The 245,304-nt window shown below is 39.2% G+C and overlaps 3 protein-coding genes and 1 long non-coding RNA gene across 9 annotated transcripts; all 4 read right to left on the minus strand.

Moving 5' to 3' along the window:
• Positions 1-31,601: 31,601 nt before the first annotated feature.
• Positions 31,602-48,757, minus strand: LOC148128284 (uncharacterized). Its single transcript, XR_015741545.1, has 4 exons — positions 48,646-48,757; positions 41,019-41,138; positions 33,714-33,819; positions 31,602-32,677 (listed from the first exon to the last, which is right to left on the minus strand). It is a non-coding gene; the product is annotated as an uncharacterized LOC148128284 (long non-coding RNA).
• Positions 48,758-72,707: 23,950 nt separating this feature from the next.
• SYT16 (synaptotagmin 16) lies at positions 72,708-178,398 on the minus strand. Of its 6 annotated transcripts, none has more exons than XM_087922326.1 (7): positions 178,200-178,398; positions 120,478-120,657; positions 114,023-114,596; positions 94,616-94,869; positions 82,562-83,005; positions 80,081-80,270; positions 72,708-74,224 (listed from the first exon to the last, which is right to left on the minus strand). In XM_087922326.1, exons 3-7 carry the CDS (start codon positions 114,504-114,506, stop codon positions 73,911-73,913), a joined length of 1,686 nt encoding a protein of 561 aa, XP_087778452.1. In that variant the 5' UTR covers positions 114,507-114,596; positions 120,478-120,657; positions 178,200-178,398; the 3' UTR covers positions 72,708-73,910. The 6 variants fall into 6 exon arrangements, with proteins under 6 accessions (XP_087778452.1, XP_087778455.1, XP_087778454.1 ...); XM_087922329.1 differs by lacking the exon at positions 114,023-114,596 and adding an exon at positions 97,598-97,729 and having other exon boundaries at positions 178,200-178,305; XM_087922328.1 differs by lacking the exon at positions 114,023-114,596 and adding an exon at positions 97,598-97,810 and having other exon boundaries at positions 178,200-178,305.
• Positions 178,399-182,728: 4,330 nt separating this feature from the next.
• SNAPC1 (small nuclear RNA activating complex polypeptide 1) lies at positions 182,729-194,044 on the minus strand. The gene is made up of 10 exons (XM_026698639.2): positions 193,652-194,044; positions 192,742-192,901; positions 191,845-191,985; positions 190,309-190,416; positions 189,521-189,679; positions 188,942-189,010; positions 188,535-188,597; positions 187,125-187,269; positions 185,097-185,198; positions 182,729-183,810 (listed from the first exon to the last, which is right to left on the minus strand). The coding sequence occupies exons 1-10, from the start codon at positions 193,777-193,779 to the stop codon at positions 183,776-183,778; spliced, it is 1,110 nt and encodes a 369-aa protein (XP_026554424.1). The 5' UTR covers positions 193,780-194,044; the 3' UTR covers positions 182,729-183,775.
• Positions 194,045-200,207: 6,163 nt separating this feature from the next.
• HIF1A (hypoxia inducible factor 1 subunit alpha) lies at positions 200,208-243,015 on the minus strand. The gene is made up of 15 exons (XM_026698641.2): positions 242,822-243,015; positions 224,122-224,312; positions 222,259-222,404; positions 221,347-221,431; positions 218,711-218,823; positions 215,825-216,027; positions 214,441-214,547; positions 213,349-213,496; positions 210,801-211,021; positions 210,360-210,640; positions 209,622-209,747; positions 208,382-208,794; positions 205,572-205,680; positions 203,044-203,170; positions 200,208-202,127 (listed from the first exon to the last, which is right to left on the minus strand). The coding sequence occupies exons 1-15, from the start codon at positions 242,863-242,865 to the stop codon at positions 201,976-201,978; spliced, it is 2,466 nt and encodes an 821-aa protein (XP_026554426.1). The 5' UTR covers positions 242,866-243,015; the 3' UTR covers positions 200,208-201,975.
• Positions 243,016-245,304: the final 2,289 nt, after the last annotated feature.

A 245,304-nucleotide genomic window follows, 5' to 3' on the forward strand; every position in this document is an offset into this window, starting at 1 on the left:
TAAAATTAAGTCTGTATCTACCTACGCTATACTTATATCTTGTTAACTAAAATGAGCATGAATCTTTTTCATTTTTAAATAAGCATTTGGTAACGTTTAAGTTAGGGAATTGTCACGTCAGCCAAAGGAGCTTCTGTAGATTAAGATTTTTATGTCATCAACTAGCATTATTTCTGTCCACCAAGAGAGCTAATCAATTTTTAAGAAAACACTTTTCCTGTTTGACAAATAACAAGAAAACTGTAAAAAGAGCATGGCACATTAATGATCATTTCTAACAGCTGAATTGGTACTGACAATTTTGTGTGGGGAGAGAAATATATTGATTGTAAATAACAGTTTTCAGTCTGCTTGCTCTGCAGGTCTTCTGTCTTGAATAAAAGTGCTTTACAGAATCAGCAATAATTCATAGCTGGAATTTCTTCCTAAACAAGGTGATTGCCATTAAATGACACAAAAAAAGAACATATGTTTGAGAGCGGAAGCAAGAAAAGTACTCTCTGATTACAAATCCCTAGCTAAAGATGTTTTCTTAAAATTGTGATTGTATTGTAATCATGCATTATACAATCTCACTTTCACTTATTTATTCATTCTTTCATCACTTTTTATATTTTAAAAGAAAAGGGATCTTCTTTTAAACGTATAGCATATATTAAGTATATATTTTAATTGCATTGCCTTTCCATTTCAATTTTACTTATTTTTTTCATGCTAGCCACTTTTACAGGAGGAAAAACAATTCATCTAAATTGGGAGGGTCAAACTCACATCGTCATGGCAGTGTCACATGATGTATCGTGACTTTTTTCCCCTTCGCTAAACCGCGTATGAGCGTTGCCAGTGTATGACATATCTGGACTGCAGACTGCAAGTTTGACAGCCCTGATCTAAATGAATAAATAACACCAGAAGTCCAACTTGATACAAACTATCCCCTCAAACCTTGTGTTTTAATTTTCTACCTGCATAAAAAGATATATGAATAGTGTGGCATAAGGACTGCTTAAGCCACCTTGCCAGTAGATTGCTATCTGTGAAAAGAGCACAATGTGCTTTGCATTAATCCAATGATATTTCAGCCCAATTTGTTTGTGTCTTGGAACAAAAATCAGGCTGCTGTGCCAAGTTGCCCTAACTCAAGTCATTCCTTTTTCTTAAAATAAAATATATTGTTTAAGCTTGTTAGTAAGCTAAGGGAGACACAAATTGTTCTAGGACTATAGACAGGAAATGAGAAACCACTGAGGTGAATAAATGGTTAAATTGAAACAAAATAGAAATCCAATCGCAAGGACCATGATTTGAAAAATCGATGTATCTAATATTGCCACACACTTTTTCTTCTACCTCTTCTCACCAAGGCATTTTTTATAACAGTGTTGTATTTTTTATGCCTTAGATGAAATATGCTTTATCAAAAGAGACCCTTAGAGAATATTTTGAATCAAAGACAAAACAAATCAAAGCCATTCGTTTCACCTAGAGTGAGTTTAAAAACATAAATTGCACTGATCTGCTCTATATTTAAGATTTGTATGAATCAGAGAATACAGCCCAAATATTGAACTGGAAGTCCCTAAAACCATTCAGAAGAGCTATAAGCTCTTGATATGCCCCAGTCCCAATTTGATTTGCTTTATTGCTTCTTAAATGAGGAGAATTACTTCTGTCCATAACACCTTCATGACAGAGGTGGCATTCAGCAGGGTCTGACCAGTTCTAGAGAACCGGTAGTGGAAATTTTGAATAGTTGGGAGAACAGGCAAATGCCACCTCTGACTGGAAATTTTACAGTATCCTTCCCCTGCCATGCCCACCAAGCCACACCAACAGAACTGGTAGTAAAAAAAATTAAATCCCACCACTGCTTCATGGCCCCTAGCAAGACCTAGCTGACTTTCATCAATCGTGTAAAATTAAACAATATAGGGACCTAGTTAGTACTACAATAAGCATTACCGAAAAAACTTAGCCCTGGTATAAGACGTCAATAGTCCCCCTTTATTTGCTACTCTCAGATGAACAGAGCATATGTACACTTGCCTAAACTAAAATTATATTTTGTCCAATATATTATCTTGGAACAAATCCCAAGATGTTTTATTTATATTTTCATCTCCAAGTAGCTGATTACATGGAACATGCAATAAATCTCTCTTTCTCTCTCCCAAAGTAGCCTTGATGATATTGTGCAAACTAGTTCTAGACAAAGTAAGAAATTTCCTGGCGAATATACAAAGTATTGGTTTTCTCTGGATAGTTTTACAATCCATGTCTCATTATGTACCTTTCATTTCACCATTCATTTCTAAGTTTCCTCACATGAAACAGTACTTTATGAAAGAATTAAAGGATCTTACCTGCTGTTTATGATTAAATAAATAAAAAAATCCACCTATTCAACAAATGTATTTTAATTGTTTCTTCAGATACCCAAAAGAGCTATTTGGGTCTCTTGCTAAAGCAGGAGAAAAAACAGTCATCTTCTATTCCATTTCTTCCATAGAATATTGTCTATCCCCATGATGGCGAACCTATGGCACGCATGCTGGAAGTGGCACACAGAGCGATCTCTGCCGGCACACGAGCCATCGCCTCAGCTCAGTTCCACTGTGCATGCATGCACGCCTCCCGCCAGTCAGCTGATTTTCAGATATCTGCCACACATGTGCAAGGGAGCGCATGCAGGAGACATGTGCGCATGCGCAGAGGGTGAGGGGGAGTGAGAGGTCACATGTGCATGTGCAGGGGGTGGGGGGATCATGGGGGAGTTGCACATGCATGGACAAGGGGGTGCGGGGGTGCGCAGGGGGAGTGTGTGCGTTGCACTATGGATGCAGGTATGTGTGCACGCACACATGTGTGTGCACACTTTCGGCACACAATGACAAAAAGGTTAGCCATCATTGGTCTATCCATTTTTTACCTGTTTCATATCTACTTAGAATCCTGATTGCCACAGCAGAAGGTACTAGAGGAAGGACAAATAACTGTCAGCCCCTCTCCCCACAAACCAAGAAAGACATGTAGAGTTACTTCTAAGCAGTTTCCTTTATTGTTCCTCACATATAAACAGGAATCTTGCCAAGCCAGAGCAACTACTTGCATCATCCAAAATATAACAGAATTACAAAATTACAAAGTTGGCTGGAACTTTGAAAGTCTTCTTGTCTAACTCCCTGATGAGGCAGGAAACTACACCATTTCAGACAAATGGTTGTCTAATCTCTTCTTAACAACGTCCAGTGGTGGAGCATCTGCAACTTCTGGAGGCAAGTTGTTCCACTGATTAATTGTTCTAACTGTCAAGAAATTTCTCCTTAGTTTTAGGTTGCTTCTCAATATATTCAGAATTGCTAGAGAGGGGGCATCTTAACTCTCTTTCTCATAATCAAACTACCTAAACTTCATTGTCTCTTGGTCCTCTGGAATACAGCTCCTCCTTCCTGGGGATCCAGTCTACATTCCACCACAATAATACATTTACGGAGAAAACAGGCTTGTGTCTTTCAACTTGATTTAACAAGAAATAAAATATCTGTTGCAAAATAGTTACCTTTTATATGTCAAGGATCTGTCTCCACTTTAAAAACGATGAGCTATAGTTAAGTGATAAGCAACTCCTTGCACATAGAGGTAGCATGTTCAGTCCCTTGCACCTCAAAATAGCAAAGGCTTCTGGAGCAAGGTTGCCACAAAGCTGGATAGACCAAGAGTCTTGTTAGCTATAAGACAACCTGTTCCATGTGTTCCTATTAGTCATATTGAGTGTTAATTCAAAGTAAGCATGCTATAAATTTCAATATTTGAGGTTACCCTTGAAAATTGACCTAAACTGCATTTGGTGCAAAATGTGGTGGTCAAATTACTGAGCAAAGTAAGGTAGCAGGATGATATGAATAAAAGATCTATCCAAGATACCAATTTAAGGTGCAGATGCTGATTTTATAAAGCTCTGAATGGCCGCAGGCATGATAATCAGTGGGACTGCCTCTCCTTCTAAGACTTATCTAGTTCGTTAAATCAGTGAAAGAGCCTTTCTGAAGATGTCTCTGCTGCCATGATCTTGATTATGTCAGGAAATGGAACATATACCATAAGGAAATGTGTTTGGCTTCTACTACATATGGGGAAATAATGAGAAACATCTTTAAAGAATAGAATAACAGAGTTGGAAGGAACCTTGGAGGTCTTCTAGTCCAACCTCCTGCTTAGCCAGGAAACCCTATACCATTTCAGACAAATGGTTATCCAATCTCTTCTTAAAAACTTCCAGGTGTTGGAGCATTTACAATTTCTGGAGGCAAGTTGTTCCACTGATTAATTGTTCTAACTATCAGGAAAGTTCTCCTTAGTTTTAGGTTGCTTCTGTCCTTGATTAGTTTCCATCCATTGTTTCTTGTCCTGCCCTCAGGTCCTTTGGATAGTAGGTTGACCCCCTCTTCCCTATGACAACCCTTCAGATACTGGGACACCGCTATCATGTCACCCCAGTCCTTCTTTTCTTTAAATTAAAAATACCCAATTCCAGCAACCATTTTTTATATGTTTTAGCCTCAGTCCCCTAATCATCTTTGTTGCTCTTCTCTGCACTCTTTTTTTAAAAGTTTTATTGTTTTTTTAAGACAAACATAAACAAACATAAAAACATCAAACCATCTTCCATATATATGCATACGTATTTTACTTAATTTGTTTTATGACAGTTCATATTTCCATCTCAAATCTATCCTATAATCGTTTTATAGATATAATTTAAAAAATACATCTTATATATTCATTATGTTCTAAAAAACTGGATGCAGTTTTCCAAGTGTGGCCTTACCAAAGCATTATAAAGTGGCATCTTTGCCAAATATTTAACTGTTGGTTGTATTAATGACTTGATTGAAAAAATATGGAAACTTGCTCAAAAGGACAAGGTGGATTTGAAACTAAAGTCTAATGATGATGTAATAATAATATAATATGACATGGATGCAATAAGAATGCAATAAGAATGTAAATCTAAGAGGAAAAGACTATAAATATTGTGCACAAGAAATATGTACCAACCAACACACTGTATAATTGAAAGAAGGTTTTATTTGTTGTTTCATGTTTATGTTTGTTGTTAAAAATTAAAAAAAAATTAAAAAAGAAAGAAAAATATGGAAACGGAGGTGTAGTGCTTTTGTTAAGGCTACCTTGCACATCTGTGATATAATATGATATAATTAATCCTTAGTTTGCCTTGCTCACTCCCTTAGTCATTAGGAATTGATGGGATACACTTTCATACACACTGTCATACACAGGCACACTTTTAAGCCATTGCAAGCCTCTTCGTTTCTATTTCACATCCCAGTCCTTTCGCTTTTTATTTTTACTTGGCAGCATTAGCAATATCTTCTGCAGTGAGAAGCCTTGTTGCTTGACATTTTGTCCGATAACTGAAGAATGCTATGGAGACCTAAGATTAAAAGGTTTGCAGTGGCTTCCTGTCAGTAACTCAGAATGGCTTTCTTGGAATCAAGTATTCTTGGCTCATTATTTTTTGCTTTGCTACTTCTCCTTTCTCCTGATGATGGCAGATGAGATTCTGCCGAAACGTTGCTACAACTTTAAAAGCACAACTATAATGACGTGGGAAAATACCCGAACAAAGCTGAATACCATACATGTAAGTATATATTATTTTAAGATCTGTTGTTTAGCTGGTCAGCTATATAAATACAGTGGATGGGTGGTATTATAGCTTTATCTGTAAGGTTAATAACATGTTTTCTTATCCATTCCATACAAATTAAAACAGAATGACTAAATTTACCTAGAAGCCTCAAATAATGAGCCTAAGCAATTACCTCATCCTATATTTTAGCTACACTTACACTGCATAATTGTTTTTCTTAAGGCTCTATTTTAAACTCTTAAAGCAGCAGAAATCATACTAGCCTTGAAGTGATGAGTGCCTCTGGAGGCAACAAATGAATGAGATCAGTAGGCTGTAGTCTATTCTTAACTTTTACTGCCAACCAGAGGAGCGAACTTGGATATAAAATTTAAGGCTATAAATAAGCATAGGCTTATTATTAAGATACATATGTTTTAGCATTAAACAAGAATTGTAGGAAGCAGCCAAGGTGATCTGACAGATGCAAAGGGCCCAGTGGCTAATGTACTTTTCAGGTGTTCCTCTACTATGCCAACTCATTCTTTTTTTCACAATTGCTTCCAGCTCTGAAAAATCAGCTGTTACTTCCAAACTCAATCCAGTGGATTGATAGGACCTTTAAGGAATTTTTCTGCAGACCGATTTTATGCACATTTACTCAATAGTCTACTGGGCACAATGGCATTTGCTTCCAGGTAATTGTTTAAAACAATGCATCCCTCTCACTCAATTCCTTTTTTTTTTTTTTTTTTTTTTTGAGGGTGGGCTGGTTCAATCAGTAGAAAATAATGGAGCTTATACCCAAGGACTAGCAATTCTTAGCACAACCCCAATTTGTGTGAAATAACTCACACTGAATTCAATGCAATTTACTGGGAGATAAGCCCATGTAGGATTTCAGCCTTTGTTATAGAACACTGAATTAGAACACTCGATCATTTCCTTTTTATTGTTTTATTGTGTCAGATCAAAGCAGATGCATTTGGGCTTATTTCATGGATGAGGGGAGCCTGCTGCTGGAATAAATGAAAGCATCAAGCTTATTGTAGTGTTTCGAAGGTTTCTGCAGTTCTCTCCACCTTCTGTTCCAAATTGCTTCTGACAAGATGGTTTGAGGACAGCTGGAAGGAAAAGGCACTCGGGAACTTATTTTCTGCAGTTATAGCAAGGGAAATAAATGCTCAAACTCAGCAACAGTGATACAGCAACTGTCAAAGTGGAGAATGTGTAACCTTCCAAATTTGCTGAATTACTATACTCCTGCCAGGTGGGAGAGATGAGAAATTAATTCTGTAATATTTAGAGAATAAATGTGAGAGAAAGAAAGGAATAAGCAATTTTCCATAGTGGCATGTAAGGTTCTGTGCTAAGTTATCTTGTAAGAAAAAATAACTCCGTTTGTGGTTTTGATTTCTCTGATCAAATTCACAATGATTCATGATCCAAGAAATACATAGATGATGAAAAAATTGAGGCCTTTGAAGTAATTAAGCTACCATATCAGATTACCAAATCAGAGTTGCAAAAATCTAGATTACCAGGACAGCAGAGATATACATAACATCAACATTTTATCTGCATGTGGCGGTAATTCCAATTTTTGCATCTCTGCATCTCTGATGCAAAAATTGGAATTGCCACCACATGTATATGTATATATGTCTGCTGTCCTGGTAATCTAGATTTTTGCAGCTCTGATTTGGTAATTTTTTCCACTAGAGATTCTTATAGATATGAACCCAGTGGAGTGGTTCTCCACTCCTGATTTAGACTTTTAGTTGGCTCTGGACCATATCTGGATATTTTGCAGTCCTTGTGCTATATCTGGTCTGCAGGGAGTCCCAATCTGGCCTGTGGCATGAAGGCAGTTTCAATTTCTCATGTGGACCCTGGGGAAAATTAACTGCCCATGCCTACTAGGCCATTACTTAAACAATATTCCAAACATTCTATGGTTTGGTTGTGAGCTCTCCGTGGTCCTGATATCCTGCAATTTTTTGAGATTCATGCTACATTCAAGTGATACATCCTTAACATCCACCTAAATGCAACCAAATAGTTCAAATTTTGGGGTTCATATAATCCCTTCAGTCTCCCATATATGAAATGTGGAAAAAACAACCCCTGTGGTTAAGTCACAACTAAAGAATCACTTCTTGCTTAAGACTAGGACAAAAACTAAACTTCTACTTGTTAACATTTAAAAACAATGCTTCTAATGAAACACCATAATAATTATTAGATTTTATTTTAATCTGATTCCATCCTTTGATATAATTACATTTCACTTGTTATTTTGGATAAAGTCTTACTAATATTGTTTCACTGATGTAAGAAATAATTGAAGATCTATACTATATGCTAGTCAGATTATATATAGATACACATTTTCCCTAAATGAAATTTTTTTGCATTTCTTTATGAAAGTGATCTGTAATGCTTGATCTGTTCTTTAATTTAGCAAGTTCCTTTTGGATTTTGTTTCCATCTTCTAGAGCAGGGCTGTCACATGCGTCACATGCTGCCCACACCCATGCCCGGTTTAGTGAAGGGGGAAAAAGTCCTGAAAACATCATGTGACACTGCTGTGATGATGTGAGTTTGATACCCCTGTTCTAGAGTATTAATTAACCTACCCAATTTTGCATTATCTGAAACTTGATAAATCTATCCATCTATTCATCCACATAATTAATGAAACTGTTGAAGAGGACCAGGATAAAACCCGGTGCTTCCTAATGTAATAGATACTTTACTTTACTCAGTCTTTTGAAGAACTGTTCATGAGTATTCTTTGCATAGGGTCTTCTAGTGTACATTTAATTAGCTTACTAATCAGACTGTCATGCATTAAATCATTCCCAAACTGTTCTATGCACCCAAAATTCACTAATGACAAGCAACAGTATATAAAACATTGTACAGTGGTTGAATAATTGTCCTTCTCCCATTGTTTCTGTCCATCCTATGAGATCAGGCAATCAGGATGTTACATCCATTAAGTAATGTTATCTGTTAAATCATTTGGGAGTTGGGTTGCCTGCTAAATATAATAATATTAATCAATTATTCAATCCCAGGTGACTCTGTTGCTGTCTTTGCCCTAAAGAATAGTATCCCACAAAAAGGATTTGAATTATTCCAATCTTACTTTCCTTTTAAATATGTATTGAAGACATGGCCCCTTCCAGCAGCTCTAGCATAGGGGAGATGCAGTCTGTTATATTGGAAGAGATTTACAAGTCTTGAGTGGATCTCTGTCCCAATGCAATGACAGAATAACAAAGTTGGAAGGGACCTTGAAGTTCTTCTAGCATAACCCCTCTGCTCAAGAAAAAAATCTTATTCCATTTCAGACAAATGCTTGCCCATTTCATTTGTCCATTGACTATCCTCCTTTTCTGGTTAGACTTGTTGTTTTATATATTTATTTTTAATTGTTAACAGGTTAACTATTGTCAGTGCTGTTAGCAAAGTTGGGCACCTTTAGAAAAGTAAATTAATAAATATAAATAAATGCCCACGCTGAGGTCCTATTAGCAAGATTTAATGGGACTGCTGTTTAACTAACTTAGTTATTTTGGTGAAGAAAAAGCAGCTTGCAAGAAAGAAAGCAGGATTGCTCTTTTTTATTGTCAAAGCAATTTTTCAGACCCCCTCCAACCTTCTGCACAAAAGCAGCCACAATATTAAGCCCATCTGTTAGAATGCTTCATAAAATCAAGACTCTCTGTTTGCAATTAGAAAAAGCAAGACAGTTGAATTATTGATATAGATAGGAACTGAACTGCAGATTCAGTGACCTGAAATATTCCACTTTTGTACTACTCAGTACATTTTCTTTCCTTAGGAAGAGGGGTGGGAGGGTTTTCAAGAAAACAGGTGAAAAAAATATAAACACACTTTATGCCTCCACATCATGTGTCTTCAGAATAAACATTTCATCTGAACTACATTTTCTAATCAATCATACTCATCCAATTCCTTGGACAAATCATTTGAACATTGAATTGTAAGATTGAAAGGGACCCTAAAGATCTTGTAACCCAACCTTCTGATAGGGCAAGAACTTTTATACCATCATAGACAAATGATGGTCCAATCTTTCCTTGAAGCTGTCCACTGATGGAGTAGCCACAACTTCAGGAGTCAGGCTATTCCTCTTCTTAATACCACTTGAAGTTAGGAAAATGCTGCTTATTTCAACATAGTTTTCATTGTAAAGTTTGAACCTACTGTTCTTGTCTTTCATTTGGGTCCTCTGGAAAATAAATCTACACCCTCTTCTCTGTGATATCCGTCTATGTATGTATTGGAAGACTGCTATAATGTTTCCTCTTGGCATTCTGTTCTTTAGGCTAAACATATTAAATTCCTTTAACCGCTCTTTGTAGGATTTAACTTTCAAGTCCCTCACCACCTCTCCTTTGGCCATTGCAACATAAAACAGTAGTATTGCTTCTCATAATTTTAACACTACACTTCTATTGATACAGTCCAAAACTATATTGCTCATTTGACAGCTAACAACACATTGTTGACTCATGCTTAAGCTGTGGCCTAGCAACACACTTTCCCCAATTGTCCAGAGTATTTTTCTGCTTAAAAATTTTGCACAAAAATCTAAGCTAAATCTCCAGGAAAAATACATTCACAACATATATGCTAGAGCCACTTGTGTACTTTCATGCAATTTTTATTCATTGAGGAATGAAGAAAGGAGTTGGAACAAATTTATGACACAAAGATCCAATTGTGTGATCATCATACTATTTTTTAAAAAAATGTAAAATTGTTACGAAAAAGATACAGTGTTCTCCAATATTTTCCTCTTTCATGGGAAACAGATAAGTATCAGACAGCGTTTTCCTTCATCCTTCAAACAATCCATTTCTCAACTTGGGAAAAATAGGGGAAACAATCCTTTTGCTAGCCATAAAGCAAGAATGGGGAATTTTGGCCTTTAAGAAGTTACTCTGCTATAAATCTTAGCAGCTGTAGATTGTTTGATCAGCGGTGAGGTTACAAGGAATCATCTACTTCTTAAAGACCACAGAGTAAAGTGTCTTTAAATGATAAATAGTAAATAGGATTATAAAATGCTATCAAAATATTAAATAACACAGACATTTTAATGATGCTCCAAGGAGCCCTGTGCAAAGTTCCTTTTGCAGAAGAATTTTGTAGAAGGAGCCCTGTTGGCACAATGGTTAGTGTGCATTGCAGGCAAACTCTGCCAATAGCCTGGAAATCCATCCTGACAAAATTCAAGGTTGATTCAACCTGCCATCCTTCCAAGGTTGGTAAAATGAGGACCTAGATTGTTGGGGGCAATACAGTGACATTTGTAAACTGCCCAAAGAACTCTGTAAAGCACTACGGGGCAATATATAACTCTAAGTTCTATTGCTAATACACAGTCCTTCTTGCTGGTTATCGTCCTTTTTGATCTGAAACTCCAATTTTTCTGAGATGGATGATAGCACTATATGCATTAACCTTATTCCAAATGGTCTCAGTTATGCATACAAAAGCAAACATAAGCAGCATGATTCATTGACTAACAGTTAAACATTGTTCTCAGATTAATAAATAAATCTTACGCTACACTGTTACACCTTAAGGATAATCATATTTATTTCCCCTTTTCATGGATATTTACAGGCATAGATATTTACACACAGAAACTTCTCATCTTGGAAATAAAACTGCCAGGTAGGATCTCCAGATCCAAAGGGATAAGCCTTACCTAAGAGGTGAATATCCTCTTGAAGAATATCATGATATTATTACAGAATTATTCTAAAAGGTCTAAAAATATACTGTCAGAACAGCAAGAAAATGTATAAAATGGCAAAAGAGACATCTCCAAAATCTTTAGAGAGATATTAACTTAAAAGGGGAAAAAAGTGTCAGCAACATGACTAGAAAGAATTAATGTGTCTGGGAAATGAATGCCTAGTACATGAAGCCTGGCTAGTTAACTGCACATTATTGAATCACAGATCAAGTGTAGCAAGGAAGTAAAGATGGTGTAAGCAGCTAAAATCATATCAAATTATATATATAAAATAAAAGGAACTAGACAGTGATGGGATTTTAAAAAAATTACTACCAGTTCTGTGGGCATGGCTTGGTGGGCTTGGCAGGGGAAGGATACTGTAAAATCTCCAGTCAGAGGTGGCATTTGCTGGTTCTCCAAACTACTCAAAATTTTCAGTTCTTCAGAACTGGTCAGCACCTGCTGAACACCACCTCTGGACCTAGAACCAAATGGGAGGGGAAACAGGGAAGTAAAATTACTGGGTCAGCAGTCTAGGAACTCAAGAGTTGAACAACCGATTCTGAATCAAAATTAGAGAATGTATTTGCTCAAGGACCAAATCAGCAGGCTGATGAATTCTCCAAATATTTAGTCTGTAATCATATCATAGTCTTAAAAACAGAATCAGCAATAGCAATAGCACTTAGACTTATGTACCACTTCACAGTGCTTTATAGCCCTCTCTAAGTGGTTTACAGAGTCGGCATATGGCCCCCAATAATCTGGGTCCTCATTTTACCAACCTTGGAAGGATGGAAGGCTGAGTCAACCTTGAGCTGGTGAGACCCAAACTGCCAAACTGCAGGCAGCAGAAATAGCCTGTATCTTAACCACTATGCCACTGCGGCTCATATCAGCACAAATAAAAGAAGTTACTGGGCCAAGGATGTAGGTGAGACTGACATCTTTCTACAGATTTTTTCTGTTCCCAAGGAAAGAAGATATAAGACAACCCTATATTAAACTGGGATATGAATTCAGCAGTAGATACAATGTATACACTTCCTCCTTCAAGGGCAGCTTGAAGTTTACTGTTAATTTCTGTTTTTTAACATCACTATTTTCAATATTATTTGTTGGAGTGGTTTTACCTCAAGCAGATTTGTCAGAGTTAGAAAAAGAAATATCTGAGGTGGGGGAAGGATCTTTGGTTTTTTATTAATATGTGGTATTTATTAATATGTAGAAATATACATGCACATCAGAAAAATGTCACACACGTGAAATGACATCTTTTTTTTTTTTGCTTTCTTTTAGCAAGGTACATGAGTGGCATTGTGGCCTAGTGGTAAAGACACTCACCTACCAGTCAGAAGGTTGAGATTTCAATCCTAGGTAGCAGCAGATGTTTCTCTCCTGGTCCCTTTTGTTTGGAACCAAGATCCTTCTTCTGTGGGTATTTGACAGTCATGTCCAATGCTAAGTACCATGTTTCCCCAAAAATATGATCTACCCTAAAAGTAAGCCCTAGTTTGATTTTTTTTATACTTGCCTCCAATATAAGATCTACCTCCCAAAATAAGCCTGAATCAAGACCCCTGAATCGATCTAGAGCTCTGTTATCAGCTACAGAGGCCTTCAGGAAAACCTTGCAGGCCTTGCTGGCCACAAAAGAAGTTCCTGACAGTGAAAAGGAGGTCAGGGGGGATGCATGCAAGTGAGGTGAATCGGTAGATAACATCCCCTCCCCTCCAAAAATAAGACCTGGTGCCTTTTTTGGTGGCAAAAAAATATAAAACAAGGTCTTGTTTTCAGGGAAACATGGTAGCTGTTACTAAGTTTTCATGTTTATTTGTGTGCTGAAGAGATTGGGAAATTGGACTATCGGCAAAGGAATGTAGGAATGCAAAATGTTTCTCTGTTGTCATGAAAATGTTTTAACATTGTATGCCACTCAAGTGCAACAGAATATTTAATTCCATAAGTAGCTATAGTATTAAATGACAAATAGCAGTGAGAATCAAATAAAATTTAGCTACCCTGCAACTTCATTATTCCAAAGTCATGAAAATCAGTCATGGGGGATGGAAGTTGCCCCAATGATCTATCCATTTTAAATGGATCTGTGTTAAATTACTAGGTTAGAGGAGTTTGCATTTTCAAGAAGAATTGGAGTTAACATGATCTATTATTTTATAGTATAGCCAACTTTAATCTACAGCATCTTATCTTTTATCATTGATAACCACCCTAATGATCATGTGATATTGTGAGATTGCTTGTTAAAGTTCTTGTTTACTCACTAAACTAAATTGTGTTTAATGATTTGTTTCCCAAGTTTTATATCATGTGCTGCTCTGGCCCAATGTACTCTGAGTCGTTGACTGACCTACAACCATTAATAAGGATTTTTTAAAAATACAACAATATAACATAAATTTCCCATCATGCAGGAATAACCTACACATAGAAGACATTCATCTGCTAGGAGGGATTTTAAAAATTACACCCTCTCAGATTTCAAAGCCTGTTTTTAAAAACTCCAGTTTTCTGTGGTCCTGACATATCTCCAGCAGCTGTGTGTGGCCAGCCTCTTCAGATGCAGAGTAAGGTTCCTTTGTGATGTGCTTCTTCACAACAGATCACAGGCAGCTGAACAAGGACTGAGAAAGTTCTTGCAAGTGAACCTGGACATTGATCTTGGATAGATCTGTGTCATGGGAGTCCAAGAAAGCCGATTCCTCCTCTAGTTAGCATTTCATTTTGAAGGCATTCCTAGACAACCAGTTCCTGATGGGTTCTGTCTTTGAGGAAGAGTGTTGCTGGATGCTGTTTCTGGTGAGGCTGCTGAAGATTCTTTTTCATTAGTTAGGACAAGGGTGTCAAACTAATCATGGGCTGGTTTTGTCATGTGATGGCCATGCCCATCTCTGGTTTAGCAAAGGGGGAAAAGATGTGATACGTCACATGATGACAACGTGTCATCATGAGTTTGACACCCCTGAATTAGGGAATATTTAATCTTGGTGTGACATAAAGCCAAGATCCACCCTTTGTTTTATTGTTTGATCTATCTATTAAAGTTGTTGGGATATTTATGGATCATGATGATGATGATGATGATGATGATGATGATGATAATAATAATAATAATAATAATAATAATAATAATAATAATAATAATAATAATAATGATAGAACAACTAGTAACCAACAACACTAGACTGCCTCAATCTCATCTTCTGCAATAGTTTGAATTCAATTTACGGAATACAAATTAAAGAACCCTTTTCCAACAGTGATAGACTTTTGTCTCAACATACGTCCACACAAAAATCATCACAATGATGGAATCCCAATTATAACTTCAAAAAAGGTATCTGTGATCTTATAAACAATGATCTCTCATCCCTTGATTGGCAATTTCTATTCACTGGATGTAATATTGTAGAAGACCATTACAACATATTTTTACTTGAAGTCAAGAGTCATCAAACTATATGAACAATTAACAACTCCCAAAACCAGAAAAACAAATTACATAACAATAAGGAGGCTTCAATCCAAAAAGAAATCAGTTTAGTGGAAAAACAAATCTGGACACATTGCCAACTTCAAAAGCCGATACAAAAATTTATGCCACCAGATAAAATCTGAATGCACCAATTATTACATTAAACAAGAAGAAAACCTTCTATGCACCAATTCCACCCACGCTTTCTACAATTTTGTAAACAACAAACTAAAAGACTCAATGTTCATCCCACCCCTGAAAGGACCTAATGGTAAAGACTGTAATGATGACACTATTAAAGCCAACCTCTTTAACACATTCTTTGGCTCAGTATTTGCAAACAGCAATGGATCATGCCCAGTATTTCCTACAATGATCTAATACATATCAATTTTACAGAAGACAATGTTGAAAAAGCACTACACACAACCATCTCTATCTATTGGACCAGAAAGAATATGTGCCTACTTCTTAAAAAAGCTATCCACTGCCATAGCCAAACCCCTAAGCATAATCTTTGAAAAATCTTTCAGGACCAGCTCCTTGCCAAAACTATGGTCACAAGCCACAGTCATCCCCATCTTCAAAAAGGGAGACCCCAGCCTAGTTGAAAATTACAGACCAATCTCTTTATGCTGCATCACCTGTAAACTCATGGAATCAATTATTAACCAATCCATCATCCTCCACTTAGAAACAAACAACCTACTCTCTAATAAACAATTTGGTTTCAGGGAAAAACTATCATGTAATCTGCAACTCTTACACTGCAAAAACATATGGACTACACAACTCGATCAGGGCAAAACAATAGACGCAATCTACATAGACTTCTGTAAACCTTTGATTCAATGGTACATGACAAACTACTCCTAAAACTAAATCTTATGGTATCTCTGGACACCTGCATAACTGGATAGAAGCATTCCTGTCAAGCAGACAACAAATGGTCAAAATTGGGAGCGTTCTATGAAATTCTGTACCTGTCAACAGTGGTGTCCCCCAAGGCAGTGTTCTAGGACCAACTCTTTTCATACTCTACATAAATGACCTCTGTGATCATATTAAGAGCAACTGCATTCTCTTTGCTGATGATGTAAAGCTATTCAACACCACAGACAATACTGCTACCCTTCAAAAAGATCTTGACTATGTATCAGAATGGTCAAACAAATGGCAACTTCAAATCTCAACAAATAAATACTCTGTCCTACATATTGGCAAAAAAAATCAGAAAAAAAACAGGCTGGGTAGTCAAGACCTTGTTGATGATCCAAACTCTGTCAAAGATCTTGGAGTACTCATCTCTAATGATCTAAGTGCTAGAGCACACTGTAACTATATAGCCAAAAAGGCATTAAGAGTGGTTAACCTAATCTTATGTAGCTTTTTCTCTGGTAATATTACACTAATAACTAGAGCATACAAAACATTTGCTAGATCAATACTCAAATACAGTCTGGAACCCACATTACGTATCTGATATTAACACAGTTGAGAAAGTCCAGAAATATTTCACAAGAAATATTTCACTCCTCTACTCGTTGCAGAATACCTTATGCCACCAGACTTGAAATTCTAGACCTAGAAAACCTACAACTACACCATCTTTGGTCTGATCTAAGTATAGTATATAAAATCATACATTGCAATGTCCTACCTGTCAATGAATACTTCAGCTTCAACCATAACAACACAAGAGCAAACAATAGATACAAACTCAAGGTTAATAGCACCAAACTTGATTGTAGGAAATATGACTTCAGCAACAGAGTTGTCAATTTTTGGAATACTATACTTGACTCTGTGGTTTCTTCCCCAAACCCCAAAAACTTTAACCTTAGACTGTCTACTATTGACCTCACCCCTTTCCTAAGAGGTCTGTAGGGGGCGTGCATAAGCGCACCAACGTGCTTACTGTCCCTGTCCTATTGTTTATTTTTTTTATTTTCTTATATGTATCCATGTATTCATAACTATGTTTTTACTTATACCTATTATCTTGTAACCAATTGACAAACATAAATAAATAAAATAAAAATGATTAGACATCAGCCATTCAACACAACAACTCATCATTGCTTGATTGATTGACAGCCACTGCAAAAGCCTACACCAGTAAATTGTTTTAGTTTCCTTTATGCTGATCAGGCAGCTATGATCAAACGGCCTTTAGACAAAGTCTCCAATCCAGATAACAGATAATCAGAGTTGGAAGGGACCTTGCAGGTCATCTAGTCCAACCCTCTGCCCAAGTGGGAGACCCTACACCATTTCTGATAGATGGCAGTCCGATCTCTTCTTGAAAGTCTCAAATGATTATGCTCCCACAACTTCCGAGGGCAAGCTGTTCCACTGATTGATTGTTCTCACTGTCAGAAAGTTTGTCCTTATTTCCAGGTTAAATATCTCCTTGTTTAGTTTCCATCCATTATACTTTGTCTACCCTTCAGGGACTTTAGAAAATAGCTTTACCCCTTCCTCTCTGTGGCAGCTCCTCAAATATTGGAAGATTGCTATTATGTCTCCCCTGGTCCTTCTCTTCACTATACTAGCCATGCCCAGTTCCTGCAACTGTTCTTCATATGTTTTAGCCTCCAGTCCCCTAATCATCCTGGTTGCTCTTCTCTGTACTTTTTCTAGAGTCTCAACATCTTTTTTATAATGTGGTGACCAAAACTGGATGCAGTACTCTAGATGTGGTCTTACTAAGGCTTTATAGAGTGTTATTAGTACCTTACTTGGTCTCGATTGTATCCCTCTGTTAATGCAACTTAGGGTTGCATTAGCTTTTTTGGCTGCTGCTGCACACTACTGGCTCATATTTAGCTGGTTGTTGCCTTAGTTAGGGTTTCTTCATTCTCTCTCTTTTAGAGCCTCAGTGGTGCAGTGGTTAGAGTGCAGTACTGCAAGCTACTTCTGCTGCAGCCAGCTGCCTGCAAACTGGCAGATCGAATCTCACCAGGCTTAAGGTTAACTCAGCCTTCCATCCTTCCAAGGTGGGTAAAATGAGGCCCCAGATTGTTGGGGGCAATATGCTGACTCTGTAAACTGCTTAGAGAGGGCTGTAAAAGCACTAGAAAGCAGTATATAAGTCTAAGTGCTATTGCTATTTTTCCATAGGTTCTCAGTTGGTTTTTGATTCAAAAAAGGCTCAGTGGTTAGCGTATTATAAGCAGTCCTTGACTTACATTTTTCACACTTAGGACCGTTGTGGCATTTCCATGGTCACATGACTTACATTTGGATGCTTGTCAACTGACTCACATTTGTGATGGTTGCATTGTCCTGGGGTCATGTGATCCCCTTTTGCAACCTTCTGACCAGTGAAGTCAATGGGGAAACCAGAATCACTTAACAACCATGTTACTAATTTAACGACTGCAGTGATTCACTTAACCAATATGGCAAGAAAAGTCGTAAAATGGGGCAAATTTCACTTAATGAATTTCTCACTAGCAACATTAGTATTGGGCATATTTGTGGTCATAAGTCGAGGACTACCTATATATATCTCTATTGTTATGAGGTACAGCAGGATACAAAACATAATTACATACTAACATGATCTTCAAGCCTAAATTGCTGGATACTCTGAATCCAGAAGATATTATTATTGGAGACCTGGGCATCTGCATCTCCCACTAGTTTTTTTTTTTTTTTCAAAAAAAAACCCAGTGCACCACAAACTCTTCCCCCCCCCCCCTTGAAATGTGCATGTGAGATCTTTTTGTACAAACAGAACAAGTACAAACAGGCACAACATTGTGTTTTTAGCAGGATAACTGGTTTGACTCTCCCTGGGGACCATGCTGTTTGGAGAAATGACCGCCAAAGGAGATGCCATGTCTTCAGTTTCTCTTGTTGCCACAATAGGTTCATCCTGTCCAACTCAGTAAAAAGCCATCTGGCACTTTAAAAATAACATGGGGACAGCTTCTCCTAGATTCCATTTTGCCTGCAAAAGATTTTTAGAATATCCTAATGAAGTTTTTTTCCCCTTCATTATTAATCATGTATAGCATTTTATATAGGCAGAAAAAAATGTAAATCTGTGCATTCAGGAAACTCATGCAGTCATACTCAAAGTTCATTAGGAGATATTCTTCTTCTCTTCCCCTCTTTACACATAAAATTCAGTTTCAATATCCAATTTGGACATGATCATTTAAGGTCTGAAATGTTGAATTTCTTTGCATTTTACCAACATGTTCTAAATCCAGATTTAGTTATCGCTTTAAAAAAAAAAAACTCTACAAATGGCTAAATAGAACGTCCAAATTTATTTTGAAATTTCAAATGATACGGAAAAAGCAAGGACATTTAGTGTTTTTTTAATACCCAGGAGTCAGTAGAAGAATCAACAGTAAAAATTCAAAACAACATGCTGGATTAGTTGGAATTCAGTCCTAGACAGATAAACACCAAATAACAATGTCAGTTGGAGCAATAATTCCTAGATATGAAATAGACATATGGATATAAAGTATAAATATCTAAACCATACTGTCTATTAAAAGGTCTAGAAAGTATTTAATAACAAAGTTTGTTTGGCTATTAAAGCTATTTATGCTCCATTTTAAACCAAATCTGTTGTTATCAGTTTATAATAGATATGGCCTAGTTATTAATTTTTCTCCAGAAAGTTTCAGCTTTTATTTTTCTACTTATTAATTTTGCAGGCAAAGAAAAGCATGAATTAGCAAAAATCCTCAATAAGTATAGATACCGTGTTTCTCCAACAATACGGCCTCCCCCAATAGGAAGTCCCAGCATGTTTTATAGGCATAAAATCAAATTAAGCCCCTCCCCCCAAATTAAGGCCTATATTAAATATGTGAAATGGGGGGGAATGGCGGGGGGGCTTGCTGTTAGGAAGTACTTTGGTCACATACCCAGATATGGTGCTGCCTGTGTTGACTTCGGCATTGGTGGGGCACTTAGTATCGAGAGAGCTTCCACCACTGTTGCTTTCCCTTCTCCCTGTGCTGCCGCAGCATTTAGAGCAATGCTGCGGTGTTCGGCACAGCCATGCAGCGTTTGGCGTAGCCACGCGCGGCCAGTCTCCCTGCAACTGGAGCCCAGAGGAGACACTCGGCTTCAGGCGCTCCTGTTGCCGCCTTCCCTTCGCCTTCGAAGGCAAAGCCAATCCTTTTAAAAATGATGCCCTACTACCAGTACGACAAAGCCTCCCCTTCCTGAGAGGGCAGCCCAACCCCACATGGGGAGGCGAATCTCCCAGGGCCGCAGCGCAGGATTGGCCCACCCCGGGAAAAGCGCCCAGCCACCATCCCAGCCTGGCAGAGTGTGAAGAGCTTCACCTGGGGCACACAGTGCAGCTGACAGGCAGGCCCTCCTGCCCAGTGCCAGAGCTCTCACCAAGGCAACGAGCACCTCCCCACTGGGCCCTCCACTCATCCCGCCAGGGCCGGACCAGAGCCGTGTGGGCTGGGCAGAGCCGGGAAAGTGAGCTGCGGATGCGCAGCTGACTGCCAAGCGAAAGAGCCAGGCTGACCCGAGCTTGGCTTCCTTCCCAAGTCCCTCCAGCCCAAATCCGAAGGGGCCACCAGGAAGTGATAGTGCCCACCCATCCGTGGACAGGGAGGCGAGGCGATGGCAGCACTGCTTCCCTGGCCAGCAGGTCCAGCAGAGAGAGCCTGAAGCCACCCATCCTTTCCACCCCTCACCCAGCCCGTCCCCATCCCCACGCATCTCCAAACACACCGGCAGCTCCAAACTCTGCAGCGGCACAAGCATCGGGCAGAGGTGCTCACTCGGCGGGGCTCAGCTCAGAGGAGGACGCAGCTCAGGCCATCGCCTTGCCTCCCTGTCCACGGATGGGTAGGTGCGATCACTGCCTCGGGTGGCCTCTCCCAGTGGCCCCTTCAGGTTCAGGCTGGAGGGACTTGGGAAGGAAGCCAAGCTCGGGGCGGCCCGGCTCTTTCACTTGGCAGGTGAGTGCACACCTGCGGCTTGCTTTCTCGGCTCTCCCCAGCCCACACAGCTCTGGCGTGGCTCTGGCGGGATGAGCAGAGGGCCCAGCAGGGAGGTGCCCGCTGCCTTGGCGAGAGCTCCACCACCGGGCAGGAGGGCCCACCTGTCAGCAGCACTGGGCGCCCCAGGTGAATCTCTTTGTGCTCTGCCCAGCATCAGGCAGGGATGGTGGCTGGGCACTTCTCCCGGGGTGGGCTGATCCTGCGCTGCGGCCCCGGGAGATTCGCCTCCCCACATGTGGTTGGGCTGCCTCTTGGGCAGTTTTGTCATACCGGTAGTAGGGCATCGTTTTTAAAAGAATTGGCTTTGCCTTCGAAGGCAAAGGGAAGGCGGCGACAGGAGCGCCTGAAGCCGAGTGTCTCTGCCAAGCTCTGGTTGCAGGGAGGAGCCCTGGCTGGCTGCTCATGGCTGTGCCAAATGCCACAGCATTGCTCTAAACGCCACAGCAGCATGGGGAGAAGGGAAAGCAATGGTGGCGGAAGGTCTCCCTATACGAAGTGCCCCACCAGTGCCGAGGTCGACATCCAAGCCTTCGCCGCCCGCCTGCCCAAGGATGCAAGGGGGGGAATTAAGTCACCCCCCAAAAGACGGCCTAGCCATTTTTTTGGGGATCAAAAAAAAAAAAAGGCCTGGCCTTATTTTGTGAGAAACACGGTAGTCCTTGACTTACAACAGTTCATAAGGGACTTAAGATCATTTTTCACATTTATGACCATTGTAGCACCCCTATGGTCACAGGATCAAAATTGGGATGCTTGGCAACTGACTCATATTTATGACAGTTGCATTGTCCCGGGGTCATGTAATCCCCTTCTGTGAGCTTCTGGCAAGCAAAATCAATGGGGAAGCCAGATTCACTTAACAACCACATTACTAACTTAACAACTGAAGTGATTTACTTCATAATTGTGGCAAGAAAGGTCACAAAATGGGGAAAAATTCACTTTTAAAATTTTTCACTTAGCAACAGTAACGTTGGGCTCAATTATAGTCATAAATCAAGAACTACTTGTGATAACCGTTCTGTTTCCTGCCATAAAGGAAGGGTTTCACTTTGCACAACATCAGTCCTCTGTTTGGCCCTGTTGTTGTGCAATACTTAAAACATGAAAATATGAAAATGAAATAACCATCCAACAGTGAGATTATGCTTTAATGTTAACAAATGATGGTCATTCTCTGAATATTCCAGACCTGAACTGATGCTATTATCCGCTAGATAAAATGAAAACACTTTTATTTGGAACTTGATTGTTGGTGGCAATATGCTGACTCTGTAAACCACTTCAAGAAGGCTGTGAAGCACCATGAGTGGTATATAAATCTAAGTGCTGTTGCCATTGCTATTTATTGACATGTAGGAAAATATTAACAGGCTGGATTCCTTACGCCTGTCTGTCCAATAGCACCATCTGCTGTAAAAGAGGTATGTGGTTTTTTTGAGAAGAAGAATGCATTTCTTTTTTTCATTTTACATAATACTCGTTCTTTCAGAAGGCATGGAGAAAGGTCTTCCCCTTTCTACAGCAGACTATACACTCAGAGTTCCTACAGCATCTCTTCCATCAAATCAACTCCCTGTTGTATGCAAACAGCATATGTTAAGATGTTCTCATGTCAGGAAGAATTTCCAGATTCATTTTCAAATTTTGCTAATTCATTATTTGCAACTCATCATCATCTTTATTTATTTGCATGACTTTAGATTTTTCTAATCAAATAGAAATCACCTGAATTTTAGAATATGACTCAGTTTTACATACATATGCATATCACATCTCATCGTACTCATGACTTAAGTACACTTCTGGGTTAAAAGGATTACCCAGTGACATCACTGTTGCCCTGAGGAGAAATCAGATGTCCCCAGCAGGAGCTGGAGCGAAGGATGGGGGCTCACCCTGCCCCATGGCAGCACTCAGGTCTCAAACATGGACTTGCTAACCTCCTATTCAGTGTCCTAACTATGTGAACCTCCATGCTCATTACATGTACAATACACACATACACACAAAAACACCACACACACACACAAAGTTTAGTATAATTAGATTTATTTTAAAAAATATTCAAATAAAACAGGTTCAGATAATACAGCCATGTCACAACTTTTTCTTTTCACTGATTTATTTATTCCTTCAACTTCAGGGTCTATGTGCCAGATAAAAAAAAGGAGGGTAACATCAAGAAAGAAAAAGAATCATAGAATTATAAATCTTAGGGCTGGAAGGGATCTTAGAGGTCTTCTAGTCCAACCCTCTTCTCAGGGCAGAAATCCTTTTTTCTATCTTGGACAAATAGTTGCCCAATCTCTTCTTGAAATCCTCCAGTGATGGAGTACCCCCAATTTTGGGAGGCAAGCTGTACCATTGACTAATGGTTCTCACTGTCCGGAAATTTCTCCTTAGTTCCAGGTCGGATCTTCCTTCGCTCCTTGTCCTGCCCTCAGGTGCTTTGGAGAATAAATCAACCCCCTCTTCCCCATGGCAGCCCTTCAAGTATTAGAAGGCAGCTATCATGTCACCCCTAAGCCTTTTCTTTTTTGTTATGCTAAACAAATGATAATAAATAAATGTTAAACAAAATGAAGTTTACTTTATTTCTAAGATTTATAGCATTATTCCATGATACGTATTTTATTTATAACATAAATAAATAAAAAGAAAGAGGCTACCCTCTGGCAACAAATAAATCAAAGAATGAGAGAATTAAAAAGAGTGTACCTTTCCACTGGTTCTCCAGCTATTTTTCTAGCTGTTTTTTTTTTTTTTTTATGTAGCCATGGATTATAGCATGAATGTAGGTAGTCCTAAACTTACAACAGTTCATTTAGTGATATTCCTGTCTTCTCTAGTAGTTTCTTTGTTAAATAAAAGTCGGATGTAACCTTTTAAGGGGAGACAAACTTTTAGCAAATTAAGTAAATTAAAATATGAACTTGTCTCTCTACTATTATTTCACATATCTAATCTATCTGATTCCACAGCATAGAATTAGATAGTCAATACTAAATGTCATCAATCAGCTCAAAATTTTACAGGTCACAAGATCATCCAAAAATGAGAAAGAATTCTATGTTTGGAAGTGGAATTCTATAAGCCTAAGCAAATTGATAACCTTCCAAAATAAATCATCTCAATAAAACAGGCTGTGAATTCTTTTTCTTTCTTTCTTTCTTTCTTTCTTTCTTTCTGTCTTCCTTCCTTCCCTTAACAACTGTGTTAAGTGTTAAGTTCTTTTCTTTTCTTCTTTCCTTTTCTTTCTTTCTGCATAAGAAAGGTTCCATGATATATTCCCTAGATCCAGATCTGTTGAATAATAATGTATTTTTATAGCCTTTCATTTAACCGAGGATGTAGTATTTCTAGGATATATCTGAAATATGTTCAGATCTACTTTCATTTCAATGGTGGGCAACTTCCACATGGAGGAATCTCCTGTGTACAAAAGGTGTTACATAAGGCCAACAAAATTGGAATATGTGTCTCTTATGGTTTTCTTATAGCATTAATGAAAACACACTTCTTTCAATAGAAATGGCATTTTATTAGTAATACCATGCATATACATGTGTGTATGTGTGTATGAGAATGATACATATTCTAATAGTAACTTTTTAAAAAATCATAAAAACCTTTCAGAAAGGTCTCACGCAGGTCCAAAATATTCTGTTTATTATACAACACAAAGCAAGTCGTTCCAACCTAGAAGCATAAAATGCCCCACCTCCACATCTGAATCAAGTTTGGTAATTCCCGGAATATCTGATGTCATATTTGCTGCCTTTTTTATATAGCCCAGCTAAAACTTCTGTCTGACTTGTTAGGGAGGGAGGGAGGGAGAGTCAGCTTTTTCCCCTCATATCTGTGGTTATATTAGAACCACAGAAAATTGAAGTGAAATATAAGTGTTGGCCTTCTTTTAAGCTCCTTGTCCTTATTTACCTTTTTTTAAAGCTGAGGTCCCATTGCTCTTAGAAAAGAAAACAACTGCATAATGTATAATATTATAGTTTTTATATTTTAGCATGCCCTAGGATCCTGGATTTGACCACAAAACTTACATTTTTGAAATGTCAGTAATAAATAATCACATCTACACTTATAATAATTGTTATTATTAGAACGGAGCATGTGGCATACTGTGAGCCAACGCAAATGATCTAATTCAGATCAGGCATATCATCCCAAAGTGCATCATTATGTCATTGCAACACAAGGTGCTTCATTAAAACAAGCTAAAAGCATTCAAGTAGTCCAAATGGGTTAAAATACTGAGCGTTGTCCACAGTGCTGATCCTCCTTCCCTCTCTCTCTGTCTCCAAGAATCTTTACTTGCACTCTATGCTTATGATTGCTATCCACAAGGCGTTCCCTTGACCTGCCTGTTGCTGAATCGTAAAACAATTCTTTGAACCTTGGACAGGATTTAAGAATTTAGTGATGAGACTGAAAGCTCATCTGCATTTGTGTGTGTGCATGTGTCTGTCTGTCTCTCTCTCTCTCTCTTTCTCTCTCTCTCTCTCTCTCTCTCTGTATGTGTATGTGTGTAAAATCAGTTGCATTTTGCCCTTATGCTAATAAATTTGGGAAAAGGTAGACTGGGCAGAAAATTCCTGGAGTTTAATTTGGAGCATTCTACTTGAAATACTTCCTCATGGTGTTGCCTCCTGCACTCCCAATGCTTGCATTAAAATGAGAGCTGTGGGGTTTGTTTCTATGCCCTTCCATACAGTTAAGCCATCTGTGCCTAAGGCAATAAACAATGAGGACAGAGCAACTTCCCAAGTGACACAAGCCACCCTATACCTTCCTACTTAGCAAATATGAATGCAGGGGAAATGGACAATCTCTGTCTGGTTTTTTTTTTAATAGTTGTTCTTCCTCTGGACCTTAGAATTTTTAACTGTACTTTAGAATGTTTTATGCCATTCAGAGCCATTATAGATTGGAGCAGATATATACCTGTAAAAGTTGTCTTCAACTTACAACAGTTCATTTAGTGACTGTTTGAAGTTGCAACGGAACTGAAAAAAGTGACTCATGTCCATTTTTCACACTTATGCAGCATCCCCCTGGTCACGTGATTTACATTTGGATGCTTGACAACTGACTCACATTCACGACAGTTGCAGTGTTCCAGGGTCTTGTGATCATCTTTTGTGAACTTCTGCCAAGGAAAGTCAAACCAGAAGCTGGGAAACCGGATTCTCTTAACAACTCTGTTACTAATTTAACAATTGCAGTTACTCACTTAACAACTATAGCAAGAAAGGTCGTAAAATGGGGCAAAACTCACTTAAATTTCTCAGTTAACAACATAGTTCCATTGTGGTTCATGTGGGGTCATAAGTTGAGGACTACCTGTATTAAAATAAAATAAAAAAATCAAGTACATTCTGTGGGTGAGAGAAACTTCATGATTGTGATTAATCAATTTAATCAATCCTTTAAAAAAAAAACCCAAATTACTATACTTACTACATTTTTTGAGAAAGTGGACTGTATAACTGTAGTTGTGTGACAAAAGCTAAAATTTTCAGAGGGTAATACTTTCTTGCACTATATGCACAGTACATGTATTTTGACAACTGACAGCATTAATTGATTTTCTGTAACTTTACTGTAACCAAAAGACTGATATTGCAGCTTTATGAAGATATGGCCTATTTCACTTAATAGACTGAAGACCTGATTGCACTTGTCAAACTATGAGCTAATTGTTTATAAATTAGTCTTTGTATGATAAGTATAATGAAATATGTGACTCATTTAAACAAAATACAGTAGATTAAAAACAGTTACCGGTATATAACTGCATTAGAAACATTATATGTACTTGAACAATATTTGCATTAGCTAAGTATATATAGAATTTTATGTTTACTGTGAAAATGATTTATCCTACTGTTTTCTTTACTTTGTCATATTTCTTTCACTTTTTGTTAAAGCACTTTTTGTTATTGGTTAAAATCAATTTTAAAAATCAGCTTAATCAGCCCATAGTTCTAGCTGCACAAATCTTATGATGACAATCTTTGACATTGTTCTTCTATAGCTCTGAATTATAAAAGTAAAATCCAATCTATAAAAATATAAATAGAATACTTTTCCAAAAAGTTTTCTGGCTCTTATGTTTACCAAATTATGATATTCCAGCAACCAATGGCTTAACTGCATGTGTGCATGGGCAGATTGTCTTTATCGTATGTCTATGTGCACAAGGGGCATAATGAATGGAGCAATTTTTGTATTTCTTGATCTAAAACCATCTTGCATAATTGTCAGTGTGCATACAATTCCACCATAGGTAAAACTAAATTTATAAACTGAACAGGGAAACAGCATAAACCTTGGAGTGCAGATGTGGATTTTATGTTCAGGCCTCTACCATTTAAAGTTTTCAAGTTCCGTCAAAATTGTTACAAACAATGGCTTTTTGTGAGAGAGCCAAATACCATGAACAGATCTTTGTAGACCATCCAACCATCCTTAGCTAGAATACATGTTATATAATTTTCACAAGAAATGAAGGCTCACATAATAAGGGAACTTTAAGGCACAATATTTCATATACTCAACCACACATTCATCAGCCACAGAAATACAGAAAGAAAAGTGCAGAATACTGTACATGTATTCTAGAAGCAATATTTCATCCATAGTTTCCATTGAATGAAGTAGGGTTGTATTTCTAAAAGTTGTTGCACAGTTTATGCAGTCTTTCAACCTGAAAATGAGGCATACAAAATTCATCTTGCTATTTTAGAATTAATACAAACTAAGGCTGAAATGTTGATACAATTCACATTTCCAAATGGGCAAAAACTCAACATTAGCTTGAATAATCCAAATGTTTCTATAGCTATGGTGGTGAAGACTTTGACTTGATTTTTAAAATGATTGTTAAATCAGTACACTTTTTACACAACGAAGGTCAGCTACAATAACTTGTACCCTGCTTTTTTAAAATTTCATTTTTCTTGGACAGATTAAAGTGCTAATGGATACATTCAGTGATTACAAAAAAAGCACTGAGGTTGATTTGATTGAAGCCAAACTGAGATTGATTACTGACTCTGACTAAGCTAAGTCCTTGTAATACCCCAATCTCTGAAGGTTGACAGGCAAAAAGTTGGTGTCCATAGCTGATTTATTTACATTTTTTTAAAAAAAATGCTAGCAAATGCATGCAATGTTCTATTGAGTATGAAATATCTGATGCCACTTTTTCTTTAAGGTTTCAGTTCCTGATCTCACCAGAAGATGAAATGGAATACTAAAATATAATTCTAACTGTATCTGGTTGTATGAACTCAGACCTGTGCACAAAGCTCAGCATGCAAAGCACAAGGAATTTAAAGCTTGTTAATTATAATTAAGCAAAAAAGGGGTAAAAAAGAAGCCCATCACATGTAGGCTTCAAATGAATTTAATAAGATTGAAGGAGGGGGACATATCACTGGGGTAAGGAATGTGTTTTGCATGCAAGAAGTTCCCAACTTTAACTGATGGAATGTCCAGTTCAAAGAGTCTGCGATGAATGAGACTTATAGGAGATGCTGTACTCGAAAACTATTACTAGTCACAGCAGACAGTACTTCATTTTAAAAATGCCATTTATGTGTCTCAATATAAAGCAATCATGACATATGTCCTTGTTCATTATAATGGTAACATTTGCCAAAACTAAAAGCATCTTTCAAGTTATTACCATATCTAGTTTAAAACAGTTACCATGGTGCCAACCAGAGAGGATTTTGGGGATTAACCAGATCTTGGTTCAGAAGAATTAGCTTTCAGTTGGGAAGGGCTATTTTTAAAACATTTGTAAATAATTGACAGAATGCCATACATATTGCCACCTAAAGGACAATAAGCATCCCTTTAGTTGACCATGGGCTGTACCCGAGGTGGTATTCAGCAGGTTCTGACCAATTCTGGAGAACAGTAGTGGAATTTTTGAGTACAGAGAACTGGCAAATACCACCTCTGACTGGAGATTTTACAGTATCCTTCCCCTGCCACACCCATAGAACTGGTAGTAAAAAAAAAATGAATCCCAACACTGGGTTGTACTTAAAAGTTTTGAAAAGGCAAGGTCTGTGAGAGGTGAAATTATGATGCAAAGGAATGGAGCTATGTGACACAAATGGGCAGGGACAGGAATTTTTTTGTCTTTTTCTCTCTTTTCTTTTGAAGTGGGGCATCTAAAATACGAGATACTATTGGTACAGGACACAAGAGAGATTATCTACAAGGTATAAAGGCATTCCAAATATACAGTATGCTAGAAATGTAAACAACATGAAGAAACATTTTGAAAATCTTTCAAAAATTGGATTGAAATACATACATTGCTAAAGAGGGTGTTAGAACAATATTCAGCTAGAATCAGAGCTTTCCTATTTAGGAATGATGATTGGGGGGGAAACTATGACTGATTATTTCAATATGATTACTATAGCAATACTACTATATATACAAAGATGGAAAGATTGGGTTCTAACTACCATAGAGGAATGGACAAGTGACTTTTAATTAGAGAAAGATCGATATGTACATTTATTGGTAAATGGAAAGCCCTTATGGACTTAAATGAAAAAAAGAACTTTATTTATGATTTTAATGATTACACAAGATATAAGAAGAGAGTCATGATTTAACTTTAGAGAAAGAGATTAAAATAAAATTGAACTTATAACTGCTGCAAGGAATATCAGAATATCTTTATACTTTTATATTTTTTATATTTCTCTTTTTTCTACTTTCTTTTATTTACTTTCCATATTGCATTTAATTTTTCTAAAATTATTGATATTTCTATCATTTTTTCATTTTCTCTGTACTAATTTAGCTGTATTCTTATAATTGTTTTTAAAACTTTTAATAAAAGTTATATATATAAAAAATAAAATACTATGCTAGAGAGGAGGCATAGTTTAACTAAAGATACCTAAGGATGGTCGATCACCTCTATGATCTTATAGCTACTTTAACAGATCACATTCTTTGGATTTTCAATTATGGCCAGATATTTTCAAACTGTTTTGCTTAGAGCTTAAGATTCAGCATAAATAAATAATAATAACAAATACTGGGGTTTTCTTTTTACAGATCAACAAATCAACATGTTATCAAGCAAAACAAACAAACAAAAAAGCTACTGGGACTTTGGAAATTTTGCCAAATATATGCAAAAAAGGTTTAAGTGAGATGACCCAACAGTTCCCAGCAACTCACATGCATTAATCTTTTTAGTTACAATAAAACTAGGGTAACTTTGTGCATTTTTGGGTGGAAGTAAAACTTCTTGGTTTCAAGAGCTTACACTCTGGGAAGTAGCTATAGGAATACAACTACAGAAGAAGGGTTGTGTCCACATTTAACTAAGGGTATAAAGTTATTATGTGAACAAATTAGAAGTTTCTGCCCTGAAAAAAGAGGGATGCTGTTCGTTAAGAAGGACTGGTATACTGACAAAAGGCTAAGATGAAAAGAGCTATCAAGTGATAATAAGGCAAATGAAAGAGTTATCTAGAATTGTTTTTCATCTATCAGCTTCCCTTTTTCAGGATCGGATTGGTGAAAGTCTGCCATTTTAGATGGTATTTTAAAGGTGTATGAAAGGAAAATGAGATATTCAGTACTGCATGGTACTTCTCTTTCTAGGCTGGGGCATTCTTTATAGAATATTAATCTATTAATAATGTCACATTACTGTAAAGCACAACTCAATGTCTAAGAGCAAAGCTCACTCAGGCTGTAACAGGCTTCACAGTTATACACTCTTCGCCTGAAACTCTGAAAATTGTGGTTTAGCCATGGAATGGAATCCATTAGAAAAATATCACACTGAATGTTGTTCCTAAGAATTCTTGGGGGGAAATTACCATTAATTGCAATAAAAGAGTTATCAGGGTTTCCTTCCCATAACACATAGCATCTCAGCTTTGGAAGCAGGTTCTTTTTTGCACACACCTGCCTACTATTTCTCTTTGGCATTTTTTGAAGAGAACTTTGGCACCTGAAATTTTTCCTGTGATCTTCACCAAGCCATCATCTCTTCTCTTTATAGGGTACCTTCAAACGAATTAAAGACATTTCACAGGCTCCTATGGCATTCCTATGTCAATTGGGACAACATCTGTTGTCTCTTATGGCAAACTGATAAGTTCAACAACTGGTCTCCCCAAATCATATAAACACCCCACATACACATAACAATAGGCAAATATATATATGAACTCATATATATATATATATATATATATGAATATTAATATATATATTAATACTGATTGTGTTAGGCCAGGAATAAGCAGACATTAGATGGAGATCTTTCAATAGATCTACTAGTGGATTGCAAACATTTCTGAACAACCAATGGTTTAACCAAAGCATCACCAGAATATTATCTGCCAATGAAATTAGACTGCTGAATGAAGAAAGGATAGGAAGGGGGACCCCATGTGAATATCCATCTCCCAAGAAATGAAATCCAGTAGACTATAATTAGATACCCCCCAAAAAACCATGCCTCAGCTGAGCATATACACATAAACACTTCTCTAATGTATATTTTGGTCCCACTTATTCTATTAATATTTTGCTCCTGGCCATGAGTGCTAAATCAGAAAATGTTTTACAATTACACTGGGGTGCTATTTAAAAAAAGAAGAAAGATACTGTCCCCACCTTTATGATAGGTATTCTGCATTCCTAGAGCCAAATCAGTGTAACAGAGATCCAGAGAGAGGATTCTGACCAAGTTTAAGAGAGTAAATGAACGTAGCTTCCCTGCTCATCCCAATTATGGATTTCTAGCTGTCAATATCACAGAATAGCTGCTGACTTAAACAGAAACTAAGCATGCTACCGAAAAAATCTAGATGGTTAATGCTGTTGAAGATTTCAAAAAGAGGGTTGATATAAATGAATCAATATTTTGAATGACTATGAGTCTTTTTAGACTTTCTGAGAAGTAGCTGCCCACCCTCTTTAGACCAGCCAGCATATTATCCTCTTATTATCAGTCTACATTTCTAAGGAAAGGTGGTATAACTTAGCAGTTAAAGTTAGTCTGAATATATACATATAGAAAACTGGACAGCCAACAAGCACTTCACCCTAGGGCTCATGGCTTATTAGAAATTCCAGGTTACACTGTTTTCATTTGGGTACCATCATTGTGCAACCAAGCCCCCTCAAGTCTTAAATGCTACCACCAGAACCTTCTGCAATATAGCTGAAGGTGACTTAAACCATAGATCTTGCCCACATTTGCACATTAATGCATCACTTTAGCAAAGTAGTAAGCCATCCAGGCATTCAGAAACAAATTAATCCATGTTTTTTAAACACAACAACAACCCTCATTTCATTTTATAAATAAGCAATTGAGAATTTTGCTCCAAATGGCCACTTGAATAGCCCAATCCATAAATGGCATTCTCCGGAGAATAAGGCACAATATGATATGAATGCAGTTCTTTGTAATAAAGGGACTGAGAATGACATTCTTGTACCATAAACTTCAGCCGTTTTCTTGTATCTGAATAGGCAGTCCGACAGCATGAGCTTTCCTTAAGATACTCATAGTGTTCACGCTCAGTTTCCAGGTGAATTTTCCGCAACAAGTTATTAATTAGTACTGAGCGGCGGAGATAGAGCTCAGGATCTTCAAGAAACTGAAGCTTCTGCAGAGACAGCTTCAAAATACAAGTCCGATCTTCAGGTAATATCAGGTGCTAAGCAGAAAGAAAAAGTGGGAATTGTCAAGGATAGGAGAAAATACATGTAGCACAGAATAGGCCTCCCTATTCTGCACTGAGCTGCACTGTAAAAATATAGTTGGCCACTGGATGGCACCAAAGAGCAATATTTCATGTTTTCTGCCATCTAGAGATTCGAATTTTTGCAGCCCACACCTCTAACTCAGGGACAGAATTAAGTTGGGGTCTTAGTTGATTTTTGCAGAACAGCAAGATAACCACATAGAAATGTCTATCATCTGAATCTGTCATTAGCCCTTGTGAGAGCCAGCAATGTTTCTCCCCTCCTTTGTTGCTTCCCAATGTCTCCATGATCTGTTCTGTAATGAACTGCTGAAATTCAGCACTTTTGCTGTTGGAATTTACTGACATTGTTTGGCACCTATTTTTACCTCTTTTTAAAAGAGTTGTTTTAGAAAATATTGTTGATTAAACACTGAAAATATTTTATGGAGCTTGTGTGAAAATTGGCAAGGAAGGTTATAATTGCTTTCTTATTTTGTTTTCTTATGTTATATTTTTCCGTAATGTGGAACAGTTGGAAGATGTTGTCCCTACTTACTTAGCCACTACCAACAGCAGTTGTGCAACTTCTGACAACCAAGAATACAAGTCCTTCCCCATGAATTGGGCCACCAGCCTCATCCCAAAGGGAGGGGGAAATTGCACTATGAAAAGAGAAGCCCAGGGCGTTCCCAAAGAGCCCATGGGTTGAGTTGGGCACTGTGGATCAGGAGGCCTTGCAAGCTTCATTTATATAGGAGATCTTCATGGCCTCTTTTCCTCTCTCTTACCATCTCAATATGGTTTTATTTCATCAGTCATTAGTTTTTCAAATATAAATCCAGTACAACTGGCATGTACTGTATACTGTAAATGTGAATTATCTGTATCAGAATTAAGAACAAATTCATGTTCAAATTGTTGCTTTTAACAACTATCCACACACTGCAAGTTAGAAAATGCATCTATATTAATTTCAGCTTTGTTATATTAACCAAAACATACTCACTTTTGGAAAATACCCTGGGTAATCTTGATGTAAATCTTCTTCTTCTGCATATTTCCTCTTAAAGTAGGCTACTTTCGACGTTGTTAAGGTATTTGTCAATGCTTGGCTTCAATATGCAAACAAGAAGGATTCAGTGTTATTTTAATAGCCTGACAACTTCGTGACACTGTAGCATTTTACAATGGCTTCCTTCAAATCATAAGCCATTTTGCTTGCATTGATTTGAATGTTAGAAGTGATTGGTTCTAATATTGCGACTGTGTTAGGTGCAAGCAACCAGAATACTTGTGAATAACCCCAGGAAGTAACTTTATTGTTTATACCTATGTTACGAGAATCTCACCAGGCTGCTTGCCTTCCCCTGGGAACGACTAGATAAGTCTTCATGAATTTGCAGGGAGGTCAACATATTCCATTTGAGACTGCACAACAACTTCAAACTAGCCCCTCGCTTGACCCCTCCCTCCACCCTAGTTGGCAATCTCCAAAAAGCTTGAGATCTTTAAATGCATACATTCTATACATAACAATAAGGTTAAGAAAGTTCATTACAAGTTCATTAAAAAGGAAAGTATAGCACATGGTGCTCAACTTTAAATGTAGCCTCTAAGCAATTATTTGTATTTTGTTTTCAAAGAAAAGGGAAACTGAAGGCCCTCAAAGGATTTCCAGGCCAATTAAAGACTGGCTGTACTAATAGCCACAGATAAAGCCACAGATACTATTCAAGCAATCCAACAGTTGATGTATAAGAGGGTAGATCTCTCCCTTGTTCTTGGTGAAGGCAGGAGTACAGTTTTCCAAGTGACTATTGGTTCTTTACACAGTCTCAGAGCAACAGAAGCAATAATTCACATGCTCTAAATCATTTATGAGCACTGCACCAAAACTACATGAGCTGCCCGCGTTCATCTGTATTTATACACTATCTGCTGCACCTTAGGCACTGAGAAAATTCTAAAAGGTTCCTGCTTTTCATGGTGCAAATTTGTTGCTAAATCTGAATGATGAGTCCATGACCTGTTTGTCCTTAATACTTATTTTCTACTTTTAATAAAGCCTAATGGTGCATAATCAGATTGATTTCACTGTTGTTTAAAATCTTCTAATACTTCAGCTTTAACAAAAAGTCAGTTGTACTGTGCAATATGATCCTGGACAGAGGATTCCAACTTTAAAATTATAACAAATCATAAATTAGCACCCCATGGACATTATGCACTTCATTGTGTTGTCATCATTTGTACAATGATTAATGTATATGGGGGTCAAATCTACTACTTCCCCTGCTTCTCCCTATGATTGTCCATTATTATTTATTTTTTTGTATGTTAAATGCAATCTTTATATACAGTACTTCAAAAACTTGCCTTTTACAAAAAGCTTCACTTTCAACACTGTTTTTTCCCCAGACAGATATGTATTTTTGGAGTACTTTGTACACTCATCACAAGATGGCAGTGGTGCCACACTGGAAATCTAAGCAATCCTCTCTCATGTTCAGCGCAAACTATTCAGCTAATTAAAATTGTGCAGTATGCTCATTCGGGGTTTATTTTTTTCTCTTTCTTCCCCAGTTTCAGAGTATTTTCCTTTTGCCTTCCTTAAAGCCCTGAAGCTTTCCAGAAAACTCTGCAATCCTTTCATCTACTTGGATATTTTTTACCTTTTTTTAATTTACCAATTCATTTTTACAACATGAATATGACAGCCTCTTAGAAAATGACAGCTTGTTTTAAAATAAGTGCAAGTCTTTGGGGCCAAAAATGAATGCCCTTTATTACACAGTGTCACTATCAGCTGCCTTACAAAGAAACCTGCAAAAATAAGATAGTGTTTGTCTATGGAGATCCTCAGACATCCAGGTCATGGTTGTCCCAAAGGTGCTTTTTTCAAGAGGCAACTGGACTTTCTGGTTTTTCTTTCAAGATGTTTTGCTTCAAAGCAAAACGTCTTCAAAGAAAAACCAAAAAGTCCAGTTGCCTCTTGAAAAAAGCACCTTTGGGACAAGATAGTCTTTGGTTCTGAAATGATTGTAGCACTGATTATTTTAAGCTTCAGTGTTCACCTGACAAAGAGATGACTTAAAGTAACTGGAAAAATAGCTACTTTATCTAGGAAGGAATTCACAGAATTCACTGTATTGCAATCATGACTGAAGGTTGTCTGAAGTAGTCTGAAAGTTGAATTATTGCAACTGGACTAATCAGACTAACCTTCAGAAAACCTTCAGGCACCTCTGCCTGGATGATTGAAAATCTTCACCAACATTAGCAATCATGACAATTTTTCCTGGATTATTTAATAATAATAAATACTAAAACCAGGAATAGAGACATTGGAAGAATCACCACCATTATACTCTTATTTGTAATTTTTCTTTGAATGTCTACATATAGAAACGTTTTCAAAGTTTCTGAGCAAAAATTTCTAGTCAGCTGAAAATGTTCCAACTGCTTTTTGCAATCAGTTTCCAACTGCTACATTCCTTTATATGATAACCAATCTAAAATGTTGCCCTTGGTTATCTGATAAAAAAAAGACATAAAAGAACCAGAAGCAATGGACAATTCCAAACATTTCTTGCAAATGGAAAGGGAAAGTTTGGAGCTAAAACTGAAACAGATTTCTAAGAAGCAGACATGTTGACATTATGGAATATACAATTACTGTATTTTTTGGCAGCATGAATTCTTTACTTCATAACCCAAGTAAAGGTTAAATCTCATGGGTGTCCTTGCTATCTAATTTGTTGGCAATGATCCATCTGTGTTACCCTTTGCTTTGCAGTGTTCCACTGGGGAAAAACAAGGATGAAATTTATTCTCTTATTTCAATAGCCTGGCCAGTCAGATTAAAAAATCATCAAGATAAAATCATTGTTTTTCCAGCAGGGAAACTGGGTTAATTGCTTCTATATACATGAAAACTGATCATTCACATGCTTATATGTATGTACATAATACACATGCACATGCACATAATTATTTTGATTTCTTAGATTGCATCTGACTGGATGTCAAATGTAGGGATTCCTCATATCCAGAAGAACATGGCACTTCCAATGTTGCTGTGTAGATTGAAGATGGAATGTACATCAAACCTACCCACCATGAATAGAGGCTGGCCATGAGGCAAAGCCTGCAATCTCAGAACCATGAAAGGGTCCTTTAAGATCCTTCTTTAGTTTGATTGGAGACCAGAAAACTTAATACTAAGATGATAAACCTTATCATTTATGGAATCACAGCAACACCACAACATTATGGTTCCAGATGCTGTTCATGGTTCAAGTAGAAGAAGAAAATTCAGCCCTGTTTCAGGGAACATGGGTAGGTCTCATATACCTTCTTTGGTCCGGCAACGCTCCCTGTCCCACGTAACTGTTCTTTTTTCATTAAGTATTTGTCAGCTGTAAAATACTAGCTCCGCCTCAACTTTAATTTCAAGAATGCCTCTGAGTTCCACAGAGGCTTCACGTGGAATTTTAAAAAATTGAGAGGCTGCAGTCCAATGTTTCATTTGCAAATGTGCTCATTTTAAAGTTGGATTTAGAATAACTTTATTGTCACTAAGCTAGGTTGGGAGACTAAAGGCAGTGGCAGAGAATTATCCGTCTCCTGTGTCTTCTAGAAAACTAAGGCATCCACTCACTATGGTAACCATTTTGATGATAGGTAAGCCCCTCCCCCATGCATCAACTTCTGAGAGCACAAAAGACATGCTATCCACATGTCAGACATAGCCATTTGGCCTCAAAGATGGCTTATCACTGCCATGGAGTTCTGGAGAGCCAGAAAACAGCCACGACATTGCAGGCTGCAAATGGCTCTTGGGGGGAATGACACTTGAACCTGGAAAATCCTGTTTATAGCTTCCTCACAAGGTTGGCCTCTCTAGGCTGGTATTTTCCCACTTTGATTAACAGTAACTTTAAACTGGTGTCAAAATGAAGGAAAGGAAGGAAAATACAATCCTGATCACTACTTAGAGATGCTGTGGCAGGAAAACAGGCTCAAAGAAAGAAAATGGTTTCATATACCAAAGATCGGTCTCATTATGGGGATGGATGATTTATTTCTGGTTCATGACAGCTTCATAGCTACTCAGATATAAGTGAATTCAATCACAGCTTTGGCAAATATTAATTTAACAACTGCATGAAAACGTACTTTTAACAGTATCAGATGATTCCTAAATGGTATACTTCTATAGGCGTTGTCCTTACACAAAAAACCCCACATTTCTGAACACGGTTCCCCCAAACAAACATTATCTGTTACGTTAAAAATTTTGTGCACATTCTGGATGCAAGAATTGCACTGTAAAACCTGAAGGGTAATTGCATTCTAAGCTGCATTAAGCCCAGAACGTTTGAATCAGGTCATTGGATTTACAAATGGGAACCAATGGCCACAATTCTTCATGCACTTACCTGGAATTAAATCTCAGTGAAGATAAGGACAGATGTAAAACATAGATATAAACATCCCTTCAGAAAGTTTTAGTGACATGTCCCTAATGCTTCTCATTCAAGAGGTAAGTTAAAGTGCTCCTGTAAATTTAACTAAAGGGATATTAACTTAAAAGGCCAGTTTGTGTAGTAATTCTTGGTATTGGACTAAAAATCCAGGTTCAAGTCCATCCTCAACCATGGAAAGGGTTGGTCATTCTCCTTCAGCTCAACCATATATGGAAGTTTATATGGAAATATGAAATATGTGAAGTGACATCTGTTCCTTAAACCAATATCTATTGGTGAACTTGGTAATATTTGAGCTCTTGAGCAGGTAGAATATATCTATGGGCCATCTTGCAGTTGCTTTAAAATTGTGTGCATCGTTCTAGTAGTTCAATCTACAAAATGATGCTGCGCCATATAGATTAGGGCTGTCAAACTCCCGACCCGTTGACTGGGTGTGCCATGTGCTGGCCATGCCCATGTCCACACCCATACCTAGTAAGTCCCGATATATCACATGATGCCATTGTGATGATGTGAGTTTGGCACCTTTGATCTAGATCAATATTATCCATAGAAGCTAGCAAAAGCTTTCTAGGATTTTCTAGATAGAGATAGAACTGTCAAGAATTTGGCCTGGACCTCCTGTCAATGAGCCTCAATGTGTCTCTATAACAGCCCCAGTGCAATTGGGATTATTATAAAACTTTATATCATGTCAGATTTACTCATCTCTAGATTTTCCCATTTTGTCTGTTTTAATCCAGCTTTCCAAAAGAATGACTTCATTTACTGTTTGTTTTTTTCAATATCACTGTTACTAAAAATGTAGAAGCTGGTTTGTAAGGGATTACATATATTTTTTAATGAGGAATCCTATATGTCACTGTTGAACCATTAGAGCTATATAGCATTCCGTCTTCTGTGTAGCAGGTAGAAATAACAAGATGAGGATGTGTTGTGGATGATGAGAGCACCACAGTGTGGAAGATTTAGTTGGCTGTCTTGTGTCATTTTCTGCTGGAGATTTTCTGGAGAAGATAAACTATCTAGTGATATACAAATCATCATTTTTTTAAAAAAAATCACTTTATTTTCATTTCAATTTGGCAATTTTCTGCAGAATTTATGGATTAAAAAAATCAGTTCCTATCATACAGAGCCTCATATATCTATATAAGAATCAGTGTCTTATAGTGGTTCAGGTGCTGGACTAGAAATGGAGAGACTCATGTGGGTGGTAGTCCTCCCTCAAGACAGAGACCAGATGGCTGATTTGGGGCCAACTCTCTCCCTCACTCTCTCTCTCTCTCTCTCTCTTTCTCTGCCCTCACCTGGGAAGTTAAAATAGATTTATCTATTAACTGGATAAATGTTGACAACTAGGTACTTCGAAACCCTGCCTGATAGAATGAGCTCCCATCAGTTTGTCCCAGCTCCCGCCAACCTAGCAGTTTGAAAGCATGCAAAGGCAAGTAGATAAATAGGTACCATTTCAATAGAAAAATAACAGGGACATGAAAGGAGCCCCCTCAGGCATCCCTGAGCAATGCTGATGTCATCAGCTAATCCTATCAACCTGTAAGCCCCTTGGTAGATGCTTCCAACTTGAAAGTTAATAGTAGTAGTCTACCAACTAGGACTGTACTGGCATTATAGATGTATATGAATCATTTAAAATTATACATTTCCCTGCCTTTTTTCCTTGGCATATAATGTTTCATGTCTCTATAATCTGTACATATATCTACCACAAATATATCCAATTTTCAATGTAGCTTTTTTGTGCAGTTTTTCGTTGATTTAAACAACACAAGAAAAACTACTGGCCAGATTTTGTATGTTATTGGTGTCTATGTTTCTGTCCAGTCCAACAGGATTGAAATGCCATATTTTGCTCCCCCAAAATTATGTGGTACCATTCCTTCTAGAATAACAAGGATTATGTAATTATGGATAATGCTTTCAGCTACTTCATCGATGCCACATAAGTTTCATTAGTTGTACTGATTGGTTCCAAACCACTGTAATATATACAGATGCAGTCAAAAGTTAACTCAAAATCATGAAGGATAATTTAGTGTATTATTGTCATATTGAAGTTTTGGGATGTGATGAAGCCACCAGAATAGCTTATATGGAATTGTTCGATCATCTCAACCCATGTGCTTTGATATTAGTCTTAAACTGTGGTATGGGGTTGAGGTAGACAAAAAGCCAGTTGGATCTGATAAAGTGACCAGCTGGGTATTTTCAAAATAGATAGCAAAAAATGGATAAACATTTGCAAGGAATGTTTAAATTTGAACTCTTGTATTTAATACAAAGTTATACCTGATGATATAACTGGCATCCTCTGTTCTATGCTTCTATGAGAATCAAGCAGGAAGCCAAGAAAGTAGACAGGTTCTCTGATTCTCTCTAAGGTTAGACCAAGAATTCAGTCCAGAATCAACAGATTTAAAGGAACATGAAAGACATATTTTTCTGGAGCACAAAGTTAGGAACTCCTCTGGCTATCTATAGTGGCACCACAATTCAATGCAGGCTAATCCTGAGTTCTATGAAACACAGTATAGAAATATCTTCCCCTATCTGATGCTCTGCATACTGTAAATCACAATTTACATCTTCTCTAGCCAGAAAGGTTAGTAATCAGAGATCAGAAAATGCAATACAACACAACTGGAGAGAATCTGTCTGGAGAAGGCTGCCATAAGGAGTAAAACATCTGATTGCTGATGCCAGTATCTTGAGACTGAAGTTCCAGACTCCTTCAGAGACTTACAATGCCAGTGCTTTGTTGTTTCTCACTTTAATTAAACTCAAGCAATATGTTGTACCTTGTCGTGCCAAATCAATCCACAAAGTGACTTCTTGCTGTGCTTTCAGTGGTTCTAATGAGTTTCTGTCTTCGGAAAAGCTTAGCTAGCATCGCTTCCCACACAGTTCTGAACAAACACCTGTTAAAATGAATCAAGGGAGGAAGAAGAGAGGAAAGAGAGAAAGGAAAGTGAGAGAGAGGGGATTACAAGATTAACACAGTTGGAAGGGACCTTGTAGGTCATCTAGTCCAACTCCCCATGCACATACAAGCACCCCAAAGTGAACTTTTTTTGCGGGGGGTGGGTGGTTGGGTGGGAATATCCTGGAAGTATTTGTTATCCTAAATCTTGCTAACTGCTTACTTGCTTACTAGGAAAAGGGAAGGTTATATCCAAGGTTATTGATGATACCTCCAAGAGAAGACAAATCATGTTGATCAGTGATAGATCAGTAAGCAAGGCAAAACTATAAATCAGGTATCCTTGACTGTAAGTAGCAATTATTTTTTTTAAGCTTGCTTAGCTACTGATGGCAACCAAAGACTCTAATTTTAAACAAGAAATAATTAAATTATTGAATTGCAAGCTAAGCCTTGTGGTTTATTTTTGGGTCAGTTCTATTGACATATTTGAGATATGTTTGACCATTACAAGAGCAATGATTCAGACATACGCTCCAGAGTATATCTTGAGAGGCATGTTTCTGATCTGTCTAACCAGCTATGAGAGGGGAAGGCTACAGTAGAGCTTAGTGCTTTTGCTTTGTCGGCAGGAAATCAGTATTGTGTGTATTTAATTATATGTCAGTTTCAATCACAAATTGACTTCTGGGACCTTACTTCATACTTAAGTGGACAGTAGAGAAGGCATGCATAAGTGCACTAATGTGCCTATCATTCCTGTCATTGTATTTTTATTCTCTTATTCTTGTTCTCATTTTTGTTTGACAAATTCTGTTTAGTTTCTGGAATAAAATAAACCATATGAAAATTCATTGTTGTGGATGCCCTGAAGAATGAAGAAGTCCTATAAGTTGCTAAAGTAGAACTATAATGTTATTAACCTAGAAAGAGGGATTTATTTGTCTCAGAAATGTTGTAGCTCTCTTCATAAGCTTCCTGCAGCCCTTTGTCTTAGGACATTGACAAGACCAGTCTTTTATCCCAGTTACATCTTCATATACCAAGGTAGGCCTTTCTGAGCTGAAAGCTTTAAAATTCAAGGGCTACCTATTCAGGCATCCAGCACTTTTTTTATTTTCTTTCTTGAAAGACATGTCACTTCAGGCTTATTTATTTTATTTTACCAATCTGTATACCATTTCAAAGAGGCTCTTGGCAGTTTATAGTTGAAATACATAAACATTGAAAAGAAGCTTCATAAATTTCATAAAAGTCTCTAAAAAGCATGGGTAAAATGGCAAATGGTAACAAGGAAAATGCTGGTTTCAAAGACAATACAATTCTCTTTCAAAAAGAAGACAAAATTTACTATTAATTTAAACAAATCCTGTGCTTAAGACCAAGGACATAAGCTTATGCTTCTTATTCCACTGTTCTTGTTCCACTTATTCTAACCAACCTATCTTATTGAAACATTTATTGCTCATCAAATGTTCAAAAAGCCTTTCCTTCAAAGAAACTTAAGATGGATGGATGGATGGATGGATGGATGGCACCTTCAGATGATCTTGGTGCTCCAGTTAATCTTTGGAGCTCCATGACACCAAAAATTGCAATCAGCAATGGTCATTCTGAATTTTTTCCTGGGCAGGAAAGTCAATACAGATTAGAGTGGAGGAAAAATTTTGATTAGTTTGTTTTTGAATATGACCCTAACTAATAACATATTTTCAGATTGATACAGAAATAAAATTGGTTATTCAAAACTGGTGCATTGGGGTATTTTTTCAAAGCACTTTTCAATTTAAAATTTAAAGAATAAAGCTTTGTACATTGGGCAAATGTTTAGGAAAATATTGTGTACTCTAATGCAGACAAACTAGTGCATATTTTTAACAAAAATGTTTAGTTTTTACAACACGAACTTGATAAATTATACAAAGACAAGAAACCAGGAAATATGGTTTTAATGCAGAACTTCTACTACCTCATCTAACTGCAACCAACATCATAAGCACCAGGTCAAGATTGAGACACAAACTGCTCACTTGCTCTTGGAACAGCCACATTAGAATTATTTTCTAAGCAGTTTTCTTAATACTTCCTAAATCTTAATTTCAGACAGCATGTGATAGCAAACTCCCTGCTGCTGCCACAGGCACATCATTCTTAGCAGGGTCATTCATGGAGGAGAAGGAAGTGGTGTGCAAAATTAGAAAAGGCAGCTGCAACCATACAATTAATGCATCCATATTGACTTTTAAATACCCCATTACACCAACAGATGGCCCAACATCTGAAGCTCTTGAAAAGTAATGCTGGTCAGCAAATAATGCTGTCTAAGTAGACCAACATCTCACAGGCATAAAATAGACACACATATTTCTAACTTTTTTGACAACAGAAGTACATTTTTGTGCATCTGAATTCTCCCAAGTTTCCATAGTCAATGGTTCTTCCCCGCCTATTGTAGCAGCAGACCCCAATCTTTTAGGCACTGAGGACTGGTTTCATCGAAGACAATTTTTCCATGGACTGTTGTGGGGTAGCACACAACCTACATCCCTGACACGAGCAGTTTTACAGTAGGGTTCATGCTTCTATGGGAATCTAATCCTGATGAGCTGGTGTGAGCTGAGGCGATGACGCTATCAGTGGGGAGCAGCTGCAAATACAAATGAAGCTTTCACTTGCTCACCTGCCATTCATCTCCAGCTGTGCAGCCGTGTTCCTAACAGTCCATGGATCAGTACTGGACTGTTCCATGGCCTGGGAATTGGGGACCTCTGTATGCTAAGATCTTGTTCTTATTTTGCAATAGATTGCTATGCACCATTTCTGGCATGTTTCTAAAATCATTCCTATTTCTATAGGCATGGCTTTTGCAGGTCATTAGCTATATCTATCTATTCTGCTCTCAGATTGAGCAAAAGGCTTTTGGAGTGGAAGTAAAGGAAAGGATTGTCAATCCAGGATTCATGTTTCCAAGCTAGCAAACAGTCTCAGCCACTGTGGAGCAGCTGCAATTGCTCCCCCCGCCTCCATCTCCCCATTGCCTTCCTGTTTATAACATCCACCCTATTTACAATGCACCGCATCTGATCAATGGCAGCTGGTTGGAAGAGTGGATTGTAAATCTAGGCAAAGAATGATCAGGAAGGGCAATCACTGATATCGCTATCTATGCTAAAGGACATTAAAAGATATGAGTATAGCCCAGCTCTGAAGCTAGGAAGTTGAGTTCAGGAGGTTTCTCAAGCTTGCTCAGGCAAGACTGAGAAAAATGCAGCTTCTTCAGGTAGTGGAAATTTCGATCGTCTAGCCAAAGCTTTGGAAATTGTGGGAGCTTCATCACTTGAGACTTTCAAGAAGAGATTGGACTGCCATTTATCGCTGTTCTGATTATGATTTTGGAACTAAAGTCAAGGCATAGATTGCATGTCTATGCAAGAAAAGCTTCTTGACTTGAAACACACAAACCATAAACTCATTAAAATTTAGCTTGCTTGGAAAACCCTGGAAAAGCCAGGTTTAAGTTTTGCATTTTTAAAAGGTACCTTTAAACCTCTCCACAAAAAGCAATATGGACTGAAAAAGAAGTTGGCTTGCCAAACATGAAAACCAGGCAGCTAAGGACAAGCAGAAAAGAGAGAGAATTCTATCAGTGTGATGAATGGGATATTTCTTAATGATGAATAGGATGTTTTATGACATGTCTACAGCCAAAGAGGTGCTTCAAAAATCTGAAGAGCTAAGAGAATGGAAAATAGGGATGTGGGATATTGATAAACTTCACTTGGTGGGTTTCATTTAGTAGAAGCCACAATTAGTGCAGAATGGTTCAGAAGTAATTGTTTTCCCTCTTTATTCTAGCTATATTTTTAGGGGTAATAATTTTTGGCTTGGGGTTTGGATTCAGTTCCTTGGCTTCAGCCACAAAGGGTAGTTCATTCTCTTGAAGAACTCTGCAGGGAAACAAAGCCATGGCTGTGCTCTAATCCTGAAGAAGGCAGCTCTGAGAATGAATGAGGAAAGATTTGCCAAACCAGTAGGCTCATGAACTCTTCAACCTGAAATTTATTGATTGAGAAGTAACTGCCATTGATTTTAATAGCACCACTTAAATGAGGTTAGGAGATCAGTAAGCAGGAAAATGTTCCCTATACATAATTAATATAAATTGCAAAGAGCCCTTGGATGTGACATCACAATCTATCATCTGGAGACTTGGAAAAGTCTATGAAACCCTTCCAAAGTGATTAACACATATTTAATACATATTTAATACAGTGAAGCCCCTTGTATTTATAGGAGATGTTCTGGTGTTCTCGTTAACGCTCCAAGATATGCTATGGTCCAATGGTACTTTGCCAGATGCATTAGACCTAAGTTTCTCCTAATCCACTCACCTACCACCACTGCTTGCAATAATGGTCTGCCATTTATCTAAAGCAAATCGTCTTGTTATTGTCTCTGCAGCTAATATGGGGAAATCTCATTGTATTACCCCATCCGAGAGCTGTTGATAGAGTTGACTGAATAGCTGATGCTATGCAAAAAAATAATAATCTCAAACTCATAATGTATTTACTCTCAACATGCATTTACCTCCCAGCAGAGTTTGGTTGTATTAAGTGCACAATCACAACACACAGCAAAAGTTGCTTGTTCTTTATGTTGGTAGTCAACATGAATTTCCTTTCAAACTGACTCCTAAGAAGATTCTTCAATAAACTTGACAGGGCATGCTAGATAGTCTACTATTTCTGCATGTGCTGACTGTTCAAAGGAAACTTAATTATTCCAGTCAGAACATGGACAAAATGAGTATGTGGCCAGCACATTTTCACACTCTAAACTCTTCTATCAATTGCTTCTTGGAAGGGAGAGGGTTGAATCCAGGTGTTATTTCCCTATCCTTGCTGTTGGAATACTAGATACCAGTTTTAAAGAAATGCATTGAGCTGGCAAATCAGCTTAGAGAAAAACCATTCAGCACCTAATTTTGCATGCAGCTGGTCATTCATGCAGCTGTGTTCCTAGCTGGATCAGACCAAAACCTTCATTTTGAATACAGTATATTATTTTTAATTCACTGTTTGAAATTGGATAGGGGAGCCTGGTTGATATGACAGTCTTCTGGATTAGGCTTCTTTCCTAGCTTCTGTAGCATTTGCTTGACTTTGATGGTTGGTTTGCAGTGGGAATTAGACTCTGATACTATCTGACACAAGACATGAAATCCTTCTCAGTTTCTGACAGCTTGTGAAAGTTCACATTTGATCCCTGCTAAAATTAAAAGAGTGAAGCACTCTCAGCTTGAATTTCAAATACAGTAAACATTTAATAAAATGGTAGCATTCAAGATTTTGCTGGAATATTGTTACAAGCTATACTTTCCAGTCTTAGGTATTGGTTCTTCAATATCAAAGCTTTCAGCTGAATACTTGTATATAATATTTCACATGGGTATGTATGTTTAGTTTATTTTTATGCCATTCTTAGCCAGGAATTCTAGGATTTGGAACCCCAACCCATCTGCAGGGCATCAGGTTAGTTAAGGATGTCATAATCTTTAAAACAACCCTTTGAGGCAGATCAAGAGTGTTGCTTGTTGCAGTTGGTGCTATGGGGTGGTGGTTTGTATACCAGGTTCAATGCCAAGAAAGTCCCCTTAGTTCAGATTTTCCCAATGAAGTATTGGAACTGCAATATTCAAAATCCCCAACCACTGCACCATGCAGCGGGAAATCTGGGAATTGTAGACTTGGCACGTCTGAGGATGCTACTTGGCAAAGGTTGCCTTCATTCAATAGTCAACAGGCACTAAACCAGGGGCAGTTATATTGTGGACCAGGGTGCACTTTTCTAATCCTTAGGGGTCTTTCTCACCCTATTCCCTGAAAAATAATTTCCTTCCATTTTATTGGGAAACAATTGACAAGTATAATGTAAGCCCTAGATACAGTTCAAAAAGCGAGAGAGAGATTGCCAACCCACTCCCCAGAACCAAGACCCACTCCAGTATGTAATGCAGGTTCCTCTAAACAGTGACTCTCAGCTTTCCCCCAGATGATAGATGTAGACTTTAATCACAAAAAGATATCCCACTAAGGAATGTAAATTATTTCCCTTGTCTATGTAGATAGAAGATAAGGTTATCTGGATATCAAGTGTATGATTTGAATCAACTGACATGGAGGAAGCATAGTTGCCAGGATGGAATCTATAAAGAAGAGTCAATTAAAATATTCTACTAGCATGTTTCCTGAGAGCTAGATTTAAAACAGTATGTCACTGTAATTACATTTCTTGGCATGGACCATGAAAATAACAGTGTTACAAAGTTATAAAAACTTACAGCATTTCATATATAGCTAAGTCCTAAGCCATCATCTTTAAACAATGTCAGGGAAATCTGCCCTGACATTGAGAGAATATATATGCTAATACGATGTTCCATGCTGGCATGTATGTTTCATATGAGAGAGGTTTGATCTTACAGGCAGGCTCTTTCTCATACATGCCAGAACCTTTTGAGGGTTATTTTTCAGAAAGTCCAATCCTAGAATCCAATATTTCCCCAATGTGGTGCCTTCCGGACATTCTGGATCACATTCCTCATCATAGCCCAGGGTTTATGGAGAGAAGTTGTCTGATACATTTGGAGGTTGCTAGGTTGAGGAAGGCTTGGTTCCCCAACACCAACACCTATACACACACAAAAAGTCAGTGTGAAAGAAATCCTGAAACCATTTTTTCCCCTCCCTGTATGGCTGCATCTCCGTTAAGGGCAGACGCAGGGGCAGAGAGAAGGTTTCCTGCAAGCCATCAAAGGAACACTTGACAGCAACAAGCCGAATTCAAAGAACAGCAGCGTCAAGAACTTCTCAGAGGGATGCTAATCTACCATGCAGGAAAAGGGGATTGCAGGGAGGGAGGCCATTCTATTCGAAAGCCTTCTTGTAAAGAGACTGGGAGGTCCTAGGAGCTTAGGTGTTAATTGGGTGGATAAAATACCTTTTAGAAAGAAAGAAAGAAAAAGGAAACGTGGCTGGGGCGTAACAAAAGCGTCTTCAGCAAGTAAAATGTTCCAGCAGATAACCCCCCATTGCTTTAGGAATAGATGCACCCCCCACCCCTCCCCAATACGCGCGTACACACACACACACACAGAGAGGGAGAGAGAGAGCCGTTGCCAAAGAAAACAGCCCTGAAATGTTGGAAGGGCCATCATCGGAGTAGCTTCCTTCCTGCTGTTTGTCTTCTTGTGGGGTGGCGGGGGAGGTCATGGAGACCCTCGTCGCGGAACTATTCGGCCAAAGCTGAGGGGTAACTTGGTGTACGCTCAGAAACTCGCTGCAGCGGATCAGAAGGGCATCGCGCGGGGCTCAGCCTTGGAGGATGTCCGGCGTTCGAAGCGCACACCTTCCACGCCTCTCAAAGCATCTCTAAACGAAGCGGGCTGCGGGAGGATGCGGTGCCCTGCCCTGCCCCGCCCTGTCCTGCTCAGTTCTGCTTACCTTCCCAACGGTGCACATGCCCCAGGGGAAGGCTGGTGCGAGGGCTCGGCTGATCTCTTCCCGCTCCCGTCGGCCAGCTTTCTGCGGGTCCCTACGGTCACTGGCGAGCTCATCGCCTCCTCTCTTCAGCAAGCAGAGAGGCGGGCGTCCAGATGTTCCCTTCCTTCCCGGATTGGTCCAGAGGGAAAAGATGTTAGCTTGTTGCTAGGCGCGTTGCTAAGAGCCGGTGACGCTCTTTTTCAGCATCTCCAGAGTGGCTCCAGAGGCCGCTCGGCATGTCCTGAGGAAAAGTGGATGTGGAAAGAGGCTAGGGCTTTGGGGGAGCAGGAAGGAGCAGGGAACCAGGCGAGGAGGTGGATGGACATCAGGGCAGGTAAGGGGAGAGAGGTTAGGTTGGGGACAAGTAGTGGCCCAGCAAAATCAACAAGGCTGTCTGCTATGTTTATTTTCGAGATTCCCTGCTCTGAAACATAGATAAATCCACCTGAAGAATTGCTCAGGGAGCAGCTGATGAAACTGCCTGCAGAAAGATGCAGATTGTGCCCACCCAGGGAAGACTGACTGACAAAGTGATTATGGGTTATACAACCGCATCTCAAAAGGGGAAGCAATTTCTTTGTAAGATGTGTAGTGCAGTCCAAATTAGGATGCTATCAATCTTTGCTGCAGGGAAGGACATGCATGCAGAGGCTGGTTCCAGATCAATGGAACTATAGCAGCTGCAAATATGTATGGCCATATATAAATTATGTAAGTTCAAGAAGCTATTATAGCAGGAAATCACATTTTTCCTACAGAATGCTTCTCACCTTCCATTTAAAGACAAAGGCAGTATGTAATTGATACAGTACATGGTTAAATACTATTAGAAATTTCCAATACAAGATTAGCAAGAATTCCAGCCAAACTTATCAAGGACATTTCCTTGTTTGAGGTGAAGCAGGAATAGGTTCCCCCAAGCAGGCAAGTCACATTTCAAAACTGGCCTGTTCTATTATAGCTTTTGCTATTTTATGGCTTAAATTAAAGATGCTTCCTTTCCCTAGTACTTCCTGGGCTTTTTCTTCAAGAGAGAAGGACCAATTCTTTATTAAATGGGGGGAGGGGTATGCAGCCTGAATATAGAAAGGCACTTGATGCTGAATGGCTCCTCAGCTCCATTGGCTTCTGCTGTTCTTGTCATCTATCTCCAAATGATCCAAGAGCTGACTGATGGAATGGAAGAAATATGAACAGATTTTCTATGATGGGTATGTATGACAGCGCCATGGGCAATTGTCTGTCAGGATATTAAGACTGGAGTCCCAGAACGGATGGCTAACAGCAACAGTGAGATTGTAAACACTTCACTGGCACCCATCTGGATCCCTGATCCATCTGAATTTTCCAATTAAAAAAAAAACTAAAAAGAATTTTTAAGTTAAAAAGAAAAAAAAAATCCAGTATTATGGTTTACTGCAAATCAGAGTGCATCATTTTTATTTCCAAGATCATCCCTAACTCCAGTTGGATCTGTCCCTGGCTTTAAAAATTTGCATGTACTCTCAGGTATTTTTACTGCAATACATTATTTGTGATGCTGCCTTTATCACTAATGCCTAGATGTCAATTCAGACAGTGTTCAGCAACCAGAGAAACTCAGCGTCCACATTATTCTTAAGCCAGAAGCACTCACCAGCAATTTTTTCCAGGTGCAATACAGAAGGCTGGTAATTACTTTTAAAGCTTACAGCTGGCACCCAGTTTATGAGAGAAAAGTTCCCATTATCTACAATTCCTCTCCTGCCCCCACCTCCATGCCAGGTCTTCAGGAAGATTTAATGATCCAACTTTTGCAGGCTCATATAGTGGTTGGAGGGTCAAGACTTCTCTTAAACAACCCCCTTTTGGGGTGGGGGGAAAGGACAAGTATTCTCAGCTAAGTTGAAACTTTTAACAAGGTCCTAAAACAAGCAGATTTTTAATTGCTGGTTGAAATTGTTTTAAATATTTCAAAATTTTATTTCACATTTGCCAAATAGTAGTAGTAGTGTTATTTTATTTCTAATTTAATAAAGCAAACATAATCATCCCCCTTTGAAAGGTTGGCTGATGGCAAAACATAGCTTTGTTTGGAAGTGGATGAAAGAAGGATGATACAAAATGTCCTAGGGGAAAGCTAGCAAGGTGACAAATAACATTCAGATAAACCCATATTTTGTAACCGGCTATGCCCCCGTGGAAGCCATTTTGTGAATAGGCAAGTTCCCCTCAGCAAACAATTTTCACTCTCTTTACCCACCAGTGACAAATGGTGTGTATCCTGGTGTAAGGAAATCTGTGTATTCATTTAGACCAGGATAGGCAACATTTGTCTATTCAGACTTGCAGTTCCTCAGAGGAAATATTTTCAGATCATATGGTGATTAAGACTAAAGAAAGCATTTCAACATCTATGTAAAACTGCTGGGTAAGGTAACCAACTATTTTAGGGTTTGGTATCATCAGTGCTGATGATACCCAGTTATATCAACTCCCAGATGGCTATGTGAGGCTTCTGTCCCCGTGCCTGGAGGCTGTGCAGATTTGGATAGAGGGGGACCATCTCTGACTCAATCCTACCAAGACAGAGTACCTGTGGGTGTTGAGCTGCCTGGATCGGGAGATATTTCATCTCTGATCTCGATTGGGTTGACAGTGGGTGTTGAGCTGCCTGGATCGGGAGATATTTCATCTCTGATCTCGATTGGGTTGACAGGTGGTGTCCAAGTTGAGGCTCTTCCTGGACTCAAAGCAGTGGTGGGACTCAAAAAAATTTTTTTACTACTGGTTCTGTGGGCGTGGCTTGGTGGGCATGGCAGGGGAAGGATACTGCAAAATCTCCAGTCAGAGGTGGTATTTGCTGGTTCTCTGAACTATTCAGAATTTCCATTACCAGTTCTCCAGAACTGGTCAGAACCTGCTGAATACCACCTCTGACTCACAGCTCAAGAAGCAAGTGGTAACTGTAATCAGAAGACTTTATCTGGTTCACCATGGAGCTGCCCTTGAAGACTATACAGAAGCTTCAGCTGATCCAGAATACAGCAGGGTGGCAATAATAAGCACACCCTCAGTATGCTTTTACTTTCTTGAGTTACTTATAAAATTGTAAAGGTGAAATTAAAAAATCTAATAAATAAAAAACTCTACTTTGCAAGATGTACCAATCTTCAACTTGCTTTTAGATGTGATTTGAGGTGTTCAACACTATCTATAAACCAAAGGGTTTGGCCATTTGAGGGATTGTCTGCCTCCTAAAATATTTGTGTGGCCAATTCTATATGACAGGGCTGGCACACTCCAGGTTCCTTCAATTAAACAGGGACATCTATCCAGGCCCTGGAAATGCAGCTTTTCTGTCTCAGTCCCTGCCTTCTGGAATGAGGTTCCCCCCAAGATCCAAATATCCCCCAACCAGTTGCCAACAGCTTTAACATTAATTCCCAATGGAAAGTGAAATGGGTCCCTGAATGCCCAGTTATAGGAAGACATATAAATGATCCCATAAAAAAGGTGGCAGCCTTTGACCTACCACATCAGCCACGAACAATCCTAACTATAATTCGCACCTCATATGGTATCTGTTGGGGCTCTCCATATAAATGGGGCATAGAATCCTCCCCCCAGTGTGACTGTGGGGTCCTATATCAAACTGTAGATCACATTGTGACCAACTGTAAGCTCAGAGCACTTACCGCCCCAGTATCTGGTGTTTTTTAAAATGTAGTTGTGCTTTAGTGGTTAGATGGCCTAGACCAGCATGTCAAACTTAAGGCCCGAGGGTGTGCTTAGAATCTGGCCCACAGGCCCACCCTGGAAACAATTAAGGACTGGCCCATGGTGCCTCTGCCAGTGAAAACGGAGCTTGGGGAGGCCATGCGCGGCCACTGGTGCTCCGTTTTCACTGGCAAAGGTCTGCAAGAGGCTGTCACAGCCAAAAATGGAGCCTCAATGAGTAACTTCAAGCTGGCCATGCTCCCCCCCGGGCCACACACCCCTACCACACCCAAGATCAAACACAACCTTGATGTGGCCCTCAATGAAATCGAGTTTGATATCCCTGGCCTAGGCATTACTTTTGTATGTAAATCTTGTTGACATTTATATTTTATTGGGTTCTACTAATCCAGCTGAAATGTTAGTTTATATTGCTAATAAGTCCACATATAATATGGCATATGCTAAATAAATAAATAACTCCCTGGGCTTTGGGGAGCATATACATGTAAGAAATAGTAATAATACCAATTATCACTGACCTTCTTTGTCCCAAGCATTAGACTTCAAATAATAATAATAATTAGAACAACAACAAAAACTAGTTAGCTCGTCCTAGACATCTCTATTGATCTCTTGCATAGATTTGAAACTAGGCTAGTTATTCTTCTTGCCTCACCTCTAGGTCTTGCCAGCATATTCAGTCATTACATGGTGACTATGATTGTTCTCATGCTGCTATGCAAAAAGCAACATCCTGACCCCAATCTCTCTCCCCACTTCCCTACCCTGTAAACTCATTGTTATTTGCTACGTTAGTAAAATGCTAGCTGTGCAGGTAGAAAATCCCAGATTTAGTCTCCAGCTTTTTCAAATAATGGTCAATCAGAAACTATGAAAAGCCATTATTAGTACAGTATAGTTAAAGAACAATGTATTAAATGAGCCGCATTTCTGAGCCGGTATGAAGAGCTTCTTATATTTCCCCTAAGAATGATTGCAACTCAGTGGTAGAACAAAGGGTTTGCATACGACTGATCTCCAGGTTCAGTCCTTGGTATTTTCAAGATTCCTTCCAGGTCTGTAGTTTTGTTAAGTGTCACCCTGGAATTCTTGGAGCAGCTCCTTTACGATCAACCATTTCTCGGGGGGTGGGGGGGGGCATCCCAAAGTTGTCACCTATCTAAATAGGACAATGTAGACAAGGGATAATGTTATCAAAAACACGAGGAATAAAGTATTGAATGAATGCAATCTCATTTTAGGTGAAGTAAAATTAACATTTACTTTTGTCCTGGCTACCTGCTTTTTGGGAGTATGGCCTCTGGAAGAGTGAAGCTCTTAACAAGAAAGAGGTTGTGCATCTCTCACTGGGAAAAACAGTCTTGACTGGGGGGACCAGTGTCACTTAGGGTAAAGTAGCAACTTACAATTTCAAGAAAATTGTTGCACCAGGTCAAAGGGATTAGGGTTGACCATGCAGCTGCACTAGATGTTTAATAAGAGAACGATGTTATGTGAAACTATCACCACCACCCCATCCTTAGTCCCCAATGGATCCAAGACCTGCTTTGAGTTGCTGTTAAAGTTTGCATCTTTCTTTTTTTCCAATAAGAAGTAACACTTCCCAAATAAAAATATGCCTTACAATCAAAGCTGTCTGTGGCTTGGCATCCACCTCTTTCACATTTTGTATTGTGTACTTACCAGGGAGCCATTCAGTTACCATGGAAATAAAACTCACAGAAGTATCTAACCACTAATAGTCAGTGAGCTCAGCTTGAGTAATGCATTTTCAGTCAAGAGCATCAAAGATTCCCAATGTTGAGAATGGAACATATTTCAGTTCTAAATTCACTCTATTACCTGGACACAATTTCTCATTTGTTGTGGCATGCCTGAATCTTCCTGTGCTTTTATGCCATTTCTCTCTCTTTTCTCTTCCTTACCTCCCGCCTAGTTTTAACACACCCACCACTTCATCTTCAAATGGAAATTCATAGGAACGGTTTCTTTAATACAATATACAATTAAATTGTAAAATTTTCTGGGAAATGAAGACAACCAATTTAGATGGGTTTAAAGGGGAACTTCATCTCAAATCCTGCAGTGTTGCTTCATCGTGATAGGGTCTGTCTGTATGAATAGGGAGCAAAGGATAACAGTAAGAATATATAATCCTGGCAGGATTACCCAATCATCCCAAATGCTCAGCTATAGAAAATAAGCAAATATATAGGTGTGTGTGTGTCTGTGTGTGTGTGAGAAAAAGAGAGAGGGTGGGGGGTTAGATGAGAAAGATAGGCCTGCAGCAATATAGAAAGATACTGTTGATGAATGATCACTTTACTAATATTTAATACTTCAGAGAAGAAAGCAATGCTAAACCATTTCTGTATTTTACCAAGAAAATCATATGGGTACAATATATAATCTTGGGTAAAACGACAGTCCGATAAGGGCTTCTTCAGGACAAATGGCATTCAACAACATCGAGTCTTTTAGAATACTAATGGTGTTTTTTATGTTGTTAAATTAAACCCTTCAGAATATCAAGTTGCTGCATGTTGCCATGCATGAGAAGAAAATCCAAAACCGCAACTACAAGATTATACTGGAAACATGGAACACAAGCAGCAGGAGCTTAAACATAGGAAATCTCAACACAGTAAAAGATTAAATGAATCAACTGCATGTTGTCATCTTAGGCATCGGTAAATTGATTGGAACTGGAGCCTTTCAGTCAGATATCACAGCTTACTATACAGGACCTGAAAAACAATAAAAGAACAGCATTGTTTTCATAGTTAAGAAAGGTATAGCAAAAAGAGTGCTGGTTACAATACAATCAATGACTAAATAGACAATAGACAGAATAATAGAATAATAGACTTGAAAGGGACCTTGGAGGTCTTCTAATCGAACCCTCTTGGTTCTAGGAAGAAGTCTTTATTCTATCCTAGACAAATGGTTGTCCAACCTCTTCTTGAAAACCTCCAGTGTTGGAGCACCCACAGATTCTGGAGGCAAGTCATTCCACTGATTAATTGTTCTAACAATCATGACATTTCTCACAGTAGGGGTGAGTATATGGAGAAAGGACATAGCAGTGAAAGGAAAAGACCTATTAAGTCCTGCAAACTTTGTCTACTTCCTGGTTTTCTCTAGGATTAAATCTGTGTCCAGCCTTTAGACACAAGTCTAGCTGTTTTAGTTAAAGCTTGCTGAAATTCTTGGATCTCTCTCAAGCTATGTTCTTCATCTATCAAATTACTCACCTTGTAGTGAAGTAGAATGTGATACTGAGTCAGTGGAGGAGGAGGTAGTATCATGTGGTGGCCCCATCAATCCTTCTGAGATATACCGAACTTCAACAGACCCAATACATATAGAGTTAAACTAAATTCAGTCATTCAGTTGTCCTGTGCAAACTTCTAAACCCAGTCAGCTAACCAAATTTGCTTACTCAGTTGCCCAAGAAATGGTGAAAGACCATTTCAAGTCTCCTTATTACAGACATGACACTATTGAACTCAAGTTTTGATTGATTACAATGGCAAGCCACATCTGCCTATTTAAGATAGAGAGACTAATCATGTCCTGCGTGTTCTTTCCTCATTCAAGGACTCACGGAATACTAGCTCCATTCTGGATAAAAGGAGTAGGAAACTGCTTTCTAAAAAGGTTGACTTTTGATCCTGTTTGTGGGATTGTGTGCTACCAGAACCACCCACAAGAGAATCTGAGTAGATGAAAATTAGAACCTAAAGAATGTTGTAAGATAAGAAGGGCTACAGAAATTATTTCTAAAAATGCGTGGCCAATTCTTCAATGTTATATTTAGCATGCAAAGGTCCTTTGAGATGTGGCCACCTATAATTCTATAAGCAGGCAGAATATAGATGTTTGTAATAAATAAATGAAAAAAAAATAAAGAAATGAGAGAGATTATACAGTGGATGATATTCAGAATATTCTCATCAGATTTTATCAGATAATTAGAAGGAAGACACTTTAAAGAAAAAGAAAGAACAAATCACACCTTAGACCTCTTTTCTCTGACACCTTATGGGCTAGTACGCTATCTCCTATTAGATAGAATAGCTGCTCTTTTTTTGTTATGGATAAAGCTAAGAATTTCTGCCCATGAAATTGCCTCACTGCCATTGGATGACTCAAACTCCACTGACAATGCACTTCTGGTTGTAAGCCTGGTTCCAGGTTTGAAGAGACATTGGATCACGAGTCCTCTAATCTTATCCTTTCTATTGGCTGCATTAAGGGCATGATTGAAATCTGTGCCAGATGGTATCAACAAATTTAGAAGCGGAAACTATGGGGGGCGGGGGGGAGGAACCTAGCTGTTTCCAAAAAAAGTACCCTGAAAACAAGCTGGCTGTGCTTCTTTATTCCTTTAAATGCTGCACATTGTTTTCAATGCGCATTAAGAGTAGATAAGCTTTTCTCAATAACAGAGCTTCAACAATGTGCAACATCCAAGACTTTCGGCTGCTTCAGAAAATAAACATTTCACGAAGGTCTATGTAATGAGAATAAAGGGTAATTGGCCCATCACAAACAACCATGTTGTTTGGATAAAAGACTCGTCCTATTTAGTCTTGCCCAAGATATAAGGAAAAAGTCATATTGGGGTTTGAGCAGACATGGCTGAAGGAGAGGTATGAGTAGCAACATGTATAAAATGTCTAAACCAAAAGAAAATGGAGTTGGAAAACATAGCCAAGCAGATGAATGAATGAATGAATGAATGCTTTATTGGCCAAGTGTGGTTAGACTCACAAGGAATTTGCCTTGATGCATGTGCTCTCAGTGTACATAAAAAGAAAAGATACGTTCGTCAAGAATCATAAGGTACACTTAATATAGTCATAGGATACAAATAGGCAATCAAATCATACTAGGAAAGATATGGAAGGATGCAGTCACCTTGCTTTTATCCTGTAAAGTTTACCAGTCCAATAGATTCACTAGTGGTTCTACTCATAATACAAACCATGCATTCAATTCCTGTTGTCCGAGTGTCATTCAGCCTGTTAAAAATGAGAATCAGTGTGGTATAGAAGGTAAAGTACTGGATTAAAAATGAGGTGCAGTTTGTAGTCCTTCCTTAAGTACAGATGCCAGCTGTGTGACCTTTCCCTCTCAGTCCTTATCAGCATCGGACTCTGCAACAAGCTGGATGTTTAAATAAATAAAACCTCTTTTTACATCACATATAAGAGCTAGATGAGTGCATTACAAACACAAGCAAACCTTGTAACCATGTGGGACAAGGGCTGAAAAAAACAATTTGGCTTTCTAAAATGTGGTTTATTCTATCATGTCAGAATCTGAAAGAACAGATCTGTATTAATGTGTCTTAACTTACAAAACATCCATCTTGTTTTCCCTGCTCTGTTAATTTCTCATTCTGTTTTTAGAAAATGAAAAAAAAATACAAAATGCTTGTTAATTTATGCCAACATTCAGTGATTCCCAAAAACAAAATGAAAAACTGATCACAGATAAAGGCATTGCCAATGATTTATTTTATTTTATTTGTCAATTGCTTACAATAGGTATAAGTATAAACATGAATAAGAATATAGGAAATAGGTATGAATAAATGGGGACAATAGGACAGGGACAATAGGCACGATTGTGCGCTTATGCATGCCCCTTACAGACCTCTTAGGAATGGGGTGAGGTTAGTAGTGGATAGTTTGAGGTTAAAGGAATGGGGGTTAGAGGATGTAACAACAGAATCAGGTAGTGCATTCCAGGCATTGACTACTTTCAATATTCAATATATTGAATATAGTCAACATAATTGACACTCAATACTCAATGCTGAATATTGGGGCCTTCAGTGATTGCCTTAAGGGCTAACAATGGGTGAAAAGCCCAGGCTTTCTCTGCTCAGGCCCACGCTTCCTTCTTGAAGTTCTCCTCAGACACTCTTGAGTAGGCTCCTGAGGCTCAGATTTTAAGAGGAAGAGTCTATGACAGGGTTTTCAAACTCGTGTTGTCATGGCGGTGTCACGTGACATATTGCAACTTTTTTTTACCCTTCGTTAAACTGGGCATGGCCGTGGCCAGCACATGACTTATACGGCCCGTGGGCCACTAGTTTGACACCTGTGGTCTAGGAGCAAACAAAACTAATTTTTAGTAATTTAAGGTAATTAGCGGCTAAGATTAGTGAGGCCTGATGGCAGTGGAAGGTGGCTCTCAGTTATATGGAACTTGCTGACATTGGAAGTACTGGTCACTTTGTCCAATCCTTTGAATTGCTTCTTTTGGCCTCAAACGTTCAGGTCAAATTCCAAGATCTGGAAAACGTAGGACCAATAACTTCAAAACACGGACAGGCCTGATACCTCCCTGCAATTACTTCTGCATCTTTTCTTATGACCTTCCATCCAATGGAATCAATAACATCCCCTTTCTCTCTTCCTCCTAAGAGCTCAGAGTCTTTCACAGCTTTGAAAGCCTGAAATCTATGCCTGCACAAACAGATCAATACTGTCATGGATATGTGCACAGAATACCAGTCAGACTGAGTGGTAACAAAGTCACAGGGGTGGGAGGCATGGAAGAAGATCTTTGAAGGTTGTCTGCCACTCAGAATGTTTTTTTTTTTAAAAAAAACAGCCACCCTACATTCCTCCAAAGCTTGATAGCCAAGAACAAAACTTGTGTAAATCTGCAGTTTCCTTTACATCAAGACTGAAGGATGATTGCAGGGCTTGATTTTACAAGTAGCAGCCATTACCCGTTTCAAAAGAGATGTACAATTTCCATGAGGGGCAGGTGGTAGGAAGCAGCTGTTGAATAATCACACACACATCCTCACCCACCCACCCCCCAAAAAGCCTCATCAATAGTCAATTGGGTGAAGTGAAACATTGGGAGCAAGGAAAATACTGGTAATGACATAGATGAAAAGAAACATAAACAGAGGGGTTGAAACGGCCGGAGGAATCAAGCAAATTTCCTCTTCAATTCTATATGACACATGAAAAATATTAAAATAGCGTGGCTTCAGGATGGGAGATGATATTCACTGTGAAAACTGGTATCCTTCTTACAGATTTATCTGACTGCTGAATGGACTTGATTTTTATTTATTTTCATGTTCTATATCTTCCTTCTTTTGTGCATATGAAAAGCAGAATACATCAAACCGGAGATTCATGTAAACTAGGACAGCCATATCTAAGGAATCCTAATTTAAATATTTCTTGGTTTTGGCAGGTCTGTAAGCCCCTCCAGATCTGCATTTGCATCAACCCAGGAGGAACTCCTTGTCCATGTCTTCACAGAGTCATTATGGGGAGTCTGTAGCCCTTCTGCAGCTAAACCAATTAGAGTTCCAGCTCATCTGCAGGACAGGTAGTTCTCTTCTTACAACAGTTCGTTTAGTGACTGTTCAAAGTTACAACTACACTGAAAAAAAAGTGACTTAGGAGCATTTTCCACAGTGATGACCCAGAGGTGGTATTCAGCAGGTTCTGACCAGTTCTGGAGAATCAGTAGCAGAAATTTTGAGTAGTTCAGAGAACCAGCACCTCTTGACTGAAGATTTTACAAGTATCCTTCCCCTGCCATGCCCACCAAGCCACGCCCAGAGAACTGGTAGTAAAAAAAATTGAATCCCACCACTGTTATGACCACTGTAGAATCCCCATGGTCACATAATCAAAATTCAGATGCTTGGCAACTGACTCATATTTATGACGGTGTCAGCATCCAGGGATCATGGGATTACCTTCTGCAACCTTCTGACCAGCAAAGTCAAATGTGGAAGCCAGATCGACTTAACAACTGTGTTACTAACTTAACAACTGCAGTGATTCACTTAATAACTGCCTCAAGAAAGGTCATTAAATTGGGCAAAGCTCACTGAGCAACTGCCTCACTTAGCAACAGAAATGTTGGACTCAATTGTGGTCATAAGTCGAGGATTACCTATATAGGAGGAAATGCTGGGGTGGAAGATCTGCAATGCCTGCACAAGAAGTAATTTCTCCATGGAAGGATCACTTGCATTATCTTTCTTATGTCTTCTACTTCTTGCACAGGTATCCTGCCATTTTTTCACCAGGCTTCATTTCTACTGCTGAAATAATAATTGAGATACTATTTCACTAAAGCTCAAATTTAGTAGAAAGCCGCCTTTTTCTTCTTGTTGTGGTTCTACTTTCCTCCTAGTGCAGGGGTGTCAAACTGGCAGCCTGCAGGCCCGATGCATCACACACAGGCCACGCCTACCCCAGCTCCACGAAAGGAAAAAAACATTCCAATACATCACATGTGATGTGATGCCGCGTGTTTGACGCCGTGTCATAGTGGAAATGAAGGCAGTAAGGATAGGATGAAGAGGAGCGAAATGGAGAGATTGTTTTGGCACTCTCCCATTGGTTAGCTGGGAGGAACTTTGATGGACTCAGGAAGCTCAAGAGTGAGAGAACACACTTGGGGTTACAAGGATGTTTCAGAGGGTTTGGGGGGCAAAACAGGTGGCCTCCTTCTTTTCTTTTCCCAGCTAAAAATGAGGGGGGTACATTTTTTGTCTACTGAGCTTGTGGTAGGCAGCCATCTTTAAAAATATTAATAACCTGTCCTAGTAGCCTCTTTTCTCATTTCCTTGAATTGCCTCATATTTTTTGTAGTTTTAACATATTCACTCCCCGTTGCATTGTCAACTCCATTCCTGCTGATTCTTAGGAATCCCGCCTTCCCTTTAAGCAAAGAACAATGAAGATATGAATTTAAATGTGTATATATTTGATAAATACAAAATAAATACACCGCTCAAAAAAACAAAGGGAAACACAAAAATAAGACATCCTAGATCTGAATGAATGAAATATTCTTATTAAATACTTTGTTCATTACATAATTGAATGTGCTGACAACAAAATCACTCAGAAATTATCAATGGAAATCAAATTTAGCAACCCATGGAGGTCTGGATTTGGAGTTACACTTAAAATTAAAGTGGAAAAAACACTACAGGCTGATCCAACTTTGATATAATGTCCTTAAAACAAGTCAAAATGAGGCTCAGTAGTGTGTGTGGCCTCCGCGTGCCGGTATGACCTCCCTACAACACCTGGGCATGCTCCTGATGAGATGGCAGATGGTCTCCTGAGGGATCTCCTCCCACAGCTGGACTAAAGCATCCTGCAATTCCTGGACAGTCTGTGGTGCAATGTGGCGTTAGTGGATGGAGCGAGACATGATGTCCCAGATGTGCTCAATTGGATTCAGGTCTGGGGAGCGGGCGGGTCAGTCCATAGCATCAATGCCTTCGTCTTGCAGGAACTGCTGACACACTCCAGCCACATGAGGTCTAGCATTGTCTTGCATTAGGAGGAACCCAGGGCCAACCGCACCAGCATATGGTCTCACAAGGGGTCTGAGGATCTCATCTCGGTACCTAATGGCAGTCAGGCCACCTCTGGCAAGCACGTGGAGGGCTGTGCGACCCCCTAAAGAAATGCCACCCCACACCATTACTGACCTACTGCCAAACCGGTCATGCTGGAGGATGTTGCAGGCAGCAGAACGTTCTCCATGACGTCTCCAGACCCTGTCACGTTTGTCACATGTGCTCAGTGTGAACCTGCTTTCATCTGTGAAGAACACAGGGCGCCAGTGGCGAATTTGCCAATCTTGGTGTTCTCTGGCAAATGCCAAACGTCCTGCACAGTGTTGGGCTGTAAGCACAACCCCCACCTGTGGACATCGGGCCTTCATACCACCCTCATGGAGTCTGTTTCTGACTGTTTGAGCAGCCACATGCACATTTGTGGCCCGCTGGAGGTCATTTTGCAGGGCTCTGGCAGTGCTCCTCCTGTCTCTCCTTGCACAAAGACGGTGGTAGCGGTCCTGATGCTGGGTTGTTGCCCTCCTACAGCCTCCTCCATGTCTCCTGATGTAGTAGCCTGTCTCCTGGTAGCACCTCCATGCTCTGGACACTACGCTGACAGACACAGCAAACCTTCTTGCCACAGCTCGCATTGATGTGCCATCCTGGATGAGCTGCATTACCTGAGTCACTTGTGTGGGTTGTAGACTCCGTCTCATGCTACCACTAGAGTGAAAGCACCGCCAGCATCCAAAAGTGACCAAACGATCAGCCAGAAAGCATAGGAACTGAGAAGTGGTCTGTGGTCACCACCGGCAGAACCACTCCTTTATTGGGGATGTCTTGCTAACTGCCTATGCTTTCTACCTGTTGTCTATTCCATTTTGCACAACAGCATGTGAAATTGATTATCAATCAGTGTTGCTACCTAAGTGGACAGATTGATTTCACAGAAGTGTGATTGACTTGGAGTTACATTGTGTTGTTTAAGTGTTCCCTTTATTTTTTTGAGCAGTGTATTTGCTTTCCCCAATTCTTTTGCAGCTTGTATTTGAATTTTATTAAACAGTTATGAATCACCTGGGAGATCAAACCAGAGGTCTATTTAGTCAGAGTCCCCCAGAGGTGGGATAGGCAAAGAAATTTAATAAGTAATTAAATATAAATTTTTATTTCCACACCTTGAAAAAGTAAGCCTATTTTATGCTTATTGCTTGTCCCAAACACTTCAAAACATACTGCTTTGGTATTTGTAATTATCATCTAAGTACCATTTTTTCTAACAGCTTTTGAGAAATCTCTTTTTTTAAATTGATATTTGGAACAGGACATGTCATATAATTGATGTCTGCCTACATAAAAGCCATTTTACTAAAATCTCATTGTTACATTTTTGATAATAAATGCTGGTCATTAGTTATGTATTACATGGGTCAATTCTCAGTATGTTATTGCACATCCCATCAATCTTACTATGTAAAAGAATTAAATATATTTTTATTTGTATGTTTATTACAAATGTATATTAAAATTGCAGAACATCACCATGCTGGACACTCCAAAGTCAGCCTAGGATATCAAGCAGCAATTAATAAGAAACATTTATTTCTGAGAGTCCATTAGTCAGATTACACAATTTTGGTCCATCTATACAGACACACATATACTCCTATCCTTCTTCCTATTTTTATTCTAATATTATAAGGTGGAAACATGATACGAAATGCATGCAGTTATAAATTAAAAAGAAGAAATTAATGAAGAGAAATTTATCTTACTTGCTGTTTATTGTATTGAAATCCCATGCATCCTGGTTTGTTTATTATCCCATTTTGTTGCCAATGCACAAAGTAGGGAGCAGGAAGGATCATGGTAAAATGACCCAGCATAATGAAAGTCTTACAGAAAGGGAATAGCACAAGGATTGTTTATTGCAGTTTAAAAAGCAGATTGGTCAAGTCCATGGTCAGCCAGTTAACTGAGGTCACCTGTGATGATGCTATCATCCTCCCCTGTTGCTTAATCACCTGTGCATTTGCAGGAAACTTGATTTGTGAGATGCCACCATCACCTTTGCAGCATAGCAAATGGATGCCTAACCCAGCTCTTTTTGCTTTATGCAGCACGCATCCCTGGGAAGAGACATACACAATCTGCAACATGACAGGCAGAGTATAGCACCCCTTAAATGCATGTGTGACATACCACATAAATCTCATACACCCACCAACTTGCCGGTTTTGCCATTCCTCTTGGGGACACCGTTGTTTTCTGCTTAAGTATGGCTTATCAAGGACCATACAGGTAGTCCTCAACTTACAACAGTTCATTTAGTAACCTTTACGTCGTCACTGAAAAAAGTGACTTATGACCATTTTTCACACTGATGACCATTGCAGCATCCTCATGGTCATGTGACAAAGGCTTGGATGCTTGGCAACTGGTTCATATTTATGATGGTTGCAGTGTCCCCATATCATGCGACTGCCTGTTGCAATCTTCTGACAAGCAGTCAATGGGGAAGACAGATTACTTAATAATCTTGTTACTAACATAATATCTGCAATGACACACTTAACAATTGTGACAAGAAAAGTTGTAAAATGGGGCAAAACTCACTTAATAAATGTCTCATTCAGCAACAAAAAATTTGTTCTCAACGCACGCCCCCTACAGACCACTTAGGAAAGGGGTGAGGTCAATAGTAGACAGTCGAAGATTAAAGTTTTTGGGGTTTGGGGAAGAAACCACAGTCAGGTAGAGTATTCCAGACATTGACCACTCTGTTGCTGAAGTCGTATTTCCTGCAATCAAGTTTGGTGCAGTTTACTTTGTTTTCTTTGCTGTTGTTGTTACTGTGTCTTGTGCTACTTTTTTGCTCTTTGTGTTGTTCTTTATTTGTAAAAGATTTTTAAGAATTGTAAAGCACCCAGAATTGCATACAAATGTAATAAATTAATATTATTAAGATATGCAGAAGTATACCTGTGAGCTTCCCAGAGGCTTTTACATGATATAAGCAGCCATATACATCCTAGAAATACAGACAGATAAGGGTCCTTGTGGTTTGCTCACTATCATCCCAGTTATTATCCAACAGGATTTTTCTATCTACTGGAATGAAATTTTAAGCTGCAGATACTCTATCAGTTCAGGGTTAGCATTGCTTGACTGGGAGTTTGTTTCTGTTCTTTTCTACATCGTTGAGTTCAACGTGTACATGAATAAACAGACTGAAGTCAAGGCTCTCCTCCCATTGAACAAATATTGATCTGACATTCTCGCTGATTAGATCACCATCTCTACACTCAGAGGGCTAAAACATCTTGCAATTCTGGTGAATTTCTGAATTTCACAGCATTTTATGAAGGCTTAAGAATGGTGTAACACATAAAAAGTGACATTTCCACTAGACAATTAACAGAAATGTTGTAAGTTTAATATTGCACATTTAGATACATCTTTCACAAAGCAAAAAATTCAAAAAACATCAAATGTACATTTAGTTTTCATCAATAAAAAGTAATGTAACATTTATGCAGAACACAAGTACATTTTGTTTTTGTTTTTTTAATGTAGATATTGCCTATAAACTGTGCTTTTTTAATCCTAAAGAAATTATCTTTTAATAACTGAGACTTCTATTCTTACCAATCCACTGCTCAGCTCTACTGTGCTTTAACAAGTCTTTTAAAACTCTTGAATGAGAAGAGGTTGAATCCATATATGATCTACTTAGACCACTCTGCACAGGACTCAACAGAAACAGGAAGGATATTTGAGCAACAGCCTTTGTGAGCATTCAATGTCCCTTTACTCTAACTCTACCTGAATTGAGCAGGCACCATATGTAGATTTGCATGATTGGGATCCAATATTTATTTTACATACTTCAACCTTCAATATAACGTTGTATTCTTCATAGCGTATATATAGAAAGAACATCCAGTATTTGGGGGGAGATTTGTTTTCAAAATATTCTATATATTTGCTGTTGAAAACAGTGTGAAATGTAATGCCTTTTGGCACCGACATGAATTCTGATAACCTAAAGAACGTCTCTATTCAGACCTTCCCCAATGGCAGAAGTAGATTTATAGCAAATCTTACGCAGGTGTTCTCAGGAGCAGATGGTAAAGAGTTGAAAAAATTGGGACTTGCCCCTAAGTAAGCATGTAAAGAACTGCTGCTCTAAGCAGCAGCAAAGGGGTTTATAAGGAACTGCAGAATTTAGGCACAAAGATGAGCTCAATCTGAGTTCCGGTTTGCAGCACTTCGGGACAGGCAGGAATCCGCAATCATGCGCGGTTTCTGCCTGCGCTTGCTGCTGGAGTGCCCTGAGCCATCCGGCTTCAGGGCTAGCCACCTCTGTAGAAGGTGGTGAAGATGGGGGGGATCTGGCAGGGTCAAGAGAAATCGCACCTCTCTTCCCTAGCCGGCTAAACCCCCTTTTCTGAAGGCGGTAGAGCGGCGGTCAGAAATGGCCGCCACAAAGAAGCACTCAGCCGGAAAAGAAAGTGCAGGAGGAGTTGAGAAGAAATGAAAGTTTTTTTGCTGACTGGGACAAAGCAACAACAAAGGTATCCTGGAACTTAAAATTTGTGAAAGATATATCATTCCCAGAGATTTACAAGCGGCAAATGGAAGTTAAAAGGGAAAGTTCTTTTTTTTCACTCTCCTTCCTAACATTGACAGGGAACAGAAATGCATGAGAAATTGGAAAAACCTGCTTTGGCATCAATAGGTAAGCTGAATAATTAAATGCTAAAGGGATAATAAGGATTTCTGAACATTTAAAAAAATTTTTTGCTGTAAGTGGGAAGGGAGAGGAAAAGAATTAGAGCAGGATTTGGAAGTAAGGAGGAGATTGCCTAGAATTTTAAAGAATCATTAAATACTAACAAGACTTCTAAAAGATACATTTTAACTAGAACTTTGCAACTAAACAGTAACTCCAGAAAGAGAAAGTGAAGAAAGAAGAAAGTGCTAAAAGAAACAGCTTATTTGGATTGTTTGGTGACTTTGGGACTTTTAGAAATTATCTTGGAAGGACTAAAAACACTTGGGTGGTTGTTTTGGAAAAAAAAAATCTTTCTACAATGGCATCACTTGTGGATGAATTGAAAATTGAATTCAAAAAATACAAAGAAGAAGAACAAGGGAAAGACTCTCTTGGCACTCGTTTCCAATTCTTCGAAATGGCAATTTGCAACTATGAGAAACTGACTGCGCAACAAGATGATTGGGATAAAGAAGAAGCCATCTTTGATGAACAAGTAACTTTACTTGGGGAAGAAAGGGAGAAGGAGGAAAAGAAAAAGGGGACTTTAAGATTTAAAAAAACAACCAAAAAAGAGAAAAATAAGGTGAAAAGTGGATATAATGTTAGAAAACAACAGAAAGGGGGAATGCAGAAGAAGAAAAGGGAGGTGGAGAGACAAGGGAGTAAAAAGGGCAGGGAGAAGAAGAAGCAAGGGAGGAAGGAAGGGATGAGAAGCCTCAATGGTGTGGAGCAAGATGTAAAGAAACAAGATTCATTTAGAGATAATGGGTAAAATTTAATTGAAAAAGGGATTCTGGAAAGGTACATAAGATTGTATTGTTATATTTGTACTTAGAAATGTTAGAAAATTTGAAACAACATGTGATCAAAAAATGGGATAAAATATTCAGTGTAACTTAGTGAAATTTTTGTGAATAAAAGGAAGGCAATGAAATAAATGAGAGAATTGAAGTAGGAGGATATGGGAACAGTTTAATGATACAATGATTTAAAATATAAGTGATGTGAAGTGGGGGGGAAATAACAATGGAAAGTATAAGTGTTCCCATAAAAGTATGATATTCAATTGAAAAGTAATGTGTAAAATGTTTAAGATTTAAATGAATATTAATATTAATGATAGATTTGAATTGGCATGGATAGTTGTTTTAATTATATTATATACTTATAAATTTTTCTTTTTTAAATATATGTGTAACTTTAGAATGTACTAAACAGAAACCCAATGGAAGTTATGTACTAAGTGTTATAAATTTAGGGGAAAGAGTTAAAGGCGTCACACTCCAATTAGTGTACAGGAGAAATTTTGTTTAAAGAGAAAAGATAAATAGATAGCTGGAAACAGAACAAAGAATAATAAGCATAATGATCTGACCTGAGATGAGATGAGATAAATAAAATAAAACTAAGGAAGTTAAAAGAGGTGAGAAGCTATATAGAAAATGGTAATAAGATATGGAATGGTATATAACATGAACATGAATTTGAATTTGTGTCTGTATGAAGAGATGTAACCCGGGATCAAGCAGCTTTCAGAAAAGATGTTTTATGTTTTATGTTTTGTTTGTTTGTGTATTGACTTTGAAAATTAATAAAATTTGTTTTAAAAAAAAAGATGAGCTCAATCTCTCATTTTGGTGTGGTCACGTTTTCTGTATTAAAAGATTCTAGCAGAACAAAGTCTCTTACTTTTTAGATTATAAGATCTCCTTTTGGGGAACCAAACATGACAGTTTCTTGGAACCACACAAAATACAGGTAGTCCTTGACTTATAACTGCAATTGAGCCCAACATTTCTGTTGTTAAGTAAGATATTTGTTAAGCAAGTTTTACCCCTTTTTATGACTTTTCTTGCTACAGTTGTTAAGTGAATCACTGCAGTTGATAAGTTAGTAACCTGGTTGTTAAGTAAATTGGATTTTCCCATTGACTCTGCTTGTCAGTAGATTTGAAAAAGTGATTATATGACCTTGGGACACAGCAAAGGTCATAAATATGAACCAGTTGCCAAGTGTCTCAATTTTGATCACCTGATCAAGGGGATGTTGCAAAGGTTATAATTAGAAAAAGCAGTCATAAGTCACATTTTTCAATGTCGTTGTAACTTTGAACATTCACTAAACGAATTGTTGTAAGTCAAGGACTACCTGTAAGGAGGACTGAGACAATTGCTTGGCAAATTTTTCTCTAGAGGAGGAATAGCATGACAAGATGGCATGCTGGTTCTCTGAGAAGACCATTAACTATTTTTCTGCTATTCACTGTAGGTAGTATGCAGCACAAAACTAAGCTCAAAGAGCTATGTTTAATATAGGTTGCAATTCTGGAAATCTCCTAAGACCTACATGGTTTGCTGTCTTGGCCTACCTTTTTTTTTTTTTTGGCACTCAAAACTCATTTGAAAAACCTTCAAGTCTTGAGAGCTTATCCAACTGAGTGGAAGCATAAAAAAAAATATTCATCCCTTTTAATCCCTACAATACTTAAATTGAGACTTTGTGAGAGGAATCAGCATTTTGGGCAAAAAAAACAAAATCAGTTTGCCAACCCCTTTCTTCCTAGATTTTTTTTTTTTTAAGTTTCTAGTTTGACCTACAGCCCAGGAATTTCCTGGGGTGTTCTCTTACACGTAGTAATTGGAATCAATCCTGCTTAGTTTTCTGATATTAGCCAAAGTCAGGTGATTCCAATCAATTTAAGCATGTATTTTTCCCCGTGCTTGCTTTTAGCTCAACTGCCTGGCAATTTCTTCCAAATTTTCCACCTCTGCCCTACTTCATGCAATTTACTTTCTTCTGCATCCAGCAGCATCTTTCTGTAGGTCAAAAAAAAAAAAAGCAAGAGGGCAAGTCAGATGTCCTAATGCAAATCATACCCGTTTTGTAGGCGTCTGCTAATGTCAATGCAAGTATAAACAGGGTGAGACTTCCAATGCGTTGCCACAATCATCATCTTGCTCCCTTTGAACCCTTCTCCCTCAACCGATGCTTTCCTAATTAAAAATAAAAAAGACTTACAAGTACCATTATTAAGTCCCAGTTTCTTCCTAGAAATGAAATGTATTTTCTGTTCCTGGCCTGAGTTACTTCCTAGGCAGCTCCAAACCCAAGTCATTTCACTGGCTACATTCAAACACTGTGTTTGTCCACGGTTTCTTAGGTCATAATTGGCTGGGTTCACCCTAAAGCCATAAATGATGGTTGGCTGGCTTTTCTACAACTCACTATTGCTGAATTCAATTAGTGTGATACATAGCCATCATGTATGGCCTCAAGAATTATAGATCCACGTGTACGGCAAAATTATTGAGGGATGTATTTGAAGGATCTCATTGCAGACGTTTACACAGATCCATCACTGAATGAAAAGGTGGGCTTTTGGCATTGGAAATTAGCAGGGCTTCATAATGTGTTCCAACAGAAGCCCCCTTCATCCACTGGCTTTGGCACTCTCCCTAGTGGAACTGGGCAGGCAGTTAAAACAGGAGGTCCTCAGAGACAGGTGGCACAAGCTATTTCCATGAGATGGATGCCAAACAGGAATCTTCTCATGCAACCTTTTGAACAATGCAGGGAAAGAAAAGCTGCCTTGACATGCTGTATCTGCTGTTGTTAAAAGATGAATTCTTTGCTGCTTTGGGAAACATTATTATTTCCTAGTTAACAGAATGCATCACAGATTACTCAAAGCTTATGGGCCCTTGGTAATTTCCAGAAGAGGAAAAAAATGCAACCTATGAATTTTTGGCATGCGGCTTGAAAAGGGAGACATATTGGTGAGACGTCCTCTTTGACTCCTGCTCTGGAAATGGTAGCAAGCTTTTTTTTTCTCTCCATTGAAGAAACAGATTTTTAAAAGGAAAAATAGATGAGTAGCATATAGTACTAGACTCTTGATCTCATCTGCATTACCAAGGAAACTTGATTTCTCTTATTTCAGAAGTAATTGATTCTTTTGAGCTTCAGCCAATAAAACCCTGCACGTTTCCATAAAAGGAAAAGAATAATTCTGAAGTAAAGAAGCATTCTAAATTTTAGATAACAAAAGTATAATTCAAAGTATAATGGCCTTTTGAAAGGGATTTCTCTGTTCTCATACACTGATATGCAGTGTTTCAATCAACCTGTTTCAATTTTTGTTCTTGTTAGAGAAACCAGCTAATGATGTATCTCTTTGTAAATTGTTTGCGCAAAAGCTTAAAAGAGACATTCTTCTAGAAGGCCATCACTGAGTTGCAGTATACTGTATATTCTTTCCATGTGGAAGATCCTGAATTCAGTCTCCAGATCTTTGGAAAAGAACTTGGAGCTTGGACAGAAAGGTTTTATATCCAGCCAACAGCCTATGTTGGTTATTCTCAACGCAGTACCTAAAGGTGAAGTACTCACAGATACTTCACTTTCCTTGGTATCTCCCAGGCTCCCTGTCCCATTGGACTTTTTACATTCACATTTAAGAACAACTATTTAATTTAAAACATAGAAACAATATAAAATATATTGAAATAAAAGTATCAGGAAAATATAACAAAGATATCAGTGGTGGGATTCAATTTTTTTTTACTACCAGTGGGCGTGGCTTGGTGGGCGTGGCAGGGGAAGGATACTATAAAATCCCCATTCCCTCCCCACCCCACTAACCTGCTTTCCAGCTCTCTTCTCCTGTGCAGGGCAACAAAAGAAGACCCAGCCGATCAGCTGGGACTCGGAAGGCAGAGAACAGAAGGGGGTGGGGCCAGCCAGAGGTGGCGTTTGCTGGTTCTCCAAACTACTCAAACTTTCCGCTACCAGTTCTCCAGAACTGGTCAGAACCTACTGAATACCACCTCTGAAAGGTATGCTATAAAACCAAGTACCAGCCTCCAACCATAATTTTTATTTTTTAGAATGCCTTTGAGATTCAAACAGGCCCTTTAAGCTTCTTTATAATATAGAAACAATAAACAGCTGCAAAACCCCTGCAGATGTACCAAGCGGATCCCCCAAAAGACAAAGATAAAATAAGCAGGATCCTAAATGGTCTCCAGCAGGATGAGATGCCTAGGAGGACAGGCAGTATTATGGTGAATTATTGTTCCGTAACAAGTTTTGTCCCCCATGGTGGCCAGGTTTTAAATAAGGAAGTCCCCATCACCAGCATCATATTATAAATATACTCTCTGGCCCATTTCTAAGGTAGTTTTGAAGTTTATTTACAAGTTATTTAAAATAGTGTGTTTCTCAAAACTTGTGGGTTTGTTTGTTTTCGTTTTTTGCATGCTGCAGAGGCTCCCATGTAGTCTTTCAGAGAAGTCAATTATCAGGAGAAAACACTGTTCAAAAGGTATCTGAGCACATTCCAGGGTCTCCTAACAAGGGAAGGTGGTTTTATTTTTTTTATCACTGTCTATCGTCTTTCCAAAGAATCCCTGAAGCTGTAGAACTTTCCTAAAATCACCTTTTCCCAATCACACACATCTCCCCATTCGGATGGCACCAGATTCAAGAAAGCCGCTATCAATAATGCAGGCATGCAGTCTCTTGATTTCTTTTTTAGCACTCATAGAGCTAGAACTGCTAAGGGGATCCATGGCTTCCACGGTAATAACAGTAATAATACATGCCTGCCTATGGAGAACCTAATATAAAGCGCAAGTGTTTGGCTGCTCCTAAGAGAAAAGAACATTATATATCAAAAGGAATAGATGGAGCCCATATCCACATGTTATTTCCTTGCGGTCATGGAACGGTAGAAGCAGAGGTGGTATTCAGCAGGTTCTGACCAGTTCTGGAGAACTGGAAGCAGAAATTGTGAGTAGTCCGGAGAACTGGCAAATACTACCTCTGACTGGCCCTGCTCCCATCTATTCTCTGCCTCCCAAGTCCCAGTTGATCGGCTGGGTCTTTTTTGTTGCCCTGCATGGGAGAACGGAGCTGGAAAGCAGGTTAGTGGAGTGGGGAGGGAATGGGAATTTTGCAGTCACCTTTCCCTAGGAGTGGGGAGGGAATGGAGATTTTACGGTATCCTTCCCCTGCCACGCCCACCAAGCCACACTCACAGAATCGGTAGTAAAAAAAAAAAATTGAATCCCACCACTGGATAGAAATCACAGTAGCCAGGTTGAAATATAGCTATCTTTCTGGGTGGGAAAAAAACAAATAAAGTAAATGCAGGACACTGAACACTCCAAGTTCAATGTCATTTTATGATTAAGTTGCCTTAATAATAATATACACATATCTGATGTAATCTGGATCTATGTGCACATGGTTCAAACAAAGCCTTTGGGAAGTCTCTATTTATAAAGAGCAAATTTTAAGTAACTATTTGTCAGGGATCAAAATTCATCTCATTTATTGCAATCAGATAATTTAGGGCTGAGTAAATACTCTTAAGTGAATGATTCTGGGCTAAAAATATGGGTTAGGCCAGAAACCATACCACAAAACCGTCCAAATACAGTGGAACCTTGGTATTCAACTGCTTTGAAATTGATCGAATTTGGTACTCAACGCATTTTAATGAGAATATTTTGTCCTGGTACTCATCATTTGTTTGGTACTCAATGCACAAGCTAGAACTTGTTGGTGTCAGTTGCCTCACCACTTGCTACTCTTTCCAGGCGAAGCAAAGGGTGATGCATTAATTATGCGGTAGCTCTTGTCCTGTGCACATCCCTTTGCAGTGTTATCTTAAGTTCTGTGGTCATTTTGTGTATTTTTGAGCTTTCCCCCCACCCCCTGTCATCAGTACAGGTAAAGTGAAAGTTTTTATTTTATTTCATCTGATTATTTTTAGATTTATTTCTTATGTAAAGTAATGATATACAACTCTGTTTTTTACATATTGCCTTAAAATGTGCAGTGTCTTTGGTTTGGGAATGCATTACATTTATTTACGTTATTCTTTATGGGAAACATCTGTTTGGTAGTCATCATTTTTCATATTCATTGTGCTACCCAGAACCAATTAACGATGAATACCGAGGTACCACTGTATACCATTTTCATGATCACTCACTACTTCATGATCATTTTTTGCAGCCTTTCCTCACAACAAAGGCACATAGTTCACCCAACCAAATTTGGCTCTCTACAGCGACATGACCAAGAGCAAATCTCATTACCGCTGAAGATACCGGGATGATATTGAACACTCAATCTCAATTCTTGACGGTTGAACGGAGAGCATAAAGTTTTAACCCAATTTTCCTACCTGTGACTTCAAGCAATTTCCTATAACTAAAAATAAAAGGGCAATAACCAAACAGAATAATTCCATTAGTAAAGAGCATCAGAAGTCCAGTTATAACATAAACCGATGATATAGTCCTTTATATGTCAAATGCTGGGAAGACAGATGCCCTGCACCTGTTGGAAAGGTTTCCATTAAGACTCCAGGAGCATGTGCCACCTACACACTTGCTGTGTTTTAGATTCCTTCATCTCCTGCCAATGACTTAACTCTTCTTCTCCACTACTGTTCTGACCCATAGAAATCCAGCCAATCATCTCTTTGCGCTTTATACTGCGGCGATTGTAAATGGAGATCATCAGGGTGACATCTGAGAGCTGGAACAAGGCAACTTGGAAGATAAACGTCTCTTTGTAGATAGGGTTTGGCTGTCCTCGTCGAACAGATGTCTTGCAACGAGACATTTCTTGACCGACAGAGTTCAGAAGGCAGAGTTTTCCATAACTATCTGCAGGCAACATTAAAGTGGTTAAAGTTCATTTATTTATTTCTATCCCGTCTTGATTCTTTTCACAAATAACTCAAGGTGACAAACACCCACTTTCCTCCTCCTATTTTCCCCACAGCAACAACCCTGAGGTGGGTTGGGTGGATAGTGTGTGACTGGCCCAAAGTCACCCTGCTGTTTATTTAAAGAAAAAAAAATGCCTGCTTGTTCCTCTTTCTAATATATCACTCAGAGAAGCCACCCATTTGCCTAAAGCATATTGCTTTAGCTGACTGAAATCATGGCATCATACAAAAAGCAAATAAATCAAATGTTAATGTTTAGGAATATACAAGCTTATCCTAGGATGTCCTCTGCAAAATGCAGCCTGTAGGCTTTTCATGACACCATAAGGCTCTTTTTCTTTATAGGTGTGGGTCTTTTTTTTTTTTTTAGTATTGTACTCTGCTGAAGATAAGGCATGAAATTTCATTTCAGGTATGAACAGATAGTCACACTTGAAAATCAAGGGCATCCTGCTTCTCTTCAAAGAGTTTCGTCTTCTCTCATTACTTATTGTGTGCAGCTATGCCCGTGATGGCGAACCTATGGCATGCATGCCAGAAGTGGCACACAGAGCCATCACTGTGGGCATGCAAGTCATCTCCCCAGCTCAGTTCTACTGCGCATGCGCACACGCCTCCCACCAGCCAGTTGATTTTCAGGTATCTGCCGCGCATGTGGGTGCATGCGGGAGATGTGTGTGCATATGCGGGGGGAGCGGGGGGGGTCCCATGCACATACACAGGGATGGGGGAGTGCGGGGGGTCATGTGTGCATTGCATTATGGGCAAGGGTGGGATTCTACCAGTTCACACCTATTCGCTAGAACCGGTTGTTAACATTCTAAGCAGTTTGGAGAACCGGTTGTTAGAAGAAATTACTGGCCTAATCCTGTAAGGAAGGCAGGAAGGAAACATTCTGGTGTTGCTTACAGAAACTGCCTCTCTGTTAACCCTTATTACATACTTGGCAGAACTAGACTTCCTGTCTCAGGAACTTCTCTGGAGTTTTTTTTCCTTCCTTTGCTGGTACTTTGCTTGTGTGGAGTGACCATTCAAAGTTACAATGGCACTGAAAAAAGTGACTTATGACTGTTTTTCACACTTACAACTGTTGCAGCATCCCCACAGTCATGATAGGCCAGACGAGGAGATGCGTGCCTCGATGTGAGTGATATTGAGTTAGCCACACCCAGCCAATAACATGACCAAGCCATGCCCACCAACTAAGCCACACCCACAGAACCGGTTGTTAAGAAAATTGAATCCCACCCAATTATGGGTGTAGGCATGTGTGTACTTTTGGCACATGACTACAAAAAGATTATCCATCACTAATCTATGCCATACAAGGACCATGTGCTTCCGCATGTGTTTTTATCTGTACTTTAAGGTATATATGCATACATAGCTCTGTGTATATATTGCGTAAGAAAGAAATGAAGCCATTTAAGGGGGGGGGGAGAATTTAATATATATTCAGGATTACAATATATTGTTTGTGTAATAAATTCCCAGACAGGATGTCCTAATTGCAGAAGCTAGGTCAATCACTTGTAGCCTGTTAGATATGCATGGTCACCAGCCTCTTTGAGCAACTCCTCATAGCACCAGCGATAAATCATCCAAAAATTGTCGTGTTTTGATTTTTTTTGGTGCTTGGTTAGGAAAACTGCTAAAGATTTATTGAAGGGGCTTGTGTTCTGAAAGGGTGTTGGGCAATTCCTATTGTGGCTTAATGGCTTTTTCCTGTGTTGGATTTTTGGCGATGGCTATTTGCTTATGAATAGAGCTATCTAGATAATTGTCTTCTTTCAATAAGCTCTTTATTGCTTAAGTGCTGATATCTGATGTCGGCTATTAAGAAAAGGTGGGGGCTGCTTTCTGCCTCCAAGAACATGTTTTTCCATTTCTCCCTTTGGGAAATATAATAATCTGTTTTTTAAAATATTCCTCAAAATATTTCATTCTTCTAGGGTGGGTGCTGACTTTCTACACTACTTTTCAATTTTCAGAACTGAACACCCTAGGCAAGCACATACACATACAAAAGACGTCAAATATTATTTTTAATCATGCTTGGCACACGTGAACCATTTTCTGGAGGCTTCTCCTGAAGGATGTATTAAATTGCTGAAAATAAACCCCAAAGGTAGAAATACAGCAGATAAATTTTCCGCTCTGTAAAGGCCAGTATAGTATATTGGTTAAAGACTGGGGGGGGGGGAAAACAGGTCAAGTCTACCATCAGTCATGGAAGCTCATTGTATGTCACTTATTCTCCTTTCTCAGCACAACTTTCATTTGACAGGACTGTTATTGTAGGAAAAACTGGCAAAGGGAGTGTTTTCACTTTAAGCTCCAGAAGAAAAGTTGTGATACAACAGAAATTTAAAAAAAGGAAGATGTTTCACTAGCCCCTAAATGGTAGCACCAAATGAGTTTCTCACAGAGAACATTCCAGAAGCACCATAACACAAAAGAGGGTTAGTCCTAGAAGTGGTATTCAGCAGGTTCTGACCAGTTCTGGTGGAAATTTTGAATAGTTCAGAGAACTGGCAAATACCACTTCTGACTGGAGATTTTACAGTATCCTTCCCCTGCCACACCCACCAAGCCATGCCTACAGAACCGGTAGTAAATTTTTTTGAATCCCACCACTGGTTAATCCCAGTGAGCCAAAGGTGAGCCTGACCTAAAAAAAAAAAAAAAAAGGTCTTCTACTTTCCAGTGGGCAATTTAACCAAAAAGAACGTATTGCTCAACTTGACAGAATTCCCCTCCAGTCATTTAGAACTAAAGAAGCTTCTTGGATGAGAAGCGAAACTTTTTCAAAGAAAACAACAAGAAAGTCCGTTGCCTTTTGGAAAAAGTGCTTTTGGGACAACTCTATAAAATCTATTCTGTGCAGGAGTAACTTATCCATTCCTGGGGAGAGGGAATCAGATTCTCCCTGGCTGGAAATTCCAATTTAAAGAAATATGATTGCCATGATGGGACTTGCCATGATGAACATGACGGGAAACCAAATGATGGAGGTTGATTTTCCTCATTGGGAATGGAGCAGAAATCTTCAGCTAGGGCTCAGTGGAACACCCACTGCTTGCTTAGCGAACACAAGAACTTTGGCCCTCATACTGTTGACTCAGTCAGCTCCTCAGAACATCACATGCTCCAGCAGAAAGCAAACAGAACAGAAGCTAAACATAGGAAATAAAACAGTTTTATGTGATGCACTGAGGAAAATGAATTTGCTTTGCAGGGCTGGGCCACTAAGTGTTGTTAAATCTATATGACTATCTCAGTACTTAAGACAAGGTGTTGGTCCTTATTTTCCATGCTCCACCAGGAAATCTTGCCTAAAAACAAAATACAGACTTTCACTATAAGTCCTAGAAAATGTATCAAATGTAGACCAGACCCTGAGGCTTAGGATTCACCCTTGACAGCATGTGGGAATATAACAGGTTGATCATCTTTGTTAAGTCCTGCACCAGTATTTATCCTGGTATTTCTATTTGGGCTGCCTTTCCTGTGACAACCATGGAAATTTAGGCCACTGGTCTCCTAGCAAATTTGTAAGAAGAAATTGCCTTCCTTCTCTGAACCAACTAAGAGAACATCCTTCTCAACCAGCTAAGTACATTTGCCAATTCTGAATTCCTTCTAGCCTATGGCAACCAGACAAGTAATTAAACACAAAGCTGGGCTGAGATAGGCTCTATTCCATGGCAGTGCTACAACACATTCAAGAAGAGGCTATCCCCTAATCCAAAAATCTAGTTGGGAGCCAGGCTTTATTCTGACTTCTAAAAATGTGAACTATTGCCATTATAAGAAAAAAAAAATATGAACTCAATTTGGAAGGCAGCAAGCCAATCTCCTATGACTCAAACTAGCTTAACCTTCCATTGTTCACATCCTGGAAGATGATGGCTTTACTGTGACAAGCTACAGTACTTGCTGCAATGGAAATTTGACTCATTTGAATCTCCTACGCTTCCAACCTTGTGATGATTTTGCCAGGTGGAACAGGTTTGATAATACCTTTTGAAGTCAAAGGTTACAGCTAAATTATATCCAGTTTCTTTCAGAGGAAATGCCACCCTGAGTCCAAGCCAGCATGTCAGATTTGTGTTTTTCACCGCACAAATCTGCTCTTTTGTATTATTACTGTTATTACATTTGTGAGGTAGGGATAATAAGTTGGGGATATCAGCACAGGCAAGCAAGGCTCTAATTATCCTATGAAATCTGTTTTTTTCTTTCTTTTTGAAGCGCTGTGAAGCCTAGGGGTTGGTTTTGTCCCACTCTCTTGGCAGATTTTTTTTTTTGCCTTAATCAGTGTCTTGTGCACTGTTAGGTACACACCTTTTTGTTGTCTGTTTATTTTTTCACAGTTAAGTCTACGTTCTTTAAAGGAAGAGTTTTCACAGCACCTTTCCATAAAGCATTAATTAGCAATGCAGGAAATAATCCCATTCCAATCCTATACTGTGCACTATTGTACACATTCTTTTGAGGAGAAACAAAATAATTAAAAATGCAAGCTGAAACAACACTAAGTAGTGGGGGGGAAACTGAAATTATACTAAGGAAAAGAAACTTGTTCCTACATTTGAGTGTATTCCTTAGGAAAAGTAGAAGACGGGGGAAAAATCAAGTAATCCAAGCAAAATGGGAAGAAAAATGTTTAAAATCCTGATAGAGATGCATTCTTGGTCTTCACTTTCTCTTGGTCTAATCAATTTTTTTAAAAAAAAAATTCAGAAGAGACAGCTGGGAGAGAGAAGAAAAATAATATGTCTCTGGATCCAATGCAACAGAGTGTGCTTAAAGGTGCCCCGGCAAGCTGAATAAAGATTTCCAAGAAATCAAGCATTCTTTCAAAATACTTGAAAACCCAGTGAGCCAATAAATAAACCATGCCAACTTCTGCATCCTTTAGCTGACCATCTCCAAAGCAGCTTTTAGTCCAAAGGCCATCCTAGTCCATAGCCTGATTTCTGATGTCCTGGGCCAGTGTTTCTCAACTTCAGCAAATTCAAAGGTGTGGACCTCAACTCTCAGAGTTCTCAGCCAGTGGAAGTTGGAAAAAAAACTGTCCTGGAGCCTTTAGCCCAGGGGTGTCCAACCTTGGCAACTTTAAGACTTGTGGACTTCAACTCCCAGAATTCCTCCCAGAATTCTGGGAGTTGAAGTCCACAAGTCTTAAAGTTGCCAAGGTTGGACACCCCTGCTTTAGCCCAAGAAGTCAGGTAAGTTGAGGAGCTGGAAAATTCCTACCTGGTCTAATGTAATAATCAATTATGGTCTAGCTCTATAGCTGCTAAAGCAACTCATTACTCAGAAATGCCAAAAGTACCCTTAAACACCCAACCTGACTCTACTGAAGCACAGGCAGCTCTGAATGACTGAACTGGAAACTACAGAGTGAAATCACATTACTCAAAAATTCTGTACTGAAATGCCAAAAGAGAAGCCCAAATGGCAGAAGATGTTTTTTGTAGTTTGGAAGAATATACAGTATATGTCTAGGTCCTGGAAAAGCAAAACACTTGTGCTTACAATAGAGGTTGTGTCCCTCCCTCCCCACTGTTTCTAATTAAACATTTCAGATTTTTCAGACACACACACACACACACACAACCTGTTTATATTCACAAATGGGACATGCACACGCCCAAGATTAGGCCCTTTTTTCAAAATCGCTCCCCGTTTTTGTAGGCGGGTGCTTTTTTTCATATCAAAGAAGCAAAGCAATGATAGTCCAAGTTCTACATCCATGAGACCAAGTGGTCATATATTTATATACCTGGTGGTCTGTTCATAGCAAGGTTCCGGAAGTGGCTGCCTTTGATCATCTCAACCGACAGTCTGCCTGTTGTAGCATTGTAGGATAGTCCGACCAGCAGTTCTGGAATTCCTCCGTGGGAGAGAGACTGGGTCGAAGAAGCACTGTCACTGTGAGAGATGACCGAGAGACTCAGTTGGGAGCCTCCACTCTGTGGATGAAGCAAGATGTTTTTAAAAGCCAACAACAACAAAAAGTATTAATCAGAAATTAAAATTCTTAAGTATTATACAAAGTTCTGCACTAAAACAGGCAGATAAAATTAAAAATATAGAAAACTACCCGGGTTATTGCATTGCAGCTCCAGTACAAGTTCTTTGTCACTATTCCATATTTCTTCTCCTTGCCCCACTTTCCCTCTTTGCCTTTATATTCAAATATATCTATGGTGTAATCTTGATATTTCCACTTAGAAAATACTGCTTTTTTCTTTCTTTCTGCCTTCATGTATAATTGCCTCTAAATATCTGAACCACAATTTCATTCCTGCTTTGTTCAAGCTTCTCCTCAATAGCCATTTTTTTTCTATGAAGGCTTTGCATGCACCCATGGCTTCATACCAGCCTGTATAGGTGAAATTCAAAAAATTAGAATATTGTGCAAAAGTTCACTTATTTCAGTAATGCAACTTAAAAGGTGAAACTAATATATGAGATAGACTCATTATATGCAAAGCAAGATAGTTCAAGCCATGATTTATCATAATTGAGATGATTATGGCTTAGCTCATGAAAACCCCAAATCCACAATCTCAGAAAATTAGAATATTACATGCAACCAATAAAACAAGGATTGTACCTCTATAAAACAATATTGGACCTCTGAAAAGTATAAGCATGTATATGTACTAAGTACTTGGTTTGGGCCCCTTTTGCAGCAATTACTGCCTCAATGCGACGTGGCATGGAAGCTATCAGCCTGTGGCACTGCTGAAGTGTTATGGAAGACCAGGATGCTTCAATAGCGGCCTTCAGCTCTTCTGCATTGTTCGGTCTCATGTCTCTCATCTTTCTCTTGGCAATGCCCCATAGATTCTCCGTGGGGTTCAGATCAGGTGAGTTTGCTGGCCAATCAAGCACAGTAATCCCATGGTCATTGAACCAGGTTTTGGTGCTTTTGGCAGTGTGGGCAGGTGCCAAGTTCTACTGGAAAATGAAGTCAGCATCCCCATAAAGCTCGTCTGTGGAAGGAAGCATGAAGTGCTCCAAAATCTTCTGGTAGATGGCTGCGTTGACCCTGGACTTAATGAAACACAGTGGACCAACACCAGCAGATAACATGGCTCCCCAAATCAACACAGACTGTGGAAACTTCACACTGGACTTCAAGCATCTTTCAGTGTGTGCCTCTCCATTCTTCTTCCAGACTCTGGGTCCTTGGTTGCCAAATGAGATGCAAAAGTTGCTCTCATCAGGAAAGAGGACTGGTCTGTTTTTCTTTAGCCCAGGTAAGACACTTCTGATATTTGTTGTTCAGGAGCGGCTTGACAAGAGGAATACAACATTTGAAGCCCATGTCCAGAATCCGTCTGTGTGTGGTGGCTCTTGATGCACTGACTCCAGCCTCAGTCCACTCCTTGTGAAAGTCCCCAACACTTTTGAATAGCCTTTTCCTGACAACCCTCTCCAGGCTGCAGTCATCCCTGCTGCTTGTGCACCCTTTTCTTCCATACTTTTCCCTTCCACATAACTTTCTATTAATGTGCTTTGATACAGCACTTTGGGAACATCCAACTTCTTTTGCAATTACCTTTTGAGGCTTTCCCTCCTTATGGAGGGTGTCAATGATGGCTTTCTGCACAACTGTCAGGTCAGCAGTCTTTCCCATGATTGTGATTCCTACTGAACCAAACTGAGAGACAATTTAAAGGCCCGGGAACCCTTTGCAGGTGTTATGGCTTAATTAGCTGAGTGGGACACTTTGAACCTAGAATATTGAACCTTTTCACGATATTCTAATTTTCTGAGATTGTGGATTTGGGGTTTTCATGAGCTGTAAGCCATAATCATCTCAATTATGCCAAATCATGGCTTGAACTATCTTGCTTTGCATGTAATGAGTCTATCTCATATATTAGTTTCATCTTTTAAGCTGCATTACTGAAATAAATGAACTTTTGCACGATATTCTTATTTTTTTAGTTTCACCTGTATGTATGGTCAGTTTATGCATGCAATTTTACTATTGCAGGTTTTGATACCACTAGATTTTTGGATTTCAAATGTTTGAAGGGAAGTCTAAAACATTCGGGGGGTGGGGGGCACTAGATTTCATACCCTCACTATTTATAGCATTTCTTATTCAAATTCTTGAGAATTATTTTATAGATCAGTTTATAGACAATATGCAATTCATCATGGCTGTAAACTCTCCTCTTTTATCCCAGTGAAAGGAAATGCAATAAGAACTTTAATAATTTGTCCCCAATTTAATTCTACTTACACATAAGTTGCTCCTTGGTTCCAGAACCAGCGTTGTCTTCATTTCCCCCTCTTGGTTGAGGTGGCTAAGATAAAACAACTGCTCCCCCATCATTCTCTCCTTCATCATTTTGCGCACAGAATAGAGGCGGAACCGGAGAGCGTAGCTGCTCAGCATTTCAGGTGCCAACTTAGTGAAGGTCACTTTGTCCTTGAACATTGGGTTGGGCCCTTTCTGGACACTTGTCTTCCCTTGCTGTTTCTTGCTGGGCATCAGGACTGTGTGTACCTGCCAGGTACTTGCTCCACTGCGGTCCTTGTCTGGTATATCTTTAGCTTCGATAATAGTCACCACCAATTTCTGGCTCGATGGTTTGTAATCAAAGATGATATCTAAGTCACCACATCTTGAAATTGGCTCATAGGCACTAGTATGAGCTGGAAGGACATTTGCTTCTTCATGTTCCTTTAATGGGAAAAAAAAATACAAAATTGGAATTGATAAGCCCCATTATTTACTAATAGATAGTAATTAAGTAATTGCAGATCAGTGATTCTGGGTATTGTCTAATTGTCAACAAGAAATGGGGAAAAAGCATGTTGAGTTGGAAGAAGACAGAAGTCAAGAGGACACTTCTGCCTTTTTTGATAGAGGAGAAAGTAGAGAAAAAGAGACACGGTCTAGGAATTCAAAAGAAATAACAGATAATGGACAGGGGGACATAGCATGGCTTGGAAATCAGGGAAAAATGAGTCAGAGTCAGGAGCTTCAGGGAAATATGGCTGGATGATTATGTCAGTCCTGAAGCCATGTTGGGCTGAAGCCATTTTGGAAGCATCTTCAGAGCTGCCACAGCAAGGCTGGCTGGAGCTGTGGGAACATGGGGCAGGAGGAGATAGAGGTAGCTGGGAATGTGTAGCCAAAACAACATTCTTTCCCATGGGAGACAAGGATGTCCTACCAGGTGTTGGAGAGGTGTGGACCAAAGCCAGCCAGGATGGAGGATATAACCTGGAGGAAAGAACTTTGGGGTTTTGGTTTGGGTGGGGAAAACCTCGGATCCTTCAGGTTTTCCCCAGATGTGCCAGTATGATATGCCTAATAAATCAATGCTTTGCCTTGGAGTTTTGATTCCGTTAGGGATCTTTGTTGGAACACTGACAGATTATTTACGAAAGACAGGAGGCCAAACAGAATGGAGAGGGGAGATCCATACAGAGGAGTTACATATTAAGATCAAAGGACTGAGTACAGAAGAGAAATTCAGATCTAAGAAGAAAACCCTCCATATTGAAAAGATAAGTATGAAAGATAAGTAAAAATTACGCTTGACAAAAAGATTTTGGGACAAATTCTTGAATGCCATTTATCTGTACAAAAAGAAATGCATTACTGGGTTCCTGTTCTGCAAAGAGCTATATCCCCTATCGTAAAAAGCAGAATATTCCACTTATGTCTTCATCCCTTGTGAAGGCATAAACATATGTTTTTAGTCTTCCCTCGGCACTAAATCTAAGCCTTTTCATGCCCACAGATGACATCAAACTGCACAAAATGTTTTCTTTCCTATTTTTCAATGTGTTTCTCCAGACAGATCCATCTACACTTTTCACCTAATCCCTTTTCTTCTTCTATTTTTAAAACAAAATTTACTTTTGATAAAAGAAAAGCCTGTGAAGAGGAAAGAGGGAGAGTCAGGTGCTTAGTTTCCTGGGTGTGTGTTTTCTGTTCAAAGGTGCTTTTTAATCTCAGATTAAAATGGGTTGCCATAGAGACCTTTCCTTTCTATTTAAACATGAATATGCTGTGAAAGAACAGGATATTCAGGGAGCAGAGTAGGTCTGCAGAAGGAATTTAAGGATTTACTCCTACAGCTGTATTTCAGAACCCTTCTAGCGCACTGATGCAGAATATTTTATATATTACTCTTTTGCTGCTGGTCACTATTTCTTCTTTCGATTGCCTTGATTATATATTTTTATTTGGAAAATGGCATGGAAGTGCCAGAAAGAAATAATAACAATGATGTTCATGATGACCATGACAACTACTTGTTAATCACCTCACCAGAGACAGGTAATCCACCATGCCTTGTATTCTGCCTGGTGCTCAGTATTCTGTCGATTCTGTAATATGAAACATAAAGTTTCTTACATCCTTGATCGCTACCCTGCAAAGCGGGCTGGCTGCATTCAGCAAGATGTGTCACATGCAACAGCTCGCCTCCCGGAGTTGTGGTGGCTCCATCACTGGAGATTTTTAAAAATAGACTGGATAACCATTTGACCAGGATAGTATAATGAGCAGGGCGTTAGGACCCCTGAGCTCCCTTTCAGCCCTGTGATTCTATGTTCTATAGCAGGGGTCTCCAACCTTGGCCGCTTTAAGCCTGGAGGACTTCAACTCCCAGAATTCCTCAGCCAGCTTTGCCAAGGTTGGAGACCCCTGTTCTATAGTACACAAGACTGACTTGGCTAAAAGATGAGTTGAATCCTGGCTTGAACACCCTAATAAGAGTCCAGACAATTGATCCACTGTTGCTTTCTTAGCTAATTGCAATCATTCTACTTGAGTGGTGCCCAGGCATTTGTTCGAAGTACTTCATGGATCTTGGTTCCCACTGCAGTAGGTATCCTGTGGATATGCAGACAAATCCTGCATTTTGCTGGCTAAACAATGGGGCCACAAACAAACACACAATTAGTCATGTCTACTTGTAAGATCATAATTGACTATACGTCAAGGGTCTTCAAACTTGACAGCTTTAAGACTTGTGGACTTCAACTCCCAAAATTCATGAGCTAACATAACTGGAGGAGGAATTCTGGGAGTTGGGAGTCCACAAGTCTTAAAGCTGTCAAGTTTGCAGACCCCTGCTATAGGTGAATAACTGAGCTGTTTATCTGGATATGGAAAGAGTTGGAACCTTTAAAAAGATACCTGGGTAATTTACAATGAGAAACTTTACTAATGCAACAAGGTATATATAGAGTTCATTTAGATTATGATCATCATATGTCAGCATTGGAGTCAGAATTCTAGAAATATTTACACTTCAACATATTATATGCAAATATAAATTTGTGTAATAATTCCAAAATCCACTTGATGAAAAGTGTCTACAAAAAAGACCTAAAAGAAGATGGGTCAATGACATCAACAATTGTATGCCCAATTAGCAAAAGAAAATTCAGGACCAAAGGGGGGGAGGAGGAGGAGGAGGAGGAGGAGGAGGAGGAGATTATTCCAAAATAATTCCCAAATGCTCAATAGTTCAAAAAACAATACTTTTCTTCAGGGAGAAAGATAGAATGAAAGTTAGATTTTGCTAAAGGAGGTCTTTAAAAAAGACACCCATCCTAGAAAGGGTTTTATATAAATGTGTGAAATTAAAGAAAAAAGCAGAGGTGAAGGTGGGTGGGTAGGTTGGGATGAGATGGGGAGACAACATCTGTCGGACAAAACAGGCAATTATGGAAATGGCCCTAACATGTTGTTTATAATTTACATTGTCAAAATGAGATTTCTGTTTCTGAATAGGTGGAAGTCGCAACAGAATTCAGAGATGATGGAATCATTTTAGAAAGTTAGAAAATGAGATTCGGCCTTTTACATCTGCTACACAATGTAGCTGGAGGGGAAGCACCCAGCACAGACATACTGAATGCAGGTTTTTGAGCAGAATGCAGGTTTTTAAAGCAACTTTCCAACTTTGTACAGCCCAGTTCAGACATAATGGTTCCAGTGCGACATACACTGGAATGAGCACAGGAGATGAGGTTTAGTACTGCCTACTCCCATTATTTTTTCTTGTATCTCTCCTGTGAGGAGGAGAATATACCAGCTTGTAAAATCATAATTGCTTGTGTTGTCCAAATGAGGAAACTGGCTGCTCAAAAATCAAAAACTTGGCACTTTTTTTTTTTTTTTTTTTTTTTTCAGAATAAATCTTTTTATTTTACCCAAATAGCCTATGAGGCACAATTCATTTTGCAACTAGATGAACATAAAAAGGAAAGGCAGAATTAATATTGCAATCTGTTTTGCATTAGCCATTTCCCCATTTTGCCAAATATCTTTCAACTTTTCACTTACGATTCTACAAGAAATCTGTGGATAAATAAGCTGCATATCTAAGAGTCATTTTTCTACCGCAGCCTATCATTCGCTCCCACAAACCTTATGCTTTTGAGTCTGACTCTTAATATGATACACTGATAGCAACAACATCTAGCTCTTGTAGTGTAATTGCTCCTCTTCTAACTGTAGGACCACTGAAGTATGTTTTTATTATGAGAATTTTTTTTTTTTAAATATAGTTTATTAATTTTTACAATTAAAACCAGTCACAATACATACACAAATAAGCAAAAGAAAGAAAGAAAGAAAAAAAAAAGAAAAGAGAAGAGGAAGAGAGGGAAAGAATTTTAAGAAAAGAAAGAAAGAGGTTACAGGATTAAAAGTATTCTTATTTAACAGTTTGCAAGATCTTCTTTTGTTTTCATCACCTTAACTTGTGTCATATAACCACACCTGTTTTTAACTTATATCGCTACCTCGTTGTTATGTATTGGTACTTTCCTTTTATGCCTTATAATATATTATTTATCTTTGGTCAATCCAATTATACCAACAATTCCAGCTGTCATAGTATAGTGAAGTGTCTTTGTTTTTTAGCGCCAAAGTCAATTTATCCATTTCTGCGCATCTTGAGATTTTTTCAATAATCATTTCTTCTGATGGAATTTGGTGTTGTTTCCAATGTTGAGCGAAGGCTAATCTGGCCGCTGTTAAAATGTGTATTGTTATGTATTTAGTTTTTTGGAAATTTGCTTATCAAAAATCCCTAGTAGGAAGGACTCTGGTTTGTATTCGATCTGCTCTTTGGTGATTTCTTCCAACCAAGTTTTGATTTTCTTCCAATACTTTTGGGTTTCTGCACAGGACCACCACATATGGAAAAAGGTTCCTTCTTTTTCCTACACTTCCAGCAATGCGGACTCATGTTGGGGTGCATCTTCGCTAACCTCGAAGGGGAGATGCCATCTATAGAACATTTTATAAAGATTTTCCTTGTATGCTGCCGATTTGGTAATCTTATTGTTTCTGCCCCAAACTTTCTCCCATTCCGCTAATGTGATGCTACGCCCTACATTCTTACTCCGAGCAATCATATTTCCTTTACGATTTCTTCTTCTAATTCTGTTTCTAATAAGTAGTTATAAAATTTTGTTATGTTTTTTTTATTTGATCCTAATAAAATTTTATCTAACTGTTGTAGTTTGTTATTAATTCCGAATTCTTTTTGTCTTGTTTATATCTGCTTTGAATCTGAAGATAAACCCATTGATCAATTTTATGTCCTTGCTCTTGAAGATCCAGCCTCGGTTTCAAATTTCCTTGTGGGTCTAATAAGTCTTTGTATTTAATCATTTTAGTAAGCTCCAAATTGTTTGGGTGAATCATTGCCTCCATTGTTGAAATCCATACTGGTACTTTTGTATAATGTTTTTCCTTATTTTCCTCCAAATTGTTAATAGTGCGTCTCTAATTAAATGTCTGTGGAAATATTTTTGACTGGTTTTCCCTACGTCCCATAGAAAGGCGTGCCACCCCTTTGTAAATCATGGCCTTCTAGAAATAGTATTCTTTTATTGGTTAAACTCACCCAATCCTTCAACCAAACTAATGAGGTGGCCATATGGTATAACTCCCAGTTTGGAAATGCTAACCCTCCCTGCTCTTCATATCCTGCATTGCTTTTACATTTATTCTGGGTTTTTCCCTTGCCAAATAAATTTCAGAGTTGTTCTATTGAGTTCTTCAAAAAACTTTTTATGTAATTTAATTGGGATCGTTTGGAATAAATACAAAAATTTAGGGAGAATGTTCATTTTAATAGTAGCAATTCGGCCTAGTAGTGAAATTTGAAGTTTCCCCCACAATTCTAAATCTTTCTTTACCTGATGTATCAGCTTATCATAATTGTTTTCTTTAAGTGTCTTACAGTGTGGGGTTAGCCAAATTCCTAAATATTTCACTTTCTTTGTCACTTGTATCTGCATTATTTCTTCTAGTTCTATTTTCTGTTTTTCTGTTAGGTTTTTGGTCATTAATTTGGTTTTTTTTTGTTTATTTTAAGTCCCGCTACTGCTCCAAATTTCTCTAATTCACTCATCAATTTTGGTCCCCTGTCTTTTGGTTCTTCAAGGAAGAAAATCATATCATCCGCAAACGCTTGCAATTTATATTCCTCTTTCTTAACTGTTAATCCCTTTATATCTGAATTCCCGCCTAATTCGTGTTAATAATGTCTCTAATGCTAATATGAAGAGCAGGGGAGAGAGTGGGCAACCCTGTCTCACTCCTTTTTCTATCTTTATTGGGCGGGTGCATTCCCATTCACTATTATATTAGCTTGTTGTGTGTCATATATAGTTGTTATAATATTTTCAAATTTGGTACCCAGATTCAAATTATAAATTTTTGAATTAAAAATTGCCAATTCAAATTATCGAAAGCTTTTTCTGCATCTAGAAACATGAGTGCTACTTGTCTCTCTGGGTGGGCTTCATAAAATTCTAGTACATCTAATACTATTCTTAGATTATTCTTTATTTGCCTAGTTGGAAGGAATCCATTTTGATCTTCATGTATATACAAGTTTAGCAATCTTTTTAATCTGTTTGCTATAATAGAAGTGAATATTTTATAATCAGTATTTAAGAGTGAAATCGGCCTGTAATTGTTTATATATCTGGGATCTGTATCCTCCTTCGGGATCAGCGAGATCAGTGCCCCCCTCCATGAGTCCGGCATCCTAGCTGCTAGTAAAACGTCATTAAAAACTTCCACCATAAGTGATCCGATTTGATCTGCTATTGCCTTGTACAGCTCCCCTGGGATCCCATCTGGGCCCGGGGTTTTATTATTTTCTGGCTCTCTATTGCTGATTTCAATTCCGATTCAGTAATGTCTTTATTTAATAGTTCAGCCATTTCTTCCCCAATTGCCTTATCCTTTACTTCATCTAGATAATTCCTTATTCTATCTTCACTGACATCCTCTCTTTTGTATAAATCTTCAAAGTATTTATGAATGATTTCTTTTTCTGTTCTATTTCCTGGTATGTATCTCCTTTGCTATCTATTAACTGGTATATCAGTCTCTTCTCTTTCTTTTTTTCAATTTATAAGATAGCCATCTTCCTGGCTTGTTGGCATGTTCAAAATAGATTTGTCTAGTTAAGTTCAAATTCATAGTCATTTTCTCTTGATCAATTAAATTCAGTTTATGTTTGATTATACTTATCTGATTTTGCAGTTTGGATTCTTTTGGGTTATTTTGTAGAAGGGTTTCTAGCTCCTTAATTCTCTGTTGTAATTTGTTTTGTTGGGAGTATTTTTCCTTGTGTTGTGCTTGTGTTGTCCAAATGAGGAAACTGGCTGCTCAAAAATCAAAAACTTGGCACTTTTAAAATGTTCATTTTGTTTGCCAGAGTTATAAACTGCCTTTCCTCCAGAAGTACAAAGGAACATCCCCTTCTCCATTTTTTTTCACCCATAACAACCTGGTGAGGTGAGTTTGGCTGAGGCAGGTGGACTGGCTGAAAATTGTTCAATGGGCTTCCATGACCGAGCCTAGATTTCAACCTGGATCTTTCCAATTTCTATCCCAAAATGTAACTATTGCACAAAGAGAGGGCACACCTTGCATTATAAGGGGTAATTAATCAATAGGTACTGACTTACTCAGAAAAAGAGAGTATCTTTTTTTAAAAAAAAAAAAAGTCCAAATGTGATTGCTGCCATTCTGCTCCACCTCATCTCCACTTCACTGAGAAGAGGAGTGAGGAAGGAGGAGCCAACACATGGGAGGAAGTAAACAGAAATTGAAATTACACTGAATGCCTGGCAGAAACATTGGCTGAATGATCCCAAGGCCACAAGCTTGGGAATGGAATATGGAACATCACCAAGCCCACCAAGAATCAGGACTGTTACCTAAACATTTCATTTGAATCTCACTGGGCACTAAACAGATAATAGAGGAGGGGGTCTGAGTAAGTAGGCAGATTTCACGTACAAACTTTGGATCTGGCTTTCACCTGGCTTGTAACCATTTGTCTTTAGTAAAGCTACTCCTTTCCCTAATGGTGCAGTCAATGGCTCTTCTGTTCTATTGACCCAGTTGGGACAGGCCCAGTACCAAATCTTACTGTTCCTAACAAAAGGACATGTATATTCATGGAATGGGATGGGAGAAACTGCATCATCTTAATTCCACAACCAATGGAGATGATCAGAAAACACAGAAATGAAGAAGGGGATAAGACTGAAGAAGAAGAGGAGCAACAGGAGGTATCTTTGTATGAATCATGAGAGGGGCTCATAATGAATGACTAAAGTCTCCTTCATTTCAATTCAGCCCTTGACATAAAAGCTCAGGGGTTAATTTTCTAAAAATAGGAAGAAGATACAGATGAAGAACTCAATGAGGTGAAAGCCAGATCCAAAGCTTGTACGTGAAATCTGCCTACTTACTCAGACCCCTCCCCTGTTATCTGTTTAGTGCCCAGTGAGATTCAAATGAAATGTTTAGGTAACAGTCCTGATTCTTGGTGGGCTTGGTGATGTTCCATACATTCCCAAGCTTGTGGCCTTGAGATCATTCAGCCAATGAGGACCAAGTGATCAATACCTCGTAGGCTCAGGAGGGATAATAAAGATGAGCTAATAAAAGAAAAAAGTGTGTAAAGCCTTTTTGTAAATCAACAGACTGATTATGGAAGTGGCATTCAGAGCGGAGAAACGCACAAGCCGCTTGAGGTGACTAACCAATCAGCTGTCTGATGAGTAATTCAAGATCCTAGAAAACTAAATCTAAAAACAAAAGCATTAGAGATCACACAACTATATAATTGGGATGTAGTGACTGCAAAGCATACAGAGATCCAGACTTGCTATGTTCAATGCTCCAAACACAGGAAGGGGCTTACTAGTCAAAACCTTGGCTCAGGTTTTTTGCATGAACTGTCACAAACAATGGGTTTACCACTGTCACATAAAAAGAGTTGCGTCAAAACACTGTAAGGCAGGGTAAGAATACACTGTAGTACCCAGCAAGCAAACCAATTGGAGAACAAGTACCTACTTGAACAATTCAGGCAGAATGGCTACCCACAATCTTGTTTACAACAAGATGCCTGTGCAATATGCAGGGGAGAGAAAGAAGATACAAGACTAATTATATGGCATTCCCTGCCCTACACTAAAAATATTTCAGAGGCAGTAGAAAGCAACTTCCAAGATCTGCAAGTGGGCATCTCCCAGCACCCAGAGGCTACCATACGAAGACAAATCATGCACTACAAAGATTGTTTGGAGATGGGAGAAACTTCCAATGTAATTTAGCAGATTCCCTGCATAGATTGCCCCTGTGACTATGTAGGACTCAACTCTCAGTGCCCCTGACCAGAATTACAACAACATCCTGATCTCTTAAATTGTAGCAAGCAAAATTGTTCTGTTAGCAACAAATGGAGTGGAAATCACAGTAGGACAGTAAGATGGATTTTTGAAACTAAGAGGAGACTCTCTAAAATTAAATCTTAGTTTTCCATTTCAATTTACAATTTGTACAGTGGAAATAATATCAATCACTCTTGTAGGGTCATTGCAGAGAAGAGCCAGATTTCAGATTTCCTGTACATAGTCCAAGGGATTGCAACTTGACATGATCTTTAACAACTCCCATTAGAGCAGGGGTGTCAAACTCAATTCATTGAGGGCTGCATCAGGGTTGTATTTGACCTTGGGGGCCTTTGGGTCCTGTGGCCGGGGTGACCCTGGCCAGCTCGATGTCACTCATATCAGGGATACCTGTGGTGGCCAAGAGCAAAGGCAGGATTTCTCTCAGATCCTCCCTCACTCTCATTATAATCTCCTTCCTTCCTTCCTTTCTTCCTTCCTTCCTTCCTTCCTTCCTGTTCTTCTTTTTCTTTCCCTCTTCATTCTCCTTTCTTCTTCCTTCCCCTCTTTCCTTATTTTTCCTGCCTTGCTCTCTTCCCATCTTCCCATCTTTTTTTGTCTTTCCTCTTCCCCTTTCTCCTTTCCTGTCCCTTCTTGCACGAAAATAAATAATAATCAGAAAATAATAATCAAAAAGTAAAATACAAGCTGAATAATCAAGACCTTGTTGATGACCCCAACTATGTCAAGGACCTTGGAGTACTCATCTCTAATGATCTAAGTGCTAGAGTCCACTGAAACTACATAGCCAAAAAGACATTAAGAGTTGTTAACCTAATGCTGCATAGCTTTTTCTCTGGTAACATCACACTACTAACTAGAGCATACAAAACATTTGCTAGACCAATACTTGAATACAGCTCATCAGTCTGGAATCCGCATTACATAACAGATATTAATACAGTCGAGAAAGTCCAGAAATATTTCACAAGAAGAGTTCTCCACTCCTCTACTCGTAGCAGAATACCTTATGACACCAGACTTGAAATTTTAGACCTAGACAACCTAGAACTATGCCGCCTTCAGTCCGATCTAAGTATAGTACATAAAATTATCTATTGCAATGTCCTACCTGTCAATGAATACTTCAGTTTCAATCACAACAATACAAGAACACACAATAGATGTAAACTCAAGGTTAACCGCACCAAACTTGATTGCAAGAAATACGACTTTAGCAACAGAGTGGTCAATGTCTGGAATACTCTACCTGACTCTGTGGTTTCTTCCCCAAACCCTAAAAACTTTAACCTTAGACTTTGTACTATTGACCTCACCCCCTTTCCTAAGAGGTCTGTAGGGGGCGTGCATAAGCGCACCAACATGCCTATCGTCCCTGTCCTATTATTTCTTTTTTTATTAGTATCCGTTTTATGTATTCATAACCATGCTTATACTTATACCTGTTATCTAATACTTGCTTGACAAATAAAATAAATAAATAAATGCAAAGGGGGAAACATTTCTCCTTTTGTTTTGTTTTTAGTTTATTTTGCTAGCCTCAGCCAGCAAAAACGGAGCTCAGGAGGGCCACACGCAACCCTTCCCCGGCTCCATCTTCAGCTGGGTTGGTTTCCTGCAACCCTCTATAAGTGAAAACAGAGTTCAGAGGTGCCACAGCCCCTCAGAGCTCCGTTTTTGCTGCAATGGGTTGCAGGAAGCCATCCTGGCCCAAATGCCCAAAAGTGGAGCCCTGGTGGGCGGCACTCAGCCTCACCAAACTCCATTTTTGCTGGCAGAAGGCTGCAGGAGGCTGTCAAAGAGAAAAACAGAGCACCAGTGGGCCGCGCCCAACCTCCCCAAGCTCCATTTTCACTGGCAGAGGCACTATGAACTGGTCCTTTGTTGTTTTCAGGTTGGCCCCGCAGGCTGGATGCAGCCCACGAGCCTTGAGTTTGACACTCCTGCACTAGAAGTATATAGCATAGTACTTGGAACTAGAGTTTGCAATAATGTCTGGAGAAAGGGATATGACAGTTGGTTTAAGTTATCTGTGTGGACATACTCAAGTAGTGAAGTTATTCATCTATTTGAGCACCAATTATTGCCTATCTGACTTCACGACTGGACTACAAGCCATGAGTTTAGATAATGGGATGATCATACAAATCCAAGAACTTTGAAATATGAACCTTTTATATTTGCTACTTTACCGTGGACATGATCATATGAAAACCATCCTACTAAATGGGTTCAGAGAATATCCACAGTCCAAAGATGGTAAAAACACAAATACCCAAATTTGCAATATGTAGTCTTAACATAGTACTGTCAGACTTCCAGCAATCCTTCATTTGAAACATTAACTCCAAGACCGATATACCAGCTGATCCCACAAAATTCCACCTACCTCCACCCGCTTTTTCACACCTTGAACTAATAACTCATAGTATTTTTTTTTCCCTAAGAGCTATTCAACACATCACTTCCTCCCTCCAGAACTCTATGGCAACGATGAATCCCAGAGTTGACAAGTACTTTCAAAAGCAGCCGTTGCTAACAAGATTTCACAGAACCACGCACACTCTTATATACCTTTTCTTACCTCTGGACTCCAAGCTGATGAGCTGTCAGTTTCATCATTCCCTTCAAATCCTTGGTTGCTGAAAGCTGTTTCCATTTCCAAACTTCCTTCAGTTTCTTGTCGGCTGAGGCTGGGTGTTGCACTAACATCCACCTCAGAGTCCTTTGGCTGCCCAGAGCTCCTGCTCTCCACCACTCTCGAACTGATGGATTGAAGGTCATCTTCATGAGAAGACAGGTTGTCTTGGTAACTCAGGTGACTGAACCCATCTAAATCTAATTCAGTTCAAGCAAAAAAAAAAATATTTAGATACTGTATACACAATCCAATTTAGGGCCCTGAAATTATACTACATAAATTCTGAGTCATTAGCATGAAATAAAACTATTCCAGTTAAAAAAAAGTTGAGGATTCCAGATTTAGTTACAATTAGTTATAAATTGCAAGGCATCATTTAATTACACTTAAGAAGTTTGTTTCATGTATACAATCCAGTTATTCCCTATGATGAATGTCATTCTATATCAAAGGTATGCATTTTGCACAATGATTTGTTCCCAAGGTGGCTTTTCAGGTCTTTCAACTGGGCACCCATTGCCACTGTAGCCAAACTAATGTTCAAGAAGTTTAATTAACTGTACTAGTGTAATTAGTATAATGATTCCCCCTTTCTTTTATTAACAATTAAAATGGAAGAACAACTTTTAAAGGACTTCTGGAGCACCACAGTCAAGGGCCTTTAGGGGAAATGGAAGCAAAATTGGCAGAATCAGAAATAATAGAAATTGTTTCATAAAGTTCAGACATGCTGCTGAGACTTCCGAACATTTATAAAGTATTTCTTCCTCATTCAATTCTTCCTGAAGTCACCACTGCTTATCTTTTGATTTCATTAACTGAAAACCAACTCCAACCAATTCCCAGGTAAGCAAGCAAACCGACTGGCATCTTGCATACATTCCCTATGTGTTTGTTCGGAATCAGCCTGTTTGGAGGGCCACGGGATTCCTTCCTACAAGAGTGTTATAGGATGTTTTTCATTCCACTATGAAGGCTCCGGGCACCATTGATGTTGAACAGAACATGGTGTACATCACAGATTGTAGCTCTAACATAAGCAGTACATGTTTGATATACACTTGGCACAGACCAGAGCAGTAGGCTGGAAGACAGGTTTTAAAATTTAAAATAAATAAATAAAATGCCATAAGCTTTCAGAATAGAAGTGCTTCTCTAGTGAGAAATTATGTTACACACTTCCCACACAGAGCCTCCCCCAGCACACATATTCAGTGCCTTGCAAATCTGGCTTGCAGCCAGAGTATCAGTTAAGCGTTAAAATCTATTTGAAGGTTAAGAAATGTAATTCAAGGCAATCTACTGACTGCCTAAGGCTGCAATCCTATTCCTGCTCTTGGGAGCCAAGCCTTCCTGAAACAAATGGGGCCTATTTCGGAATACAAAAAATTCAATTTCTTCTGAAAATGCTGCCGTGGAGTTCACTTAAAAGTTTATTATAGGATTCCTCATAAAGAATTTCCAAAAGTTGAACTAGCTGTACTAGAAACAGTCAGTGAGATATATTCCAAAGTGCATGGTACACCAACTCCAGCTGTTTTCCAACTTGGCATTCTCTCTCTGGAGGGTGCTAAATGGAGAAGTCTGATTTAAACCAATGTTTGGCAGCTTCAGCAATCTCAACCTCAGCATGCTGGTTGGGAAATTCTGGGAGTTTGAAGTCTATCCATCTTAACGTTGTTGCAGTTGAGAAAGACTGGTCATTTAGACCAAGCAACCTGGTTTAAAAACCACCTTGACTCATTTTCTGAAGTCGTATCTTAGGTCCCTCCCTATGCCACTCCCAGAGTTGTCATCAGCAAAGGCATCTTGATAAATACATATAGACCTCAACTTATGATCACAATTGAGTCCAAATTTTCTGTTGCTAAATAAGACAGTTGTTACGTGGGTTTTGCCTCCATTTTATGACCTTTCTTGCCACAGTTGTTAAGTTAGTAACATGGTTGTTAAATGAGTCTGGCTTCCCTGTTGACTTTGCTTGTCAGAAGACCGCAAAAGTTGATCACATGTCCCCAGGACACAGAAACCCTTGTAAATGCCTGCCAGCTGACAGGGAGTGGAAGTGGGAGTGTGGCTCCATTGGCTGTGATGGAAACTGGGGAAGGGCAAAGTCCAGCTGGGCAGAGCAGGGGAGAGGTAGAACAAGGGAGAGGGAGTTCAGAGGAAGACCCAGGCCCACCCCCTCTTCACCCTAGGGTACGCAGGGAGGAATGTTCCTGGGAGAGTTTTTCTCCAGCCCAGAAGGTAACCAGGACATTGGGGCAAAGTTGGAGCTAATGAAGGGACTTCTACTGATTATCTGACTGTGTTGCCTTTGTGCCACGCTCTGGGTCATCACAGAATGCTGCAAAGATTATAAGTGTGAAAAATGGCCACAAGTCATTTTTTAGGTGTCATTTGTAACTTTGAATGGCCACTAAACAATGATTTTAAGCCGAGGATTATCTGTACATTTGACTTATCATAAAATGGTATTAATTGTGCTTTCTTAAGAAAATAGCGTGATGGCTACAGCAACCATTATTACAGTTTACCCAAGTCAAATGTTTATTTTATCAACCTATTAAGGTGTTAGATGTAGAAGTTATGGGAGAAGTTAAGAAGCTTGTGAGTGCATGCCTGTTTCCCAAGTTCTCCTAAAAAATTTTTTTGCCCATTTCATTTTTAAGTGATGTGTTGATTTTAGATTAACATTATAAGCTTTTGATTTTATGGCTATTAAGTTTTGACTAATTTTAAGAGAGGCTTAGCAGAAGCGGTGCTAGTATGATGCCCATAGGCCTTCAACCCCGGAGCAAATTCTAGTCATGTTGTTGACCACTTGATTTATCCCTTGACTTAGCGAAACCTGGTGCACTTTTTGTTTATCTCTGCAATTTCCATTCATGGTTTTGTTTTGTTTTTGAAAGAGTTATAAAATACCTTCACTTTCAGAGGCCTCAGTACTGTATTCTTCATGATTTGACAACAAGCAGTTAAATTTTGGCCTGTGCTCCAAACCTGCTTGGATTCCTTTTTCAGAAACTCCTGATCGAAAGCTCTGCGAACGAGAAACTGAAATCTCAAACTGTTTAATCACCTCTTCATCACTGTCTGAGGATGTTGTTAGATCTTCATCATCCCCGTAACTGTTCACTGACAGAAAAAGAGACACAGAGAAGATTTTGACAGCCCAGGAGGCAGAATCATTTTACAAGCTCAGAAGGACCAAGCAAGGCAGGAGCCACGGGATACAGGATCTCCAATTAGCTACTTGTGTTTTACCAAGAGGTGTGCCACCTTTCTGCTAGTGATCTTTATAACAATGAATGTTTCTTTTTTTACTCCTCTCCCTAATCGTCATTCCATTTTTTCTTTCTAGACAGGGGTGTCAAACTCAAGGCCTGGGCGCTACATCCAGCCCACAGGATACTTAAGATCTGACCCACGGGGCCCACGGGAAACAGCAAAGAACTGGATCACAGTGCTTCTCCCAGTGAAAACGGGCTCCTGAGCTCCATTTTTGGCTTCTACAGCCTCCTGCAACCCTCTGCCAGTGAAAAGGGAGCTCGGGACATGTGCAGCTGAAAACAAAGCTTAGGAGCCTGTTTTCACTGGCAGAACACTCGGGCCACCACAGGTGCTCCCTACAGAAGTGACGTTGAGCTGGCTACACCCACCCTGCCCCCCTCTCCAGGTCAAACACAACCCTGATGTGACCCTCAATGAAATAAGAGTTTGACACCCCTGCTTTAAGAGGATGCTGGTGTTTAATGTTTGTTGTTTCATTTGTTTTACTTGAAGTGCTTGATTTTCTAATATCTCAATAATAAATGTAGACTTTCAAGAGTTTTCTACCAATCAACTTTATCCTGAATGAAGATGTCAAATGCTACAGCAAACAAAGTGAAGGCATTCACATTATATCCCTCAAACGAGTAATGAAATTAAAACTGCAGCTGAAAAGGCAAATCTAGTAACTGTAAATCAGACACTGCTCAATCTTGCTCCCAATATCCTCCACCATGTTCATATGAGCCGTACATGATGAGTAGATATTATAAAATGCTATTTGCCTTAAACATTTATTTATCCATCACCATTATTAATACTTTTAAACATAGCACAAAGTGCTGTAGGAATGGGAAAAGAAATATTTATCCATCAATGATTATCATCTGAATGAAAAAGCCTCCCCAACTATTCCAACCTCCATTCTACCCTGAAGGATAAGGTATACCTATGTCATAAATAAACCTGGATAGCGTTTCAAGATCAGCTGCAATATTACGTATCAATTATTTCTGTCTGCTATCGATGTATTGGACGCAGACAATTCCTGCATAGAAAATGTCATTAAAAGTCCTAACTTCTTTGCCATTTTGATGGTCACAGGATTCGCTTTTGGAATGCAGTCAGTCACTCAAAAACTCTGCAAAAACTCTGACATGGGGCGATAGTCATTATGAAGTCTCATGCTACTGTTGATTAAGGCAGCAGAACTGATGGGATTGTGAAGAAAGCATGCCAGATAGATCTCCAAGTCCTCTAGGCCACCAAAGAAAATGCCATCTCTCCTATGCTGGATATAAAATACTGCAAGGCTAACAACATGTTTGTGCAGAAGAATAACTAGCACTCAAAGACATGGTCTTCATATTCTTTGCATATATTCTTGGCAATACTGAAAAAAAAATGTGTGTTGCCAGAGTTGTATTCTTTTATCCTTAAAAAAAAGCAGTATAACATAGTAACACACTAGACAGCTGGTATATTAAAATGCATCTAACTGTGTGTAAGTGTGTGAGAGAAAAGGAGAGAGAATGAGCACACACGCACACAAATTGTCACTTATAACCACCACTCCCCCACCCCAGCAGTTCCCAAAGGAAAGATTCCTCCTGTTGTTTGCCTGGATGCAGATGGTAAAAAAAAATTAAATTAAATATCAAGAAGCAGCACACTGGTTTTTTTGTATCAATTAGTAGATGATGGTGTTGAAACACCTGCTCTTTCATAGCCAAATTTGTAAACTTAGCTCATACCTCAAACTCACTCTAGAAATATCCCAAAGCTTTGCAATGAGGCTGTAGGCATAGAAAAGTCAAGCATTTGCAAGCCTAAAATAATGTAGCAAATGCTTCAATGTCAGTCACAGAACTGGTCTTATACTAACTAGGCACAAAAATCCAGTCTCTATCTGTGAACTGAGAATGCCCATTTTTCCATTGAGCTGTCTCGAGCGTCCAGGTTGGGAGGAGCTCCAGTCTCGGCTCTCACAGGCTGAGCTTGAAATTGAGGAACGCCCCTCACCATCACGTGGTCCTCGGGCGCTCCCCAGTTTTTTGCTCAGCCTCGTGGCAAACAGGCTGTTTTTCCCTTGCTCCGGTCGTTCAGCATTCTAGGCCTCTCCTTCTCATCGCTTTCTACTGGATCACCGGCAGGCAGCGCAGGACTTCAGGTTTGAACTCCCCAGGGAGTGTTTTTTAACATCCAAACTGTTTCCTTAAGGGGAGAAAACAAGCGCTTGAGCGCTGCCCCCCAGCTTCGTTTGCCGTCTAATCGCTCCGCGCGCAGGCCGCTTCGTTCTACCTGCCTCTCCTCGCTTTAGCCGCCGTTCCCCCGCGAACGCCATCTAGCCCAGGGAACGCTTCCCTGGTTCTCCCAAAGGGTCGATTCTCTACCTTTCCCTGGGAGTTTACCGCCGCTGGGGCTGCCTCCGTTACTTGCGGCCTCCATCTTGGGCCCCCTGTGGCGTCCGCCATCTTGGGTGTGCCCTGGAACGGCCGCCATCTTGTGAGTGGCCGCATGGCCGTCCGCCATTACTAGAGGCCTTTTTACAGGCCGCAGCCTTAACTGACTATTAGGCAGCCTGGGACTCCCACGTCTCAGCCTGTCTTTCATTCTACCGACAGGCCTCCTGCAGAAATAGGGCCCGTTGGCCCTGCAGCCTTTCTCCAGCAGGCGAAGTAGCAGCTCTACCCCCCCCACCCCTTCCCCGGTCCGTCCGGCAGGGGTAGCTGCCTGGCGTTCACCTTCTGGCTGATTGGTCTCTGGGCTAGGCCCTGGTTGGTACCAAACCTCTATTTTAAACAGAGAAAAAAAATTTTTGACTAAAAGGGGGGCGTGGAACGTGCGCTTGGATTCCCGGCCTCCACGTAGGCCGCATCCGGACCTGGTTTCAGCTTACATTATTCCCTTCCGCCTGCGGCCCCAGGGTCATTGGTTTTTATCAGAGGCCTACCAGTAGGCCGCATTGTTTCCCTGACTCCTGGGCAGATCCTGGGACTGCTCAAATACCTGCTTGGTCTTCCCTAGACACAAGAATCTCTGGCTCATAGTCTCTCCCCAACTAAGGAGTTAGTTGCTTGCCATGTCCCTTCCCCGGTTCGCCCGGCAGGGACAGCTTGGCGTTATTCTGGCTGATTGGCCCCCGGGCTAGGCCCTACTTCCCAACACGTTGCAGAACATTTCTGTTGCCTTGACAAAAAAAAGGGGGGTGCGATACGAGCACTGGGAGTTCCAGCCTCTGCTTAGGCGGTACCCAGACCCGTTAACCGCCTCGCATTAACCAGAAAATTTTTTCCCTTCTTTTTCTCTCCTCTCCAGATGGCAGACGACAATACCTCTCGTGGCACTTCTCTGAAGGCCAAGGCTAAATCCCACCACCTGCGCAAACAGGCACAGGAACCATCCAAAGCTTCCCAAAGGGATGCCCTCAGGCGACACAGGGCCCTCGAAAGGGAGATTGACAGACGCTCTCATGAGTCAAGCTCTGTGCCCCGGGACCCTTCCGCTCCATCAACCTCCACCCATCCTCCTCTCCCCTCCTCTCCTGCTTCTGCTTCTTCCCCACAGCCTGGACAGGCCCCTGAGGTCACCTTGCCCACCACTGCTGTAGAACTGCGCCCGGAGGAGTCTCACCCACCCCCCATGGCGGAAATACCCGAAAACCTGATGCAGGCTATGGAGCTGGCCATCCGGCAAAGGGTAGCGCAACAGATGCAGCAGCTGGCCGGTCTGGCTCCTCGGCCGGCGACCCCCGAGGCCCTAGGATCAGCGGCCTCACATGGTCAGGCAACTCCCCAAGGGGACTTAACCTTACCTTTGGAAACGGAGGGGATGGAGGCCCGAGAACCCGGGGACCCTTCCCTCTTTGGGGACGAGCAGGACCCTGACATGGGGTCCCTCATAGGCAGCGAACTCTTTTCGGGAACAGGCCCCCTAGAGGGGGACATGTCGGACGACGAGGGCCTCTCTCCAGGCCAGCCCGCGTTTTTAGGGCTCTTTAAACCGCACCTATTTAGGTCCCTCCTGTTCAAAGCCAGGACTACCTCGGGCCTGAACCCCCCTCCCCCACCCAACCCAGCGGCGGCAGGGGTTCCTCCCGACTCTCTCTTCTCTCAGCCCGTGGTGGAAACTGAGGTGATCCCTGTCCCGCCCATATTCTCAGACATGGTCTCTAGGCAGCTGGCCTCCTCGGGGCCCCCTCCCCCCCCCCAACGCCCAGGACAAGCGGTTTTTTAACCTGGAACCGCAGTTCTCCACCTTGCTCGATCCCCTCCCCGTGGACGAACCCGTGGTAGGCCTGGCTTCCCGCTCTACCCCCAGCGACTCACTCAATGCTCTCCAGCCCGAGGACAAGCGAGCTGAACTGGCCCTGTGCCGCGCTCACCTTTCTGACGCCTGGGCAGTCAGGGCTTCCACTGCCGCGTCTTTTTCACCAGGTCTTCCATCAAGTGGCTCCAGCAGCTCAAGCAGCATGTTCCCGTGGCCAATCTCAGGGCGCACCAGGACATTGCCAAGATCCTGGCCGCGGCCGAGTTCTCGGCAGACGCCACCTTCCAGGCGGCAAAGTTCTCCACCAGGGCCATTTCGTCCCAGGTCACCGCCCGCCGTCTACTCTGGCTCCGCCACTGGCAAGCGGACGTTAAAAACAAGGCTAAGCTAGCATCAGCCCCCATCTCTGGGGGAAGCTATTTGGACCGGTTCTCGACCCATTCCTGGCGAGACCCGGAACAAGCGCAAGTACCTCCCTTCCCTCTCTAGGAGGTCTGATTTCAGAGGTTCCTCTCCCTCTCCTTGCCAGGGTTCTTCCCATTCCTCCTCCTTTTCCAGATACTACCGATCCTCTCCCTACAGATCTCCCTACCGAGCGGAGCCGGATGGGTCCGGAGGTAACTCTTCCAGGAAGCCCTCCCGGGGATCCGGGAGAGGTTCGTTCCGTCGCTCCCGATAAGGCAGTCGTCCCCAGGCGCTTGTTTTAAAAAAAGAAAAAAAAAAAGAGAGAGGAAGGAGTGCGAGAAGGCCAATCTCTACTCCGACCTCTAACCCATGCTTGCAACAGGCTCCTACCTCAGGAGCACTCTTGTCCCCCTCACCCTGCCCTGGGCGACTGGTCGGCAACACATCTACCCCCATCCAATGCTAGCTGGGGCCCCTCCTTGCGCTCCCGGTCCTCACACAGATCTCTAGCCTTCACTACTACTTTTATCCCCAGACAAGGCAGCCCTCGACCAGCTGGGCCCTTGAGTAAAGTCGTCCGCCTCGCCATTGGGCGGAACCGAACCTGGCTCCCCCAGGACAGGCCGCTGTTCCGGGAACTCGCTACGTCCAGGCAATTGGTTCCCCGGGGCCTTCCTGATCCTAGCAGAGGGGCCCCTCCTCCCCTCCTCCTCTCTGTCCCAGAGTTCTCCCAGGGGAGTTCCCAACACGGGTTGACCTTCCCAGTCTCTTGAATCACGGTTCCAGTGCACATCTGTTGGCCTCCTTGGCGGGACTGCCTTCTGGACAGCTCCACCTCCTCTTTAGGCCCCTTGTTGAGACATTCCAACCTCCAGGGGTTCGTCCTGTTGGGCATGCCTTCCAGCGGGTCTTCAGGGTCCCAGGAGAGATTCTATACCAGACGGGGCCCCACCCGCAGGACTAGCCAAGCTTTGGTATGTCCCAACCTGGACGCTCGAGACAGCTCAATGGAAAAGGGGCGTTGGTTCTTACCTGATACGCTTCTTTTCATGGAGCTGTCGAGAGCGTCCAGCCCCACCCGTAGGCCGTCTGGTGGGAAACCTGGCTGTTCGACCGAGCAATCTAATATATTTCTTTTTCCTGAGTGTGATGAGAACAGGACCTTCCTTCTCGTCTGCGCAAAAACCTGGGGAGCGCCCGAGGACCACGTGATGGTGAGGGGCGTTCCTCAATTTCAAGCTCAGCCTGTGAGAGCCGAGACTGGAGCTCCTCCCAACCTGGACGCTCTCGACAGCTCCATGAAAAGAAGCGTATCAGGTAAGAACCAACGCCCCTTCTAACTTCCATACCCATGCATTTCATGTAGGTGCATATTATGTGTAGCTGTGAGTATACACAGCATGAAGATTTCAACCTCCCTTTCTTTTCACATTATTTTTCTCTATCCATAATGCTAGATAATAATATTGTCTTGGTTCTCCTTTATGTAACCAATCTCCTTTCCCCACAGACAGATGTCAAATTTATAAATAATTACTGTAATACTAGTTATATTGTGTTTCCCATTGTATATGAAAAAGATCCAAAGTTAAAAAAAAAACCAGGGATTTTAAAAATTTCTCTGCATTCCACTTTTACTATCTTTAGAAGTAACTCAAGGCAGCAAACATATCCAAGACACATTTCTAGCACAGATCTCATTCTAGTCACACGGATACCTTCAATTTTAGCTATTTTAACTCTGCCAATGTCTCTCCTATGTGCCAGGCTCAATTATATCTCAAAACAAGAATAACAGTGTCAGGCCGGGAAGCTGGACCGTTTCTTTAATCACACATACAAGAATTAAAGTACAGAGGATGCTTTGATTGTCATTTAAACTTTTCTAGATGAATCTCCTTCTCAGTCCCATCCTATTATCCCCATCTCAAATGTCATATTTTCAGCTGCTCTACAGAATAATCTTCTTTGTTCGCAGCTTGCAAGTAAATATTTACCTCTTGAGATGAACAATCTACCAAAGAATTCACTTCCTTAGAGCACAAATGCATATTCTGAAGTCATCCTTCACACGCAGGCACTTATTTCCATCAATTTCTCTCCTCCTTATCTTCATTACCTTGGCTACCTCCTTTAGTGCACAGATGACTTTCTGTCCTTACTTTGACGTATAATGCTGCAAATCACAGCAACAGCTTCTAGTATAGATATTCTTTCTTGTGATCCATAGGAACGATCTTGGAAACTAAGCATTTTAAATAGCAATGATCTATTACTTTTTGTTTATAAGTATATGAAAAGAAAGAGCAGGATAAGCTGGATAGACAGGGCATCTGGAGTGGAGTCTGGAGATAGTGGCAAGGACCAACTATGCTACTACCATAACAAAAGCCTCAGAATTAAGGCATTAAACCTGGAAAAATTTAAGAAAGGTATTTTTGTTGTAAAACTAGTTGCTATGGAAGTGGCATTTTAAAAAAATGCATATAACCAAACAAAAATAAAAATATTGTAATTGCTTTACTATAGGTGTATGCTGGCTATTTCAAGGGGTGGGGTCTCTGAGAGGGCTTTTCACTGAAGGTACATGGCCTGTAAGACCAACAGCTGAGAATTTCCTGGTATGCATGGCTGGGAGGTAAAGGATTAGGGGAATGTACCAACCGGGGACCATGCTAAACATGGTCTGGGCAAAACATGTTATAGTTTAGAACTGTAAGCCTCCCAGAGTCCCTTGGGTGAAATAGGAGTCGATAGGAAGGTAAGTAGCTGGTAGGTAGGTACCATTTCCCCGAAAATCAGCCCTGCCCTGGTTTTTAAGCATGCACCTAATATAAGACCTACCCTTCAAAAAATAAGCCCTAGTGAAGGGTTGGGTGTGGCCAGCAGAGGAGGGGATGAGCATGCATGGGCTGACGATGTCCGGAAGCAGCTGCAGCCCACATAGCACAGGTGAGTTGATTCCCTGTCTAAGCATCAGACCGAGGCAGAGGTATGGCGAAAAGGCTCCTCTTCGTGTCTCTCAGCTTGCATGTGGCCTGGGCAGTGCGTCAGGATCGTCTGCCTTCCACCTCACACCTTCCTCCATCTATTGCTTGGACAGGGAATCAACTCACCTGCACTGCATGGTCTGCCTCTTGTGTGTGTGCCAGGGAGTGGGGCACCCAGCCTGGTTGATCACCCTGAAATCATGTTTCCCCAAAAATAAGCCTTAGTGCTTATTTTGGAGCCCACCCCCCAAAATATAAGACCAGGTCCTATTTTAGGGGAAACACAGTATGTGGGTAGATGATAAACAGATAAATGGATGGATGGATGGATAGATGGATGATAGATAATTCTGTGTATCCTGGGAAAAAGGTTCACCGTGCTTGAAGACAAAAGAAAGCAATCAATTTAGGGAGGGAGGGAGAGAGGGAGGGAGGAAGGAAGGAAGGAAGGATGACTTTTCTGCTTTGCACCATCAATCTACTATCTCAGTAATGACTTTAATAGTCTTTGTCCAGTTCTTCGGCATTCTGAAAATTGTAATTCAGTCTCTTAACAGTTGATTTTATTGTGAATTGCATTGTTACAGCCTTTTATTATGTATTTTCCATATAACATGCATGTGTCTACTAGAGAAGCAATTGTCCTGGGCAGGAGGTAGTTGGCAAGAGAAAACATATTTTAAATAACAGAGATGTAGCATTGCTTGCAAGTTGGTGAAAGGGAGTTAAGAAGATTTATTCTAAGAGAACCACTAGTGTAGCTAAGTGAAGTCATGGAGTAAAGAGAATGGAAGGATTAAAAAAAAGAATCTATAAAATCAGAAATGTTCAAAAGAATGGAAGAGTTCTTGGTCCTGGTCTAATTCAGAGAGAGAATGTAGAAAAAGCTCTATGTCAATTAGCAAGATACACTAACCAAGAAAACATTGTTAACAAAGATAATGAAGCCATAACCTTAACAAAACATTATTAAGTTATTCCCATCAAGCAAAGTAAACTTTGAAGTAACATTGAACTGGCAATCTCAAGAAGCTTGTAAATATCAAAAGTACAAAATATTGTTTGCTTCTTGCTGAAAGTTAATAGCTCCGAACCATCTGTCAAGCCAATTGTATTTTCTGCTTCCACATAAGAATTTTAAAGAAGCAGTTGATAACTCAGTGGAATCCCAGAACGATCATATACTTTTGACTTATGGTAGCAGTACTATCATAAAAGAAATCCTTTCAGATGCCATGAAGAAGTTATAGAAACTGATAAGGTAGAAATTAATAACCAAAGAATTCACAACTGCTGCTTTCAGGAATAATGGTGTCAGCCATGCACCTGGGACAATCAGTCTACAATAGGTAGGTAGGCAGTGGATCTGCAGGAACTGGGAGCACTTCTCCTGGATTTCTCATATCCAGTGGGCTCTCCCAAACCTATCAGAGATCCCACACTTGGAATCTCATAAATCTAAAGCAAGTGTGAAGATTAAAGGGACCAAGATCTGATACAAAGGAGGTGTGAACAGACAGGCCATTGCAATAACAATGCATGAAAAATTATTGGTTCTTGCTCATTTAGGAAACACAAGGGGAAATGTACTGTACTGTTTGAACCTGAGATATATAACTCACTCTTAGAGTTGTAATAGGTAGTAATGTATGAGTGTTTATGGAAACCATCTCCGGATGGTAAAATGTGTGCGTAGACCCTCAGGATCAGCTAGATGGTAGCATCTGGTTGACCTTGGCAACCCACCGAAAGCTAGGAAGATTTAGATTTGTCTAGTATTTGGCTGGAAACCCCTAGGAAACAATGGATGGAAACTAATCAAGGAGAGAAGCAATGCAGAACTAAGGAGAAATTTCCTAACAGTGAGAACAATTAACCAGTGGAACAGATAGCTTTCAGGAGTCATGGGTGCTCCATCACTGGAGACTTTTAAGAAGAGACTGGAGAGCCACTTGTCTGGAATAGTATAGGGTGTCCTGCTTGACCAAAGGGTTGGACTAGATGATCTCCAAAGTCCCTTCCAATTGTGTTTATTCTGTTGTTCTGCTAAATATCACTATGTCTACCATGGGAAGTTTTAAAAAATGGTAGACTGCTGTGATGAACCCCAGCCATTGTTGTGGCATGAAAAGTATGAGGATTTTTCAATGACATTAACAAGAGTCCAGCTGATCTTCAACGAGATTTCAGTTTATGGGCCCTCAGACAGCTATAGCAACTACTATACCTTAACAGATAACAGATAATCAGAGTTGGAAGGGACCTTGTAGGTCATCTACTCCAACCCCCTGCCCAAGCGGGAGACCCTACACCATTTCTGACAAATGGCAGTCCAATCTCTTCTTGAAAGTCTCAAGTGATGGCGCTCCCACAACTTCCGAGGGCAAGCTATTCCATTGGTTGATTGTTCTCACTGTCAGAAAGTTTCTCCTTATTTCCAGGTGAAATCTCTCCTTATTCAGTTTCCATCCATTATTCCTTGTCTGGCCTACAGGTGCTTTAGAAAATAGCTTGACCCCTTCCTCTCTGTGGCAGCCCCTCAAATATTGGAAGACGTCTATCATGTCTCCCCTAGTCCTTCTCTTCACTAGACTAGCCAAGCCCAGTTCCTGTAACCGTTCTTCATGTGTTTTAGTCTCCAGTCCCCTAATCATCCTGGTTGTTCTTCTCTGTACTTTTTCTAGAGTCTCAACATCTGTTTTATAATGTGGTGACCAAAACTGGATGCCGTACTCTAGATGTGGTCTTACTAAGGCTATATAGAGTGGTATTAGTACTTCCCTTGATCTTGATTGTATCCCTCTCTTAATACAATTTAGCATTAGCTTTTTGGACTGCTGCTGCTGGTTCATATTTAGATCCCTCTCACAGTTACTGCTATTGAGCCTGGTTTCACCCAGTCTATATGTGTAATTTTGGTTTTTTGTGCCTAAGTGTAGGACTTTACTTTTCTTTACATTGAATTTCATTTTATTAGATACGGCCCAGTGTTCTCGTCTGTCAAGATCCAGCTGTATGTCAACCTGTGGAAAGCTATGGGTGCCAGTGATTTTATAGCTCATATATCATAGGGGTTGCTTGGCCAGATAGTGGAATTGCATTCCCAGCTGCAATTGCAACTGGAAATTAGTGTAATACCATCAGTGATCATGAGGCCTTTTGAGTGTACAGTGCAAGCTTGCCATTAACCCAAGACTACACTTTGCTTTGGATATGTACATGACAACGTAAAGGTTGGTTTAGTCTCACATCTATACTTAGATGGACTGTGCACTCTTTTACTATTTTAACTCAATAATTCCACTTGAGTTGTCTGTGATTTGATGTGTCTGATGTTTGCCCATATCCACAAATTACTAGCATTTTTTAGTGCAAACATTTTCCCGAGAGATGGCAAAGAAATATTACTTATCTCTCTTTAAAATGAAACATTCTTGAAAACTGCAAGATGATTTTTTTGAGCTCAGAAAGACAGAAAAGATTTGGAGTTAAACATAGCATTGGCACTTCTAAGCTATCTCCAGATAGTCTTGATTTTATGTTCCTCTTTTATTCAAGCACAGGATGAGAATTGTCATATTTTTTTATTTATTTTTGTCAATTGCTTACAAGATAATAGATATAAGTAAAAACACAGTTATGAACACATGGATACATATAAGAAAAATTTAAAAAAATAAAAGAAACAATAGGACAGGGACGGAAGGCACGTTGGTGTGCTTATGCACGCCCCCTACAGACCTCTTAGGAAAGGGGTGAGGCCAATAGTAGGTTAAAGTTTTGGGGGTTTAGGGAAGAAACCACAGAGTCAGGTAGAGTATTCCAGACATTGACCACTCTGTTGCTGAAGTCGTATTTCCTGCAGTCAAGTTTGGTGCGATTAACCTTGAGTTTGTATCTATTGTTTGCTCTTGTGTTGTTATAGTTGAAGCTGAAGTATTCATTGACAGGTAGGACATTGCAACGTATGATTTTATATACTATACTTAGATCAGACCGAAGGCGACTTAGTTCTAGGATTTCTAGGTCTAGAATTTTGAGTCTGATGGCATAAGGTATTCTGCAATGAGTAGGAGTGGAGAACTCTTCTTGTGAAATATTTCTGGACTTTCTCAATTGTGCTAATATCAGATACGTAATGTGGGTTCCAGACTGATGAGCTGTATTCGAGTATTGGTCTAGCAAATGTTTTGTATGCTCTAGTTAGTAGTATAATATTACCAGAGAAAAAGCTACGTAAGATTAGGTTAACAACTCTTAACGCCTTTTTGGCTATGTAGTTACAGTGGGCTCTAGCACTTAGGTAATAGAGATGAGTACTCCAAGATCCTTGACAGAGTTTGGATCATCAACAAGGTCTTGACTATTCAGCCTGTATTTTATTTTCTGATTTTTTTTGCCAATATGTAGGACAGAGCATTTATTTGTTGAGATTTGAAGATTAAGATATTAATTCTCCTGTTGCTCCCTGCCCCTTCCCAAAATGAAACTCATGTACATTCAGTAAGGACTATTCTGGACGAAGAACATAAGGCCTCTTTGCTTTTTCATCAACAACAATCACTTGATGAAGAGTGTGTCTATTTTCTTCTCATACTTTACTATTAGCAAAAGGGTCCTTCTGTGATCTGCCAGAAGTGCTTCTATGGCAACAAAAAGCATTCAAGTATTGCTCTTGTTTTGTGACAATTTATCATTAAAAGCCTCTATTATATTTTTGGGAAGTAGATGAAAATGGTACATTAAGAATAACTAAAAGTGGAGAAAGCAACATACCCCTCCCTCCTAAAAGCAGCAATTGATGAAACAGATACACAAGAAACTCCCCTGAACCAAAAAACACACACAACAACAACAACCCCACACTAAGACAATTGTTTACAGTTTTGAGGCAGGAAAACACACGTATGGGCCAGGGATACAGGGGAAGGCTTCTTTTAAAAATAATCTCTCTTCCATTACCAAATGTTATGTACCAGACCACCTCAGCTTAGATCAGTGGTTGCCAAACAGTGAGCTGGGGACCACTGGTGGGTCTGCAAGAAAATTTTGGTGGTCTGAAGAGAAATGTCAAATGTCAGAAATGTCACCCACAAAGCACCCCACAAAGCAAATAATCCAGGCTGCGCGGGAACACAACGCTGTGCCGCTCACATGGCCCATGGGAACACAAGGCTTGAGTTGCTTGCATTGCAAACAACACGAGGTAATGAGGGGAGGGGGGAAAGGATGGAGGGGGGGAACTTGCCCCATGTGCCTCGCCTGGCCACCAGGCTGCTTCTTTCCGCTTCTTTCTTTTTCTGCTTTTGGCTGCACGCAAGGAAAGCAGCGAAGGTCTTTTTGTCTCTCCCCCAAACTCCACCAGAAATGTGTTTTTGGGACCCTGCAAGGCCTCCTGCTCCAAGAGGCTGCACCGGCATGACAAGTCTCACAAAGAGTCATTTTTGGCAGAGTTTGGGGGAGAGAAAGAAAGACTTCTGCTGCTTCTGCTGCTTTCCTTGCATGAAGCCAAAAGTCTCTCTCTCTCTCTCTCCCCTTGAGAACGGAGCTGGAGATGGTATCCTGCAATCCCAAATAAAGAATGATCGATTGGTAGAAAAACAGGGTGGGGAATTTTCCTTACATTTTTTGGGGGGTGGATTTTCCCAGGGTCTCTGGTCCGTGGGATTTAAAATTATGAGTTTGGTGGTCCCTGAAGTCCAAAAGGTTGGCAACCCCTGGCTTAGATCATCATAAAGACAGTGTCAGCCCTCTTGTACTCAGTTTTCATATGTTTGGTGTTTGAAAGAGAACTTGAAGAGTAAGGATTAAATCTTAAAGGTAGCCTTCCCCAACCCTGTCCTCTCCAGATGAGGAGTGATGTTGATACCTTTAATTCCCTAGCCAGCATAGTCAAATTTGAAATCTCACACATCTGAAAAACATCAAGTTGGGAAAAATAGAGGAGATAGAAGCTTTATTTTTAGAGTCATTCCCTCTACGTTTAGGAACAAAATATGTTAGATATTAAGTCTATGCATATACTCAATATTCACATATTAAGCAATGATTATTTTAGCAGCAATTTCCATTTGTCATTTCCTCTGATGGCAAATGGCAGCCACCATGAGAAATTTCATCAAAAGTACTATTCCAGCTACATCAAAGATGTGCAGTTTTGATTTTAAGAAATTAAAGTCTGATTTAACAGTGATAAAGCAGGTGCTTTAATCAACCTGGCACAGGTTAGATGAGAAATAAACAGAATGAAGTTGATGGTATCAGAACAGTATATCTATCATGCAAGTATCAACTATGTACATTTGTCACATTCATTGCACTTTCAAGACAGCGACAACATGAAATGAGAAATATTTACAGTACACTATTTCAATAGAATTTATAATATTTGGAGCTCAGAACCCAGAAAGCGAATTTCTTATTTATTTCTGGAAAAGAGATTTGGTCAAAAGTGAAAATATCTTCTCTCTCAATTTCTTAAGAAGAACTGATTCTGTCTTCAGGTACAAGTCAATTCCATCTGATGAAGTGATGTGAAGCTCAAGGAGTATTTCAAGCTTCATACGAAGAGATACAATTTTGCCAATACTTTCAACATTCACATTGAAATAACTTCTGAGATGTGAGTTATAAAAGAAAGCCCAGTCTCTAGTACCACAAATATGGAACAGCAACTGATAATTAACAGAATAACAGATTTGGAAGGCACCTTGTGGGTCATCTAGTCCAACTCCCCCTCCCCCTCCCAAGCAGGAGACCCCCTACACCATTTGGCAGTGCAGGCTCTTCTTAAAGAACTCCAGCGATGAAGCTCCCACAACTTCTGAAGGCAAGCTGTTCCATTGGTTTATTGTTCTCACTGCCAGAAAAAAATCTCCTTATATTGAAATTGAAAAATACTTCTCGATGGAAGATTAAAAAATGGAAATTGATTTGTGAAGGTATCAAAATTGTAAGGCTATTCCATCAGAGTTGAAAATTGATATATAATGTTCAATATACTAATAAACAGGGCTTAGTTAGCAGTGATTGCATATTTAAGCATTATCCCTTAAAAGCAGCTAGAACATCAAACAGAAGCAATCTAAGTCATGTATATAACTATGTGGATACAGGAAGATCCAAAGGTGTTTTTTCCAAAAGGAAACCGGACTTTCTTTCTTTTTTTTCTTTGAAAACATTTCACAAAATGAGAAGCAAAATGTTTTCAAAGAAAAAAGAAACCAAGAAAGTCCAGTTACCTTTTGGAAAAAGCACCTTTGAGGAAACCAGGACTTGGGTGATTGAGAATCTCCAGAGATGATACAGGTAAAGAGTTTTCCATTTGCCCAGAGAAAGCAAGTAAATATTAGCAAAGTTGTCCAACATCAAAAACCAGAAAAAGAATGTTAGTTTATTCAAGCCTTTCTCAAAAAGAGAAATGATTTTTTTTTAAATCTCAAGTTGTTCAATGATTAAAATAGAAATCCTGGTAAAGAATTACTGGCCATTGAACTTGCTTTGCCTTTGAGCTGTAATTGCTGATAGCTATGTATGTTAGGAACCTACAAGGGATTATTTGTATATATGTGTGTGTGAGAGAGAGAGAGGGAGGGAGAGGGAGGGAGAGAGAGAGAGGGAGGGAGGGAAATGCTAACTTAAAACAAAAGTGGGGGTGCTAACAGAATATGTATTATGAATTGTTACCTCTCCTTAGCTCTGATACCATCTTTCTAAGAACAGATTTGTTTAGATATGAAGTTGCATTAATTGATCAAGCCTGGCTGTTCTGTGGCCTCTAAAACTCTTTTAGAGAAGGTTCTCTGAAGATGTTTTCCATAGTTATCACTGAACATCTATCAACTGAATTCCACAGATCATTAGGTGAGGACCAACCTGAATCCAAGCCATTCCCAGCTTAGATCCCCCACACCCCAGCCCCAAGCCTTGGTTAAGATAGGAAAGTAGAAATTAAACTCTTTAGGGTCCCATTGTAAAGTGTTTAATATGAAGTACTTGTCTGCTGTAAGACTTATTCATAGGATATTCTGATCTGCAATGAATGTTCCAAGAGGAGAAGAGCCACATTGTTTGGTCTGTAACCTGACAGAGTAATTTCCTTTACAGCAAATTGATAAGTGGGAACTTTCTTTAAAACCCTTAAAATAGCTCAAAGAATATACAAGATCTTCCAAATATTTTGGATCATACACATTCTCCAAGATAGCCCAAAGTGTTTCTGAAAAATTTATCCATTTCTTGTATGGTTTCAAATTGTAGGGTGTAAGGTGCACTGAAAAAAATCAAAGTCTTAACTTCTGGTTCTCAAAATTCAGAACATGAAGCCTGTCTAAGTGTACAGATGCCAGCCTTGCAAATAGAAGATCATCTAGATAAGCAAATGTAATGCCGTCAAAGGAGAATAAAAACTCACCATCCCAGCTACATGAAAGGTTCTTAATTTGCTTGGAGTGGAGATGTTCCTCCTCCTCAGGGATAGTGGGGAGAGCTTCCATAGCTTGATAACTCTTGTAACTTTGGTAGGCTTCATGGGAGGTATCCTCAAAGTATTCCTCCGAGGTGTGGGGGAGGGTTCCTTTCTGCTCAGGCCAATACAAATCAAGATCTGAAGATTCAGGTGAAGCAAGATCTTGATAGGATGATGAAGAATGATGAGATTCCTCACTCTCCTGACTTGAAGTACTGTCATCATCAGAAGCTACAGAGTAGCGTTCATAAAGCCCATCACTGTCTTCTAAATCCTCATCTTCCCCATCAAATTCATTTTGATCTGGTTTGCTTCCCAGATTATTCAACGAAGAAGATAAGGATTCTCCTGCTTGCTGGAAAGCTTCATAGACTCGAGATATCCAGGAGGAAAAAGGCTGGAAGAAGCTTAAGACATCCTCTGAAGCCATACTTTTATATATTTAATGAACAAAACCTGTGATGGTCATAAATTCCAGCTGTTCCTCTTTGCCAGTGTATCAGATTCAGTGCTCTGTGAGCTACAGAATAAGCATTACAAGAAATTAGTTTGAATCATCTATTGTTCTTAACAATGGTCTTTGTTAATCAGTAAATCTAGCTAAGAAGATAGAACCCAAGAAAAAGAAGCACCCAGGCAGTATTTGATTTTACTCTAAATGCATCGAAGTACAGAATGATTATGAACAATGCTCATAAGTACTGTATGTAAGTGGTAAGGCCTTAATTAAATCTCACCGCACATATTTATTCATATGAAAGGTGCTGGATTCAAACCCTAGCAAATCCACGAAGGGCTAAAAAAACTATCTTGATGGGTTATTGCAAGTCTACATAGATAATAAGGAGACAGGAGGAACTTATGGTCAGATTAATATAAGGCAGATTCATCCTAAGTGGCAAGCACAACTAAATCAAAACAGCTGGAATAAATCCTGAATACAAATCAATGGAACACTCAACAGTTTTGTATCACTATTTGGTTTTTTTTTAAGGCAAACTACCTTTATCAGCACGCTGTTAAAACCTCCAAGCAAAACAAAACTTCCAAGCATCAAACTATTTCTTGCTATGCATATCCTTATGGGTACAACCTATTAAGTCGCCCAAGCTGTCAACTGCTATTATGAATCCAGCTTGCCTGCAGCATTTGTAGAACAAAGTTATTTGCAGCCAAGAAAGAAGCAGCTGAGATTAGACAGTCCTCACACAGATGTAATTCAACTGACATTAACAATTGATACTGAACAGGCTCATATTTTATATTAGCTCTTGATTTATCTAATGATGGTTTATAAATGGTAATAGCTGGATTCACATGATATGTGTTAATGGATTAAGAAGTTTAATACACTTTACTGATAACTGGTAGGATGAAACTCACTAATAGAATACAAAGACTGATGAATATAATTTATACAAAAGAAACAAGCCAGATAAAAAGAAGGTGAAGAAGATTGGCACTATATGTGAAGGAAATAAATGTTATATATTAAGATCCAGGAATTTGAATGCAATTTTAGAGTCCAGATGAGAGAATCTGAATAAGAATACAAAGAAAGAAAACAGTAAATATATTATTCTAAGATATGTTGTTAATTGTCATGCTGATCAATCCATCTACATATTGCCCTCCTTGACCAGGATGTACAGTAAGATGCAACAATAATAACAGAAGCCCCTTCAACTACCTGTACCCTTCTGGAAAATGAAGTCAGATAAGAATCCAAGATCCCAAAAATTCTTTCATACTTGTTCAATTTTTAGAAAGAATAGCGAAAGCTAAAAAGGATAAATTGCTCTAGATTTGATCCTAACCAGTATGGAAAACTTAGTTGAAGAGATAAAAGCAGATTACTTTGATAGACAGTAATCATGTCATCCTGGGGTTCTGGCATTCATGCATTCTAACAGGTCAACATTAATCCTTTGAGAATACTAGGTACAAACTCACATGCAGAAATCCTCAGGTCAAGGGAAAAAAGGAAAGCAGGAACTGAAAGTATAGTTGCACACAAGTCTGATGATAAAATGGGGATGGGGAGAAGGCAACTTAGGAAGTTTAACAAGACACATATACAAATGGGTATAATTGTCAAAGTGTATCAGCAAATAGCAATTACCTGCAGAAAGAAAATCAGAAAATTTAAAACACAAAAGACAAGGTACACTAGAAGCAACAAAATGGGCTTTTTGGCTTTCAGTATTTAGAGGAAGGGAAAAAAAGAAGGGGTCATACAAGAAAATGGTAGGATAATAACAGCTGACAGAAAGGAGACAGAACTCTACAATTTCTACTTTGCATCAGTAATCTTGCATCTTAATTTCAGCAAACTATTCGATTATGTTTCCCATGGGAATCTAGGAGTGGTCTACATAGCTGGTTAAACCACTATACCCAATGAGCGCACATTAACTGCTTCACAACAAACCGAAAGGAAATATTGAGTGCTCTACTGTAGGGCTTCATCCAAAATATTTGAATATTTGTTGTTCAAAACATTTATAAATGATTTCATTGAAGGCAGAATTATTATAAATTTATAGTCAACACAAAAATGGGGAACAGCAACTACTTTAAAGAAAAGTATCAAACTTCTGAAAGATGTTAAGCTGAAATCATGGATAGAGATCAGCAAAATGAATGATAACAGCAACAAAATATTGCCAAATTATAGGGATGATTCAATTTGTACCAACTATTCCAAGACCTTTTCCATACATGTGAAAATGAGCCCTATTTTATATACCTGGATGGTTGGTAATTCTGAGAAGCCATTTGCATTTGTCTCTATTAAATTTCATTGTGTCAATTTCAGCCCATTTCTCTAACCTTTCAAGATCACTTTGAATCTTATTTCTGTCTTCTACGACAGAGGTCTCTAACCTTGGCAACTTTAAGACTTGTGGATTTCAACTCCCAGAGTTCCTCAGCCAAAGCTGGCTGAGGAACTCTGGGAGTTGAAGTCCACAAGTCTTAAAGCTGCCAAGGTTGGAGACCCGTTCTAGGATATTGGCCATCCCACACAATTTTGTGACAATTGATATACCTTCTACATCTTCATCCAAGTCATTAATAAAAATATGAAAGAATAAAGTGCCTTTTCTTCAGTTATATATAGTTTAACATTCTACCTCATAAACAGTCACAGCAGATACTGGCACCTAGCAACCTTTGCCGAGTTCAAAAGCTATGCAAAGCTAGGTCTAGATTGGGACATTACTAGAAAATCCTAGGACTATAGACATAATGTTGACCCTAAACCTACATTGGCATATTCATGCAGTCACCAGGAATCAAGCTCAATGCAAGGATGCATTTATCCTACTCATCTGCTATTTTCGTGACTTATAAAGTTTGAATATCTATCTATTCACTTAATTTCTATTGACAGTAATGGGAGCTGGCAAGACATTCATGCATTGATATCAAAGATATCTGGAAGGCACCCATACTAGAAGCCAGTCAAAGAAATGGGGGAAATGGAACATGGTACAGTTAAGGCAGGGAAATGGTTGCTCCGCAGAAACCATCCTGCTTTTGACAGAAGATCCTCTTTGCTTTGGTTTTAGTGCATGGGCAGGAATGTAAACAAATAAAACTTGACTGCCCCAATCACATTTAGATCTTGATAGATTTGACTTAGAATTTCAAAAGTCCAAAACTCCTTTCAAAATAATGCAGCCCACTCACACCTAGTTTTTCAGCCAACTTTCCTTTTGCTGTGCTACGTTCGTTGCATCCCAATTGGAGCTGTGCTTTTCCCTGCCCCAACCCCCAGCTAGTATAATCCACCTGCTTTCAAAAGCTGTGGTTAGAATCAATACAAATCTTTCCATTATAAGTACCATATTTTTCAAGGTTTTACTTGTCAATCACATGTTAAGTGAAAGAATCACTTTCAAATGCAAATTACTACAGCTTGGAAGCAAATGAATTCCCCTCCTCCTTCCCACTTTACTCCGTTTTAAAACTTTCCCTGTTTATTAATCATTCACTTTTTAAAAAGCTTCAATAAATATATGTTTGCAAGATCATCTCTGGCAGCTCCAAAAAAAATGTCAACACCCACATAAAGGGAAGGAGAGATGTTGTCATTTAGAAAAAGGCTCCTCCATCGTGTTATTTGTCAAGAAGAAGAAAGATTTTGCAATTCTCACACAAAAGAAATTTTGAACAGAAGAATATCAGCATTTATATAATACTGGAACCATAGCAGAGAAGAAAATAAAAGGAGCAGAGCACAAGTACTGTAGAACCAGAAAGAAGTTTTAAAGCTATGGGTGGCAAAGACCAGGATCATATTGCACACACACACACACACACCTCTCAATATCTGCACACTTACAATGCATGAAAAGTGCCTCTTTCATGCACTGTTAAACGCGTATACCCAGTTTTATATTTATCAGGATTACATATGTTAGACTTGAAATACACTATTTTTAGCATGTATGTGCAAAGCAGACAATCTGCTTTGCAAAATCTGTCTGCAGCTCAACCAATCCCACTATGCTTCCCAGAAGGAACCATCTATCCTCCTTGAAAGTGATTCCAATCAGGAAGGTCCAGGAAAAACCGCTCAACCTTTTCTGCTGCCGCACATGGCTTAGAAATCCAACTAACTATAGGTTTCCAATTTGCCTTGTCTATTATTAATAGACTTCCATCACTGATAAGATAGAACAAGCTGGAATCTTAGGCTCTGAAGCAGATTTCAGATCCTAGCATGTGGCAAAGTTAGTAAGAAATGCTTATTGGTTTTGATATATCAGGAAACCAGGATTAATTGGGAGCTTCTGGGTTGCAATGCCACAAAAAGATATAAAGGTTATGTATTTGATCAATTATGTCATCATACTGCTCCTATTTTCTTGACTTTTCACAAACTGCTCAAGACCTCATTATTTTACTTCCTGAGCTAGGATGGGGATTGAGCCTCGTTGGTTGGCTTTTGGAAATTAGAGGTTGGTTTCTAATCCCTTATCTTCTTTTTCTATGTATTTCCTTTTAATTTTCATCTAAGTCGCTAAGACACTGGGCAGCCTCAAAACAAAATGTGATCATTGGAATACAAATAATCCTAAATTTGTTTCCATCTTCTTATTGAGGCAGAGGAACAGACCCAATGAAACAAAATCATTTTCCACTAGTTACCTATAGACTCCAAAGATGTACTTTTCTCATGATTCTTCCTGTTTGTCACTCAGAGGAAAACTAAAATGTTTTATTTTCTGTATCTCATTTGAATATCTATATGAACATATTTATATGACCCTGACACAATAAACTAAGCCATTCCTGTAGAGTATTCATCCAAGTCCAGAGCAATCATCATTTCAGGATAGCTACTAGTCAAAATCTGAAATCAACAATAAACTACTGCTCCAAATTCAGGGATGAACTAAGATCATTCATTCATTCTCATTAACTGACCAGTATACCTAAGTATGCCATTACATATCAATGAATGTCTTATATGTCTGAATAAACCACCTGAGTTGCCCCATCAACTCATGTAATCCTTTTCTATACCAGAATAAGCACTATCCCAAAGACATTCACTATGTTTTCTTTTTGATTTGATTGTGTTTCTTGTCCAATCCCATTTTCACCTCTGCTGTTTCAGACCATACAACAAAAATTTAATCAAATTAAGCTTTAGATGCTCACTTTGTTTGTTACACACACACACACAATCTGCAAGCAAACTCTTCCTTTTGTTTTTAACTAATAAATTTACAACATGTTCTTTTGATTGGGGATCAGCATTTCAATTTTTTAATGGTGAAAAAATACTTCATTGTATAAACAACCAGTGAGGAAGATCTCTAAATGGGCGAAAAAATCCCCCAGATAAAAATGTTCCAAAAATATAGTGAGTATGAGTGGGTGGATGGATAGATGAATGGATGGATGGATGGACGGACAGACAGATAGATGATAGGTACAAACAGACACTATATCCTTTGCATACATCTTAGTTTTATATTTTAAATGCTATGTCATATAGTATGCCTTATTTTAATTGTGATGCTTCTGACACGAATCAACAAACATACATCTTAATCTGAAGGGAGCTGATTATCTATCACCAAGCAGAAAGCACACAGAAAGAAAAATTGTGAATCACCCAGGTGGCTCATGCCTTGTGTCCAAATTCTTGCAGTTAAAAAAGAGATAAACTGCAGTACAATGTATGTTGTGATTTATTTTTGGAAAGAGAAAAGATTGATTATATAGTGCAAAGATGATAGGCATAGGAAAACATTCTGGCTAAGCTAAAGTTTTGCAATTTGCATGCAATCAATATGAAAACAGAAATAAGTCTTTAAGATCAACAAGAGGATATCATTGTTGCCGCTGATGTAGTTGTTGCCAGAATATTACATATTACTTACCAAGACTTTCCCGAACCCCAGATTTTTCTTTGTAGTGCTTGTGCTTCCCCTGTTGCTCCAAGCAGGGAAGACCTCCAATCTTTTCAAAACAGAGCTTCTTGTTGATGAAGAGGGAGAGGACTGCAAGGAGAACTATAAAGACCCCAACAGCAGAGAGGAACCCAATTGCTTCAGGAGTAACTGGGAATAAAACGAGAGAAAGCAAATAGAATAAATGGAGATTGTACAAAAAAAAATGGCAGAAATGCATGAACTGCATTTGCTACCAGAGGTGGTATTTAGCAAGTTCTGACCAGTTCTGGAGATTTTGAGTAGTTCAGAATAGCACCTCTGGTTGGCCCCGCCCCGATCTATTCTCTGCCTCCCGAGTCCCAGCTGATCGGCTGGGTCTTCTTTTGTTGCCCTACACAGGAGAACGGAGCTGGAAAGCAGGATAGTGGGGTGGGGAAAGAATGGGGATTTTACAGTATCCATCCCCTGCCATGCCCACCAAGCCACACCCAAAGAACCAACAAGCCATGCCCACCAAACCATGCCATGCCCACAGAACCGATAACCCACAGAACTGGTATTAAAAAAAACCCACTATTGGCTATCAGCATGTAGATATTGGGGATGTTTACAGGGATCACCAGGAAGAGAGAATGAGAGAGTTGTAGCAGTTAAGATGCTGTCTTAGGAGCAAAGGTTCTAGTCCATCCTCAACCATACAGGCTCAAGGACCCCAAGGACATTGACTCTCTCTCAAACCATCTCAACTAACAATGATTGTTATGGCAAAAAAACAGGAAGGAAGGATGCTACAAGATCCTAAATGAAATTACAGATATACAGCTAACAAATAAATATTACTTTGTCTTCAGGATGAAAATCATCACTTCTGCCATCCCATCATAATTTGCAATGAACCACAATCCATTTCTATGAAAAATGGCCAATGAAACCTCTGACAGTCGGCAGCCTGTGGGCTACAACTAGTGCAAGCTTCCTCAAAGTGATGGTGATGTTCAATTCCACAGCCATCAGATATATCTGGTAGTCCTGAACTAACAACAGTTCGCTTAGTGGCCGTTCAAAGTTGCAACAGTACTGAAAAATGTGACTTGTACCTGTTTTTCACAGTTAAGACCTTTGCAGCATCCCCATGATCATGTGATCAGATGCTTGGCAACTGTTTCTCATTTATGACGGTTGCAGTGTCTCAGCATCATGTGCTCTACTTTTGCAACCTTCTGACAAGCAAAGTCAACAGGAAAGCAAGGTTCATTTAACAACCGGCTTACTAACTTATCAACCGCAGTGATTCACCTAACAAATGTGGCAAGAAAAGTCATAACATTCACTTAACAAATGTCTCACTTAACAACAGAAATTTTGGCCACCATTGTGGTTGTAATGTTCTGACCCAAACCTGGTTCCAAGAGAGCAAACACAAGAAAAAGGCAGCAGCCCAACCTTTTAATGTTTCATCTATGAATTCTGTTTCTTCACAGATAAAAGACTGATTCCAACTCATTAGCTCCGACAAGAAAGAGCCTTGCCAATTTTTTCAAGGCTGCCAAAAAAACAGCAGATAAGAAATACTTTACAACACAAGAGTCTTCAAATACCAATTGTAATGTTCACGAGGCTGAGTTTCAAAACATCTTTGCTTCCTACAAAGAATGTTCACTTCACAGCTGGCTTTTATCTTCTTGAAGGAGGGGCCATTACCTTGCAGCCTTACTGCCAAGTTGCCCATGCTGTTGTAGCTGCTCTTTCCTGCAAGCAATCCTGCGTGCACGCACACTTAGCACAGGCTCCTCAGGAACCTCCTCATCGCGGCTGCCAGACCCCACACTATCTGAGTCCTCACTCTCCTCAGCCGTCCGCACCTGCTACTGGCTAACCACAACATATAAGTTGAGGACTACCTGTAGTAGCTGGGGAATTAGCTAAACTTCAGAAAGGGAAAAGGGCATGTAGAAATGACTAGACTAACCACAGTAAAAAGGGAACATCAAGTAGAGTTCCTGGCTTTGGCCATGTTCATTTGAGGGGCAGCAGTGCAGAAATTGTTTGCCATTACTGCCTTCTGGGATTTTTTAAAAAATGCCCACCTTATTTTATAGTTTCCATTAAATCTGTTCAGCTACGTGACTGATTTAATCATGTTAGACTAAACTAGGTTTAAAACTGCATTATCTTGCTTTGGTCTAGGGATTACAAATGTGGCCCTTCAAATGTTTGAACACAGGTAGTGCTACTAAAAATTGAAACTGAACAATACCTGTTAGCCACAGACAAACGTGTACAAGTTAGCTTTATTTTTCTAATCAGTGCACTGTTTCCATGGCAATCCTAAGATACAGCTTTGGCTAATGACCAAGAATCCTCAGTCTATTTTCATAATTAACAGGCAAAGAAATGTTTGAAAGAAATCTTTTACAATATACCTTAATGCAAACAGAGAATCTCACTTCAGCTACATAAAACTGGTGGGTCTTTCATCAGGAACAAATCTTCAGCCACCTGGGCACATATGTGTGTGTAAATGGAGACACTTCGGCTAAGGCTGTCAGTGAAGTACAGTAATATTACTGCACATGGACTTTCATGTGGAGACTTCAAGGACAATGTAATCAGCAGCTATTGTCAATATTGCTACAAAAATAGCAACCAATTTGGGGAACAAGCCCGCCATGGCTTCCAGTCAAAAGAAACTTTAGAAGTAGCTAGCTACTGACAGTTATGCAGTTCCTGCCTTCCACCCTGATGACCAGCAGAAAGGTACACTAGTATAAAGGTAGTCCTCAACCTATGACCACAATTGAGCCCAGAATTTATGTTGCTAAGTGAGAAATTTGTTAATTGAGATTTTGACCAGTGGTGGGATGCTGCTGGTGTAACAACCAGTTCGCTAATCGCACCCTTTACGCGCATGGGCAGCTTTCAAAGCTACTTCCCTTCAATGTTACTTCGGGGAAGTAACACAGCTGAGGCGCAGCAATTCGCTCTGCTGCATGAATCAGCTAAGCAGATATAGGTGAGTACAGCGCAGGGGTGGGTGGGCGGGCCTACATGATTGTCAGAGCAAACCAGTTTGGCGCCAGCTAATCATCAGAGCTAGGGGTTTGCCCGAACCAGCAGAATCCCACCCTTGGTTTTGACCCATTTTATGGTTTTTCTTGCCACTTTTGTTAAGTGAATCACTGTAGTTGTTAAATTAGTAACACCGTTGTTAAGTGAATCTGGCTTCCCCATTGAATCTGCTTGTCAGAAGGTCGCAAAAGATGATCACATGACCTTAGGACACTGCAACCGTCATAAATGTGAGCCAAGAGTCTTAATTTTTGATCACGTGACCACAGGGATGCTGCAACCATCATAAGTGTGAAAAATGGCCATAAGTCATGCCGTGGCAACTTTGAACCGTCACTAAACATAATGTTGTAAGTCAAGGACTACCTGTACTTAGTAGATATCGAGAAAAGTTGGCAGTACAAGAGAAAGCATCTCAATTGTTAAACGATATGAGCAACATCAACAACAAAATTAAAATATTACTGACTCACACATTGTACTAGACCATAATGTATATATACCTGGTTGTATCCATAATGTATATATACCTGATTGTATCCATAATCCTGAATACAGCTCTGCAGGGCAATCCAGTATTATCTATACATTTTGTACAGGGAAAAGGGTGTAAACTTTAAATAGCACAAATAATGATTTGCATTCTGCTGGGAGATTAGCATGTTTTCTTTAGCGGTTGGTGGGCCAGTGTGAGAACAGACTGCTTGGCTAGATGGACAGGGGCATGATCCAACAGGACAGTGTTTAAGTTTTCTTATTATAATACCAACCATTTCAAAATGAAGAGACATGTCAACTGAAACTACATGCTTTCAATTATACCAATGGTGGTTTCTTAGAGGAAAAGGATTTACCGATTATCCCAAAGGTGCTTTTTCGAGAGACAACTGGACTTTCTTGTTTTTCTTGAAGATGTTTCACTTCTCATCCAAGGAGCTTCTTTAGCTCTTACTGATGGTGGGGAATGGAAGGATTTATATTCCTTTAAAATAATGCAAATGACCAGCTGTCTGCAAGGTTTATAAATCTTTCCATTCCCCACCATCAGTAAGAGCTAAAGAAGCTTCTTGGATGAGAAGAGAAAGAAAAATAAGACAGTCCAAAACAAGACAACCCTAACCCCCTAACCCTCGATGACTGAGAATAGACAGATTTATTAATTTATTAATTTTTAAAGACAGAAATCAGATTGTCACATCTTACATCTCCATCTGCCCATGTTCTGTGCCTTTAATGATCTCATAACATACTTAAATACGTCATGTATGCATACAGTGCAGAGAAAACTACAGCTGGTGAATTTTTTGCCTATTGTAAAATACAGTACTGAAAATCTGAGAAACTGCATCAACTGAGTTGGAGAAGGTGAGAAAACAATTACTTAACAGAAAGAGTTAAGTTTACATTTCTTTCAGATTTAAAATCCTCTCTTAGGGCGACTGGCAAGATTCATTAGATGGCTTTGCAATTCAATCTCAGACTGGCGCAAAATAAGGCTGTAGAATAGTATATGCTACAGCAATTAGCAAGTAATCATGTCCAAGAGTGTTACCATAAGTGAAAGACATGTTGTTCAAGGCATGCAAGTTAAAAGCATCTGTCACATAATCCCAGACATTTGACTATTCCCCAGCATTTGCTTTCTAAACAGAGCAGCTTCTTAGCATCACCAAACTAGAAGGGAGGATTCATTACAAGGTGGCTTTTTAAACTGCTACTTGCCAGAGACAGCACTGTTCTCAGCAATTGCTTTAATTCTAATTTATTCCTGACATTGGGTGGGAGGTGGGCCAGAGAATAATAAGGAAAGAGTCACTGGTACTTTTCCAATTATAATTCTGCCACCTCCCAACCAGTAGTCCATAAACTGCCTCGCTTATAACCATTTGTGCTAATTGAACTTCATTATACATTTGTAGCAATGTGTTGTTTTCCAACCGATTCCTGCGGTACCCTTTCTAACCAACGGCTAATTATACCGCATGTACATGCACACATACACAGAAGACATCACACCAAGAGAGCTGGTGAGTGGGCAGGAGCTTGGCGGAAAGCTGCGTGTGGCAGACTTGTACGACATTACTATGGGCTCGAGCATTAGATTACCTCCTATGAGAAGGCCCAAAGTGCTTCAAAAATGTACTTCTGAGGTGGAAAAATATAGCCAGGAAAGTTGCCTGCTGAAGGCAATTATACTGCTTCTCTCACACTGCTTGGGGGGGTGGCAAGGCTGGAACTTCTGCATAGCCTACCCCAGTGCTATCCTCAAAAGGGCAGCATTTGAGCAACCCCTCTCTTCAAAGAAGGCACTGGATTTTGGAAGAACCTATTGCTTAGGGATGATAGCAACTGTATTTAGTTTTATATACTGCTTTACAGTGCTTTACAGCCCTCTCCAAGCAAGTTTACAGAGTCAGCATATTGCCCCCAACCATCTGGGTCCTCCTTTTCATCAACCTCTGAAGGATGGAAGGATGGATCAACCTCAAGCCTGATGAGATTGGGCGTTGGTTCTTACCTGACACGTCCCTTCTCGGCGAGCTGCGAGGAGCATCCAGAGTGGGAGGTGCTTCAGACTCCGCTCTCACAGGCTGAGCTTGAATTGAGGAACGCTCCTCCTCCTCCACGTGACTCCTCCATAGCGCTCCCCAGTTTTGCGAGGACGAGAAGAAAAGGCTGTGTTCTCATTCTAACTAATGGATCATTGTCCGAAACAAGATTCCCCACCAGACGGTGAAATTAGGGTGGGGCTGGATGCTCCTCTCAGCTCGCCAAGAAGGGGCGTGTCAGGTAAGAACCAACGCCCATTCTCCACAGAGCTGCTCGGAGCATCCAGAGTGGGACATACCAAAGCTTGGCTGTCCTACGGAAGGGACTCCATCTGGTTCGGGAGCCTCTCCGGGTCCTTGAGGACCCGCTGTAGGACTCGTCTGCCAAACGAGGCCTCCGCTGAGGCAAATATATTGATCTTGTAATGCCTAATGAAGGGAGATGGGGAAGCCCAGGTGGCAGCCCAGCAAATATCAGTGATTGGGGCCTGGGTGGCCTGAGCTGCCGAGGTAGCCGCACTTCTGGTGGAATGTGCTGTTATTCCGCTGGGTACTGGCAGAGCCTGTGACAAGTAAGATCTAGAGATAGTAGCTCTGATCCAGTGGCCAATGATTGAAGGAGATACTTTGTGACCCAATGTCTTAGGTTGGAAGGAAAGGAATAGGGATTCGGACCTCCTAAAGGGCTGGGTGCGCTTAATGTAAATGCGCAGGGCACGTCTCACGTCCAGTGTATGCCAAAGCGTTTCCCTATCCCGCGAGGGTTTGGGGCAGAAATTTGGGAGAATGAGTTCCTGCGCCCTGTGGAAGGCTGAGTTGACCTTGGGCAAGAAGGTAGGGTCGAGCCGGAGAACCACCCGGTCGGTGTGAAAGATGCAGAGGTCCTTTCTCACTGACAAAGCTGCAATTTCCGAGATTCGATGGGCCGATGTAATGGCCACCAGGAACACAACTTTGAATGTTAAAAACTGGAGAGTGGACTCCCTGAGAGGCTCAAAGTGGTGTTTAGTAAGGGACACAAGGACCTTATTAAGATCCTAGGTAGGGTACCGGTGAACAGTTGGGGGGCACAAATTAGTGGCTCCTCTGAGGAATGCCCTAATGCGAGGGTGGTAGGAGAGGGAACCAATGTTGTCTCAAGAGATAACAGTTGTGAGGGCTGTGACCTGTCATCTCAAAGTGTTGGGGGAAAGCCCTTTCTTCAGTCCCTCTTGGAGGAAATCCATAATCCGAGCGATGGAGGGTGAGAGTGGGTTGACTTGGGATTTATGACACCACTTGCAGAAACTATTCCAAGTGGCATCGTAGATTCGGGTAGTTGAGGGCTGCCTGGCGGCTAAGATGGTGTTAATAACCTGGTCAGAGAACTTCTCGTTTCTTAGGCGGTTCTGCTCAACCTCCAGATGGCTAGCTGGAGCCATTGGGGATCTGGATGCAGAAGGGGCCCCTGAGAAAGGGAGATCCTGTTTGGGGGATTTTCCAGGGGGCTACTGATAGGTTGCGGAGGTCCACAAACCATGGGCGCCTGGGCCAGTAGGGGGCCACCAGAAGCAGTTCCACCTTCTCGTGGATTAGTTTTTGGATGACTCTGGGAACTAGGGCTAGTGGGGGGAATGTGTATAGGAAACCCTGGGGGGCAGGGGCAGCGTAGGGCATTGTGATTCTTGGCCCCATGGGAGGGGTACCTCAAAAAAAATCTCAGGAGTTGTGTGTTGAGAGGGGATGCGAAGAGGTCCACTATCGGTTGGCCGAAAATTGTGGATGCCTCCCTGAACAGAGACGGGTGTAGGTGCCATTCTGACTGGTCCACCATGGCCCTGCTCGACCAGTCTGCTTGGGTGTTTGAAACTCCTGAGATACGCTCTGCTTTGAGGGAGAGGAGATTGCGCTCCGCCCAGCGGCAGAGGCGCTCGGCTTCTCTCATCAACTGTATGGACTGTGTGCCCCCCTGTCTGTTGATGTGAGCCTTGACGGTGATGTTGTCCGTGAGGATAAGGACATGACGTCCACGTACCTGAGGGAGGAAGCTGCGTAGGGCCAGGTGTACGGCGTGAAGTTCCAACCAGTTTATACTGCATACCCGCTCTGTCTCCGACCATCTGCCCTGTGCCGTGAGCGAGTGGATGTGAGCACCCCATCCGGATAGGCTGGCTTCTGTGGTGAGGGTGAGCCGCTGTGGCTCCTTGAAGTAATGACCCTTGTTGATGGCAGGGTTGGTCCACCAGAGGAGAGACATGAGGACCTTTGGAGTTACCCTGACCATGGATTTTGAATTGCTTCTGCCGGATCTTTGAAATGGGAGCAGGAACCACTGTAGGGATCTGGTGTGTAAACGGGCCCAGGGAACAATGGAAATGCATGAGACCATCTTACCCAATAACTTAGGCAAATCTAATAGTTACCTTTTTTGATCGCCGGATATGTTTGACAGATTCCTGGATGCTAAGGAGTCTTTCCGAGGAAAGAAAGACCTTTCCCTTAACTGTATCAATTACGGACCCCAAGTGGGTTATTCGGGTAGATGGCAACAGTTGGCTCTTTTGCCAGTTTATGAGGAACCCATGGTCTTGGAGGGCAGAGAGAGTAACTCTGGTGTCCCTCTCTGCTTGACGTCTGGAGGGGGACAGGATAAGGATGTCATCCAGGTAACTGTGGAGACGTACGGGGAGGTTCCTAAGTTGAGCCACTAGTGCCGTAAGAACCTTAGTAAAGGTTCTAGGGGCCAATGCCAACCCAAAGGGGAGGGCCACATATTGGAAGTGGTGCTGATTGTAACAGAACCTGAGGAATTTGGAATGGGAGGGCCGGATTGGGATGTGTAAATACGCTTCTGAAAGATCTATATGAGCATAAACTGGGGAGTGCTATGGAGGAGTCACGTGGAGGAGGAGGAGCGTTCCTCAATTCAAGCTCAGCCTGTGAGAGTGGAGTCTGAAGCACCTCCCACTCTGGATGCTCCGAGCAGCTCTATGGAGAATTGAACCGCAAAATTGCAGGCAAGCTGACAGGCAGCAGAAGTAGCCTGCAGTACTGCATTCCTCCTAACCACCATGCCACCACAGCCCATATGATGGATGCTGTAGTCAACAACCCTCCTTGGGAAAATCTGATTTAGGCGAAAGTCACCAATAATAGCCAAATCAAATATTCTGAAGAAAGAAGAGAGAACAATTTATTTTTCAAAGCACCTGAAGGCAAGACAAGAAGAAGTAGGATAGAAAGCTAATCAAGGAGATGCAACCTAGAAGTAAGAAAAAAATTTCCTGAGAGTGAGCACAATCAACCAGCGGGATGGCTTTTCTTCAGAAGTTGTAAGAGCTCCATCACTGGAGTATTTTAAGAAGAGACTGGACAGCCATTTGTCAGAAGTTGTGTAGGATCTTCTGCATGAGCAGGGGATTGGACTAGAATACCTCCAAGATCCTTTCCAATTCTGTAATTCTATTTCCAAGTTGCCTTTACACCTGGGTTCAATCAGTGCAATTAGACTACAACACGGCTAGTTAGTTGTCGCACTGAGTACTAAATGAATCTAAACAAAGTGGTTAGTTTACAGTTCAATATGTATAATACCAGACCATTGGATTAATTTAGTAAATGAAGGATCCTTCACAGGAGGTGGAGGACATTCTATAGTTACAGTACAAATCTTTGCACTATAACTGTAATGGGCCTTCCAGAAATACCAGAAGTGCCGAAATGGGCCCATTTTCAGCTTCCCAAGGCTGCAGAGGCTTCACCTGGGCACATTGCATTGTGGGTGCCGGCACCACAACAAAAAGGTTTGCCATCACTGCATTATAAGGGCTATATTTTCATCTCTTGAATAGCCAGAATATTGTGTCCCTATTTCTTGCAGAAGAACTATTCTTCAATAAAAGAGACTAGCCTACCCAGAATGTTTTGTTGTTGTTGTGTTCAGTTGCTAAGTCAGGTCTGACTTTTCAAGTTTGCATGGACCATAGCACACCAGCCCTGCTCCCCCAGTACTCCATTGTCTCCCATAGTTTGCTTGGCCAAATTCATGTTCTTTGTCAACTAAAAAGATACTCCTTTGGTCTTTTTAGCTGCCAGAAAAAGGGAGTAGGGGAAAACAAGGCATTCTTGAAATGCATAGATAATCACCTCGGCAGCCTGAAGTTGTTGAAACATAAGAAGGTCATTGGAGAACATGATGGATGACTCTTGGATGTGCCCCATTGGAGAAGTCACATCCAGGGGGTGGGGGAAAGACCAGGGTCAAGGGGGAAATGAATGATGTGATTTAGTATCGGCTGCACCCAGCCACGCGCCAACATGGCAATTTCTAATAAACCAATTTACTTTTTCTGAGATGCGGTTAGAGACTTTTGATTTGAATGAGGGTGGATTTGTTGGAGACCTGACATTCATTGTGTCAATGACACTGCCTAATCATCCCATTCTCTGCCACACCCTTCTCCTTTTGCCTTCAGGCTTTCCCAACTTCAAAGTATTTCCAATGAGTTATCACTTCTCATTTAGTGGCCAAAGTATTTGAGCTGCAGCATCTTCCCTTCCAAAGATCAGTCAGGGTTGATTTATTTTAGATTGACTGGTTTTATCTCTTTGCAGTCCAAGGGACTCTCAAGAATCTTCTCCAAAATACAACAAGCCTATAAACATAGCAACTGGACTGAGTGTCTTCCTAGGAAGAAGACCAGGAAGAGTTAACTCTGGAATACAGGGGAAGTCTCAGTAAGCTAAAGGGCCTCAAACCTGACCAGATTATTGGAGTGGGGGGGGCACTTGAAAGTGGTTTGGGATAGTTACACTTTTAAAGGCTGGTGACACCACAAAGATTGAGAATTCCTGAAGTAAACCATGGTTCAGTTCACCATGAGTTTTAAACAATTTATACAATTTATAAGTTTATACAATTTTTGCATTTCACTTCCCAAAATTAAAACTGAGAGAGCTGCAGGATAAGCAGAAATGTGAAAACCTGATTTTAGCAACTGTCTGAACTCCAATATCCCTTTGAACAAATTATATTTGGATGCTCTAACCCAGTCTTCTACCACCATGAGTTCAATATAAATTATTTATACAAGCAACAAATACAAACTATATTTCAATGAGATGGGAAATCTACTTATGCAGGTTACCGATTGCACAAGGGGAGATTAGTAAAGTACGGTTACCCATGAATAAACTTTACACAAGCATTAATTCAAACATATTGTGGTTAGTAGCTGGAAAAGGAAATACAATTCTATTTGTTCTCCTACCTACACCCCACCCCATATTCAAAGCAGTAAGTACAGGAATCTTGGAGAGAACTAAGAACCTTGTGGTTTGAATCATTTGAATCACGTTTCATTTGAATCATGTTTCCCAGCAAGCCTTTGGTCAATAGTGAAGGTTCCTAGGAAGATAGATCAGCCTCACTGAGAAGACCACAAGTTCTCTGCTCTTATAGTAAGCATCTTGCAGAGAGATTGCAAATCATTAAGATATGTACCAAATAGTAGAGACTTATTTTCTGCCATCTGTGATACAGATGTAGTTCTAAAATCTCTCTGCCTGCACTTATTGGGAGTTAGTAGCTTCTTTCCAATCTACTTCATCTCTTCAACTTTTTCCCCCCAGATGCTGACAACCATTTTCAAGCTTATCTCTGTAGCAGGAAACATATAAGAAACTGTTTTTGTGCAAACTCTGAAAACCTCAGAGACTTATTAAAGCAAACTGAACAGCAGGCAGCTGTTTTAACAAAATGTGGGTCACACCAGAACTGCTAAAGCCACTTCTGCTTGTTGCTACAGCAAGCCAAATTGATATGTGCACTATGAGCCATAGTTATCAGCTACAAACAGGTGGTGCTTTTATTCATGTGTGAGGCTCACACAATGTGCAAACACTCCAGAAATAAAATGTGTGTGTTTTCGCAGGACAGCAGGTCTCTACTGATTATTTCAAACAAGCTAGAGAATGAATTACTGCAACTGCTTGTATGCTGCAAGGAATAAAGCAATTGCATAACACACCCACTGTCCCAAAGGTGACCCTAATCATCAATCACCTGGAGTGGAATGGGAGGGAGTGGGTGGCTTGTCAGCCTTGAACAGAAGCAAGCAGCGGTTCAGGGGTGGGCAGGAACACTGCGGTTTCCGTCTGCAAATTTTTCAGTCTCCAAGGGCTGTGAGGACATGGCCATAGCGTGATGATATCATGATCCGTGGCCTTTTTAATGAGTCATTGTTGTAGGAATAGATATAGGAATTGCAAAAAAAAAAAAAAATGGAACTAGGGATTCAGCATCTCTGCTGTTGTTCTTCTTATTCATTCGAACCATTCTGTAAAGTGCTTGTAGAGCCTACTTCAACATCCTGAGCATTATCTTGAAATTCAGACTGTACCCGGCTGAAGAACAGTCGCTTTAGGATCCCACTCTCAAACCTTTTGGATTTTCATGTTTAGGCACTAGCATGAAATGTTACATGTTTATAACAGGCTCTGTTTCCTTTCATGAACAAATGTTATCCCATGTAGGTCTTGTTAAGATCCTTAGGCCTGGCGATTCTGTATTGAGAAAAGCCACTGAAGATCTCTAAGTACAGCCTTATCTTAGCAATAGTAGTGAATATCTGTAACTCAGATGTAGGATGAAGGTGAAGGTTCATTCTCCAAGTGTTCGGAAGCCAACCCACAAGCTGAAAGCTGTCAACTCATAAATCATTCCTTATGCCTGTTTCCGAGTTCCATAAGAAGAAGGGGTGGGGAAGGCCTGAGGAAGGAGTGTGGCAGATGAAGGTCAGAAGCACATTCCATGCTTATCTTGTGGAGATTGTAGCCTGGGCTACTGGATCTTCTGCCCACAAAAATCCTTCATTGGAGAGTGTGATTGATGATACCCAGCCCGTTGGAGAATCTGATTATGACACACCCAGGAGGGTGGGGGAAAACGGGGTCATACATGATAGTAAATTACATGTCTCAGAGTTGGCTTCATAGGGGTTAGTGCTGGACATGTTGCTCCTAATAAATCTTTTGGATTCTTTTGAAGCTTGGCTCAAGGCTCATGATTTAATTAGGGCAATTGTCGGAACTCTGACAAAAGACTCATCTCTGATGACATATGGTTGGTAGGCAACAAGTAGTTTTTATTCAACAACTCTTGAGCAGCTGGAGGTTTTAATTATTACTGTGCCAAAATCAGCCGTATAATTTCTAGGGAATGTTCTCCTGAGTGTCTGTTTTTCTCTGTTAGCCTCAAGGTGTTGGAGAGGAACTTTCGATTTTTTTTTTCCTGAGATGTTTTCAACACATTATACTTGGATGTGGGAATAGTGCTGCTGCTGGTGTTTTGATTCCACTATATAGGTAGTCCTCGACCTACGACCACAATTGTGCCCAAAATGTCCGTTGCTAAGCGAGACAATTCTTAAGTGAATTTCTTGCCACAGTTGTTAAGTAAATCACTGCAGTTGTTAAATTAGTAATCCGGTTGTTGTCTTCCACATTGACTTTGCTTGTAAGGAGGTCACAAAAATTGATCACATGACCCCAGGACACTGCAACCGTCATAAATATGAGTCAGTTGCCAAGCATCTGAATTTTGATCATGTGACCACAGGGATGCTGCAACACCCGTTAAGAATGAAAAACAGTCATAAATTGATTTTTTTTCAGTGCTGTTGTAATTTCGAATGATCAGTAAATGAACTGTTGTAAGTTGGGGACTATCTGTATATTTTTTTCTATTACTCTGCAGTCCCCTTGGCTTCCCGCAGTTTCCTAACTGAAAAAAGGCAAAAAGAGAAATTCTCTCCCTGTATCTCCTCTTCTGATTGATGGGAAGCAGAAGTCAAAAAGACTGCATAGCAATAGCAATAGCACTTAGACTTATATACCGCTTTACAGTGCTTTACAGCCTCTCTAAGCGGTTTTACAGAGTCAGCATATTGCCTCCAACAATCTGGGTCCTCATTTTACCCACCTCAGTAGGATGGAAGGCTGAGTCAACCTTGAGCCTGGTGAGATTTGAATTGCCAAATTGCAGGCAACCAGCAGTCTGCAGAAGTAGCCCTCTAACCACTATGCCACCGTGACTCAATAGGAACAGGATTGTGCAATGAAAGATGGAGCATTCACACACATCCCAGAACCTCTTGTTAGTAACATGGGCAAGAACACCAGACTCCATCTATTAGAACTTTGCCAAATGTTCTTTGCTTTAAAATTTTTTATAAAGGTTTATTATAAGATTAAAAAAAGAAAGAAAACTTTGAGAAAGTGGAGAAGTGTAGAGAAAAAGAAAGAAAAGGAAGACATCTGACTTTTTTCAGCGCGGTAAAGTTCAAAAAGATTATAATTTTCTGCTTTACATTTCTAAAGATTTCAAGCCATTTCTTGAAATACAAAATCAATAAAACCTTAACTTGGAGTTTCAATTTTTTTTCCAGTTTCAAGCAAAAAGTCCAGAAGCAGTTTCCAAGTAGAAACAGGAGTAGATAGGTTTTTCTCTTTAATTAAAACAGTTTTGTCATCTCTGCCAACTCCATTGCCCTTAACTTCCATTATTCTAGTGTGAGAATTAATGTATCTAACGTTCTTTGCTTTTGAAACAAAGTTGAAAAGCAGTTTTTAAAATTAGATCAAATGGGAATTGGTAGCAAGCAAACAGGACAATTTCTCCCCAGAGCACTAGCTTTAATCTAGTATATACTGTGGCTTGTTTTTAATTTATGTCTTATAGTTTCCCCCCAATTCTTCATTATCTATATCTATATAACCTTGATGTCGAACCTGTGGCATGCAGAGCCATTTGTGTGGGCACACGAGCCTCAGGCAAACTCACCTCAATACCGGAAGTAACGAAATGGGCCCATTTTCGGCCTCCAGAGGCTGTAGAGGCTTCCCTTCAGTCTCTGGGAGGCCAAAGAAGGCCTCAAACTGGCCAAAAATCAGCTGGAAGGTGCACGCATGCACAGTGCAGGTAAGGGGGCAGGGAGATTGTGCACACATGCGAAAGGGGCAGGGGCCCCCACACACACATTGCCTTCTGGGTGCTGGCATGTGAGCACACGAGTGTGAGCATGCACGCAATTTTCAGCACAGGAGCCCCAAAAGGTTAGCCACCACTGCTATATATGAATATAAGAAACAAGGAGCACAAAGAAAATCAGATGCAGGAACCAAAATAGGGTGTGTCAACAGATCTGAAATATCAAATAACTAATATAATAGCAATAGCACTTAGACTTATATACCACTTCACAGTGCTTTATAGGCCCTCTCTAAGGGGTTTACAGAGTCATCATATTGCTCCCAACAATCTGGGTCCTTAGTTTACCCACCTCGGAAGGATGGAAGGCTGAATCAACCTCAAGCTTGCTGAGATTTGAACTGCAAAATTGCAGGCAGCTGGCTGCAGCAGAAGTAGCTTGCAGTACTGCACTCTAACCACTGCACCAGCAAGGCTCATCTAATATATCCTCAGGAGAATTCTGTATCATATGCCTCTCTCTGGGGAGGATGGGCAGTGAAGAAGTATGAAATATAAAGGAAGAAATAAGTTATTTCACATTCATTTTCAAGTCAAAATCCACAAGTCTAATTGTGGAGTTTAAATAGTATTATTCAAATAATTAACCACTAGATAATGAATTCCACTACTACCATAAATTGTATCCCAAGTATGAGCTGTAGAATTCAAATTTTCAGTGTGGCTTGTGGCACAATTCTATGTACAAGACAATGTTCCAAAAACAGTTTCCAATTTAAATGAAATGCTGCACTCAAATTTTGAAAGCTTTTAAGTGATAATGCCTTGCTAATAATGCCTTTATAATGCCTTGTTAAGAGGGGTGGGCTGCTGGGGGCTCACAGGGGCTTGGGCAATCCCCTAGCTAAGACTCTGCAGGGCTCGGTGAGCCCCCAAATTCCACTCCTGGATGGCCCCACTCTACCCCAGCTGGTGGCCGGAGCCCCAGTGCAGGAGCAAAGCTGCCCTGTATCTGCCTTCGTGCCATGTTTGTGCATAAGGCGGCCTTTGCTTCCCACTGCTTCAGGCTGGAACTCACACCTACCACACTCAGCTGAAGAGCTGTGCGGGGGGACAGAGCAAAGCAATGGCTGGGTCCTTAGCACAGAAGCGAAACAGTCCTGTACTTGCCTTCATGCCACATTTGCACTCAAGGGAGCCCTCACCTCCCGCCGCACAAGGGGGGAGGAGAGACGAGAGAGAGAGAGAGAGAGAGAGAGAGAGAGAGGAATTCTCCCCTTTTCTCTCTCTCATCTATCTTTTGTGTGCACATGCACACATACAAGGAGGATACCCTCCTGGGCCGGGATCATGGCGGTGGCAACAGCGACTCCTCTTCCCACTGCTGTCACTGCACGATCACATGAGTAGCCGGCTGCACTGCGCAGGAGAGCCAGTGCTCTTCCCTCATTGCATTCGGCGGTGGCAGCAGCTGCTCCTCCTTTCTGAGCCGACACGAAGGGGACCACAGCTGCTCCTCATTCCTGAGCTGACACAAAGAGGACCGTGCCTGGCGCCCAGCTGCGCATGAAGGACGCAGAATTGCAAAAAGCAAATGCACTGCCCGCGACCGGCTGCTTTCTGCAACGCCGTTTCCCTCGCAGGCAGCTCAGCACCAGCCATGGTCCCCTTCATGTTGGCTCAAGTGAGAGAGAGAGAAATGAATAAATGATGGAGGGAGAGAATGAGAGAGAGGAAAGAGAAACAAATGAGAGAGAGAAGGGGAAAGGAAGGAAGGAAGAAAAAGAAGAGAGGGAGAGGGGATGGAAAAAGAGAGAAAAAAAGAAATGAGATGGAGAGAGGGGGAGAGAGGGAGGGAGAGAGACCCATTTCCCACAGAAAACACCAGGAGCAATAAAACCTGGGTTGGTGTGGCTGGGAGGGTCATGTGACTGGGTGGGAGTGGCATTGAGTTGGCCACTTCCACCAGCCACATGACCACCCAGCCACACCTATCCAGGCAATCATTAGGGCAGAGAGCCCCTTGCTAAAAAATCTGAAGCCCACCCCTGCTTGTTAAGACCAGACTTGGAGTACTATATCCTGTTTTGGTTGCCATGATATAAAAAAGATGTTGAGAAAGTATGCAGAGAAGAATAACAAAGTTTATTTGGAGCAGTGGTGAGCTTCAAAAAAATTAGCTACTGATTCTCTGCCTGGTTGCTGGGTGGGTGTGGCCTACTTGGACTCCTAAACCATGGTGGGGGGGTGTTTCGCTCTCCCTGAGCTCCAGAGGCTTTCCTTGAGTCTTCAGGTGGGCAAAAATGGCTTCCCCAGGCTCTGAAGGAAAAGGACCTTCTGGCCTTCTGGAACTTCCGAGAGGCCTGTTTTTCACCCTTCCTGGGCTCCTGGGGCTTTCCTTGAGCCTCCAGGAGCAAGGAAATGGCCTCCCTGGGCTCCAGAGGCCGGAAATGGGCCCATTTCTGACTTTCTGTAGCTTCCGGGAGGACTGTTTTTTGCCCTCTCTGAGCCTCTGTGCGGACCCTGCACTTACCTGGGGTCTAAAACAGGCCACATGGAGATTTCTGGGAGGGGATGGTGGGTGGGGCCAGCCAGTCGGTGCAACTTCCAGTTCGGTGAACCAGAAGTAAAATTAAATGAAAATTTGCCCGAATTAGTGTGAACCAGTAGCAGCCCACCCGATTTGGAGGCTAAAACATGTGAAGAACAGTTGCAGGAATTGGGGTATGTCTAATTTAATGAAAAGAAGAACTAGGGGTGATATGATAGCAGTTTCCAATATGTAAGGGACTGTCACAAAGAAGAGGGGTCAGCCTATTTTCCAAAACAGGACAAGAAGCAATGGATGGAAACTAATCAAGAAGAGAACCAACCTAGAACTAAGGAGAAATTTCCTGGCAGAATTATCAGTGGAATGACTTTCTCCAGAAGTTGTGAATACACCAACACTGGAATTCTTTAACAAGAGACTGGACAACCATTTGTCAGAAATGATATAGGGTTCCCTGCCTGAGCAAGGGGTTGGACTAGAAGACCCCCAAGGTCCCTTCAACTCTTATTCTATTAGTTTGTTAATCTGATAAAGGGACATATTTTATTACAATTTATCTCTTCTGTATTTTGTTGTAAGCTGTCTCTCAAGTGCTATTTTCGGTGGAAACTTAGGATTTAAATCTATTGAATAAACAGCTGCAAGTTTTACATGTCCTTTCCCTCCTTTTCTTTTATGGTTTCTAGATCACAAACCGGAAAACAGTAATTAAACTTGCGTATTATTATTTCTGATCTATTTCCATGGACGACAGAATAAAAAGTCTTCCGTCTAGAAGCAACTTACTGCAGGGGAATTAATTATTAGGCAAATATAAAATATGGAGTAGAGATGGTTTTTTGTAGAAAAGGACAGATCAGAAACTGCAAACCAATGAAATGAAAATTGTAAAAAAAAAAAAGATTACGGCATACGTTTCTCTCTTGCTGAGGCCAGAAAAACAGGAAGATGCATTTAAATATCTGTTTTACAGTCCAAATGTTTCTCTCTCCTACAACATTGGCCATGTTCATAAATATGCAGAGACCTCTAATCTTCAGTATTGATTTCATGCGTAAGATGAAGGAAGATACTAGAAAAACTCATGCCAATTTGTTAAGTTGTGCCTATCATGAAGATTCCACTGGGATTCTGAACAGGATTACAGGAGTTATATAACCTTCTTTTCTCTCCTATACTTTCTATGCTAAACAAGTAGCTGAAATACTGTTAAAAAGAAAACAAAAGTTACCAACTGCTGTAGGAACATTGGTTCATATAGTATTTACCAACTTTCCTAAAGCAAAAATCAGATGAACAGCATCTTGGAATAGTTTCAACCACTGTCTTATCATGCTATGTGAGCTGTTAGAATAGGTTTCTCCCCGCCCTCTTTTTTGTGTGTATGTGCCTTCAATTCAGTATTTTTATTTATTTATTTTATTTGTTAAATGTAGTTACCAAGAAGAATTCCCAAATTAAATTCTGCATCCAAATACAGATAGGTTTTTAACTGATGGGCATATTTTATCGCAACTGTTATTTCTTCCATATTTTGTCATAATGGGTTGACTCTTGGCAACTGCCTGGACTAAACCCTGCAATTTTCTTGCCAACTTTTATTTTTTTCCAATAGCTTGCCATTGACTACTTGGTCCTTGGGCCAAGAAACAATGCCTGGCCCAGAATCACCCAGCTGAGGCAGGAATAGAACTCAACAATTTTCCAGGTTCTGGGCTGATGCCTTATTCACCATACGAAATTGGCTCTCTATATTAAGCTATAGTAATTTATTTCTTTGAACACCACACAGCATTTGCATGTTTTAAATCAAGGTTTAGAAATAAGCAGCCCCTTGCCAGAACTCTTCTAATGTCGGAAAGCCTGTTGAATTATAAATTACTCTAACAACTTTAACAATCTCTGGATTCTGGATAGCTTTTATTTTTACTGTATTTTTTTTCTCCTTTTTTTCTGTGTTAACTGTAAACATCACATTGGGAAAAAACACAGAATGATAGAGATGCTTCAGCTGCCTCAGGTTTATTATGGAGGATGAATGCTTAGCACCCACCACTGTCCATTAACTACAACGTTTTCCATTTACTCACACATTATATTCAGTTGGGTTTAAATTGGACCCTGAGTTCCATCGTTGCTTCCTGCCAATATGAACAATCGCTTGTTTTATTTTGCACACATTTGGGCTCTAGGAAGTGACAGCTGCCTTTTATATCCAATGGCCTTTTGCTCTCTTTATAGAACCTCTCACATATACACACAGAGGGAGAGAGAACCGGAGTGAGATATGTAACACACATAGCACTCGGCTAACTGACTTTAACACTGTGCATCTGCCAAAACAGGCTCAAGTCCACAAAAGCTTATGTCACAATAAATAAATCTGTTTAGCCTTTCAAAGTATCACAAGATCTTGGTTGTGTTTGCTGCAAGAGCATAAAGCAGATATAGCGGGAAAGGGGGGAAATGAGTCGTTCCATTCATCTGAAAACTGATTTTTCCCCCTCCCCTACAGATACACTCCCCTGATGAACTCTCAGATCCCTCTTGGGCCATCCATGCATTTTGCTCCTTCTCAAAATTAACATTGTGAGGTACATCCTGGCAGGCAGCCAACTTCAACATCCATCTGGAACGTTTCTAAAAAAAAAAATTTCCCTCAAAGTGGGTGCAATATCTTTGTTCCTATGGCAACATACTGATGAAATATTTTGACTTAATGAAAATTATGTATATCATTGCTAGGAAGCTTCCGCATAGCTGCCATCTGCTCAAGTAAAATAGCCCTTACCATTCTCCTGAGATATCTATAGAATCCAGACAGGTCCTTAATCTGCAGTTTGGAGTAATAGCTGCTCTCTGCTTTCGCTACAAAGAAATAAATTCCAGAAAGCAATTCTCTAGCTTAGAAGAGAATTAACCACTTATATGATGCTTGGAATTTCAAAGACCAGACTTTCATGGTTAGTTCAATAAATAGTGGTAATAGATTTTGAATCCAAAATAAACAATCCAAAATCTACACTGAACTGGTACATCAACTGAAAATTTACAAAGGAGCATGCAAGCTTTTAAGTGTCCAAAATCCCATAATTAATTTGTGGGATCTAGCTGAAGGCTTTAAGAAGTATTTGAATAACTTCATAAAGGTCAAGTATTCTGAAGGGTGATTAATGTTAATGTTTCCTCTGTGATGGGGAAAACTGGTATTTTGTCTCCAAATACCAGTTGTAGTTCCTCATTCTTTCTGGTGAATATAAAGTACTAGCTGGATACCTGTGCTTCAATACAAAACTATGTGATCGGGCTTAGTTGTGGGGGAGGAAAATAAGGAGAAAAAATCCATTGGTATTCATCTGGCTAGCTCCTGTCAGTGTGTGAGAGTTGAGGGCTGTTTGGAAACTGAAGCAGTATTTGCTGTGTGAGCAAGGAGATAGCAAGGAGGCTGGGCGTGGCTTAGATCAACTGTTCTGTAGTAAAGCTGCTTGCTGCTGTGAAACTGAAACTGAAACTCCTCTCCTCTGCTTGTGTTTTGCATTTGGAGATTTCTTTTCAGGTGGGGAGGGGGAGTAGAACTCCTTAGCATCAGAGCGTATTAATAATAATATACAAAATACTAATTATCTGATGGTCATTTCAAAAAATCCTTTCTTAGCACCTAGAAGCCAAGAGGAACATATGTGCCAAATTTCAAGTTTGTAGGCTTTATTGTTCTGGAGATTTTGTGATGATGCGTGAGTGGTATTTCACTTTTATATATATAGATTACAGTTCTGATCAATTTTACAATTTGCAACAATCTAGGCCAGTCCTATGTTGGTTTTCTTCTCATGCCTCCTATTTTCTGAGTGCATTTACTGATTCAGTCCACAAAGGACTGATCAGCTTGATCTGAAAACTATTTCATCTCTTGCAATCCATATTTTGCCTTCTTAAAAGTCTATATATTTTTCCATCTATTGCATGCTAAAGACCGCAATTTCTGCATGCTTCCAGAACAACTCCTCTTTACGGGATGGCCTGCTTTGAGTGAGCCTAAGTATTCCATCTTTGATCCATTCACACAAGTACATAGCACAAGAGGTCTACGTTGGGATATAAATTTGATGTGTGCGCTTATTATATGAGAAAAGCTATAAATTAATATGCTAATTGGATAATAATAGTTTTGAGCAAGAAACTTAATGCAGATGTGGAATCTTTCTTTGGTCTTTTTCTACGTCTGTAGTTTAAAAAACAACTTTTCATACATTTTGATTCCCAACGTAACTTTCAAAATAGAAATAGACAAATATACACAGTAATGCACTGAATGTTAAAATTATGTAGCTTTGGATCATTTCCCTCAAGAAATAAGAACGAGTATAATCTTTTTGACTCGTTTTTTTTTACGTTGGCTTATCTGCAATTAGTAAACTGACTTGAAAGAAATAAGCAACTATAGCTGGGCTTATTTACAACGCCGTTCTTCTATTAGACAACAAAATGTCCTCTAAAACAGGCGTCTCCAACCGTGGCAATTTTAAGACTTGTGGACTTCAACTCCCAGAATTACAGAAGTTGACATCCTCAAGTCTTAAAGTTGCCAAGGTTGGAGGCCCCTGCTCTAAAATATTGCAGTTTTTCATCTCCATTCAATCAACTTGCAATCACACAAGTTGGTCTGCAGATTGAGCCAAATGCTACTCCAGGTGATATAAGTCTAAACCTTTCCTCTAAGGTTATGTGTGTTTCCTTGGCAACCCACCAGACCTCCATAACTCCAGGGAGCTACAATGGGTTGCCAACGAGAGTCTGATATTTAATCAACCCTCTATTTTTAACAGTTATGCAGCTTCCATGTGCAGGCCACATGCCCAGATGAAATGGGGCATCTTGCAGATCTTGTTTCCCCTTGACCTACAATTATTTATGTCTCCCTTCAGGACACATGCTTAATCAACGGTGACATAAAACAAAGTAGGCCAACATGTACTTAACACTTGCACTCCAGGCACTCTTTCTGTTCTCTGGATTTTGATTTGTTTTGTTTTGGCAAGGACTGCACACTGATTACAAGAGTTATTTTGGGAGAAGCAGGTAGGGAAAATAACACAATTATTTATATGCACTCTCATAGATTTTGCACCTCTTTAATTTTAAAGCTTTCTATCAAAACCTACCCCTAGCATTGTTTTTTTTAAGTCTTAGTAGATCCCAGTCCATTGTTCAATGTGCCAAACCTATTGCTTGCAGTTCTGTGAAGTTAGGCAAAATTAAAAACATAGTAGATACAGATTAACAGAGTTGGAAGGGACCTTGTAGGTTATCTAGTCCAACCCCCCACCCAAGCAGACCCTATAGCATTTCTGATAGATGACAGTCCAGTCTCTTCTTGAAAGCTTTCAGTGATGAAGCTCCCATAACTTCTGAAGGCAAGCTGCTCCATTGGTTGAATGCTCTGCCAAAAAATTTCTCCTTATTTCCAGGTTGAATCTCTGCTTATTCCGTTTCCATCCATTATACCTAGTATGGCCTTCGAGTGCTTTGGAGAATAGCTTGACCTCCTCCTCTCTGTGGCAGCCCTTCAAATATTGGAACACTGCTATTATGTCTCCCCTGGTCCTTCTCTTCATTAGACTAGCCAGGCCCAGGCCCTGCAACCATTCATCGTATGTTTAAGCCTCCTGTCCTCTAATCATCTTGGTTGCTCTTCTCTGCACTCTTTCTAGAGTCTATTAGAAGTGGAGCCTTGAAAAACTTTGACACAGAGTTCAGCAAGGCTCTATTCCAATACTGTTATCCCTCTTTTTAAGATAGGTGAACACCAAATTTCACAAACAAAATGTTTGTTTTGGTTTAGAAGAGGGATATCCAACTGGAAACTTTAAGACTTGTGGACTTCAACTACACAAAAACATATACTATGGTCCAGTATGACCTGGGCCTCCTTGGCACGCATTGCATGAAACTGCTACACCTTTCTCATATAAAAATGTTTTCTATCACTGCTTCTCAAATTTAGTGCAGAAAGCATAAGGAGGAAAGGTCCCAACCGAGAGAGAATTTGAATTGATGTCTGACCAAATGAGAGAACAAACTGAGGAGAACAGGGAAAGGATATAGAAATTAAATTGACACATTAGCTGGAAAAAAAAGGTATCCAGGGGATTAATGGTTTCCCTCCATCTTTTTTCTCCCTGAAGGAAAATGTTCTAATAGTGAAAAAGCTAATGAAGTTAGAAGAAGACCAATGTGATATTTCAAAGCAAAAAAGCCAGACATGCTGGGGTTTTTTTTCCTTTATCAGATAATAAGTGAAAAGCCTGGAGCTGCAATAGACCCTGGGAATCAAAAGAACCATGCTTATCTACACTAATAACACAGATTCTACTGCAAGTCTTTGAATATCATCTAATACAAAGTACGAAACATTCTTGTCAAATGTTTTGTTTGCAAAATAAATCACAAAACAAGGATATCAGGGTAGGAAAACCAACTTTAGACCAAAGAATCATATAGACAACAACAGCTTACCTGATTTCCCTTATGCCCCATAGGAAAGTTAAGCTTCAAACTCCAAACTTTAATTAATACAGATGTTTCACTTTATCATCCCAGCGCTGATTGTGTGATTAAGGAAACTTTTATTGGATTATAAGTTCAGGTTTCCATGATCGATTCGCACCTGTGAGATATTTTGGAGTTCTTTGCAAACCTTGAATGGCAAAGTTTAGAACTGGGAGTGGTGATTTATTCAGAAGAAGGAGGAAGCTTCTGGGTCTATAAACATATGACAAACAGCCAAGGAATGTTAGCCAGACGGACAGCAGCAAAACTGGCCTAACATGTTTCTCCATTACGAGATAGCTGTTTATAATAGCCCTAATCCAAGTAACAAAGTGTTTTGGAAGAACACTGTTGGCCAAATTATTACCTATTTCTGTACTAGAGGGATTATTTTTGCTGACAAAATCTGCCCAGGGGAAAGAACTGTAAATTATTGTTTACTAAAGTCTTCCACAGCAGCAGTATAATTTTCCTCCTTGCTTAGATTCAAGATACTAGCAGTCACCAGAAATATGCTTCAGCCACCAAAGAGACATCTCCTTCCTATAGCTAAAGTTCAATGTTTACAATAGAAAAGGTAAAACGAAAGGCTTTCCCTTGCAAATATAATTGTCCAGACCTTCACCAATCATTACTTCACCCAAAAGCTGTATTATTTCTTACTTCTGAGGTTCTAAGGCCAAGGAACTGCACACACTTTCAGTGCATTATTACACACCTGGGACAATGTGTTCAAAAAGAAATGACAAGGTATTTATCATCGGATCATCGATTTGCCATGCAGAAGAAAAAGTACAAGGCTAAATTACTTTAGCAAAGATTTAGTTCCTTTTTCCTCCCACAAGCATCACTTTCAAAAGACATCTGGTGTATCTATATTTAACAGAGAACCTGGGAGGGGGGGACTTACAATATTTCAGAAGAGACTTTACCTCTCTTCCAAATCTTTCTTAGTTACAAAATTATTCTGGGTGGGGCAATTTAGAAACAAGGCTCACTGTTCAGGTTCAAGATGGCTGAAAGATAGAAATGTGTGAATTCCAGAAGCCCCAGTGCCATTCAGAATGCCAAAACCAGACAAGACCAATATTAAACCAAGACGTGCATGCTATCGCACTCTTTAGGGGTGGGCTTCAAAAATTTCAGCAACGGGTTTGCTGCCTGGTTGCTGAGTGAGCGTGGGCATGCTGGACGTGGCCTAGTCGGCCTCCTGCACCACTGGGGGGGGAGTAGAGAAGTATAATATTTTGAACATAAAATGTGCATTTATGAACACAAAACATCTAAGTAGCAAGTAAAATCCTGAAGTCCAAATCTGCCTCCGATCAATGTGGTTAAAAGACCTGAAATTTACATTGTCTTATAATTTAAAAGAAAACTTTTCAAAAATGGCTGGTGTATAAAGGTACTTCTAGACACTGTTGAAAAGGGGCGTTGGTTCTTACCTGATACGCTTCTTTTCGTAGAGCTGTAGAGAGTGTCCAGGTTGGGAGGAGCTCCAGTCTCGGCTCTCACAGGCTGAGCTTGAGATTGAGGAACGCCCCCTCACCATCACGTGGTCCTCTGGGCGCTCCCCAGTTTTGCGAAGACGAGAAGAAAGGTCCTGTTCTCATCATACTCAAACAAAAAAATATTAGTTTGCTCGGTCGAACAGCAAGGTTCCCCACCAGACGGCCTATGGGTGGGGCTGGACACTCTCTACAGCTCTACAAAAAGAAGCGTATCAGGTAAGAACCAACGCCCCTTTTCCATAGAGCTGTCTCGAGTGTCCAGGTTGGGACATACCAAAGCTTGGCTAGTCCTGCGGGCGGGCTCCCGTCTGGGATGGAACCTCTCTTGGGACCCCGATGACCCGTTGGAGGGCCCACCCGGCAGGAGAACCCCTCGGAGGTTGTAATGCCTCAACGAGAAGGCCTAATGAAGGAGATGGGGCTGTCTAGATGACAGCCCTGCAGGTGACGCCGATAGAGGCCCACTGGGGCCGTGGGGCAAGGAGACCGCACTTCTAGCGGTGTAGACTGTGGTGCCCATGGAGGGGGCCTAGGCGTGGTAGGACTCAGGATGAGAGCCGCAAGAGCCTGACTAAGAGGGACTGCCATGTCCGAGTTCCAGCGGATGAGGGGCCACAAGGAAGACCCGGTCGGAGAGAGAGAGAGGCCCTGTGGGGGAACCTCATGGAGGGTTCCGGGGGGAGACTAGGTAGAGCGGCCAGAACCTTGTTAGGGACCCGGGTCGAAGGAGCCTGGGCAGGGGCGAGGATGGGGAGCTCCCCTGGGGAAGACCTAACCGGGGTTGAGGGGAGGCACCCTCAATGACCGGAGAGCCACCGTTGCGAGGATAGCGATATGGTGCCCTAGGGTATTATGAGATAGACCCTTGTTGAGGACCCCCCTGAGAGAACTCTAGATCAGAGTGATGGAGGGGAGGCGTGAAGGGGCCCTAAAATCCAAGGGCCGAGGGGACCCGGCAATGGACTACCTCCATGACCCAGGAGAGGAGGAGGGGCCCCTCTGCTAGGATCAGGGTCGCCCCGGAGAACCAAATTGCATGGACGTAGAGAGTTCCCGAAACTGTGGCCTGTCCTGGTGGGGGCCAGGTTCGGTTCCGCCCAACGGCGAGGCGGTCGGCCTTGCTCAAGATGCCCAGCTGGCCGAGGGCCGCCTTGGCTGGGAATAAGGGTTGTAGTGAGGACCGGAGCGAGAGATCCGTGTACCTGGATTATGAGGCTGTGAAGACCGGGAGCACAGGGAGGAACCCCAGCTAACATGGGATGGGGGTAGATGTGTTGCCAGCCAGTTGCCCTGGGGCAAGGTGAGGAGGGCAAGAGTGCTCCGGGCTAGGAGCCTGCGTCTGGCAGGGGCTAAGTGTCAGAGTAGAGACTGACTAGGTGAGAAGCCGAAAGGGGATTGGCTTTCTCGCTCTCCTTCTTCTCGTTTTTGTACTTTTTGGGGGGAGGGCAGCCACCTGGGGGCGACTGCATTATCGGGAACGACGGAACGAGCCTCTCCCGGATCCCCGGGAGGGCTTCCTGGAAGAGGTACCTCCGGACCTGTCCGGTTCCGAACAGTAGGGAGGCCTGTAGGGAGAGGATTGGTAGTACCTGGAGAAGGAGGAGGAACGGGAAGAACCTTGGCGAGAAGAGGGAGAGGAACCTCTGAAGTCAGACCTCCTAGAAAGGGAAGGGAGGTACTTGCGTTTGTTACGGGTCTCGGCCAGGAATGGATCGAGAACCGGTCCAAATAGCTTCCCCCCAGAGATGGGGGCTGATGTTAGCTTAGCCTTGTTTTTTACGTCCGCTTGCCAGTGGCGGAGCCAGAGTAGGCGACGGGCAGTGACCTGGGACGAAATGGCCCTGGTGGAGAATTTTGCAGCCTGGAAGGTGGCGTCTGCCGAGAACTCGGCCGCGGCCAGAATCTTAGCAATGTCCTGGTGCACTCTGAGATTAGCTGCGGGGACATGCTGCTAGAGCTGCTGGAGCCACTTGATGGAAGATCTGGTGAAAAATGACGCGGCAGTGGAAGCCCTGACTGCCCAGGCGTCAGAGAGGTGAGCACGGCGCAGGGCCAGTTCAGCTCGTTTGTCCTCAGGCTGGAGAGCCTCGAGTGACTCGCTGGGAGTTGAGCGGGAAGCCAGACCTACTACGGGCTCGTCCACAGGGGGGGATCGAGCAAGGTAGAGAACTGCGGTTCAAGATTGAAAAACCGCTTGTCCTGGGCGTTGGGGGGGGGAGGGGGCCCCGAGGAGGCTAGCTGCCTTGAGACCATGTCAGAGAATATGGGTGGGACAGGAATCACTTCGGTTTCCACCACAGGCTGGGAGAAAATAGAGTCGGGAGGAACCCCTGACGCCACTGGATTGGGTGGGGGGGGAGGATTCAGGCCCGAGGTATTCCTGGCCTTGAACAGGAGGGACCTAAATAGGTGCGGTTTAAAAAGCCCCAAAAACGCGGGCTGGCCTGGAGAGAGGCCCTCGTCCTCCGACATGTCCCCTTCTAGGGGGCCTGCTCCCGAGAAGAGCTCACTGTCTATGAGAGACCCCAATTCGAGGTCCTCCTCGTCCCCAAAGAGGGTAGGGTCCCCGGGTTCCTGGGCCTCCATCTCCTCCATCTCCAAGGGTAAGGTCAAGTCCCCGTGGGGAGGTACCTGACCATGCGAAGCCGCTGATCCTTGAGCCTCAGGGGCCGCAGGCTGAGGAGCCAGACCGGCCAGCTGCTGAATCTGTTGCGCTATCCCTTGCCGGATGGCCAGCTCCATCGCTTGCTTCAGGCTTTCGGGGATTTCCACCGTGGGGGGTGGGTGAGGCTCCTCCGGGCGCAGTCCTGCAGCAGTGGTGGGTAAGGTGGCCTCAGGGGCCTGTCCAGGCTGTGAGGAAGAGGCAGAAGCAGGGGAGGAGGGGAGAGGAGGATGGGTGGAGGTTGAGGGAGTGGAAGGATCCAGAGGCACAGAGCTAGACTCTTTAGAGCGTCTGTCAATCTCCTTCTCAAGTGCCCTGTGTCGCCTGAGGGCATCCCTTTGGGAGGCTTTGGATGCTTCCTGTGCTTGTTTGCGCAGGTGGTGAGATTTAGCCTTGGCCTTCAGGGAAGTGCCACGAGAGGAATTGTCGTCTGCCATCTGGGGAGGAGAAAAGGAAAATTTTTGATTAATGCGAGGCGGTTAACGGGTCTGGATACGGCCTAAACAGAGGCCGGGACTCCCAGTGCTCGTTTCGCACCCCCCTTTTATCAAAGGCAACAGAGATGTTTTGCAACGTTGTTGAGAAGTAGGGCCTAGCCCAGGGGCCAATCAGCCAGAATGAACGCCAATAAGCTGCCCCTGCCGGGCGGACCGGGGAAGGGGAATGGCGGAGCTGCTAACTCCCTTGCTGGGGAGAGACTGTGGAGCCAGAGATTCTTATATCTAGAGGAGTACCAAGGCAGGATTGCAAGGTACAAGCAAGGATTTGGGCAGTCCGAGGATCTGCCCAGGAATCAAAAACAACGCAGCCTGCAGGTAGGCCTCTAGCGGTGGCAGGCGGCCAGGGGCCACAAGCAAGATGGAATTGGAAGTAATGCAAGCCGGAGGCACGTCTGGATGCGGCCTACGTAGAGGCCGGGGATCCCAGCGCACGTTTCGCACCCCCCTTTTAGTCAAAAAAATTTTTGTTTAAAAAATAGAGATTTGGTACGAAGCAGGGCCTAGCCCAGAAGCCAATCAGCCAGAAGGTGAACGCCAGGCAGCTACCCCTGCCGGACGGACCGGGGAAGGGGGGTGGCAGAGCTGCTACCTCGCCTGCTGGGGGAAGGACTGCGGAGCCAACGGACCCTTACTTCTGCAGGATGGCCTGGCAGTAAGGAGGAAGAGCAGGCTGAGATATGGGCAGTCCCAGGCTGCCTAGTAACCAAATTAAAGACGCAGCCTGTAAAAAAGGCCTCTGGCAATGGCGGACGGCCATGCGGCCACTCGCAAGATGGCGGCTGTTCCTGGGCACACCCAAGATGGCGGACGCCACAGGGAGCCCAAAATGGAGGCCGCGAGTAATGGAGGCAACCCCAGCGGCGGCAAACTCCCAGGGAACAAGAGAAAAACCTTTTGGGAGGAACAGGGAAGCGATTCCCTGGACTAAGGGGCGTTCGCGGGGGGGGAAACGGCGGCTAAAGCGAAAAGGCAGGAAGGAACGAAAGCGGCTTCGCACGGAGCGATTAGGCGGCAAACGAAGGTGGGGGCAGCGCTCGAAGCGCTCGGTTTTCCCCTTAATAAAACGGTTCCTTCTGTATAAAACGCACTCCCTGGGGAGTTCCAACCTGAGTTCCTGCGCTGCCTGCTGGAAGGTCCACTTTGAGGTGACAAGAAAAAAACTAGGGTGCTGAACGACCGGAGCAAGAGAAAAACAGCCTGACTGCCACGAGGCTGAGCTAAAAACTGGGGAGCGCCCAGAGGACCACGTGATGGTGAGGGGGCGTTCCTCAATCTCAAGCTCAGCCTGTGAGAGCCGAGACTGGAGCTCCTCCCAACCTGGACACTCGAGACAGCTCTATGGAAAACGTGCAAAACACCAAGGAACATTTATCTATAGGCTTGTGAAAAAGCAAAAACATACTGGGTAGAAATACAAACTGTGGTGATGCAAAGATCAGTTTTATGTATGGTAACTGCAGAGAGGATATTATGAGCACAAAGATGGAAGTCTGCAGAAATACCAGTAATGGAAGAAAGGATTGTGAAGATAGCTGAGTTTGCAGAAATGGTTAAATTGACTAGTTTGATCAAGGAGAGAAGTACAATTACTTTTATAAAAAAAAAAGAACCTGGAAATCCTTTATAGACTTTATGCTGAAAACGGATAAAAATGAACTGCTGATTTCAGGATTTATTGATTTTAAAAGTTTTTTTTATGGGAAGAGGGAATTGGGGCCAGAAGAAGTGGCCTTGAATTAAATTGTTGCCAAACCTATAAGTCAGCTCTTCAGAGTTCTGAAACAGACTAGCCAACTGAGGTTCTTCTAGAAGCTGGCACACATTTACTGTCAGGAATAATGACAAAAGTATAGATTGGACACAGGGTTGGGTACCTGGTATCTGTTGCTTACAATCATGAGACAAATGGCCTTGCTGAAAAAGTTTAATGGAACTTTGGGAACTATCTTTAGCAAATGCATTAAAGGAATGATGTAATAACTGGGACTTGATGTTGTCCTACGAGTCGCTGTTAGTTTACAGGCAGTACCACACTTGTGTCTTGAGTTCTTCTCCTTTGCTCTTGTGTACATAAGAAATTCGGAAAGGATCAGAAGAATTTATGTGAAAAGAGGCAACATAGTCCAGGTATGAGAGCCATGGGGTGGGAGGGAACTTGCCTCAATTAATTCATTGTCATTCTGGCTGAGGATTTATCCTTATAGTTTTTAGTTATAGCTAAGATTAGCTTTAAAAATGCTTGTGAAATCCATGTGGTTCTTGATTTTTTGGTTTATCAGCTACATAGGGCATCAAGGTCAGTCCAAAACCAGAAGAAAGGAAGAAAATGAAAAGCCTGGATGTTCAACTACAGAAATACGGTTTTCCGATAAGATTTATTCGATTTGAAAACAGGGAGGTGTGAAAGAAACCAAAATGAACATAAGACTCAAGGGGAAATGATTTCAAACTCCACTTGTTATTACAGACATATGTAGTGATATTTTCATCATCATCACAATGTTTTTCCCATAAGTGCAGGGGGGGGTGTCTGTTTTTTGGGTCAACAAGCACCATTTTGCAAGATCAGAGGCAGCATTTGGGTCCAACTGGACATTTTTCATGTCTGCATTTATTGTATCTTGCCTTCTTTGCTTCAGCCTTCCATGCATAAGTATATTTCAGATCTCTAATAGTTGACAGCAGAAATAGAATGCCCTTCGATCAATACAAGAATCACTGCTTTTTCTTTCTGTGTTTTATTTATGTGACAAGCAGAAAATATTAAAGGGAAAGAAGGTACCTCAAGAGTTAATCAATCAAAACTAAACCCGCCATTCTAGATAGTGAGCAGAAGGAACGCTCAGAAAACTCAACACCAGAGTGACTAATCAGAAGCACTAAGGCAGGGGTATCAAACTCGCAATGACAGGTTGTCACATGACATATTGCAAGTTTTTCCCCCTTCACTAAATCAAGGGTGGGCGTGGCCAGAGCATGACGCATCCAGCCCACGGGCCGCGAGTTTGACACCCCTGCACTAAGGCATTCCTCTCTTTCAGGTGAGTTTTTAAATTGGGTGGGGGCTGCTAAATTTTGGTCTTTGTTCTTTTTCCCTTCTATCATAACCAAATAGCTGGCTTCCTATATTGACTTCTATCAAGTCAGAAATGAAGTCCAAGATAGACAAAAGTTGGAGAACCAGAAGAAAATAGGCATCTAAAGGAAAAATGGGGCTACATAAGAATTAAGATCTTTTTTTAAAAAATAAATTGAACGTATGGGTTGATTTGAGCTATTTCTTGGCATTCTCAGTCTTTGTTTTATCTTTATGATGAGTATGTTTAGATATGTTTTCACTCCTGGAAGGTTAAAGTGTACATGAATCATGAGCTTTTCATTTCCTTTTCTCCCACAGCCTTCCATTTTCAGTTAACTCCCAATCTTACTTTGCAGAATGGAACCAGCAGTCTCATAATGAAAAGAAGCCTACCATATATCCCCGCCATCCTGCTAGTTTCAGAGAGTCTAGAGTGGCGTTTGTTCATCTTAGCAGCTTTAAGATACGTGGATTCCAACTCCCAGAATTCCCCAGTCACAGTCTACAATATGGAAAATTTCCCTTCCTCTAGAATAATGGTTCAAAGGGGCATTTTCTCTGCAAAGATGATATCACTTCCCAAACAGATCCTCTCTCACAACACTCTAAGAAAGTGATTAGGGGGCGGGAGGCTGAAACATTTGAAGAACAGTTGCAGGAATTGGGTTTATCTAATCTAGTAAAAAGAAGGACTAGGGGGTGACATGATAGCAGTGTTTCAATAGTGGAGCGGCTGCCACAAAGAGAAGGCGGTCAACCTATTTTCCAAAGCACCAGAAGGCAAGACAAGAAACAATGGATTGAAACTAATCAAGGAGATAAATCAACCAAGAACTAAGGAGAAATTTCCTAACAGTGAGAACAATTAACCAGTGGATCGGCTTGCTTTCAGAGGCTGTGGGTGCCCCATCACTGGAGGCTTTTAAGAAGAGACTGGACAGTCACTGGTCTGGAATGGTATAGGGCAGTGATGGCTAAACTTTTCGTTGTCGCATGCCTGTACCCATAATGCAATGTGCATGCAAACCCCCCCCTTGCGCATGTATGTGTGATCCCTCTGCCTCCCTGCACATGCACATACGCCCATGTGCCTCTATGCACGTGCACACATCTCCCACATGCGCCCCCACACGCATGCACAGCAGATACCTGATGATCAGCTGGCTGGTGGGAGGCGAGTGCGCATGCGCAGTGGATCTGATCCGGGGCAACAGCTTGCATGCCGGCAGAGATGGATCTGCATGCCACTTCTGGCACACGTGCCATAGGTTCGCCATCATGGGTATATAGTGTCTCCTGCTTGTGCAGGGTATTAGAATAGAAGACCTCCAAAGTCCCTTTTAACTCGGTTATTCTGATAAACTGTCACAGTAGTTATTATAGGGGTGGGCTTAAAAACACTGCTTGAGGGAAACAGAGGAGCCAATCTACCACATCCCTACTTGTGTGTGCAAGCATGTGTTCCATTACAAATGTCAAACCGTGGCTTGTAGCAAGCACCCTTTACAAAAGGATGCTGAGAACAAATATTAACCCTGAATGGCTAAGAGAGCAACCAGCATGCAGATATAGTCAGCAAAAACTGGTTAGTTAATGGTTAGCAGTCACAGGCTTCATCAGCTCACCATGATTATCTTCATGTTACACAAAGAATCTAACTGCTGAAACCACAATAAGTCAGCTCCTAAGTAAGCTGCATACAGAGAAGACGACATGGGAACTTTCTCTGAAGGAGCAAGTTGAGCGTAGGAGTAAAAATATATAAACAAAATCATACAGACTGTGGGAGTTCTACTTCTTTGGCTAGCTTTTAACTACTGAAATTAATAAGGAAGAGGGGAAAAACCTGGCATGTTCACCCAGGGAGTTGGCTTTCTTTCAAATTTCAGAAAGCAAGGAAAGATAAATGCAACCGTTTATACAACACATCTGTCTCTTTTGGAGGAAGGCCAGAGTGAGCCTTCAATATCTTCAGAAGAACGAATAGGAAATCAATCCACAAGACATCCATTTAATCTTACAGATGCACCTTGGCAACAGACCTTTTTATAGTTGCTCTGAAGGCAAATTCGTTGCTTTTCCTGGGCTCAGATGGGTTGACACGTGCGCTCAACCCATGAAATTCTAACTGTTCTGTTGAGCGGGAAGCAGAATGATGTTACCTGGGTAACCATGCCTTTCGTGAAAGGATGTTTGATTTTTTATAAAAAATAATAATAATAAGCCTAATAGTAAAAAGGGCAAAGATTTCTGAGACAATCGCCATAAAGATTTCTTTTAAAATAACAGCTTGACATTTAAAAGCAGTAATGGAGAAAAGAGACAGATTTTACTATTGGTTAATGGTTGACATATATATGAACACCAAGAAGCCCTTTGACACAAATCTAGATGGTTTCAACTGGTCCCAGAACACAATGAGAAGTATAAAAATAATCCTGGATGAGAATTTCATGAATTTATTAATTAAGGACAATTTATTTGTCCTTAATAGACAAAGGCTTGCAGGAGTCCTCTGCTATTTTGTCCCCAATATGTACTTCATGTTACACTTGTCCTGGGAAAATGTCAAAAGCTACTTGAGATAGGTATACAGGAATTTTGTTGTTGTTCTATTCAATTCTCCTTTATAAGTTTGTTTTTCCTTGAGGTTTTAAGATGAAAAGCAGGAACAATCTGCTGCTAAGATAAAGCAGGAGAACTGTATGGAACAGAAGCCAGTCTTCAGCGTTCTCTATTCCTGTAGGGTCTTCAGCATTCTGAGCTAGATTTCGGGTGATTCTTTTCCATTCTCCAGGAGCAGAATGTATATCTCAATTAGCTTTCAATGGGACTTACTTCCCAAATAGTACATATTTGGGGTTGCAGTATCTGCCTTTGGAAGTTTCTATTTAAACATTCCAACCTTCAGAGGCAATCACATGTTGTTTCCCAAGAAAAGGAAATATACTGCAGGGTATCAACATAAACGAAGTGTTAGAGAAGATACACACATACAAACACACTAGTACCAATATAAGCAAAGCTTATATTTCAAAGGGTTAAATCTTTAGGAAGATTCAAAAGCTGCTTCAAAGGCTGTTCACTACATTGAGAAAACAATATAATGCTTCAAGATAAATCCAGTTCTTAGTAACTTCATGGAAATGTTTATGTTCTCTTGACAGGAATATTCTCTTGACAGGAATGTAAAAGGAATTTGCTACAGTCTTTTGTTCTCCACAGAACTCTATTTTGTCCCCAATATGTACTTCTAGGAAAGATCATCAAACCCTTGGTGAGAACACCTAACTCTATTCACTTAAGTGAAGTGGTTGAAGAGCTGGACCTCTGTCCAGGGGTGGGATTCAAATTTTTTAACAACCAGTTCTGTGGGTGTGGCTTAGTTGGTGGGCATGGCTTGGTGGTCATGTTATTGGCTGGGCGTGGCCAACTCAATATCACTCACATCAAGGCACACATCTCCTTGCCTGGCCTCTCGTGACTGTGGGGATGCTGCAACAATTGTAAGTGTGAAAAATGGTCATAAGTCACTTTTTTCAGTGCCATTGTAACTTTGAATGGTCACTCCACACAAGCAAAGTACCAGCAAAGGAGGGGGAAAAAACTCCAGAGAAACTCCTGAGACAGGAAGTCTAGTCCTGCCAAGAATGTAATAAGAAGAGGCGGTTTCTGTAAGCAACACCAGAATGTTTCCTTCCTGCCTTCCTTACAGGATTAGGCCAGTAATTTCTTCTAACAACCAGTTCTCCGAACTACTTAGAATGTTCACAACCGGTTCTAGTGAATAGGTGCAAACTGGTAGAATCCCACCCCTGACTCTGTCTGGAGCAGCATTTGGTTGGATGAGGACTACAAATTGAACTGGATTCTGATGAGATATAGAAAGTGAAAAGAGAATTGATCCTGGATGGGGTTGAATTCTATTAATACCACAAATATGTGTAATGGAAGCAGTTTGGGATTCAGTGTTATTATTAAATAGTCAGGGGCCATAGGAGTTAGGACCTGCTCATTTTTAAGCTCTTGATGTCAACAGTAGTAAGGTTGTTTGGATGGGCATTATTAGTGTAATGTGTTCTAAGGTGCATTACAGCACTTTTTTATTTGAATTTATTAGTCACTCAACTCCAATGGACTCAGCACTGCAACAAAATGCTACATCTCAATGATTTGGTTGCATGCAATCAGCATTGATTGGCTATTCATTTCAAAGTTTTCTTCAAAATACTGTTGGATCCTGTAAAGCCCTAAGTGCTAGATGCCCATGAACTGTTCAGTGCCTTTTCCAATAAGCCTTTAAGATCTCTGTGGATGCCTTGCTCATGATAGGCAACATCAATTTCATGTCATGTTACTTTAAAATGCACCCTGGCTTATTCAGAAATGTACTGTTTTCATAGTTAACAAACTTAGAATATTGCATTTGTATCTTTACAAAAATACTCCCTGATCCTCAAATGAAGAACTATTTAAAATTGTACAAGGATCATGTTGGAAAGGCCATTTAGACCCAAGTGCAAAAACTCAAATGAAAGCATGTCAAGCAAGTCTGAATACTAAATATGCCTTTCAGTAGTTTGTCAGAATAAATGAGTACATATAACTCATGACCAATGATTATGCTGAAGCAGTAAAAGTATGCAATAAAGCATGTGCATGATGAGTAAACCATGTGCAATGATCAATAGTCACTCAAAAGCCATTCACGTTATCAGCAAAATCCACAAGGCATCAATGAAGCCCAGCAAGGCCCAAGACTTGTTCCTAGCTTAGGAAGATACAAATGAAGAGAGTTGGCATTACAGCTTAAATATGGAAAAGACTGCTTGCTCACTGCATGGCTGACAATCCTCAAGGATTACAATTTCCTTGCTACTGGCACAACCTGTACTCTTTCCCCCCATCAATAAAACAATTTAAAGCCAGAGTATTTTCTTTCAAGAAACCCAATAAAAGTGCAACTTAGACTCTTCTGAGGAAGAGTTCCAAGGAAAATACAAACTACTGATGGTCTGATTTCAGAACTTTAAACCAGCATCTCTATTTCCTTTAGCTCTTAGATGAATAGCACTCTCCTCTCCCTCCCTCCCCTCCAGCAAGTAACATCTCGTCGAGTCAATTTAATGTTGCATTTAGAGCCCTCCTGCTCCATACACCATTGATTTTTATTTTAAACAATACAAGACAGTCATTCTGCCGCTTCCAATCAATGCAAAGATGTTTATGCTGGGCACATAAAAGCTTTCTCTGCTATAGAGAGACAATTGCTCTCAGCAAGGAGCTTGCCGATAATTGCCAACGTTGTGGGATTATGTATTTCTTATTCTGTAACTCTGCAATTTACAGGAAAGACCAGCCAATCTTGACCAAGCAGCCTGCTAGACTATAACCACCAAATAAAGCAAGGAAGAAGTCTGAAATCCCTATAGGATCCAAATTAAAGTGTGGCTTCCTGCTGACTGCTTCATATATCTTTGCATAAGGGCATAGCTACTCTAACCGCAACATTGAGTAAGCAGCAGTTACAGCTTCAAGAGGCTTTGGAAAATAAGAAACATGAGCATCCCCCTCTAGTGGAAGCATAATGTAAGTTGCTAAAACTTGAAAATTGCTGAATGTTTTTAATGTACAGGATATGATTGCTGCCACTTCTTAGACATGGGCTGAAAACTGAAGAATTGTTTATCTGTGGAGATAACATCATAGCTCATGGCCACTCACATAAAGTGGAGCTGATTAATAGCTTAATGGAAGTCTAAAGATCTGTATAATTCTCACCCTACTCTATTTTTTGAAGTAAGTGTCAACTAGCAAATTTTCTGGAGCTAAGATAGACAGACCAGTAAGAATTGGGCATTGCTCTAAAAGGATAATGTGGAATTGAAATTCAAATCTAATCATGATGTATAATAATATAATATGACATGGAAAGTTGATTAATATAATTTGAATGTAAATTTAAAACTAAGAGGAAAAGACTATAGACATTATGCACAAGAAATATGTACCAACTGACACACTGTACAATTGAAAGAAGGTTTAATTTGTTGTTTCATGTTTGTCTGTTTATGTTTGTTAAAAAACGATGGATAGACCATGGTTAGGACTTAGACTGGAGATCATAGAACATGTCTGTAAATGTTCTGACCCAAACCTTGTTCCAAGGAAACAAACACGAATTAGAGGTAACAGCAAAACCTTTTAATGATTCTTTACGAATTCTGTTCCTTCACGGTTAAAAGGCTGTTTCAAACTAATTGTGTCTGATAAGAATGAGCCTTGCCAAGGCTGTGCAAAGCTGCCAAGAACACTAAAGTTTCTAAAAAATATTTCAAACACAAAGAGTCTCTAAACACCAACCAAGATATTCCGAACGTCCACCAGGCTTGACTGCAAAAACTTCTTTGCTTCCTGCAAAGAACTCTGGTTTTTCAGCTGGCTTTTATCTCTTAAGGGAGGGGCCATTACCTTGCATCCTTACTCCAGAGTCACCCGTGCTGCTGCAGCTGCTCTTTCCTTCGAGCAGCCCTGCGTGCACGCGCACTGGGCACAGGCTTCTCGGGGACCTCTTCATCACTGCTGCCAGCCTCTACAATCTCTGAAGGCAGCATTCCACTCCCTGAGGGTCCTGGCCCCATCCCTTCATCACACGCAAGCCCCTCATTTGAGTCCTCACTCTCCAAGCCACCTGCACCTGCACTCACAGCCACCTGCACCTGCTGCCGGCGAACCACAACACTAAGCCAGACTGGAAATAGAAGGATAGCCCTGAACAGTGTTTCTCAACCATGGTAACTTTAAGATGCTTGGACTTCAACTCCAAAAATTCCCCAGCCAGCCTAGTCCTGGAGGAATTGGGTCCAACCAGTGGCATCCACAACTAACCTCAGTGACACCAAAAGAATGCTAAGAATGAATATTTGCATCCCAGCGTCTGATGCAACCACATCAGTCACCTCACTTGGATCATGATATTGTCAGGCACGTTGCGCTATGTATATGCTTGAAGGCCTCTCTATGTTTTACTGGTTCTTACACAGTATTTCGGACCTGTCTATGAATGTACTGAATTTATATTTTACCGACAAAGGAATAAAGGGAAACTAGCATAGATCTATTTCAAGCTATTTAGCTCTCGTCAGTTAGCCATACTCTTTCTGGGATTCGAACCCGGGCTATTTGCATATTAGGGAGATGTCTTTCAATGTGTTGCAAAGTTAAGAGTCAGTACTATTACAACAGAAACAACCTTAAACAAAGCAAGTTTAATACCAAATGCTCTGAAACGCTTGCCTTCCTTTAAAGTCAAAGGGTTTTTTACATATACCGGTAATATTCAAACGCACGCGCATGCATGCAACAGCCACATTTCACAATGCAGATAACCAACTGCAAGATCATGATGCCACACCTCATGGGCATAAGTTGGTCCCTAGGTAAATTCTGTCCTGGAACCTGTTTCACAGGAATGAGCCCAATGTGCCTGATGTTACTGCATCATTAATTGACTGACTGAGTGAGTGAATACATTTGTATGCTACCCATGTCCAATGGTGCTTTTTCAAGAGGCAACTGGACTTCCTTTGTTTTTCCTTGAAGACATCTCACTTCTCATCCAAGAAGCTTCTTCAGTTCTGACAGAAGTTCAGAACGGAAGAAGTTTCTTACAGGAAAAACACGTCTTCAAAGAAACACACAGTCCAGTACCTTTTGAAAAAGCATCTTTGGCACAACTGAGAATCTCCATAGACATGCGATGCCTGTGTCAGTCTGAAAAGCAGCTTTGGGCAGCTTATTGCTCATTGATTTATCACCCACCCTCCTAATATTACCACATCAGAAACATCTGACTCGCCTCACCCACAACGAAAAATGGATGGTAAAGATGATGGAGTTTGCATATATGACAAAACTGACTGTCTTGAAGAGAAGAACTTATTAACTTTTGTTGAAATGGAAAACGAAACTTTGATTTTAGGTTTTGATAACTAACAGGACTTTGTTGTTATAGAAATGGTCTGAAATAATAGAAATGTAAAGCAAAATGTTAAGGCTATAACTTTTCCTGTACTCTGCACTGAAAAAAAAATCAGAAGTCATCACTTTTTCTTTTCTTTTTCTGCATCTTTTGCTTTCTTCCCTTCCCTTTCCCTGCCCCCCTCGTCTCTATAGCTAGTCCTCGATTTACAACAGTTTGTGACTGTCCAAAGTTACAATGGCACTGAAAAAAATGACTGATGACCAGTTTTCACACTTATGACCATTACAGCATCCCCATGGCCATGTGATGAAAATTCAGATGCTTGGCAATTGACTCATATTCATGACCGTTGCAGTGTCTTGGGGTCATGTAATCACCATTTGCAACCTTCGGGCAAGCAAAGAAGCTCCAGTTGGTACAAAATGCAGCAGCCCGCATGGTTTTATGCAGACCCCAGTGCGCACATGTGTCACCTCTCCTGCAGGAGCTCATTGGTTACCGATTTGCTTCCAGGTGCAATTCAAGGTGCTGGTTGTCACCTTTAAAGCCCTTCATGGCTTGGGTCCGGGTTATCTGAGGAAACATCTCTTGCCAGTGACATCTACCCGACCCATTAGAGCGAGGAGGCAGGGAATATTGCGGGTCCCACCCCTGAGGAAGATACACCTGGTGGGACCTAGAAGAAAGGCCTTCTCCATGGTGGCTCCCTCTCTCTGGAACATCATTCCCCCAGAGATTAGAATAGCCCCCTCACTAATACTCTTCTGAAAGGCACTGAAGACGTGGTTTTGCCAGCGGGCCTGGGGAATCCAGAGAGGGATGGCTAGTGTTATCTGCTGTCATTGGGGTGGAGAATGGGAGTTGGGTTTTTTTGTTTTCCCAAATGTTGTTCTATTGTACTCTACTAATTTATTTGATTTTTTTTGTTAGTTTTTATTTTTATTTTTTGTTTTAAATATGGTTTTACATTGTTTAAGCCACCTCGAGTCGCCATGGGCGAATAGGCGGCAATATAAATAAAATAAATAAATAAATAAATAAAGTCAATAGGGAAGCCAGATTCAATTAACAAGTTTGACTAATTTAACAACTACAGTGATTCACTTAGCAACTGTGGCAAGAAAGGTTGTAAAATGGGGCTAAAATGGTAGGTGGATATCTCTGTTTTGAAACAGCTTTGCAACTCAAAAGTTGACTAAGGAGTGAGATGGCAGGTAGTCCTTGGCTTAGGACATTCAGATGCTTGGCAACTGGCATGTATTTATAACAATTGCCATTGTCCTAGGCTCATGTGATTGATCTCCTTTTGTAACCTTCTGACAAGGAAAATCAAATTCACTTAATAACGTGTTACCAATTTGACAACTCAATTGTGGTCATAAGTCAAGGACTACCTTTATTTGGCCAGTGTTTACAAATTCACCCAGCACATAAAGGGAAAGTTATTGCCCAATTGGATTAAAACAAAATGTACAATATTTGCTTTTAAAAGTACCAATGGTCAGGTTTCTTATCTTTTAATGCTCTGGTCAATTTGTACAGAAATTTGCAAAACAACACTCATCCACCACAACATATTCAAAGTTCCTTCTGTAAACTACTGGCCTAATACAAACTCCACTTAAGGGTTTCTTCTTTGATTTTAATCCTTTATGCACTATTTACTAAAGAGAGGCAGCTTATTTAAAGTGGAAGGCTCTTATACTGACCTCTAGTGGTTCACTATGAAATCATCTATTTGAGACTTCCAACCACTTCTGAAAAACCTTACCATGCAACTTGTCCAGGCATTCTCCAAGAATTAGACACAATTGAACAGAAAAATTAAATTATTTTTTTAAAAATATCTATTATGTACATTTCCTTAAGGAAAATTATATTTTATCCCAGTTTGCTAAACCCCTCTTCCCTTTCTCTGAGACTTCTTAGCCATTAGCTGAACTACTTTGATGCAACAGAAGCTTGGTTGTTTAAAACAGTAAAATTTTCCAATAGGAAAATAACTGGCAGTTACATCACAGCTCTGGAAGATGGAACCAAATTCAAGAATGGATCACTCTTTATCTCTCTTTAGCCTCCTTTCTCTATCATCCAGATGTCCTTTTTCTGTTTCTTCCATAGACAGAAAAAACTTCCTTATACTACCCTAAAATAAGACCCACCCCGAAAAGAAGCCCTCACCATTTTAGCATACTTCTAATATAAGCCCTACCCCCAAAATAAGTCCTAGTTAAGGTCATCATCAGTGGGGGGCATGGCCAGCATTGGAGGCAGCAAGGCTGCAGGAGCCGACGGTGTCTGGCAGCAGCAGCAGCCTGCACAGCATAGGTGAGTTGATTGCCTGTCCAAGCAGCAGGCAGAGGCAGAGGGAGCACACGATCTGGACGCATCATGCAGGAAAGCCGAGAGTTGGTGGGCCGAAGCAGGTGGGCAGCCATGGGAGGCTTGCACAGCAGCCCCGGCAGCAGACAGGCATGGGGGGAAGGCAGGTGATCCCGACATGCTGCATGGGCCACAAGGAAGCCAAGAGACGCAAAGATGAGCCTCCATGCCCACCTTCCCACTGCGCCCCACCATTGCCTGCTCCATTGTGGCCGCAAGCCAGCAGAAGAAGTGGGCCTCCTGTACATGGGAAAAAAAACAAGACATCCCCAAAATTAAGCCCTAGTGCTTATTTTAGACTAGGTCTTATTTTTGAGAAAACATAGAAGAACATCCATAAAGATCAGTCAGAGAACATCTGCAGTGTGGAACATGACATCTGCAGTGTGGAATAACCATAAAAGAGAGTCCCTGAAATTAATGCATTTTAAATATCTTTTAAAAACCATCTATTAGTCTCCATCCGCTAACATTTGTTACTTGTTTTAAAAATATTGTGCATATTTTTCTTTGTTTTTTTTTTCCTCCTGCTTTTATAGACCTAAATTTGTATTGTATTTTTATTGCTACTGGAAATAGTTTTAGGATTATTCAATTAAGAAGTGGTATATCAGTACTCTTCTGGAGAAAATATATATGCAGTCACTAAGAAATGACAAATGGCACAAAACAACAACCATATATATATGATTTCAATGTGACAAATATGTGACATTCTGTGAAATACATTATACAGAAATATTTATTATTATCTACAAAGGCAGTTTGATTCCAATGCTGTCCTTCTGTGCAATTAAAGGAACAGATTTTGCTTTCACATGCCAGTCTGTCCCTGTTAAATAGAATTATTTTTATTTCAATACTGAACCAGTTAGTTTTAGCACACTGTATCCTGAAATAATTTGAAAAAAGAAGCAGAACAGCAGATTCTCATCAAATACTGATTTCATTAGAAGAGAACATAGGTAGCTCAAAAGTGGAATCCTTGTGGAATACTCTAAGAGTTTGGTTGTTTGCCTGCAGATGTTTCATTAACTGACAAGGTAACTTCCTCAGTACAGTCAAGGCAAATTGGCAAAAAATAAGAGTCAACGGACTTTAAGAGGGGCTGGACTTAGGTCTCTTCCGGGGGCATAGGGACTGATGATACGTTTGACCCCACCCTCGAGCTCAGCCTGGTCATCTCCTACAAGTTCTCTTCTAAAGCCCAGGAATTTACTTGGGAGACTGGAAGTAGTACATGCTTTCCACGTTGAAAATACAGCTTTTCCTGCCAGGAGTTGTAGTCCTAGAACTGTGCAAGAAACTGACCTGTTATTTCCAGCACTGATACAAAAATGCCAAAGTTAGATATCCTTTTCAGTCTGTGCTTCAAGATGTTCAAAGACTCTTAGAGCAGACTTCAAGCTTTGGGGAGGGTGGAGTTGAAAGACATTGTGGCTATACTTTCGACCCACCATCAAGCTGGGTGCCATCTGGAAACCTGCCACAAATTGTAGTTCAGGATCTGAAGCAAGAAGTTTAAATATACTGAAACAAGAATATATATTTAAAAACTATCAAAAAAAAGAGGGGAGAAAGAAAATGAAAGGTGGGTTTTTTGATACTATCATATCTCAAAAAATGTTGACATTTATCAAAACTTATTTGAAAACACAACTGAGGCTAAGGATCATAGATAAAATAAATTATGAAATAATCAACAGAATCCATCATGAGCCATTTGCAAATCTGGCTTTACTCAGACTTTCATCAATAAATGCACTCTATTTGTGAATGCTTTCCACATCATGATCATTTCTAATACCTATTTCCACACTAATAATTTGGAGCCAAAGCCACAGACCCTCAAAACACTGAAGTCACCATGAGCCAGTTCAAAACCTATATACCATCTGTCCAATTTCTAGCAAATTGAAGAACTGGACAAGAGGAGAAAGGATAGAAAGTTGCACTCACCAATCGATCCACCTCTACATTCTATCTGACTGTCATCGGATCTAAATCTCTGTGATCCCAGACCATCAGTAGTGGTTGAAGACTGATTTTATTTCTAGTTGTGTTGTGGTGTATCTGAAACTAAACTTTGTTTTTGCTACAACAAGCCTCAGGAGGGCTGGTTTCCTATTAGCAAGAACTCTTGCATCACCCAGGTTTTCCAGCTTCTGGATTCAATGCAGCATTTTCCCGCTCCAGATGAAGAAATAAGTGAGTCCTATTATCCATGGGATGCTATTCCCATTCTCTATTCTCACCCCATTCTATAAGGACATCACTGAACAAATGCAGACAAATGAATTTACAAAATGATATAGAAGAGGCAGAGAACTGACTGAATGCCAGTTTATCCACTCTTCAGTTGGGTCAACTAGAAAAGGCATCAATTGGTTCATAGTGATCTCGGAGTTTTCAGAGTCTATGGCCATCAAGACTTTAAATCAGGTTCAAATGCTTTTGTGGAACTAAGGACTATAAATTATATTGACAGAGAGGCAGCCTCAATGAGATTTTAACAAGATGCACTGGCTTAAGGGCTACAGCAACAACAACAAAAATACCAGTGCTGTAAATTTTAACCATCAATGGTTTCTGCATTTTTTAAAAACTCTATCTTTTGAGTGCATGTGCAATAATGAACTGCTACACATTTGACAGAAAAAGAACAAATGACTAAATGTACTGATTTTAATTAGAATTCTGATTATTATTGTATCATACATAGCTGCAATGGAATATGAAAGACTTCCAACTGGGGAAAAAAAAACTGGCTAAACATTGGGTTCTTTCCAGCCACAAACACATACAATTCTATTCTTAATTAAAGTACATCTCAGCTTTTTATTTCTAAACATTCACCAAAATGCTGAGATGCAAATTCAGAAAGCAGCGAATTAAAGCTAGATTAATTATTCATTTCTTATCTGCACTAGTCTTCCTATTGTTATTTTAGGGGAAATATTCATACGAATACAAGCAATAATGGAAAAATTCAACTAAAAGATAGGGAATTTAATTCCACTTTAATTGTGAACAGTTAACCAAATACACCACTCAACAGACTTCCCATGGCATTCAAAGATATATTAAGTTAGTTCCATTTCATAATTGCAACACTAGTAGGGCAAAAATGTTCACATTACCAGGCAGGAGCTTTCACTTACTGGCAAGAACTAAATACTGTAAATTGAGTCATGCAGAGTTTTAAGACCCCAGGTTTAAATATCTGGCATCTTCAATTAAAGGAATTAAGTAGCATAACTGGAAGACTTTGCTGCTAGGCTGCATGGACCAACTGGTTTGCTCTGTATAGGGCTAATACTTTCATTACATGTGCCATCTAACGTAGAAGGGAATATGCAGGAGTGTCATTAATAGCACCATTACTTCCCAGGCAGGAGGCAGCACAATTCAGAGAGGAGTGCACAGTCCTGAAGTGGATTGGGGAGGGAGGAAGATGCTCAGGGTAGCCACGCCCTAGAATTTCCCAGAATATATCTATTAGATTAGAAAGTTATATTTTAGTCTGGCAAGATTCTGACTGTTAGTTGTGATCAAGTAAAGAACTAAAACTCGACTGGATCACACAGCGCTTTCTTTGAGCTTGGACAGAACATCACTAATTTCCATTTTTATTTCCCTGCAATATCGGATGCCTTGTCTTTACATATTCAACATGAAGGTACTTCCATATAAAAATAGGGCCACAGAGACTATAGTTACAATCATGCCTGTCCTACTAGTTAATATAGAAACATGCCCGTATTAAGAGAATCCACAGATTATCCCAGCTTCCCTGTACATATTTATATAGCAGAAGAGAGCTACATACAACCTATGTAATAATACATCAATGGGCCACTTAAGTGACCCCCCTTCTACAAAATCTGAATCAGGATTTTCTCTCAAATATCATTCATTAAAAGATATAATCAAGCCTGTCTTGCAAAGTCACTGGTGAATGTTTATAAAAATGTTCTCTGCAGCTAAGCAGACTTTCTCAAATATGTTTATTATGTTGCATGAACTCAGTCACTGCAATTGATAAACCATGAGGTTTAGAACCATCCAATTGTAGATTATTCAATAAATCATATATAGACAACGCAAGGTTCAACCTAACATTTGAAAAAAAACATAAATCAAAATTTACAATCACAAAGACTGGGTTTATTCAATACACCAAATCAAAACAAACCCAAGTTTGGCTTAATGTTACTCTATGTATAAATTGCACTGCAAAAATCCTCAGCACATTCTATTATGGAGAACCAAATGGATAAGTGCGACTGTAATGAATAATCTTTTTATGGGAACTATTCTTTGATTTGTTATAGTCTTCTGGAGACTTTTCCATTGTAGCTGTTCTTAATTTATTTTGTGTCAGAGTTGAAATGAAGGGAAAATTCTCTGGATTATAAATTAAATCTAGCGATAGTTTATTGGCTGGAATTTTTATTATATAAGAAAAGAATATGTCAGCTTGAATAAAATGTTATTTTATTACTTAAATGTGTTGTAGCTGTCCAACTAATAGACAGCACCTTTAAGTTTGGGGCCTTTTAGGAAACAGGTGAGTTGTAGTTTGTTCAGAAATGGGGAAGTTCCAGAATAGAAAATATTAGAAGAATACATACAAAACAAGATGAAGGATACACATAGAAAACTGAAGAAACCATGAACTATAACACTCTGTTGTTTTCTTCTGTTAAAAGCAAAAGAAAGAAGGACAACTGGTACCGTATCCTGGTAAAAAGGCTAGGATAGTGGCCAAATGAGAGAAAGGCCAACAAGCCATATGAATTTAATTATAAACAATATGAAGGACTACAACCCCATCAAACTGACATATCTCTAGTTCTGTGATGACCCGGGGCATGGCACAAGACAACCCAGCCAGATAATAAGTAGAGGTCCCTTTATTAGCTCCAACTTTGCCCCCAGTGTTCCGGTTACTTTCTGGTCTGGAGAAAAACTCTCCCGGGAACCTGCAACAGCCTTTGGCTGCAGATATTCCAATCCAAAATGGTGTAAACAGAAAACTTTAAACTATAAATCCAACAAAGCAAGATAAGGTAATAAATCTGCCAGGGCAAGATAAGGAGTTCCAGAAGTGAAGTAACAGGGCAGTAAATCAAACCAGTTGGGAGGATGCCAGGAACTCAGATAACAGCAGCAACATAAAATAAACTCAATGTTTGTTCCCAACAAACACCCCTCTCAATTGGTTCTCCTTTAAACTCCCTCCCCAGATGTGCCTCATGAAGGGAATCAGGGCCCTTTCCTCCCTCATAAGCCATGCAACCCACATTGCTCTCTTCTCTGTTCTTCCCTGTGTGCACTAGGATAAAGAGAAGGTGGGCCTTGGTTTTCCTCTGAACCTCCTCTCCCTTGCACTACCTCTTCCCTGCTCTGCCCAGCCTGACTTTGCCCTTCCCCTGTGTTTCCTCCACAGCCAACAGAGCCACTCCGCTCCCTGACAGCTGTTCATCTTCCTCAGATTCAGACTCCAGCGAGGGCATGACAAGTTCAATGAGATACATACTGTAGCTCAGCCTTAGTAATTTAATATGTGTGTAATTCCATTCTGAAAATTCCCCAGCCAGGTTGCATTATTTGTTCCGTGTATTTGTCAGCTGCTTTTGTCTCCAAACTTTTAAAAGAAAAACAACAAGGTTCAATAATTCAGGCTTACTTTGCTTACTGCTCTAATAAAAACTCCGAACAGTTTTTTTCAGAGATAGGGGATGTGTCATATGTGATTTCATATTTCCTTAAGAGATTTGCTCAATACACTCTAATGGAAAGAGGAGAAGGCTATGTAGTTCAACATATTGAAGCACATAAAAAAGATGAGAAAATGAAAAAATTGAAATTGAACTAATTTTAATTATTTGACCCAAGTTTGAGAATGATGGGGGGAGCGTTCCAATTTCTTAATTACCCAAAACAACTTTGTGTGTAGTCAGACTGAGACAACTCCTTTTCTTAACAATACAACATGAATGAAAACACACAAAATCAGGCAGCCCATCTCACCCCAAAGTCATTATGAAGGTGGATGTTCACCTATTTCCAATGGCTTCAGCCAGTCACAAACTTCTATTTACCTGAAGATAAATGGATGAAGTTGTTCAGCAACAGTTTCGCGACCGCCAAAGTGCCCTTTCTCTTTTCATCTTTTTTTTTTAATGTGGGCAGTCTTCCAAAGAAAGCACTTTGTTGCTATCATCCTCGGTTTCCATTTTCTATGCATTCCTATGGATCTGATATTCTTGGAAATAAAAAGATTATGCTGAAGCCTGCTGTTTTATGACATCCCAGCAACCCAGTAATTTAATTTGCAAAATTAACATTGGGAAAAGGGGCATGGAATGCATTAATATATACAAACACATACAGACTATAAACGGAATGGAAATGATGAACATGAGTGTAGGGTCTTGTGAAGATTTCAAGAACATACAAATCTTTTAAAATAAAATAAATAAAATAGAAATGTTGCACGTGTCAGTCCTCTGACAACCATTTGTACTCACCCCAATTTATGTTGTTTGATCCAACATCTGCTTCATTCACAGGTTTTGTATAAATGGCTCACTCAAGTTTAGGGCAGAATGTTTCAGGAATGAATGTATATAATAAGTGGGACTATCCAATTGGTCCTGGACAATTGTCACCATTGTAGATTCAACCTGTCAGTTGGTATTATTCAGATGCACATTTTCCCTTAAATGGGAATTCTATTATACAAAGTATAATAAAAATAAACATTTCTTTATAATTAAAAATGTTTCTCTCCTTATTTTCAGGAAGTATTTTATTGGTTTATTTTTTCCAGCTTATCTTTTATTCTACCGAATCTACAATTTCATGTATTCCATAATTCTATTTATTATTTTCCTTTAGAACAGCTAAACTCTTGGCTCCACTAGACCCATACCTGTGGACTTCTAGTCTATACTGTCCCAAAGTTTGATCTGTTGGGTGCTGTTGAAGTTGCTGGAAGCTGCTCTGAGATAAGATTCCAATTTCTCACCTGTTCTTTGGGTCTGCACTGAGAACTAGTGTGGATTACTTACTCTGATCCATGACTTGGGCTATTCTATTTTATCTATTTCTTTTGCTCTCATGCATACCTGTTATGTATCACCTTTACAAAGGAGGTGAGAAGTCCAAATTCCAACTGAATACAAACAAGCAAAAAAATCCAGTAATTATAGAGTTAATTCCTTGAGCCGATAAAGTTCTTGGCAGTCTCACACACGCTGTTTGCCAAGTCCGACAAGAAAGCAGGAATATAAATCACACAAGCTGTCACAACACAGAATACTCCGAAGCTCCTCTGAATAAGTCACACGTTGTCCCGTACGAAACTGTCAGAGCGAACACACCCACTTTTATTCCCTGTGGGGTGTGTCAGTCCCTCAGCTCAGTCTCTGATTCGTCCCTTCCTCCTGCGTTGCAGCTCACACTTTTGCCTGCAACGCTGCCTCGCATCAAGCCAGCATTCCTCTGCTTGATTCTCTGTCAGAGACTCCAATATACCCTCCTCCTTTTCCTGATTAGCCTCAGGTTTTCCCTCTCGGTTATCTGCTGACACCTGAGGCACAATCAGGGAGGAAGGCATTGCCGAAGAGGAAGGTCCTGGGGAGGAATGCATTTCCAAATCCTCCTCTTCCCCATTGTCCAAGTTTTCGTCCTCTAACAATGCAGGCTCAAACCTCAGAGCCACAACACATACCCATTTGCTAGCCTCTGCCCACAAAGTCACACATGGATTCAGTCTTGTAGGTCGTCAACCAAAACTGAGTAAGCATTCCAAGCATGACCTAATCAGCGCAACAAAATGAATACCATTTTCCACGATGTTAACATCTCAACGTGCCTCTGTTAAGGGAGCTCAAACCACATATGGTAGTTCTAGCACACATCATGCTTAGTTTTGATCCACCAAGATGCACAGATCATTTTCACAAATAATTATTACCAATCCATGTACTACCTCTGCTTGCACCAGTACATCTGGATTTTCCTAAGTATAGAACATTATACTTCTTACCACTGAATAATGTTTTGTTGAATAAGGTCCAATGTTCAAGTCTGTCAAGATCCTTTTAAACCTTGAACTTCTTCTCAGGTTTTGGTAACTTCCTGCCACTTTTATTCCATCTCTCCCACTCTTCTTTTCTTTCAAGAGACAATTCTCTTTTTTTCCTACTACATCTGTCTACATAAAACAGCAGCAGTACATAGAACACTGTTTTAATAATAAAACTTAAAACTGATCAGTAATTTCAAAAAGGGTTGCATCTGGGCTGCAACAATCCAAATGATTCGTAGTTCTAGCAGCAAAGAGAGATTTCTGGGCCTTTTTAAAAAAAAACTTCCAGTTTGAGCCTCTTCTGCGACGGACCGAAATCCGCGATCGTGCGCGGTTTTGATCCGTGCTCGCTGCCAGAGCACCCCGAGCTGGCTGGTTTCAGGGCTAAGCCACTCCGTAGAGGTGGTGAAGAAGGAGGAGACTGCCAGTAGGGTCGAGGAGAGCCACATCTCTTCTCCCCAGCTGGCCATAACTCCCTTTCCTGAAGGCGGTTGCAGCGGTGGTCAGAAATGGCCAACTCAAAGAAGGACTCAACCAGAAAAGAAAGTGCAGGAGGAAGATAAGAAGAGAAAGTTTTTGCTGACCGTGTTAACCTGAAAAAGCAACAACATAAGGTACTCTGGAATTTAAACTATAAAAACAACATTGTTCCTAAAGAAGATTTTGAAGTGGCGAAGGAGAGAGGGAAGGGAAAGGATTTGGGTTTTTTTTCTTCCTCCCTTCCTTATACTGACAACTAAGAGACTTAATTAAGAAATTGAAAAAAATCCACTTTGACATTAATAGGCATTTAAGCTGAAAATAAAAGTCAAAGGGACAATAAAGCTTTCTGGATATTTAAAAACTTTTAAAGCAGGAAGGGAGAGAAAGAGAATAAAAGGGCAGGATCTGGAAAAATGGAGGAGACTGCCTGGAACTAAAAGGAATTTACAGTGAAACCTTAACAAGATTCCTAAAAAATACACTTCAACTGAAACTTTGTAACAAAATAACAGAACTCCAGGAAGAGAAAGTGGAAAAAAGAAGCAAGAAGAAACAGCTTTGGATTATTTGAATTATTTGGTGATTTTTGGATTTTTGGCTACTGCATTTAAATGACTAAAATCAATTGGGTGGTTGTTTAAAAGTGTTTAAAATGGCACCACTTCTAGAAGAACTGAAAATGGAACTTAAAAAGTACAAAGAAGATGCACAAGAAGGGAGAGGTTCTTTGGGCTTCGTATTTCAACTCTTAGAAATGGAGATCTGGAACTATGAGAAACAACAAGAAACGCCTATAGAACAAGAAAATCTGGGCAAAGAAGAAGCCATCTTTAATGATCAAGTAATGTTATGTGAGGGGGGGAGGAAAGGGGGGAAAGAGACTGAAAAGTTTAAGATTTGAAAAAGAAAACAACCCCAAAAAAGAATACTTTGAAAAATAATTACAATATTAGAAAGCAACAGAAGAGGGGATTACAGAAGAGAGAATTAGAAGTAGAGAGACAAGGGGCGGGGGGGAAGGGGAGAGAGAAGAAGAGGAGGAAGAAGGAAAGGAAAAGAAGTTATAAAAGACAGAAACAAGATACAGAGAAACAGGGAAAAGGTACAAGGATTAAAAGTATAAGCCTGTTTAGAGATAATGGGTGAAAAATCAATTGAAAAGGGATTCTGCAATGGTACATAAGATAGTACTGTTATATTAGAAACAGAAATCATTTTTAGAAAATATGATGACTAAAATGATGGATAAAATATTTATTGTAATATAGTGGCACGTCTGTTAATAAATAAATGAAAGTGAATGAATGAATGAAATTACGAAAGGATGGAAATATTTTAATTATTATTAATGATTTATAAAAATATAAGAGAAGAGAAATATGAAAGAAAAAGAATTAATTATGGAAAGTTTATAAATGTTCACAAGGAAGTATGATATTCAATTGAAAAGAAAAAGGTGTTAAGATTTTAATGAATATTAACAATAGAATTAAATTGGAATGGAATGAGTGTTTTATTTACATATATATATATATATAATATATATATATATATATAATTTTTTAAGAATATAGTGTGTACTTTAAGAATGTACCAAGCAGAATTTGATTGGAAGTTATGTATTATATTGATTGTTATAATCTTAAAGGTATAAATTGAAGTTTAAATAAGAGTTGAATTGACAAAATTAAAAGATATAAGGATGTCACACTCCAATTAGTAACCACAGGGGAAAATTTGTTTAATGAGAAAAGATAATATGAAATTGAAACAGGACAGACAAAAAGTACAAATATAAAGATTTGAATTGAGATATGGGATAATTAAAAATAAAATCGAGAAAATCAAGGGGGGGGGAAAACTATGCAGAAAATGTTAAATAGTAATAAGACATGGAATAGAATACAAAGATGAACATGAAATTGAGTTTGTGTCTGTATGAAGAACAGGCTATTCTCAAAGAAAGATGTTTTATTTGTATTATGTTTTTTTTCGTGAAAACCCAAATAAAATTTATTTTTAAAAAAATCTTTATTTTTTTAAAAAAACGTAGAGACTCACTCACAGAGCAACTATTAAAAACATAAAAACCATATACAGTATTTTAGTAGGAGTAGAATAATTGAAGTTTTTTGTTAATCCTCCGGTGGTTATTTGGATTCTTACAGCTCAGATATGATTATCTAAATTTTAAAAGTTTATTTTGCTTGTATAAACTCTCAAGGCATTGGTGGTTCTTTAGGAAAATTAAAATATTTGAAAACAGCTTTTATCACAAACTACTTAAGCTATAATCCATCAAGAAATTCAGTTTCTGATGATGATGGGGAGTCATATACTCCAACTCAGAATAATGTTTCATATACTTAATTAGGTCAGCTACAACATACTTCATCAACTATAAATGTAGTGTATGCATGTAGTGTAGTGTACTATAGCATAGTACTGGTAGTAAGCTGTCAAGGACCTTGGAGTTTTCATATCGAATGACCTAAGCGCCAAAGCTCACTGCAACAGTATTACCAAAAATACTGTTTTAAGAAGTTGTAAATTTAATTTTACGAAGCTTCTCCTCTGGTAATACTGATTTGCAAACTAGGGCATTCAAAACTTTTGCTAGACCAATACTTGAATTCAGCTCTGCTGTCTGGAATCTGCACCGTATATCAGAAATAAATACAATTGAGCGAGTCCAGAAGCATTTTACCAGAAGAGTACTATACTCTGTTCGCAACAGAATACCTTACACCACCAGAATTGAGATTCCAGATTTAGACAACCTTGAATTACGCTGGCTAACATTGTACTTAAGCATAGTACATAAAATCATATGTTACAACATCTTATCAGTTAATGAATATTTCAGCTTTAACCACAACAACACAAGAGTACACAACAGATATAAACTTAATGTAAGCCACTCCAAACTTGATTGCAGGAAGTACGATTTCAGCAACAGAGTGGTCAATGTCTGGAACTCACTACCTGACTCTGTAGTTACATCCTCAAACCGCTACTCCTTTAACCTCAAACTAACCTCTATTGACCTCACCCCATTCCTAAGAGATCTGTAAGGGGTGTGCATAAGTGCACAATCGTGCCTACCGTCCCTGTCCTATTGTCCCCAATTATTAGTTCTTATTTCTTGTATTTAAACTTATGTTTATTCTTATTTCTATTGTATTGTAAGCTTTTGCCAAAATAAATAAAATAGTCCTTGTCTTATAATCATAAATGAGCCCCAAATTTCCATTGCTAAATACTTGCTGAATTTTGCCCCATTTTACAACTTTTCTAGCCACAGTTGTGAAGTGAATCGCTGCACTTATGTTAGTAACACTGTTATTAAGTGAATCTGACTACCCCATTGACTTTGCTTGTTAGGTCACAAAATGTGATCACATGATTCCAGGGCACCTGCAACCATCATAAATATAAGTCAATTATCTGAATTTTGATCACAATTACAAGATTTCATGAGTGTAAAAACAGTCATAAGTTATTTTTTGTCGGTGCTATTGTAACCTTGAACAATTACTAAACAAACGGTTATAAGTCAAGGACTACCAGTGTAATGTAGTTCTTAGCTTTTAAAATGCCAATAAATATTTTAAAACCTTAATTTCATTTTGCCTTCTCTCACCTGTATGAGCAAGTCCCTCCCCCCACGCTCACACACATTGAAAAGAGCATCCAAAACACTATTTGAATGTGACCAAGCGATGTTGCAAGATAAATCTGGAAGATACACAACAGCCATAAGTCAGACTCCCTTCTAATTCCATTTACTCATCAAACATGTTTTTCCCCTTTTCTTGTCAATGTCCTGAGATAAGAAAAAGCTAAAACAAAAGCAAAAAAGACCAACCTCCTAGAGTAAAATATTATATTAAAATATAATACTCAAAATATTATATTAAAATGTATTGTTGTAAAATGTGTTTCAGCACCTAAGATCAGGAAAACATGAAAACACCACACACTGCACAACTGGAAGATCTTAGAAGCAGTAGTCATTCATTCATACAATCTTTAAAATCTACTATGATTAAAATAAGAAACAAAATATCTCTTGTAAATTAAATTCTAACTCATACAAAAATCCCCCAACAGAACAATTCTGGTAACTAAGCAACCATTGTGCAAATCAAAATAGAAAACAAAACGGCCATGACATCTTAATTTCAGGGGCTGAAATCTTTGTCAACTTGAAAATAGCTAATCAAATCAGCTTTGGCTCAAGGCTATTTTTGTATTTATTTGTATATTATATTTACCTTTAATCTACTTTTTTGTAAACTTTCACTCCCATTCAACATGCTTAATTCATCCCCCACTCCCAATCTTTTCTAAAATTAAAAGTCAAGAGGACTCAGTGACCAAAGTATTGAATGTTGCACTTAATAACTTTTCCCTTTTAACATTGCAATCTCTAAAATAGAATAAAAACCTACTTGATGAGGCCTTAATGTCAACAGATAGCAACAACCTGTCTAGAACCTAATAGTGAAAATACTGAAGTGCTGGACAGATTCTGCTTATTTTGGATTGACCATGAATAGTAAAGGAACTAGCGGTTGCGAATTATGCCACAGATTAGGACATGGTAGTATGGTAGAATAGCCTTGAAGGCTTTGTTAAAGATATTCAGATGTCACAATGTGTCTATACTTACAAAAGAATTCTGCAAGCTATGGTTCTATTTCTAAGTGGAAGTTGGCTTTTGAAGAAGTATTCATTTATTTATAAAATTTATTGGCCACCCATCTTATCATAGAGTGTGTCCTAGCAAAATGTACCCTTGACCTACAAAAATTAATTTCTTATTGTAAATAACCAGTACAGTTACCAAGATTAGGGTGTAGCTGCTTATTTTGCAGGCCACCTTATTTTTCAACTTATTTTTTTCAAGTTAAAGGGTCTTTGACCAGATATATGCTGACCTGTGACTGTAGGCAGATTTAAGTCTGAGATTAAAAGCTAATTAAAAAGTCTTATGATAAAATATATCTGCAGTTGAGAGCAAATGTAATCAATTACATATAATGAAATGTCATTGTCTAAAAGCATATATGATCCTACCTATTTCTGTATTTTTTCCTATGCCTGCATTCAAATCAATTCAGATAATTATAATTATAAATTTGCATGGCAGTACATTCATCTTTATCAGAAATAAACAGAAATGTTGAGGCTTTGGAACTTTGAGAAAATGGCAAAGAAAACAAACAAATGGATCATTGAACAAATCAATCCATATCCTCATTCCAGTAATGAGACTCAAATGATACTTCAGATACATTATGCAAAGGCCTAACTCTTTGGAGAAATTGATAATGTACGTCCTTGTTAATAGAACGTCCTCCTAAAAGGCACGGATGATACTTTTATTATAACTTTCTCATAAATTAAATACTATTACTACTACTATTAACAATAAGACAACAACAATCTTGGAAAGGACTTGAAAGGTAGGCAAAAATGCCAAATCAAGCCTGAACTTCTGGCAGACTATGTGCAATGAACCATAATAATAATAATCTGCATTCAGAGAAATTCCCTAGCCTGACATGTTTTTTAGCTATTACCTAAATTTTTCTGCCAATGTTTGTTTGACAAATTCCTACCATGTATTCAGAAATATTAAGAATCAATGTACAAAGATATATAAATCTAGAAAGAATTTTAATGCAAACAACATATACTTCTATCTTTTCTCTTAAAATATGGACAACATAAAGTTTTTTATATTAAATACTATTAATATTTATGTTAGTCTGTATATGTAATAAAAAAACCTGCCATCCTAAAAAGTTCAGCACCCAAGTTATGTGATATTACAACTTCCTGCTCCAGTAGGACAGGAAAAGCAACTTATAGCATGAAAGAAACTCATAACATTCAAAAGAAAAATAAAACATCTAACATGTAAATAGACAATTCATCAAAAACAAAAGGTTTGTTTTTAGTTATGAAGATATGTGTCTGAAATATTTTTTTTCTAAAGGCAGAAGGAACAAAAGCAACCTTGCCCATCACAAACCACAGAAATCTTTGTAGGGCCCACTCTTGCAGATCTAAATATGCAGATTCAGAACAAGATACTTCTGCCCTAATCCATTTGAGTCTTAAAGTTTATATCAATACCTTAAAGGAGGCCTTCAACAAACAGCAATGAATGCAGCTGTCTAAACAGCCCCATATGATTTCAATGTGTTTAATTAATTGAATGGGGATTGTCTTTAATTCTCACAATCCCCAGTCAGATTATGGGAGATTATCAAATTTGGTGAAAGCTGCTTTACATACTGTGCCTTTTCTTGAAGAGTCTCAAACCATAACTCAAGTTGTTCATTTATTTCACCTTCACTAGAAGGTGATATTGTATCAGTTTTAGGGGAATTAAGTTCCTTGTGAAATTAACAGAGGAGGATGCTCCTTTCCTGGGCCGTCCCCTTCCTCCATTTCCTTATAGCCAAGAAAGATGCTTTTTGCAAAAGGCCTCCTTCATGTCCTGCAGTATACTTGAAAGTGAACCTTTGCCACTGCAGAGATCAAAACGAAAACAAGCAGCTTTCCAGGAATGATGGCATCTGACTGTTCATTGCTGGCTTTTCAATCAGCACCTAAGACTATGGCTCCGATGTCTGGTATTGCTGTGCAACATTTAGAAAGCCACACTTGTATTCTGCAACAGCAATCACACTCAATTCTGAGTTCAGGCTTAACTAGGTTAGAATGTTGCCCAGCCCTTTGCTAGCAGATGATGGTGATAACATAATCAAATCGACACCGCCTTAGATTAAAACAGAGCTGCCCAGTCCAGGGCCTCAGATCAAAACTCGGGTGGCCCAAATAAATCTTCCATTGTCTCTTATGCCAGAGAGCAATCTACAACTACTCCAGGGAACAAGGCAGGATGGTGCGTAAGGGACCCAAATTACATACAACTTTAAGACCTGACTACAATTTGAAGACCGATTGAGGGATCTGGAAAGAAAAACTCAGGATGCAGCAGCTAAATGCAGAGAGGGGGAAATGGGGAGGGGACAGGTGAGGACAAAGAGCAGGAGAGGATCCACAGACAGACACACACACACGAACACCTTCTCCAAAAAGAGGCTCCAAAAATATCAGCCTGCTGGGATTTGAAATCTCCAGCTGAATTGCAAAAATGCAGAACGGATAGCAAAAAGGGACCGGAGGGAATTGGGGGTGGGGGGGGGGCAGGCATAAAACTCCCGCCAAAGCAAAGGAGGTAGGAAACACACACACACACACCCCAAGCGCAGAGTGGAGAATCCCGCAAGAAGGGCACTTACTATCGGTCGCCATCGCTGCTTACTGTGGTTGAAGGAGACCCACTTTTCCAACCGAGGACCTGCGGAGGGGAGGCGACAATCGCTTCTCAGCCACCTGCTTTCCCAGCTCGCCGCCGCAGTAGCAGCCACTTTTCCATTAATCGGGAAGGAGGTGCATCCTTTTTAATCCCTTACTTCGCTCCCTTCCCTCCAGGAAAAGAAGGGGAGGGGAGGGGAGGGAGGGAGTGGATTTTACGCACGCGCTAGCCGGGACTCTGTACCTCGGCAGGCGCGTGCCGGAGGGGCGGCCTGCGGAAGCGCCGGGCTTCTGCAGGAGGCTCGGCACGTGCTCCGGAGTCCCTCCTCTCCCTCCGGCTCAAAGACCCGGGTGGAATCGGAAGGCTGGAAGGTACCGACGCCCCTCCTTAAGTGGCTGTTGCTGGCCCTCCGCCTCGCAGTCATCGGGAAGGTTTCCTGGAATGTTTGCAATAAATGCGCAAAGAATGAATGAAAATTCTATAGAAAAATCTAGCCTTACAGGAAAACAATTGCTTGGATCGATTTATATTATCAGCCCCCCCCCACACACACACACACACGTTTCCTATTCAGTTTTTCCCCCTCTTCAGTCATGTCCAGTTCTTAAGAGACTGCCTGGACAGTTTTCCTAGCAAGATTTTCAGAATCCAGGGCTGAGAGAAAGTGACTGGGTCCAACCTCAACTCAGCTGACTTCATGCCTAAACAGACGAGACGAGACTAGAGCCCAGGCACCTGATTTCTAGCCTGATGCCTTAACTGATACACTAAACTGGCTCTACATTTTATTTAATATGGTGCAAAACTGATCCATACAAAATGATTAGCTTCATTCTTATCAAGAGGATTTGCAACAATCAAGAACTTTGCATTGATTTCTTCTCCAACTCCAAACCTGTTAAATGGTGCTGGTGCCTTCCTTCAACCAGATAAATATTCTATAAATTATATTTAAAATTATTTTCTTGGTAATGAGAGCTTTTAAACTATTGGCCCATTTAATAGGGATGTGAATAGCATCCTCAATCCTTATAAATACAGCAACTTTCAAGGTTGGTTGGGACCTGCTCCAGTAAGATCATAAATCCTAGATATTCTGGGACTTGAGAGTCTCAACTGGTCCAGAGAATGTCAGGTTGAGAAGGCTGACAAAAGGGAAGTTACACACTGAACAAAACCCATCCTATGCTGCAGAGGCTGTGTTTTCCACACAGAAATAGGGCCAGATTAGTTTACATCTCTTCTTGCCAAAGGAAGATTGCAATATCAGGCTTATGACCTCCCTGTGATATCTGACCTGCTCCTACAGCAACAGAGATGTTCATATTAATTTCTGACTTACCAGAATTGCTTTAAAAAAACCAAGCACTGATTCTAGTAGCTGCTATTGCCAAAAGCAGATAGTTGTTTTTATTATTGCAATGTGTATGCCACTGAAACAAACTTTCAGCAGTTTATAATAAGATAAAAATGCAATAAAACATCCATAGTAAAAAAACCAAATGCAATAAAATGTCTTGTCATTGTGGAAAAAATATTACAACTCCAATAGCATCACAAGAAGAAAAAACTAACAAATAAAAAGCAAAGGTCAAAACTATAGTTCAAAATAGAAATGCAAAAGTTGGCCATTCATATCTCAAAGGCACTCTTTAGAACAGTTCAGCTATCACCAGCTGCTGAATTATAGAATCCCAAAAGAGCAAAGAGATCCAAGTTACTCTTTCTGGCTTCATTTTACCCAACTGGGACAACGTTGGCAGCTGTACTGCTTCAAGGTTGCAGGAATACACACGTAGACACCGTACTCAGAAGCTGAAGCAGATAACAGTAGGAAGAAATATAATTTATAAATAAACTTTATTAAATTTTACAGTTAAAATATACAAACAACACAGATTGGGAAAGAAAAACAACAAAGAAAAAAGGGTAAATGATTAAAAATGATTAAATCAACAGTTTTATGGTTTATCTCATTATTTTGTGCCATATTTGCAATTAATCTTTAGTGCAAATATCTAATTACTACTATTGTCACTCCTCATTTACAATTTATTATTATTATTATATGGTCTATCTTCAGTCTATCCACTCATACCAACAGTTCCAACTCATATAGTACTCATATAGTACTTATTTTTTAGTGCTAGAGTTAGTTTATCCATTTCTGCACAGCTTGATATTTTCTGAATAATTATTTCCTCTGGTGGAGTATAGGGTTGTTTCCAGCATTGTGCGAAGGCCAATCTAGCTGCCATCAATATATGTAGTATTATATATTTATCTTTTGGGGGGAATTATCTGTTGAGAATCCCTAATAGGAAGAATTCTGGTTTAAGTTCAATCTGCTCAGTCGTAATTTCCTCCATTTTTTTATTCTCAGCCAATATCTTTTAGATTCTGTACACGACCACCACATGAGGTAATTTAAATGTCGTAGTGGAGTGTGCTTGCCTGAAAAAAATGCTGATAAAGTCCAAGAATAATAGCACAATCCAAAGTCACAGAAAGCCAATCAAGTAGTCGGTAGGTCCAAGAATCCCAAACTATTATTCTGAACTGTTGTTTCCAATAGAGACTGGCTGCAATTACTCAGGCCTCAGCCTTTGCTTAGTGAGAAGCCTCATTGACTGGCATTGCTTTGCTCACTGCTGAATGCATCCAGACTTGGATGTCTCAGCTGAAGCAACATTGTCAGTGTCTGAATCATAATCTTGGCCCATGACAGCAGTGATTTCTCCTGCAAGCCATCATCAGACATCTCAACTCTGATTAGAATGGATAGTCTTCGCAGGCACCTTAACCCAGCTTTAAAAGCTAAAAATATCACTTTCAATTTCAGCTGAAAACCTATTAATAAAGCTTCCTTCCACATAAAGCCTTTGTCTTAAGATAATATCAATTAGCAACAAACATGCATTTTGCACCAACTGCAGTTTCTGAGTGATCTTTAAAAAAAAGATTGAGTACATAGAGTACAAGTCTTCAAACTTGACAGCTTTAAGACTTGTGGACTTCAACTCCCAGAATTCCTCCTCCAGTCATGTTAGCTCCAGTCATGTTAGTCCACAAGTCTTAAAGCTGTCAAATTTGAAGACCCTTGACATAGAGCTTACCATGATGATAAAGCAACGAATCATGTAACCAGTTTGTGGTTAACTATGATAAACATAAACATGGATGGAGGTGTCCAGGTTTGTTAGGCATATTCAATAGCTGCATGCTCAAAGTCAGAATTCTTTATCGTTCTGCTTTAGGCCATAAAAGCAGAAATGCCTGTATTTCTGAGAAAGCTATAAGCTTAAGAATTTAAAGTTTTGAAATAAACAACAAAAAGTCAAATAAAGACTTTTAACACAAATGTATAAGCAAAACAAAGGACTGTGTCAGAGACTGTGTCAATCAGAAGGAGGGATCAAACAGGCAATCATCACCAAGATACAAGAAGGCAAGGTCTGACACCACCCCACTTAAATACCATTGAACCTTACCTACAGTAGTCTTTCCCAGGGGCAAACTACCAGTCTGGAAAAATTGCTATGAAATGGGCATGGAACAATAAACTAGTAATTTGAATTCTTCACCTGTGGGTAGAGATGGGAAGGATTGGAAAACAGAAAAATTGGGAGAAAAAAGGGGGTCTTTTTTTTTCCAAAGATGTTTGGAAAAAACTCTTTTTTCCCAATTTTCCCAGACCTTCTTGTCTCTACCAGTGGGTCTTGTCATCGGGCAAATTTGGAATATTAGAATTTTTGCTATAAGATTTTGAAAATAATTACCAGTAAATAGTATCTTCAGGTGTCAGCTTTAAAATTCAGCTGCCACAATTTTTTTTCCTTTTAGAGAGTTGAGGAGTTGAAAAGTTCAAGGTTATTCTGTATGTGGTATTAAGTAATTCCAGTGGCAGTTAATTGGTGCTCCTGATTTAGGAAGTGTAGAAGTGGGAGGAGAGAAGGAAGAAGGTGGATTCTGTGTAAGACATGAAAATAATTTCACTTGGGAAATTGCCTTTGACATGCCAGAACTGTTTCTAATAAATTCAACCTTGGAGAGAGATGTCTTAGAGTGATTGATATCATGGATACTTTCTGGATGCCTTACATCAGAGGAACTAAATTAGTCTATTTTAAATCATAAGAAATTCCACACTTTTATAATTTTGGAAATTGGACACTAGAGGGCTTAGAGATTCCAGGAAGAAAAGGAAAAAGGAGAGAGAAAGGTTTGCTTTTTGTTTTGGTCAACATTGAAACAAAATAACAGAAAATAATGACATGAAACGTTTTAGGAATCTTTGACATATGGAGTCAAAAAATAGCAGCTACAATGTCAGCAATGCCATCTGCTTCTATAGATAATTTTTAAAAGATGTTAAAGAACAAATGACAGATGTGAAAAGAGAATACCCTAGAAGATCTAAAGCCTTGAAGAATTCTTTGAGATGGGAAAAAGAAAATTTGAAGAGAGATCAAATATTCCAACAATCCTACAATGAAATAAAGACTAAAGTGATTAGTAGCAAAAGGAAAGACTAAAGTTTATTTGTTTAAGGTTAAAACAAGATGTTTCTACATTAAAAAAAAATAATTATGGATCTTTTTGCTGGCATCAAGACTGAATGAAATGTTAATGATTTATGAATTTGCGCATGCATAAGGGATGGGTTATGGGAAGAAGAGATGCTTGCATGTAACTTTATGGGAGTGAAGAATTACATTTGCTTTTACAGGCTGTTAGGAAGATCAGAAATGTCTTCTTTAAATAGTTTTATTTATTTCTTTTTCTTTACACTTTTATTCCTTATTATTTTTAATTTCTGAGTTTAGTTTGTATTGTCTTTTACTACTGTTTTTAAAACAATATCAAAACACAAGCCAGGACAAAAAAACACGGTTTCTTTCAACTTCTTAGAATACATCACATTTCAGCCTGCCTGCAAATTTCATCCCTTAAGTTTAAGCCTGGGAAGCATTTGGTTTTCTATCTTCTCCTTTGTGACATTCCTTTGTGACAAATCTAGTATCACATAAGGATCTTTCAATCTCGTAATAGTTCATTCCCCAAAGTTTTGTAGAAAAAGAAGCATAACCTTGAACAGTGCAAAAATGTTAAATCTTCCGATTCTTCAGAATGTTATTTCATTCTAGGTTCTTCTAACAATAACTTACAATTACAAATAAACCAATGGAAGCAGGAATTATATAAATACATAAAAAGCTGAAATATACATATGCAATGTATTTACAGAACTGTTACTGTCCAGAACAAGAATTTCTCTTTCATATAATTAATGTAGCTAAAGACTGTATAAAAAATGAAACCAGCTTTTACCAAAATCTATTTTAAGTATGAATAAAGAATCCATTATAATATATGAAGTAAATCATATGTAATGCTTGTCAGAATTTATAGCATGTCTTTTCTGCTTCTATGCTTTCTTAACAAGTGTCCAGTTCACAACATAGCATTGGGTCACTCAGACTGCTTCATCCCTGGCTGGAAAATATGGCTTATTCACACAGATGATTTATGTATCACCATTTCCCTTAAGATGCATTCTTAATGAGCCTTTTTCCTCTTGGTAGGTATGAAATCTGGAACGGAAACAGAAGAAATAAATCATTCTAGCTTATAGGTATGAACAAAAAGAAGTCTATATTCAAATTCTATTTTCTTAACAGGTTTTTTAAATTGACCAATGACAACTATTTTCAATCAACATAAAATACTGATTTTTCTCAATGCATTTCACATGCATTAGTAAATTTATTTCATTCTGAATCAATGCAATCAAAAATTACCTGTACGCCCTAGCAATTCTGTAACAACCTTATTCAGAAGTATATGGGGTTCTTTGAAATAAAATAACAAAGACTCCAAATCTTCCATTTTTCCGGGAAACAATGATATTTCTTTATGGTTTCTCTCTAGAAATTAACCAGATCTGACCTTGCTTAGCTTTCTGTGATCTGTCTAGGTCAGCTATGTGCTATGCATGCTGTGATGATCTTAAAGGCAGCGCATAACAAGCATTGCTAATAGCTAATTGAAGATTGAATCTTAGAAGGAGGAAGAATGTAGCCCTTGGTGCTCTCTAAGCTTGGTTGTTTGCTTGCTGCAAACATTTAAATTGCTAACATCTTCAGTGCTAGGAGGGAGTGAAGTTTGCTGTCTGTTTACATACAGTACCTGTCAGTGTCAATGTTGTTTTTGCTTTGATAGTTCCTTGAACAGGGTATTCTTTACTGTTTCATTGTTTGGTGTTAGTCTGCAACAAGGTCCTGTTTATCTGAATGTTGAATGCTGACAAGTAGGTGTTCTACTCTTTTTGTTCTTTCATAAGCTCTTTTGAATGGTGTATAAATATTGCCTGTCTCAGGGGTTCCCAAGCCCTGAGCCACAGACCGACATTGGGCTGAAGCCCACCAGGAACCAGGCCACGCAAGGAAGCAAGCAAAGCTCCATCTGCACATGTGCAAAAAAACACCCTCCCCGAGCTGTGGAAAACTGCCTTCCACAGAACAGTCCCTGGCAATCAAAAAGTTGGGGACCGCCGGCTGTTTCCTGTTGATGGCTGATTTGTATGAATGCCATATTTCCAGGAATTACCTCGTGTTTTTGGATATAGCTTGGTCTAGAACAGCTTGTTGAAAAATTGAGTTGTTGAATAACTGAGGAATTACATTACCTATATATGAAAAGGGTGAATGTTTTTCTCCAGTGCAATGTTCTAAAGGGAAACTTCTCAAATGGAAGAGAGAAGTGGTACCTAAGTAGGACTACTCATGTACCTGCTTGTGTCAGAGATAGCTAAGAATGGTGATTTTTGCACTTTCCTTTTTTTGTCAGAGCTATTGTGCAGAAGTGTACCACAACATACCCTCATCACTTGAGTGATCATCTTCTTCTTCATCATCATCATCTCCAATCACGGGCATATTCAGTCTCTTAATATTTTCCTGTGCTGTTGGTAGTAAAGTTCCTGCAAAAAGCACAAAATTAAAGAGAAATTTTCATTTCAGCTTTACTGAAATTACATTATATCTTTGACAGCCAATCTTATAGGATACCCTTACATTGGAACAAGCAGCATTTGAGGGATTTGGAACCATAATTCAGCCTTCCAAATTTCCAAACGCTGCATCAAATGGTTAGGGTGTATTCCAGCAAGGGTGCTTGGAATTTTTGCTCCTTTTGAAAGATAATGTGTATTTATGTCTTTTTAACTTCAGTTAGCAACTCTATGCAACTACAAAAGCAACAGCTACTGTAATAGTATCAAAATACAATAACTATTACGGATGATTACAATTAATTGTAAAAATAGTTGTAATATTTCTAAGAACTCTGTAATACTCAGATCTGAAAGGCCTTCTAGAATAGACAACTTTCACAGGCAGGATAAATTTTTGACAGCCATCCTGTTACAGAACTTGTTTTTCTAATAGATCCTCATAGCTGTAAACTTCTACAAAAGCAACATGCAATCTATGCCTTTAGTTAACTTTTGAAGATCAGCAGTTGAATCAGAAGGATTATTTTGGCTTATCTCATAACATTGCATACAAAAATACATAAATGACAGATATACCAGCATGCAAATATCCACAATTTCCTTCCCATATGCCCACAAGAATCTAAAAGCTCATGGCAAAAATATTGTGATATTGAGTTTGCACAACACACTAACTGGCTTGGTTTACTGTGTAATCCGAATCCGTATCATAGATTCAACTGTAGTTACAAAGGATCATAATTCATGTCTATAAATTGTTGTTGAGTAGCTTATATAGATTCAATGTATCTTCTAAACCTGGGTTAGTAGCTTAACCAGCCATTACTTCCCCAAAAAAATAAAACAAGAAAAATTTCCCCTAACGAAGAGCCCCCCTGTAATACTTTATAGACTGCACTGAAACAGGTAGTCCTTGACTTACAATGGGTGACTGTTCACCCCTCAATCCTGAAACCCCCTCGAAAGAGACTTATGATCCATTTTCAAAATTCTGATGTCAATTGCTCCTGTTGTCATGTGACCACATTTTGCATATTCATCAACCAGTCTGCATTTGCAGACATTTGCCATACTCTGCAGTCACATAACAGTTTTGCAAGAAACTGGCATTTACTACCCATTTCTGGCAAAAAAAAAAAAAAAACTCATGGGAAAAAAATTCAATTAACAACTGCTACAAAAAAGGTCATAAAATGGGTCTGCTGACACAGTCACCTGCTTTATAGCCATCATGACTTACAACCATAATTGCCAAGCTCAATTATAGCCCTAACTCAGGACTACCTAATTAAGGACTACCTGTAATCCATTTTACATGGGATTTCCTAAAAGACAATTTGGGAATTGTGGATGGAACAAAATTCAATTGTGAAGTTGTCAGAACTTTGAAGATCTACAGTATGCCTAATTGTCACAGAGCCAACTCATATATTTAAATGTTAGAACCTGATTACTTGAAGGAGTATTCCCCTCTGTATTGTCAATTTGGAATTTAAAATTAAATTGGATTAAATTCTTCCCACTAGACAGGACACTGCTACAAATAATGATTTACGGATGAACTCATTTTCTTTCATCAGACATTTTCATCAGTTATGAAATAACATACAAACACACACAGAGAGAGAACTACAGGCAGATTACTTTATAAGACAAGGAAGGACATTCATGAATAATACATTTAAAAGTGGCAAGCACAATGAAAGGCTCAGGAAGGACACATATCTATTTTTACTGATTTATCACCCCCCCTTTATTATCAAATATTTATATCTCTTGTGTTATGTTACAGCATTCACAATGCTCACAATGCACACTAATTAGAAGGCCTATACACCAGGGGCATTGTAGAAACAGCAACTTCCCCAGATTAATCCTACTTTGCTAAATTACCTCTCTTTTGCAGACGTTCTGACTTCTTTGGTGTTGGTAAACATTTCCTGATCCTTCTATCCTTAGGCAATCTGGTTTTCCCACGATTTGATCCCAATTCAGAAGATTCCAGCTTAACCTGGCGATGTCGCCAGGACTTTGTAGCCTAAATGGATTTTCAGGCAAAGAAAGTGCAACAAGAAAAATATCCAAGCAATGAATACACAATAATATTGCTCTGAAAGATGATAATCCAATGTATTTATCAAATTAATTCTGCTACTGTATTTGTAAACTGATCATATGTCATATTCATCAAGAGCATATTTACAACACAAATTAAATCCAAAACCAAGTCATATGGCATAGGTTTAAAAGTGCACTTATGGGGAAAAATCCGTTCTATTAACTATTAGGCTCTACTATCTGCAATTGGGCATACAAGCTTATATATTGTTATGGTACTGCTTCCAGGACAGATGGGGCGGTGGAGAAGAAGATGCAATTTCATAAAGGAAACTTCTACCCAACCCACTAGAATGGAGAGGCAGAAAATACTATGGATCATCTTTCCTAAGCAGGTTCATGTAACAGGACCAAGAAGAAGGCTCCTTCCCTGTGGAACATCATCCCATGGAAATAAGATTGGCTCTCATTTTGATACTCTTTTGCATGGCTCTAAAGACTTTGCCAATGGGCCTGAACCCCAGAGTAGGATGGAACCCACCAAGTGGCTTGTTTGATTGACTGATTGTTGTTGTGGAAGGGATAGATTTTTATTATTCTTATATTGGATTTTCATCTTTGTAAACCACCTGTAGTTTCTTATAGTGAATTGGGCAGCCATATAAATTTCTTAAATAAAATCATGGATTGAAATGGTTTATTGCCTCTTCTGTCCATGGCTACAGGCAGTCCTCAATATACGAGTGTAATTGAGCCTGGAATTACGAGTGTAAGTCACGGCAATCATTAAGTCAGGATTAAGCTGCTAAAAGAAATTGTATGTTGCCAACTTTATGTTTACATACTAGGAAAGCATGTTAAGGGTTACATCCAATGTTACATAAGCAGATTTCTACTTGTCAACAGGACATCTTGTTTAGCACTAATTTAATTTGTCTAACTGTTCCAAATTGCTTTTCTTACAGACACACCGAAATGAAGTTCAGCAATTATGTTCAAATAATTATGGCCTTTAAGAGAGTCAGTGTGGTGTAGTGGTTAAAAACATAAAGCTAGAAAGTGGGACACTATGTATTCTAATTCTGTCTTATTCCCAGAGACAATGGGGTTACCTTAGGCCAATCACTTTCTCCTGGCTATAGGAAGAAAGCAATGGCAAACCACTTCCCAAAACCTTGTGAAGAAACTATGGGGATTTCTCTAGGGAGTCACTGGGAGTCAAAGGCACAGCCTTTACATACTTACATGAGCAACTGCAGAATATGATCTGGATTTGATTTCAGCTAACGTTTTAGCTCTGTCAGATCCCTGAAAAGAGAAGATTGCCAATAGAGTTTGCACTACCTTTTTTTACTTTGTGACTTCTAATGTTTTAACACAAAAAACCTTTAAATAAATGCTAGATATGTATCATTTTTCTTTGTAAATAAATTACTGTTTCAAATACCTACTCAGCTTTTGAGTACAATAAGGATAGTTATCCAGAGATAATCCATCCCTACCCCACCCTCCCTGACACCTTGTCTTCTTGGTTTTGTACTACAGAGCTGAATTAGAAATGATTGCAAGGGACTTTTACGGTAAATTATATCCTACTAGGAATTCCTATAAAGAAATTAAATATTCCACCGTGATGATGATGATTTCCTTACTTCAGACTCTTGGGAACAACCTTCTTTTCTGTTCCTCATTTCGTCACCCACAGTAGATAAGGGGGATTCCTGAAAAAATACAGATATTATTTAGATCCCAGAATGCATTAGATACGTATCGGATTTGGACATTCAAATCATCAAACAGATGAAAGGTGACTTTCTTTTCCAAGCAATATCACAACAGGACAGACACATGCATGTGCATAGAAAGCTGCTGAACTGCTACTCCATTTAAATGGAAAACTAGTTCCAACATCATCCACCAGGAATTTCTTACCTCAAGAAGCAAGATTATGTCTGCCTCTCTCAACACGTTTTTGTAATAAGTCTTTAAATATTAACAGTTTTGAGTTGCATTTATCTCAAAATATTTCAGAAAGACCTTGAAGATAATTTTTTTCCCCCACAGGACTGTTGAAGCTTAATATAAAGGTTATAAAAATAAGTAGCTTATACAAAGTGATTAGATTGGTGCCAGAATTTTGTTGTGACATTATGTTTCTAATATTATGTAGTGAAAACCATTAGCTTATAGCATTTATATACCAATTTCTAAAGAAAAATGAAATGATATACCATTTTCTTTTTCTGCCACTGCTGATAATCCAGAATGATATCTTGGAACTTAGCTGCGAAGTCATCTTTAATCAAACTGATAGCCTTATCCGGCTGACTTTGATCCATAGAGATCAGACATTTCATTCTTTTGTAGTGCTCATGAATATTTTTTGTTTCCTTATAAGTGAAGCAGATAAAAAAGAAAATTTCTTAATAACTCATCAGTAAAAATTGAGATCGTTGTCATATTTTGCTGTACATCCTGCTCGTTGTTCCATCCAAACAGAAAACATGGTCAGTTCTGCACTCATATTACAAATATATGTTGGTAAGACTAAGTTAAAAGTTTTGGATCTGTGTCAGATCATAAAATTGTTAGAAAAAACTTGCTAACCAGAAGGTGCAAGTTATGAATATGCCTTTATAAATTAAAAGAGATTGTAATATATTTTTATATAAAACTTATCAGATATTTCCTTTGTTTCTATGTTCTTTAACTTTTCAAAGGAATTCGGGGGGGGGGGGGTCAGATGGAGTTGGGGATCTCTCAAAATTCAGTTGTACTTCTATTTTGGGTAGTATGTGAAAATGGCCTTGGTCTGGATTTCAGCAAACAACTTGAGATTCAAGCACCGGATATAATACATACAAAGTATGGATTACGTTTACAGAAAGATATTTGGATTATAATTTTTTTTAAAAAAATGTTATATCTATTTCTCTGTAAAATTGTTTATTGATAACATTGTTACAGTGTATAGGACATAAGCTAAACATAATCATGTTGGAACAAGGTGTCAGTATACCTCCAAGAAATTTTCATGGCAAAGCATGGCAACACGATCAGTAGGATCTCTGAATTCCCTCTTCATCTCAGTATTTGCATGCATGTTCTTTTTAGTCCTAAATGAAAGCTAAGAAAGAAAGAGTTATGTTAGTAGTGGTAGTAGTTCTTTGTTGTCATTGCACCTCATACAATGAAATTAAATGCCATCTTCGGTGTACAATATTCATAAGAAAACTCTAAAATATAAAACAAAAACACACATCCTTCACATTCTATGCAATTGACTTGAAAATCCCTGATATTGCATTAATATTGCACTATACAGTAGAATTCAATATAGTTACTACTCTGGGATAGAAGCTGTTCTTCAGCCTATTTGTCCTTGTTTTTATTGTCTTGTACCATCTACTAGATGGTAATAGTTCAAAAACAGGGTGCCCAGGATGAGATGGATCTTTGAGAAGTTTTGAACTTTCTTAAGGCAGCGGGAGCTATAAAGCTCTTCCAAAGAGGGGAGAGGGCAACCAATGATCCTCTGGGCAATGATGTTAACCCTCTGGAGTGCTGTCCTATCTGCAATTGGCAAACTATACAGACGTGCAGTAAGTTAAAATACTCTCTATGGTACAGCGGTAGAAGATCACCACCAGTTTTTCATTCAGTTGTTTCCTGAGAAGCCTCAGGTAATATAATCTCTGCTGGGCCTTTTTGACCAGTACTGTGAGCACCCCAGGTCAGATCTCTTTTATAACACCCAGAAACTTAAAATTGGCCACTTGCTCCACTCGGTCTCCATTGATAACCAAGGGCTGGATGTCTGATCTATTCCTTCAGTAGTCCACTATAAATTCCTTGGTCTTATTGGCGTTAAGGACCAAGTTATTTTCTCCACACCATGAAAGCAACCCGTCCACCTCATCCTGATAGGCAGACTACCCCCCGAGATGAGTCTCACCACTGTTGTATCATCTGCAAATTCTACAGAATCATCTGCTGAATCAAAACAATAGGAAAATCATGTATCTGAATCACCCAGCATGCATGTAATTTCAGGCGTTATTAATACCACAATAGCAGTAACTCTGAACAAACTCTGAACAACATCAACCAAAGAACTTCTTAATGGGGGGGGGGGGACCAAGTGGAGCCAAGAAAAATGTTACATATAATCCAAGGAATCATAGCAGACTTACTATGCAGATTTATTGCAGATCCCACCAAGTCCAATTAGGTCCAATTTTGCAGCAAGTAGCTGAGGATTATGGGAAAAGCCAATCATTGTAGAAACAAGAAGCATTCTAAATCAACCCTTCTAATGTATTAACGGAAGAAGCATTTGTATTAGAATGAAAACAGGATCTGAGTTAGAAAATCCACATTTCTCCTATTCTCTTATGATGCTTGGATATTGCAGGACAGAGAATAGGAAGCAGGATACTAGACTGAAACAATCACAAGTTTTGTTAACAGAATGATAAGACGACAACCCATTCAGCCAGAAAATAGAGAGAGTACAATGAGTTGATGTGGGTTTAATAACTCACAAATAACTCACAAATTTTGGCATTGCTGTGAAATAGAATGCTTTGTCCATCCGAAGTTTCCTGAAGATATATGCTGCATCATAGTGCTGTGCATCTAAAAGTTCCTGCTTGAATTTACTGACTTCAGCCCAATCTTTAAGTGCAACCCTAATCTGAAATATAAAACAAACAAAAATGTCTTCCAACAGATCAGCCACATACCCCAAAGTGTGAAATAATTAAACAGCCTATGTGACTAACTAAATGGATATTACAAAGGATGTCAGGACAATCAGATACCTAAATCACCCAGCATTAGTTGAAGCAACATACTGGAATGCTTAGTTTATTCAGAATGCAGAGAGAGGTGGTTTACATGGTCTTATAATTAATTCCCAAAATAAATTTAATAGTAGGAGATAGAAAAATTATTTCTAGACTTCACTGTTATATGATACACTTCAGATTAAAAGAAAAAAAAATCCATTGAATTTGACTCCTGATGTTATTTTCTTGGCAACAATACAGAAGTAATTTACTGTGCCTTGTTTTTTTTAAAAAAAACCTCACACACTAACCTATGGCCCAGGGATTTGCTGGTGGTTTCCATCCCAGTAATCTAAACTGTCTGAATACTTTTTAAATTAATGATAGATTATATGTACACATTTCTACATCCTGCTTTTTAAATTTATCCAATGTTTCATGTATATTGCCACTCTTTAACACAGTCCCATAAAGCAACCCATTTTTAGCGCTATGTGACAGACAGCTGTGAGGCAAAAAAAATCAGACCTAGTGTATTCACTAGGTCACTGTTCATGCTCATACCTTTTATATTAAAATAAAATTTCAAGTCCCCAAGACTAAAGAACGTCAGTTACAACACAAGATTACTGGACAATGAATTAAAAGCAGTTTAAGTTTACCTTTTCTTTTGGTTGACACAGTTGTGTGTTGTACAAACCATACAGAAGATAAAGAGCACCAACTCGGATCTGGAAAGTGTAAGGAGGCAAAAAGTAGGGCCATACCAGGGCTAAAGCTTCTTTAGTGAACTTGATTTGCTCTGGAGTCCTTATTTTACCACTACACAAAAGATCAGCACAAAAATAAAAAATAGAATATATATCAACCTCAACCAAAATGTAAGGTCTTAGTTCCAGAAGAAATTAATTATCCACTATCTACATCAAGGAGAAAAAATTGAAATATACCATTTGTTTTTCTATCAAATCTGCACAAGTTCTGCTATAAACATTATTCACTTATTTCATTAACACCTGGAACATTTATAGAATAAATTTAAAATTACATAAATATAATTGTATTGGAAAAACCAATTGTATCAAGATTTATAATAGAAGGAAAAAATGTGGAAATATGAAAAAAATAAACTGCAGAGGATTAAACTGCCAGAATGCCAAGCCAACTTCCATCATGTTCTCGAAGTTGCCATTCCAATGCATCTGAATGGGGGAGGCTGCTCCAAAGATGTCATCTTTTCCATCCTGACAACACTTCTCATCCCTAACTACAGTGAGTAGGGAATGTGCAACTAAAATGTTAGGATAACACCATATAAAACAAGTGCAGGAAGATTTCACGATTTCTCTTATTCACTATTTAAAGGCGGGAAAGGGGGGAGTGAAAAAGTGCGGGGGGGGGGGGGCAGAAGAAATTCAACCGTGTTCAAAATAAACTTTTCACAAGTCTTGGCGTGGAGGCTCAGTACTCGCAAGTGGACCGCCTCATCGCCGCTCTCTCTCTCTCGCTCTCTCCTGGGACGAGGGACTTGAAACCACGAAGGGGTGACAAGCAACAGGAAAAGTGACTCACTAAAAAATGGTGTCGAAACGGTTCTGCCTCCAGAGCAAGGCGAAATCTTCGAAGCGGACACTCTCGGCTTGCTGGAACCGAGTAAGCAACGCCTCACAGTCCGTCCTCAGCCCGGGCCACCCATTCATGATGCAGGAACATCCGCCGTGCGGAAGAATGCCCCCCTCCCCGCCCCCCGGTTCACGCCTCGGACGGAGTTGACTGCGCACGCGCAAACGGCAAACAAATGCGCCTTGACGAATGGGCGGGGATTCTACTTAACTCGTTCTCCAGTAAAGGAAGGAAAGCTTTAACGCGGACTCTCAACAAGACAGCCTTCGAAGGAGTTAATCCAATCTGAAGGCGGAGGAAAAGAATCCAGACCAATCCGGGTTACTTTGGCTTCTTCGCTCCGCCCACAGCTCTTTCTTCCCTTTGGGAATGGCTTTTTGGAGGCTGACGTCACCACCCTGGAAGGCGGAGTGGGCATCGTTTTATTTTTTGTTGTGTTGGAATCGGAATGATTGAAGGGTCCTGGGGAGATATCAATTACTGTTGTTTTTTTTACTGCGATGTTACGTATTTAAGATTATTATTATACGTATTTAAGATTATTATTATTATATATATATATATATATATGAGCTTGGTCGTCTCCTTCAAGACGTTTCATTACCCAGTTTGGGTAGTGAAATGATTGCAAGAAAACCAAGCTCAGAGAGCACCAAGAAACCCTAATATTTACTTATTCCTATCGTTTTAACGGTGGTCTTCTCCTATTATGTGAAAGCGTCAGTATATTTGTGTTTGCGCGTTGCATACACACAAAAGCGACTATAAATGTCATTTTCTGAAGAGGTGGAAAAGCAACCTAGGTGGAACGATGCTGAGTTTTTTTTTTTAAACCGTCTAAACGAATAATTATTTCTCTTTCCACTCTTCTCTGTTTTGAAATCTATCAATTGTATGCCACAAACCGTGGGCTAAAAGCATGCAATTTCTCATCAAGTGCATTGAATAATAACGTTAGAAGTCTTCAGATATTTAATTGACCCCTTAATTATCCCCTTAATAAGTGTCCAACCACCTATTGCTTAAAATAAACTTCCAATAAAAATTCCACATCTTCATAATTATTTCATTCACATAGCTTGCTATAACCAAGCAGTATATAATATATATTAATTAAATATATTAATAATTATGTTCTCTCTTACCAGCATGGAGTGTATGGAATGAGTAGTATTTATATTTTGCTCTCATTTGTTCAGAGGACTACTATTTACAACAGTAGCCATAAATAAAACGGTTTAACAGTAACCGTAATTAAAAGCTACATAACAACATTACTTTCCATAAGCTCATTTTTTACTTCTTTATAGTTCTTAATTATCTTTTCCTTTCCCTTTTTCCTCTCTCTTCTCCTTACATTTCTTCATATTAGCTTTTTTATTTCCTTTCTTGTAACAAACTAGCCATAAATACCGGTACTTTATCTCCTAACATCTTATCACATATTGTTTCTTTGACAGTCCTTCAAACATTAATATAAAACATTCTGCCCAATGGAAAATTTTAGACTGGATTCAGTCTGCAACACCAATAAATCCTGAACAAGCTCCAGAGAGACACTTAGTAAGAGAATACTCTATCCTGCTATTTCATTCTATATAGTACAATTGAAGCTTGCCAAGAGCTATCTTTTCTGACACAGAGAAGAAGGATGGGGAGGGTAAATAACTCCTGGCTCTGTCTAGAGTGCTGAGCTGCACGTACACTGGACGCATCCAGAACATTCTCTCATTTACATCTCCTTCCTGAATCGGGGAGAAGCATCCTCAGCTGAAACTAGAGCAGCAGAGCACAGCATAGCATATAGACGTTGTGATGGTGAATTATTTCAGAGAACTTTTGGGGCAAAGTGGTAAGTATAATGGATTAGGGGACTGGAAATGCTTTGACAATAATGAAGTACCAAAAATTGGAAGGTTTGTGTTTTTTTTAATAACCGCACATATTGGTGACTTTAGGAAGACTAGAATTGATAAAAAGGGAGAGATAACTGCATGAGGCATAAAGCTACTAATTGTTATCCATTCTGAAATTTGAAGGAAACCTTCAAGAAATAAGTCCAGTTGGCCAACATTACTCTTCCTTCCTCCTCCTCCTTCCCCTTTTCTCCATCCATTCTACTGAGTCCTTCCCAAGAACCTGAGATAGGCAGATGTTGTTAAAGATATTGTCACAAGATGTAAACTACTCTGAGTAAAGCTGCCTTTTGTAATTGATATGTGATTTTTTTAATGCAGGTGGTGTTCAAGTGGTGCTCTAGTTGTTTTAGGATGTACCCAAGGAACCTATTACTATCTTTGCTATCTTTTGTCACACTGTACTTTTTCCTTCTATTCTGCTAGCTCCAGGTACTGCCACGTCCACAATCCACACTTTTTTGTCTTTCTTATAAACAATTGTTAATTCTTGGATGTTATATGGCAGGTGTTTGTCTGTTCAAATTCTAAAGTCCCAAAGCACTTTAGCTTCTTCATTTTGTCTATTTTGTGATCTCACCAATTCTCACGGGAAAACAATATTTTTTGTGACTATTTCAATGCACTATTGTTACTGCTTTGTCATGCTGTTGTTTATAGTCAGTCTGTGCAATCTTGCAGCAACTAATTAGAAGGTCCACTGTTTCTTCATCTTCTTTGTAGAGGTGGCATTTGCTGTCTATTGCTGTATTCTCAATTCTGACTTTGTACACATTTGTTCCTTCATCTCATATTATTTTCAACTTAAGATGGGAAATATACCTAGTATTCCTGCATCTTGTTTTCCTGGGTTTGATTGGCAAGATATAGAACCAAGTGGCTAGATTTAAATCTCCTTCTGTCTGACAAAGCATGTCTTATAATTTGGCTGCCCTCCATCCCTATCCTAATTCAGCTTCTGTACATACTAGAAGGATCCTATTACATTGCCCCTCTCCACACAAAGCACTACACATCAAGGAACAGGTATTTGTAGGGATTAATAGCTGCAGAATATGCTGAACAGTTACCAATGTCCTGTTTTACATCTGGACATTTTCTCTAGGTGAGGGAACCAATCTTTTTTTTTTTTTTTTCATTTCAACGGTATTAGATTTTAGCTATCATTGGTTTTGATGGTAGCATTAGTCAAGTTTCTCTGCCATCTTGAATTAAAACTGCAGTTTTCATGTAGTGATTCTCAAAGTGTAATAGAACATCTATATTTGGAGATGAAAGGAATAAAATAAAATACTTTGTGAATTGGTGGTTTGTGAGTTCACTAAAAAATAAAGATGGGATTTCTCGATAAAATCATTTAAAAAACATATGTTCCATATTGTTTACAAATTATACATAGTAAGACATTCCTATTATATCAAACTACACTGCTTTCTTTTCAGAAGATTAAAAAAAACATTTAAAACATGTTAATATTTAAAAGCAGCCGCCACCAAAAGTCAGGGTCACTGAAGGTCTGTGGCTGAAACCACGGAACTGAAATATAAAACCAGCGTCAGGTAAGTCCTGCATTTCCTAGGAATACCAGGCTCCCAGACTCCCCTTGCTCATCACCACCATAATGTTCTGGCCCACCTCCACTCCCATGACAGCCCATCTCCAAATTCAGGCCCCCAATTCCCAAAAGCAGGAATCTCCCAATGTCTTCTGCAACCATCCTTGATCAGGAAAGCAAAGCATCCAAGGCACCTTAGCTTCACTATCTTTTAGCATCATCAGCATACCTAGCCACCAACTCCCACACCACTACAAAATACACCCACACACTGCAACACACACATATATACTAACACTCACTAATACAGGAACCTTCTGCTGCTCCCACCAGCTGATAGAGGGCTCCCATTCACACGTACACTGTCTCTCTCACACACGCACCTATTCTTCTCTGGCTCTTACCCAGGAGGAATCAATGTTCAATCTGTAGTGGATCTAGCAGATAGATCATGTCCTCTTCCTTATTCTCAGTTATCCAGGGAAGACCAAGTAGCCTCAGTGAAAAAAGGGGAGTCCACAGTAGCCTGCCACTCTGTCCCCTACCCCATCCCCCAGCCTCTGTTCCAAAGCCCCAGCAAGCAACAAGGTAGTGGTACAGGAAAATGTCCAGCAGCCATAGCAGCAAAGCCCCAGTGTCCAGCAGCAAGCACAACTGGTACCGCAAAGGTGTTTTACATTTGCTTGTCTGTCACTATGTTGTGAAAATGTATATATTCACATCTGAAATGAAAATCAGAATTTGGATATGGAATTTGCTTCACCCAAACCCCATGTTTATTCCTTAGAAAACAAAACTTAACAATTAATGTTTACTTGCCACAAATATATCTGCAGTGTCCAATAGAAAATGTATGTAGTTCAGATTTGCTCTCTGAACCTCATTGTTTGTTGCAGATGTTTCATTTACCCAACTAGTAACATAATCACTGCTAATGAGTGTGGGATTTGCTCCCCAGTTAAATGTAATAGCTTGCTCTGCCAGTGCTGGGGCCGGGATTGATGCTGTGGGTTTTCTCCTTGGTAGTTCCTTTATTAGAGTATTATTTTTTTGTTTGTCTGCTTATCTGGCTGTAGGCTATTGAAGAGGTATTCTGTTTCCTTTCTAGGTTTTTTTAATTGTCATTTGAATGGTGTGTAAATGTGGTTTATTTCTATGTGTCTATTGATGGCTGATAAATCTGAATGCCAAGCTTCCAAGAATTTTCTAGCATGTTAGATTTAATTTGTCTACAATGCTTAGTTTCCAGTTAAAACTATGGTTGGGTCTGTTTATGCGTTGTGAGATTAAGGAGATTTCATGTCTTTTAACTGCTAGATTGTGTGCAATGCCTTCTTCAAATTCTACAATTCAGTTAGATGGCTATCCAAACCTGTTTGAAGATCTCGTGTTCTCCATGCTACTTCTGGTTCTACCCTCCAGGGTGACGAGACAAGTCTACTTCCTTCTCTATTTAACAGCCCTTTAGATAGCTATCGTATCTCCTCTCAGTCATAAATGAAACATAACCAGATCATTTTAACTGTTCCTCTTAGAACATGGTTACTGCCTTCCTCACTATCTTGATAATCACATTGATGTCCTTTTTAGACTACAGCACACTAAACTGAATGTAGTACTCTAAATAGGGCCTGACCCACAAGTACTTCCTGTAATCTGGATACTAAATCCCTGTTAATACACCCACAAAACAATTTTGGGGTTTTCGGCAGCTGCCTAACCCTATTAGTTGATGTTCAGCTTGTGAACTACTAGAACATTGTTATTTTTTAATTATTATTATTTTTACTACTTCAAGCCAAAACTTCCCCATCCCAAAATGTGCCTTTTTTATTGCAGAGAAGCCATTTTTCCCTGCCAAATGTCATACTGTTCCTATTGGCTCACTGTTTGTATTTTTGTCTTCTAAAGTACAGGCAGTTCCCAATTTATGACAATTGAGCCCAACGTTTCTGTTGTTAATGAGTTTTGCACCATTTTACAATCTTCCTTGCCACAATTCTTAAGTGAATCACTACAGTTGATAAGTTACGAACTTGGTTGTTACAGTGAATCTGGCTTCCCCATTGACTTGCTTTGTCAGAAGGTTGCAAAAGGTGATCACATGACTCCGGGATGCAAAAACAGTCATAATTATGAACCAGTTGCCAAGCATCTGAATGTTGGTCACATGATCATGGGGATGCTGCAAAGGTTTTAACTCAGAGGCGGTATTCAGTAGGTTCTGACCAGTTCTGGAGAACCGATAGCGGAAATTTTGAGTAATTTGGGGAACTGGCCAATCCCACCTCTAACTGGAGATTTTACAGTCTCCTTCCCCTGCCACACCCACTAAGCCATGCCCACAGAACCAGTAGTAAAAAAATTTGAATCACACCACTGTTCACTAAATGAACTGTTGTAAATCAAGGAGTATCTATATTAAACATTCCCTCTAGTTCTGTATTATCTAAAATTTTTATAATAATATCCCGCAGCCCCTTAAGTAAGATCGTTAATAAAAATGTTGAACAGCATAGTGCCTGAGGAAGAGCCTTCTGACACTCTACTAAATACTATCTTCAAAGTGATATAGAATAATGTATGAGTATTGTTTGGGGCAGTCATTCAACCAATTGTAAATCCATCTATCAATCTCATCATATGACCAACATTCTACCATTTTATTAATAAGGATGTAAGGAGACTTTATTGAGATCAAGATATGCTATACCTGAGGGAAAAAATCCTGTTTCCCTCTACAAAGGAGATTATATCCAAAAAGCAGACCTTTATAACGATACTGAGATTATAGCATGGGTGTCAAACTCGATCTGTTGAAGTAGACATGTTCAGAATTGCACTGTAAGAATCATGCATGCCTTGAGAATTTTTCTAACATTCTGGGATGAACATGTGCATACCAGAGCTATAGCACCCATCCTTACTGTTCTGCTCAACATACTATCAAAAAATTTCAAGGCATGTTTAGTTTGATTTCTGAGCAAAAAAATTACAGTACACGCTGGAAATTTATTATCAGCTGCAAATAGAATCCTTTGTTACAGGCCTGGTCACATAGTTTATTGATGTCATACAACAATACAGTTAGTGTCATATCCAACCACAAAAAGAAAAAAAAGAATGAGTAGGTAGATTTTATTGTACAGCATGTAGAAAGAAAGATGTTTTGTGACTTATTTCCTAAATTAAAAGTATATAAAGTATATTCAGAATTACTGAAAGCTATGTTTAATGGAATGAGGGCAGTTCTGATGTTAATAGCAACAAGCTACTTAAAATCCCAAACACTGAATTATTAGTAAGCAACTTAATGATGAAACTAGATAACTGAACTAAAAAAGCAACATGGTTTATGATTTTTTCTGAAATATCACCTCTACCAAACAAAGTAATGGGAACATTGAAGCTGTTGTTGTTATATAGTATTAGCATGTACTTTCACAGCTTTGAGCTAGGGAGAATTTTGAGTTGATCAAAAACTTCAACATCAAAAATGGATTGTTTTTCAAATAAAAGAAAATTTCTTAATATAAAAAACAAACTGCTTTGCTGGATCAGACCAAAGGTCCATCCAACTCAATCAGATGCTTCTAGAAAGTTTATAAACAAGGCATGAAAACAAAACCCTATCCTAGCAAACTGTTAGGAGATATGTTGCCTTCAAACACAGATGACCCTAAGACCATGTCTTTTTTTTATTTTTTAGAAAAAGACATCTTTTGGAAAACGATTTCTAAAATGGCCATGTTGTAGCAGTGAAATCATTCATTTGCAGAAAAATAAGAAATTAAAAAAGGAAAATAAATGATTTTCAATTGGTCTGAAGGTCAATCTTATTTAGTGGGCCCAATTTTAAAAAACCCAAAAGGAAGGGGGGAAAAAACCCTTCTATCAACTTGTTCTATAAATATTTGCATGAGATTCCCATTATGTACTCCAATAATCTTTTTTCCTAACCTGAAAGTCTCCAGATGTTGCTAGCCTCACATATGCAACTTGTTTTCTCCTAATCCTACTTTAATATTAAAACAGAATTTAGGAGCATCTTGAAATACAACATAAAAAATAGCACTACTCCAAAATTTCTACATAATTTCACATGTAATTAACATAACAGAGAAACAAAAAAGAAAAAAATGTTCATATTAAAAACTAGTTTTATAAACGCACAATATTACATGAGGAACTGCTGGTATTTTGTATATTTTCATAAGAAAATAGATTGTGCGACTGGCTACAAATGCACTGCTGCAAAGCAATATTCCTTTTTTAAAAAAAAAAAAGGTGAAGTAAAAATTTATTCAAATATTATAGATAACAGCACAATGTGCCTTCAAGTATGCCTACAACCACATGATAGAAAGCTTAGACGAATTTATTGCGGCAATGTATCATCAGATAAAAATTCTTCAGTGACAAACTCCTAGTCAAAATAAAAAATAAATACTTTTTGAAAAGGTGCCTACTTCAAAGCTGTCATTGTAAGTATGTTCTAAATTTAACTGACTTAAACTGTTTTACCAAAAATGCATTCATTAGCAGAGAGAGAGAGAGAGAGAGAGAGAGAGGGAGAGAGAGAGAGAGAGAGAGAGAGAGAGAGAGAGAGAGAGACTCATTATGCAAGAAATTGTCCAAAATAGAAAAGGGATCAGATACAAACTAACTGAATTAGTGCAGTATTTGTATCCAGGCTTCTAAACTCAGATATAGAAAATATAAATACACTGCTTTTAGGTGGTAAATCACCAATGTCCAAGAAAACAGAACACTAATGAAGCTGGAGGTACAGGAAGAGAAGCTCAGTTGATCTGATCCAGGGCTCTGAACAACTCTTCACCTTGTAACAAGTTTCTGTTGCCTTGTATAGGAGCATTGACTTCACAATCATAGCTGGTAAGCTGTGGAAGTCCCTTCTCATCCATTGACTGCCCTAGAAGTTTACTTGCTATATCTACAAGGAAAAAGAAAATGAATGTTACTTGTACAGCGTTCTGGAACAACTAACTGAACAAATAAATAGAGGAATCACCTGTCATCTGTTAGAGAACTTAGCTATCCGATAACAAGGCTAAACGTAGTGTTTCAATTTTACAGGGCGGCAGAGAACAGGTAGAACCCTGAGTGTCCTTGGTGTGGGACAAAGCCTTTCTCCTGACTGTGTGAATGATTGGTTAGAGAATTTATTTATTTTATTGTAAGTACCTATAGTGATGGCAAAAGTGCAGCGGAGAGGCGGTATTCTTAAAAATAAAACAGTATTATTGGGCCAATGGAAATATATCCTTTAAAAATATTTAGCAGAATATTAAATTAAAGGAGTAGCTGAATTAAGATTTACTCTTGCTCAAAAGAGAAACAGTGAAAGGAAATATTAAGTTATGCAACTACACACACATCTATACATCTTCTTTGTTTTTCCCCCCTGGACAGTTAAACATTATTCCCAACTAAGTAATGGGAGAGTCCTATCTTTCATTTTTATTATCTAAGAATACCTCTGACACCTCTATGGATTCAGAGACATTACTGGAAATAAGTAACAATGCATAAGGGTATGTGATACAGCATGGGAGGAGGGTGTCCCCAATTACTTTTTAAGAAGCAAGGTTGCTGTGTTCTCAAATCCTATGGAAGGATATTAGTGTTAATTTCACATTATCAAAGTTCCCCATACCTTATGATCTAGTCCATTTCATTCCTTTCCACAATATACATATTAAAATAGAATTCCTCTAATAGACAACCCAAGTTTGGGCCTTCATACCATACCTAATTTTTATTAATATTAAATATTTTATAATATACTGGTGTTTACATGAGAAAAGGAGAAGGGGATTATATTACGTTAGCATTACACAGACACTAACCTGATGGTAATAAAATTACAGTCTTCTCTGCCACCTCATTCTGTCCATTTGATCTGCATCCTTTTACACGTTTCCAAGCCAATGATATATTTGTTCCAGGAGGCCCCGATTGTGCCAATAATGTGCCCTTAAAATATATATACACACTTTTTAAAAATGTGGTCACGGAGCTTCTACTCAAAAATACTACTGAAATGAAAAAGATGTACTCATTTAAAAGCAAATATCCTGAAGAGAACGTAATCTCTGATAGCAGGGAAGAATCCCAAGTGCACCTCAGTCTATACTAGGCCTCCTACATTTTCCTGCACACATCGCCCCATGCTCTATCTAACGACCTGTGCATTCATTTAATGAACGCATTGAGGAAAGCAAGGATGGGGGGGTTATGCACTTCATTTGACACAGTCCTCGACTTTCAACATGAATGGGCATGTTGGAAGTCGTAATTCGAGAACTACCTATCTCTAGATACCATCTAGATGTATCCAGAACACATCTACAAGGGAAGGGCACCACTTTACTGGGCAATTAATTGCATTACTGAATTGCTCTTGGAATTTTTATTCAACATTCAATCAGAATCAGTTTTCTAGTAGATTCAAACCATTCGTGCAGATCCTATATCTTGCCCTTTCTTAAAGCTAATCAAATCCAACTTCTTTTTTTCTTCCCTGGCTTGTTTCTAGTTACTTGTTCAATTTTGTTCACTTTCTCAAATCTGTTTCACTTTCACTGAATTATTTTTAAAACTATTTTGTTCAGAAATGAACAGAGTATTCAAAGTGAGTGCTAACAAAACAATAGAGTAGAATAATTTCTTTCATGGGTTGAAATTGTACTATTGTTGTTGATTATGATTTGTATGACTTCTATACTACTTCAGTCCAAAAGACCTCATTCCTTGTTTTCTTGGCAGCCATGTCACACTGCTGGCTCATTATCTTAATTTTGGTATAGCCCACACTTAACTAACCATAGTCAGCATGCAATGGGTGAAATGCTTTCCTGAAGTTCATGCAGGTAGTCCTCAACTTACGACCACCATTGAACTCAAAATTTATGTCGCTAAGTGAGAAATTTGTTAAGTGGATTCTGCCTCGTTTTATGACTTTTCTTGCCACATTTACTAAGTGGATCACTGCAGTTGTTAAATTAATAACATGGTTGTTAAGTAAATCTGGTTTCTCCATTAACTTGGCTTGTCAGAAGGTTGCAAAAGGTGTTCACACGACTCCAGGACATTGCAACTGTCATAAATAGGAGTCAGTTGTCAAGCATCTGCATAGGAGCAGATGAGCTGCAGTGGCACAGTGGTTAGAATGCAGTAATGCAGGCTACTTCTACTGCCTGCCGGCTGCCTGCAATTTGGCAGCTCGAATCTCACCACTCAAGGTTGAGTCAGCCTTTCATCCTTTCGAGGTAGGTAAGATGAGGACCCAGATTGTTGGAGGCAATATGCTGACTCTGTAAAACTGCTTAGACAGGGCTGTAGAAGCACTGTGAAGCTGTATATAGTATAAGTCTAAATGTTATTGCTATGTGAATGTACATCACGTAACCATGGAGATGCTGCAATGGTTATAAGTGTGAAAAATTGTCATAAATCACTTTTTTCGATGATTTAACTAACCCTAACCCTTCAATCACTAAGTGAACTATTGTAAGTCAAGGACTACGTGTATATCTTCATTATTCCAACAATCTATTAAGGATGTTACTTATTAAAAGTTGCCTGATCCAGAAGCATGCGATTCAGATTGTGCATGCTTTGAAGCTAATCAGTTTTGCTTTGTATCAGAACCGGGGCTGGGGGGAGAGATTCTGGTAAACTACCATTCGTCTCTGAAGGGAGGGTATAACAATACCCTCTTTTCAAAGCAAACCTACTCTTGTGACCTGGAGCAACTGTGGTAGTAGGATCACCAATCGCAATTTTATACAATTGTTGTTTGAAGTTGCAGTGTGCAAATTAAAATACATAAATATTTTCTAAAAGATCAGAAGTAAATAAAATAGCAGATTACTAAATACAAGGAACAGAATACTTAAAATCTAAATGGATAAAGCCAGTTTAAATTATAAAACAACATTATGAATAAAATAGTACCATTGTGTACTAAGCCACTAAGTGTGTATTTATGTATATGTATAACCTATTCTAATCACTGATAAGTGAAATGTAACATAAAAAACAAGACGCCCTACTTCCTTCCACTTCGACACCCTTAGAGGTTCTGGTGGTCTCCTATCCCACCACTAAACAAGACCCACTCTGTTTAGCTGAAACATCAAAACCATAGTTGTAGTTTACAACTCTGAGAGGCCACGAGTAATGAAAGATATTGTTAAAAGACAGAAGTAGAAGAACAGAGCTAAGCAGGCTCTTCATTTAGCTGACAACTCTGAGGTAAAAATTGTAATGTTCTTGTGAAATAATAAGTTGGTGACTCAAGAAAAATACATTTTTAAAGATGCAATACCCAACATTAAAAGAAAGGAGGGGAAAATCCTTAAAAAAAACGTACAATTCCTACTGCCTGGAAAAGCAAGCCATCCTGCTCCATTTTTCGTTTCCTCTGAATATTATGGAGAGCTATTATCCTTGGACTGATGTCTTCATTCACTTCAGGTGATCTAGTGTGGAATATAAAGCCAGAGGGGTTAACAATTGTCCCAGATCAATTAAAACTAAATTTATGAATAATTTGATAGAATAAAATCTAGACTGTTTTCTTTTATAATAATGTTAGCTCATCAGGGTTTAGGCCAAATATGAAAAATTCTTCTCAGCCTGGAATTGTACTGTGCTTCTGTGCCTGGAACACACTGCTTATGACATCCTTAAATGAAAAGGAGCTGAAATTTTCAGCTGAAGGTGTATGCCTGTGAATTTTAGGTGGGCTAGCTGGGGTGGACTTAGGACTTTCATACTCAAAGAGGCCATTTATGTCAAAATTGAACAACTCTCTCTCAACAGAGGGGGAGGGATATGACATAATCTGGGATACAAGGTCATCTATCCCCAGTCTATAACACAGTCCTTTCAACAGTTCCACGAAGACTCCATACCCATTTGCACCACTGAGGTGACCCTGACATAGATCTCCATGTAGCCTTACTGACTCACTAACAACTTAACGACTCACTAAAAGAATGCAAATGACCAGCTGTCTGCAAGGAATATAAATCCTTCTATTCCCCACCATCCAGTCAGAGCTGAGGAAGCTTCTTGGATGAGAAGTGAAACATCTTCAAAGAAAAACCAGAAAGTCCAGTTGCCTCTTGAAAAAGCACCTTTGGAACAACCATGATCTGGATGACTGAGAATCTCCATAGACACCCAATCAGCAATATTTTAAAAATACTAAATGTGTACTTTCAGTATCAAATTTGACTTAGCTACACCAGAAGACCAATATTAATTGCTAATTAATTAAAACAAAGCAAAAGACTAGCCTAGGTGCAAATTTATTCATCTTTAATTCTATAAGGAAGTAGGTTTTTTTAGACCATTTAGCCTCATAGGAATGACCTGTTCTCCAGAATGCAAAGCTAAATATCCGAAAAGATTCTGAATGAAGATAAGATGAAAATAAAATTTACAACAAATTTACAGCAAGACTGACAGGAACGGTTTGAACTTATTAGGAAGACTTTTTCCCCTTCACTAAACTGGGCATGGGTGTGGCCAGCACATGACACAACCAGCCCATGGGCCGGGAGTTTGACAACCCTGATCTAGCAGATTGAGGCTAAAGTATTAGGTCGCAAAATTCAGCTGCACTTTGACTTAATAGATAACTTGGTTAAGATGCTTCCTTATCTGTGAATAGGAAAATATTACTGTAGGGCAACACTGGCGTACAGAGAATAAATATCAGGATAGCTGATTTTTGTGACCCATGGCACTTTGGATTTTTTAAAAGCAGCAGTAGGCATATCCATCAAATGACTACAGGTGGTCCTCACTTAATAAACATTCATTCAACAAGTGTTTGAAGTTACAGTGGTGCTGAAAAATGTATGTATGTCAAAGTGATGGCCGCTACAGCACCCCATAGTCATGTAATCAAAATTCAGGTGCTCTGCAGCCCAACTGTATTTACAACTTCAGCATGCATTTTCATCCCTCTCCCACATACCTATTTTCCCCTATCTCTGCCTTTTGGCCACCCTCCATTCACTGCCGCTGCCACCCTGCTCTCTGCCACTCATGCTGTTGTGCAATCTGCCACCTTTTTCACTTGCTGTCCTTTGCCATTTTCTTCTTCTCACTACTGACAAAGTATTGCAGCCAGCAGCTGCTCATGAAGGGCCAGAAGTGCAACTTTGTCAGAAGTGGGAAGAAGACAGAGAAGGATATAAGGTGGAGTGCAAGACAGGCAAAAGGTTATAGATGTGTGTGGGGGAAGATAGGTGGGTGAGGGAAACTGAAGCAGAACCTAGTGCAGCAGGTAAAGAAGTGGGAGAGTCTGGGTTAATAACTGCAACCAGGACTACTGGAACTGCTGTTGTCAAGTGATATGGTCATGTAGTGTTTTGCCTAATGACTGAATAACAAAATAACGGAGTTGGTAGGAACCTTGGAGGTCTATGAGTCCAACTTGCTGCTCAAGCAGGAAACCCTATACCATGTCAGACAAATGGTGGTCCAATCTCTTCTTAAAACCCTGTCATGTTGTAACACCCGCAACTTCCTTCTGGAGGCAAGTCATCCTATTGATTAATTGTTCGGTCAAGAAATTTCTCCTAAATTCTTTCCATGATTAGTTTCCACCCATTGCTTCATGGCTGCATTCAGGTGCTATGGAGAATAGGTTTAACCTGTCTTCTCTGTGGCAGCCCCTTAGATATTGGAACATTGCTATCATGTCATCCCTAGTCCTTCTTTTCATTAAACTAGGCATACCCAATTCCCGCAACTGTTTCTCTAATCACCTTTGTTGCTCTTCTCTGCACTCTTTCTAGAGTCTCAACATCACTTAGCAATGGAAACTCCTGTCCCAATAAGGATCCTTAACCGAGGACTACCTGCATCAGAAGAGATTTCCCTGTTTACATATTAGTTGTCACAGCCAACAGCAAAATACCTTTTTAACAAAAATAATCTCTTCTCCGGTGATCTTTGATTCTCACTAGAAAAATAGATTCCGGCCTAAATGCTAGCGTTTTGCTCTTTTTTTTAAATAAGACAAATTCTAAAAGAAAGACAAGTAGGATCAGGGGACTTACTAGTGCTTGCAAACACTACTATCCACAGGTTCATCCACTTTTCTGTGTTTAAGGGAACAGATCACCTGACTGGCTTTAAGATTTGACAGATAATTCCGTTTACCTGTTACCAAAAGTGACCGTCAACAAGTCTGGTGCTCCTGGACTCATTTGGTCTGTCTGGTCTATTGTGCCTTTTCCTGTTCTGATTGGAGATGAAGTCCGACTTTCATTCTTAGCATAAGGTGATGTTGGGGTACTGATTATGGGAGCCGGATCTGGCAGTACTTTGGGGTTAATAGGGGCAGGCGTTACAAGCATCTTTGGAGCAGTTTCGTGTTTGATTGTTGTGGATTTTATCGTGTCAGTGGCCAATGACTGCATTGGAGTTTGCTGAAACCCTGTTACAGGAGTCACACTAGAAGAAGGACTTGCAGTATTGACCTCCAGTGGAGAAAGCTGGTCAAAAGTGCGCAACTGGAAATCATCGTCCATGGGGATATAAGGTGCCAACATTTCCAAATCTAAATCTGTTTCCTGAAAGAAGAAGACATAATTGCATAAACTGACACAGGATTGTGATTAAACTGCTATCAGGCCTAACATCTTCCAAAAATTTATCAACCCTGCTTTTCCTCCTGCTTCCAAAGAGCTGGGAAGACTACTGAAATGGAGAGCAACATAGTTTTCAGGGGTTTATGGGGTTCAGCTACATTAGACTGATAAAATGGCCTTATCCTTACTTTATATAGATATTACCTATATCAGGGTTCCAGAAATAACCTTTATAAACATCATCCAGAGACTACGATTCTGTAGTATTTCAAATTCTTTTCTTCAGCAGATGTTCCAGAACAACAAAGTTGCACAAATATACACCCTGTTTATGACAGTTTGTAGCAGCCATGCTACAAACTGCCAGAAAATCCTGGAAATTAGATGCTGCTCCTTTAAGGCTTTACAGTCAAGTACATAGTGACACTGCCGTGCACTGTTTTGAAAATAAATCTGAAGTGCTACATAGACCATTTGAGGTTTTCTGATTACAATCACTTTAGTCAAAATATTTCGATTCCTCAGAATTGGATATTGCAGGTGATTTTTGATTTATGACAATTCAGTCAACAACCATTTGAAGTTACAGCAGAGCTAAATGACTTCATCCATCCATCCATCCATCCACCTTGTGTGTCATCCATATCTTGCCAATTCCCTCACCTACTCACCTATATCTAGTCAGATAGTAATGAACTTAGTATTCTACCTTAGTATTTGAAAAATTACACCAAGCATTGTAAGTAAAACATCATGCATGTGTACATATTAAAACAGAATGAACCAGAAGTTTTAATTAATGTGCTCACCTGCATTGAAAATGGATTTTTCGATTCTGGGTCTATTGCAAAGAGCTTTTCCACCAATTCCAGCTTGAACTCACTTGATATCTCATTATCCATGCTGAAGCAATAATCGTTAGGAGGACTATTAGGCTGTAAAAATAATCAGCAACTTTACTCAGTAAAATGAGATCAAATTTCAAGTGCAGTATATATGAATCCGATGTCATGGGGAAAAGGTCTATTCATTGAAATTGTAAATCATTAAGCTGCTATAATTAGGATGAGGCACAATAGATATATAAATTGGAATAATAAAGCTCACACAATCATTTTGACACATAGCTCCTCACATTTTAAAATTGTATTTAAAAACATTCTTAAGGCTTAGGAAACAAAGCTATACTAATAAAAGCAAACTGTCAAATGCAAATTCTGTAACTCAGAATAATTCTTAACTGTCAACAGAAACTAATCAAATCAAGGAGAAGTAAATTGTTTTAATCTTTAGCTGAGCAAAACAATTAAAAACTGTTACTACACTGTTTGGATAAGAAAATGTGTGATAATAGTTTTATTATTTCTAATAAAAGGTTTCTAATCAGAATCCTCATTCAGCACAAAGTTCACTAGCAAAGATTCAGTTTTTATTTTCTCCCTACTATCCTCTCTGGTGTAGGAAAATGATCTAATACAAGGTGGATAGTGCATACATTTTTAATACAGAACCAATGGAAAGCTGCAAAAGATTATTAAATGACAAACCTCAGGCGAGCTTTGGCTAGTGCTTCCATCAGAAGGAGTAGCTGGTTGATCTTGGGTCTGTCGGCTGGAGAAAGTAAGATCTAAGGGTTCCGTGCTGGGCTCCAGTTTGGCCACCACCTCTCTATTGAGTGCTGGATCAGCACTGCTACAGAGGGGCTTTGCTCTTTCAGAAGCAGATAGTGGGGACATTGCCAAATTTATATTCTGCAGTTTCTCACTGGATGAGGGGAGCATTACGTCATTATATAAAGGAACGTCATCAGATGGTTGTTCATCTGGCTCTACAAATTTTTTTAAAAAGATATCATCAAACAAAGAAAGAAAGATTGAGTCATCAGTCAAGAGCCTTATTAAAATTCATCTCTTTAAGAAATTCTAATGGGTCAGCATTTATGGCTAATTAGCCTTTTTCTTTAAATATGTGATTAAATATACACACACCATCGTTGTCAAAATCTAATGCTATTATAGTATCTCCAGCAGCAGGAGCAAGATAGGCTAATGCATCAGGTTCCTTCTTAAGTTTCTCAAAGAGGCTGCTGCTATCTTCCAGATCACTCTTGTTGAGTACTTTCATCATTCCCATCTCAGGAGAATCCACTGGTTTCAACATACACTCTGTTTGCTGAAGTGAAAAGACCAAGTCCCCCTGAACAATTCCACTGCAAAAGAATAAAGACAGAAATTATAAAAGAGATTTTGAGAGCTGCACAATGCACATTTAGTTACAATGTACGTCTGTTGCACAAGAAACATATACGAAATATATTCTGGCCTTATACTACTCTGTCATGGCAAGGGCTCCCTGAGCATTTATCATAGTCTCTGCTTACTGAAGAAAACTCTGGATATGTTCTAGATGTAAATATAGATGGTGGAATGTCCAAAACTATTAGGTTTTACCACTTTGCACCCTAAATTAACTTCTAATAATATTTCATAATTATATTTTGTAGGAAAACGTTAGTGATGAACAAACTGTTCACTAGAAAATAAATCTATTTTTTTCTTTTCTTGAGACACTAACCACATAACTCTCTCTAGATGCATGTTTAAAACAATAACATAACATTCCTTTGAAAATAGGCATGAATTCAATTGCATGTGTTTTATGCACATAAACTTATAAAAATGGGAAATACACATCATTAATAGCCTGAAAAGAGTCAAAATCAAAAATATAAATGTGAGGATGTAGCTGAAAAATGTATTAATCCAGAAAAGTCAACATTTCAGGTAAAGGTTCTAACCATCAAATTTGGAGAATGACAGGGATCAAAAATTGGAAAAGGTCAATTCATATTCAAGCACCAAAGAAAGGAGACTTAACATAATGCACAAAATATTACACAATCTTCTTAACTTTGCGCACAAGCAAATGTTCAGGATATTCAATACAGAATTAGAACTCCGCATAGAAAGGGACATGTCAAAGGTTCAAGGTGGCTTTAGAAAAAGCCAAGAAACATGGGACATAATTGCTGGTTCACATTGCATAATCCTTAATCAAGAAAGTGAAAAATACTCGACTCAGTATGTGTTTCATTGATTACAGGAAGGCCCTTCGACCATCATGTCAAAGGGTGAAAAGTGCAAATATAAAAATGGGAATCTCAGAACACCTACTGTCCTCATGTGAAATTTAGACACAAGTGAAGAAAACACAGTAGAGACAGGAAATGGAGAAATAAACTGTTGGCTCTAGGTGAGAAAGGAATATATACTCCCACCTTATTAATCCAACCTACATGCAGAAGTTGAACTGGAAGATGAGCATAGTTTAAAACTGGAGGAAGCAACATCAAGAACAGGTGCTATAGTGATGAAACTACTCTGACAACTGAAAATACAAATGAACTATGAGTAATGAAAGCCAAGGAGCATATTAAAACAGGACTAAGATGAAACATAAAGAAGACTAAATGAATTGCCTCAAATACAGTAACCAGCCTTAAAAAAGGCAAGATACTAAAGTGATGGATTCTTTTTGCATTTTTAAAAATGGATTATCAACAATGAGGGAACCAGCAGGAGTTAAATACTTCGCATTTAGTAGCCATAAGTCCTTGGAAAAAATATTCAGATGCTGGGAAATGTCTAGAGATCAGAATCATCCGAATAATTGTTTTTTCCTCTGATATTCAGTGAAAACAAAAGTTGAACTTTGGAGAAGATGGGTAGAAAGATTATTTATACCTCTGAACTTTGGTGTTAGAAAAGATTTCTGAGAATACCATAGATGACCAAGAAAACAAACAAAAGGATCATCAAATAAGTCAACCCAGAGTTTTCACTCAAGGCAAAACTGTCCATACTCAAGTTATCACACTTTAGATACATTAGCTGTTTGCAGAAGTATAGTAGTGGGAAAGGTAGAAGGAAAAAAGAAGATGCCAACTAGCAGCAAGATCGATGGACTCAATTACAGTGGTGAGGCTACACCACTGCAAAAAATGATAAACCAGGTTGGGAAAGATTGTCCTGGAGAATAACTACATAATCATGATCACTAAGAGTTGACACTACTTTGATGGCACACAATTCAATTAATCAATAATATCTGCATTGAAGATTAATATAATGTTATGTATAGTATGTATTTCTATCTGAAGGCAGAATAATCCAACCTAATTCTATATGTGGACTGGATAAAGAAAACCTGAGTGGCACACATGCAGACTCTTATTTATTGTAATAGCTACATCCATTATCAAACCCTTTTGCAGGTTCTCAAAGTATAAATAGCATTGCCACAACAGATACGAAAACCTATGGGCAATCAGTAGGAAGACAAACTAGATTTCATACAGAAATCACCTCAACATAATAAAGAAATGAACAAAGAAATACATACTGAAGAAATAAACTCTGTCACAACAACATTAGCATTACATCAGGCAGAAAAATTCCCACAATTTCTCTTCAAAAAGCCAGCTTACTAACCGGCTGATTATTTGCACTCCCCTCATTAGCATTTAACTAAACTTACCTCAAGACATAGTTCACACACACTATACATTGTGGTTGAGAATTCTTAGTATTGTATATAACAGTTGCTTGAGTCTCTACCCAGACATAGCCCCCTTGCTTGGCAAGCATTCGATATTGTCCGGTGGTGACTTGCCCTTTGGCAAACACTGGAAGAAGAAAGACACCCAAATTATTTATGTATTGAAGACTGGGTTGCCCAGTAGGTTGCCAGACACTCACTCAACTCTAATTGGTCTTGCCATTTTTAAAAGCAATTATTTTCAATGAAAATAATGAATACTGCAAAATAAAGTTCCGGTCTCTTAAAACATCTTCATCCCAAAGAATGCTTTTAACATTAATATTTGCAATATTAAAGATGGGGATTGGAGTTGATTGGGTTTTATACTGGGGTTTTATTTTTTTTTTGCAAGCTGGCTGGATTTGCCCAGAGTTGGGCAATCAGAATTTTTTTCTAAATAAATAGTTATTTTTAAAAAAAGTAAATGGTGATGGGACCTAGGGTCAGTGTAGGGCATCTGAGTAAGCTAAAAAATGTTTTAATTCACCAATGGAACACATGTGCTTATATGCTTTGTTTTTGACTATTTTTGAGAATAATTACATGGCTTGTTTCTTCTAGTGTGGTCTTTTCCTAGGTATGCATATTTATGTATCAGAGTAATATGCTGAGGGACCATTTCTGTGATAATTACCAGGTTGTGTTTAATGAAGTTGGTATCCATGGGCACAAATAGATAATTTGATATTTGTGATTCAGACATTTATTCTACCTCTTCAGTTACTGAGCAAGTTACATCCATCTAGCAACAGAATGTCTTTTACTGCATGGCTATTTTACAATTAGTCACTTGTAAATTTGCCATTTTTTATGGCAGCAAATCTGTGCCCAAGATTAGTTCTCCAACATTCAAAATATACTCATCAGCCTCAAAAGTTTCAGAACTTTTGAATTGCTTAGAATTGCACAACAGCATACACAGCATCTGACAAAATGCTGGCATAATGTGTACAAGGTTTATGATAAAAAGCACAGAATATGTTAATGAAATCTGAATAGCATGCAACTATCCTTCCTTCATTGACTTACTGTCATGATGTGTTTTGGTCAGATGGTCAGAATCCAGCGCATGATAATATTCATATACAGAATGCCCCAGGAGTTCTTCATGATCATATCCTATTAGTTCTGTAATCCTTTATGCAAAAGGAAAGAAAAAATTAAAAATAAATAAATATTTTCAAAGATTACAGATACAGTTTATTTGAAAAGTCTTAAAAGTTTATTGGGGGAAAAACTATTGCAATTTATTATCTGTTTCAAATAAAACAAAAAGCATAATACAATCTTTGCTAGAAACTATAACATCTCCTCGGCTTGGAGCCAAAATGAGCTAGAACCATTAAGGTTTGCGATTTTGCTGGATTCAAAGCAACTTAGAAAAAAAATAATTAAAAAATATTTACATACTGGTTTTATTTTGTATTTTGGGAATCAATGGGATGTTATGAATCATGTCATTTAATGTTTTTAAGTATGCTTCTTCCCAAGTGCATGGAGAGATGATATAAATAAAATTACAATAGAAATAACACTGAATGAAATGGAAATAAACATTGCATTAATTAGACAAACACAGATCACAATACAGGCTTTACTAGTAGCTACAATATGACCTGTGCTCAGAGACAAAATGAATTAGAAGTTTGAGGATTGTTGCTTATCTCAAAAGAAAAACTCATAAGCAAAACATATTTCAGCATTACATCAATTATACTTTTCCTATATAACAATACAATCTTTGTCATTCCCCGATCAGGTGCCTCTAGACGTGCTGAAGTGCAAGTCCTTTTCTTCCAAGCTAGCATGCCTAATACTTTTGCTTGAGGTTGGAGAAGTGGTCCAACACACCTAAAGAACACCAGACTGGGGAATGCCAAATGTAAAAATTATTTCAGCCACTTGATGGCAGTGTTGCACGGAACAAGGAAATGAAACCCCACAGAACTTAGGGAAAGCAGAAGTGGTTTTTTTCTAAAAGAAAAAAATATATATTGCTATAACCGTAATGTAACTGTTGCTTTAGCTTTAATATATGCTAGCTAATTAGTTTCCAATATTTTACTAAAAAACTAGAAAAATTAAAACATGACCTTAATTTTTTTTTTTATCATCTAACAACATTTTGGAAAATGAAAGCAAAATCATTTTTATAGATATAATAGAAATAGAATAGAAATAATTTTGCATCCTCATTGTTGAGAATTGAAAATTATGAAACTGAAGGATGCACATAAGTTTGCATCATCATTTAATCAATTCTCTCCCTCAACTTTAACAAATAAGCGCACGGTACAGTACAATGGTGCAGTATGCCATCAGCAATCATGTGAGTAACATAATTCAAAGGGAATCCATTTTGGAAGTGGAGGAGAGTGAGCTATGCATTGGCATTGTTGTCCAGAGGCTTTACCTTTCATCACAATAGGAAAATTTCATGTCAAGGCTATGGCGGCTGAGGAACGTTTTACTATCCAATGGGACTTCAATATTTGACGGATGAGGTATAGGCTCACAAATTAATACCAAACATGTCATGGGAGGCTTTTTATAGCCGCACACATTTTGATTGTTGCAATTCTCATAAACACGAATATGACCTGTACAATGAAGTACCTGAGGGTTGAAAAGAAAGAAAACATTTTGTTTATCTGCGACCTGATACATAAACACAGAAGCAATCACAAGCACCATTTATTCATATTACACAGTCATTTCTTTAACTGGCAGCTGAATTAGGGATTAGCAAAAGTAGCCAAAAGAAGCTTGTTCCTCAGTACAACCAATAGAGCATTCTGTTTCCCATTGTTTCTGGACCTACATTTGCATCATTAGTCTGCAGCACTAAAGGATGACTCTTTCATCTTTAAGTATTAAATAAGTTAAGTGAAATTAAACACTATGTCCACCAGCAGTAGCAAGTAGTTTCACTGAAAACTATTTTAGTTATTCAAAACAAATGCCAACATAAAGTTCAGAGCTATATAGTTTTGGTCTGGTTGCCTATATATTGCACAAAGAACTCAAATCAACAGAAAAAGATCCATATTGCTCTGGTTTTCTCCCCTGAAATGATCTCTGAGTAGTTACATATTTGAACAATTATCATTGAAAGGAAGACATTTTTTTTGCAGCGGGGGAGAGGTTGTGGTTTGTAATATACATAAATCATACCAATATCTATGAACTATTTCATCCCAGGTTTATTAATTTGTTAATGAGATTTATCAGCACCTAAAACCTAACAAGATTCTAGTTGGTTAATCAATATTATAATTAATTAAAACTTACAAAATCTATTTCCACAACTTAAAGTTAATGAGCTAATATTTGTTTGGTATGGTGCCAATAGTTATAATCCTCTCAAAGGGAAGAGACAAATTTCTGTCTGCTTCTTGGAAAGCCATGAGGGCAGGGGCAAACTAAAGGGGAGCTCTTACAGACAACACCCCACCCCCTCCTGCCATACCTCCTTAGTAGCTAAGGATCCTTAGCAGATGCTTCCTATCTTTCCATGTAGAATGTGCAGAAATTATTGGGAAACACTGGTGTCTAAGACGTCCAGGCCCTGTGCCATATACTACTTTATATGCAGTGACAGGCAGCTTGGATTGCACTCGAAAACCTAGTAGCAACCAATGCAGCTCCCGCAGCTGAAGTGTACCATGTAACAACAATTCAGGAAGAGCCCCGGATCGTGGCCCTGCTTTTTTGTGAGAAACAGGACTACATCAAGAACCAATAAATAGTCTATATTGAATCATGCCTAGGTTGGGTTGCATCTGTTTTTTTTTCTCCATCCAGATCCAGACTGTCATAGGTCTAGATAATTCATATTCTCCCGAGTCCTCTGCAACTGTAACCCCATCATTTCAATCCCTGAGAATCCAAATCCCAGGCTGCAAAGGACTTTACTTCCTCAGAATCACAACCTCCCAGGTACCGCACAAGACATCACCTCTATCACCTCAGTGGATTCTGTCCATCCAGTTTGTGATTCAGAGTGAATGTGAGAGATTTTATCCACGAAATGCTTGGCCAGATGATCACAACTTACATAAACGGGATCTTCCTTTCCATTCTTTCCCCAAGGGTCCAGGACACTCTGAACAGGGTAGTTGGCCAACATTCCGCAGACGCAATAAGGGAGGGAAAGTAATTACGCTTCACTGCCCTTATCGCCACAGAGTAGGCTCGAATCTGGGCTCCTACTCGTGTCCGGTCACATTCGCTTCTTGTTTTTCACCAGCATCATTCTAGACGGTTCTTCACTTCCTTCATTTCCTGGAGCTCCTCAATGAATCAAGGAGCTGTATGGAGTTGATTTGGGGGAGGGGGGGAAAGGGGGGGAAGAGGCTGCTCAGGGGTAAATGCTGCCGAGGAGTCCCCTGGCTGCCACCGTATTCCAGAGGTCAACAAAGCGCTCAACAGAGTCGCCCTCCAGATCGCTGGGAAACTCCCCAAGCGTCATCAGGAAACCTTTAATGTAAAACACATAGATTTTTCTCACAGATTTGACACTGTGACTCTCTGTCCAACCTTCAAATTATTTTAATATGCTTAAAATATTAGATTTAAGTTCTTGAACAACACATCAAAACAAACCAGTCCCAAAACTTTTATGTATTATTGTGTTTTTTTTTAAAAAATATTTCACACAATGCTACTTTTCAGTGAAACATCTCATCACTCATATGCTTGCTTAACTGCTTAAAGATATTGAAGAAAAAGCTACTCTATTTAATCTTTATACATAACATCAACTATTCTATTTTACTCAGGCTGGGTGAGCACTGGAAATCTTGCCACTTCAGATTACATAAGTAAAATGATATAATAATGCTTAACAACTGCAGGAAATATAATTTCTACAGTATAATCAGCTAATCATTGCAACCATGCCATTCTGGGATTTTTTACCCCTGTAGACTGGATTTCTCTATCATCCCCCATATTTCTGTGACCCGACATGAACATCGAGAAAAAGGTTTGCTTCAAGTACCATTGTTCTCTGTGGAAGAACATTTGTAGCATCAGGGAACAGTTTGCCCCATTTAGTGCCAACATTGAACAAAATTCTATAAGAAATTTTGCTCTTTTAACTTACAGCACTTTAAAATACCATTTAAATTGCAGAACAGATGAATGTAGCCTAGAATGTGACTTTTAAAAAAAGCTTTAAAATATGGAGCATCCAAACAATGTGAAATGCCAAGGGAGCATCTTATAATATATATGTTCTTCAAATGCTCTTGAAGCATTTATTTATACACTTCTTTCAGAGCAGAAGATAAATTACCTTCCATGTGGCTGATTTTATATTCACAGTTCTTCCTCTGCTGGTCAGTGTACATTTCATTCTGAGGAAAAAACTCCGTTCTGTATTTTGATCCTTTCCCTTTTTAACAGATCCTAATACAAAAGAGCATAGGGGGAATGAAAGAAAACAGACGACAACAATTGAAATACAGAAACAGATTAACACAATACAAAATACTATGTGTAATTTGCATTCAGTTTCACCTATGAATCTCTTTAAAACAGGGATTGTAAAGATATCCCCAACTTACAACCATCTGCAGTCACAATGGCAGTTCCCAGGGCCCATAAAGCTGTCACAAAATGTTGCATTATTCCATTTGGGGTGCTTGGCAACCTGTTTGAATTTATAACCAGTTACAAAGTGCCCTGAAATCATTTGAGCACCAGCTGCAATCTTCTCTGCTGGCTTCCCCAGAAAATCAATGGAGAAGCTGGCAGGGAAGGTTGCAAGCAGAAGGGATGTTGGATTTTAAGTCCATTCAACTAGCATGCCAAATGATTTCTCCTCCCCTTCCCTTCTTGCAAAGAGCAGAAATCTTCTGATGCATGGGAGAAACGGACTCATATCTGACAAAAACACTAATGAATGCCAATATTTCCACCCCATTTAAGGGGAAAGTGCCAGAACCCCAGCATTGTGAACCTTCTACAACAATGGTGCTCACCAACACTTTCACCAGATATGAGATGCCCCATCCCACCATGCCCAGGTGGTTGAGGACCTCTCCCAATGCACTATTTAATAACCACAACTGTGAGAGTCAGGACTGCAGTTGTTGAGCGAAACAGTTCCATAGTGACTTGCTTAATGACTGATTCATTCAACAATCAAGACCCCAGGCCTAATTATGTTCTTAAATGGAGGAGTACCTGTATTTGCATAGATTTATTAATGACTTTCTTGCTTTCCCTACTGTTCTTGGTTTAGAGATGAGATTAGTGTTTGGAGGAAATCAGCAATTTAGCACATGAGACTATTGCTTCCAACTGCATGGCTGTATTAAGCAGTAACTTACTGTTTTGTTTTGAAATGCTTTTTATTAAGACTACTGTAGAACACGCATGTTGTTATATGTATTGCAAACAGGATTTGGGACTAAAAGCCTACTCCTGAGATGGTGAACCTATGGCACGCAGAGCCATTGCCCCAGCTCACTTCCACTGCGCATGAGCCTCCCACCTGCCAGCTGATTGTCGGGTATCTGCTGCGTGGAGGGCAGGGTGCTTGTGGAAGATGTGTGTGCTTGCGCAGGGGGAGCGAGGGAACACGGGGGTCACATGTGCATGTACAGGGGGAGTGCAGGGGGGTTGCATGTGCATGTGCAGGGAGTCACGTGGAGGGTCATGTGCGCATATGCAGGGGCGCTGGAGGGTCGCACATGCATTGTATTATGGGTGCAGGCACGCATGCACATGCACGCGTGTGCATGCACGCATGCACTTTTGGCACGTGATGACAAAAAGGTTAGCCATCATTGGCCTACTCTATATCACATGAAGAAAATCTTTAGCCCAAAATTTCTGTTGTTAAGTGAGACATTTATTAAGTTAATTTGGCTCCATTTTACAACTTTTCCTGCCCACAGTTATTAAGTGAATCACTGCAATTGTTAAATTAGTAACTTGGTTGCTAAATGAGTCTGGTTTCCCCATTGACTTCGTTGTCAGAAGGTTGCAGAAAGTGATCAAATGACCCTAGGACACTGCCATCGTCATAAATGAGTCAGTTGTCAAGCACCTGAATTTGGATCACATGACTATGGGGTTGCTGCAACGGTTGTAAGGGTGATAAAATGGTTATAACTCACTTTTTTCAGTGCTGTTGTAACTGTGAATAGTTACTAAATGAACTGATATTAAGTTAAGGACTACCTGTATATGAACTGGATGAAAATTTCTACTTAATCCAAACTATTCAAGACAAGTTTCAGATATCAACAAGAAAATGCAAAGTGTTTTTTATTTTATTTGTTAAATCCCAGCTTTTTAATTTTTAAATACCAATTCAAATTCAATTTACAATTTACAAATAGACGTTACAATTTTTACAAATTTAAAATTTCACAGATTGTATTTGGGAGTGGATTTGTTATAATTAATTAACATAAATTATGGGATTGCTTAAAACCATTAATCAGGCAACTATTTAAGGAGAAGCCATCTGGCCTCAAAGCAAAACTCTGAATGTTTCTCTCTCATTTGAATTCTTGGTGTTCTCTGAGCTTGCTTTTTTTCTTTCAGACGTTTCATTACAAGGATAAAAATAATCATCATGCCTAAGGAGGTGACATTTGTGAACTTTTTTCTCCTTTTTTTCTCCATTTTTCATCAAAAAATGCCTAACATCAGATAAACAAGATCAAAAAATGCCTAACATCAGATAAACAAGATCAAAAAATGCCTAACATCAGATAAACAAGATCAAGAAATAACAATACTTCAGTAGGGCAACCATATATAAACAGTCAGCAAATTTCATTCCATGATGTACTGATGTTACCCAATCTGATAATAAAATGTCTGCAAGAAAACAAGCTCAGAGAACACCAATTACCCAACAATTCAACTTCAACCTCAACCTACATATATTTTCCACTATCTTTTCTTTCTTACCATTTCGATGGATGAGCATTTCTCTCAATTCTTCATGATCACAGGGATGAGTGAAATCAAACACGCTGTGTCCTGTCAACTCAAACTGCCAAAGGGAGAGGAAAAGCTCAATTTATCACTGTATATTTATAGCAGGAAAAAACACTGGTTACAATCCTAGTTCACTACCCTGTTCATAGTCACTAGGAATTCACGATGCAGTCACACTGTCTCTAATTCAAGTTGACTTCAGAAGAAATCTACCGTCCTAGCAGCCTTCAAATATTACGGTATAGTGCTCCAAACTTCATGAATCTGGAACAAGCAAATTAAATCTATATGTGATATGATTATTAACCCATTGGATTTCTTTTATACCAAAAGAGACAAGAATATGCTTGTAGCCATAAAACTATTTAATTGAGGGAAGAGGAGAAGGATGAAAATTTGCATTTGCTTATAAAGTGAACATTTTAGTTTCTTATTCATAAATTAATTTATAATCCATTTAATTACTTTTAGCACTTAATATTTATATTTCTTTGTATTTTGTCATCTGCATTTATAGCATGACAATGAATCATTTTATTGATTTTTACTCATTTTCATACTTTTTATTTTTTAATTTGAAAGTTATAACCTCTTGTAATAGTCACAGATAATGCTGCAAGTTTAACAACAATATTTTTTAACTTCTCTGTCATTGCAGTTTAGTGGCCTAATGAACTATTACCATGGTGACCCACTATTAAATCCACTACCAGCCACAGAAGTTAACTAGGCAATGTCAAGCTAGTCATTTTCCCGCAGGGTTGTTATAGTGGGAAAATGCACACAGTCTTGAACTCCTAGGGGAAAGGTTAGAAATCTAGTCAACAAATGAATAAAAATAAATAATACTCTGCACAATCAAAAGAATGGTTCATGTCATACCTGAGTGAGTCCCATACACTTGTTCACATTTTCAGAAGTATAGATCATGTCACCATCTTCAGAGAGGACCATGACAAACCCATCCAGAGCTTTTAAGTAAAAACAATTCAACTGTGTCTCCATTTCAGCTTCTGCCTCTAAGTCATCTAGAAGAATCAGTACATATTAAATGCCTGCAACCCATCATTATAAAAAATAATGTATCAACTGCTATAGAAACCAGATGAAAACCTAAAACTATACTTTGTGGATCAAGCATGCAAGCTAACTGAGGCCATATGGATGTTGCCCTGGGAATCTTTTTAATGAATTTTTAATATTCTACCCTGAAGAATCAATCGGCAAAACTAATACAACAACAAAAAAACTTTCAGGGGTTGCTAATGAAGTTCTGTCTGGAATAAATAACTACTTTGTAACGGTGAATATATAGTTGTTCAATGACTGTTCAAGCATATGTTCTCTCTACAAAATGAAAAGTACTATAGGTGCATGAAGCCTTGAAGGCCTGGTTTTCTTCCAGGCCTTGGGGTGAGATTGGCAGGTTGGCTGGTTTGTCATTTTTGTTTTTGGTCTGCATATTTTTCTGGGATTACTTCTGATTTGTATTGGTTTTTATGTTACTGTCTATGAACTTCCTATAATCATTTGGATTGGACAGCATCTAAATAGAATTAAATAGTGTACCAATAACTTGGAAAACTGAGTTTCAGAAAGATATAAACACCCTGAATTAGATTCAAAGCAATTTATTTTACTGTCCACTAAATATTACATGCCTAGTAGCGAGCATGTTGTCCTTGATACCAAATTTTAAAAAGTTTGGCCTATTGAGTATGAGTAGTATTTTCAGAATAACAAGAAATAGAAGAGGCTAAGTCACCCACAACTGTAAAACAGGATTTATAATATTACATTTGCATCTCCTGCTTTTCCTTCAGGGATTAAAAAAATCTGTATGTGGAACCCCCAGAGAGCCTTCCATTTGACCAAATTTAATCCGACAAATTTTAGACATCATGTGCCTTCAAACTATATCTTGTGTCTTTTTTGTCTCAGGAAATTTAGAAAAGTTTTGCTGGTTTTGTTCTGGACAGCACAAAATTAACTGTTGCTATCCTCTTGGGCTTTGCTGTCTAAAGTAGCATCATGATTTTCAAGAAACATGCGCTAACATTCCTCTAACTTTGGATAAATGCCTGTTGGATTTATAGCTAACACAAAAACCTCTGTTTTTAGATAGCAAAATTCAATCTTCGTTATAACCCAGGTTTTTCCTGAATAAACTGTTGGAAAGGTGGATAGAATACTTTTTCTGCCAAAATATATTGCAAGTACCCAGTAGTTTGTCCCTCTATCAAAGTTTTTCAGTTTCAAACTTCATCCCCATATTGAACTTCAAAGTCTGAAAGAAGCATGACTATTTATCAATGCTAGAACCATGCCTGTCATGGTGAACAGTTTTAATTAAGTCTTCAATCAAGTATTAAATGCTAATAAGCAATGTATACGAAGCAAAAATTTAATGCATAAATAAGGTTATGTACAATGAAGCCATAAATACAAGATTAAAAAATGTTCTAAGGCCTATGATTTTTATTACACATTCTAGACTTGTGCCTGCAAGTCTTCAAAATACCAGCAAGTTCTTTCCTTTGAAGCAGTAGCAATAATGGAAGTAATAGGTTGTGAAATTAAAAAAAATAAGGTCTTTGGGCTTTATCATTCTAAGAAATAACTTTTTGAGATTGGGGAGATACAAAGAAACTGCTGGGAGGTAGTTTCGGATCATAGCATCACAGATAGCAAAGTATTCATTCACTAGCCACTGAGAAATTTTCACCCATCTGCAAGAATGCTTACCTGCATCAAGCAACTTTCTCATACGGAGGTAGCTGATTGTAAGTCTCATAACAGAGGCTTTATCAAGATGTGCGCTCACGTGATGGGGAAGAGGCAACTGGTGAGCAAGTTCATAGAACACTTCTGATTCTTTACTTCTCCGACACCTGGCTGCATCTCTAGACTTCTCTTTTCTACGTTCCGAGCTAATCCTACAAAAATAAACACAATATCCAAATCCATATATATGGCTGAAAAGTATCATGAAAATGAGCTCTTAGACTACTTAATCAAGGCTCACAAACAAAATATTTGTACCCGATGCATGTTTCTGCATCTATTCATCATCATGCCCTTGCAATCCACAAATCTATCAATAGTTTATGACTTTAAACTATTAAGACCTGCAATATTAAAATCAGCAACAAAAACCTTGTTTTGAAAGGTGCATTTTAGAACCTTTTTTAAAAAGTCAAGAAAGGGGTGCATTTGACAGACCTAAGTTAATTACATAAAGACCCAATTAGCTCATTTTAACAAAAAGTAAATCTTATCAGATTACTTCAGTGAGCAGGATACTCCAGATCACAAGAACTTTAAAGATAATAACCAAGACTTCCTATACTGATTAAAGTTTCTAAATACAGTCCCTCGTGGAGGCCCTTTTTGCAGTCAAATTTTAAGGATTCATATGTCATTTTCTTCCAGAAAGTGGTAAGAATAAGCCTATAAAAACCTTAAATGATATAAAGATTTTGAGCTGTAGTTTTAATCTAGGAAATTAGAGCATGATCAAGTTCAAAGCATCCATAAATTATGCACCAACTCCTTTTGCAAAAGTGTAATCACCTGGAATTATAAATCACCACAATAAGCACTTCTGTCCTGCCTGAATTTAATTTTAAGATATCCTTTATTCTCTTTGATTTCTGAAGAAATTGTCAAACAATCAGATTTTTGTTTTTGATTGGTGGACTCAATTTCTCCTGCCAGCACCCAATTTCTACCTGCCAGTCTTACGACGTAGACCAGACTGGAAACACAACCAGAAATGCTAATTCTACTTTACTGTAAAGCTACGTTAATAGAATCTTGCAAGTCTGAAAATACAGTTCTCTGCAGCCATCGCTTTTACAGCATGATAACTTATGGAGAGTCCCTCCTGAGCCCCTTGATCCACACACTATGCAGCTGTCGGGTATGCTCTCTCTTATCTGACCATTACCTGGGCAGCGTCTCTTTGCCCAGTCTCCCAAGGTCATTCCCACATACCATTACACTACCTGAGGTTCATTTTGAGCTATTTGCAGTTCTTTCTATAAAGAATATTGCCTAGCTTTCTATCAGGTTTGAAACTAAATCAAACAATATCATACTAAGGATGTCCAACCCAAAAACTAATTAAACAATGTCATCTGAACCTAAATATCTGCCTTCTGGAATTATATCCAACTTGAGATCTATATAGCTCCCAATTCAGCATAAGGATAAAATCATGCAAATTAACTTAAATTAACTTGAATAAACAGTTAAGAAGCATCCTGAGGTAAATCAAACTATTTTTAATTGTAGAAAAGTTTTTAAAGTCTAAATCAGAATTGAATTGGTTCTAAATAAATAATATACTTCCAATTTATTCCCCCCAAACTAGCCCAGGTTCACACAAAAGCTCTTAAACCTGGTACCATTCAACAGAGCATCTGGTCACTGCCCTTTGACACAAATAATTATTGCAGCCGTCTCCCCGACTTTCCTTCCCGCTTTGTTCTCTCACCCCAGAAAAGACCCAGATGATCAAATCCTGTTCTTCAGTTTTCCAAGCCTAGCTCAGTTCCACCAGAAACCTCAAGAGACTGTGGTGCTACCATTTCATTCTTGGTTATCCTGCTAGCTATCTTTACACTGAGCATAAGCAGAGACCTCTGCTATCCTGACCTAACCTCCTAGATCTTCTAAAAGCCAACAACACTTCTCTTCAAAGGTCCTGATGAAAAATCATCACAAGGCAATGTTTTCCCCCCGCTGCTGTGGCTTGAGTAACAAATTAAGGCTGCCACGATATTCCTTTCACCATGTCAGCTGCATATTTGTCTTTTCTTAGACTCTTCTATGCTTGTCTCAGATTTCGTTTAGATGCCTTTGTTTTCTTGAGGTCTTCCCCCCACCCCTTTCTACTTTATACATTATTTTTTGGCTTTTCAATTCAATTGGTATTTCTATTGATTCCTTCAACGTTTTTCCCCTTCTATTTTGTTGCCTCTTTTTAATTTCAATAACACTTAACAAGTTGAGTAGTGTACCATCAGTTTAACTCTGACCTTCAGGTTTTTTTCAAGAAGTCTTTCAGGGCACTTCACATGGAACAGTTTCTGCTCTGTAATCCTTCTTATTATGTGATCCAGAAAAAAAAAGTGTAGGTGTATTATAAAACTAACTGGAAAGGCCAAAATAGGACTTATGACACAATTTATTACATTGGCCAATTTGATGGAGTATAGTATAAATTTTTATTTTAGTTGCTAAGACTAAAATTCACCAAGAAGAATAAAAGAATTACCAGGATCTGAAGGTTTAAGAATACAACATATTTAAGAATTCTTGATCACCTATACCCATGATATTCTTTTGAAGATTATGTATACTTTCTATTATTTTGCAACAATTAATCTAAGTTTTTGACAAGGAAGTTTACTTCATTATGTAAAGAGGGATTTTTTTAAGTCTTGAAGTCAACACAGTTAAGTCTTCAAGAGGCTGAAATAAATACCTTTTGCTGCTATTTTGTGTACTGCTAATCCCAAGGCTAAAAGATAAGAATACAGCAGACCTGGAGACGCTTACTGCTAGTCATTTTATAGACTTTAGCTAAAGATTTATAGCAAGGATTTATAGATGAATAGTGAATTAAGAATCTGGTCAAAGCCACAATAGAATTTGTCATCAAATAATCAATTGTTTACTATATTTATTTTTAAAATAATCACTAATATCTAGGCATTTCTTTTTTTTCCAGGAAACCTATCCTGTTGATAAGTTTAAGAATGAGACGCTGACATAAATGTTTTAGATACAATCAGCAGGAAGTTAGAAAAAATGATTTTTGGTTATTTCTTTTCATATGTAGGGCTAATTACTGGCTAGATATTTTAAAACACCCTTAAATACTTGTTTTATGTGCTGATGCATGTGCTTACTAAATGTGATATACTGTATAATTAAATATGTAAATATTATAAACCATGTTGAAATCAACTTACACAGTGTAGCATTTATGTTTTTGAATTCAATATTAATCTATATTTGTGGCCTCAATCAACACTGATAATCTATGAATTCAGAAAGCAAACAAAGTAACATGCAGTTGAAATGAAATGTTAAATGTTAATTTATCAAAAAAACGTTTTATCCATTTTTTTAAAAAAAGTATTTAATTTATTTTAATAAAAAATGTAAATACTTTCTGTTAATTATTGTAAAATTGATCTTAAATCTCTGGAAGAATTCATTCCCGGTATAGCTTCAGATACATTTGACGTGTACCATACATCCTAAAATCATTCTTCCATTGTCAGATCAAGCTGAGAAACATTACAAACAATGCTTATAGGAGAGTGAAAGAGTACTTAGAATTGCTACCACTAAAAGATTTAAGTGAATGTGTGTGCATTCACACACCACAATAAACCATAAATAATACCAATTTAGTATTTTATGTGAATTCACCCACAGGTTAAAAGTCTGTAGAGATTCTCAGTCATTCAGGTCATGGTTGTCCCAAAGGTACTTTATCTGGAGGCAACTGGACTTTGTTATTTCTTTTGAAGGCGTTTAGCTTCTCATCCAAGAAGCTTCTTCAGCTCTGACAGCTGTCTGCAAGGAATATAAATCCTTCCATTCCCCACTATCCTGTCAGAGCAGAAGAAGCTTCTTGAATGAGAAGCTAAATGTCTTCAAAAGAAAAACAAGAAAGTCCAGTTGCCTCCAAAAATACTCACAGGTTTATAAACTATGATTTATGGCCTTAGTTGTATGAACCAATTTATTGAACCAGGATTGGGCATTTTCAATTTTAGTGAAAAGTGTGAAATGTATGTGCTTGAACAGGATTAACTCTTCTTAGGAAACAGTATTTCAGGGTTGTTGTTTTTGTTGGTAGAGGATTGCAGGAGGCTGTTATAGCCAAAAACAGAGCTTGAGAGCCTGTTTTCACTGGCAGAACACCTGGTCCACCCCCAGTTCCCCCCCAACACAAGTGATGTCTAGCTGGCCACAGCTACCCCAGCCAGACCTACCCTGGCCCCCCAAGTCAAACACAGCCCTGATGCAGCAAATCAAGTTGGACACCCCTGATCTAGAACTTTGTAATTTTTAACAGAAAGCTGCCAGTTGAAGAAATCATGAGTGAAAATTAAATTTTAACAAAGAAGTATTCTACAGTTTTAAAGCACTACATTTGGGGCTATCAGATTCTAAATGCTCAAGGACTAAAAGGAACATTTCTCCTTGAACCAGCCAGCCTTCGCCCCTCTACCAAGAAAGATTCAGTGGAACAAAGACAGATAACATTCTATATGCCAGTAACTTATCTACAGAATCTTTGTTTTACTGAACTTCTACTGCCACTACTATGATTTCCACAACAGTTTAAAATCAATTGTCTTACCTTGAAAATTAAACAGCAAAAAGTCCAATTACCACTTGAATAGGAGACCACTAAGAATTCCAAAGTTATAGCTTAGACTGGGAAGTTAAAACACTACTACTTATGATAGATCACTTCCATAAAGTTACTCAGAAAACTCAGAGTCAATTACAGAAATGTAATTGTAAGAGTCAAATTAAACAGCTCAACTTACTTTTTTATATCTGTATGATATTGCAAACAATGTTTTTCATGCAGATTACAAACTACCACGATAGTAGATGGACTTGGCAACCATTTGAGGTAGTGGATAATGATACGCCGTTAGACAAGATGGGTGGCACACAAATCAAATTGGAACGATCAATCAATCCACACACATTTTCATGTCATTGTGGAGGCATCACTGTTGTTGCACACTCTGTTTTTTTTATGACAGTTTTATCAACACGATAGTAAATATAAGTCAGGTATTCTTTCCTAAAATCTATGCAAGAACATCATAGTAATGAGAATTGGGCCAATTCTTTTTTAAAGTATTGTTTTTATTTAGGTTGAAGGTTTCATGGAAATAATCTAAGCACTGTATCCAGGCTACAATTACTCATTTAACATATGCATAACTATAGAAAGATAGAGTAACAGTTTTCATGCAAAATGAGGAACCAAATCTTTCCTGTGAAGATTATTTCTAGCTTAATATTATTATCGTCTTTCCTGCAGTTTAAAAAAACTATTTCAATCCTGTAATTCAGCATTTGTTTATTCTTCTCATATGTATAACTGCTTCCAGATAACCATCTTCATCCATCTGAAGGTTTGGATTTAAAAGAAATAAATACATAGTATTTATATTTTTCTCTCTCGCAGCAGCTCTATGGAGAATCATCCAACTTCTTGCAACTACCGGAAGAGACTCATACTCACTAATTTAAGAGTATAACAAGAAGCATTTTATTCAAGTTATATATTAGCTTGACTTCCAACTAATTCACCCTTGAATAAAAGTAACGAGGTCCTCCTTTATAATATTAAGGGTATCAGTATAGCCTCAACCGGGTTCTTTATCTCTTCTTTCTACTCAAAGCTTGTCCCAGCTTGACCAAACAGAACAGAATTAAATTGTTACCACTTTCATTTTTTATCATGGCCTTCCAAAGTCATTTACATTAAAAGTCCCCAACTCACAACAAAGCCTAAAGAACCAGTGAGTCTCCAAAGGTGGTGATTATTTTTTATTAAATTTACTCTAGCAAGTCTGGGAAGTTTACAAATTATTTAAAATATGAGAAACCAGGCATGAGAAATGTCAAGAAAAAACCCCCACCCCACCCCCAAAAAAGCCCCAGATAAAATGTCCTGATAACAAACTTGGTAGAAACAAAACAAAACAATTCTAGGTTAAAAGATAACATCATTCTTTTATGTATATTGACAGCATTTGCACTAAGACAAATTCCTTGTGTGTCCAATCACACTTGGCCAAATAAATAATTCTATCATTCGTCTATCTATCTATCTATCTATCTATCTATCTATCTATCTATCTATCTATCTATCTATCCTTACCAAAGGCATGAGTGAAAAGCTGTTTCCGAAACCACAAACTTATTTAAAATTGATGGTGCTCCCTAGCGACTGTTATGTTTTAATGATTATCACATGCTTTTTAACACTGAGACAATAGTATTTACATCTACAGTAATGAATATTAGTGTCTATTATTTAAAGGTTTCTATTCAATCCTTTCAGGTATTTGGTAAATATCAAACTTATGCACTGGACAAATACCACTGGATTCCTCCTGGTATTGCAGCTCCCATTTCCCAGAGACACAAACGATAAATCTGCTCCATCAAGTATGTAGATTTTCTAGAATAATTTGGGAATGATGTTTCAGAATGTTGGTGACTAACCCAAAAGAAGCAAATAAAAGTGTGCTGCTCTCTAACCATCCAGTCTACCTGTTATGGTGAGTAAATGGAGAAAGCCAAATGAGTACAGTTGAATGGTATCTTCATGTGAATTATGTCCAAATTAATTCAAATAAGCTTAACCTGATTTTATTCAGATTGAATTGTGTTTTGAATTAATTTTTCCAAAGAAAGAAATGTATTCATTTACAAAATGTAAAAAGGAAAATTAGGGATACCAAAATGTAGGCTTTTTATGGCACAAAGTAGCTTGTCAAGGGTTGAAAATCATTTGAATTGTTTCAAATCTGAAACTTCTGCTTTTAAGCTAAAAATGAACATTTTAGCTGCGTTTTGTAGAACACTTCCCAAATCTTGAAAACAACCTTTTTTGCACTTGAAACAGTAGTTTCACAGTTGACATGAAAGGGGGGGGGGGTTAGTTTGTATTTAAACAGTTACCTCCTTTGCAACAATTAAACTAAAATATAAGAACTGCCTAACGATTCCTATAAAATTACTTAATTCACATGGATTTGCCCAAATAATTTTAAAACAAGAAAGCAGAACCTTTCTGCTTTATACTCATCGTTATACTCATCATTCAGTATACTCATTGTTCAGTCATACCAGACATAAAGTTGGGCATTTTGTAATTCATTTCTGGGAACAGATATAAACTGGAAAAGCTGGGAAGGAATATCCAAAGTTTCTGCAGAAAAAAAAATCTAGTTCAAATTTGAAAGTTTCAGAATTGTATGACGTTTATTTTATAGATGAATGTTCTTAAAAATATGCAAGAAGCAGGTATTTCATGGCTGATTCTAAGACAAGAAATAAGAGAAGAGAGAGGCTTCATTTGCAAAATAATGAGAAAAGCATTCTAGTTCTTTCCTGTAGTCCCCATGTGGCCAAGGCTGCATGGTGGATTTCCTGCTGTGAAGCAAACTAACAGGAAGTGGCCAGAATGGTTCCACAATGGTCAATACTGACAGTGGAAATTGTGAAAAGGATTTGGATCTGATAATTCCTAATCTGGGGGAGGCAGGGAAGCATATTATATCATTACAGATCTTGATAATGATATTTCAGTAGAAGAGTATAAAGCAGTGGCCATATCTGGCGTATTTGCAAGCAGTATTCTTTGATATGCCAAATATATATTGTAATTGCCTATGAGGTTGTCCTCATTGCCTACTGCTCAACATTACTTCCAACATTCCAGTGTAAATATTTCCCCAAATATCAAGCCTTTTATTTGAATGTATTTATTTAGCCAGCCATCTAACTTGCAAGTGACTCTGTACAGCATCCAGCATTTAATTTAAAAACCAATAAATACATAAAAGACACAATTCTTTAAAAAAAAAACTATAAATATACCATTCACAATAGCAAAAATGATTAAAATTAATTTAATCATATATTAATGTAATAATGTTTTATGAATATATTCAGAGGTCCTGCAGTAGTTTGGTAGAAATCTGGGAACTGATTCACACATTGAGATTCCAATGAATCCTCAGAAAAAGATCTTATTGTCGTAAAGGCAAGAAAGAAAGTACAGTTGCCATTGGATTATGTCTTCAATCTAAGGGCCTGAGATGCATTGAGGAGGCTGGGGAACAGCAGACAAAATAGGCAGAAGAGAAATTAGGAGAATTTGAAATAATAGCAACACTGGAAAAATCAGGAGAAAAGAGGAAAAAAAGAAGAAAAACAATGGGCATAATTCACTATTGGTTTCAGCAGTTATGACAAAGAGACATGTTGAGAAAGAAATTGTTAAATCTCCCCCCAACAATTCCCATATGGTTAGGCAATTTTTGTGTTTAAACTTGAGAAAGTCTGTCATAGAAATAATTTAAATACCTTCTGCATTATGTTTTTAATCATAGCAGTAAGGACCACAATTATGCTACAAAATCAATATAGGTTACACAAAGAACTAGGTCAATAGAACTTGGACAATTTCCTACAGATTTGGAACTCTGTCAAGAGAACTACTGATTTCAGAAGTGTTGAATACAGTAACTGGAATTGAAAACAAAAATTGTATCTTAGTGTAAATCATGAGTGATATAAAACATTAATATATAGCACTGTTCTGCCTATAACTTGTCTTAGCTGTCATTTCATATTACTAGTATATAGTAAATCAGCGATTCCCATCCTTGAGGGCTACTTCTGCTGACATCCGGCTGCCTGCAATTTGGCAGATCGAATCTTACCAGGCTCAAGGTTGACTCAGCCTTCCATCCTTCTGAGGTGAGTAAAATGAGGACCCAAGTTGTTAGGGACAATATGCTAACTCTGTAAACTGCTTAGAGAGGCCTGTAAAGCACTATAAAGCGGGTCTAAGTGCTATTGCTATTGCTTTGCATCCATCCGATTTCCTAGTGAGCTGATTTTTCAAAAGCTGAAAATGAAAAGCTGATAAGATAATCTTCAGCATTATTTTTATTCCCCAAAGTGCCTCTAAATCTTACAGAGGTATTCCAAGAAAATAAAATGACTAAGTACATTGAAATATGATGTGAAATATTTTGGGGAACCAGAAGAGAGGCACCTTAGGTTTAAAAATTGTCTTTCTGTGATTGATTATACTTCCAAATGCAGTCATTTTCTCAGAATGCCCACAAAATATTCTTAAAATTTCAGATGTATCAGGAATGTAACAATAAGAAAAAAGACTAAGAGACTCTTGCATTAGTTTGCATATTTCAACTCTACTTTAAAAAAAAATGTGTGAGTAACATCTTCTAGGAACCCCATCCACAAGTTTAACAGCAAATATATAAATGCAAGTATAGCTGTAGGAAACCAAATATTTTCACAAACTTGCAGCAAGTGAAATGATAAACACACAGAACTGGCACACAATTTATCAAATTACCTACCCACATAATCTCTGACGTATTTCCTCTGAAATTGCCATTTACAGACTATCCTACTGACTCTTAAAACCATCACAATCTTCTAAAAGTAAAGATTAAGAGAGTTCTTTACAGAAAGGGGTGTAGAGGGAGTGACTAAGAACTGGTACTTAGAACAGTCGAATATTCTTGGGAAGCCATTTGATGAGTGAGTAAGCTCACCCATTTTGCAAAAGTATCAGCAACATGTACGAAGAGTTTGGAAACAATATATAATGTATCATTTTCATGTTAACACTTTGAGTTGGCATGTTGTAGAAGCTTGACCATTATAGTTGTAAATGATAAATTTACAGATTTGTGTAAAGTATAAATCCAACAACTGTGTCTTATTCTATAAACTGTGGTTAAATAAACAAGATCCAATCATTGAAAATATGGGGAAAGTGATAAAAAAAACAATGGCATATGTAAATATTCAAAATACTAAATGAAATCAGCCCTGATTGTTCTTTGGAAGAGCAGATACTGAAGCTGAAGCTCAAATACTTTGGTCACCAACAGAGAAGTGAAAACTCCATGGAAAAGACCCTGATATTGGGAAAGCAAAAGGAGAAGGGGATGGCTGGAGATAATCTGGTCAGACAGTATCATTGACGCAATGAACATGGATTTGAGCAAACTCTGGGAGACATTTAATGTTCAGTCACACAATGCCCACCTAGAAAGCCTAGGTGGGCATTGTATACAACTAAATAGGGCATGAATCAATGACACCTCTTCTCTTGTGTTCCTTAGTAAATAGTTTCAGAGGAATATTTGTAATGCCAGAAATAAAACCTACCTTAAAACTGCCAGCCTTAAACTCCAATTTGATCATTCAAATCAATGTCTATTAGTTTATCTTGTAGTAAATTCTACACTAATCTCCTTTAATGGTACAATAATTATTATAATTATCCAAACTGTTCTAAGTCTTCTGAATTCAGAACAGAAGAGCCTGTGCTTATCCCAAGCGGGAGACAAGGTGGGAACAGTTCATTACATATAGTCTTGAGTGACATTGTATCTTTTTAAAAAATTCCTCCAAGCCTTTTATATTTAAAGAAATGTTTGCCGATAAAACATTTTTGCTGTCAGTGGCTAAAGCTAATTGAAGGCAAGAGAAAGTGGAGCTGAAGAAAAATTGGTTAAACACTGTTCAGGTGTTAAAATCTGCTTACAACTTAAAAGAAAATTACTACTTGCCTGCTGAATAAGTTCACTGCTATACTATATGGAGTATATACTATACTCTATGTTTACAATGTGATATTCTGCTTTATTGTGCCTTTTTTTTTTAGGCAAGCTGATAATTGTAAGATGTCTACTGTGAAATACAAAACATTACAAATATATTCGGCCCCTGAGCTTGTAAATACCCAAAATATTGCTTACTGAACTTGTCAGGCAGAAAGAGAATTACCTTTTTCCTGTTATTTATTAAGAAAATGTATATTTTCTTAATAAATATACATAGTCTCCATGATGGTATAACCCGGGCAATATTCTGTCTTAATACAGTGGCTAAAAATCTATACACACAACAACCCAACTGGATATTATATCCCTCGCAGTCCAAACTAGAGAGGTAGCAATTAGAGTACAATGCATGACCTCTGTAGATGCCCTATGCCAAATAAATATGGCCACCCAACTCATTCACTCATTCAGGGTAGTTAGCAGTAGTCCTCGACTTACAACAATCCATTTAGTGACTGTTCAAAGTTACAAGGGCACTGAAAAAAAGTGATTCATTATTGTTTTTCCATGATCGATGCAGCATTCCCATAATCACATGACCAAAATTCAAACACTTGGCAACTGACTCATATTTATGACAAATGTAGTGTCATGTGATTCCCTTTTGTGACCTACTGACAAGCAAAGTCAATAGGGAATCCAAATTCATTTAACAAGTATGTTACTAACTTAGCAATTGCAGTGATTCCCTTAACTGTGGCAAAAAAGATAAAATGAAACAAAACACCATCAACAAATATCTCACTTAGCAACAGAAATTTTGGACTCAATTGTGGTGCTAAGTCAAGGACTACTTGTATTCACAGACTGGAACTGAAGTAAGCAAATTACACTCTAGAAGCCTCCCAAAATTTTATTAAAATTTTTGAATTGCAAATTCTTCATATTTGGATTTTAGACAGGCTGTTCCATGCTCATTGGAAATGTTCCACATTTATGCATAAAATGCTATACAGCACCCTCCCCCTCCCAAACAAAACCAATGTCCAATGGAAAGAAGGCAGATGTGCCAGAACATTGGGTGCAGACAATCTGCAGTGTCTTCTTTGACTTTTTTGAAAATATTTAAACTGGCACATGGAATTATTTCTATTATTGTTATTCTGATTGGGTAGGTTTATATATCACACTGAGTTTTGTTTTAATCATAACACTATACTAGAATCAAATAAATCATGGTTTCTAAAATAACCAATGAGACTTGAGACATACCACACATAAATAAGAATCAAACTGATTACTGTGGATTTTTGCTGTATGAATCTACATTTAGGTTTGGATCCTCAAAACATTTGTTCCAAAACAGCCTCACTGAGGTCAACCACAGGGACAAAGCAATCTGATGATAATGGAAGTTGTGTAATTGAAAGTTTCAATTATTTTAAGCAAATGCATTCTTCACGGTTACTTCACAATACTACAGGAGAATGCTTTAAAACGAATAGTTCAGACAACCAGTCCACTGGCTAATACAAAAACATTTTCCTACTTTCATAAATTTAGTGAATACTTTTTGCAATCGATTATTTTTTTCTGTAGCTATAAATCTAGCACAACAAAATTATATGATTTTCCCAAAAACTTGTCCTGAAAAAAAAGTGCTATTTAAAACATATTTCTAGTTCATTTCCTCATATCCAAATTGGTATCCAAATTTATTTTTTCTGTAGTCAGTTACCCACCCAGGTGATATGGTTGAACCCTCTGTTTAAGTGCAGTTTCCACTAGCACAGAGAAAAGTCTGGTCTGGTTGATTGTAGTCCAAACATTAGTAGTGTCCTTTTGGAGAAACATGAAATCCAATTGATTTCCAATTGGAAGTTCTAGGGATTTGTCAACAACTACATCTAGTGTTCCTTTCAAGTCTTGGCCTCGGTATGGACACCAACTGTCCAGGATGTATAGGATGTTTCCTTGTTTAACTGATCAGATTCTATACTGTAAAGCTTTACTGAGCTGTATATGGCATCTATTCTAGGAAATGCTGTTTTCTCTTAAGGGACCCAATATGATAAACTTATCTAAATGCAATTCCAAATGACATATCCAGTATGGCAATTATATGAGATCAGTTTTAGTTTTTTGCAGTCTAACAGCATGAGCAAGATGTTTATGAGGGCATGTTCTACAACAATGGCTAATTCAGCTAGCTATGGATAAATAAATAAATGAACAAATGAATAAATAAACAGATAAATATATCCAGTGAATTATGAACATTTTGTTACATACATATGAATATGTTGTTGTTAAAGTGTCAGTGATGTGAACATCCAAAAGTGGTACTTAGAATATTGCCATAACTATATCCTTAATTGGTCCACAGAATTTTATTATGCATATTTCCAATGGAAAATATTTTTTTCTCTTAGGCAATGTGATGAAGAGAATAAAGATTCTTCAGCATTCTAAGCAAAGATTCTTAGAGAAAATATTTTTTTACACCCATTTCTATGTGGGCTTCTGCCTTGCTATGGACATAATTATTTGTCAGCATAACAGATTGACTTTACTGGAAAAGAGACAGCATCTTTTCATACCATTTATTCTGATACAGCTGTGTTCCTTAGGAGCTGGAGTTATGTAATGATTCTATTCTTATTTGTGAGACGCGTCTCAAGGAACAGTATTTGAAAGGTTCATACAGGTAGTCTTTGACTTGAGACCATAACTGAGCCCAGAAGTCATTGTGGTCAAAGTCAAGGCATCATGTGTCCGGACCTGATTTTTTTTTTTTTTGGCGGCAGCAGCAGTGTTAAATGAGCACTGTTCTTAAGTGAATCCAATTTACCTAATGGGTATTTTTGCCAGAAAGCAAAATACGTAAAATTGAATTAAGCAAATTGAAACAAGTAAAAAATTGTGACTGTGGGACACTGCAATGTCCACAAAGATGAGCCAGTTGTTAAGTGCCCAAATGTGATCATGTGACTTCAAGAATGCAGTATTTAGGCTAATTCAACTGACCGAGAGCAGTTCGATTCTCACGGGCTCAAGGTTGACTCAGCCGCCCATCTTTCCGAGGTCAGTAAAATGACCCAGATTGTTGGGGGCAATATGCTGACTCTGGAAACTACTTAGAGAACATTACAAAGTGTTGTGAAGCAGTATATATAGTAAGTCTAAGTGCTATTGCTACCACAACATCAAAATTGAGTTGTAAGTAGCTTTTGTAGGATTCATCTTAACTTGAAACAGTCGCTAAGCAAGTTCATATTTATTTACTTCATTAAATTAAAACAAGCCAGGACAACTAACAAATTGAATGCTGCGTACTTTGAATACTCAAAATACCCTCTTGTCTCCTGGTTAGCTGTTTAATATCTGCCTGAAGTTCTGGTGTGTTGAAGACATCCAACAGTATTTTTCTATAATATTGTAATCAAAAGAGGCCAATTTAAACTAAGTTAACAAATAATGTAATAGCTGCTGTAGGTAAATAATCTGAATTTGAAAAGATGGCCATAGTGTAAGTAGTACTTGAATTTCTCAATCTGAATAAGGTCGTGTTGGAAGAATGAACTTGCAGTATAGGGTCACTTCCAGATTTAACACAGTTCTAAGATTCTGTGAGATCTATGGATACAAGGAGCTGCCGATAGTTTTACAGAGGAATTATTGAGTCTATCATCTGCACCTCTATAACTGTATGGTTTGGTTCTGCAACCCAACAGGACAGACACAGACTTCAGATAATTAGGACTGCAGAAAAAACAATTACTACCCACCTGCCTTCAATCGAGGACCTGTATACTGTACGAGTCAAAAAGAGGGCTGTGAAAATATTTACAGACCCCTCACATCCCTGACATAAACTGTTTCAACTCCTTCCCTCAAAACAACACTATAGAGCACTGCACACCAGAACAACTAGACACAAGAACAGTTTTTTCCCGAAAGCCATCACTCTGCTAAACAAATAATTCCCTCAACACTGTTCAACTATTACAAAGTCTGCACTACTATTACTATTAACCTTCTCATCACTCCTTATCACCCATCTCCCCCCAGAACTGTAACTTTGTCGCTTGTATCCTTACGATTTATATTGATTGTTTCCTGGTATGATTTGATTGCTGCTTGTACCCTATGACTATCATTAAGTATTATACGTTATGATTCTTGATTCTTAATGAATGTATCTTTTCTTTTATGTATACTCACAGTATTTACACCAAGACAAATTCCTTGTGTGTCCAATCACACTTGGCCAATAAAGAATTCTATTCTATTCTATTCTATTCTATTCTATTCTATTCTATTCTATTCTAATTGTCTACTATCATTTAGAGTTTATGTGAACTATCCTATTTCTGGAAAGGACATCTTCAACACAGTTAAGGTTAAGAACCTTATTATATAAGTTCACATTTTTGATGCATTCTTAGTGTAAGTGTTTAGATTCGCAATGATGGCCCAATCTCACAACTAGTACAGATCAGTTCAGTTGCTAGCATAAAAGCATATCCAAATTGGTGAACAAAGTATCCATTCTTAAATCTTGTTCCAAATTAGTTAGCTATGGTTAACAAAGTGTCGCTATTATATCATGTCCAATAAAAGCATCAACTAAATGGTGATCTAAATATTATGTTCTTGTTAGAATGTCACTAAAGTTTCACTTCTTAACTGTCTTAAAAGATCCTAAAAATAAAGCCAATTATATTCCACATATTCCAATATATTTTTCAATTTTTATTTTAACATTTCAAGATTACAAAAGTAATTTCATGCTTATATTTATATGGAATTAAACCTCTGAATTTATTCTTTACTAATGAACATGCTCTTTATTGACATAATAGAAAGGCAGATAATTAGATATGTAATAATATCTTTAAAAACAGTTTTCTATTAGTCTTGTATTCTGTTTTGTAAGCAAAAGCATTTTAAAAACCCTCTCTGAATTCAGTAGACTGATCTTTAAACAATGTAAGACTGAGCTGAGCAGCAAATCTTCCACAGACAGTTTTGAATTCACAAAGTTCTATCACGATCCCCATTAGCCTATTACTGTAAGTTTAAACAAAACAATAGGGGCCTGAACTGTATTTTGTTATCCTATTCAAGAGACCTATTCAAGACTAAAGAAGACAATTGTTAGAAAAAAAGGAAAGATCATTTTAACGGCTACATAAAGTTCCCAGAATTTTTACATTCCCAGGAATAAGAGAATAGCAGAATGGCAAGCCAGAATCCAACATATTCTGAGGTTGCAAGAAAGTGATGTTTTCCTTTTCTTTTAATGAATAATTCCTAAATTCCAAGCAAGAAATATTAAATAGCATAAAGATTGGTGCAAAGAAATACTAGTTTCGGTCAGAAAGCAAACTAAACCACTATCAAACCCCACCATCCCTTGCACTTCTTAATATTATCAAACATTCCTGCGCAAAGCTCCCTTCATCTTTGATTTTAAACTTTTATTTTTCACCAAACTCTTAAAAATATAATATAAAATATATTGAATTTTTTAAATCATAAATGGTTAAAAAAAATCACATTTAATGTGATGTAATAAAGTCCACCTGTTTTCTACCCAAGGTCTATAAATGTATGTAGCAATCCAGTCCCCTTTGAAGAATTTTTAATTGCTTTATAACTTAGGGGTAGAGAAAGGATTTATGGAAACTGTTTGCTAGTGCTACATATTTAGTTGCAACTGCTAAGTATTCATACTAAAACTCAAGAGAAGACTTGAAACTTCGTGGATAATTACTTTTTTTATACAACTTAAATGTTTCTCAAGATGAAGACTGTCCTACTATTACAAAAAATGAGACAGATCTTAAGAGGTGGAGATATCCAAACCTTTATATGTCACATCAGCTGTATCAGCTGTATCAGCTGTATCCCCCAGCTATTCCCACCCACCCACCCCATAAAATACACTGTTTTGTCACAGCTATTCAATTGTCAACCTAGTGACTAGTCTATTACTAAATATTAAATGTGATGGAAGAAGTTGTGTATTTCACAACTGGTAGTAAAAAGCCTCAGATTAGTCCTACAGTGCAAATTATTCTTTATTGTGAACCAGTAAAACCATTTTATATGTAATATCAAGGAGCCCTGTGATATTAAAACACTCTGTTTTAACATAGTACAGAGTGTTCATCCTATTGTTTACATACTCTATAAAAGCTCTTTCAGCTATGAGGTGATGAAAACTTTATATTCTATGCACAATTACAATCAATGATACTTTAATTATGCATATTCTTACCAAATACAATATTCCCTCTATACTCATAAATAGTGCATACCCAGAAACTTTAGTAGGGATACTTCACATTAATGGCATAGTTCAGTTCAAAAACTAGGATCCTCACAGATCACTAATATCTATCACTGCTGTGAGTCTTTTGTTCACATCCAATACCACATAAAAAGCAATTATATTTTAAACTGGTTTAATGAACAACGTAGTAAAATGGCATTCTGATTGAGACAATTTATAAACTTAACCATACATAAAGGTTTTGGACTTAGTGAAATAGAAAACAGACCATCCAAGGACCTGCAACTTCCAAAAACACATGAATGCAAGCAAACCTTACCACAAACCAAAAAAATAATAATACTGCTAATAATTCACTGAAGTGTAGCAACCATATTTTCGCAGGACTAGCTAGGAGGGAACTCAAGTTGAAATTATGTCAGGAAGTTTCAGGTAGGAGAAGCACAATTTGGGGACTTAGAACAACTTCTGCCAACCTTGCCCTTTTCGGTGTCATTTTGCTAAAAAATACAGAGTAATCTGTCCTGGCACTGAAAGAATCTGAAAATCTTAAAAGTATCATTGATTCTCTCACTGAAGATAACATATATCCATCTCTATTATTAACAGTTATTCTACCTGCCTTTCTAATTGATATCTCTTATTGTCTGCTTACAAAAAATTTGAAAATGTACACAGGCAAAGTGCTGTTCTTTCCAAATCATAACCAGCCAAGATAGACCATCCTTTTCATTTCCATGTACAAATAGTCAAGATACATTAACACAACTCCTGTAGATGGCTCCTAAAAATCAGACAATCATTATACTAAAACCATCATTACGTTTCCTAATACTTTTGAAATACCAGATCTATTTTTTGGGTTATGCCTTAATGTAAACAGGAAACCTCCCCTCCCCCCCCCCAAAAAAAAACCCTTAAATGTGGAGACTCCATGTGGTACATTAGCAATTATCTTGCCAAAAAAAGTTGCATATTTAGCAAGCTAAGAAAATCTGCTATCAAATCTTGGGCACTGATTTCTCTCTCTCTCTCTCTCTTTTTCAGGTTCTCACATTCACATGCTCACCCCCCCCCCTCCAGCACAAAATGGCGACGTGGACAATTGGGGGAGGAGAAGAAATAAAAGAGTGAAAACATCCTCTTAAGAAAAAAGGAAGAAGAGGGGAGGAGGGAAGGGCATAAGAGGACATGTGGGGGAGGGAAGATGAAGACAAATGTGGATGGACGAAAGCTATGTACGGAAATTAGGAAGAAAAATGGTAGTTTAGAAGCAAAGAAGGGGGTGTCGCTACGAACAAAAGATGGGCACGAAAAACAGGTAATGGAGGGATAATTAAACAAACCCCTGGAAAAGAGAGATCTTCCAAGTTCACTCCGTCTTTCAACCACCACGTCTACCCATTTTTTAAAAAGGAGACACAACATCTCGAACAAGAAGATCAGGTTAAAACTGGGTAGAAGGCGGGAGTTTTTGGCAACCCCGCGGCGGCAGAACTACAATATCCATCATCCAGAATTTCGGGGAGGAAAGGTTCTTCGTAATACAGACGCTCCCTCCTTCCTGAAACTCCACACACCGAATTACATCGTTTAAAGAAAAATGAGGAGTGGGGGGTGGGGATGGGGCGGGGGAGCCTCTTTGCGAGCCTCCTGGACCCTTATAACAACGGCAGGCAGTCCGATTCCGGAAAAGGCTCCCAGGCCGCGACCGGCAGTGAAGGGCAAAGGATCGTCTCCTCCTTACCTTTTCTTCTCGCAGGAGCCATCCGTCGTCGGGCAAGGCTCCATGGTGACGGCGGAGGCCAGCTTTGGGCTGGCCCAAACAGCCTCTCACAGGACGGAGGGCTTCAGCGGCCTGCAAAAGGCGAAGGAAAGAAGCCAACGAAGTGCAGGAGGCGGGGGATTTCTCTCCGAGCGGATCAGAGGCGCTTCGCGAGTGAAGTGGTGCTGGCTGAAGGGGGCGGCAGAGCGGAAAAGAAGAGGAAGGCTTGACAGGCGGAGCCGAAACCTGCCGGCCTCGGCCTCGCCTTCTCATCACGAGCGCTCTCTGCCCCAATGAGAAGCCTCCTGGCGGCCCGGCCCCCCTCACAACCCCGGTCGGCTGAGCCCTCTGCGGAAAGGCGCTGCGCGTCTTCCGGCTTCGCGTGTTGTTAGGATGAATACGGGAGCGAAGGAGAATAGCCTGGTCCGCTTCTGAGCTGCTTTTCGTGTTTATTTGCTTTTATTGTCTATGGAAGTTCTCAGTCATTCAGGTCATGGTTGTCCCAAAGGTGACGGTTTTTTTCCAAGAGGCCACTGAACTTTCTGGGTTTTTTTTGCAGACATTTCGCTTCTTGGATGAGAAGTGAAACGCCTGCAAAGAAAAACAGCTTTAAGAAGTTTCGTGGATGAGAAGGGAAATGTCTTCAAAGAAAAAACAGTTGCCTCTTGAAAAAGCACCCTTATTTGCTTTATTGATAAAAAAAAAACGCCGTTCGAAAGCCTCAACACTCAGTTCTCCTGCTCCCACCCAAAGAGCACATTGTATTATGATCACACACTCCTGGTATATGTCATACTGACCACCTTCGCCACAAGTGTGGTTATCTTGGGTGAAAAGTGGAACTGCAGCTGCACCATCTGAATTGTTTTGATTCCACCTTTAAAATGCAGTCTAGATTGCATATAGAAAAAGACCAATGTAACAGCAATATTACAGGCAACATTTTAAAAAATGAGTAACAAACACAAATTGATGTAAACCCAAAACATGTTTCTAAGAAACTGTGTTTACCCAAACAATGTTATTGATTTATTCAACTCAATAGATCGTCCATACTATAAAGCAATCACAAAGGCTCCGTTCATATGACAAATGAGATTAAAATGTAGTTTACTAAATCCTATCAAAGGTGGGAAGGGAGTCTAGCTCAGTGCTTTCCAAGCTTTATCTTTCATAACCAAAACTGCTTATCAGAAAGTCCTTTTTCAAATGTCCCTATTGTGATTAGGTAGTGAATCATGTCATTACCCAAGGAAGAAACCCAGGTTTTTACCCAGGTTTGGAAAGTGCTGCTCTAGCTAGATTGCAGAATATGATTAAAACAATGTAAAAAATAATATTAACTAAAGGAAAAAAAAGTAAACTACGAAGTGCACAAATATATTCTTAACCAACTATCAAAAAGGGAATTGATTGCTCCACACTACCCCAAGTTCTGTTGAAATGTTCCTCAATTAATGGCACAAGCTTTTGTCACACTTTCCAACCATTTAAAAATAGGCACTTGTTCTACATAAAAAAGTGAGCAAGGGGTTATATTTCAGAACAGTAGTGATTTTCCTTTAATAAATATGCTTCATCACTGGAGGTTTTTAAGAGACTGGACAGTCACTTGTCTGAAATGGTATAGGGTCTCCTGCTTGAGTAGTGGGTTGGACTAGAAGACCTCGAAGGTCCCTTCCAGCTCTATTCTGATTGGTTGATTGCTAATCACACTCACGAAATTTAGTAGAACATAATTTCAAATATAAATACATTAATGTGGATATATATTCCCAGAAAAAATCGGCATAATTGGCTAAAGTTCCTAAACAATATATTGTAATACAATGAGTAAATCTAACACACTTGTCCATCTGTTCCTAGGTGTATCTTTAGAATAGAATAGAATCTAGTAGAATAGAATTCTTCATTGGCCAAGTGTGATTGGACACACAAGGAATTTGTCTTGGTGCAAATACTCACAGTATACATAAAAGATACATTCATCAAGAATCATAAGGTACAACATTTAGTGATAATCATAGGGTACAATAAGCAATCAAATCATACTACGAAACAGTCAATATAAATCATAAGGATACAAGCGACAAAGTTACAGTCATAGAATCACAAGTGGGAGGGATGGGTGATAAGGAATGATGAGAAGATTAACAGTAATAGTAGTGCAGATTTTGAAATAGTTGAACAGTGCTGAGGGAATTTTTTGTTTAGCAGAATGATGGCTTTCAGGAAAATTATATCATATTTATATGTCATAAGAGGAATTTGTTACCATTACTTGCTACTTGATTCTTTTAATTGTGTATGCTAGAGATTAAACAATCATTTACCACCTGTAAAACTTTTCCCTGTCTATAGGTTTATATAATACATAATGGCAGGGAATGGATCACTCTGTAGACAAGTACAACTTGGCATAGCATGTCATTAGGTTCCATTTAAAAATGTCCTCTTAATATTGA

This window comes from Pseudonaja textilis, chromosome 1 (assembly GCF_049901715.1).
Source record: "Pseudonaja textilis isolate UNSWEBS1 chromosome 1, rPseTex1.2, whole genome shotgun sequence".
Taxonomy (NCBI): Eukaryota; Metazoa; Chordata; class Lepidosauria; order Squamata; family Elapidae; genus Pseudonaja; species Pseudonaja textilis.

Excerpts from the sequence above, each read along its gene's own strand:
- SYT16 (XM_087922326.1), bottom strand. The coding sequence starts at position 114,506 with ATGGCTTCAGAGGATGTCTTAAGCTTCTTCCAGCCTTTTTCCTCCTGG. Across the intron at positions 94,870-114,022 it reads CCTTTCATGTAGCTGGGATG|ATTTAGATGGGTTCAGTCAC; the intron begins GTGAGTTTTTAT and ends GAACTGAATTAG. Across the intron at positions 83,006-94,615 it reads CATCAGCTTGGAGTCCAGAG|GAACATGAAGAAGCAAATGT; the intron begins GTAAGAAAAGGT and ends TTCCCATTAAAG.
- SNAPC1 (XM_026698639.2), bottom strand. The coding sequence starts at position 193,779 with ATGAATGGGTGGCCCGGGCTGAGGACGGACTGTGAGGCGTTGCTTACT. Across the intron at positions 189,680-190,308 it reads GCCATGAAAATTTCTTGGAG|GAAACAAAAAATATTCATGA; the intron begins GTATACTGACAC and ends TTCACTTATAAG. Across the intron at positions 188,598-188,941 it reads GTTGTTCCCAAGAGTCTGAA|GGATCTGACAGAGCTAAAAC; the intron begins GTAAGGAAATCA and ends TTCTCTTTTCAG.
- HIF1A (XM_026698641.2), bottom strand. The coding sequence starts at position 242,865 with ATGGAGCCTTGCCCGACGACGGATGGCTCCTGCGAGAAGAAAAG. Across the intron at positions 218,824-221,346 it reads AATGCTCATCCATCGAAATG|GATCTGTTAAAAAGGGAAAG; the intron begins GTAAGAAAGAAA and ends CTTTTGTATTAG. Across the intron at positions 216,028-218,710 it reads TAAAATCAGCCACATGGAAG|GTACTTCATTGTACAGGTCA; the intron begins GTAATTTATCTT and ends TTCAACCCTCAG.